This window comes from Athene noctua, chromosome 3 (assembly GCF_965140245.1).
Source record: "Athene noctua chromosome 3, bAthNoc1.hap1.1, whole genome shotgun sequence".
In the NCBI taxonomy this organism is placed as follows: domain Eukaryota; kingdom Metazoa; phylum Chordata; class Aves; order Strigiformes; family Strigidae; genus Athene; species Athene noctua.
In genome coordinates this window covers 51,098,279-51,386,636 of record NC_134039.1, presented here as the reverse complement: position 1 = coordinate 51,386,636, position 288,358 = coordinate 51,098,279, and the positions used below count along the sequence as shown (strand labels likewise).

Sequence of the window (288,358 nt, the reverse complement as noted above, 5' to 3'; positions counted from 1 at the left end):
AAAAGCTGTTGTGCTCCAAGGCTTTCATGCTTTCTTAATGGCCAGACAACTCATTGTCGCACTCGAAGAGCGGCATTCTCTCTGCTCCTCTAGCATGTGCCTGCCTTGTAAAGAGGCTCCTCTCACAGCCTAAAAGGAAATAACATTCATTTCTAGCCTTCTTTGTAAATATTTTTTTGTCCATCAGGTTGGTATTACAACACTTTGGTGGAATGGAAATCACCATTTAATTAAGCTTCTGGTGACTTGAAACATCTATATCTCCCTAAACATTTGTCTGGCAGCATGGAAAATGCTAGCATCCCAATAAATATTTAGCTTGTAACTCGAATTTCAAAATATGGTTATAAGAATGCTGTAAGAGAGCTATGCTGAATAATCAAGTTGTGCAGACCTGAAAATATGCTTAATGAAACTTGTTACTCCAAGCCTTATACATCTGCACTTTGATATTCAGGTACTTTATGTGCAAACTTCCTAAGGGACTTGCATTAGCAGCCTGGAAGAACTCAAGCAATGTTTTGTATGAAGCATAAATGAAACACCAGTAATTATGGCCACAGTGAAATAAATCATAATTATATTAGACACTACAACGGTAAACCCAAATCACAGATTAAATAAAATCTTAGCAGTTGAGTGTTAACATCCAGCCTGTCACACAGGTCAATTCCTGGCTCTCCTCATGGCAGTGAACCATAATTTCATCCACAGTCCTTAGATTTTTCTATTAATATTGACATTGATCTTATTTCTTTAGAACAACTCTCATGAAAGTAACCTATTTTGGGGTCTTCCAGTCACAAAAACTTTGTTGATTCATTTAAGTTTTCCTGATTTATGAAGCACCCCAGAGGCTTTGATCCCCTCAGAATCAATACCTCATTCACACCTCAGATAACAGAAGTCTATTGGTCTTCCAGGAAGATAGGAGGCCTGCAGTGAAAAGCCTTAAAACACCTCATCCTAACCCTGTGTGAGGCATTTACATGGACTGTAAATGGATGGACTACACATAACCACAGAGAAGCATCTAAGCCTATCATTAAAGTTTTATTCAAAATGAAAACAACTAGCTTTCTACACAAATTTTACACTGTGCTCTGCTACAGGATAAACATAAAGGTGAAGATAAACTACTTTGTATTAGAGTGTTTATTTTCTAATCAGTTAAGAGAAGTGGAAATATTTAAGGTCCCCATTAATATCTGACAGCTGAACCCACACTGCCTGTGCAAAACTAAAATGAGGACACATTGCTTAAGTTCTCTGCTTGCCTGAAAATGGATTTTCAAGCCATGAAGTATTTGCTGAGCCTTAGCAGAATCATTCCAGCATTGTTATTATTGACAGTGAAGTGGATTAAGTTTTCTTGGCAACTGACAGTCTCTGCACTCAAGGATATTTTGCTTTCCCCACTAATCAACTACTCCCCCTTTCACTGGGAAGCTGTCCCAAATCTGCAGGGTGATTTGGCACTCAGCTCCATTCTGCTAAGGAAGTTAAGAGCACAGGTCCAATCCCCCACTTAAAAGTCGCTCGAGGGCTTACATAGGCTCAGGAGTGATCCTAAGCCCAGGACTGAATTTCATTAGAGGTTGTTGACAACCAACAGGTTCCAACTGGTAGCAGATTGGGACTGCTCTCTGCAGAGTGCTCTCCATTCTGGTGAATATATGTACTAAACTTTCATACAAGTAAAATCAAGCACACACGTAATATAGTGTTCTCTTATTGGATTCTTTTTTTATTAGATATATCAATTTAAGATATTATGCTATGTTTATATATATTTGTATATCATAATATTGTGAAAAAATATACAAATTTTGGGGGCTATATAAAATTATTATTATAGTCTCTTCGGTTTCAGATCTGCAAAAAGTATTTAAGCTCTTAAATCCCGTGTGAAGATATTAAAGTAACTGAGTGACACTGAATATGGTTATTCTGCAAGAAAAAAAAAAATGCACAGAGTAGAATTTTTCATCATGGATTAATGTTATTCTTTTTGGACACCTTAGCTAAAGACTTATGTATTTGAACTGCTTAGATACATACTTTGAGAACAAGTCTCTACAGCTGAAGTTTGGGACATATTGTTAGGAGAATGCTGGGAAATTATGAGTGCTAAACATTCATCAACTGATAAATAGAGAATTTCAAAGATGCTAATCTGTCTGCTTCATCTTATAAATGGGATTTTCTTGTGCATACAAAGTAGAATGACAGAACCCAAACTCACAGGCTAACCAGTGTGTCAACAAAGCAACCTCTTGATTGCTTCCTATATACAAGATATAAGATATGCCATTACATCAATGAACATGACGTTAGGTGTAATAGAGCCACAGAGATACAGTTTAACAAACTCTTTACCAGCAAACCTATATGGATCAGAGGTCCCTTTCCAAAAAAATAACAAGGGTTTTCTAGATGGCTATTATTTGACTATATCACAGACAAATAGAAATTAAAATCCTCACAAAACTGAGTATCAGCATGTAATGTTTATCACGATGAACAAAATACAGAGCTAATGGAAAACAGTTTTTTCTTGAAATGCCTGATTTAAAAAACTATAACTATAATCGCTCTTTTTAGTATTCTGACCTGCATGTACACTCACATACACTGATGATGCAAAGCAACTAAAAACTTCGAGACTGGCTACCTGAGGACCTTTTTATTAGGGGAATCCTCCAAATATCAAAGATGTGGGACTATAGCCACTGCATTGCTACATAGTCTATGAGAGCCAGTGAAATTGAGCTGAAGTGAAACAGTTTGCTTTAAAAATACTTCCTTTCTCCTGGTGGAGGGTCACCCACCAGACCAAGGTCTTTAGCAGAGGTCTAGTGCTATTTTGAAATCATACTTCCAATTTTCATTCCCGCAACAGATGAAGATTGTGTCAGAGCAGCTGAGTATCTGGAATGGTGTGCTTGAATATCTCAAATATTCAGTCTGTTTTTGTTGGGTTCATTAGTTCTCTTTCTCCCCCCACCTTCTTTCTTCTTTCTTCCCTTCCACTTCTCTCTCAAATTACAGTTAAAAAGAGCAGGATAAAAATGTTCAATTGTCAGTTTGGCTTATTATATCCTTTTCAACCTTTAAGCCAGCTCATCGAAGATCATATCATCATGAACTCAATTTGTGCCATAGTGCTTAATACACACACCCACACTACCTCTCTTAACACCTTGTTTAAAATGGCATCCTGCTAAAGGTTGCCTTTTAGAACTGCAGATATTCTCCTCATCATGCCCTTTTCCATATTGCAGTGATACCTGTTCTCATAAGTGACTGTTTAAAGGGATTTTGATTAATAATACCTGATTCACCACTGCACACATCTAATCCACATTGGAGAATGTTATAATTTATGGGAAAACGAAGCATATAATAAAGATAAAATGTCAAAGATTACAATATACAACTTCTGTCTAGAGTTATTATTCCATAGCTAGACATGGGGCTCTAGGAGAAAGCAGTGTTTATTTCCATTCTAATAATTCTAATAGAGTGAGAATCCTTTTTTGAAACATGTCACTATTTCATTGTAAAGTAAGGCATGCCTGAAAAGACCCTTTTCAGCATTTCTCAGACATTTCAGTTTCCTGTTAAATTACCATATCCATTTAATTTTCTCAACGGAAACTCCAGTAGGATAGCAATGTATACCATGGGGTTCACACACTGGGTTGTTCAGCAAAGAAGATAATAGCCCTGTGGCAATACAGTTCCATTGCAACGTTCAGAGAGGTATTGGCAGGCAAGATAGACTCTTATTTTCCTAAATGGTCAAACCCCAGTGAGCTATGAACAGGCTGACTACAACACATTGTTCTTCTTTGGAAAGGGAGTGGAGAAAGAGGAGGACAGGGAATGTTGATTACATCTGCATCCTTCTGACTGGCATATCTGAACTAAAATGAATTGATTCTGTTAAATATTTTATTTTTCAAAAAGGCTGAGTAAAGAATATTCAAATGTAAAAGTCTGCAGACTGTGTAGGCAAGGTACTATCCATACAGCATTGGTATCAGAGAGTTTATAATGATATTCATTCCTGTGAGAAAGAAACCAGAATACTGAAATTTAGTATCAGTCCTGGAAGCATCAGATCATTAAGAGTCTAAGGATGCTCACTCCAGATGGTTTTTAATGCTATTTTCTTTTCCATCTAAAAAACCCTAATAGATAGATCTTTTATGGATTTTTTTTTTCCCCCCTCAGGAATCATGCTAATGATAACTGAATATGTTTCAGATATGTTTCAGAAAGAGAAACAGATTATGTTTCTTCATAAGACAAAAGGGAGGAATTCCATTCTATTCCTGTGATTCTTCAGGTGTAATTGCAGTGAATACATGTAGGGCAATAAGTTACTGATCTACTCCATGTCACATGTCAAATGCAGTTTTTCCTCATGCCAATAGGTAAGGCAATCTTACAATAAGAAGCTACATCTCAGTAAGATGGGTCCTAGGAATTATTTAACATCTAATATTTATTCCCAGTGCAAATCTTTCAGCCTAGCAGAGTGCAATTCCAAGAAAGATTCGGAGGACGATTCAGAGACAGGATTTGATGTCTGTCCCTTGCACATAGAGCAGCAGGCTGAATGCTCACCAGGTCTTCATCACAGGATGTTACTAACCTAAAGGGACAATGCAGTGATGTGTGCTGGAACAAAATATTCTGAGGATATTTCACAATTTAATGAGACACTGGAGTATAGCTATCTGAAGTCATTTGTGACCTCCAGCATGATGTTAGCAATACATAGTTAAGTTCAGGTGCAGGCTGAAACTAACACAATTTTCTCATTAAAGAAAAACACAAGAACAATGACTGGAATTTTAAAAAATCAAACCGAAAAAACTGTATGAATACACTTGGTCAGAAATCATAGGGAAAAAAAGATGGTGTTTTAAATTTAAACACCCTTTCAGTCCCAAAGGTTCCAAAATCCATTATAAATTATGTGACTACCTCAACACTGAAAAGTTATCCCTTAATTCTTAATAACTGTGATTTATTTTACTATAATTCAGGGTACTCATTCTTGAACCAAGATCATACTTTACTACACACTGTGAAAAAGAGACCAGCAAGACAGTCACTGTCCTTGCATCAATCTAAATATAAGAGAAAAAAATTAATGTAGACAGGCAGGGATATCGCAGGAAGCAGTGAAATTATATTGGTCAGGATGTTAGGAGGTGATCTCAGTATAACATCCAAAATTGCCATACTTTTGAAGGTCTTTAGGCATTTTTGGCAAGAGCATTTTTAGGGTTAGTGGCCAGTCTGAAAAAGGTCAAGAGTGGAAACTGAAGAGAGCAATAAATACACAGGCTTACAGAGCTTAAGAACTGATGACTGAGAATATTGCTTGGTGTTCAGTAGACCTCAGTACTGAAATTCAGTATTCAGCCTGTATGACCGGTCACCAAAATCTCATTATATTGTCTCCTTTTTAATTAGAACTTTCTAATACGAAACCATGATGAACTCACTAGGAGTTTTGATTTCTTTAATAAGTGTAAGTAGGTAGAATAGCAGATCTAGTGAATGTAATTAGACACTGTCAAACTTCCTTTTTTTTTTTTTTTTTTTTCCAAATCACAGAGATATTTTGGTGAGGTATAAGGACATCAAATCTAAATTCAACCTCTTCTATCATGAGCAAAATAAAGGAAGTATAAGCCCACTAGAAACTAGTTCTATTGACTTCATATAGCACACAGTATTCGACTTTCTCTTGCCACATTCATGGCAAGTAATTGCGTTTTCATATACAGGCGCAATGTTTTTCACCATGTTTGAGTTCCATTTATTCTGCCTACACACCATACCTTTCTGAAAAATAGGACACTCACAGAGCACTTTATCAAGTGAGGATATAGGCCCTTCTGTAGCTGAACAGACCTGTGTATACAGCATTATATGATTCAGCCAATGTTACCTCATCTCACTGCTTCAGCTCTTTCATCCACTTTATCCTCTACCTAAATTATCATCAGAGGGGAAAAACCAGGGTTTACTCATGGCAGTTTTTTAGAGAACAGAGTGCAGGTTTGGGGACTACTGTTCATCATGATCTTCTAGACACTTTAACAGATGTAAGCACTAATGGAATCAGGAGTCTAAATAACAGCTTTTGAATTGGCCTAGGAAGTCTTAATGGACAATCTCTCTCCTACAATAAATAACACAGAGGGAAAAAAGGTTCATAGATATCAGAGGAAGTACACATATGGCAAGGAGAGGAAACATTTACTGACATTGAGAAATAAAAAAATTTATTTTACATGTGGCTTTATATACCTAATATGTGCTCAGAAACATTAAAAAATAATTGATTCTAGGAGCACATTGTAAGTACATGAGGGTATACAAACACTTTCAGATCTGAAACCTTTTCTTAGCTGATTCAAAAAGTTGGCAAACATGCTCTTGATATAAGATAGGAACATGACTCATCACTAAACTCATCCAGCTACAGTCCGCCTTTTCCTCAACTTCCTTACATCTTTTCTCAATTTATAGAGACAACTTCCCCACACCAAGCCAGTACACACATGCAGGGTATGGTCAGAGTGAGATACATTATGACGAGAGTGCAATGGGCACCATGCAGAAGTAAATGTCATGAATAAATGGGGATAGAGACACCACTGTAATTCAATCCATGCTAATTAAGTCTGAAGGACTGTGCAGAGAACTAAACCAAGTCAGTTTATAAGAAGCTAGTTGATACTCATATTGATTTCTAAGGCTCTGACTCGGCACATAAACTGTTTCTGGAGTTTTAACTCAAACAATGTACTCAAGCTGCAGCATGGCCTTTTTCCTTAGGCTGTATTCCTGCACATCAGCATTACGCTGTTCTACATAGATCTGTGGTTTTTTGATGTGCATGAAAAAGCTGAGATCATGACTGAGTAATTTTGGTGAATGCAAATACTAGCCTAATGATAGTTCCCATCTACATTTTCACAATGTAGCAGGACTAAGTTTTTAAAGGGTATAGATTCCCATTGATTTCAGTGTAGAAACAGGTTTTAGTGCATCTGAGATACTACAAGCTTGGACAAAATTAATTACAATCTCCTTTTATATTCTCTCCTTTTAAGAGCAATTACAGGTAGAGCAAGCTATTGTCTGAATCTCCTTGTATCTGCAACATCAGATGTATTTCAAGGGTAGACCATTTACATTAATATTAGGTTTTGAGAAACCAAGTACATCTATATATTTTCATTGTGAATGTAATATAGTAAATATCAAGGAAGGATACACACAGGAAATGCACAGTGCTAAAATATTCATTCCTTTCATATGAATGCGCAATATCAGGGCTCAGGTCTTGTAGCTGCATACATTACCATCTATTACACTCCTAGTTTATGGCAAATACAGTGTAATTCAGCTCAGCCTTCTTTCATTGCAGACTCTTGTACTGGTTGTGTTTTAAGACATGCACTGAGTCCTACTAAGTTCAGTAGACTAGTTTGTTCCTTTGCCTCTAATGGCAAGTAAGAAACAGTGGCACAGGAAGTACTATCTTTGGAGTACCGAAGGAAGAATTCCTACCTATGAAAGATGCCTATTTTCTTCGACCACCTACTGTGACCACATTACTACAAATATCATCCTTAGAAGGCAGTATTTTTCTTTGGGGCCTCACTAATGCAGATTTTATAGAAGTGGGCTTAGAATTACAACATACTTGAAATTACCTACAGAATGCTATGCAAGACAATGAAAGGAGGAAACATGACTCATCCACAAGAGTATAAATCAGTCCTGATAGTCCTCTGCAATACTGGAGCTTAGAGATAAACTTCAAAAAAACCAGATCTTTAATAAAATCATTAAGTGGAATTCTTCAAGAAGGATTCATATCACTCTTGGTATTAACCATTTTTTTTAAAAAAATGATAACATGACTGGAGAAATAGAAAAGACAGAATGGGAAAGAAGATAAAAGGGAAAATGGAAGGGGATGGTGTGAATCACATCATATAGAGAATGAGAACCTCATCTGAAAAAGAAAGAAAAAAAAATGGAAATTGCCCGTGATTTTTATTTGGTACTAACATGAAAAACCCAAACCTTTTCAGATTCTATTGTCATGCAGCCTTTAAGAGGCTTAAGGCTCCTAAACAGCAGTTCTTCAGATGGAGTTCCAAAGGATTTTGAAATGTCAGTAGAAATTTTCTAGAACTGCAAAAACAAGACTCAAAAAATCCCAGATCAGCACTTGTAAATTCAAATCTTTATTTTTTAAAAAACCCACCAAAGTCACTAAGATAGATGCAGAATAACCTAACAGCATTTTTCATGTAGCTGCTTTATTTCTAAGCACCCTAGAGAGGGCTCAAGGGAAGAAAGCCTTAGCAGCACTTTAAGGATTAAGTATTGTGTCATTCACTAGGGGAACTGACTTGAATTTCCTCCTCCCCCTCCTTCTCCAATTCAAGATTTATTTAACGTGATCGGATTGAGTTTGATCAGGGCAGAAGACGAGAATTGTTTGCATGCACATCTGGTCCAAAGTTTGGTGAGTCACAAGAGAGTCTCACTCAGAGTAAAATGAAAATAATTAAATATATCCACATACACACTGCTTTTATGACCAGTCTTTATCCTACAGTAATGACACCTTTTAATACTAAGCAAAAATGATGCAAGCAAGATGCAAAACAATACATCTCTGCAGCTGTTCATCCACTTTCTACAGCCAGTCACTGAAGAGCTATCATGGAAACTAATTATGAACAGTAATTTATTATTTATTACTTATGAACACTACTTTATTTCCTATGAACACTCCACAAGAGTTCATACCTCTTGGTGGGAACGCATAGGGCATCTCATATCTGATGATCTCTGCCATCAAGATGCTCTTTGGGGTACAATCCACAGTGAGAGCAATTGCCTCATATAGTATCTTCCATCAAACCTGTTTTAGCATAAACTAAGATCTAGTTTGTGTTGTGTTCTTCTCTCAAGGCCTCTTCCAGAACCTCATTAAGCTTTTGATTATCAGTCTTTTCATTTTCAGCCCAAATGTTATACTTGTTTGAACCTGGGGCAAATCTTGTGCATTAGTTCAGTACTGGGAGGAGTAACTGTTAACTGCCTTGATGTTTTCATATGAATTATTGATATCCCTTTCAAATCTCTCTTGCTATGTTAAGAAATGGAAGCGGGAAAAATGTTCTCTCACTCTCTCATCACAAGATATCTGTTGTCTATTCTCTTGCCGTCCTAGCTGTTCTTCTTCCCTGTCCCAAATCCAGACAGAATTATTCTTTTGAGAGAAAAGATGATCAGAAGTATAGGCATGATGTTCCCAAATCCCAGCTGCTGTACAACAGATTTAATACTTCTGTACGTCTCAGGGTGAAATCCTTTGCAATACATAATCTAGGATAACATTTGAAGGAATACTTTTGCAGAAGACTTGAGAAATTAGTAAAGCAAAACGTAGGCCTTTGTCTCTGAAAGTTAATATAGAGATTCAGGATAGTTTCTGGTCTTCTCTCATGATTAAGAACAATATGCAGAATGTCTAGTTATATCCAGTTTTGATCACTGATATTTTAGGAAAGAACAACTACAAAAGTCACTGAGTCCAGTTACAGGGTTGAAGAACAAATACCTAGTGTCAGCATTCTTGATCTTTGTGGAATTAAGAACTAAAAGCTGATTTTTGAATTAATAAATAAAGTGCAGATGCTCAAATGGGTGAATATGTCGATGAAAAATTACATTACAGCTGAAGAGATCCTTTAGTACAGCATATTTATTATTCCAACAGTAAGTATGCATTGATGACTGCATTAACTTGATCGAAGTGTAATTTCACAAGCTACCAATCACCTAGTTATAGATTGAATTCAAAATCCTTTTCTAAATTAAGGTAAAAATTAAGCACTGTATTATCATAGTCTTGCCAAACGCAGGTAAAAACAATTTGTGACAGCTGAAACAGAAGCATCATAAATCCAAAACTATGGCAAAGTTAAAGAATGTGTAGTAATTAACTGAATTTCTACTTCATAAGCTAAGATTGCCATCTTCATTGTCTCATACCTGCATTCATATTGTATTCACAGCAGGCTCAGTCAGTCATCAATAGAAATGTAAGTGCCAATGTTAGTAGAAAGAATGTCCACACCTCAGTCACACTCCGTTGCCACCAAGGATGTACATTTGACATGCAAGAAAGTCCCCGGTAGCATCTATTTTTACCCTCTTTCCTAACTGCAGAAGTACCTTTTCCTTCTATTTTATTTTTTGATGCTTCTTATGCTATATTATGATGGAAAAGAACATACATAATAATCTTTCAGTGTTAATTCAAAGGAATACTCTATTTAAAATTCATTGGTAAGGAATTTTTACTGTGGTTACATTTTACAGTTTAGATTATGCAAACTGAAATTATGGGGGGAAAAAATTATTTCTACAGTTTAGTTACTTTAGGGAATAACTCATGGGCCACTTCCAGTTTGTAATCTATGTGCATTAGCATAGACCTGTCATTGGTTTTAAACTTTAATCCCTTGAAAGAGGAATCCTTTCATACAAAATAAAGCATTTCTGTAGAACTAAGGGAAACTGTGTTCTGTTCTTCAGTTGCTAGATAGCTTTCCTTTTGAGGTTTTTTTCCTAGATTATTAAAACATTACCAAACTAAACTTGAATTATTAGAGAGATTAATCAGAAGTTCAACTAGTTTTTAAGTTTGGGAAAATTACCTAAATTATAATAACAAATATTAATTTTAGATATTACTATTTTTTATACTAATAAGTGTCTAAAAAGACTAAAACTAAAATAAGATAGTAACATGCCTTTAAGATTTAAGATTATGTCAACAGACATACTGTTTAACGATGCACTTTTCTATAAGCATAATAAATTTTAAGTTAATTTTAATATAATTCCAGAGTCCCAAGCTTTTAGGCAAATATTAAGTTTGAGGTAATATTCTACATGCCTGCAACTGTAATTGTGTATAAACAGATGTTTAGCAGGGCTTTTTTGACAAAAGGAAATTAGTTACAGATGGTTGGAGAGTTAAAACTAGCTATATAATATTAAAATGCTAATTTGAAAAAAACATAACATCAAAAATAATGATCTTCAAAATCTGACTGAAGAGACTGAAGGCCATATTTTCTGACACTAATTTCTTTTTTACCTATTCCACAAGTGAAATTTGCATCACCAGCCTCTTCATGCCACCATCACGTAAACCTAGCTCAAAAATGAGGGAACATTTTTGTAAACTTTCTGTTGAAAAATACATATCTATAAAAATTTCCTGGAATTACTAAAATCCTCAAAAAAGAGATGAACACACCACTCATAAAACTCTGTACCAAGGAACTGATAAATATCACCTCTATTCAATGAAGTTATCTGCCCCATCAGAAATGAGTAGTATTGCTGATAGCTTAATACTATTGCTACTAACATTAAGAAACATTACTAACCTCTGACTGGTTTAACAATTTATTTTAGGTTTCTTTGTTGGAGAAACTTGCTCAAAGAAAAAAAGTTCAGTGTTGGTTAAAAAGAAAAAAAGAAACAAAAAAGTGAGTGAATACTCAATGCAATTTGGAAAGCACATCAAAAAAACACACTAAAAGAAGAATATGACATCTCCTAATCATGAAAGGCTACTCGAGGTCATTACTGACCTCCCTGTGAAGAAAGAAAAAGCCAACATTTTGGTTCATCATTCTTGTTCCTCGCAAAAAAGAGGAACAGGAGGATCGAGCACGGGAGAATAAATGACAGGAATAATTAATCTTTTACATACCCAAGTGATTAGCAAGAGGCAAAAGCCACTGTACATACATATAACACCTCCTTGCCAAGTCTTGTGTCTCTGTTGTTTCCTACTGGTGGCTTTAACTCCTTTGAGTCTAAGTACATCAATTTTATGGCTGGTTAAGCATTCGTACTTAAAAGGTACTTATCTTGCAAACAGCAAAAATCCTACATTATGCTTCTATTAGGCTTCTGCTACTCAAATATTATCTTTTCCTTTTTTTCCTCTTTTTTTCACACAGAAGAACGCATTAGCTCCCCAACACAAGTCTTCATCTTTCCCTAGAGAACCTCGTATGAATCACTGGTGTTACAAGCACTTTCTCATGTTACCACCATAATGTTTTTTGTGGCTGAGTTCCAGCTAGAGAAAGTTAAAGTTACAGCCCCAAGTAAATGATCAATAAGATAATACTGATTGTTAAAAATAAATTAAAATAAAGGTTGTGTTTCAAAAGACTTTGCTCCATCAAGCAAACTTACTTGTGTTTTGAAAGTCCTGATTACAGGCAGGGTACTGTGAGAAGAGTTTGAACCATGGCTGCACTGGCATAGGGTCCCCCATGGGCTGCAGGGTGGCTATCTGTGCTACCATGGTCTTCCCCATGGCCTGTGGGGGAATCTCTGCTCTGGTGTCTGGAGCATCTCCTCTCCCTCCTTTTTCTCCGACCCTGGTGTCTCCAGGATTGTTTCTTTCCCATTTTCTCACTTCTCTCTCACAGCTGCTGCTCAGTGTTTTTTACCTTTTACTTTCTTAAATATGTTATCAGAGAGATGCCACCAGCATCACTGATGAGCTCAGCCTTGGCCAGCAGCAAGTCTGGTTTGGAGTCAATTATAACTGGCTCTGTCTGACAGGGGTGCAGCTCCTGGTGTCTTCTCACAGAAGCCACCCTGCAGCCTCCCTGCTACCAAAACCTTGTCATGTAAACCCAATACACTCAGATAAATAGAGATGAAATTATAAACTTATTTAGATCAGATGATGATCTGTCCCCCTATAACTCCAAAGGAGAGAAATCGTACTTGGAATAAGGAGCATGTCATAGATGGCCTTCTGTATAACACTTAGAGTGAAAAATAAAAGTACTCATAGCGCACCCTACTAACAAACAGAGTTCTGTTAATTTCTCATCTCTGCAGAGTGAGACAGCCTTACTATCGTATTCTTTACAAAGTTACAGAAATTTATGTTTGTAGTACCTTTTCAGAATAATTTTGAAGTCTTGCTATAGTCTTGGTCATGCTCATCCTCCCAGAGGAACCTTCTAAAGCTGTGTTTCAAGTACTGCACATTTATGTGACTGAAAGTACCACTAGGTACTAACCAGTATTTGCTCAATACCAAGAAAGTCTCTATTGTCCTAACTACTGTTTTCTTGTGTATAAAGGGTAGCACATTTATCTCCTTATTGTGTATATAAATGTCATGGCTTGAGCTCAGAGGGCAACTGAGCACAATGCAGCTGCTCACTCCCCCTTCCTCCCCCAGTGCTGGAAAGGAGGAAAGCAAAAGACTCAGGAAACAGAGATAAGGACAAGGAGTAAAATTATCTTATCCTTTAAGGCACAGGCAAAAACCAGACTCATTAGGGGAAGAAAAAAAAAAGAACATAAATTTAATACAGACACCAAAACCAACAGACAAGAGTAGGACCATGAGAAGCATAATCACATCTTGAAAACACCTCCCCCCATCCCTCCCTTCTTCACAAGCTCCGCTTTACTCCTGATGTCTCTATCTCCACCCTGCCAGCAGCACAGGGGGCAGGGAATGGGGGTGCAGTCAGTCCAGCCGCTTCTTCCACCTCGGGGAGGGTGGGAACTTCTGACATTCCTCCCCTGTTCCAGCGAGGTCCCCCTCTCACCGGAGACAGCCCTCCACAAGCCAGCTCTGACATGAGTCCCTCCCACGGGTGTGTGGGTCATCTCCATATGTCGCAGTCCTCCCGGCACCGAACTACAACAGCGGGGCCTTCTGCCCACAGGGTCCCGGCCTCCTCCGGGTGCAGTCACCTGGGTCAGCGTGGGGCCCCCCACAGGCTGCAAATCGGTATCGGCTCCACCGGTGACCTCCACGGGTGGCAGCAGGGGGGGCGCTGCCGTCTCACCCCGGGTACAGGAGAGCCTCTGCTCTGGGGCACCTCTCCCCCTTCTCCTCCTTTCTTCCACTGGCCTCAGTGTTCACACAGATGTTCTTCTTGCAACTCCTCCTCACAACTCCAACTCCTACTCCCAGGTTACCAGTCCTAAATATGTTATTACAGATGTGCAGCTAATTGGCCAAGCCTTGGTGCAAAGGCAGGTCCAGCCTGGAGCCAGGGGTACTTTGAGAAGCTTCTCAGGGGCCACCGCTGTAGCCCCCTCCCCTGCTACCAAAAACACTCACCACTCACTCAGACCAGACATTAAATATATTTCATTCTTTCATTTATATTGCTTTGAATTAATTTAAAAATTCTGAAAGGCACATGATACATTTTTTCTGTGTTCTTCTTGAAATGATTCTTGCCAGATTTTAGTTTCTGAGAGAAGTAAAAATAAAAATAAAATCAGTTCATATGGTACTAGATTTTTTTGCATATCATTATTTTTATTACAATTGTCATTCACAGCTATATTTGTGAAAAACTTCTACATTTGGAAGTCCTTGCTGCCCTGAAAAGCAATCTTTTCAGCATTCTAGAAAAAAAAAAGCCAGAAACTACCTTCTCTGCCCCCAAACAATTTATAACCTAAGACACTGTCAGCATCAACACAAAAGATACAAGAGCACTGCAGAAGAAAAGAGTGGACAGTGAGCTATTAACAAAGGAAATAAATCATGTAGGGTAGGATTTTAACAAGGATGGGTTCTTAATTAGGAGGGATTTGGAGAGGGAGAGAAAAAAAAAAATTCTTGTAAATAAAATAATTACTGGCAGTGTTTACATCAGCACATAACTAGGACAGGCAGTTGTCAATTAAAAATACTGTTTCCTTGGTGGTATCAGTCAAATGGCACAGAGCAGCAAACATTTCTAAACACAATCAAGTGACATATCAGCTGGAACCACAGCCCTTTCCTCTTTTGTTGTCACTACAGTTTTGAAACCCTGTAGTACTTATTTTCTCTTTCTCCAAGTGCTTTGAAAGTGAAATGGATTATTCAGAAAACAGATACTCCCTAAGAAGGGGACAAAAGCATGAATAGGCAGGGGGAAGGGTAAAGAAAAGCTGTCAGATTTTCTATTTGGATGTGCATCATATGTGGTGCACAGGAGGCTCTTTCAGATAACAACTATAAGTATGATCAGGAACGGGTTAAGTCAGAAACTACAAAGTTGAAAACAGATTAGTTAGATTAAGCACCAAAGGCTTACTATCTTTCACCTTAGAAGAGTTTAGGCAGCTCCTGCTTGTCTGTCCTGTTGAGATTTACATGCCAACATATTTGCCAAGGAAATGAAAAGATAATTTATGACCAGCTAAGCATACCTTGTCTGTCCTCTGGCTCCCTTCTGAAATGGCTTTAGAGTCTCAGAACATACAGCAAACCATTCTCTTGTTTAACCTGTCAGCAGCAGCAGAGATATTCCCTATGGACTGGACTTTTTGTTCTCCATCTTAGGTACTTGGTAAATACTAGATATTTTTTTACAACTTGTGTCTGTGGTTCTCTACAATTTCTCTGACACATGGACTACCTTGGGTCATAGTGGGTCTATTTTGGATGAGAGTTCTGGGCACTCCAAGGTGCATGGTGACTGAAATACAACACTTTTTTCAGATCTTTTCAGAAGCCAGTGTCCCAGAGCATCTTGTGTTGCATCCTACACCAGCCCTACAAGATTTGTTACCAGCACTGTGCTTGGCTGATAAAAGACTTTGCAAAAGAAGCATCTAAAATTTCTTAGTCCTGAGGCAAACCATGCATTAGTTTTAAGCTGGTCTATGAAATCTTCAAACATTAAAACAACAGCTTGAATTGCTTTAGCCTTCTGTTACCTTATTACACTCTAATATGCCTCTTTCTCTTTCATACCCTTTTTCCTCGCTGTGCCAAGCTCTCCACACAGACACACTAAACTGGCCTTTCTCATTCCCCTCACCTGCAGCCACATACTTGCACATCCCATGGGTCTTATCTAAGCAGAAAGGCCTTGAGCAGAGGCCATGTACAACTATGTGGTTGAACCAAGTAAGAACCCTCATCTGGATGACACCAGTTACAGCTCTTGGGCCTAAAGAATAACTGAGTTAAATACTGACAATATTAATCTCATGCTTCTAGCCAGGCATCTGCACAGGCTACACATTAGAGCTTGGCACTACATATTTTGGGGGCTTTTCAAATGCTGGGACTTTTCAGCTGTTGGGGATGAATGAGGACAAAAGTGACATAGAAATCATGCCCACACGTACAGTAATTGGCTAGCATGGAAAAGAAACCATCGATGGTACAACTTGTGTTTGTAAATGGGGGAATAGGACTGTTCAAGGGGAAAGGAGGACCAAGGATTATAAGCATAAAGGGATTTCTTGAATGTCATGTTATTTCTGTCCACCAGAGATTTTGAGTGCTCAGTTATCTGGTGTTGTTGCATAGGGATCCTGAGATAGAAAATATACTGAAAAGGGGCATCTAAAACTCCTACTTCCAGAAGCTCGAAGCTTAAAAGGCATGACATGTTAGTGAAAGCCAGTGTCACACATTACAGGGAAGGCAGATAGTATTCCAGAAATTCAGCCTGGTTTGGGTAGCAGCTGTTGCCCCCCCAAAAGTAAATCACCAAGTTCCTAATCACTTCTGAAGTTTAGGCCACTGCCTTTAATTTACTCTTCTGGAAGCAATCAAAGATTATGGAAGCAGTGGAAAGGATAACAAAAATCATTTTAATCTGAAAATAGCATAAGGGGTTTATCTTAATACAATTTCCTTCTCCAGTTGCTATTCACAAAGGGATCTGCTGTAGTTTTAGTGTATTTGATACCAATGGCACTGATGATTCCAGGAGCTGAGTCAACTAATGTAGTGAAATGCCACTGCAGCACTTTGCTCGAATGAAGACAGCATCTGGGACTCAAATATCTGATGGGCTTTACTTATGGCAACAGTAAGACTTTGCATTAGTGTTTCAAATACTTAGTCTATTAAGTTTTTGAAAGATAACAGCACACATAAAAATGTTTATTCTGGTATGGCAAGACAATCTTTGAGACACATAAATTCTCACACACTCTCTTCCACCCTGTCTCCCACCTTTCTCTCAGACTATAGCAGGGTTATGCCAAAGGAAGAAAAGACTGAAATTTATTTAGGGTTATTATTTGTAGCAGGTAGGAAGCAGCAGTACTCACCTGAAAAGCCTGCCTAGGAACATGAAAATCATTTAAAACAAATGTGATGTTGTATTTCTGATAGAATTCACTTCCATAGTAATTACTGTTTTGCATTGTAATAAATAAGAGTCAGGTTCTTTCTTACAATTGCAGTCAATGAAGAATAGAATGGAGAAAACTTGTATTGCTGTGGAAATAAAGGTGCCTGGAAATTTTAAAAGAGAAAAACTTTTATAAAAATCTTGGGTTCACCAAGCCCAATATATTTTTTTTTTTTCTAAATATCTTCATGACAAGTAATTTTCATTGCACTGAAGACAAGGTTTCAAGGTAACATTGTCTGCATTTACCATATGCATACTACAAAGCTAAGTAATATGGAGGTGGTGGCTTCCTGACCCTGAGGTCTGCCATAGAGACTTCAATCTAGAAACAGCTTCAAAACTTTAGCTTTATGAACATAGAAGCATAGAATCATTTAGGTTGGAAAAGACCTTTAAGAGCAGAGTCCAGCTGTAAACATGGACATATATGTCCCAGGCGAGAAGGCTCTAACATCTCCCATCTGCTCTGGTTCTCCAAAAAAATCAAAAATTTTCAAAATGTGCAGAGTGCCTTGGAAGATTCTCAGACCACAGAGCCTCTGTGGGAAAATAGCAGGTTTTTACCCAGCAAAGTGTGTGCCCATTCAAGCCACGAGCAGCCAGCTTTGCAAGGAGATTGCCATGGGAAACGGTGTCAAAGGCCTTACTGAAGTCAAGGTAGACAACATCCACAGCCTTTCCCTCATCCAATGAGCAGGTCGCCCTGTTGTAGAAGGAGATCGGGTTTGTCAGGCAGGACCTGCCTTTCATAAACCCATGCTGACTGGGCCTGAGCATCTGGTTGTCCTGCATGTGTTGTGTGATGGTACTCAGGATGAGCTGCTCCATCAGCTTCTGGGCACTGAAGTCAAGCTGACAGGCCTGTAATTTCCCGGATGATCCTTTTGTCCCTTCTTATATATGGGCATCACGCTGGCCAATTTCCAATCTGTTGGGACCTCCCCGGTCATCCAGGACTGCTGGTAAATGATGGAAAGCGGCTTGGCGAGCACCCCAGCCAGCTCCTTCAGCACCCTCGGGTGTATCCCATCTGGTCCCAGGGACTTGTGTGTGTCTGTGTGATGCAGTAGGTCACTGACTGTGTCCTCCTGGAATGTGGGGGGGTCATTCTCCCAGTTTCTGTCTTCTGGCTGAGGAAGCTGGATTCCCTCAGTACAACTAGCCTTGTTATTAAAGACTGAGGCAAAGAAGGCGTTAAGGACCTCAGCCTTCTCCTCATCACTTGCTGCCATGTTTCCTCCTGCATCTAGCAGGGGATGGAGGCTCTCCCGGGTCTTTCTTTTGCTACTGACATACTTATAGAAACTTTTCTTGTTGTCCTTGATTGCTGAAGCCAGATTAATTTCCATCTGGGCTTTAGACCTCCTGATTTCCACCCTGCATAGCCTCACAACATCTTTGTAATCACGGTGAGTGGCTAGCCCCTTCTTCCAAAAGCAGTAAACTCTCCTGTGCTCCAACACTCACCATGAAGGCCTGTGCCTTGAGCAGGCCAACAAATATCATGTAGAGAACCAAGCACTGTTCAAGGTGAGTGAAAAATCAATCTGAGCCAAAGAGGGTGCAAGAGAGCAAAAAGAGACAGAAGGAAAGGCAGAAACAAAAATCATATATTTGAAAGCACTTTACCTGCTTCTGAAGCAGATTCTAATGCACCTGCACAGCTATTCTGAGTTCCAGAAATCACTGAAATAAATCCTCACACAAGAAGCACCTCAGAATGATAAATCCACATTTTAATGGGACATATAAGTGAATCTGCTAATGAAAACTTGTGCTAAATTTGAAAAAAAAATTGACTTTCTGGTATGCACCACTTGACATGAAAAATCCATCTTCAGAAGTCTGAATACAAATCCCCAGAAGAGTGAAAAATAAACAAGCAAAGCCCTCATGCAACATGTCTATAAATAACTCTTCAGACAGGGTAATACCATACCTGGGCCTGTGCTTTATGATTAGATTAAAAAAAAAAATTAAAAAAAAATGCCCAGAACAATAATCTACAGCTGGTTTATCTTTTCCTCTGCAGTCCCTTTAACATCAAGCGATAACACAAGCAATTGGTTAGGTAATACAGTATTTTTTTCTTGGATAGGAGATTGTGCCTTAGTGCAGAAAGAATTCCATGACTAGAATCCTCCTCTGGAAGAATGGTATTTTTTCCTTATCTTTGTCACTTTTAACAGACATCATTCTTACCACTCTGGAGAGATTATCTTCAATTTTGTCCATGATATGTAGAATGAATAGATAAAGAGTAGGAATATTACCACCTGCAATTTAAATTCTTGTATTGTGATGTTATTTCATTGCTGTATATGTCAACAAATGTACCTCAGTTTCTTCAAGTTAATAAGGATAAAATACGTGGTACCATTTGGGTGAGCTGGCTATGCATGGTTATGCCTACTGTGATGGCAAGTTGCTATCCAGTTTGTGCTCAGTTTTCATCATCGGCCCCATGTGGAACGCATTATAGTAATCTACCCCAGTCTGAACTTGCTGGCTTTATGATCTGCTGTTTATTTTTTGTCTCTTACAGCTGTTGGTCTGTTAAGTCTGCAAAGACATGACAGGGCTATCTAAGGTTAATCTACACTTATCAGAACTCTGCTGATATGACTATATTTTAAGTGCTGCTGCAGTTTATACAAGCATAGAATCAGTATTTCCCCATCGGGGGGAGGGGGGGGGGGGGGGGGGAGCATAGAAACTGCCCAGATACTAGTTTACAAACTATTTTAAATAGTGACATTGGAAAATACACCAGGTAAATATAAGTGTAGGACTGACAAGAGGAAATAGTAATGATTGATTTATCCACTGGCCAACAAAGAGTTTCTCACTAAATTCTGCTTCCAAAAAAGTAAATGATCCTGAAGGAAGTGTTTGCCCATGACACTGGATCTATGTGTGGGGCTTCCAGCATAGTCATACATCAAAGACTATGCCAGAAAAACTTACACAGAGAAGACTGCAAGGTGCCTACAACCATATTACTCATTAGCACTCAGTCTGTTCCTGAGATTGATTCAGTCCTAGGGCAAGCAGATTTCACTCAGGTTAGAACCTGCAGCCTGAACACCCCATTGCACCTTGTGGCAGATGCAGGCAGATGCACCAGCGTTGTCCTCCACAGCCTGCACTGCAGCTGCTAGGGCCCTCCCCACACCAGATGTGATTGCAGCACACTGGACACACCTAGAATTTCATTTCAGAAGACAAGCTGGAACAGCCCATCACAGATCTCAAGACTGATGCTGTCAGTTTATGATTTGCTGTTTTGCCTAGAGGCCAAATTGAGGATGCTCTAAACAGGACTGTAAATGCAGACAATCAATCCAAAGAGACCTGACCAAGTGTGAAAGTGATTTGCTGGTAATATAGACTGAATACAGTTTTACACTACACAGCTTCCCCACGGGTTACTGTAGCAGAGAAAAGTAGCATGGCTGGAATAAAAGGGGCTTTTTAAAGAAGCCACAGGAGACTCTTGGGGTTAGCTACTGCTGCTCTGGTAGAGATGAGATTACTTCTGAAACATAGAAGGTTCTATTGTAAAAGAAAGCTGCTTTTTTTTTTTTTTTTCCTCTCTCCTTTCTTACTTATTAGATCCTCCTATTTTGGTCATTGATGGCACACCAAAGGCAACTGGTGCCTTCTTTGGAGAACTAACTGAGTTAATAAAGATATTACCTGCATAGTCTAAGAAACAAACTGCTAAAATCTTTTAGTTCTTGCATGTCTTTGAATTTATAGCATCTGAAGCTAGAGAGTCCCATATAATTTATCCTATCTACCTTTATCAGCTCTTCTCAATTCTGTGTAACTGCCCTGAGTCCATATCTGTTCTTCCCCTAAAATTACACAATGCAGAGGCTCCAGCATATATATCGAGGTAACAGTTTCTTAGACCATGTAAAGCAACATGCTCTTCAGTCCTGCATCTGCCACCATGTTTGATATCTGGACTGAAAATGCAGACTAGTGACACCATGAGTGAAAGTCAAATTCTCCTGTGCTGAGCCCTGTAGTGACCATTCACCCTCCTGATTTTGTTTGCTCTCACCAAGGGCAAAGGAACTGCATGAAAATATCTGAACTCTAGACCAGTACTCTCACAAAGATGGATTTTAACCGAGCTCAGACAACTGAAATGAATTGAGTGCAGCTTTCAGAACCAGACCTGTGCTGTGCTGAAAAAGCAGTAGAGACAAAGAGCATGATGAGAAGGTGGAACAGTTTGAGACCTGCTGGTGAGGCAAGAAGGACCCTAGCAAATTTATTTAGAAATTTCCCATATTACTAGCAGCCTTACTTGGAACTGGGTCAAGGAGTGACATTTTCAATATTATTGCAGCTTGCTCTCTGTGGTGGGTTGACCCCAGCCAGCAGCTAAACACACAGACAGCTGCTCACTCAGTCCCTGCCCCCAGCAGGACAAGGAGAGAATGGGAAGAGCAAGATCAAGAAAACACATGAACTGAGATAAAGACAGTTTATAAATGAAGAGAGCAAAAAACAAGTAATGCAAAGGCCACATCCCTTCCACACCCCACAAGCCAACCAATGCCCAGCTAGTCTCCAAGCAACAGTTAGAAGACAAAACCCACATTTCTTCTTCTTTCCCATTTTGCTGGTGAGCATGACATCTTACAGTAGGGAATATCCATTTTACTAGTTTGGCTCAGCCTTCCCAGCTGTGTCCCCTCCCAATTTCTTGCCCTCATCAGGGCAGGAGGTGGCAGAGAAAAAACCAGAAAGCCTCAATGCTGTGCAAGTATTATTCAGCAATAGTAAAAAAACAGGTGGGTTTTAATTACAAATCCAAACAGCACCGTACAGGCTGCTATGAAGAAAATGGACTCCATCCCAGCCAAACCATTACACTATCTGTGGGGATTAGAGTCAAAGGAGAAAAATGACTACCATCTCCGCTACCTGGAGAGAGTATTCCCACACTGGAAGAGGAGTGATTTGCTCTTCACTATCATTTATTTCACAGTTCACCAGCTACACTGTATTTTTAGACTACCTTACACCGAGCCATTATTAGCAACTAAACTGGCACAACCTTTCCAAGGTTTCAGCCCAGCAGAGGACATCTAGTCTTTATTTACTTCACTATTTGATTATTAAAGTACACACAACTTCTGCTTCCATATTCAGTTGCCATTAGCCCAATTCACTTCATAGTATCTGTGATCTATTGCAGGGTTCTAGAAATATAAATTAATTTGCAGCTCTTAAGATCATCACCTCATTCACAAATAAACCTGAAGTGGCCAAAAGTCACTAAACCATCCTACTGGAGTTCAAGGAACAGTGGGAAAAATATTTTTCTCTCAATTTTTTTTATAAATACTTTTACTATACTTAGAGGATTTATATTCTTTCCTTGCAGTTTGAAATGACCAAACATAAGCTTTGACAAGAGAATTACATCCCATGTTTTCATTTGAACCTGTGCGCAGAGAGGAGTAAATTATAGTTTTCATTCGCAGATAATTCCAAAACTTTTCAAAAACTGAGGTATTACTCTAGTTCCCTATTGAAAGTAATAAATGTGAGGTTAGATATTATGGCAGACAATGCTACAGGGCAAACCCTACTAAAAAATACAGTTCCAAATACGTTTAACTGTCTGGACTCTCTTACTGTATCACACCTTTAGGATTCTTTGAACTACACTAGACATCAAATGAATTTGCAGTTACTGAATCTGCAAGTTTACAGCAGCCGAGGAGCTGGACCATTACTTCGAGGACACTTTCTGTTGCTGAATATCAGAGTAACTGTTTCTGTAGGAAGAAGTGTTCAACAGCATAAATAAATGTGAAATCACCTCAACTCGTACTATTTATTGTATTGCTTTATCACCAGAAATAGGAACTAAGCTACCACACTGTGATCCTATGTGGAAAAGCTTTGTGACAGATGTTCCCAAGCATGCCACTAAACCTTAGGAAAGCAATTTCAGTGCGTTGAATGGTGAATATTTTAAAACTGCTGACAAACACTTTTAAGCTGAAATGCTTATTAGCATATCTGAGTCTGTTCAAAAGGCACATCTTGTGAGCTGATTGAAGCTTTAACAGAACAGTCAGGCATGTAGTTTCAGTGGTACTTGATGGTTCCTCCGAATGACCTAATTCTTTTAATTGACTATCAGATTGTGTTTTCAGTCCCACTTCAGCATTTTCAAAAATCTGCTATTAATCCTTACTTACTATTCCAAACAGAAGTGTAATTGACATTTCTGTAATATACAAGTAATCCCTGCTTTTCATATTCTATTAAATGCTTCTAAACCTTGCAAAAGCTGCCGTTGTGGCTGCTTTTGGAAAAAAGACAATGCTTCTGTTAAGTCATCTAAATAGAAACATACATTTTGAAAATTAAAGCTGCCATAACATGACTCCCCAATCTCTGCAACACTGCAGGTGAATTAAAGGAGATGACTTGAAAACTGTACAGGATCCTCCTAGTATAGAATGATCATTTTCAATTTAGGTTCAGAAACACCTGCATGACTGTTACATTACATATGTCTTAGGTGCTAATGGACCTAGCTTCACTTCAAAAATCTAATGAGTCTCAGACAGTAGATAGTGATCTCTTTGAGTGGCACCACTTAGTTTCCCATAGTGCATATAAAACTGCTTACCAGAGGAAATATACTAATAATAGCGGAGATGCCCATGGACAGCCAGAAGTAGAGACAATGCTCTCTTAACATTTGATTTCATTGACCTTCTATAACTTTTTTCCTCATAGATGAAGCTCTGTAAGGCACTTAGACAGCAATCTTTATTGCCAGCATTAATGTGACATTTGATTAAACCAGTCTTTCTGGGCTTATCTTTACAGTTACTGAATTTTTCTGTGTTAAGAACTTAATCCCTTTGTTTCTGATGGGATTCCATTTGTAGGTGCAACTTACATTTTCTGTTCTCTGGATTATTTTTAACTCAAGGCCTTCCCACAGCGGGTGAACGCTTACCCTTCTTCATAAGCTGAAGTTACTTATGACACTAGATCTGATAGCCAGTCTTATATTGTGTTTTTAAATCACATTAATTCATTGTGAGTCTAGGAAAATTGTAAGATATAAGGTTTGCTAGAACCGTAGAGGGATATCCACATCATCTGCTGTAGCTGCTAGGCTCCATAGGCTCCATAGGCTCCATGTCCACTATAAAATAAAATGGGCTTTTTCAAAGAACATCTCAGAGTGGGTCCTGTTTTGAATAGCTCTTGTGAAAGAGCTGCCCTTTTTTCTCTCCAAAGATTACAAAAATGCCTAAAGTAGACAAGCCAGCCTAGGAGCATATGTAATGACCTGCATCCCTCTGCAACAACAACAAAAGGCATCCAGCTCAGGAACCTTGGCTGCTAAGTGTGTGCTGAAAATGGACATCATCACAAGTGTCAGAATGGGCTGGATGAACTGAGAAAATCATTGCTTCAAAGCATTTTATGGTAGCTTCTGTTATCTCTGATTCTCACAACAAGGACAGAAAACTACTTGCATATGTCCTTCCTCCTCTGGGTTCATTGTGTGCAGCAGACTGCTTAGGAACAGGGTCTTCTCATATCCTAGACCCAACAGAGAATTTAGGCTAGCTGTTTTTCAATTTACCTGGCACATATAATCAGTGTATTGTAATTTTCTTGAGAAAGAGCTCTGCAAGGGGAAAGCTTCACAACGGGGAGGATAAACCTCTGAAGGAAACATCCCAGAGCAGTGGTTTATTACTACAAGAGAAGTCACAGCGCCATGAACCGACATCACCAAAACTCTAGAGAGCACTGTCAGGGTGAGGGAACCAAAAACTACACTTAACAGTACAAAGGCTGAACTACCCTCTAAGTATCTTTCATGACTGACTTGGTAATAGAAAACTTGACAACTGCAAAATAAGCACATCTACAAATAAAGGGCAGGAATAGGAATACAAGAAAATGGGGAGGCAGTCAAATTAGCAAATCTGACACACAGTTAGTAAATGAGTTCCCTATCCTACCAGCAGGTGTTGGAGGACATGTGCAGAAATGTGCAGGTGCTGAGACACAACTAATACAGAACCAGCGCTCAGAAATGAATACATGAGCCTGACAGTTACTGCCTAGCAAACTTCACTTCAGGTCTAGAAAATTATGTAGGTAACCTAAAAAAATTACTTCAGGTCTAGAAAATTACCTAGGTAACCTAAAAAATGCTTGTATTCCAGACATTAACTGAACAATAAAGAAGAAATACACTGGTTTATTAAAAGCCGATTATGCTAGATGAAATTAATATGTTATGGGATGCAAGCCTGTAGAAGCAATTCTGAATTTTTTTAAAGTTTTGCTAGTTTTTCTGGGCTGTCTGTTGATGTTCAGTCAGTCTGGCCTGGAAAAAAACAGGTTATCATCAGAAAACCAAATGAAGAAAACACAAGAGTAATAATAATAAAGACCAACGAAATGAGCTTGAGGGTGTTTTGCAAGGTCTCTGTTGCATTTGTACTCGTTTAACATACAATTGACCATCAGCATTAAAGATGGAAAAAATGCAAGAAATTCATCTTCATTAACAATCGGAAAGAGGTGAAACAGCACAATAATTAAATTAGCAGATGATAATAAATTGGGAAGTATATTAAATGAGCTTTCTACAGCAAAGGCAAAGAAATACAGTATAGAATTTCCTTAGGTTCAGCTGAATAGGTAGTAAATGAGGAAACAAGATGAAGAAACTAAAGAAACTAAACCACCAATATTATTTCAGAATAGTAAACTGTGAATTACACAATAGCATGTTGCACAGAAAGGACAATATGACTTTGAGCAGCATGTACAGAAGTACAGCAAAGAAAAAAAAATTTTTTCTACAAAGATAGTGGAATTTAGACTAATGTATTCTGTTCTAAGCATAGCTCAATAAACACTGAAAAACTGAGGGGACCAAAAACATGAAAGAAATGTGAGGGTGTAGAGAGCATAATTCAACAAGAAAGACTTAGAGCATGAAATATCTGCAGACTGATTAAGAGAAATGCCTGAAGTAAGTTAAGTGGGTAGAGAAATGGTATTAAGGTCAAATTAGGCAGAACAGGAGGTTGGGTTGTAAATTTTTAAAAGAAATGAGATCTTTGAGGTTATGTTTTGTTGGAAACCCTTTTTGAAGTTTAGAAAACAAATTGTTGGAGACTGTCTTACCTTTGCCAAGAAAAAAATGTTGATTGCTTGTTACCTCATATCTAAATCCATCCACATTGAGCAATTTCCCCATATCATTCAATGACAAACCAAGGAAAGGCAGCCAGGCAGAAAACCCTCAGGGAAAGAAGAAACTGAATGTCTAGTGAAGGCCCTAGATTTGAAAATATGTAGTAACTCCTATTGAGGTCAGTGGACTTCAGTTTACATGCTCCGGGGAAAAAAAAAAAAAAAAAAAAAAAAAGTAGCCTATCTGCCTTCTCAGCCCCTTGTATGTATCTTGGAAATTATTACCCTAAAGCTGCATTGGTCTTCCCTAAACATGAAACCACCTCCTCTGTCACTTTTTCCCCATCACTACTTCACAGCTGAGTGCAGACACCCACACTACAGGCTGCCTCACCAAAAAAGTCACAAACTCATCATGGTCATTCAAGACCAGTCTGTCTGCAGAAAAGCAATATTCTTTTTCAAGTTATCAATAAGCAAGTCTATGGACACAATTCTAGAAAATTCCTTTTCTTTCCATTTTTCATAAAATCTTGCAAGTTTAAAAATTATGGAACATGGAGGTGTTTTACATTGTTCTCACTTTTCATGCTATCTCAGAAATGGTACATTGGATAATAAAACTATTGCATGTATATTTTAATAAGCAAAAATTTCTGATAAACAGATACTGAAGATACACTAAAACTATAAAATACATATTATGAGTTCCCAGAGAATTATTAGTATTGTGCAATCATTGTATAGATATTTCAAGGAAAATTAAAATTTTTCCTGTTTAGAAACTACCAACATCTCATTCTGCTTAAAACCTTCAAGATAAAGTTAAGACATTTATACTAAATACAGCATGGTTGAGTCCCTTAGGCTTTTTGCACTTTAAGGTGCAAAGTTAGAGGAAATTCATTATACTACTACAACAATTAAACATTCATACTCTAAGTGAAATAAGGAAATATTAAAAAAAAAATACATGCGTAGAAATGACAAAGTGAAAATACTTTTTGAGAAGTGAAACTTGTTTCAATCCTTCCTTTCTCCTCGGCTCTTAATTATGTCCACCAAAAAAGATAACTAAACTTAGCAGGTTTTATTTTACAGGCACAACAGGTGCCTGTAACCACAGGCTCACCATCAGCTGCCAAGGCTCAGCTGACTCATTAAGCCATGCTAATTCAATCACTTTGAATCATGATCGACTATGTTCAAATGTAGACAAGGGCTCTAAAGCAAGCACTGTGTTTTTCTTATCTGTACGAAGAGGCACAAGAGAGCACATTTTGAGAAGGTGTATATATATATACATATATAGTACTCTTAGGGTAATGTAAACTCTTCATAAGTTTGAAAAGTCTTTTAGTTCCCTGATTTAAACCAAAGTATGTGAGGGGGTTTTCCAATGGAGAATCAATTGAAGTTTGTGTTCCTTTTTTTTCGTTCTACACTTTCTCTGCATTTGTTTTCTTCCATCCTCCTATTTAGAGTAGTCTTTCTCATTCAGAATGAAAACATGAAAATGTTTGGGTCTAAGTTTAACACCCCATGACATTTATGGCATATATATCACAATCAAGTTTCATGGGTGAGTACAAGACTAAGCACCCCATGTAATTCAGTAAGCTAAAGAAATATACCTTATATGCAAAACCGAGATTTTAATGTTAAGCAGTCTAATTAAAGCACTAGCAATCTAATCAAAGATATGTCTACTTACAATAATGCTAACACAGCTCAAATTTTTACAGCTCATTCTAGTAATGAAAAAGTTGAAATGATGTAAGCAAACTTTCTGATATCTCCCTGTTCTTCTGGTGTTATGCTCAACCTTTCCCAAGTCCTTTATGATGTTAGGGTTGATAGTACTAGTCTGTCTTGAGAAGGTGAAAGGGTTTCCAGTGGGCTGTCAGCACCCCAGGTTCCTCACCAGGAGTCTGAAAGTGATGGGAGATTGGGAGGGGGTTGTTCTTTGTCACTCTTGGATTTGCTTGGGGTTATGTTTATGTATTCTAACACAGACCATTTGCTCTAATTCCATGTTATATCTGAGTTTCATTTTGTATGATCTGCAGAGCCTTCTTTGCTCTCCTTTTAACCCTTAGAACCAGGTTTACCCATCTCCCAAGGTTACATTCTTTTAGTAATTGACTGTGATTTGTGTTTATAGCCTGGGGATTTCTGTTCTCTGTTCATGCTTGTACTTCTAAAGCTCTTGCTATCATCCTGCTCTTGTACTTCTGTAGTCCTATGTTACAATCCCATTTCTCTTCCATGGACTTCAGGGTGTGGCTTCCTGATAACATACCTTAAAATTTTATTAGCATAATTTATTCACACTTACATCTATGTTCTAGGGGCATTGAACAGTTTACCTCTACAAAAACAATGATCCATTAGATGTATGCAGTGTAATACCAGACACAATGTTCTGGTATCCACCTGCCACCAATATCTATGAGGTATAGCAACATCATCAACTTGTTATCAAAATAGCTTTACAGCCGACTCAACTGTGCTGAAATTCAAGTAAAATAAGTATGTAGATTTCTGACACTAACTTTTGCACCATGGCATAAAGGATTAAATTACACTTGAGTTAATGTAATAATTTTTAATGTGATGAAGAAGCAGGGAGCACAGACTTTGTTTCTTATCAAAAAACAGATGTGTTTGGTGGATGAATACAGCATTCCTTTCATTCAAGACCAAATGAAGTTAGAGGACCCAGGAGAACTGCCCTGCTTCTCCTTTGCTGTGGGGAATAATGGTATGCCACACCATAGCTATGCCAAACAGCAGGGGATGCCTATACGGCTTTACATTGCTTAATTGACATATTTGAGAAGTACAGCCCTATACAGCCCACCCTGCTAGCCTAAGGCATAGTGGCTTCTATTGCCACAAATACACTACAGACTAATATGTTAGACAGACTACTCCTGTCTGCTTTTAACTACCAAACCCTTGTAACATACATTCACAACTAGATTGACTGGAATTATTTTATGTCCAGTTCATGTCTCCATATCCTTCCCATAATTCATCAAAGGTCAGAGAGTTACCACTACCCAGGCTCACATGCATTTTGGGTAGGAGCCTCACATCTACACAGTCCTTCTATGAATTCAGGACTATAGTCAACTGCGTATACCATTCCAAGATGGAGTTAGCTTGCTACAAAATCCTAATAGACCAGAAGTACAACAGGGTTTATCAACTTAATGCATAATGACTTCTGTACAGCTGACAAGACATGATACTCTGGTAAAAGTCTTCCCCTCAAAAAGTAGGATGGATTTTTACATGATATTGGACTTAACAATACCAGGGTAAGAATTCCTCCTCCTCTCTAAAAAAGGACCTCTTGCTATATAATCAAATATTTTATATTTGAGAAGAAAAGTTTCTGACCTTCATGCTTGCCAAGAAAACAGCAAACATATGGATGAACTGCCCCATTTTTTCCAACTCTGAAATCTGAAGATGACAATTTAAAATGTCAGCATTGTTAGCTACTCCACTGCACAAAGTTCTATAGATTCAAGGATATTAAAGTCAACAGGCATTAATGGGCTAATGTAATCTGACCTGCATAATATATGTCACTGAATTCCACCACCCTTTCCTGCATCACATTAATAAACCCAGGCAAGCTAGTGCCTGTTCCTTTAGAAAGATGTTGAATCTTGATCTGAAATTTTTGCATGATGAACAAGCCATCATATTACAGAATAAGATATTCTTGCCATTAATTAAAAATAAGCCCACTTGCATTCCATGAATTTGCCTGCCTTTATCTTCTAAGTAGTGCGCTTTTTTTCTGCGAGATTTAAATTGCTTCCTCTATAAAGACTTTTTCACTAGACAGAAAGCTATTGGATGTGTTTGTGCCATGCAGCAGAGCTTAGTGCAAATATCTCCAAGTTAGTGGACGTTCAGCAAACCCCCGTAGTTCAGCTTCTCATTGGAGCTTAGAAAATTCACATCTACAGCCATGTAAACACAGCATAAAGGCCAGAAGCATTCTCCTACCTTGCATGTGCTTCAAGAGCCTTTGGATCTCTCAAGTGACCCTGCAGCTACACACCTCCAGTGAAAAAAGCCATTGCTCTGTTATTGCATCTATTTCCTCTGTTCTTCACAAAGTTGCTGCAGTACTGGGAGATTAAAAAAAAAAAAAAAAAAAAAAAAAAAGAGAGGTCTTGTATCCCATAATCCTGGCCATATTACTGCAAAATCAGCATTCTTCTCTGTTCCATTCATGAAAAGCTGCAGTAAGAAAATCATCACAGTCTGTCCCTGCTCCATATCTAAGGTTTCTTTCAAAAGACCCCGAGGTCTCCACTTTTGGCTATATTGTCCTAATCCTTTCCTTGAGCAGTTCAAAAACCTTGCTATTTGGGATCAATTCCCCAGGTTTAGCTCTCATCCTCTAGTTTCTTGCATACCTTGGAATCAAGTTTCCACAATCAAGCCTATTTCTAATTAGGGAATTATGGAGTAGCACGTTTCAGAGCAGCACTTAGCTATGCCAGAATGCTTAGTTCTCCAACATACTCATTCATTATTCTACCTCCTGGTTTCAGATTAAAATAAATTAAAATCAAAGCAACCTCTCTTTTTACAGCCTCATTCTGATACACACATACTGTGACCAGCCTTTCCCACAGCAGCAGCATTATCCCTGGCAACAGTAACTTGCCTTTTTTTTTTTTTTATTTTATTTTTGGTCTTCTTTATTTTCAGTGGTCAGTTCTGCAAACCAATGCAGTTTTTGCTTCCATTGTTTTAAAATATTATGTAGGACTTTCTGTCTAAAAATCTGTCTTTTCCTAAGGATCATTCCTCCCATGCTTCTGGCTAGTTCTGTTTGTAGCTGCTGTTCTCTCATCTCTCTCTCCTCCCTGCTGTGAGTTTCATTTGACTGACTGTCCCTACATTTCATATACATGCAGACTAATCAAAGAAAAGGTCTCCTAAACTAAACTGACTCCCTTGTATGAGAATGATTTGTTGTAATTGCAGGCAGCATTCACCCATGCACAAACATATTCGCTTTCTCTTCCTTTTCCAAAATCAGTCTTCTAGAGATATTTGTCCTACTTTAAGTTGCTGCTAAGTACAAAAGAGATATATTTCTAGGCCTCCTTGCCATGAATTAAGACTACAAAGAGGAAAACAATTTGATTACAAACAGCCATATTATGTTGGAATTTACCTACAAAGCTGAACTAAATTATATTATGCCAGCACCAAAATACTGTCATTCATATTTTAACTGCAGTTTGAATGGTCAGTTACTAGAAAACAGTAGTGCTATGCATGAAGCTCAAACCAGTGAAAAGGAAAATTAGCTCAGACAACAGCAGATTTAATAAATGCCATATTTACTATGGCCTAGGCTCACTTCTTTCAGCAAATCTTTTCCTATTGTATACAAATTACACTGGACCATATGACAGGACTCCAGTGGCGCTAAAGCTTTGAGTTGATCTTCCTACGTGTTATTCCTAAAGTAAGCACACCTTGGTCCCCCACCAAATCTGTATCTCAAAAGGTTTGTTTTATTTGAACTAAAATTAGAAAAATGTAATCTTTTCAATAGAAAATCTCTGACTACTGAGAAAAAATAACTCAATCCCCCTAATCTTGTGTACTTCATAAATCAGCTTTGTTCTCAGCCCAGCTACTTGTAAAGACTTTCTACAATATATTCTCCAATTCTACAATACATTGCCCTATCCCTGGAAACATTCAAGGTCAGATTGGATGGGGCTCTGAGCAACCTGCTCTAGTTGAAGATGTCCCTGCTTATTGCAGGGGGGTTGGACTAGATGACCTTTAAAGATCCCTTCCAAACCAAACTATTATATGATTCTATGATTCTATTATTCTACTCTGGTCCATGGGGAAAAAAAACCTACTCTCCATCACATATTTGGCTGTGCTTTCGTCTATCTCACTTTTCAATAACCTCCCAGTCTGGCTCTTGTTGGAACATCCTGCAGAGTGTGCCTTTCTTTCTGCCAGCTCCCTCTGCTCGCCTTCATATCCAGCCACTCAGAAAAGGGCTCTTGTCTTCTGACCTAAGAGGACTTCACCTGACAAAGGAAAAAGGCAGCCTTCCTCTCTTCTCCTAAATCACAGCCTTTTAAAGGATTATATTCAACAATTAGATACAGCACATGGTGAATGAACAAGTTTAAACACAGGCTGTCACAAACCAGGTAAACATTATCCGCTGGCAAAAGACCTGGAGAACACATCTGTTCTCAGTACTGGAGGATTATATCTGAAGCTTTAATAGCAATACTCAGGGTGAGTCAAGATTAATTCAGAACTGCCAACTTGCTCCGGCCTCAGTAATGTAAGGGCATAAAAACTGCCAAACTAGGTCAGTCCTGCTTCTAATAGTAGTCTGCTAATAGATGTTTTGGGAAAGATTGTAATAGGAAGAGTAGGAATAGTGTGATCCAAGCATAGCCTCACAGCTTCCAGCAATGAGTGCTTAGGGATTTCACAAGCTGGACACTACGTCTGGCCATCACATTTAATATCTACCAAGGGAACTGCTTTCCACAAGCTTGTCTAATCTGTTTTTTAATCAATTTTTATTCCTGCCTCTATAACTTCGTGTGAGAACAAATGCAATAATTTTATTATGACTTATGTGAAAAAGAGTCTATCTTCACCAGGCTTAACTGTTTACTCCTTATCTCTTGTATGATGAAGTTTTCAGCCCCTATACCTTCTCCAAATCATTCACGGTGAATCCACCTTTTCCAAGATGGAGTTGACCTGTATTTTCTCCTTATATAGAAGATTTTTTGTGGTTCTTATTAGGGATGTTAGGAGGAGACTCTACCTCCAGCAGCTTCAGTCCAGGAGTCCTCCTGCCTGACCACTGGATCCCAGGCTGGTATGTGTGAGGACTCAGTGTCTCTTCCCAGGGTTCAACCAGTACTGAAGGTGAGCACATACCCAAGACACACACGCACACCCCACTGACACACTAGTGAAGGCACATACGTGGCACTCTCTGGAGTCACACACACACACAGAGATTTTCAGGTCCCCTGAATACCAGCACAGACCCCCTCACCTGCTTGATCCCCCTGCCTAGACCCAGACCCCCATGCTCGTTGGCTGCTCCAGTCTGAGGTGTGCTAGTGAATGACACACGCACTCCACACACACACACGTGGTTTAGGGAAGATGCAGGCACTGGTTCCCCCAGCAACCAGCACCAGGCACATGGGCTGTGGCCATGGGCCCACCCCAGCTGCCACCACTGAGACTCTCACTCACCTCACTCACAGTGGTCACCCCCAGTAGCTACTTTTTTTGAAAACATACCCTTCCCACCCCAGTGGCAAGAGGCAGAGACTCCCCACCCACTGCAACAGCTGGTGCTGAGACTCCACTTGCTCCACAAGCTGACACCACACACTGAAGGGCACCTGCACCCCCAGTCTGACTCCAGCTGCTGGCACTAAATCTGCTCACACTGATCACCCCAGTAACTGGCACCTAGTGCTTGTAGGACACATAGGATAGCAACCAAGATTACACAGAGAGATAGATAAAAAAGGTTTTAAAAGACAGGACAGACTGCAGTGATCTGCAGACTCAAACAAATATACTGACTAGGCCTGTTTTACAGGCAAGCAGCCCTTTTGCACCCCTTTCTTTCTATTCCCCCTTTGCTCTTCCCTGATCCCCTTCCCCTGCTCATTCCACCATCAGTCCATACAGTCCCACCAACACCTCTCCCCACCCAACACCCTGCATGCTCAGGCTTGCATCCTTATGGGATGCAAAGTGATGGTTTGCCTGCAGGTTCTGCACTGCCCATCAATTACTGTGTCTGAGGAGGTTTGTTCTTCTCTTTGACTCCCTTATTTTCATCTGTCATGTTTGTGTCACTGTACATTCTTTTCACAGCTTCCTCCTTTGCTTATTATCCTCTTTTGTATTGAAAAGGTCCTTGACAAAATACCCTCAAGAGAGTAGATACTCTCTCCTTCCACATACCCTTACATTTCTTAGCCTATTCTTCCCCAAATTTGTATTTCTTCCAGGGCTAGTATGCCAAGTTTAAGGTCCCCATAAACTGTTATAAAATACTGGAGTGAAAGTGTTTTCTACTTGATTCTTACTCTGTAATTCCTGAAACTCCATTTGATTTTTAATTGTCATGAAGCTTATCTCTTATGTCTTTGGAGAAGTTTATGTCTCAACTTTCAGATATTTACATTTATGACTATGACATTTTATATGGTTATGTATCATAATGTTGCACCATTATTGTATCAAACATTATTGTATGTATTATACAGGATTTTGTGCTTTTTGCAATTATAATTGAAAAATATAGAAATAATAACTATATTTTTATATAATACCTTAAACTTGGGTCCAAAGAGTAATTGCAAATTTTTGCTTTGCAGAAATAAAGATTTTCACAGAAATTATTTATTATGTGACCGAAGTCATTAAAAAGGAAAATAAAACCGTTTACGTATTATTTTTGCATTTAAAATGGCTGTCATGGTTTAACTGGAGCCAACAACTAAGCACCATACAGCCGCTCACTCACTGACCCCCAGTTGGATGGGGAAGAGAATCAGAACAGTAAAAGTGAGAAAACTCGAGATTGAGATGAAGACAGGTTAACAGGTAAAGAAAAACCATGCACACAAACAAAGCAAAACAAGGAATTCATTCACCACTTCCCATCAGCAGTCAAGTGTTCAGCCATCTCCAGGAAGGCAGGACTCCATCACTCCTAACGGTTACTTGGGAAGACAAACACTATGACTCTGAACGTCTCCCCTTCCTTTTTCTTCCCCCACATTTATACATTGAACATGACATCATACGGTCTGGGATATCCCTTTGGTCAGTTGGGGTCAGCTGTCCCGGCTGTGTCCTCTCCCAACTCCTTGTGCAACCCCAGCCTGCTCGCTGGTGGGGTGGGGTGAGAAGCGGAAAAGGCCTTGACACTGTAAACACTGCTCAGCAATACTGAAAACATCTCTGTATTATCCACACAGTTTTCAGCACAAACCCAAAACATCACTCCACACTAGCTACTATGAAGAAAAATAACTCCATTCCAGACAAAACCAGCACAATGGCATTCTTTTGGGGATCCATATCTGACTGAAAATTGGGCAACGGACATTTCTGATTACACTATTTCTACCAATCACTGTATGTTCTAATTTGTCTACTTGTGGGTAGCGGTCTTGGCTAACCTTTCTGTGACTTGAGAACAGCCATCTGTTACTGATGAATGAGATACTGAGGAATTTTCTTCACATGGGCTTTCAACATACCTAAAATTTTGGGAGACTGGCAGAGCAGAGAATGTGCTGGAGTACTAAGTTTTAGTTAATTTTCCACATTTTCCATCGCAGAATACCAAGATAACTAGTTAAACAGCATGATGTCAAACAACTAGACTTAAGAAAAAGATCAATAACTAATAGTGGTTTTGCTCACACATGAGAGACTAAGGAAACAAAGACATAATGAAATAAATTCAGGGAATTCGGAACCTTACATTAATGTGCTTATTTCTACATTATTATCAGTGCTATCAAGTACTATCACTGCTATTACCCTTCCTAAAGAAGGATATTAGGTCAAGGATTTTACAAACAAAGATCAAGAAATGTACTCCCTAAAAGATCTAGTTCATACAAAGTGGTTCAGAGTGTAAGGTGTTGGAAACAGTATAAGAAGGCAGGGGCAATATGCTGATTTGCAAGCATTACAGATGTTTTCTGCATTGGTTTCTTGAGTGTGTTAGGGATGTATCAAGTCTCACATTTACTGTGATGAATGCAGTTATTCCCACTTACATTCTCCTACCTCACACTAATATTCTATGTTTGGCAGCAAGGCATGATAATATTTTACTCAGCATCCATATGTTGTAGAGCAGTAGAGGAGCTGTGGTGCTGTGCTGCATTTAGGAAAACTTTTCTAGCAGGGCTACCAATCCAAGAAAAGCCCTGGTAAAATACACATTACCCATCAGCAGCTTTTTTTTCCTGAGAAATGACCAACACGGGCAGTCTGACAAGTAGGATTTCCCACAATGGAGTTCAGAGATCTAGATGACAAAAAAAATGGAGAAAGGTAGAGGAAAACATACCAGGGGGGTGGGAAGGGGTGGGGCGGATGGAGGAGTGAGAAGTGAGGGGAGAGGGAAACATCCCCTGCTCTTTCTATGCAGAAGCAGGAGAAAATGAAGACCAGAAGAGAAGGCTGTCCAAGGCAATTCTAGCTTACTGTAATCTAGAAAGCCAAGGATAGCACTTCACCAGCCTCATCTGTCATTGATATAAACATAGTGACATTTTTTTGGAAGGAGTATAAAATACAATCTATTTTTAAAAAGCAGATTTGCAAGTATAAATTATTTGGCCAGTGTGCACAGAATATTTTTTATAGTGCTGCTTTAGCATAAAAAGTATAGTGAAAAAGGTAAATTATTCTAAAGGCAAAATGACTAGAAGGCATAAGAAACACATGCATAATAACAATAACAAAAACTTTCTAAATAAATTTATCATATTTTCATTACATTTTATGAGAAGATTATAATTCATAGTATCATAGAATTACCAGGTTAGAAGGGACATCAAGAATCATCTCATCCAATCTTTCTTAGCAAAAGCACTGTCTAGACAGGATGGCCCAGCACCCTGTCCAGCTGAATCTTAAAAGCGTCTAATGTTGGTGAATCTATCACTTCCCTGGGGACAGTATTCCAAAGGCTGATTGTTCTCATTGTGAAAAATATTCCTTTTGTGTCCAATAAGAATATCCCCAGGAGTAACTTGTACCCATTACCCCTCACCTCTTCCATGTGACTCATTGTAAAATCGGAGTCTCCATTTTCTTTGTAGGCACCCTTGAAATACTGGAACATGGTGATAAGGTCTCCCCTAAGCCTTCTCAAGGCTGAACAAACCCAGTTCTCTCAGACTTTCCTTATGTGTCAAGCTTCCCAGTCCCTTGATCATCTTTGTGGTCGTTCTCTGGACCTTCTCCAACCTGTCCACATCTTTTTTCTTAGTGGGGACCAAAACCGAACACAACATTCCAGGTGTGGCCTGACAAGCACTGAGTAGAGCGGGATAATGACTTCTTTATTTCTGCCGGGGATGCCCTTGTTGATGCCACCCAGCATCCCGTTGGCTTTCTTTGCTGCTGCAGCACAGTCTTCACTCATGTTGAGCTTGTTCACCAGGACCCCCAGGTCCCTTTCCAGAGCTGCTCCCCAGCCAGGTAGATCCCAGCCTGTGCTGCACTCCTGGATTATGTTTTCTCAGTGCAAGGCCTTACACTTGTCCTTGTTGAACTTTATAAGGTTCTTGTTAGCCCACTCTTCCAGCTTATCCAGGCCTTCCTGCCTGGTGGCTCTTCCTTCCAAAGTGTCCACTTTCCCGCTCAGTTTGGTATCATCAGCAAACTTCACCAGGGTACCCCTGATTCCATCATGCAGATCACTTATGAACACACTAAACAGTGTTGGGCCCAGTATCGATCCCTGGTGGACAACACTTGTGACAGGTTGCCAGTATAAAAAAGAGCTATTTACCACCACCCTCTGAGTGTGGCCTGTCAGCCAGTTCCCCATCCATTGCACAGACCACTTGTCTATACATACCATAATGTATCAGCTTCTCTAGAAGGAGGCTGTGGGGAACTGTACTAAAAGCCTTGGAGAAATCCAGGGAGACAGCGTCCACCGTTCGCTCCACATCGAAGGAGCAGGTTATTTTGTTGTAGAAGGCGACCAGGTTTGTCAAGCACAATTTGCCCTTGGTGAATCCATGTTGGCTTTTCCCAGTCACATGCTTCTACTGACTGGTGATAGACTCCACGAGGATTCATTCCATAAGTTAACATAATTCAATGTTAGGTAACATATAATTACCAGACCATTATGAATGTAACTGAAAAATCAGCAATCTGGAAAAACTGGAATTAATATTGCTTTAAATATTGTTTTGTTTCCTTCTGGAAACAAAATTTGTAGTTCGCTTCCCTAATATCAATACTCACACAGGTGCACACCTATAAAGTTGTAATATTTGTTTTCTTTTTAGTAAACTCAAAGAGTAAGAGTGAAAAAAACTGTCCAGTAATGTACCCTAAGAGAAAATTGCTTGCCATTAATATTAGTGTTTTCCATTTCAAATAGAACTGTAGTTTATCTCTATTCTGTTAGCATTAATAGTTACACAATTTTATTCTTTCTTGCAATTTAGTCAAGTTATTCTATTTGTACTACTACAATGGTACAGGAGAGTGACAGCACAATAACTTTCCATTACATTTTTGAAGACAGCAATGTGTAATATGGACTGTTCACTTACATAGACTGACAAAGCTTAAGCTTCATTCAAACAAGAATGTTCTTTTGCATGTAAATGTAGCAAAAAGCATAAATGTGATGTAGATTGAAGTAGCAAAAACCTACTACTTGATCTTGTAATTAAGTGATAAAATAAAATGTTGACATGCACAGAGGGATATACTCAAACAAATGATAGGCATATACCAAACAATCATTCCATTACTGTCCTTTGGAGAACTGCTTTAATAGTTTATTAATATGTCAGTCACTGGAAACCAACAGACTGCTACAGACAGGCAGCAGAGGGAGTTCAGGTTTACTGCTAATTCTTGAAAGAGATGCAGTACCTGGAGTTTCACAAAGAAGGGAGATGATGAAAAGGCAGTTTCTAAACCAGCTCAATTTTTTAAAAGTGTTACAGCAAATAGACTTTAAGGATATACACGTACAATCTTGCAGAATCTTAGTCCCTGTGCAGAAAGATCTCCTACATGGCTGTAATGTTGAAGCTGTAGGGCTGCATATGCTACTCCTCCCAGGGAGCATGTGGTAGACATGTGGCTAAGATGTTGCTATAGTAGAAATCCTCCTGCCCTGGCCAACCCCACCTTCCCTGTGTGAGCCCCTTTCCCACAGTGGTGACTGTTCCACTGCCCCAGCTCAATGTCTTCCATGTGGGACCTCAACTCTTGAACAGTCACATCTTTCACAGCACCACTTTGGAAAAAGGGATTCCCAGTCTCTAATATGTTTCTGTCTTTGATCCTGGCTTACTACAAACATGCTTAGTAATTTTAAAAAACACAGTACAAATAGCAAGATCAGAGCAAATTAGCCTCTGATGTGTTAAACATGCCATTTTTCACCAAATGTGGATCTGTTGAACATAGAAGCTTTCCCCCATCCATTTTCAATTGATGACTTCTCTTGCAAGACTGTTGTGTGGCAACTTGGAAAGCCCTCTGCTGATTTAATAACATTTTAGTTCTTTGACTAGCTGTGTGGCTTTGTTTCCACCAGGGGATAGAAAAGTTCTTTTCAGTTCCACATCCCCCTGTTCATTATCTCCTTAGGTAAGCTTGCTTTCAGTTTTGACCAGCTCAGGGTAAGCACTCCAAGTCACACTTCAAATAAGCTATTTAAGTTTGTCTGAAGCTAAGTTGGTCCTTATCTCTGTATTATTGTGGTTATATCTTCAGTGAAAGAAACAGGGAAAGCAAGTTATAGGTATAATTCCTCCAGCATTTCCAAACAGTGCAAGGTTTCCTTTCTTAGTTCCCCATACCCACACTGAGTTGTTACACCATCCTGTTGTAGGAAGCAGCGGCATGTGACTTTTACCTGACACCCGCATAATCTAAATTTCCCTTCTCCATTTTTCTTCTTCAGTTTTACAAAATTGAGGGGAAAAGGGGACTGAAACAGAATTTCTTTCAAACTTAGAAGAGGGAATATGGGCCATCCAGGCTATTTGGGCAGTTTTATCTTCTTGTTCCTACAACCAAACCGACAAGCCACAAAGTAAAGCTCCTCCTAAACTACAGTCTTCTAAAAGCGGGAAAAAGAAAGAAAATTTTCTCCGGTGGAAAAAAAAAAAAAAAAAAAAAAAAAAAAGACTATTTCTGCAAAATAAATCCCAGAGAAGAAATGAGCAGAAATAACTTTATCTGAACTGTGGTGAAAAAGATTTACCCATCTGCGTAAAAAAGCTTATGACATTAATGAAACACGAAAGCAAGCAGTTAATACATGCACAGTTTATCAAGGAACATAACAAGGTGGTTTCTTTCCCCCAGCTGTTATCCAGCGTTTATCAGTTTTTAAAAACATGAGACTCAATTCTGCAAGGTTCTCAGAGCTCTGAGGTAGGAAGAAAGCTTCCTTCCTACTGTGTCACTGAAATCAGGCCTCTGCACTGGGAAGTGGAAGGACACAAGGCTGCTGAATGATGAAACACAAAGTACTCAGTCATTTAGCACAAGGAGGAAAACAACTGACTGGTTCACATTCCCTTCCAAAGGCATAGGCACTGACACTGCTGTGCCAAGGCCAGTGAAGGTGCATTTTTCAGAAAAGACACTGTCAGTGACTGACTCAGACTGACTTTGTCAATATCAACTCAAGTGCTGCATTTATCATCTTCCACCAGCTTTGACCACCATCAGGCGTTTACTAAGCACACAACTTAATTCAACACAGACCACAGACCGCAACAGGCAGATCTCAGTGGAAAACATCAAATGAATTTCACTTTTATGAATTAATAATATTCCAGCAAAACTTAACCTGAGCTCCAGGGGGAACATCATCAGCTCCCAGTCTGAAAATTCTGAGGGTATGAAAAAGAAGCAAAGGAAAAGAACTTTTTTTTTCCTTTTTCTTTTCCTTTTTTGTAAAATACACCTCCATAAGTGTGAAATAGGAGAGTTCAGTGAAATAACATGCCTTCCTCAACTCTGTGTAATCCAGTTAATCTGACTGAAACAATGAAGATTACTCTTCATTGTCTCACCCTTAATAACAAATTTTGCTAATCCCCTTTTAGTGGGGAACTTCTTGCTATTTCAAAACACATCTTACTGCTGTGTGTCATTCTTTCAATACCAATTCTGATGCCTTTGAAATCATGTGGCGAAGGTACTCCCTTTTTTTATTGATTTGTCATTTCTTCAAATATATGGTGCTTCTTCTACATCTGAGGAGGCAACTTTCAAGGAAAATTGTTTTTAAAAGGATAAATAAACTCAAAAAACTTTAAATCCAGCATTTTTACAGTTCACTACAAAGAAAAATATCTCCCGGAATGGTTTTCTTGCTTATGGAGATGGTATAATGGTCAGTATGTGTGCCAGTGTACAATATATCACTTCTTCCAAGAATTTGTCAATTGCTTTTTGCACCCACTTGTCAGAAGCACCTTCTCCAGAGATATTTAATTTGAAATAAGGGAGAACAGCAAGTGAGTTACATGGTTTGGATGAATCAGAGTGGTCATTACCATCGTAGCTGTAAATTCTGGGATTTCATCTGCTCAAAAGGGAGATAGTATTAGACTAATTCCATCCAAAGAAGAGGCAATATTTTTCTTCCCTATTTACCACCACCACCACCACCTCTCGATAAAGAAGTCTGAGTTTGCTTCTTATTCTGGGGGGTTTATTTCACTAAAAAGTGTGCATATAGATTTTGTCATAACTTTATCCCATGTACTCTGGATATGGATATTAAGAATCTCCTCTACTCTATCCTAGACACTAAGGTGGAATTCACAGAGAGCATGAGCAAACAGTATGAAGTGTAGGATGTAAGGATGAATTTTATGCTGTAATATGACGTGGTCTAGTAGCTGGGGGTACAATCCCACGAGAGGAAACACAGAAAACTGAATTATTAATAAAATTAAATTATAACATATTAACTGTTTGTTTTACCATACATTTTTACAAAGAAAGAGGTATCATAATTCGATCCTGTACTGATGAAACTGGGACAGCTCAGAACTACACCCATGTGAAGAAATTGGACAAAACCACACCCTGCCCCTGGGAAATGCCTCTTTCCTTAATTCAGAATTAAAAGTTCAAAGTCCTTGAACACACATAATTCTTGTGTCCCCTGTCCACTGTCCAGCACAACAAAAGCCTGCACCTTCTCTTGCCTTTGTCCATTGAGGAGCATGCCAAGCTGACTGTCCCAGTGCAAGCCCAGTCATTCTTTGTCTTACCCTTTAAGAACAGGATCCAAGCACCATCTGGGGGATGTGCAGACTAAGAAAAGAGGTATCACACCCAGATATGCAAAGAAACAGGACTAAATGAGCAGGAGTGGCACTCAGCAACATCTGCCACCACTGCTAAGTGCTTGCAAGTAATGGATCAACGGTCATAGAGCAAGGATCTTCCTGGGCCAAAACCCTGTCTTCTCTATAACACACTGGTCCAGCTACCTTTCTCCTCATTTTCACACACTCTTGGTCTATTCCAGCCAAGATTTTAAATATATCAATCTCCACAGAACAAGGGTTAAATCTTCATCTTAGCTCTCAGCTATCTCCCCACAGTGCAATAAAATTAAAGCCAAATTGAACAAACAGACCTGTTTCAGGTTAGAAAAAGTCAAATGCTTTTATTTCACAGTGTCAGTGTGCTAGAATACCCTGTTTTGATTTTAAGCCAGTAAATCAGCTAGATAAAACTATTCCAAAACCTGGGGTTTCTCTTTTTTTTTTTTATTTGCCATTTCCAAGATTCAAGATATATATATTATTAACAAACTAAGAATTCCATTATTTATCCAGAAGACAATGTTAAAAAATAAACACTTTATTAATGAGGTAGGCATGTATGAATTATATAAATATTTAAATAGATAAAGCAATTTAGAGTATCAGAAACTGAGGTCCACTGAGGACTCAAACTGACACCATTTAGAAAGATCAGAGAGCAAATTCCTGGAGCTTTCTGCAGATAAGATCTTTAAGACCTGTTGCTCAGGTTAGGTTATCTAAATTTTTGAGAATTCCAAATTATTACCCTGTACAAGATGAGATCTATTAAGCCAGTTAAATTTTAATTAAGGAAAGGAAATTAAAATGAGAAACCTGAATTCTCAGTGTAACTGCAATCAGCCATGCTTAAGAAAGATACATTCAAACTAGAACTGTTGCAGAGCATGGATGACGAGGGAAAAAGAGTTTTGTTTAGCCTAGCCTAACAGAGGCTATAATGGTATGCATTAGCAGAACAGAGGGATAACAAATGAGTATAAAGTGATCGTGACTAAATTTAGGGTGGAAAGAAAAAGAAAAGCCTATCAAAAATAGAGTGCTACAGCAGAAAACTGTAGCATTAATGAAATCTATCACATGGTAGACTGCAATTGCAGCAACTCTCGAATTAACTTTCCTGCATCCAGAGACAATTCCTCTTCTTATTTTTCTTAAAGGTAATATCCACCTGACACTCAAAAGAAACTCCTAAACCTGCAAATTTTCACCAACTGGATTATGTGGATGAAATGCTTTTAGGTCTTACATATTCATAATTTTTCTGTGTTCACAGGACTAGGAAATACATTCAACATAATTGTTTGTGAAGTGATATTGTACCATTCCCAAATGGTCTTTGGAAGGTTTTGTTTAGGTAGGTGAGTGCATACAATCATGAGACTGAGATAAATTCCTTGGAGAAAAGAAGCAGTCATGGGGAGTCATGTAAAAATCATAGGGGGAAATAATTTAGTTAAGCCTAATTTAGTTTCTGGTTCAAAACTCTTATGTCTGAGCATGCTTTATGACTCCTCCACTACTTAAATGTATGGCATGTTACTATAAATGTGACAGCATTTCAAATAACATTCATTTATGGCTGACTGCTTTAGAGGCTTAGTGAAAGTCAAGTGGATTATTTTTGCAATATGTTCCCCACTATTAAGCCTTCTGTCCCAGCCTGACAAGAACCAAGAGTGTCCCAGAAGAGTGCACTCTCAACTGTAATTTGGGGAAGCCACTAATTCTGCTGTGCTTGCTTTTATTAGCCATCTTCACTAGCTAGCAACATTGGCAAGGAACTTGGTTTTTGTTCTTGGCTGCAATTGTGTGACAAGTGTTTCCAATCTAGTGCATTAGTTTTTGACCTATTAAACTAGAAGGATTCCCCTGGTGGCAAAAGGGGAAATTCAGCCTGATATCTATGAAACTTCATTTAGTTCTGCTCTAAACATTGACCACATAGAAGTTAGGAAGGCCAACAGAAATCCAGAAAGCAGAAAAGTGTATTCTTTCCTCAGTTAAAATCTGCATGGTGAGTGCAACAGGCAGCTGTAAACCTTCCTCTGCACTCAGTTTTAATCAAGGTTTGTCAGGGATCCTCATTTCAGAGGTAGTCTGGGGATGTAACTGGTTGCTTTTGAGGCATGCATGTACCACCTGTGGCCCAGTCCTTTAGGCTTCAGAGCATTATGGATGAAGACGGTGGTAACACTGAGGTTTACTAGATGCTTTTTAATCATCCTTATGCATACAGATGCCACAGAGCTTGCTAAGATATCACAGCCCCATGTGCAGGTTGACCTACAAGATTTAAATCAGTTTAACTTCTCCTGTAACAACTTCTCTGCTTCTATCAACTTCCTTAGAAAGTTGGTAGCAGAAATTTTGAAATCATGCAATAAATTGTTAGAACTGAAAGCAAAATTAGCGCAGGCTCCAGGGCTAGTATCTCCAAAGAACTGATCCATCACCCAGACAGTGAAGAAACATCAGAAACCAGTCTCCAAGAGACACTTCTGTTAGCTAGATGCCCTTCCCAAGATGTAGGGACTGTTATCTAAGTCACCTTCCAGCTGTGTAATGTTTTTGTTGTTTAGAGTCTCCCTCTCAGTTTGATGCCACTCACTGTTACCGTTGAGTTAGTGCTTCTTATTAACTCTGCGTTGGTTGATTGATATGAGCTTTGTATTACCCATCACAGGATACAATTTATTCGTATAAGAATTATGGTAGAAATATATGAAACAGTAAACAGAAGAGTAGTCATCTTATTCTTGGATGATTTTCATGACCAAAGGCAAGATGAAAAGTGATAATAAACTCCTTAGTGAATAAGGATTCAGGGTTTCTCATCCCCTCTTTAGTGAATATTTTAGAAATGTATTTTGCTGCTGCCGAAAACTGCAGCATGTGCTAAAACTTCCAGCTCTATTGCTGCAGAAAGTAGAGAATAAAATAGAAAATATCCTTAAAAATTGCCCATGACATGACACGGTATTTCCATCTCACCCTGAGTCAGCGTGTATAAGTCTCTGCAAGCAGTCAGAGTTTTTGGGGGGTTCCATATCCACACATATGGCTGCTAATAGCATTCTAACCTCTGACTTCTTAATTATTACCTGCCACTTATTCATGAACTCAGTGTTAAGACCCTGTTAACATATTATAAGACATTAATAGGTCTTTTCTTACCGATTATATTTCAGGATTGCTTTTCATATAAATGCTCTATTACTAAGTGTATGCCATCTCATTGGTTCTACTCCAGTGTACCAAACGCAGTAGTTAAAAATAGCTAATAACTCACTCATGTAATGGTACAGGTACATTTGGTACCTTTCTCTCCTCTGATTATAGACATATCAGCTCATTAAACCCTAGTGTAAGAATACTAGCTGAGGCCTTCCTTTTAACAAACTACCAATGTGAAACTAGAGGCTAAGCCCTTCTCTTTTAATGATGCAGTAGTACTGCCTTCATAATTGGAGAAGGCTGTGAAGAGAGGTAAGGAGAGCACACAGCATTTCAACCAGCATTTATAGGTACAGAGTTTGTGGTATTTTCATGTCTGATTTCAACCATTTTTTTAAATGTCCTCATGTGCCTTTTTCTGGTTGATTCTTTTATTAAAAATGTTAATGTCCGTTATCAGAAGGGTTGCTGTACTTGAGTATGTGCCACATGAAACAGAATTACTCCATACAATCTGTATACTATCTGTGTAGCACTACAGATATAACAGCAAGCTAGTGTAACTAGTAAACATGCATATACTAAATAATACAACATATAAGTATGTAAAACGATATGTCTTGTAAGTCAGACTCTAATTTGGAACTAGTAGAAGTCAGAGAGATACTTGTTTGCTTCTACAGAGAATATGACAGAATTTCTTGTGGTTGCTTTAATGAATAAAATCAGTTATTTTTTACTCTCAGTCCAGTTGCATACTAACTGTAAATTGTTTCATGGCTCTAATGAGTTTCATCTCCTGAAGCTTTAAAGGGATACAAGGGTTCTATCATTGCACCACAACTGAGTCTGCAGCATCTGGAAGGTCCTCTACACTCACTGTAGGAAACAGCCCTCCAGCTATTGACACAAGTCTTTCCTTTCTGGGTTTATCAGTGATCAGAAAGAAAAGCAGATGTGGAACTAAACACAAAGTTAAACTCTTGTCCCTTAGATATTCCCTGATTAAACTCTCCACCTGAAACACAGATCCCCTCTTCTCTCTGCAAAAACACACAAGAAAAGAGTCACTGCAGAGACAATTGTTTTACACAGTCCTCCCTAGGCACAAAGGACTATCCATGAGCCTGTGCCCTCCTCTGTTCCACTTGCTCATGGTTTTTCTTTTCCTTTACCTTCCCTTAAATCTGATTTTCTTAGTGGTATGTTGGAGTAGGACTACCTGATCTCACCACAGCTCATTAACCCTGTGTTTACCAGTGGTGAGTCTGCATAACTGTTCAAATGGCACCACTGAAATGTATAAGAAACATATAAGAAACATTTCAGCAGAAATATATTGAGTAGCAATATAATAGTGCCTATCTGACTTTTGGCTGATTTTCATGGCCAAAGGCAAGATGAGAAGTAATAACTAATTCTGCAGTAGATGAGGATTTAAGGTTTCTCATCTTTTCTTTGCTGAATATTTGGATAAAATGCATTTTATAGCTGCCAAAAAAAATTATAGCACATACCAGAATTTGCAGTTCCATTAGCCAAGATAAATTAATACAGTATGACAAAGTGATTCAACAGACTTGCTCTGTTATTATTACCTGTTTCAGAACTCCCAAATAAAATCAGTCAGCTGCAATGTATGCTGTGTCTCTCAGAGCTCCATTAGTTCTCTTGGTACCTTAAACACGAATAACTGCTGGAAAGGGAAAGGTTATATTAATGCCTCTAAATAGCACACCAAATAATTAAGTTGTCTAAAACTGTGGTAACAAACTTATTTTAGGACCTTCCTTAAACTAGCAATTTGGTAACACTAGTAGTTAATAAGACAGACATGCATCCTCAAGGGCTATTAAATTACTTTACAAGTGACAGTCCAGGAAATAGCGTTATTTTCAGTTTAGACTAGATATTAGGAAGCATTTCTTTACAGAACGGGTTGCTAGGCGTTGGAATGGGCTGCCCAGGGAGGTGGTGGCGTCCCCACCCCTGGAGGTGTTTAAGAGTCAGGTCGACATAGCGCTGAGGGATATGGTGTAGTTGGGAACTGTCAATATTAGGTTAACGGTTGGACTAGATGATCTTCAAGGTCCTTTCCAACCTAGATGATTCTGTGATTATTCGCATTTTAAGCTGAGGAAATTGAGGAATAGAAACATTATTAGACAAAACATAAATGGTGAATCACATAGAAGACATAAAAGAACAGAAATGGTGACACAGATTCATTTAACTGCACTTAACTGAGTCAAGCTAGGACTATAGTCACACAACATTCTCTTTGCTGATATAGAGACTAGCCCAGTAAATAAAATTTTGCCATTATGACAAAAGGCCACAGGCTTTGCATGCCCTTACAGTGCTGGGACTGAGGACTTACCAGGATTTGTCTTGGCATGGCTTAGCTATAATATCAATTGTCTAGGAGTGAAGTAACTACTGTCAAAATTTGCTTTAGCTTAGTTTTAATTCATAATATCAAATAGTTATTCTATCTGGATTGAAAAATCTAGGACTCTAGAGCAAAACTTGGAAGGATGATCTGACGTCGCAGACTCTAAATATGACTGATAATGGTCAACAAGCAGTCACTCTGCAAGTGCAGCTTCATGAGTAATGTGACACCAGTTGTAGAGAAAACAGCAAACACAAAAACTGAATAATCTGGAAACAAAATAAGCAACATATAAGAAGTCTTCGTGAAGAAAATATGTAAAAATAAATCCAAGCAATTGCAAGACTGAGCAATAAACTCATATCATTAACATCACACTCCATTTGACAAAGACCTCAGGAGTCTGATGACATGTTATAGATCTCTCTTCTCCATTTTTCTTCAGAAGTACTGAAATGTCAACCTTGGACCCAGAGGAACACTGAAAGGGTGAGCACACCACCAATGAACAAGGGGGAGATACTAGGAAGGCTGAGTATAAAAATGCTAATACTATTGATGAAGATTCTCTGTGTTGGTTTGGACTGTTAGGCTGTTAAAACATTAACTTGGATAGCAATACATTCTTAGCTCCATATATATGATGTTAATGCCTTTTGCTCATAACTGAATTTTGAGCATAGTGAGACAGAGACTCTGGTCAGATCATAAGGCACGTGGACTGCCATAAGCTGCATGGTCCTCTCTTAACCCTTCAATTCCATTCCAAGTGAAGCACTGTAATTTCTCCAGGAGCTCACACATTCCCTGCCAGCCGTAATACCCTTATTTACAGACTTAGTTATGAATTCTTGCTCTACATTTAGAGGAAATTGCACTGCTTTCAACATATAATAATTATGGTACATTTGAATGCAAAACACATTTTCTAATACGAATTATCAATAAATAATATCCATTTTCAGAAGGAGGAGCTGAACTCCTAGTCAGTTTCAAAGATAATCTGTGAATTGCCAATAACACTTTTCAACAAAAGGGAATTCATCCTTCCTGATAATGGCTCTATTGCTTTCAGTCTTAAAGTATATGGTATTGTTGCATTCTGCCCACTCTGGAATGGTTACATTTCAATAAGAGGTGAAATAACATTCTTCCTAATATATATGCCAAAAACTACCATGTAAGTAGAATGTCATCTTTATTATTAGTCCCTTTCCGGACCATTCTTCACAATGCAGAATTAGCATTTTTCAGCTGACTATCACATCTTCTTTCTCCGTTACCTTTGGTATCACAAAATACCATGGCAGATTAATCCTGTTCAGAAGCATGATGCCCCAGCAGGAACACTGAAAAAAAAAACCCAAAACACCTCAGCTTTTTCAAAACCATAGTTCCTGCAACAGTAGCTTTCATTTCCTTGGAATTCATGATTTCTCAGTAAGCAAGAGTGAAAGTAGGGTATTATTGACAATGAGCCTAAACCAAAAGCAGATTAAATCAACTCAGTATTTGGTAAATAAAGTCCTGGACAAGGGAATAATGGGGAAAATTATTTTGGGAGTGGCAACCAAACAATATTGATGCTAAATGGTTCCAAGAAGGAAATGTGGCAAGAAGAATTTGGACTCACAGGGAGCTCTTGGAGTATTTTGGAATAAAAAAAGGATTGTCCAAAAGGTATAAACAGGGAAAAATTGCTTAGGGTGATTAAGAAAGCAGTACAGAAGCACAAACAGACAAATCCAGGAGTGGATAGGTGTACATGTGTAAAATCCAGCATTGGATAATAAGCTAGCAAAGGATAGTTTAAAAAAAAAAAAAAGACTATATATAAAAACATTAGAGGGCATGGCAAAGCAAAATAAAATGTCTTGAGCTTTATGGAGAAGGTGAACTATTAGCAGATGACATAGTAAAGGCAGAAATGTCCCAGGGTTTTTCACTTCCTTTTTCACAGAAAGGTTAATAGTGATCAGATGTTTCACAAGATTGCTGTTAACAACAAAGGGATGTGAACATAGGCCAGACTAGAATAAGAATATATCAGAGAATATTTAGGTATTCAGGAAAGTTATATATATTCAAGTCACAGAACCTGACAAAATTTATTGTAGAACAAAGCAATCTTTGAATTGTTAGTGATTATCTTCTAGACTTCATGGAGAATAGATGAAATCTGAAAGGGATGGAGAAGGATAAATATTGATCTTACCCTTAAGAAAAGGAAAAAGAAACATCTGAGGAATTACAGATCAGTAAGCATAACTTTGTTATGCAGAATGACACTAAAGCAAATGATTAAATAATCAAATTATAAGCTCCTAAAAACAATTAAGTAACATTAAGCATCCATTATCCATTTCTTGAGACAAAACCTTTTCAATGACTAACCTGTTTGCCTTTTCTGGCTGTCTCCCCCTCAGTAAACAGAGAAGGAGCACAAGCTGAGCTGTGTATGGAACTGGGAAATGGCTTTGGCACAGTCACTCTCTGAAGAAAAAGCAGGAAGAAATGGTCTGCCATGACAGTGAATGGTCTGCCCAGCCACTGAAAGAGTTAATGAGAATGATCAGTGTCTGGCATTTTGGTTCTGCCTGAACACAGATGCATAGCAGGTAAAAGAGCCATTTTTAAGGCAGTTATCACTAGGTTGCATCACACTGGAGGATTGTATTAGGTGGGGATGACATAAGGCTGTACAACATATAATTTTAGACAGTGTTTTTATGAACAATATAAATAGTGGAAAAGCTCCTTATAGCATTTGTGGATAATTGAGCTAAGAGGGGCTGCAAGCACTTTGGACAGTATGTTTAGAACTCAAAATAATCTTGATAAACTCATAAAATGGGCTGAGATCAATATGGCAAAATTAAATAACACCTATGAAGTACTGCAGGAAACTCAAGTGAACACATAACATGGGAAACAAGTGACTAGTTAGACAAACTGTGAAAAGGACCTGGGCTGTGTAGGGACTGAAAACAGGAGACAAGTCAACAGTGTGCTGCTGTTGCAAAGAAGGGATTATGAGTAAGGCATATAAGAGATAGAAGGCAACCATCCTGCTGTATAGGACACTAGAGTGGCGTCCACGGGAGTCCAGTTTTCAGCAGCACACTTTCAGAGAGATGCAAATAAGCCAAGGAAAATGCAGAAGATAGTGTCATGGTTTGAACTCAGCTGGCAGCAAAATACCACACATCTGGCCACTCAAATTTCCCCCTCCCCCAAGGAAATTGGTGAGAGAACCAGAGAGATGAAAGGATACTCATAGGTTGAGATAAAAATCAGTTTAGTGATTGTAATAAATAATAAAAAATTACAAATGGATAATGCACAATGCAATTGCTCACCCCCTGCTGACCAATACCCATCTCCCTCGCAGCTGCCAATCCTGAAAGAATAAAGATCTCGCCATCACAAACCCAGAAGCAAGAGAGAACCCACCTCCTTTATATACTGAGCATAATATCACATGATATGGAATACTCCATTAGCCAATCTAGGTCCAGCATTCTGGCTGTGCCCCCTCCCAGCTCAAGAAATGTTAACTATATCCTGGCTGAAATCAGAACAACAGCAATGACAATTAAATGGTTTAGAAAACAAACTGTAAATAGAGGTTAAAATAAAAGAGTATTTGTAGGATAGAAAAATGAAAAGGGAAGTCAAGATCCAATCTATCATTGCCACTCCATGGTCTATAACAATCTTCATGGCTCAGCTGACTCCTCCCAAGTATGTCTCTTTTCCTTGTCAGTTTAAAAATAAATAAATAAATATTTAAATAAATAATCTACATGAAATGTTTTCTAGAATCGTCTAGGTTGTTGGAAAAGACCTTGAAGATCATCCAGTCCAACCATTAACCTAACATTAACAGTTCCCAATTACACCATATCCCTAAGCACTATGTCGACTCTACTCTTAAACACCTCCAGGGATCAGGACTCCACCACCTCCCTGGGCAGCCCATTCCAATGACTAACAACCCCTTCTGGAAAGAAATGCTTCCTAATATCCAGTCTAAACCTTCCCTAGTGCAATTTGAGGCCATTCCCTCTTGTCCTATCACTTGTTACTTCATTAAAGAGGCCCATCCCCAGCTCTCTGCAACCTCCTTTCAGGTAGCTGTAGAGGGCGATGAGGTCTCCCTTCAGCCTCCTCTTCTCCAGACTAAACACCCCCAGTTCCCTCAGCCGCTCCCCGTACGACCTGTGCTCCAGACCCTGCACCAGCTCCGTTGCCCTTCTCTGGACACGCTCGAGTCATTCAATGTCCTTTTTGTAGTGAGGGGCCCAAAACTGAACACAGGAATCGAGGGGCGGCCTCCCCAGTGCCGAGGACAGGGGTAAGATCCCTTCCCTGTCCCTGCTGGCCACGCTATTGCTGACACAAGCCAGGATGCCATTGGCCTTCTTGGCCACCTGGGCACACTGCTGGCTCCTGTTCAGCCGGATGTCAATCAGCACCCCCAGGTCCCTCTGACTGGCAGCTCTCCAGCCACTCCTCCCCAAGCCTGTAGCGCTGCTGGGGGTTGTTGTGGCCCAAGGGCAGCCCCCGGCATTTGGCCTTATGGAAACTCACACATTTGGCCTCAGCCCATGGCTCCAGCCTGTCCAGGTCTCTCTGCAGAGCCTCCCTACCCTCGAGCAGATCCACACTCCCACTCAGCTTGGTGTCATCTGCAAACTGACTGAAGGTGCACTCGATCCCCTCGTCTAGATCATCAATAAAGATGTTAAACAGGAGTGGCCTGTGCAAGTTTAGCTCCTGCCGGAATCGGAGAGCAGGTTGCCGTTGCCCCTCCCCCACCCGCGGCCGGTCGGGCTGGAAGTTAGGCACAGACCCGGGCTAAAGTAACAAGGAATTTAATACAACAGAGTGATAGAACAATCTGAACAACAACAGTAGCAATGATAATAACAATGAACAGCAATAACAGTGAACAAGATAAAAGACACAGAGAGAAATACTGCTAGATGGTCAAGGAGCAAACCCGCCGCGTGTAAGCAATCCCAAAAACCAGAAGCAAAAGTAAAAAGGCTCCGCCCCTGGACCTGACGTCAGCATGGTATGAATAACCCGGCTGGAGATCCCTTCACCCTCTCTCTCTGCTGGAGGGAAAAAAAAAAAACAAAAACTTGACTCTATCTTGGCTAAACCAGGACAGGCCCCAAAACCGAGCCCTGGGGGACACCACTCGTGACCGGCCAACAACTGGATTTAACTCTGTTCACTACAACTCTTTGGGCTTGGCCATCCAGACAGTTTTTTACCCAGCAAAGTGTGTGCCCATCCAACCCGCAAGCAGCCAGTTTCTCCAGGAGAATGCTGTGGGAAACGGTGTCAAAGGCCTTACTAAAGTCAAGGTAAATAACATCCACAGCCTTTTCTTCATCCAATGAGCAGGTTGCCTTGTCATAGAAGGAGATCAGGTTTGTCAAGCAGGACCTGCCTTTCATACACCCATGCTGACTAGGCCTGATCCCCTGGTTGTCCATTATATGACTTCTAATGGCACCGGAGATGACCCATTCCATGACCTTCCTTGTCACTGAGGTCAGACTGACAGGTCTATAGTTTTCTGGATCCTCCCTTCTGCCTCTCTTGTAGATGGGTGTCACATTTGCCACCCTCCAGTACAATGGGACCTCCCCAGTTAGCCATGACTTCAGGTAAATCATGGACAGCAGCTTGGCGAGCACATCTGCCAAAACTTTCAGCACCCTTGGGTGTAACCCATCCGGTCCCACAGACTTGTGTGCATCCAAGTGGTGCAGCAGGTCTCTGACCACCTCCTCTTCCACTGTGCTGACCTCAGTCTGCTTCCCCTTCCCATCTCCCAGCTCATGAGGCTGGGTGTGCAGGGAACAGCCAGTTCCACTGCTAAAGACTGAGGCAAAGTAGGCATTGAGCACCTCAGCCTTTTCCTCATCCTTAGTTACCATGTTTCCCTCTGCATCCAGTAAAGTAGGGAGATTTTCCCTAATCCTTCTTTTGCTATTAACGAATTTATAGAAACATTTTCTGTTATCCTTAACAGCTGTAGCCAAGTTGAGCTCTAGCTGCGCTTTGTCTCTCCTAATGTTCTCCCTGCATAACTTCACTACATCTTTATAGTCTTCCTGAGAGACCCGGCCCCTCTTCCAAAGGCAATAGATTCTCCTTTTGTTCTTGAGATCCAGCCAAAGGTCCCTGTTTAGCCAGGCCGGGCTCCTTCCCCGCCTGTTTGTTTTCCAGCACACGGGAACAGCCTGCTCCTGTGCCTTTCAGACTTCTCTCCTGAAGTATGTCCAGCCTTCCTGGACTCCCATTTCCTCCAAGGCAGCCTCCCAAGGGATTTTGTTAATTCGTCTTTTGAACAGGTCAGAGTTAGCCCTGTGGAAGTCTAATGTGGCAGTTTTACTAACCCCTCTCTTTGTTTCTCGAAGGATCAAAAATTCAATCATCTCATGATCACTGCACCCTAGACAACCTCCAACCTTTACTTCCCCCCCAAGCTCTTCCCTGTTCACAAGAAGCAGGTCCAGGAGGGCACCTTCCCTGGTCGGCTCACTCACCAGCTGTGTGAGGAAGTTATCCTCCACACATTCCAGGAACCTCCTGGATTGTTCCCTCTCTGCTGTTTTGTGATCCCAGCAGATACCCGGGAGGTTAAATTCCCCCACATGAACAATGGCAAGTGACCACAAGATTTCTCCCAACTGTTTATAGAAAGCTTCATCCACCTCACTGCTTTGGTCGGGAGGTCTATAGGGTCTATAGCAGACTTCCACAGCAAGATCTGCTTTATTGGCCCTTAACCTAACCCAAACACTCTCACCCTTTTTTTCACTATTCTTGATTTCTGCGCTCTCATAGCATTCTCTAACATACAGGGCCACTCCATCACCTCTCCTTCCTTGTCTATCCCTCCTGAAGAGTTTGTAGCTATCTATTGCAGCACTCCAGTCATGTGAGGCATCCCACCACGTTTCTGTTATAGCTACTCTGTCATAGTTCTCGTGCTGCATCATGGCCTCAAGCTCCCTCTGTTTGTTGCTCATACTGTGTGCATTGGTATAGATGCACTTGAGATGAGCTAGTGAATCCAACACCTTTTTGTGAGTGTGGGCCCCATTCCCTACCAGATCCTTCTCAGGTGCTTCCGCAGTTCCTAAACATCTTTCCCTTCTCTCAAATCAAGTGGCAGAGGGAGAGCCCTTACCAGTTCACCATGCTTCAAGCTTTGGCACGCTTCCCTTGAGCTTGTTCCTAACATGCCCGGTTATCTCCCCGTCCCCCCTCATATCTAGTTTAAAGCCCTGTCAATAAGCCCTGCTAACTCCTGCTCCGGAATCCTATTCCCCCTCTGGGACAGCTGCATCCCACCTGTCTCATCTGGCAGACCAGGTGCTTTGTAAACCTCGCCATGGTCAAAGAACCCAAAATTCCAACAGTGGCACCAGTCTCTGAGCCACGTGTTAATCAGATATGTTTTCCACCCTCTATCAGTGGTTTTCCCTTCCACTTGAGCAATTGATGAAAACACGACATGAGCTCCTGAGCCTTCAGTTAGCCTCCCCAGTGCTTTGAAGTCCTTTCTGAGTGACTTAAGACTTCTCTCTACCACCTCATCGTTACCCGCCTGGATAACCAGTAAGGGGTAGTAATCATAGGCCTGCACCAGAGCAGTGATCTTTCTTTTAATATCTCTGACCTGAGAATTTCCTCTAAAATTCTTCCATATTACCAGCAAACCAATAGCTGGGTGAATTAAAACTGAAACAGCTTATTTACTTTGACAAGCCCATTGTCACATCTTTAGACTTCCCCATCTGAATCCTGATTTCTTTCAGCTTTTCTTAATAATACTGTGCCTGTAGTATGTAAATTAATCTGCTTTTGAAAAAGAGCAACTAGACATTACTGTCTAGATCTAGTTTGGTGCATGATTTATTAATTGAGACATGTAAGAGCACAAATTAATCTGTCATTTTAGGACCAGATACTTGATAATATGCATAATTCTTAAAATATGCAAGATAAAGATAAAAATACAGCCTGTTATCAGAAAGCCATTCTAAATCAGCTCCGAAATCTTATCAGTTGAAATGACAGTTCTCAGTTGATTTCTGTTTCCTTGATGCTACCTTGCTCCCATAGTACCATAAAATTTATGCATTTTCACAGAAGAAAATTAGCTCATTTGTGGCACCTGAGCACGGTGAAGTTCCTTACAAGACTTGAGGTACATGGTAATAACCCTTATGCCTTATCAACTGGCTCAGTAAGTAAAGAACTTCAGCTGGAAGATCATATTCCCTTGTTTACTTGGAAGATGAAGCTGGAGGAATAGTACCACATTACATCATCCTGTGTATGTGCCATGACTTAGATGTAGCATTGAACCTTTATTTGAGTAGAGAGAATGTCAAAAGGAACCTTTGCTTTCTTGTTCAGGTAAGAATCAAATAAATATTGGAAAATTTGCAGACCAAGGCCCACTAGATACAGACAACCTACAAAACTGACTATTCAGTCAGATAATAGTGTTTCATTTCAGAGACTTTAGGGTGAGCTTGTATTTCCTCTTCAGTTTTGGTTTTCCATTGCTGGAGAGAACGTCTTTAGATTTCACATCATATTTGCCTTGCAGACAAGTCTTCTTTCTACCTTCCTGACATCTGACTAGGAGAGAGTGATTACCCACTAAAACTCATAAATTAATAAGAACTGGAAAGTTACTTAGGCATTTTGGCAGTGAAATTTGTTTTTCTAGATTGTTTTTTTTTTCCTCTTTGGGCTGCAATCTGAGATGACAGCACAAGCTCTTCATTTTTGTTAAGGAATCACAGGTGGATAGATAAAGAAAGAGAAAAGTAGTAAGGTAATTGCTTCTAATAAGGAGGGGGTACGTGGTGTGGTGTGGTAAAGAAGGCAGAGATTATAAATGCTCCTAAATCAGACTGTTTCTTTTCCTATATCAGAGATTCTACTATTCATAGTTACCAATGCAGCAAGCTCCCCATTTTATGAAAATTTGAAACAACAGCACAAGGAAGGAGTGAGAAAGCTCTTGAAACAATGCAGTGTTATCAGCTACCAAGCTGAAAGACCAGAATAAAAGGTTGAAATCAGACCAGATCTGGCAGCCTGAGGAAGTGAGGCTGCTGCAGCTCCACAGCCTGAGTCCAGCCAGTATCAAAGCTGAGTGTGGACTCCCAGTAGGCACACACAGAGCATATGTATGCACCATATATATACAAATATATGTAGCTGGCCATGCGAATAACATGCTCATCACTCACACAAATGAAGGGCAGCACCAGCGGCCTCATCTTGCTCCCCTTCCTGGTTGAGCAGGATGGAAGACCACTAGTAGGAATGAGTATATATGTATGTGTGATAATGAGTATATGTGTCTCTATATATGTATATAGATATACATACAGAGAGAGAGGGGGGAATATATATGCACGCGCAAAGTGGACCCTGCCAACATGTATTCTCGGACGTGCATTCTGGCCAGTAGCTCACCCCTGGTTTCCCTGGTCTCCCCAGCTGCTGGCACCTGGGTACAGATGAGAGCCTGAGGCCACAGTCCCACTCCATCTGCTGGAACATACCCCCTCACAGACACACAGGCGCACACATATTGGCCAGGATTCCCATGGTCCCCAGCTGTGGTCTCACCCTCTGTGATCCTTTTTTGGGTGTGCAAAACAGCTTTTACCACATAAACTAACAAGGAGAAGGGGGTCAGTGACCAGGAATCACATTAGTCAGGAGGGAAGCCCATGCAGGATTATAAAAGAAGGAAGGGAAATCTACAGAAAATTGAGGCAAATTCTGAACTGCTGGGAGAGGGTTCTTTAATAAAAGCAGAAGCAAAGAGATGAGAAATTATGGACTTGGTTCAGTTTTGAAAAAAGAGAGAACATGTATCCCACTGAGAACAGCTACAGATTGAGTACATACTTGTTCACTACTGCTGTATCACAAAGTTGTCAAAACTGCAAATGCAACAATATGCAATACCATGGACACATTATTTTTTTAATAAAAGGTTGCCAAAACACACAGTGTGTAGAAGCTCAAACTAGTGTTTGAGAATGTTACTTACACATCCCAGTTACTTACCCAAATATTTGATTGGGATTGGCATAAGGAAAAATAAAATTCTCAACCATGACTTGAAAAGAAACTGTGAGACTGTGATATTTATACAACACGGGAGGTGCCCTACAGTTCACAACAAAGAAAGCCTGCCAGATGTTTGCCAATTTATGCATGTCTCATGCCATAGCCCTTCACAGCATTTTGTGAGCAATGGAAGAAAAATCTGCACAAGAGGAAGGCAAACAAAAAGAAAGAGTAATAGAAATGGACATTTTGAGCAATAGAATAGGGAAAAGATGTCAAGTCCATTTTGTCAGAAACTTTATACTAAACTTCCATGCATCAATATACAATAACAAGCTTTTTCTCTAATTAGATTTCTTATTAACATACCAGTGAAAGGTTCATTTAAAAAGTTGTGCAGTCTTCATCCTTGGAGATTTTTAAAACTTGTCTGGATGAAGCCCTGAGTAACCAACCTGGTATGACCCGAGACATGACCCTGCTTTGTGTTGGAGGTTATACTAGACACCTACTGATTTTCTTCCAGCCTGAACTGTCTCTTGTTATTCTGTGATCCTAAAAAACTTTGTACATCAGAAAGTTCATCTGCATATCTAAAAGCAGCCAAGGCAGCGAACAGGTTCTGAAAAGCTGGTAAACATGTCATTACTATGAATGTCTCTTTCTGCAGGCTATCAGTTACAACTGTTGATAGATGCATGGCATAGATGTTTTACCTCAAGAACTTTTGAGTTCAAACCAAAGAGTCCATTGAGCTTGAATACAAATTATCTTAGAATATAATTTTGTGACACCTGTCAGTATAAATGTCATCAAACTATGACTGAAGAAGAGGATGAGTTTGAGGGAGGAGCCATCCAATCAGAGGAGCTGTCAGTCTCTTTAGCCTGCAGGGATGAGGCAACAGATCTTGGACCCATACCAATAGGTCCTCTCTTGACAATTGTCGGTGAGCAGACTCTTGAAGTACTTGCTTCTTTAAGTTTCCATAACAGTGTTGCTTCAAAATTAATGTTTGCATTATTTTTGCAAATGTGACCTTGTGGGATGGACTTTTCTGTCAGTTAAACCCACTTTCCACCGTTCAAGCAGCCTGAAGTTTATCATTGATATATGGCAAAAATTCTGACTATGCCAAGGATCTTTCCATTGGCAGAAAAATGGTGAAGGCAGAATTCTCACCTCCCATGACACCCTATTTAGTGTAATGGATAGGAAGGAAAAGTTCACAGTAATGGTGCTGAAACAGTGCATAAAGTCAGCTAATAAATAGAGATGCTGCTTGGGAACTGTTTAACCAGCAATAGGAAGCAAAAATGAAAAGCTTTAATCATCTCACTGCACCTCAGTAAAGCTCAGATGTAGATAAAACTCTGCTCCTGCTATCCCTGTTTAATTTGGTTAGCTCATATCTCACTGCTTGTGAATGTTTCATATTTTCATTCCAAGTTCCTTTACCCCTACCTTAAAATTCTCTATAAATGTGGAAGAGAATGTAAAAGATACACAAAAATGCAAGAATTAGGAGCAATCAGAACAATTACTGACAAAACTATGTCCCTTCCATAAATATAACATTATGAGTATTGACAAGAACAACAAGAAAACTTACTGTGTATAAGACTCTGACTTCCATTCAAGCAAGAAATTGATACCCTTTAAAAGCAGTCTTTCATAACACAGGAAAATTATCACTATGCTGAACATGCAGCAGCTGGTGGGATGCTCAAACGTCATGCTTTCTCTATGAAGACACGAAACTACTGAAGAGTATATATGTTACAAGTAAAATAAGGAGGGATTTGTGGTGTAGGAGATTTACAATTCCACAGTCATCCTGAGAACAAGGTTGTTATTCCCATTTAAAATATGTACATGGAAATTAAGGGCTATGAAGTGGTTGACAAAGCATTTGGACATACATGAACTAAGAAAGGATAAATATACTTACTTACTTGGAAAGTCATATAAAAGTTGTGTATAGACTCTTTCTCATCTTAATAGTTGCCATCTCATTAAGATGGTTATAATGGTACAGAACGTTCTTACAACAGTATGGAATGTCTTTATGTTTGTCTGTCAATGAATGATTCTTATTTGCCTTCTTCCAAGAAAGTATATTATATACTACTACATATTATATATTACTACACTTTGTTTTACAAAGATAAATACAGAACAGGGAGTTAAAAATATTAGAAGATGCACATATGGAACACTAAATACAGCTAAATCTTGATCATGAGTCTATATTCTGCACTGGTTTCCAGACTTTGTATATTACCTTCCAATTAGAATCTGCTGCATGTGTTACAAATCCTGTCAAATTTCACATCTTTCTGAAAGCTAGTCTTTAGCTAATCTAAAATTTGTGTTTAATACAAATGGATCAAATAATGGCACATATTTTGTTTGTTGCTCAGATATGATAATTGTTAATACCTTTAGCTTCTATTTTCCATTAATATATACTAGATTACATGAGTTCACTCCAGTTAGTGGACTGAAGAGATTAAACATTCCAGGGGCAAATGAACCCTCTTAGAGACTCATTTGTAATGCTTTCATGAAGGACGAATTGTAGTGGTGATGTAACCATAAAAAAATCCCCATTTGTTTGCTGACCATTTTAAGTGAAATCTGGCTTTATGCTTTTGGTTATTATTAATGGTCCTGGAATCTAAAAATCTCTGCCAATCCATTAAAGAACTAAGTGATGATTAGTGCTATAAAATAGTGTCCACAGATCACACTGTGTGTTTCTGTCCTACAATAAAGGGTCATCTTGAAAGTGAAGATGAGGACTTCATGATCATTCTACTCTTACCCTTTCTGATAAAGCTTCTAGCAAAAGATGGTAATGAGGATGACACTGAAATACAAACATTCATCCAACAGAAATGAATGAAAGAGTGAACAGATTTGCAAGATCCACTGGGGGAAAAAAATCCCCATGAAATTAAAAACACCTTCTGATTCAGAGCCAGACTGCAGGAATTATTATAATTTGTAATGGTTACTAGCTCTATAGTAAGCTTTTCCCTGGCCCAGGAAAAGCTTACTAGAACTACATCCAGCACACAGACAGTGAGCAAAATACTTCTAGCCCATACTCATAGATTTGTCTAAAAAGCATGTAGCACTGAGTACATTCAGACATCCCTACTTCATCTCACCTCTCACACAATAATGCTTTGAGGGCCATCCTAGGTTCGTTAGTAATGTAACTAGTACAAAGAATATCTACATGATTGAAATGCTGGGGTTTCAACCCCAAGCCCCAAATTAAGGTTGACATATGGGTGATTCCCACAGCCCTTGCTAAAGGTGGGGTGAGTTTACCTTTAGGCTTCCCTCCAAGGTGGTGCCGGCCTTGCAGGGAGAGCCTTTGGGTAAATGAGCCCCGGGTGTCCCACATTAAGTAAACAAGGGTCAGGTGACCCACTTAGGGATAAAATCTGGGACCACTTGCAGGAAGGGGCAGTGTCTGTCTGTGGGGTGGATGCACTTTGCAGAGTTCCCTGTTGGGGAAGGACCTCCTGCCTCCCTGGGACTGGACTCCAGTCAGGTCTGGCTTTTGTAAATGTGGGCTGTGTAGAGATTCACTATGTGGCTTCCTTGGTCTTGTGTATTTGGCTTGTTGAATCAGTTGTCTCCCATCCCCTATATGGGAGACTGCATTTCACCGTTTATTCCAACCATTGTTGGTTGTGGGGTGTCATTGTTGGGGTCAGTGGGATTGATGTCGATTCTGTATAATCTTACTGACTTGCTTATACCCTCAGTGCTCACCCATGTACTGACCCTTTTGTATCAAATACAATTTGGTTATTGGTTCATCTGTATGCTGGCTGTGTCCTTTATGCTAGGCCTGGTAATTGGCAAAATGATGATACACAGTGGGGAAGGGTTTGTTTTTGCACGATAGGGATTTTTGTTGGCTAAGCACACTCTGTGTCTCTGCTGTGAAGTGAGAAGCAGGATCCATTAGAAGAGCTTTCTATAAGTACACTCCAATGTTAATCATATAGAACCACCTTGGAGAGGGGCTGTACCAGCTCTCAGACACTAAAGAAGCATCTGCATCACCAAGGACAGCAATTTTTCTTGTGGAGTGGGCTTCATGTACTACAGTGTACCCCATGATACTATCACAGCACCTAGAAAGCACTCTAGAAGCAGTACAGTCCCAGCACGAATGCAGGCAAGAAAATTCTGGCACCCCTGTGAATGCTTACATCTATGGTGTATGTGGTGATTTAGATCATTGATTGTAAAGGTATATATTTTAATAGAAATACCTTAAAATCTGCTGTATTGATACAAGGTTTTTAAAGGACTGTGTGCTTAATTTATTTTCATTTCTATGGTGAGGGGACTGCTAATCTGCAGTTAGTATACAGCATCTGATAAATCTTATGGGTTTCACCATATAAGGGTTGATTTCTTTGTCAAAGAAAGTATCAATTTAAGTGCAAGCCTCTGTTTTCTACTTCAGGGACACAGAGTGCAATTTAATTGGCTTGTATAGATTGCTTGCTGATTTTTGATACTTTAATAAAACCCTTTGGCATTGCTGTGGTTTCCCATTTCCCTACAATTAAGCAGAAAACAAATCCTTAATATAAATGCAGAACTTCATTAAACTTACAAATATATGCATTAAAAAAATTCCAGAGCAGTTTGGTCCAACTTGCTGATTGCTAACAAAGTATTTTAAATTATCAAACAATGCTTAATCTAAAAAGAAAAAAAAGGTAATTAAAACTGAAGCACAGCTTGTAAATAACAACTCGAAACTTCCTACAGGCAAACTGAACAGTAGTGATCTTTTTTTTTTTTTCTTCCCTGCACCTACCTCTTCTCTCATGCACTGTGTGGAGCTGTACCTGAGATGAACAAGTGGGGAGTATTTGCCCATTTGCCCTGTTCCTCCTACAGTTACTTGAGCTGTGCATGCCCTAAAATACGTGAATGTAGCTAGAAAATCAATCCTATGTTTGGGTACTTGCTTGTTCCGAACGGATGGTTATCATATGGCACCCTCCCTGACTGTCTCTGCTCATATTCTGAAGCTTTGTGAGGAACCCAGAGATGGGGAAAATCCAATCCATCTGCAATAGCTGACACTTCGTGATGTTGTACAGATAGAAAACACAGAGCAAAGTCTCAGCCTGAGGTGGAAGTTAACAGTGTTTTGTTGCACGTTTCAGCTGCAATAAGCTATATAGGTGCATTTGGGCTCTTTGGATTAGGCCCTTTTTTGAGGCCAGATGGATTAAGCCGAGAGGCCTGATTTTGCACTGTCATGGTGAAGGACTGCCTCTCCACCACAAAGTCAGATGGGACAGACACATGCCTGTTCAACAACTTGTGAAGACTCAATGAACCTGCAGATATGGAAACGCCTGGGAATGGGGAGAGTGGGGCTCTGCATAGGCCCCACTACCAAATTTAAACCCTGATCAGCCAGAGAGGAGGAAGGGGTTGGCCAGTTTGTGTTGCATGTGGCTATGTGCATGCTTTATGTGCATTTAAGTAGGTGCTGATAAAGGTACCAGTCTCTTGCCTGTGCTGATCTGTGTTGTGTGTGTAATTGTATCTTCACAGTAGATGCCCAGCCTTGCTACAGCCTGGGCCTGGAATCAGGACCAGCAACAGCAGCCATGTCTGGGAGACTGGGAGGAGAAACCCTCTGTGTCTTAAAGCCCTCAGGTTCTAGCTTCCCCCAATATTACTAAAAGCTCAGCTTCAAAATACAAGTTTGTCAGGATGTCACCGAAATCCGGGATAAAAGAACTTATTGACACCAATTTGATGCAGATAAGCAGACACTCCTTTATTGACGGCCGGACGTGTAGGGGAGTGCTCTCACCAACAACACGTGCCAGGCACCAGAATCATGCACCTTATATAGAACTCACTCATACATATTCATTAAGTCTTCATACATAAGCATACAGCTTCCAAGAAATCATTAACATATTCTCCTCCTACTTCTGATTCTGCGCAGTAGAGGTTAGAAATGTCTAGAAATGGGTCTGGGGTGTAATGTGAGTAGGTGGTCCATGAGTCGGTGGTCGCTATCTCCCCCTGCCAGAATTACCTTCTGCTTAAGGACACAGTTTTCTTGGCAGGTACCTGCAGGCTGTTACGGTTACTTCCCTCAGTTCCCATTAATCCTGGACCTTGACAACTACTTGCATTCTTCTAGTCCTATGTATGTATTATAAATCAGTTTACAAATCACCTCGTGTTTTGTTACCTAGGTTCTAACCGTTTCTACTAAACAATTATGACCAGTCCCTTCAGCCTTGGTACAGGGCTGTACAGGGAATTTTAGAGTAGCAGTCGGTTGCTAGATTCAAAATACAATAAAATAAATGATTTTTACTAAAATATCCCTTAATTCTATACTTATATTAAAATCAAACACAATTTAATTTCAGTTGATAATAAAATCAGTAACAAGGAGGCCATTTTTTCATGCATACACCAATGGGACATTGTGACAAGGAGAAACCTGGCACTGCTGGGAATACTTTAGCTTGAACATGAGTCACCATAAAAGGAGTTCTGAATCCACAGCTAGTCTGTGTGGCCAGAAGTGTTATTCACTGATGGTGAGGCTGATCATCTGTCCCTGTAGTGGTTGGCTCATAGTAAGAAACATGGATGTGACTAGAAGTCCTTCCAGTTCTGCTGGTAATATGAGGACTCCTTCCCTTCCTCACAGAAGAAAAAGCAGTACGGTCTGGTTTTGTTACAACTGCAAAGCATATGTAGCTAAGGAAAGGTTTACTGCAAAGAAAATATGATTCCTCTATTAAAAAATAAAACACAAAACCAAATAAAAACAGATGAGAGCACAGCAGAAACAGATCCCAGGGTAAAAAAAAAAAAAAAAAACAAAAAAAAAACAAACAACAGAGTTGCATATTACCGTATTATTGGTGGGAATACAGTATCACATAGCACTGCAACCCCCCATTATGTGGTTGGGACCACAGACCCCATTACACCTACTCCCACACAGATCTCTGAAAAGTAAATCAGCTCATGCTGCTGGGCAGATTACTGCTCCTGCTCACACTAGCTCATTGCAAGCTGGCTCAGGAATCTCTCGTCTACTGCCCCAAAATGCACACAGATCAGCACACTCTGCAATATTAAACTCCTCAGCTCACGCTCTTAGGCATTCACACAGCATTTTTTGTTGTAACTGTGAATGAAATGTTGAAATTCTAAGCCTACAAGCACCAATATTTCAACCAAACTCATTTGTGCACTTAGTGGTTGATCCACAGCCCACTAGAGACAATGGGAAGACTGCCATTAACTTCACATCAGGCTCATAAAAAATGAGGCAGATAACTCCCATTAATGTTAATGAGAGTCATGTATATAAATCACCTAACTGCTGATGGAAAAAGAAACCTTTTTTGTTCTGCTTTTTACACAGCTTCCAGAGTCTGTGATGTTCATCCTCCTCCAATAGCATTGTGAAGACAAAAGGTTTTTCAACAGTCACATCTTTCTAATGATCTTGCTTTCTGTCAACACGAGTCAAGCTTCATGTAGACAGAATACATTTAATCATACTGTCATGAAACAATTACGTTTTAACATGGTAATGAACAGACTTAGAATTACAGCAAAATTATTTCCTCGAAGGCAAATTATTATTATTTCTCAATTATTGTTCAGAAAGCACACTAACAATTCTTGGTTTTCTTTTCAATTCACTGAAAAAGAAAAATTATTTTCCTAAATTTGCATTTTAAATGACAAAGATGACCATTTTCCTCTTTTTACCCCTCTGCCCTCCAAAAGATAGGCTTTTCACTTCCTTCTATGATTGCTTCATGTTGCCTTTACATCATACAAAATCCCTCACCCTACAATGAAGACATAGACAGACATAGATATGCAGAATTTATGGAGTAGTATACAACAGGTCCGATTTGTGTTAGCTTACTTTTCCTCTCTACGCAGTGGGTATGTCCTGGGTAGGCAAGAATTAGTGTATCAGTAACTCTGGCCTAATATATTAGTTCCTAGTGGGCTTTTGTACAGCTTAAATCTTTTTTAATATTCATTATTTCTACACACAAAAAAATGAGAGCTTTCAGATGTTCATTATCTTCTAACTCTATCTGTATAAGTATATATGTAAAAAAAAAAAAAAAAAGAAATAGAAATTAATTTTCTCTTTTTTAAATAGAAGGTAAAAATATAATATGGCATTAACCTTACTAATATATAAATTTCAGAATAATTTTAATAGCATTCTATAGGTTGCATTTTCCTGTACATTTCAGTAATGATGGATGATCAAGACACAGTGCCGGAGAAATAAGCTACCGTTAATGACTTGACACCAGCAGGAGATATTGGGATTCCAGAAAGCATTGCAAATAGATTTTTAGTTTTCAAGACTAGACTGCAGCTGCTTTGCTCCACCAGGTTTAGTCTTTCTTTGGCTGCTTATCCTTAACTCCTTAATGTGGCACATTAATTATAGCCCCTCATATGTTCCATTCTTTCAGGTCCCTGTGTCTAGAAATGTTGCCACTCAAATAGCAAAGTGCAAGCTTTCCATCATTCTAATAGTTAAATAATGGCAAGGCTAGGCAATTGAAACAGCATGAAAGGTCACCTTGACAATACTCTGACTGGTAAAAAGTAGTTTAAGGAATCACAGTTCTTTATTGTGAATGAGTTGACTGAGTTTATGACTATTCAGAATATTTTAATAATTTCCACATTTGACACAAAGTAAGAAATGCCTTTTTGGAATTGTTGCAGATGATCAAATGCATCAAATTTAAATACAATCTTTGCAAAGCATGTTTTTTACTATATTGACCAACAACAAAGTGAGGACAGGCAGGAATCTGAACCAATGATAAAGATTTTGGAACAGCTGGCACAGGCTGTCAGTATGAAATTTAATCCTGAACGGAAGTCCATAAGAAGTTTCAGTCACCAGCAAAGTTCTCAGAAAGCTCTATTTTCAGGATTTAAGGAGCACAGATATGGAGTAAGAGACCTGGCACTGGGGCCTTGAGATTAAAAGTTTTATGCCAAATGACTTTCATAAATTGTCTTTGGTATGTGTTTTATGGCAGGACTAAGAGCAGGACTGAATTTCACATATTTCTCTGTTGAAGGTAGGACCAGGACCATTTAATTCCCACAATTATACACCAGTATGATATCTGGTGAAACTGTAAAGGAAATGCCAACTTTTTGTCATCTGTATTTTTTTCTTACCCAAGCCCTTGAAGTTTCATATGCCCTTTCATCTAGGTGTTCAAATTAACTGCAGCTTAATTTTGTAAATTATTTAGCTATAATGCATAAGACCAGATTTATCCGGAGAATAACTTCACTAAAGACAGTGGAGCTAACCCAGGCACAAACTGCCTTGTACTTCCTTTTGTGTTTCAGAACTGTTAATTCCAGAAATTTATCAGTTTAAGATCCTTATGTCCTTATAAGGCATATGTCCTAATAAGGAAAAAAGGTTTTTATAAGGCTTTAACAAAATGTGAGGTAAGATCCAAGCTATATGGACTTGGTCAATAAACGCATCAATAACTGAATTCCAGCCAGCACTTTATTTCCCAGTCTTCTGGTATATCTGTATTTCCTTCCAAAGATATGAAAATACTTGCTACTTTCCTTATCCATTAAGAACATTAAATAAAGCCCTGAATTTGAGATGTCCTGGATACTTCTTTGCATACATCAATACGTAAGGATCCATCTTTCATGTGACTGTTAATATTTTATATTAATATTACTACTGCACAAATTTCTGTATAATCAAATTTGAATCAAAGCAGAGGGCTGGATATTCTGAATGACAGAACACAATCTTATACATAGGAGCTGTAACTTCACTGAGCAAGGCCTAGCTGTTTGCCTGAGAGTAATTAAAATCAGTACATCTTCAAGGCTCTTTTACTACTTTGTCATCTAATTTCTAATGCTGGTACTGACAGAATGGAAAAAACCACAACATGCTAATGAAAGACTTACAACCCAAAGAGCATTTTCCTGCTGTGACTAAAAAGTCACTAACCAATGGCACTATTTTAAAAGATACCACCAGTAGCTGACAGAGAGGTTAATACATATATAGCTCAAATTAATAAAATGTAATTGGATGAACAAATAAGAAGCTGCAAAATACATCTTTTAACTTTACTTCATCGTTCAGACTGGTGCAAACTAATAGATCTTAAACTTTCACCTAAGAATAAACATTTTTCCTGTAGCTGTCAGAAAAAAAAAAAAATCGAACAATCAGGGTTGTCAGTATAAGAAAAAAGCATGTATGGTAATGCATGTTTTGCTTCCTGATGAGGCTTGTCAGAGCAGCTATTCTGCTCTGAAAGGTGCAGGGAAAGTGGTGCAGTTTGCCAACAGCGTACTGTGCAAATCTGACTTAGAAGAACAGTATAGTGTAACACAGTCCAATTTCAGTAGTAATGGAGGAAAGCTGGATGTGAATTTCTGGAGGCCCTCTCTCAAGACAGGACACCAAATCTTGGCTTTAGGCAGGGATTTTTGCCAGAAAATACACACACAGCTCTACTCCAAATGCTACCTAAACAGTCATTTTGTGTTTCCTTTCAGAAAAGCAATGACCTGGATGGAAATATCCTGTGGACATATCTGACATTTTTAAGGCCTGTAGAGCCACACTGTAAGAGATGCCCACACAGTTTCTTTGTGTTTCATTTAGGTATGACATCTGATTCAGCTCCATGCAATAAAAGATAACCTGTCAGAACTGTTTCTTTAGGAGCTGGGCAACAGTGATATCTGCAGAAGTTTCTCTAGGTGATAGGCCATATTTCACCAGCCACTGCAGTAAAGTCATGGTGTTCCCAGACATCAGTCTACTCACCTCCCACCTGGGTACGTTCTACTAGTGACCACCTCCACCACTGAGACTCTTTATAGTATCCCAAATGCTTCCTGTTGAAACCAGCTTCATTGTCATTATTGAGTAAACAATAAGAGAAAAAATTTATCATAAACCAGGAGTCATAAGTTTAATTTTAAAAGCATCAAAAATGTCAGTGTATAAGATTTTGAATTCATGTATTGAAAAGCTTATTTTTGCTTTATTTAACTACAAGAAAGATAGATAAATTAATAATCAATATTCAGTAGTCATTAAAACAGCTCTGCACTGGATATAATCCCCATCCATCAGTCAGCTGAGCTGGATGAAAGAAACTTTATCATTTTTCTTTGTGAAACATAAAGTCATTGTGTTGACACTGAAATCACAAACCCACAGTCAAAGGCCTGATCCTGCTGACAGATTTGGATGGGTGGAACTTTGACTTCTGGTCGTTCCTATTAGCAAAAAAGATCTTACACAGCTACAATTTAACTAAATATTTGTAAAAATAATGTAGGAAATACAGATTTGACTTCAAATTAGCAGCAAAATTGCCACTAGTATCCCTAAAGCCAGGCTTTAACCCATCATCTACAAGTGTCTTCAAATGCAGTAACAGCTCCATAAATGTTGATTTCCTTATAAAGTGGCAAGAAAGAGTTTGAACTTTCTCCACTAAGTTTGACTGTGCACAGAGGTCTTTTATAATATAAATTTAAATATACAATCTGTTTTACAATGTTTTCCATCATCTCTCTTCTCCATATGTTCTCCCACTAGGAATCTAATGAGTTCTACATATGAGGGATGACAAGGGAATATGCCCGAGAAATAATTCCAGCAATTATGGCATATGGAGGCATTGTTTTTGAGTCGCTTTTGCCATGAACATTAGGCAGAGCATCTGGGACCAAATTCTGTCTACCTGCCCATGGACATTAGCAAAATCATCATCTTCCATTTGTAAATTCTGCTGAGGTAATCTGCCATACAGAGAGGACCATTTCATCAGCTTTATGATCAGAGAGCATATTGAAACACAGACCATTTATAGTAGAGGAAAAAATGCTTCTATTCAGACAGAATAGTTTATACTGGAAGCCATTTTAAGAGAAAATGAAAGAGACACATCATCTCTCTCTTTCTCTTCTCTCCAAGAACTATGAAGAGCCTGTGCTCAGTTCCAGGCCACTATTTATTAAAAAAATTTTCTCATCACTACTGAAGTTTCTTAAGAACTAACTGGATCCCAGGAAAAGGGAAAATGACCAAAGAAAAGTAAAAAGAAAACCAACAAGACTCAAACTCTAAATCAGTAATAGGAAGGACTACATTATCTACACCCAAACATTGGCAAGGCATCCAGAATTAATCATAAAGAGAAACAGATTAAATAACCTCCTTGATATGGAGACATATCGACTAAACAATTGTAGTGCTAGGCCCTGAATAATAGGCCCTGAAACAAAGCTGACCTCTAGATGAACCTCACAACCAAACATTATCCATTATTAGTATCTGCTAATTAGTAAAATCTGTATTGCCATTACCATTTATTAATTAGTATCTGATCATTAATGAAATATGTAAGCTCACTAGTGAAAGATGTAGCTTAGACAAAATGTAAACGGTGGTGAGGATGAAATGTTGTGAGAATGTATCCAACTTCCCTGTTTAGCATTGTTCAAAGCTGAGAACCCAAGTGTTTGACCTTGTTAGAAACTCCCTTGGTTTCCCCCCCTGAGCCCTGGCCAGACTTTGGGTGGAATCCAACAGGAGGATGAAAGCAGATGTTTCCGCTCAAAGAGAACTGCAACTCATTCTGGCTTGTCAATCTCTGGTATATAAGGCTGGACCCGCTCACAGTGACTTTGTCAGCCTCACCTATGGGTGGACGCACCACGTAGGATTTCCCCCTTGCTGGGACAGGCTCCCCAAACCCTCGCTGTAACCGGGGCTCCCCAGCCACTGCGGGGCTGGATGTTGATCACGTATGCAAGTGGTGATGAATCTTTCTTAATCACTGTTCTCCTCATCATGTAGTAATGATTAGGTGTTATTACCGTGCTTGTTCTTATGTTCTATAATTAACTGTATGTAGTAATAATTAAGTGTACTATTCTGTATTTTCCTTACTGCTTGTTTTCTGTATTACTCATTTATATCCTTTAATTATTAACAGTAAATAAGCCTACTCTTTTCACTCTGGTGTCAGTTTAATTGGCATCCTCGATCAGCAGACTAGTGTACATTTTGTGAATTCTGGATATCAGATCTAAATAATAAGACATAAGGCTGGAAAATTCAAGTTCAGTTTTTGTCATGTTTGTTAAGACAGTAAGGAGAAAAGATTCACCAATATGCTGATATGGGGTAAACTTGCAACTTCACCTATTCATCATATTCAAGAATAAAGTCTCAGCAATGTGAGTAACATAAGTATTTTTACGTGCTACTTTCCCAGCTGTGCAGTTGAAGCAGTGAAAACAAAGCCATAAATCCCAAACTATAGAGTTTTAGGTTACCTCAGTGTTATAGGGAAAATAAAGAATGGCCCTGCTGTTATAGAGGACTGAAACAGAATTTTACAGTTATGAATATAAACATAATTTAAAGAGCTAATATAGAACTTTTACAGTTAGGGTTACATATGGGCAATAATATTTCTATTACACAAACTATTTTTTGAACTTAGTTGGGCAGTAAACTAGTTTTCAGAGCTGAAAACCAGATATATTTCAAGTCTTTCAGTCATGACTAATATTGATGTGATTAGTGATATTTAATCAGGAAAATCTATTATCAAGAAATAACTGGATTTCACTTCCCATTGCCACACAGCATTACTTGTGTAGTAGCAAGGAGGAAATGAAAGTAGAGGGAAGGTTCTTTAACTATAACCTGAATAGGGACAGGCACGTGAACTTTAATGAACTTGCTCATTCAGAATTTTCTGAGCAAAATGCCGAACACTCTCAACTGCAGCTGAAGGCCCTATCCAAACCCCACTGAAACCACCACTGCATTTCCGTGGTCTGGTTTTGGAGCAAATCCCAGAGACACACGAGACAGACCTTTCCACCGCTGTAGAGAACAGGTTTGAGGACCTGCTGTCACCACCACAGCCCCAGGTTTGGGATGCCGACTGTACCCCAGTGCTCCCATGCAGGATCCACAACCCCAGAACCTACATCGCTGGTGATGAAACCATACTACAATGGTTTTGCCTAGCTTGGATCCCACTAACAGCAGTCCGAGAAAGAAGACTCACTCCCTTATACGATAGTTTCCAGCTGTCACTGTCAGTGGTCCTCTGGCCAGATGGGCTTCAGGTAGTTTTGGATTAAGAGATGTTGGGAACATTTGTCATCACCTGTCAAACAATGTTATGGGAAATTCAGCCTTTTCATGTATGACCTCTTGTAATCACTGCACTAAAACATCACAGTGCAGATGAATACAGAACAGCCATGGAAGACAGTTTTTCTAAAGTATTTGCAATGACTGACTGTAAAGTGGTATCAGAAAGTTAAATAAGCTCTTACAGAAACAAGATCAATGATGTAACTTGGGAATATTTTCTCATTCTAGAAGAGAATAAACAGAAAAAATTTTCAGGGTACAAACTGCATTATAAAGACTTACAAAGTCATTAGGTGATCCTTATTATTCAATTTAATACCAGTGAAACTATGAGAAATCATTTAATACCATCAGATTTTTCAGGTGTGACATGTTCAATACACAGCTATCTAACTATTGGCAAAAAGAAACTAGAGATGAAGGCAACACTTCTCTTACAAACCAAAACTGTGTTCCTTTTCCTTGCCAGTATCTTGGCTAACAACAGATGTGTAAAATTTAAGACATGAAGGAGAAGGCAGTATATCAGCAGAAAAGGATGCCAATCACACCTTTCTGTTTTGTTGTAACAGACATCCAAGCATTACCTGGAAACTATAAAAGCCAGCTTTACAATTATAATGAGCAAAAACCCTGCATATATGTTTAGGAAACCTAACAAAATAACATGCTTTATAGTAGATTTTTAGATTAAAAACAAAACTATATCTGATGCATTCTGCCTCCAACTTTAAAGCATATAGATAATAAAAAAAAACAGAGCTGCATTGGCTTGATAAAGTACTGAAACACTGCTCCAGTAATGTTCCTGAGCAGAGCTGGAGGAGCCAAGATTTAAAAGATATGGGATAAATAGGAAAATTTAAAGGATACAGGATAATAGGTGGACTTAAGGGTAGTAATAGTGGTATCTGCAGAAGTGCTCTTTCAAAGGTTAGCACACACTTATGACCAGTAAACTAAATACAAACAAGAAATAGCCTTGTATGGGTTTTTTAAGCTCTATTTTAGTTTATTAGATCCAATTTGGAAATTTTTTTTCATTAAGACTCATATCAGGATTTCCTTTATATTTTGTTGAACTGATCCAATATTTCCTCTTGAAAGGTTTGAACAAAGCAGTGTTTTATTTCCCTGTCAATGCATTGCCACATGGAACTGCAGGTTAGGAACCCATATTCTGCTGTTCAGAGTTATTGATGATTACTGAATTCAGAGGGTAACATGGATTTCCCTCTGATCATAATGCCCGGCAGTCTTTGTAATCAGATTAAGATGGGTATATCAAATAATTTAGGAAGTAGTAGATAAGGAATAAAGGAGTAATTGAAGAATGATTGATCTTTACATGCCTACAACATGTATGCCCATAACTGATCTCGTCACCTGTACTCCATTTTCAAAGGGAGTGCTAAAGCAGGCACTATGGACAGCTGAACTGTGGTTCCCAGCTTGCTTTGAGATGCACAAGCGGAGTTCAATATTAAACTGCCTTTTTTTGCTTTTTTTTTCTTTTAAACAGTTCAACAAATTAACCTGAAATATTACCTTTTTTAGGAATGTCTACCATGTTCTGTTGCTACTGAAAAGGTCTAAATGAGAATTTTTCAGGATTCTCATTTTGTGAAGAAAAAACCATATTTTTATCCAGTCTGGCCTGAAAACAACAGTATGCCCACCAGAATTTCCCACGACGATGCTAGAACAGTTGTGCTAGATACGAGTTTCCTTTAGGAAAGGACCTTTCAAAGTTGTAGGAGATATTCCACGCTCTACTGAAGAAATGCAAAATTAATTCAACCCTTGAGATTCTTATTCACTAAAAAAAAAATTATTTTGCTCCATGAATAAACAGATTTTCAAAGCGCACATCCATACAGGGAACTCTATTTTATATTACAATTTTATTCACTTGCTATGAATATTCACAACATTAATCTACTGCAGATAATCTATTCAGTATATTTGAAAATCCATTTATTTTCACTTATTGATATGCATGTGCTACACTTGTATATAATACAGTATTTTCAGTGTTGGTTTAAGAACAAAGAAACAAAGAAAACAAATATTGAGAAGCATGTTGTAGGTTTTTGACTAAAGAGAGGCCATATCCAGATTTTACAAAACAGCACATTTACACTTTGCACTGTCCCAGACAATCTCTTTAAGATGCTACCTTCTGTCCTGCACCTGTTAGCATGAATCTATACAATATTAATCCATCCTAAAATACTGAGATACCTAGTTGCTGCTACAAACAGTTTATCCTAATTAAATTTTAATCAGAAAATAATATCTTTCCCTGCCAACATTTTTTATTATTTCTTAGCAGAATGACAGAATATACTTCTCAGTTTTATTCCCAACAGTCATTTATTTTATTTAAGCTCTCCTGTGCAATAATACAGCAGAGGTAATGAAATGGTTTTGGAACAGCAGGGGCTACTGTGACAGGCAGAGCACTCCAGGGTGTTCATTCATCATGGAGCTTAATATATAACCGTCTAGCCATGTCAATGGTTTGCAATGATAAAATTTCCTTCTTTTTCTGGGAGTATGGTAACCACACAGGACTTTTAAATAAGGTTGCCTCTATGTATTTTTGACTACCATAAAGAGTGTGTGGTTTTCAATTCAATGCACCAAAGCATACAGTCAGAACTCCCTCAGCCTCTCCAGTCAGCATGCTTATGCAGTGTCACTAAAAGGAATTGCCAAATTTCTGTTGTATCAATATTACAGATGGTACAATATACATTAAATGGAGTATAAAATTATACATTCTGTAATAACTTAGAAAAAATCTCATAGATGCTTAAGGCCTTTAAATATTGATGATTTTTTTATGTAACAGCACATCACAAAGTTCAAAAACTGCTACTGAAACAAAACCTAAAAAAGTAAGTGTGATTTTGGTAAGGATCAGATCTGAACTGGATGACTGTATGCAAGCAAAACACCCACAAACTGTAAATCTGGGCGGGCACTAGGACTTTTTTCCTTTATAGCAAACAGACTGAGCAGACATCTACATAAGCATCCAACAGTACTTAGGTTCAAGCAAGAGATTTTATTTTTAATAAAAAGACAAAAATTCTGAATGATTACCATCCATTTTCATAATTGCAAAACTCATTTACACCCCTGCCTACCTTTATAAAAAGGGATGAAATACTGTCATTGACGGCTTATCGTGAATTTCAATGTATTGAAGGTTGGGAAAGTAAAGTACATATCAGGAACACCCATCTCCTTCAAACTAAATGGAAATGTGTATCTTAAAGGTATAAAATGCCTTATAATGGAAGTGTTAATTGAGTTTTGACCACTGCCAGAGCTGCAGTAGTTGGTTAGCCTTAGCAAAACATGTCAACCTGACTGTACATTCTAATATGACTGATGCATTCAGATAACTATTACTTGTCAACAATAATTATTAACAATGGATATATATTTCCATTCCTATAACAAAAGCAACTTCAAGATGTTGAAATATGTACCTTTGAGAATTCCAAGATTAGAATACAAATAAAAATGTCTAAAACTGCGCCATGCCAGAGGACAATTTCTGCAACAGAAATTTAATTAAAGCAGTGTGCAGTTCCACCAGGAATCTGAATGGTGGACCAGGGATCATTTTAGAGACAAGGAACCATTACATTTTGGAGGTTGAGTTCATCAAGATGAAAAGCCACCGGTCTGCAACGGAGAATCCGAAAGATTGATGCTTTTCTGCACCCTTTGAATATCAACTCTTGTGATTACAACTGCAAATTCCTCAGCAAGTGCAATTTTACAAGTGTACACAGTTCAATCAGTTGAAATCTTTGTGACACAGAAGTTCAGAATAACTTTCCAGCAGTTTTGATCTCAAGGCTGTTGCTGATTACAAGCCAGGTTCTCAATGAAACAATTGATTTTGAAGGATACACCCCAGCAGTATAAAATTTTACTTCAAGGATTGCCTGGAGGAATGAAATTCCTATGTGTTGTATTTAATGTTATCAGCCTTGAAACTGACTTGATTTGTCTTTAGCTATCGGGTTACCTGTAAAGAAAAAGAAAATAAGAAAATCAAAACTGTACATAGAGAATCTACTTCCTAAGTACTGGAAACTGAGACTGAAATATAAACTCTCTGTCCAGCAAAGCTCTTTCCATTGGTTTTAAATAAGTGAACAATTCCCAGTGGTATTAGATGGGATTGCTCCCCAGGTCAAATTGTGTGTTTAAGTGCTTTGTTGGAATTGGACTTGACAAGGAGAAATTGAAATGTGACCATACTTAAAAATATAATAAAAAAATCCAAAGGTCACAAATTACCAACCCACAAATGTCAAAAGCATTGGTTTCAAGGAAAAATTCTGTATTCTGTTCATCCTTTTCAATGTTAAAGCTTCTGTATGGTACCAACTATGCTTTTAAAATGTTTGCCAGTGAGCATAACAGTGACTGATACTGGAGATGTATTCTTCCATTCTTTTTATGCTACTTTGAAACACAAATCATAGAATCATAGAATAATTTAGATTGGAAAAGGCAATGTCCTGTCAGGAGCTAAATGCATCTTAGCAGGCAATAATCACTTAGTGGAGAAACAGGACAAAAATCATGCATGCATAAACAAGAGAGAGATATATCCTGTTATTCACAAGGTTTAAAATAACTACCAAGGAGTTCACTTAGAGTGGTTTCACCCCACCTAACATGAAACAGAGTGGAACAGAAGGACCACAGAGAAAGAGTGGGAGACAAAGCATTTCATAGTAATTGGATTTTCCCTGTGTCTGATTTGGATTTTAAACATTAAAAGAAAAAAAAAAAATCTGTCATATCAAAGAAACAACTTTGAGGAATATTTCTGCTGTGTCAGTAGATACAATTAATGATCATGTAACATTCAATATCAAATTGTGTCAGAGGACAACATCCCAACTCTTGAGAAACAACCCATTGGAACGGTCACAATACCACATAATGACATCAAGGGGCATATGCTTTTCATTTTGATCACAGAGAGAAGGGTCATGCTCCTTCATGATGAAACATCCTTTTGCCCTCAGCAAAACTAGCATAGAGCTCTCATTGGCTCTGCAGAGCACGAACGTAGAGCAGAATATTAAAAGGACTCTTCAAGGAGTTCATTACTTCAGTTTGCCTTCTCCACCAAGATGTTTCTAGGAACTGCACTTAAGAAGGCCATAATAAAATTGTGCTTTGTGATTTTTATGATAAATGGGTTTATTACAGTGCTCTTATTCTGTTTCATTCTTGCTGTTGGAAACAGTCTCATGTGGCCCCTTCTATAGTAGAAGATTGCCTGAAAAAATAATGAAGGAAAAGTCAGGCAACATATTCTATGCCCTGCACCAAAGCTCAAAAGGCTGACACAGCATCTTTTTTTTGTTTTGTTTTGTTTTTGTTTTATTGTGACATGCTGGAATTCTATTCATGGACCTAGGTGCCACTGAGCTACATAATGTAAAATACACATCTTCTGATCCTATCCACAGGTAGATTTTTATTAGCTTCACTTGAGATATATATGTAGGTAGGTAGGTAGTCAGGGAGACAGAGAAAAACCTGTGGTAAATCAACTGATGCAAAGCACACTGAAGACAGATCAAAGAATTTGAGATTCCCAAAGAGGTCATGTAGATGTAGGGTCCAAGCTTCTTACTTTCCCAAACAGAGTAGACCAAAATAAAATCAGAATCAGAGAATGGTTTCCTCAGAGGCACAACCGGATAGGCACTGTCATTGGAACCCAGCTGAATTCTCTGTTCTGCCTACATTCCCACAGAGTAGGCCTTTGCTATTAAAAATAGAGGGTGCCAGCTGACTTTTGAGAGTCCAAGTTGACTGTGATGCTGCAATGTGCCCTTGCTGCAGAGAAGGCTAATGGTATCCTGGGCTGCATTAGACAAAGTATTGTCAACAGGTCGAGGGAGGTGATCCTTCACCTCTGCTCAGTGAGAGGCCACACCTGCAGCAGTGTGTCCAGTTTTTGACTCCCCAGTATAAGACAGACATAGCGCTACTGGATAGAGTCTAGGAAACGGCCACTAAGGCCAACAGGGACTGGAACACCTTCATATGAGAAAAGGCTGAGAGAGCTGGGACTGTTCAGACTGCAGAAGAGGGTCAGGGGGACACCTGTACAAATACCTGAAGGGACGATGCAAAGAACATGGAGCCAGGCTCTTTTGAAGTGGTGCCCAGTGACAGGACATGATGAAGTGAGCACAAACTGAAACACAGGAGGTTCCCTCTCAGGAAACACTTTTTTATTGTGAGCGTGACTGAGCACTGGCACAGGTTGCCAGGGGGGTTGTGGAGTCTCCATCCTTGAAGATATTCAAAAGCCATCTGGTCCTGGGCAACTGGCTCTGCTCAAGCAGGGTGTTGGACTTACAAAGGTCCCTTCCAACCTCAAACATTCTGTGATTTATTTCTATTACATCTACCTCTGTCAATGCATGGGCTAAGGTGATAAACTGCAGCTAGCAAAAAGAGTGTTTTCACAGATACATGACTGCTCAGTTACATGGCTGTTTGGAAGTGCAAGTGTGTTCTCTTCAGTCACACAGAAACTCAGTAAAATAAATCTGCAGGGCTATCTGCTCCCCCCATCTAGCTCTACAACTGTGTGTTGAAAATATCCCTATAAAAGCAACATACACTGTTACACAGAATAAAAAGGTGATATAAAGAAGTAAAAAATTAGACAGAGATCCAAAACTCTGCTCTGTAACAGGTGGCTAATCATATACAAAGGGCATTTTGTTTATCCAGACTGCACAGGAAGTCAAGCTGCATATTCTTATTTTTTTACGATTATATGATTGGAGTTTTTAACTGCTTTCCCTTGCCAGAATTTTTATTATTCTGCCTGCCGTCTTTTTTTTCTTTTCTTTTCTTTTTTTCTGTTAACTTCTGTTTCTGTTAACTGTAACAATGCTTCTCTGAGTAACACACATAGTGGTCCACATTTGCCTCTATGTAAGAAGGTAATACTTGTTATGTGCAAGCACAGACCAGACATTAACTTTAATGGACATTATATATCCATACACATTGGGGAGAGAATAGACCTCTCAGATGCTAAAGGCAGTTTCATAAAGAAGCAATGAAATTTTAGCTAATATCTAGTGATGGTATTCCCCAGAAATGTTTAATGTTGGATACAGTAAAAGCTATTTGGTTTGAGTGGCTGGGAAGCAAGGTTTTGTGCCAAAGGTCTTTATAGGAAAAGGGGGACTGACAGCAGCATGTGTCTTATCTTTAAAATCTTAAGAGAACTGTAACACATTGAATGGTTGCAAATCAAGTCTAATCAATTTTTCAGTTAATAATTAATAGGTATGGAAAATTAACTTTGCCGCTGTTTAACAACACAAAAGAAAAAAAAAGACATAAAACTTTTAGCATCCTCGGTGTTGATCTGATTTAATTTCTTCATTCTTGGAACATAATTACTCCCTTTATGCTAATACATTTTTTCTTATGTCTGTTATATCATAAATACAATGCATTAGACTCTCCTCACATTCTTGTACTAAATGTGCAATTTAAGTATAATTACTCTGCAGTTGCAGACTTTTTAATTTAAATTAGTGAGTGGCTGCTGTAAATTGGCTGTAATTGTACATGAACTCACTTGGTTTATTTTAGAACACAAAATATGATTAAATGCAACTAAAGTTTTCCACATTACTTTTGCTCACTAAATGTTCAAAAGAGATTCAGTCTTTGGGTAGAAAATATTTTCCAGGGTAAGACAGAACAGATCAGAGATGAAAAGACCTCAAAGGCAGTGCATTAGAATATCTACCATCTCAAGAGATTTTCTGGACAGCCTCCATTCCAGTGCTGCTCACAGTGGTTGAAAAACGTCCTCACTTGTGAAATCCCCACAGCTGATAGGTGTAGTACAAATCTTTTGTTTATTCAGAGAAACAAATGTCTCACTAATTATTTGCTCACTACAGAATAGTTTATGCATGCAAATGAGACTCATATTTGATTATTATTTAATAATGTTAGAAGAAAATAGATAACAATAATGGTTATTGAAATGTGTGTCCTGGAACATTTCATAACACAAGTTTGTACGCTACTATTTTTTTGACTGGAAGCTCTTTTAGTTTTTTTCAATGTTTATTGCAAAATCCGTATTAAAAACAGATTCTTGAGTTCGGAAAGTCAAGCAATTGAAAGTTAGCAACTGCCTTTCTACAGGTGCCCTTGCAATTCCAATTCTATCTCTTTTCCATCATGCACAGTAAACAACAGAATTTAGTGGAGGAGGAGTGTTGGGGGGAAGCCTATTATAATGTCATCACAACTATATATCAATGCAAATACAGAAGGGGGCAAATTTTTAAGCCAGTGTTTCTTTCCTCCACAGATCATTCAGCAGTTATGATGGACCCTCTGTTCCAGGTTTTCACCAAAGAATATAAATAAACACAAGAAACTGAAAGAACTTAATACTGGGGTTTCCTTTTTAATTAGAACTGTTTCATCAACTGTGTAGGTTCGTGTAAGTCATAGCTTGAGTGTCATCTGAACATACTCAAGAATCATCAAGCTTTCCTTCTCCTTTTTTTTATTCTCCTGAGATATATAAGACAGAGAAAGGAAAGCAATTAATAGCTCATCTTGAGCTAAGTGGAATTTTATGAGACAAAGACAAGACATCTCAGCACCCTTAGCATTCTTCTGTAAAATATTAAAGGTCTGTGGGAAACAGAAATGGTGTGGAGAATTTCTAGCAAAAAGGGTCTCACAAATATATTTAATGACCAAGATTAGAAAAACTAAATACTGGGAATGCAACAGGAATCCATTAAATAAATGCTTGGAGAACGAGGCCTAAGAAATGGCTTGAAGAAATGCTTAGCTATGGATTGTCCTCCAAGACAAGGAGATAAGACAGAGATGCCATACCAAGACAGCCCTTATTTGAATGCAGTACAGTTCAATCCATTTTGTGTCCTTATTTTTATATTCTTTCTTAAACTGTATATAAACAGACCACAACAAAAAATAACAAAATGTGATCAACAGTGATTCTTTAGCAAACCATTCCTAATAAGGAACGGACTTGAAGAGGGCTGTATCAGTCATATCGGTCATATTTTTTCATGACACAGATAACTTTGTTTTGGTTGTGAAAACCTAATATGAATATCACAATGCACGAACAGAAGGGCCCATACAACCAGAAATAAACATCTACCAATGCATTTTTTCCACATGTCCTTTGTGAATGAGGTCAAGGTCAGAAATGAATCTTTTGAACAGATGAAATTGCACTATTTCCTGTAACTTCAAAACTCATACAGTGTGTTCGCCATGCACTATCATTCATACATGGCTTATGAAAGCAAATGACAGTTTGCATTGACCTTTGTGCATGTTTAATCGCTGAAACAGTTAAACTTGCAAGCTTGGAAGGTGGTTCTGATCTAATACTACTACCTTGCACCAGTGATACTCAAAAGTACTTTGCAAATGTTAACAAAGGACAGGCTCACAATCTCCTCACAGCTTGAGAATCCTGTAATTTATTTTCTAAATAAGTGGGAAAAATGGACAAAAAGAGCTATAGAAGCAATAGGGCTCTTATACGTGTATGCACTTAACAGTAGATAGGTGTGGGTTTGGGTGTTTATGTAAGATAATTAAGTTTCTAGGGGCAGAAGGAACCATTTCAAAAGTCGGAGAAATGTTAAGGTGATTCAACTACATTTCAAGGGTATACCTGATAAATTAACTACAGCAGAGTAGCTAATATAATATATATTATATATATATATATTATAGGTAATATACCTGTGAGTTAGGACACAGGCCCTTGTTTCAGTATCACAGACCACTATTTGGCTTGGGCTAATGACTAAAAGGCAAAATTTGAGTGATTTATGAGCAACTTGGAAAACAGATATTTAATGATAATTATATGGATTCATTTACCTTCAGAGAAGGCTACATATTGATAGATATTTTTTCAAGTCTTCAGATATTTCATTCTTGCTCATAAGACTTTTGCCGTACCTAACTTTTTATATCAAGACTCAAGAGCTTTAAATTTTCCCCTTAACTTTATTATAGGCATTGCAGTATGAAAAGTGTTAGTCTAAACATGTTCCCAAGCCTGTAACTGAGCAATTTAGAATTCTAGATCCTTCAGGAAACATCTCTAGCTCATTTTATTAATTAAACAGAACGTTTCCCAGTACACTTAAATGGCTCAAAAGTTTCCCATGCGTTTTATAACTACCAGACTCTAAAACTTTTAATTCTTTCATACTTTTATTGCACTGTGACTAATCAGAATTGCATTTGTGATTATTCTTGTGCTTAGGACCTTCCATTAGAAAGAAATAAACATGTTGAAAATTCATTTCACACAATGCCATTTAAAGTATAATTCTGTATTTCTTGTTTTCCCACTGTTCTTAATGATTTCAGCAGGAGATTTTTGGTGTTAAAGTGAAGATCTAGACAACCAGTGTTAAAAATTGTAATTAAAACTAAAGAGCTTTGGAAACCTTTCACATGTAAATTGAGCTTTCCATTCACTCCAGATAATCTTAAAGTTAGGACTGGAAAAAACAAGTAAAGGAAAAATACTTTAGAGCATGGCATATGTTCCTGAAAAAGTCAGAGTTCTTAATCTTAAACATGGTTTTAAGATTAAAAAAACATCTAGTACATTTTAAGAATATAGTGGAAATACACCTTTCCCAACTTTTTCTCAATTTTAAGTATGGGATGCTGAGTTTTCAACTACAGAAAAACACCTAACTGAATGTACCAAGACGTACCTTCCTTCCTAATTGTTCTCTTCTCCAAAGCATCGGTTGCTTTCCCATGACAGTGAGTAACTTAAGTTCATCAACTGGGTCTACCTTTGAAAGGCGAGTGAGTGAAGAAAGATGTTTTAAGGCTCCCAGAAGCATCTGACTGACATGCTGAAAGCTTGTTAGGAGCGCAATGCAGAGTCTTTCCAACCACCCTCCTGAAGCCCTGCCCAAATAAGCCAGTATTCCAAGGCATCTGCAGCAAACTAAGCAACTACAATGAAGAGTAAGATACAAAAATTCCTGTTAATACTGTGTAAACCTGTATTTGTACACACCTGCTGCTCTGTGAGTAATAAACCAGGGCTGGAACACATTTTCTGGAGTTGTTTGACTCTTTATTCCTCAACGAACGTTCTGGCCCTTCCTTAGAATCCGACCAAGACTAGGATTCATCACAACTAGTGCTCCAACGTGGAGCCAGAATATTTTGTGTGTGTGGAAAAATCAAAAATTGTCATCAGGCACAGCAGAAACCTCCTTTCTCTACTTCTCCATTCGGACTTGAGGACTTTTACACGTTTGCCTAAGAAACAAACACATGTCAAGTACTACACTGTTACGGAATTAGTTACAGAAAACAATACTGGGATAGATGGAATTTTCTTTAACTTACAAGGAAAAGTACAAAATTAAAGGAAAAAAGCATATTTCAGAATCAGAGCAATTTCTCTTAGCGAAAGAGCATAGTCTCAAAAACACTCCCAGGCAGTAACAGTAATCCCAAAGGAAAAAGTTTAAACATACTCAAAGTCAAACTCACGGATTTTTCACCAAAATGCTACGGAAAGTGATAGGTAACACTAATTTTTGCAAGTATATCAGTAATCTTTAACTATGATAAAACAATAATTGAAAAGTTCTTTAAAAATAAGTCCATGGATAGACCTGTGGTACAGAAAAGAGTCACGAAGTCAGAATACAATTCCTTCTAGATTAAAGATTTGAGTGTGTTCTTCCCATATATTTTTAAAGTCGAAACAAAACAAAACCAACACCCCAAAATGTTTCAAGTTTGAAAAATGTGAGCATTCTGAGGAAAACTCTACTTACAGGCATATCTATGGTTAGTAGGTTACAGGAAACACCGTAAAATAACAGATGACACATTTCAACAGACAATATTCAGCTCAGACAGATAGCTCCTTATCTAGACATCTGAGGTAGTTTTTGGATCTGCTGGTAATGATTGCTTTCGGAAAGAGTTGCACAGCACCTCAAACGATCACCTAGATTTCTTTAAATAATGCTTACAAAAAGGTTATTATTTTCCTTTTTATTTTTTTCTTTAGGCTTTTTAACTTCGAAGTCATGCTGCAGGTCATTAGACATACATTACATGATTACACTTGTAACTTTGATAACTTGCTGCTTTAATAAAATCTCTACACATTTAAATACAATGAAACTAATTAATATGGCTCTGTATTCATATTTCCTTGAACTTGATAGTTTACAAAATAAACTTAATAGATACAACGCACTGGGACAATTATCACAGTGTGTATCTGATGAAGGCATATCAGTTATGTCAAGGCTAAATCTAATTCATCAGTCTTTCAAATGTGCTTCATTATTATTCTCTTCTAAAAGGTAATGCCACTATAACACACATACCTAAACTTTCTCAGTGTTTCTGTAACTCAGCAGAGAAACTAAGCTTATGGTAGAACTGTTTTAACTTCACAAAATTTTTCATTTACACACAACAATTTTATATTAAAAGAAGACTTAAACCTAAACCATATTTTACTTTCTGTAACAGATAATAACTGTAGCAGTTCAGACAAGGATATATCCTCTTGAGGTTTTTGTGATGATCACAACTCCATAGTGGGACTGCAGCATGGCGGCATAAAAGACTGCAAGACAATTAATTAAATAAATGTAATTTTCTTCTCTTTTACATCACTTTTTCCATTTAGTCATCTCAAGTGGGAGATAGAAACAACCTCCTTCTTTTATACAGATGAGGAAATTGATGAATAATAAAGTCATGCTACCCCTCCAACTGTGAGAAAGTAAATGGAGCGAGAGGGATGGGAGCAAGTCCCTCTATCTTTGGCTTTATCTGACCTCATTTACTTAAAGAAAAGCCTACTGTTGTTCTTGACTGGAAAGGAAAACCTGTAGCAAGCAGTTTCCTAAAAATGAGAAAAACAACCAAACAAAAACCCCCAAAATCTCCCAGCCTTGTTTTACAATTAGGATGAGGTTTTAAATTGCCTAACAGGTATAACAGATTTCATCTTTTAATATATTTTTTCCAGAAACTGGGTAAGATTGAACTTCAAATTATCCCCAATAAAAAATCAAGCAGTCTAAATTCATCACATCTTTTTCTTCTTCAGATGTTTATGCTGTTATGTTTTCTGGGATTTTGAATGGAGAGTAACAAGCATTTGGACAAGATCAAAACAGAAACATAAATTATTTCCTTACCTGTAATTTTATCTTCTCTATGAGGGTACCTGCTGCTCTGTTAGTGGAGTACTGATGTGTTTTCTGCCTTTGTCCCAAGCTTCAGAGATTCCTCTGGTGATTTTTCCCCACTTGCTTACCAGCTTCCACTGCTGGCATTTTGAGTGCAATCACATTTGGCTCCAGGAATACTGCCACAGCTGAGGGAATATAAGAGAACTGAAAAACAAGTTAGAAAACAGCAGAGCAATATCCAGGAAGGAAAAAAAAGAAAGTTTAAAAACATGAATCAGTCATCAACTTGAAACCCTTCGATCATTTTCCTCTCTCTTTCCATCCATTTAGAATCTCCACATGAAGAAAAGATTTTCCCACGCTTGGAGAAATTTTAGCCAAAGTAGTGGGTGTTGACAGAGTAGTGGGTACCCATTCAGAGAATATAAAATTATTTTAAGGCAATCTAATTTTAACTTTCTCCGGTATAAGTACCCATCACGCCATCACTCTAATACAGATAAGAAACAGAATAAAGATGGCATATTTGGAGGATTTCGGAAAAGTCCCTGTCACCCTGTCTGAAGTCATAATAGAACCAGGGAAAAGGAAGACTCAAGGCCTTTTGACCTAAAAGCTGCCATAGATGAACAATTAGAAAACTCTCTCATTGCCCAGGAAAAAAAAAATACAAAAAGTCTGGTTCATTTAAGAAGTAGTCAAGATTATTGTTGCTGATTCCCAACTAATCGTTGTAGTCATCTTGGTAATCACAGAAGAAGAAGAAGGGAAAAGAGCAACTAGTACTGTGAATTTAAAAAGTAAATAAATTAAACACAAAACAGAGAGCATATCCACCATCCATGCTTGAAGTTGTGTATAGATGACAACATTTCATTGTCACTCTTGCAGTTTTTACATGTAATGGTCACAAGTTTCTGTGGCATTCTTGAAAGAAGATATCACACTGGTATTAATTCCAGAAAATTATGTCTTTGATGCTTTTCCCTGGGGTTTGCCCTGAATTCATGATAAACTGATGCATGTTACTAGCATCATTCCTGAACTGCTTAGAAATGTCTTCTTGCTTGAGCATTATGAAGATTTCCAGGTAAAAGTTACAACTTCCTATAACTATACTGGTGATCATCTTGATACTGGTTTTGAACTTCATGGTACATGGAAAAGATGTATCCTGTCAAAGGAAAAAATGAACTTTAGTACTTTAACTAAGAACCTTTTTTTGGCATTCAGTTTAATTTGTCCTTTTTAAAGAACCCGGCCAGTTGTCTTCATACCTGCATCTTCTCATTATCTCCTGACTAGTATGTGACCCAAGACAAGGTAATTATGAAGGAATCGAAGTAGGTAATCACAATTAGACACTGGTATTCTAAAATCTCAAGTAATGAAGGAAAGACCAAAAGGCTCTGAAGAGGTTGTTGCCTTCAAATTTCAGGAATGTAAGTACCAGTGATGTGCTTTCAGGCCAAGAGAGAGAAAAAGAATTCTGGTAATTTCTTGAATGACCCTCCAAAAAGAAAATGGCTTTGCAAGTAATCAGCTTCAAATCTGCCAAGTTGCATTCTAAGAGAAAGTATCCTGTTTCTTTTTTGTACTTTGAAGTTATGAACAATAATTATTAACAATTGGAATTAGAACGATGCTTTGAAGATGATAAATTTGCTATGCTCTTGTTTTCCAGGGTCACTCTGAAAAGATGACAAGGAGGACAGAGGAATCTCAGAATTCTAGAAGAACAAGTGCATTTGCCTGAATTGGTAATAGCACAAGAAGAGGTAAAATCATTTGGTCTTCTTTTGGCAGGGACATGTTACTGAGCCACAAAGTTTGAATTCAATATGAAGAAACAAGCTGTTGTTCTCCTGGCTGGCATCACTAAAATATTTTCTGGCATTCTTGAACCTGAAGAGGCAAAGCTGGTTTGGACCTCTTAAAATATGCAGCCCCATTAAAATTCTCAAATCTTTCATTACTACTGAGTTTGTAGATATGTGCTGGTTAGACACAATCCATTGTTTCCTTGAGATCATTATCTATCTTCATAAACTGGAGACACACTTGTGTTCACTTCTGGTTTTAGAGGTCTCACCAATATAATTCTAAAGGTCACATCATACAAAGAAGTCACAGTGATACGGATATCTTGTGGCTTCACCCAGAATCTCCAGTTCAGAGCTCTATGACATTTCTCACTGCAGATATGGAAAGGGATAAATGATAATCAGGACTGTAAAATCTGAGAAGGAATCATCTGTGTATGCTAATAATGCAGTAGAAGAAAGCTCAAAGTCCATTTTATATAACATATTAAGTCCTTTGGAGTCTTTTCTCAATACACAGGAGTAGTGTCTTTCCTAAGACAAACCTAGTGTTCATCAAGGTGGAAGACAAGCTATGAAAAACTAAACAATTTTGAAATTCTTATGGAAATTAATTTTATGTTGGTCCTATTAATTTTACTTCAGTCCTAGACATCAATCTTCCATTTATTCTTGTCCAAAAAACGTTTTTTTCTTCATTTTGAATGGTTCTCAGATAGGGCACGACTATTTTCATTATTCTTGTGGAGAAATAAGATTTACAAACATGCTTTGCTCTTCAAGGGAATAACACCTGAGTAATCCAATTTCAAATGGTTTGAGAGTTGTTCATTCCTCCAATAGTGACTGCATAATGCTCTGTATGACTGACTTTCTTCGCTTGATATTGATTAGTATCCATTTCCTTCCTTCCTTATTCGGAGGTAGAAAAGCAGAGACGTGACAGGGCAGTACTTCTGAGGTTTTCTATAAACAGCCCTAATGAGTAAGGAAATACCTCAAGAAAACTATGGGATTTTGACGAATTGAAAGTAATACCTTTTAGACAGTTGGGGGCCACTTTTCCACTTCTTTGTATCAGTTCTGCAACTAAGCAGTGACGCACAGTTTGTGAAGCCTGTGCCAAATACCCATGGAAAGAGAAAAGAGTTCTGCCTGCAGCTATTTAGGTAGTAGCTAATGTGAGGTTTCAGAACACTCCAGTCCCTCTGAGCTGAAATGTATCATTTCTGACTTGCAGAAATGATCCAAAGAAGCCTTTACAGACTGCAAAGAAGGGTGAGATGAGGAAGAAGCACTAGTTTTAGAGCATGCCAGCGTGACTCACAGGATACTGGCATTTGAATATCATCTTCCCACATGGTAACTTGTGAGGTGGTAGAAGCTGACAAAGATTTTCTAGGAAAATGTAAAAGGACTGCTAGATATTCAAAGAGCGTCCTTGCACGGGTAAGTGCAAGGTAAAAAAGGTAAAAAAGACTGCCAGAATGGAGGTGCAAATGAGAGTTTAAACATCTTTGATTTTGGTGTCAGGACTTTTCTACTTTGTGAAGTGGAGAAAAACAGTAATTTACATACAGTCTTCAGAACTCATTCTTATTTTCCATCACAGAGGCAGAAAATTATTCTTCAGACATGAGGTCAATATCTCAAACATGCCAGCAAAGGAAGTGTTGGGGGAAAAAAGAAAATAAAGGAAAATAAAGCACCAGTTGAATCTTTTGGGACAAAGGCAGAAAACCTCTTGGCTGGACCGATGGAGTAGAGGATTCCCATGAGGAAGAAAATAATTCTTGCAAAAATCACTGATTAGTTAATTAACGACATGCAACTGAAATCCATTTGCATTTTTCTTTAAATATTCCAGAAATATTTTCCCTTGATTTCAGAGTAATTCTGTCAGTTTCCAGGTTCTGTAGAAGCTAAAACAATGCTTTACAATGGATGCTCGCTGCAGTCTTACCTTAGGAAAAACTCCTCATAAAAAGGTATAAACCACAACACATATTATTAACACTCTGCAAGTGATGAAGAGATTGCAAAAGATGTCATTTCTCATTATTTGTACAGTTTACTGTACATTATTTGTACATTTTACTCACAAAAAAATTAGAGTAACCCTTCTGAATAGCTAGAGACAAGACCAGTGTATTGACAAGGAGATGCAGCAAGGGATTGAAAAAAAGTAAGGAAAAATAGCAAACCTTCAGGCACAAGCTACTAAGAAAAAAAAATAAAAATACTATTCTGGTTTTAGAAATTTTCTTTCAAGTAATCCTTTAACAGGCTCGCTCTTTCCAAAAGAGCTGTACCTATGTATATTGCCTTTGACCCATTCTCTCTTTTGATCTTCCTCACTTTCAGTTCTTAATATCAATATTCATAGGACTCAAAGTCAGAGCAGAACTAAACGACACTTGAGACTGAAAAAGTCTTGGGAGCTGAATGTTTGGATTAACTTCACCTGCCCAACAAGTTTTACTGATCTTTCAGTCTATCACTTCGCTTATAACATTTCATACCACAACACTTCTTCCTTTAATTCTTTTCACGACAACTTGTTTTGTGGGTATTTTTAATAAGTAGATTTGCCTTTGGGGAAAGGACTGTGACTTGTCTAGATTCCTGTGACCTTGAACAACATCAAGCTGCAGGCCTTAAACTTATGTCAAATGTAGACTTGCAACAGGAGCCTTTTCATAGGGTAGAACTAGGCATGCCAACTTCACATTAAAGAAGTAAATATGGTATATAGCAGTTATTTTTAAGAAAATCAGTGAATTGCATATCCCTGAATACTGACGATTCCTTGTAATATATTGGCTGGAATGCTAACTATTTTCATCAAAATGTCCAAGTGTCCCAAAAGATTAGTGTTTAGGTGCCCTACAAAAAATACAGAGCTTCAATATGAAAGAATTGTGATGCTAGATAAAAACAATAATTACTAATACAAAAAGCTAGTTTGACCCCATAAAATGTCCTCCTATTTCCATTACCAACTCATTTCCCCCTGAAACTTCTATGTACTTATAGGAAAATGTGTACCACTTACTGCTAAGATACAGCAGATCTCTGAGTTAGCAATGAGAAACATGCTGAGACAGCTGCAAATTTCTCCTGGTGACAGATTAGCCAAAGGCATGGAACGAGATGCCATAGCAACAAAGAGGCTGTCAGGAGTGCAATCACTCTTTTCCATGGGTAATATTTTCTTACAGTCTGTGCACTTACTTATATTGTAATCACATCCTTTTTATGAAACACAAGGTATTACTAGTCACTGTATATATGTGTATTATTCCTATAAATCTTCATCTGAAATTAAGGTAGAAGGCAAGGAGTCAATAGACAGTTGAAGTGAGGCAGGTGAATAGAGCAGTTTTACAGGGAGGGTGTTTCTTAATTTATTCATACAGCCCCTTAAATAATATTAGAAAAAGCACTTCCTGTCATTATTTACTACTGACACATGGCAGATCATTGATCTATCCTGTATTTCATGTTTCACAGCGGTCAAAGCAAAAGACAAATAGTTTCATGCAATGGAAGTCAGTAGCGGTTTTACACTGAAAAAATGTCCTGTGAAAAAAACACGTTGCCTTATTAGCACTGACTGACCACAACTACCATACATCTGGCCTACTGGAAACATCCTAGAATAACCCATACACAATATTTATATAATGAATTTCTGCTTTTTCTAATTACATGTCATTACTACTGCTGTTTTTGAAAAGACTGGAGGAGGAAGAGGAATAAAGACCTGAGGGAAAAGGTTACCACAATGGTAATATTTCTTTTCAACTTCAACAAAAAAAACAGTAACACTTGTTCCATTTTTTTTCCCCTGGGCTGCTGCTTTTAAAGAGCCTATGCATCGTGCAGAGAAGCACAGACCAACTGACACAGCTGCATTGCTAACACTGACATCAGGCTCAGTTACAAGAAAAATGCCATTTTCTTCTCATATCCAGGGTCATATTTTAGCTCTCTTGTATTATGTTGTCTTACCCAAGCAGTGGTTATGACAGCACTGGTAGTAGTAGAGTCACCACTAATGCTGCCTCCTGATATGGGGAATCTCAATAACCCACTGCAAAGCATGACTTTGTAAAGGTACCTAACAGAGGTCCTTTTATTCCTTGCGCTGAAAGGGTTATGAACAGCATATTTTATAAATTCAAACATAAATAAAATTACTGCCTCTCCTTTCAGCAGCTGTAATTAATTTAGATACAATCCAGTATCTGCAAGTGAGAAAGAGAAGACAGGGTAAAAATGTAAGCAGTATTTATAGATAGCAACAGGACTGCATTGATTCAGAGTAGTGGAATGCACATACTGAACACCATTTGGCTTCATGCGCAGCCAGTAGGTGTGTTTGGATGGTACACATTTGCCTCTTCCAAGAATGTTATTCAATTTTTAGTTTCTTTTAAACTCTGGATGCCATAATGTAAAATCAGATTAAATGGAATATTACAAATATCTGACTTCAGGCTCTCTCCAATATTGTTTTGGAATGTAGATAAACACTCTCAGTATAGATTTCTCTCCATCCTGGCAATATTTTTCTTCTTTTCACACTAGTCGTCTATCTCTGGTATTGATTTGTAAAGCAGATTTGGATTTGGAATGTAGATAAATATACTCAATATGGATTTCTTTTTGGCCCTGTAACATTTCTTTTTTATTTCTTTCTGTCCTTGTAATATTTATTTTATTTTTTGTGGTACTTTATTTCTAATATTGGTTTGGCATATAGTTACATAGTAATATATTAGATATTGATTTCTTTCTCTTCTGCAGTGTGCTTTTCCCCGCATATTAAAAATAATAGCCAGTTTTCAGAGTGACAATTGCAATTCCTTCAGCTCCTCATAAAAGTGTGGATGCTCAACTATTCCATAAGTTGGATACTCATTTCCAAAAGATGGCCCCTTATGACCTGTCTGAAAATAACTACTTTCACTTGTTTATAGGAAAACATTGTTCACTTTCACCTTCTAGAGATTTTCAGAGGCTAATAATCAATACCTGCTATGTATTACATTTGATCTATTTGATTAATTTATAGTATTAGTATTATTAGTAGTATTATACCAAGTCAGTTCTAAAAGGACATGTACTGGTTGCCAGTTTTTGCTGAATAATAGATAACGGACATGTTGTTCATCATTGTATGATTCACCATTTTAGCTCGACAGCTGTGTATTTTCAGAACATGAACACTTTTGAAACTTGCATTATATTGCATTTGACATGCTTAAAGTCCAAGGCTTCCCAAACTGACTAAGAATGAAGGGGCTTTTATGATCATCTTCCTGAAGATCACATCAAAGAGAATAAAATCTCCAAGCCAGCATCTTCTTATTCAACATTAAGTATCTAAATGGTAGGTGCTAACCTAGTCATCACAGCTTTCCTTTAGAGTTATTAGGGAGACATAAGCACCTCCAGAAGAGAAATCATCTGACTTATTTTAGGACAAAATGAGTTGTCCTCTGGAATGGAACAATTCTCTCCAATACTAAAAAGACAGCCTAGAACTTAGGCTAGTCATCTCACTCTGGAGAGTCCTAACACAAGCAAAGCCCAGTAAATTCCATTCCACATATTTTAAACAGAACTTAGTGTTAAACTATGCCTTGTTCCACAAGCAGTTGTACCAAATCAAACTAAAAGCTGAAGGACAAAGTACTATTTCATTACTGCGCAATGGTTCAAAGATGCACCAGGGGAGGTTTAGACTGAAGTATTTCTTTACCAAGACATTCTTTTACTGGAACAGACTTCCGAGGGAGATGATCGATGCCCCAAGCCTGTCAGTGTTTAAGAGCCATTTGTACAATGCCCTTATCAACATGCTTTAACTTGGTCAGCCCTGAACTGGTCAGGCAGTTGGACTTAGATGACCACTGTAGGTCCCTTCCAACTGAAATAGTCTATTCTATTCTGTTTCACATGAAAAAATCAACACACATTTCTCTATTTCTTCATAAAATATCAGCCCAGGGACACTTCCCCACTCCCAGACACAAGTGCACACTTCTACAGTCATGTCGCAGCTCCAGGATCTCAAGATGAGATCCTGGATGCACTACTTTACCTGTGTTTCTGCATAAAAGAAAACAGCCAGGAGCCAAAGCTGGTCCCAGAGCAGATGTGTGGATTATCTGGGGAACAGGGACCCCAGGAGACATTGCGGCATGCACTTTCATACAGGTTACATGCAGCTTCTGGTGCTCTTATTTAAATTCAGTCTCTATTATAAAGATAATGCAATGTCCTGTTCTTAAAAATATAAGCAGAACTTGGCATCTGGATCTGCCCTTGAAAAACCCCTATCCAGAGACTTCTGGTGTGGAATACACCCCATAACTGAGAGAAATATGAAACTCTTTCTCCTCAGCTCTTATCTGACTTCAAAATGTTTTCTAGTCTTTGTAAAAGGCTCTTTTAATACAAACTCATAGCATCTTTTTAATGTCATTGTCAATTTTATACATAATACTGCTATATTTTGTAGTTTTCAACTGATAGGAGAATTCCTCTGTTTTAAACAGACATTATCTTGCAAAAAGGAAAGGAAACACAACCAAGAGAGCTTTTTGAATGAAAATAATTAGAATAGAAAAAAGGTGGTAAGAACAAAAAATATTTCCAAGGTTAAAAAAATTCTTTGGATTTTTCCCTTTTTTAAACATTAACGGGGCAATGTGACAACATTTTTGTTTTTATTTATCCAAACATTAAGGCTAGATGTATAGAAAAAAATTCAATTGCTTCCTCTCACAACAGTTTCTCAGTCTAGAGAATGACACAATGTGCCTGGTAAATCTCAGCTATGCACATAATCCCTTCATAATTCTCCTACTGTGTTCCTAAACATCCTCTTTTGTTGTGGTATAATGCTCAGGAATGCTTTCTTTATATGAAGAAAAAAAAAAAACACAAACTGTTTTAGCTAAATCGTCATTACCTTTTCTCCCCTTCCTCTCCTGCAGGCTACACAGACCCAAAATAGACAACTCTAAGCCAGCACAAGTTAACGCAGTACTCATTGATACACACTTTCTCCCCCGTATTCATTCCTTTTCCACAGTTAACTCCTAATGTCAGTCCTCTCCCACTAATATGCACACAAATTAGGAAAAAGTTTAATCTTTCCGTAACACCTGCTTTTGCATTCTGAAGGTAAATAACTTCTACCTGACTTTTCTTAAAATTTAAATTCGAGTACCATAACATTCATGCTATTTCTTATCCATTATTCATTCATTACCCTATTAGATACCCATACCTGAACAAAATGCAAAAACCTCAAGTAGACCACATTTTTAAACACCAATTCATTTTCTCCCATTATTCACTTGGCTTTTTCGCTTAGTGGCTGATACCATAAGCATTAGGAAGTTGGTATCATTATTTTTTACAATAGTGAGACTAAATATGCTAACAGAGGTAGACAAGCAAAATACCTCCTTCCTCCACTGGTTTTATCTCTAACATAATGCTTAACTATTAACAGCTCAAGATGTGGCATCATGGGTGCTGCTTTTGAACGTGGTATTCTGTAGAAGAGAAGATAGTACTTCAGCGGTTAATTAGGTTACTTGTTCTACACATGAAGAAGGCAAACACAGAAAAAGTTTGGAGGTGAATATAGACTTTCTGAGGCCTTTCAGGAAAGCCTTCATAAGGCTTTTCTGCAATACACTTAAATCACCCAAGCTATTCAGTTCCCTTTGTTTCTTTATGCTTTTACATTATACATGATAATAGCATATGGGTTATTTCATTTTACAATCAGAAACTTATTATCCATGACTTCTTAATACTGACTCTCTGTACAGCTCTTTTTGTTCTACTCAAAAAAGGGGTTTTGAAATCACAGAGCACTTTAAAATTTTTCCTTTTGTTTATAGACACTTTGGGAAGCAGAAAGAAGAGCTACAAAAATATTGTATTCATTACATATTAGGGAAAAGTACTTGCTTTTTGATAATAAGCTACGCTCTTAACACAAAGAATCACTCACATTTCCAATAGCAATGTATATTTTTCCAGGCATCAGAATGACATCTGTTAAAATTTCAGCCTTCTGCATCTGGAAAGACACAGACCTTCATTCACCTGCCACCTGGTTTTAATGACTTAGACCAACTTTCAGTCAGAAATTTGAATTCAATTTTGCTATTGTCTCAAAACAGCTTTGCAGCTGCATGGGAAATGAAGGAAGAAGAGAGCCACATACAGTATCTGGACAAACTAGAAGGCAGAAAAAATTGGGAGATTTAAGGGGATTATATTTTCTTTTTAGTGGTGGCAGGTCTGCAACCAAGTTGTGGTAGCCATTGTACTGAATCCATGCATATGATGGCAGATAGAGAAAAGGACTGGCTTTTTCATAGCATCACTTCTGAAGAGGTATGAAATGAGTCCTAAGGATTGCCATCATCCATGGAGGACAAGCTCATCTCCTGCAAAGAGCCAGACCTATGAGTCTGCAACAGAGGCACAAGCTCTTGAGGACAAGAGCCTTGGGCTTCTGTATATTCCTAACAGTGGACAGAACATCATAACCTTGACCAATGGAGAAAAACCTATCTTCTGACAACATGTTAGAAAGAAATCTCCTCAAGGTGATTCTAATTCCTATCTCTCCCTTTTGTGACTTCTTTTTTCCTACAGAAATATAATCCAGACTCAGATTTTTACTTAGTGTTTGTTAAGCACAAGAAATATAAAATGGCATGCATTCTTTAACACTAATGGTACCATGTAGTAGCAGCCAGGACAAATTTCAAAACACACACATGTAACTCTTTTTGTATTACTATTATTAATTCTATTCAGTTCCTTTTGGTTATATTATACATGCACACACATTTTACAAGCGTATAATCAGATTTGCACTGGCATGTACAAAGTTAAGCATGGGCAGCATTCAAGCAAGGTTAGCTTCAGAAGAAACACATTTGAAAGAGGATTCAGGAGTGGAATTGTGTTTCAAACATTTAGGAAGTAGCCTTCCTTCAAAGAATGTCAAAAATTTTTAAAGACTTATACATACAGAAACTGAGACATATAGAGCTCTCTGTGGAACAGAAGGAATGTAATTCAGTCAGTGCACACTACATTTCACTACAACCAAGGTGTACCAGAAATTTAGTGCCCATGCAAGGAAGTTTTCAATCAAATGACATGGACACTAAAACACCTGCATAGAGTAAACACCACACTAGCAAATTACGGCCTGACACTGAAAACAATTACTAAATACTTACAAGCAAAACCATTCATCAGTATGTGTGATGGGGTGTAGGGATGAAGGTGTTTATGCATACACACACACACGTGTGTGTCTTCAGGGTGCATTTTAGTCTATTTTATGTTGATGAAGAACTGTGTTGAACCTATAGAGATATAACACTGTCGTTTTAGGGAGTTTGAGTGCTTAATGATTATCTAAAGAATTTTTTATTCTTCTGTTTCTCCTAACCACTAAAATGCAGAGATGACATCATGTTTAATTCATTTTCAGGCATTGTACATGACGAATGTTAGATGTATTTCTGTTGATGTAATTTTGCACCAATATAAGAAGTGTCAAATGGAGAAACGGAACTCCCTGAAACTGTCAACATTTTTTTAGTAAATCCCCATCATACAATACAGAAAGATCACACTGTAATGACACATCAAATGCTTACCATATTCAGCATTTTCTGTGTAAAAACATGGTAATTCCATGCTATTGGTAAAAATGCACTTGTTTGCTATCCTGTAAATAAAAAGCTTAGCAAGGTGTATAGACTTTGTGCAACAGGTTTCAAAGAAAAATATATATTAGATTATGTTTGTTCATTACCAGTAGTCGAAGAAGGGGTTAACTCTTTTTCACTGCTTACCTGAGGAGGTCTGGCATACTGCTTACCATGTTCAAGCAATTGCAAAGTATGCTGAGAAATGTGTGCAGGACCAGGAAGTCCAACCCCGGAATGACTCTTCCCCCACTTCTTTAGTCTTCTCAACTCATGTCTTCTATGTGCACTCAATTTCCTGTGCACTTTGGGATTTTTACTTGTCGGTAACATGTCAGGTTGGTATCATACCTACCCTAGTTGTTTTCACTTTATTCCCAGAGGAACAGCTCCATCCCTTACGATCTGGAAGAACTTTACATTCCTCCCCTTCAAGACATGGTTGCATGTGGCACCACCATTTCTGCTCCACTATTGAAGCTACAAGACAGAAAAAAAACCATTTGCGCGTTGTTGAAATGGACACTTTATTATGTCATTAAGTTGCAGCATTTCTTTACTTTTCCAGAATACTGACTGAGAGCTAGTCAGTGATTTTCAGCCAGCTCAGAACCTTCATAAGAAATTAGGTCTCAGTTTGCACAAGGTGCTATGTGCCTCAAAGTCAATCTCTACTGTGGGGGTGGGTTTTTCTAATTTACTGCAGTTCAGGAACTAATTTCACAGCATTTCTTTCCAACTCTCATTTTTTCTTGCTCAGCCAGATTTCAAAGTTTTAAGTCGAATCTCTTCTTTTGAGTTAGTATGATTTTGCCTGATCTACTATATAGTCTAGCATAGGCTGATTAAATTCATTCCCCAATGATGACATATTTACAGCTTCTCTGACAGCCAGCATGTCATCAGTAAAGAGATCATGTAAAGGGTGAATCCATCCTGCTCCCCTTTTAGAGAAAGAGATGGGAAAAATCAGCTAGCATTTTCCCAAATAAAACCATATGAGCCTATGCCAGATTTGTTAAGTAAAACATTAATATTGGACTGTGAATAAGAAAAATAGTGTTGGTATAAAAAGAATAAAAACCAGCCAGAACTGTATTTTGTTTATTTGCTTGTTTGTTCCTGTATGACAAAAATAAAAATATAAATAAAATGTAAGACTGAGGCACATGAAAATTATATGGTCATGTAGATTTTGCATAAACACTTTTAATTAAGCAAATTTCATACAACTCTGAGGGCACAGTGTTAGTTAGATCAAATTTAGCTTCTCAAGATGTCTCTTTCACTGGCATATAGTAATTTTGCTTAGCATTTCCGCAGACTAATAGCAAATAATTAATTTTTCCCATCTTCCTCCTATTCACCTTGGGCATGCACTTCAAAATGCAGGTTTCCTGCTTTTATTTTAAATAGGCAGCTGCAAAGGAGTGGTTCACATTGATGACATTAAGCCAGCAAAAACCCCTAGGAACACTGAATGAAAGAAAGCAATGGAAGTAGTCGCACCATCGACACAAGAAGGAGCTGCCCGGGTGGTACCTGCTACCTGCCCAGGGAAGCAGGAGCACTTCACCGTCTGTGATCTTTCTTCTATCTTGTTCTTATTGCAACATCTGTGGAGTGCCACCACTTCACAGGTCCCAGTTTTAACATGGTGAGCTGTGAAAATAAGATGAGCAATTTGATAACATTGAGAGGTAGCATCATACTCTTTGGAGTTTTTTTTTAATTAGAAATGCATTAAACTTGGCTCTGTAAGTCAATCTGTCATGCATGAAACTAGAATTACAATGGTACTACCATGAGAATGTAAAGTTCATTTCCAAATGTAGCATAACTATCTCAGGCAGAAAACACTGCCTGAAGATGAACAATTGGAGAAGGTTGCATATGGGACTGTTCCAGTGAAGCGCAAAACAGAAACATTATAAAACTATCCTAGAAATTATATTAATTTCTGGACTCACATAAACAGCTGTGTATCTCTCCCACGATTTTTTTTTCTTTTCCCTAAGGGAGAAACTTTGAATTGGAAGTGTATCGATGTTAAAATACCCATACATGCGTATGTTTTCAGAATCCATGTCTCCAGACTTTATGTCCAAGGCAGATGCAGTGTTTGATATGATATTCCAAAACCTTCCTACAGATGAACAGAGAAGAACTGACAGGCTACAGGGACAGTCCTCAAACAACACATGAAATAAAATCTGCTAGGGAATCACATTTTAAATCTTTCTGCCTGGCACTGCAAAGTAAGTCTGGGAGCATGGGGAACCAAATTTTTCAAACATGGAAGGCAACAGGACAGGCTTCCTCATCCCATATCCAGTACCCATCACCCCCAACCAAGGTGCTTTAACTGATCATCAGAATCATGCTATTGGGATCCTATGAGAGGACTAATTTGGTAAGACGGGAGCTAACAAACTACTGTTTCTGGTTCAGCAGCCAGTTACCAAAGGATCTGGAGTCCAGAAATAGTAATTTTAACTGCACTTTCAGCAGTTACTGATACAAAAGCAGATATTTCTGGGGATAGTTCATTTCCATCAGAAGACAAGAGAAAAAAATCTGAACTTTTAGCTGGTATTGATCTACAACCTTGTATAGGGAGAAATATTAATTATGCAAAGCAATATGTGTTTTAACAGCATCCCTAAGTCCTCTATTTCTGCTGCTGTTTAACTTTTTGTATGCTTTATGCAAAGCCTGTGTACTGACAGCTTCAGCTACCTTTTATATTCCTAATGGCAAACAATAAACAAAAGCTTCCAGGAGGAGTCCCTACTAACAGCCTTTCATAAGCCCAGCATTGATCTCCCAATCCACTCAGTTGTTATTGCACAGTATCAGCTCCCAAAAGGTCTGAAGAAGGAGAAAAATCTTGATGTAGTCTATGGACCTCAAGAATGTGGCAAAAGCCACAGGCAGCAATTAGACTTCAGGTCTTCACCAACAAAACTTAAACTACTAAAACTTTTCATTCAGGCAATTATGCATTTTTCAGTAGAACAATGTCCACTGAACAGTCTGAGATCTTTGTTGTCTCTCACTGCCTCGTACTATGTCAGGTGAGATCATACTCCACCACATCATGCTGTACTACAGCTGAAATGATATAACACAATGCCAACAATTAACACATGATCCATCATATTGTGATATGCTGAAATGTTACATATAAGTCAGAAATGTAGGAGAAAAAAATCTTGTTTTGCATAAAAATGGTTTGGTTTTTAACTATTTATCATTTTTAATTCAATAGGGAATGGGAAAAGCAATTCATACTGTCTGCCAGAACTGTGCAATCTCTGATATTTTCATACCTTTGATGATAAGCAAATATTTTTACAGCTACTAGCACAGTCTGCTATAAAAATGACTTTCAATTATTTTCTAAACAATTTCATTGGTATATGTGCCAATAAACCAACTTAAATAAATACATTAATTTTTCTCAATAAAATGGTTATAGGGTTTTTTATTTGTAAATATGATAAAGAATTATTCTAGGATATATTTTGAATGTGTAATATATAGTAGAACAAACACTGTGGCTTTTGTGAGTTCACATTAATTTTTACTTTGATAGGCAATTACACATCTTATATCCACACATGCTAACACAAATTCACTAATTTGTATTTTATGAATGGTACATAAAAACCCCAGACACTGAATCTACAAAAGAAAGTAAATTTAGTGGTAGGATGTGAACTTCATCCCACTTCATTTTTCACTATATTAGTTTTCAGTTCTTATTTGTATTCTGATGTTTATCGCTGAAATTTTGTCTCCTCTCACTCTTATTAAATAGCTTTACACTGCTCTACCATGTCTACAGAAATGCCATAATATGCCAGATAAAGTACTGTGTGCACCAGTAGCCATTTGGAATGGAAGCCAGTTAAAAGAACAGTTGTAAAATTCTATGAGCAAAATGTTCCTACCGAAACAAAACTTCTGAAAGACTTGTTCTGTAGTAATTAAGGAGTGAAAATCAGGCATTTTAAGGCTTTTATGGAAAAAGAGTGTAATTAAATGAAACGGTACAGTTCAGAAAAGCATTTCAAAGGGTGAAAAGATATGTGAAAAATGGGAGAGAACAAAAAATAATCACATGCTATTGAAAGTATTTGGGGAATCTTTAATAAAGCTGCTTTGAAATTTTCTAGGTATAAAACCAAAACAACCTAGAAAAGCATACAAAGATATTTCAAACATTGAAAATCTAGGCCAATCATCCTCTAGTTTCTATTTACCATCTACAATATGCAATGAATATTGCTTAAGAGGAAATGTAGGGATTTCAGCTCCTTATGCTATCAAATAATTAAGTTCCAGTGCAGTAAGTACAGTATCTGTCACATTCATGTGAAATGAAAGCGTCTGTACAGTAGATAAAGAATTTCCCACAACCTAATACAAATTAACCTCATTAAGCCACTGAACCATTCCACAAAAGGAAAACAGTACTTTAGGAGATTCACATTTTGGTTTTGTTTCTTTTTCACCTAGCACAGACCACAAAGTATGCTGCTTGCTTTGCAGAAAATGTTTGAGGAACTGAATGTCATTTCTGCAATCCTACAGAAATCCATTATTCAAAACCACTGCAAACACTCAGTCCTGAATTCTCTGTTAATGCAAGTAATCCTTCCTGAAATCAATGTGAAGAGGGACTGAAGAAAGAGACTGTTATCTATGTGTACAGACTGTGAAGTTTTCCTGATGATTATGCATACCAATATTTTCATCAGGAAAAATATATGTATATATTATGTTCCAGAAGATGTAACACCGTATGATGAGAGCGTAACTTGGAGAACAGACATAACCATATCTCACCCATTAATGGTATATCCTGTAATTAACCTGCCACTTCTATAGCATTTTTCATGTAGTGAAAACATCAATATCTATCATCTCATAAATCAGTATGATATTGGTACATCAGAAACTTAAGAGCTCGTAATCATGCTCCTGGAAAAACTAAAGATAGGTAATTATTATTCCTCATTTTACATAAAATTGAATGTACTTAAAGAGTATGTTTAAACATACTCAGCAAAAACCTTTAAATATACATAAATTCTACCTGTTCTTGTTTCTTCATGTCAACTTTAAATTTATTTCCTTCAGATGAATGACATTTCAGTCATATTTGCACCACGCATCTGGCACTAAGGTATGGCCCTTACTCCTCTACTTCTGTGGGGAGTTTGTGCCAGGCGAGAAGTCAAGTTACTGTTCAAGATTATTATTTTGCAGCTCACAAATATGAATGTAAGATATTTAGCATCTATGCAGTGTTATACACAAAACATAGCATTAAATCAAGGAAATTCTTCTGAATTCTATTGTTCATTATGATCACCATTTCCTAGCCTCACCACTTAAATATTCATGTTCAGTTCTGAAACCCATCTGCTCAGCCATTTGAATCTTTTCTTTTCTGAAAGTTGCACAGGTCATACACTAATACACACACTGACCATTAACAAAAAGGAAGAAATCATGTTGCTATGGACTAGATGAAATAAAAGTCATAGGCTGTTTCTGTCCTCAGCTTCCTTCTCATTGCAGTAGCCATGTAGAAATGGTTAAAAAAAAACCCCCACCACATTAAAAACACTCTATTGTATGTTCTCTGCAAAGGCACTGGCACAACTTGGTGATACAGCTACACCCATTGAATGCCTGACAGCTACTGGAAGAAAAAGAAGATCCCTTGTCTCCTTTCCCACTCTCTTTCATCCCTTACTTGCATGAACACTGTCATTTGATGGTGATGACAGTAAGCCAGGGATTTAGACTGACAGAAAAATATCCCAATTTTTTTAGGGTTAGTTCTCTACCAGTTTAGCTCATACAACTGGGCGCAGAGACTAGTGAGAAGCAGTTTCAGCCACAGGGAAGCAGCAGGAGCAGGCAGTCCCAGACACATGATTACCTCCTTCTGCAGAAACCAGCTCCTATATCAGTTTACAAGCACTGCAGCTCTGCACTCTTACATGAAATAAATGTATCTTATTTTATACCATTTCAGGTAATTCCTCTGAGGTCTGAGAGACTATGTAAAAGTGTGCAAAGCTTTGTTTGCTTGTGTCTGTGTGATTTTTAAAGCTTTTCACAAAACCAAATTTTTAGTTGAAACAAGAAGCAACAGACCGGCAATAAGGAGGAGAATGGAAATTACTCTTAGCCATAAGTTGCAAGCCATATTATATCTAATATTATACAAACTCTGTCCTTTTTGTCCTCTTGGGTATAATCAGAAAGCTGTCCCATACAAAATACCATAGTGACCGAGTCTTTCAAAGTAGGCACATAAGTAGTCTTTATTCATGTAAACCATATCCACATGTGTAATTGCATTAAGGACTATAATGGAACTACTTTTTTAAATAACCATCTGCAAGGAAAAACAAACAATATTTCAACAAATGATCAACCTGTTTCATCTATTTCCCTGAGTGATTAGTCACTATTCTATAGTACAATATTTGAATAAGTGTGTGAGAAGTGGTTATTGATGTCAGAAAAATAAATAAAATTAGTGGTTATAATGTATAATTTTCCAGATTAAGGTCTAAATCACTGTCCAGTGACCAGAAAAAAAGTGGCTTTTCTTGTTCACATAGTCTATTTGTGATATTCACACTGATTGACATGGAAAACAAATGTAGGTTATCTTTCTGCTACACTTCAGCAATTTCAGTATGTCGTATCAGTTTCAGTGTGTTGGTGTAGATAGGAAAGATACAAATAAACTTTCACACAAAACACACACAAAACACACAAAACACACACAGTATTGTTGCATTTTTCAATAGTTTAATAAGTATTAGTAGCTGCCACATCTAAGCAATCAGAATTTTATGCAAACACTGCTAAGTCAGGATTTCCATCTAAGCTTTCTCTGTTTAAACGTCAAAGAAACACATTTTCCAGTTTCTTCATTCAATTTAGTTCAATATTTTTCAATATTTTCTGTTATATCTACCTAACAGCTGGTAGGGAAAAAACTGAATTTATTTTATTTATATTCTGTCAGCAATGGTGGTGATATTGCTGAAGTTGTGTGATCTGAGAACGTAAGCAATGTGAAGTTTTCTGTTAAAGAAAAATCTTTAATTTGACCAATCATTAGTATAATTAGGAAAAAAGCAGACAAGATTTTGGGAACACAACCTTCAGTTTGCTTCTGTGAACACAAAACAAAGTACACCTTCATTTCAGCTCCATGGTCCAGAGGGAAAATTGGCAGCACAGACATCAGGAAAAACAGAGGCACCTCCCATACTAATCATCATCTCGTTACCTCTGGCACACAGCAAGCCACTGACTCCAAAGAAGCACTGGCAGATACACATTGACAAGTACTTTACTGAACATGACCTTTAAGATCGGATTCAAAACCCTTTTAAATCAATGGTTTTGGTCTGATCGGTGGTTTTGGATCAGAATTTCAATGATAATTGTTTTTATTTTCAAAAAATATAACATCTGCATTTGCAACTGAGATATTTATTCTGATGATTGAATACATAGCACCTATTACGGGGATTGAGCAAATTATGACATATAGTCTAGATACGTGACTGAAAGGTATGATGAATTAAGATTATTAAATCATGTTTTAAACCACCATTAGAGTTGCCATGTGTTTTTCATTGAACAGTTCATTTACTAAAAGTACAGCATCCAAGCAGTATAGATACTTTTGAAATCTAGTCAAATTTGGTTACACATTGAACCTAAAAGTAGGCATGCTCAGAGGGGAGCAAGAAAAGTTGTTCCCACAAGGTTTTTTTTATTATTTTAAAAATTGTAACATTCTCTAAACAAAGCAAAATCTTTTACTTGGAAAAAAACCTACTTAGTATTTTTCTTTTTTTTTTTTTTTTTACTGTTTGGCCAGTGAACTGAAAAATCAATTACAGACACAGCAGTAATTCCTGTGTCCTCAGTGGTGACGAGGCATGCCATAGTTGTGGTGCATCTCACTAAAAGCACTCATGGTGCTTTATTTTCCAGATGACACATGGGGTTGTGCTATAGAATCAGCAGGAAAAAGATGATAATTTTGTGCTGTCTTATTCTATGCTACCATTACATTTCACAAAACTTAAAAACTTATTTAGCTATCTACTCCATTGACACCACACACACTTAAAACATCTACATAGTTCAAAAGCAGTGTACAACTGAAAAAAAAAAATACATTTTAAGAGCAAGAAGATTCTCTCTTAGTCTCCTGATGATCCCCTTTCCAAATACCTAGACCTGAAGATGTGCCAAATAACTCTCACCCTAGCACAGCTCTTGGCTATACATGAAGACCCTGGGGGTCCAGAGGACCACCAGGATGTTAATGAGCACCAACAGAGCACTCTGACTTGGTGCTCCCATTGCCATCCATGGGGCATGATCAGCCCTGGGCCTTGTAGAAAACCCACCAAGGTGAGTCAACACAAGAAACTGCTTCCCAGAAAGCCTTGCAGACTAAAGGAAGTTACTGCATATACAGGGGTCTAGGACCTGCTACTGGATGAAGAGGGAACAGATTTTTGAGATTGTGTAAAATTTGCCATCAGTCATTTTATGGAAACATGATACTCATCATGGAATGCTTAGTGGAAGGAGCAGGGGCAGGGACTGGGAGGAGATCAGGGTAGACTGGGGAGGAACAAGCATGAGTGAACAAAGAGGACAGGAGAAGAGGAGCCAGAGAAGTATAAGCAGCAACTGATCAGTACATGTGCCTGGCTGAGCCTTGCGCTCAAACACTGCAAGCTATCCTACATTCTCATGAAATCCCATTTCTATCTTTTTTGCGGGTTAACTCTCTTCTGTGAGTATATGTGAATGCTAGGGAAATTTAATCCAGACTATCTGATGACAGATTAAGAGATTTGATTACCAGAAACTGGCATGGGGTCACAAAACCTCATGGGCTTGTGAATCCAAGTGAAAGCAACTGGCAATATGTGGGTGCCTCAGACCAGCTACCAGTCAGGCTGAGTGTCTAAGACCAGCTACTGGAGTGATTAATTTTGTGTGTTTGTGTGTGTGTATATATATATATATCACTCCACTAGTAGACCTCAATCTTGATCAGCCAGAAAAGAGGAAGAGGATTAGGCCATTCATTGTGTAATTGTTGTGTGCATTAACATGGGTGTCAGGAAAAGCGTTTTGTTTGTCTGCATTGATCTGTGTGGCTGGCTGTGTGTCTACTGTGTGTGTGAGTCTGCATGTCGATGTGTTTGTCTGTATGTGTCTAAGGAGCACACATGCCCATCCTAGCCATTGGCAGAACCTGGGTATAAGGTGCTGCAGCTTCATATCTACTCCACTACTGTGTTCAGCAATCTCTAACAGATGCAAGCATTAGAAACCTTTTGGAAAGAAAAAATAAGCAAGGAAGTCAGAGGCAGTATTTGGCAAAATCACATTTAACCCTCAACATTTGCTTCTAAGTAATGTACACAAACAGTCAAGATAATTCTCTCATATTAGGCAGGTTACCTGATAGATCAACAAACCAATAGCTGTCAAGAGGCACATACCAAACACTGCAGTGAGTCGTCATATTCAATCAAAACAGCCTATGCCATGCCAGAGGCCATGTAGACCTCTTTTTTGCTTGATTTGGGTAATTCTGTGATGTGGACAAATCCTTCCCATCAAGTATCTCCTAAAGACACCTTACTGACATGGCTTTGGTCTTATTTACTGCATTCACATTTCCATGCCTGGTATCTCAGCTATAGCTATTAAAACAGTCCAGGTAGACAGATAACCCACTACACTCTGCTTACACCAGTGGAGAATCAGTTTATCTTATACTGCATTGCTTTTCACTTCTCTTTTACTCTGAAGTCTATTCCTTCCTGGACAGGTTCTCAGGTGAATTGTTCAAAAATTGAGCTGATTGCTTGGACTGATTATTTGCAGTGCCACCTGTAGGCAACTCATACACAAAAAAATCTTGGTAACTGCAGCGCCTCACAGGCTTCTTGGATTCAATGTCATGTTTTCTCTCCTGAGAGAACCATTTTAAAATAACAAGATGAATTCTTGATGTTTATTCTGCAGATGTTAGCCCAGCACCTCTCACTGGGCTGCCTCTACCATGCAATTAACCTGGTTAGTCCCCGTGGGTGAAGGATGGTAAGGAGAGTTCATAGGACAACACTATGCAGACAGCATCTCTGGTAGCCTTTAAAAACTGAGCTAATGAATGGTTTGCCACAGTCAAATTGCCAAGCATACTTTTCTGTACAGTGCCAAAGAAAAATCTCATCCATCAGCTTGTCTGCCAGCCACCAGTTACAGCCATCTGTGTGGGAAGACTTTTTCCCTTTTGGAAAAAAATCAAGGAAAACTACAAGGTAAGCATTCCCCAGAGACGAGCATACTAATGACCCTGTGAGATCATGCCTCAGATATTCCCATAGCAAAACCTGTGCACTGAAATGGATTGAGGGTCTGAGTTATCTCTACTGAGAGAGAAAAACACTTACTGGAATAGCACAGCAAGCTGGCATGATCCCAGCTGGTCACACAATCTTTACAAACATAAAACCACAGATGGAGCACTTCATGTAGGATCTCTTGGACCTGGAGAGCTTGCGGCCATCTGACTTTATCCTCCTGGCCTTACTGAGGCTAATTTTATTCAATCAGTCCTTTGGCATGAGTGAGCCAGTCTTATTCAAATAAGTTTATCTACTCTCTCACAAAATTCAGAGCCTTTTTATGGCAATGGCTACAAATGATACCTTCATGCCAAACCTTTAGTCAGAGACACAGAAACTCAAAACACAACTAATTTTCAGGTAGCCTGAAGGATATTTTCCCTTCTTCATAAGACCCCCTCTCAGCCTAGAGTGTTGCTCTCCCTAGGTCCCGCTTTCAATTTTGAAATCAGATGATCACTAGGTCCATGAAACCACAGAGGGTTCAAGAGGCAAGATCACAAGCAGTGATCATTAGGGATCTTGCAGCTCTTTATATGTTCCCCTGCCAGAAGAAGAGAAGAGGCCTCTTCATGCTCCCCCAGTCCTCACAAGCTCAGCTCCCTGGCTGCAGCCAGCCCGCCAGACCTCTCACTGCCTACCACCGCAGGTGCCACGGTGCAACTGCTGCACTGTAGTCACCCCGTTTGCCAAGCAGAGCCACAGACAAGAGGACACTGACAGCAGCAAAGGCTGCATGTTTCCCTGTGGGCCAGAAATGGAGCCACTTTTCTTTTTGCAGGCAACACACTTCCCGCATTTCCTCACTAGCGGCTGCTAGAGCTGACACCATCCACGAGACAAGCTTGTGTGGAGTTGGCAAAGAAACACCCAGGGCAAGGCACAGTTTATAAATACTACAAGAAGTTAAAAGCCCCAGTATCTCTGAGGTTGTTATCAAACATGTTAAGCAAACGATATATTAAAGTGTGCAGACATTTTGTAAATTAACAGGCTGAGGTTTGAGATTACTAATTATATGATTTCACAGAGAAAAAAGACCAATCCAGCTCTCAGGCACTCAAAAGAACATTTGGCACAAAGACTTTTTATTCTCTCCTACTCTCTCTGTGGGCCTTCTGCCAAATATCTCAACTCAGCAAGAAGCAGTAGCACATGTCTCAGAGCAGCCTTCAGCATCTGACAGAATACTAAAAACCCCACAATTTTTCTTCAGTCTCAAAGCTTCAGAAGCCTGTAGTTTGCACGGTTTATGGGGAATATGTTTCCCCCGTTTCCTTAGATGACTCTCATTATTAATTTTCTTTTCTTACCAGCTGACCCAAATGGTCTCAGGGCACATTGTACTAGATGACAAATTAACATGTTCTCAGGAACACATCAGAAAAAAAAGAAAGGTTTTTTTCTACCCCCACATATTTGAATTACCCTCTGGCACACAACCCTCACCTGAAGCAACATCTTAAGAAAAGTGCTGTGTATGGGAGTCTCTATGAAATAGGATTAGTGTAAAAAGGTGAAGTGGAAAATTCAATAGTCCTTTTGATCAGACTATTTTCAGGCTTCTCACTGTTACTAGAAAATAGCTCAAGCACCTCAGTGGAATTTAGGTGCCTCTGTGGAGACAGGTGCTGAAGCCGAGGGAAAGACAACCGTGGTTTCCCCAAAGAAGGATGCTGCTGGGTCCCTATGCTCTTTTTCTATCTCAACGCACATTTGCCTCATGTGATTTTGCATCAACAGTTAAGGTATTTATTTATTTATCAAGGTGCAGAAACTTAATTAGGTAATAGATCTCAGTAATAAGAAGGCCGATACATATTTAAGCACCTGAATATCAAAGTCTTTATGTTTTATTCTGCTTTTCTTTTTAAAAAATTATGTTTAGTGCCCTTTATTTACCCCATGCTAAGATTCTTCAAGATTAGAAAAGCAACAGCCCCCCAAATATATTCAGAAAATTTTTAATAAATTCCACCAAAAAGAGTAAAGAGAAAGTAATGCCTTTCAAAGTAAGAAGCACAAAGACTTTTTTCTAAGGATGAATATGAGCATTGCTCATTTAATATCTGTATTGAAGAACTATTAAGCTGATCAAACCTAGAATACACACTACAACAGAAGCACTCTGTGACTTTGGTGATGACCTGATAGAAACCACTCAGTGAGGTCAAGGTGGACTTCTGAAAATTCTGCCAACTTCAAAATTCCCATTGCACAGAAATTTTCCAAATATAATACTCATAATACTGAATCACTTTATATCCATCTTCTGTACAGAAAGGCAGTTATGTACACCTGTGCACACATTCATCTTGAAAGGATATTTAAATAAAAATATACCATAAGATTCTGAAAATACTTTTTTACAGTCATATGTGTGTGTACATTCATCACATAAATGTGATGAAATTTAACATAACTTATTTATGAAAAGCATTTAATTTTTGAAATTTGACATTTTAAAAACTCTCCAAGATTTTTGCTTGTTTGCTTGGCTGGTTGGCTAGTTGCTTTTTATGGATAGAATTTTAGTTGGTGTGTGTCAGTTTTGGCTTTGTTTTGTTTTGCTATCTATTCTCACAACTGGACAGAATGTTATTTCTGTACTTATTTAAAGCTTCTTTAATTCTGTAAATTTTTATAATACATGACATTCCATTTTGCAGCTCTGTAATGCATTTTTACTTAATATGCCAATTATACCAAATTATCAAATATACCTTGAAATATTCCTCCCTCAAACTGCAGGCTTCGCATACTCGCCCTTCTGAAAACTGCATTAACTGGTTCTTTTTATTTTTCCTTTTCCACCCCTGCCTTCTAGGACTTCCTCACAGTGCTTCAGACTCCCCTACATGTGTATAGGATGTCCCAGCACACAGTTCACAATCTTAAAGAACAATCTTATTTTTAAGTTTCAGCTTGCCCCAGGCAAGCTCTCTGAAGTGCAGAGTCAGGGGAGGAACTTAACTCAGGCCCTTAGAAAAAAACTGCTAACAAGGCACATGTCTAGCCCTGTGAAATCCCCTCTTTTAGAGTTATCTCCCCTGCTACAACCTTCCCACTATATTATTGATTCCATATAAATAGCAGGTCTCTAAGCCATGGGCATGATGCATCAATAAGTATCTAGACAGAATCTATGAACTGAAACTGGATGGCCTGTGAAGGGCCTGGCGATTCTTCAAGACAGGGGAACAGGAAGCACATTTCAACAAGCAAAATAAAAGAGGAGAAACTGCCAGGAGAACCATGCAGAGCTGTGCAATCAAGAGTATTTTTGCTCAAGGATTCCCAGAAGATAATATTTTCAGAGATCTCTTCTTGCTGAAAAGGTATCTTTTAAGATGCTTCTAGCAGACTCCCTGGCACTTGTTTCTGAAGGAACTCTGGTTAATAGAAGATGTTGATTGGAAACATATACACCACTCTTATTGCTATCCAAAGTCAGAAGCTGCAAATATATCACAGTTCCCAGAACTCCAGAAGCCTGCTTTGTAAAAACTGTCAGGTAATGAAAGCATCTGAACTAATTCACACCTTCAAGAGAAACCTATTAAAAACCAAGACATAGGGGAAAAAAATCATAATTATTCAGGGACTTCTTCAGAGAATGAGGACATGGCTTTATGCTTGGCATTTTACCCTGTATGTCTATGGAAGCTCACACAGCACATCCAGGGATGCAAGAAGCCATGCCAGGACAGCTCATGATCCCTTTTCATTACTGTCCATCCATAAAATAAGCCAGGCACCTTGTGTTTCTAGACCACTGCTGAGATGGAAGTGCAGAGCACACAGCTCTCGAGCATGAGCTTTCCAGGACCATAAAATGCACACCTGGAGCAGGATATAAGTAAATGATTGGTAAACTAATTTTACATTATCTCAGGCTGGTGAAGCCTCCTGCACTGAACATGAGACTCACAGACCGGCCAAGCAACCATGCCTCCTACCGTGAAGCAGAAGAGAGGCTATAGTGCTGTGCTGCTGCTGCTGAAGGGGTGGTGAAGGGGCCACTGTTCAAGGCAAGCTTCCCACACCCCACCAGGTCCAGCTCCCACAGCTCCTCCTCTGTAGCATTACCCAACACCCAGATCCATCCTTTCCCCTTGAGAGCCAGAGCAATGCTCTCTCAGCCACTGGGAATGAGGTACCCCCCCAAGGTGTTATAGTCAGTGCCAGAGACTAATCATGACAAAGGCAGAGTGTCCACAGCGCTCACATCTTCTTCACCACTGTGAAAAGGGTGGGCCTTCAAAGAACAATGAAAATAAAATAAAAAAAAAAAAGAAGGAACGGTCAAATTTTAATTCAAAAATTCAAATGCTGCTAATAGGAACTTGCAAGGAGGTGCTTAATATATACATAAATTACCGTCTGCACATAAAATGATAGCATCCATATACTATCTACAGTATACATATATATAGTATATATATATATACACACTATACTACAAGCCATTTTAATGGCTGCATAGTCTTTGATCTTTTTGCTATTTTAATGTAGGATTTGCCTCATAGAGGTCAACATTAGAACCTCAAAACTTCAACCCTCAGATCACACTGAAGAGTGAATTTTAGTTAAATAAAGGAAAGATCAGTAGATTGAGAAGTTATCTGTGAGCTAGTTTGCTTATACTCTTTTTCAAATGTCCCAAGTGCAGAGCTGAATGCCATGTACAATACAGAGTAGTGTGATGTATTTGTCTTTCAGTGTTTAACATGGGACAAACTTTCAGTGCCTAACAATGACAACAGACAAGTGGCCATATACAAATATCCAGAGGGCTGTGCCTCTTTTCAAGGTTAGATTTAATTGTTACAGGGAAATAACCAACTACCCCCAGTTCCTTAGGAGTATCTACACTGACACACACCAAATATTTTTTACTGCTTTAGTTCTAAAATGCACAGTAGAAAAAATAGATGAGCGTTAAAAAATTGTCCATGTCCGTGGGACTAACGCATTGTGAAGGGAGCCAAGCGTAATCTTCTCTAGCATATGGAATACTGCCACAAAACAAGAATCACCTTCCCCTTCGATTCACCACCTTAAAAGCTGAACAGCAAGGGGATACACTGTAGGATTTGACAAAACACCACTCATGAGATACCTTGTCTGATTGCACACACAAATGTAGTGGAAGTTTTATCTTCACGGGACTCACAAGTCAAGGAAATCTTGAGAATAATCCTAGTGCATTTCCTCCAGGTGCAGCTGTAGTTAGCAGAGCATTGTAAAACAAAATAAAAGGATGGGGAAATCAGAAACTGAAGATGCAGCGGAGCAAGCCAGCCTTTCCTGACTTCAGTGGTACAGCCTTGCTTTAACACTTAATTCTTTACATGGAAGTACTGCATTGCCTAAGAGTTATATTGTGACTGGGTGCCTACAATTGCTAAGGAATAAGACCCACAATAAAAAAGTAGACACAGACACTGTGAATTTCCTTTTATTTCACTCACACACAAATACTCTGATATTTGTGATTTGTGACTGCTCTTCACCTGAATTTTCACTTTAGCAAATATGCTGCATAATACAGATGCTATCTGATTATTTCTGATGCTGTCTCACCTCTGCAAGGGAGTGGCATGTTTATCCACATTTCCTCTCCCATACAGTCATTTCCAGAGTCTAGCAACACACATATTACATGAATATTTTGTAAGCTGAATGAACAGAAGCCAAATTTCACCAGTGCATACATTTTTCAGAGCCCCAAAACCAATGTGCAGCAGTGTCTGAACGTGCAAACTGGAGAGACTTGCTGGAGTTTTGTCCCTGCTTATTTTTTTCATGTATTATACATATACATGCATGTATACAAACATATACAGTCAAGGACATATAACAAAATGTCTCTAAGTAGAAAGATCCAAAACTTTAACACAGCAATGCATCTTGACATTTTTATTCACTTTCGGAATCTTTATATCATTATTTATTATTGTAACAATAAAGGAAGTGGGGTTTTCACTGTTCTCTACAAAAGCAAATACACTTGCCACAATACACTGGATGTGTACAGTTTTAGCAGTTAATCTAAGCTGGACATCAATGCAGACCTAGAGAAAGAAGCACCCCTAGGTGGTAATACCTCAGTTTTAAGTGTGCCAGATTAGATCCCTCCCTAAGGGAAAAAGCTACATCAGCAGATAAATGACTTGGTCCCTGGTTAGTCATTCATTTTGGGAGATTGCCCTCATGAGAATCTGACATTACCACACTACTGAAACAGCCCTCGCAGAAGGTCAGTGTTCTACAACTATGTCTGCTCTAGGTCTGATAATATATGTGTGTAACTAAAACAAGCTAAAAAACATCCACTGATTTATCCTTCACTGTAAAGCTGACCTCTAAGATCTCAGACATTTGGCAGGATTCAGCAGCTGGAGCGTGTCCAAAGAAGGGCAATGAAGCTGGTGAAGGGACTAGAGAACAACTCTTAGGAGGAACAGCTAAGGGAACTCAGGTTGTTTAGCCTGGAGAAAAGGAAGCTCAGGGGAGACCTTACTGCTCTCTACAACTACCTGAAAGTGGGTTGTAGTGAGGTGGGTGTCAGTCTCTTCTCCCAAGTAACAACTGATAGGACAACAGGAAATGGCCTCAAGTTGCTCCAGGGGAGGATTAGATTGGATATTAGAAAAAAATTCTCCACCAAAAGGGTTGTCAAACATTGGAACAGGCTTCCCAGGGAAGTGGTTGAGTCACCATCCCTGGAGGTATTTAGAAGATGTGTAGATTTAGAGACATGGTCTAGTGGTGGATTTGGCAGTGCTAGCTTAACAGTTGGACTTCATCTTAAATGTCTTTTCCAACCTAAACAATTCTAAGATTCAGGTCCAAAAATAACACTGAAGTCAGAGGAAGAAGCAAAAGGACATTTGAGGAACATACTCCCCTAGGTATTATTTCAGGAGCTTTTAAGATGTACTAGTTTTGGTAGCAGCATATCTAGGTTGATTTTCAAACCTCTCTAAACAGTGAACTTTCTCCTTCAAAGAAAAAAAAAAAATTGAAACTTAGAGGACTCAGACAAACTTCCTGCATTTAAAATACATCCCTGATTTATTTCCTCATTGTAGACAATTCACTTTAATAAAGGGACACAGAAATAGTCTGAAGCTTATAAATCCTACTCTGTAGTTGAATTTCCACATTTTTCTGCAGGTTGTCTGTAAGAAAGAAATCTCATGCGTCCCATCTATCTCCTCCTTAATCATTCATTTTTGTTATGCATGAACCTAGGACATTTTTCCATAAAATAAATAAAGTATAAAACAAATGCCAGACATAAAAACTTCATTAAAACTATCAAAATTTTTATCCCCCAGTGATAATCGCTATGAAAAATGGAGTGATATTTTATAGTTTAACACTCCCCTCCTACAATCACTCTATTAGGATAAGCCATAATTTGGCATTTTCTCATCTTTTTAGTGTCAGTCATAATGCTGCTTAAGTGCAGACTGTTGTATTCCTAGCACCCAACAGAAAAGCAAATTAAGTTATAATCACGGGACAATAGAACAGATTTTTAGGGGAGCTTTCCTGGCAGCCAAGATCAGTCTGATAAGTGGGACTTTTTATGTTTTTATTTCTTTACTTACACCACTGTTCAGTGTGATAGTTTTAAATGTGAGTTTTTCACAGGATTTATTGTATATCCAGGTTGAAAAATGCTTATTAGTCTAAATTATATTTGAAAATAGAATGAAGAACTAGGCTTGAGAAAGGTATTTGCTTCCACAAATTAATTATTTTTAAAAGTACTTTCGGTACGTACTGTCAATAGTACCCAACAGACTAGCACTGTTCATTTCAGAAAGATAAAAAAATAATGAGGGTAAGATGTCATCTGTGATAACAACCACATGAACTGCAAAAAATGAGTACGATTTCCATATGCCATTCAGACTACTCTAAATTAGTTTTGCTCTTACTTTCAGCAAAAACCTCAAGTTCTAAATGTCTATAACACAAACATATAATGTTGATAATCTACTAATGGGGTCTTAATCCAAAATAATTAAAAGATTTTTGTGCTTTTCTATTTCCAAAAATAGCTGATTGATTCTGAATATTTTTTGGGTGCTTCTATAACTGAAGAACAGCTGTTCTAGAATATGACATTTTTACAGGCTATAATATGCAGTGATCCTTCTGGTAGTTATTTTTTAAAATAAAATTAAAAATTGCACCCATTCAAAAATTCTTTCTTTTTCTCTAACATGTAGGTTTTACTTTAGATTTGTTAAGTACAATATACCTAAACCTCCTCTGGTAGCTAATCTCTCTTCTTCAGTCATTTTCCTCTACACTAGCTGTTTTTCAGAGTAAACCCAGGAAAATGTAATTAAAATAATGTGACAGAGGGAGGGTGGGAAATATGTGCTGTCTTTAAATCACTCAGCAGGAAGCACATCCAATGATACAGGGCAAAATCTGAAAAGCCAAGAAAGGCATGAGATAAAGACTGGTGAGTGCTGTCCTTGCACTGGTGTAACTGGGATCCTCCTACTTCCCCACTTTTTAGCGGTCTACATCCCATCCGATCTTCTTCCCTAACATTAGGCAGAGGGCCTGACTGCGCTTCATTCTTGCAATCCCAAAGAGCAGTCTCCAAGAACTGGTGTGACAGCAAAGAGGAAAGAAGCCTTCTTTGTGCTCATCTAAACTATACTGAACAGGAAGGGCATAAGTAGGATGAAAAGGTAATTCTTTTTTCAGATGTTTCCAGGGCATAACCTCTGGAGGATGACCTTTGTCTTCTGCAACCCAGATTTCTAGTATACTATGTATCATTATGATGAGGGACAAAATATGCAAAAACATGGATTATTTACTTACTGTAAATTAGATTTTCTGAATTTTCCCATTTTCTGGAAAGGTAAACTTATGCATGGAAACAGTATTTTTATTCTCCTGGTTTTGAACTAAAACTAGAAGGAGAAGAGAGATTTACACAGCCTTCACATGCACAGCGTGCAGCAGTGTAACAAGATGGCACAATATTACTCATCTTCCTTCCTTATTTAAACTTATATTTTCTCTCAGATACAGTTATGTTTGCTCTTAATAACTCTGGCAGATGTTCTGGGGTGAATAATGCAATTAAGAAGCCAAAATTCCCATTTCTTCCAGATGCTTATTTTCTCAATATTCATTCACTGGAAATATATTTACTTTCCACTCTGCGGTGTCTAGCAGTTAGCACACCTTCTGGGTTCCGTTTCACAAAATTTCCACAGTTAATCTGACACATGCCAATGCATTGTAAATGAAAGTTTAGCACCAGTAATCGGTTTAATAGTAATTTTACATAACATAACAAAACTGAACAAAGTTTTAAATATGTATTTTACTTTTAAAATCTTTTCATTTTGTTGTTCATAGATACAATACTTTCTGCCACCTGTAATTTTTTTAAAACTTATCTTTAGTTTTACCTAGTCTTCCAGCTCACTGAAGGAATCTAATAATGATTTCAGTCTTTTCTATGATTCATTCTTTTTACTGAGATTGAATTACAGGTTTAACTGCTTCATCTTTGCTCCCCTCCCATCAGACACATAAATATTGGGTTCAAATTCTGGATCCAGAACATTTCTGACCTTCCCAGCAACTCAGCCAATCTCATATGAGCCCTAGCTCTCCTACACATGGTCTTGGAAGACAGACTCAGATGATGTAATTCTAATAACTTGCACCTAAAAATACAATGGCACAATGCACCCAAGATTTGTGTTGGTCTTAACAGAACACTCTTCTTGGGCATATCCTTTCCACAGCTAAGCATTCACCCAGAATAACCCATGCATTCAGCTTTATACTTCAGTCATTCAAGGACACTTGATATTGAAGCCAGAAATACTTTGCAAAAATAATTCTAAGTCTACTGCATTTACTTGAGAACAATTTGAGTACAAAGTTATACAAATCTATGGGGAAAAAAAGAACAAGACAGACTTGGCAGCTCCTGCCTCAGCCTCCTCATCACTACAGACAGAATTCTTGCTCAGCCTGGTAAAATAGAGCTGCACAAAGCAGACTGTTCTTTTATGATGTTCCTGCTTTCTGTCATCTAAATCCCCAAACCAGCCTCCATCTTCCAATAAGTATGCCATGGCTTTGCTCCCATCTATGCAGAGAAGTGGGGTTTTTTTGGTCACAGTTAAATGGCACTTTGACACTTTAATGAGAAGATTAAAATTTCTGTATTACCCCTCTGCAAATTTCAAGAATTCTTTCTGACTTTCTATGTATTTTAGCTCAACAAGGAGAAATGGAGCAAATGCCAAATCCAGGTTTTGCAACCAAACCTTTTCTAGCACAACAGAATTATATTTGCAAAATGATATGCAGATATAAATGGAGCTGTCACAGACCAAATTTCACTGGCTTCTGAATTGCAATATGAGACTCCATTTGAACAGTAGAAATAAAGTAAGACCTTTACAGTTTTACTCAGACATTATGACCCTGATACAGGAGAAGAATTATTAGGCAGATAAAAGAGCAATATCCAAACTGAGTCCTCCTGCTAAGAGACTTTCCAAAAGTTCCGGAAGGTTTCCAGTAGGTTGCAAACTCTTTGGTATATGAATTCAGGGAATTATTCACAACTGCTCTGAAAGCTTGAGTTCCCACTTTGTGAAAGGAATGAGATCTGAAGGGTGTTTCAGAGCACCTAGGAGAGACACCTAAAACTGGATGTTTTGGAAAATTCCCTGAGTTTTCAGTTAGGTTTGAAAAGCACCTAGTATTTTGTGAAGATCCCACAAATAAATGATAAGCATTTTAAAAACACTACATGGTCTACATACGCTATTTAATCTGTGATGACCTTGCAATATTCTCTTTCATCCAAATCTCTCAGATCTCTGCATGCACATGCATGCACATTGCATGTATACAGACACAGGCTTTGCTGCTTTGGAGCTGTTGCTTTCTTCAGTTTAGGCTCAGATTATGTCCCTTATTTTCTGAATATATGAGACTCTTTTATAAATATACATCAACTCCTTTATGATTGAACTCAATGATCTTAAAGGTCTTTTCCAAGCTACATGATTCTAAACCTCTACTCCAGTAGAGGAAGACTGCCCAGGTGAGCCTTAAAACGGAATCCCCCTCAGCCCTCCAAAGAACAGAACTAAAAATTTTTGTTCAGAAAGAAACTTTATAAATTGCAACCCAAAACACACAAAGGATTTTTCTTCTGCTATTCCCCAGAATAGCTGTTTCTGAACATTTCTTTGGCACTTGTATGACTGAAGAACAGCTGTTCTAAAGTATGACATTGTACAAGCAATCATTTAGCAGTGCAATAGAGAAAATTCAGTAAAGACTGTTAAGAGAGAAGGGTATAGTCTTTAGACAGCAGCAGCAGGAAATTAATGCAGATGAAAGTTTGATTAATATATCCCCTGAATGCTATAGAAATAATCTCCACATGGGATGCAATTTTCCGGGCACAAACTTCCCAAACTGAACATGTGAAGTCCCCTGAGTTGGATAACGGGGTGTGCAGTAGATACCAGCACACATATGGGTCAGTCATCACTGTATGTATGTATGTGGGATGTATGGAATGTATATTGGAAAGCCTGAGGAGCAGTGCAGAAAACCCTAAGACCAGCACTGGGATATATGGCCTCCATACCTGAAATCAGATCCAGACTTTGAAGACAGAATAGGCTCTAATCCTGCCATTACAGTAATTTTACATATTGGGATACTGTTAAGGATCAGACTCACTATAATGTGATAATGACCCATTATATCTGACCTATAAAAATGACATGATGTTAATACACTGAATATGGAGAAAGCATGATGTAAGGGAAACTGTAAACTATCCAGATTTTCGTTTCAATTTTATTCTTGTTTGATAGTCCCAGGCATTAATAAAATTTTATGAGCATTTTTCTAAGGAAAAACACAGGAAAAAAGCAAGTTGACAGAAAAATATGCTTGGTTTCTCCACCAAAGAAAGCTGGTTTCAGGGTCTTGGACATAAATTTTGTACTAGTCTTGACTTTCCAATATACCTCAAGAGAATCCTACCATCCAAACTTCAAAGCTGTCAGAAGGCCAGGACACAGCTCCTCTACAATGCATGCCAAATTCCAAGACTGAAAACTTCAACCAGAAGGCACATTCAGAGCTTTCCTGAATGTAAGGATTCACATTTTCGGAGTAGCTCTCTGTAGACTCTTGTTATCAGAATTAAGTATTTACATAAATAGACAGAGGATGGTATTTCCTCAAAAAATTTTATTTGTGTAAACTCACTCTGATATTTACAATTAAAATTTTGCCATTACTTTTCCCATTTACAAATCCTATGCTATCTGCCTGTACTAGAAGGATCCTCTTTAAAGACAGTGTAGCCAATACAGTCAATGAGTAAAAATGTTCACAGAAAGGGAGATGGGTCTGGGGAGTAGGCACAGGCAGCTTGCAGCAACCCCACTGGCTCACTGTTGGATAGCATCCTGCTTTACGGTGTATGATAGGATTCTCCAGGTCGCTAAACAGTCCTCTTCCTTCCTGATCACAGCTGCATCTAACATCCATTGCTTCCCTTTTCTACTCTAAGGAAAAGTCAGGAAGGAAGAGGGAGCATGTAGCTATAGACAGTATCTATGACATGATGTACATTTAGGCAAATGAAACAATCAGAATATAACTGTAAGCCCAGAAAATAGTATTTTAAATCTGGAAATGCTAACAAAAATACTACTATATGCTACATTGATTGAGCACTTAACAAGCTAATGAAACAACAAGGAAAATCCTGATCAACAGATCCAAGAGAGTGGTATTATTAAACCAAGGCTAATTGAATAAAGACAACTATCTAGGGGGGCTAACAATTTCTTTCATACTATTTTTATGGGTTTAGTCAAAAATGTGGCATGCAGGTGTAAGCACTCTGTTTTCCTAGGTATAAGGATTAAGGAATCTCATAGAATGCATTACTTAGTATACATAAAAAATTAACAGGACTAATTTGTAAACAAGAATACAAAACTGGAAAAGTAGATCTTATTTCAGTATTAGGAAAATGTCAACATTTACTCATGATAGGAAAAAGCAACAGCAGGGTAAGCATACTATCAATGTTTTTTTCAGCCCTAACATCTTACAATATTTTCCTAACAAAAAAAAGCAGAGAACTTAATCTTCCAAAACAGAAATTAGCTAAAAAACCAGCTGATCAGTGGGCCAGCTACCCAAGGGATGATAACATTTTATTAATAAATGAAAGGGCTGAAAATGTTTAAAAGTGCGGCATTTCTAACCATAAAATCAACTATGTAACTTTTACAAGAATATAATCTTTTGTGCAATCATCTTTCCACCACAACACAAAATGGAATGTATTTAAAGATGACAGGTACTCACTCATGGGAAGTTAGTAAAAATTTGATATTGGGATTACAAGATCAGGCCCAAAATAAAGAACTGCTAAGCACTTCCCTTTTATTTGTCTTAGAAAAAAACATCAAGAAACCATAATACTTGCCAAATATAAACAGAAATATTTTTAAGTGATCAGTATAAAGAAAAGTGCATGATATCTCATTGTGACTCTCTACCTTCTCTCTCCATGGTTGCCTCAAGGACAGGCAAGTTTCAGCAACAAGTTGGGGGTGGGATCGGAGGCAAAAATGCAGGCAGCCATTTGCTGTTATGGAGCTAGCAGCAGAGAGAAGAAGCAGGCATAACTCTGCTATTGCCATGATTTCTGCACCCATGTCCCAGTGAACCATCAGAACTACTGGCATCCTGGCAAAATGACTTTGTTTTATACCCTGGCAGAAGGCTAAGGAATGTTATCTACTGCATTCTAACAGATACTATATTAACATTTTAGATTGCAATGACAGATAGAAATATGAGTTTAACTGACTGTTGTATTTTATCTTCAAGCAAATGGCAATTTGGGGATCGGGTTCTGATCCTGATATAACTGAAACTTTCAATTAAGGCCCAAGCTAGATAAGAGCATCTAATATCTTTCTTCCCCATGTCTGCTAAAATAACTATCATCTTTCTTTGTTTCTATATTTAAACATTAATTACACTCAGAATTAAATTAGTGAAAGCTGCAAACAAAGCATTTTCATTTAAGAGAATCTGTCTTTGGGACAAACTTCCACAATGGATAAGATTATCCATGTTTGAGACATTTAGCAAGTATGACAAAAGAGTTTGATGAAGCAGGATTGATAGATCAACGATAGACAAGTGGATAACCTCCATCTAATATTTTCACAGATTACACCGATATCTTCCAGCCTCACCTGGTATCTCCTAAGGCATCCACACACATCTCTCTTGCAACCCCCCTCATGTAAGTATCAGGCAGTTTTTTTCCACCTAATTGCAGTAAAGAACCTTAGAATATGCAGAACAATTCTGGCACCCTTTGACAGTCCCACACATCCAGAAGGTGAATGCTGAACACAAACAATTTACCCACAGGGTCAGATCCCTCACCCAATGTTATGGTACAGGCACTTCAAAAAAACTGCAAACTGTGGAAAAAACGGTACTGCTGCTACTTACCCTTTACATCAGAGCCTGTATCATGGAACTGGGAGATCTGTGTTTGTTGCCCCCTTCAGTTTAGAGAAGTTCAGACCACATCTTATATCCCCAGACAATGCCATTACCTCCAACAGGACTCCTTCAGGAAGGAAGAGGGAGCATGTAGCTATCTAGTGGCTACTTAGCAGGGAGAAGGGATGTCTTTTATCTGGTTTCTGTCCTCTACACTAAGGGTACTTCCTGCTTTTAAAATTGAATGCAAACTTCTCTTTCTGCATTATGAATGCTGTCTTCTACACAGTGTAAAATCCTCAACAGAAAGGGCAAAGGTACATTCATACTAAACACGGTTAACTTCATGATGACGGCACTTCTACAAAAAGACAAAGGTTTGAATACTTCAGAGGTCTCCCACATAGCAGTTATCTATTATCTAACATTCTTATCTAGAGACTGAAACTCTGAATGCCAGGAATGTAGATCTCAAACAACAAAACGATAGGCAACACCCTAATTTTTCTGAATAAAGCAAACTAGACAGCATTATTTAGCTGTAATGTGTTGTAGGTATTTCCCCAAGCTTCTGAACACTTGTCAGTAACCTGCACAGTCTTAATGCAATAACAAGACACCAGAGTAAGGGGCTAATTCAGCGCTTCTGAATGGCTGTAACCACCAGTTTCATTCCCAGTAGTAGAACCGGTTACATATATTCTGTAATGTTCCAGTTGATATAACATTCAAGAACTTTTGGTATGATTTTTCATACATAATGCAGTGAGACCAAAGTCAGTCACAGGTGGAACTTCAAACTTCAGTAGGACTAATACTTCAAAGTCATTATTATAAACTAAACATAAACATTATAAAACAGAGAAAACTCAGTGGTGCTGAGTAAAGCTGAACAGAAATAAAAGAGCTTGTGAAGAAATCTGCCCTTGGAGAGATGGATTCCTCTTTCCAAGTCTGCCCTCAGACGAGAATCCCTCAACACAGTCACATCTGGCTCCTTAAGTGTTTTTCTTTCCATCTCCTCAAAAGGCTAGCTGTTTGTCTCTTCCACAGTCTTCTCAACTGTCCCTCAGTCTTTGCTCCAGCTGTAGGCTTCCTGCAAGCCAGACTCTTTCCTTTTCTACTTGACCACCTATGTGCTCTGGAGGCTTTCTCCCAGCCCACTCAAAAGAGTTTCATTTGGTCTATAGATAGCAATCAGTCAGCACAAGAAAAACAATGTCTTATGCTCGGCTGCTTCAGATTTAAACATACAACAAGCAGCAAATCAGGAAGACAAATAAGCAGAACTAATCATCAGTGCTCAGAAGCATCTCCGCTTAGGCATTGCCTTTAGTGAACTTAAAGGTGCATTTACCCATGTTCATAATACACGCTACTTCTGATAATAAAAGTTTTGTCCTGGCAGTTTTGTCCAGGGAGTGCAAGCCAGTAGTGGACTTTATATACTGACATCCGAATATGGAGTCACATGTATAACAACAGAGTTACACATAGGCCTCTAGATGAGTATCACTCACTGGATAACTGTGAGTGATATTCAGGAGGAGAAACTTGTTTAGGAGAAAATCTGTTGCAAGGATCAGAGGTTCAAAGGTATCTTTAAGGCACAATTCACAACACTAAGAGTTTGGAAACCATTGCACAAGATTCACCAGCATGCTCAAGTCCCTCACACTGCCCTACTGATACAAAAGAACAACAAATATGACATAAATCACCTATTAAGCCATCTAAACAGCCATCTAAGCAGCTGTTCTAACTCACCAGTGACTTTCACTCCTTGTGCATGAAACAGGCATGAGAGCATTGAGGCAATGCACAGAGGCCATTACCCTAGCTTTTAACAAAGTGCTGTATTATCTCTCCTCAGAACAAATCAATACCACAGCCCAGGGGGTCAGGCAGAGCCAGTAGCCTGTCATATGCTGATTACGTGCAGTGTTAGCATCACTGCACTTGCTAAGAGAGCCCTCTTGATTGATAGAAGCCAAAAGAACAAACATGCACCTCCCCATCTGTCTGCAAGGGCTACCAGACTTTCCACTCACTCTCCGGAACCAGGCATACTACTGCCCATACTGGACCACACTATCACTTTTGATTGAATTTGTTCATTAATATGAGATTTCTTCCCCTAAAAGAAGGTTATATTCTCAAAGTTGCACACATATGTGACATGTTAGACTACACTGGAGCCCTGTTCAGGGCTTGCCACCTTTTGGTTCATTTTCTCGATAGAAAACTTGACAAATCTAGACATAAGACTTAAAAGATCTTTCAGAGCAAACAGAAATGATGCATTATCCAAAGAAAATAAGATATCCAGATACAGTGATTACAATTAAGCTGCATTTCTAACTCAGTTTCACAAAGATTTAAAATCTGCACAGTTCCTTAGGTTTTCCATGACTGTCCTGCACTTTTTATTTGTACTCTTTTCACACAGCAAAAGCAACCTGGCGAACAGGGAAGAGGATGGCTGCTAATAAAAGTCCAGCAATGGACATAAACACATCAGTACCACCTGAAAGAATGCCACTGCTAACACTGGATTTCTTGCTTCTCATAGTCATACCCATTCCCAAACTCCAGCACATGTGTGACACGGGCTACATCCTGTATCACAACACAGGTACCAGCAGTGTTTCTGCCCCATCAAGGCAGCTGAGAAAGGCAGACTCATCCAGGAATGGTAATCTAACTAACAGCTTTAGTGGCTCAATGACTGTTTCATTCAGCTGGACTTCAGAATAGCTACTCCTCTGGAAGGAGAAACCAAGATTCATTTTCTCCTTGTGAATAGTGAGACATTCCTTCAGACTTCTAATTTAGTCCAAATTCACAGACAAGTAGGAGAAGCAATTCTACCATCACAAATTATAAAGTTCAGTTTGTTTTAACTATATGATAGGCATCAGGTAAATTCAGCTTCTGAGTGGCATTTTTTAAATGAAAATAAATTATCAAGCCTTTTCATCTAGCAAGTCTAAAGATACTCAATTACTTCATTTATTTATTTAATTAATCTACCTGGACTATTTTCTGGTTCCATAAAAAATTCCTTCTGGCAAGCAAGCATTCATCATTAGCCATATTTTTAAGTAGCAGTCTATTCTGTCCAGAGATTTAAAATTTAATATAAGGTTTATTGCTTTGTATTTTGAGGAATATTAAACTATGCTCAGATTCCAAAGCACCCTTAATTTATTTAATTACCTTATTGTGTTATCAAAGTAAAAAAAATTAGTAATCACAAAAAGCTCAAAGAAATTCAAATTTTGAAAGTTTTTAGTTTTAGGATAGAAACTGTGTCTCATGGTAGCCTCTTGTCTACAAAGGAGCACTTGTAAGGTACTACCAGTATATTTCTTTCCCAGAAGAACTAGTCCAACACTTGAAATCTTAAACACGGGCTGTGGTACAATGGTCACCAAACCAATTCATGTTCCCTGTGACAGAAACAGCAAACAGGCAGTGATGTGGAACTGATGCCTGCCTGCCATATCTGCCAATGAACATTGTATGTTTGTGCAGGCTTATTTGTTTTCCAAGGGCTAGCAATGAGTAAGAGGATCAGGATCAATTTTATAATAAAATACCCTTATGGATTTCTTTCAGCCACCCTCAAGGTAGATCAGTTTTTAGATTCATAACCTTGACAATGTCCTTTTGGAGACTGATATGCCACTCTTTACTTGTCTTCTCATACGTGGTACTGTAGGGTCATTCACAGGTGCATGTGCTCGGGTAAGGCACAGATCACCAGATTATCATGGTCCACAGCAAAATGAAAAAGAAAAAGCAGAGTTCCTGTTTCTTTCCAGAAGACAGAATAATGGGATATAAGTATGTGCACACCCAGGAACTAGACAGGAGAACTTATAATTCTGTGTGCAACAAAAAAGTGGGCTTTAGGTTTTGTTTTAAACGCTGTGAGTGCTCATCTCTTTTAGCGCTTGGACTTTCTATTCAGACTGATGGAACTTTAACAATCAGACAAGATGAAAGGTGCAGAACTGTCTTCAAACTAGTCTTCTCACAAGATAGAAAGGGTGGACTTGGCACCCACACACCTGACACTGAAAAGCTGTAATCTGAAATCGCAGTTGGTAACCCTGTTGGTTGCTCACTGGACCTCAGAGCCTGGTTCCCCATGCCCTGCCTCAGCCTCTTTTTCTTGCTGCTGATTTGGGATTTCTCATTTGTGCCATATCCCTGGAATAAGTGCAACAAGCCTTGAGACAGCCTGTCAGAATCAGCTGTTTATATCCCTGCTGAAGTCTGTCTGGAGAGCAACATGCTCATTAAACAATTTTTCACAGATTGATGAACTTTCCTGTCTTTTCTTTTCTTTTCTTTTCTTTTCTTTTCTTTTCTTTTCTTTTCTTTTCTTTTCTTTTCTTTTCTTTTCCTTTTCTTTTCTTTTCTTTTCCAATAGCCTTCAGAAAAAGAGATGGCTTTAAAAGTTGATGCAACTGATGCATAATATGCTTAAATCAATAGGAAAGTAAAGATTTTTAAAAATTTGTTTTATTGATCTTTGAAATTGTAAGGGCTCCTTCAAAGTCATTAGGGTTTGTCATGCCAATATGTTAGTAAGGACTTCAATAAATGAAGATTAATGATGCTAGGGATAATTAAAGCTGAAGTAACTCACATATTCCTCAATATCTGAAAATTCTATGCAAAGGTGAACTGTGTCAGGTTTTCCTTGGCTGCACCTTAGCTCCATTTCTGCTATTAAGAGTAGGGGGAAAATTTTCTTTGATAAAATGTGAAGTTAAAGTCCCAGTTTCTTTGGGAATCAGTGGTAGCTGAGCTGCATAGCTGTAATTTGTGCTTTTTAAAATAATCCCCCATATACATGAGTGTACCTGATTTGCAGATCTAGTAAATCCACAAGCCAAAATCTGGACATGGACAATAGTTGTTTTTCTAAATTAAACACTCAAGTCATGCTTCTTATTATTGTTCCCTGCAAAACTTCATATATTTTGCTAAAGGGGTGAAAAGTTACAACTTAAAGAAAAAGAACCAAAGCTTTTTTTTAACTTGCAGGAATGTAAAGAAGTCCCTACAGCTAATAACCTTATTTTGCAGGGGGCTCGTGTGAATATTCTTTTTATCTAAAAACATCAAATTCAATACTTCTCAAGTTATTTCTGCTCTAAGGCTGGGCCTCAAATGCCAGACCTCAAATGCCAAGTACTCTCCAGATAATTAATAGTATAGCTCTGCTGGGGTTTTACTTGCATGAATATATCTGGAGAGCTAAAACTGGTGGGGAATCATTTGATTCTCAGTTGTGAAGCCCTATTTCCCAAATAATCCTTAGGATTATAATTTGTTTCCATGAAATATTTGGTGACAGATTTTACTCATGATTTTTTCAAAAACAGTAGCAAGCATACTTTGGCAACATTTGAATTGGACTGAAGCAAATACAGCTTGTCGAGCTTTTGTTGATGGAATCAAAATGATCTGGAGATGGGCTTTTTGATTTTTAAAGAAAGATAATCAAAGACAAAAGTATTTTGAATCCAGGCTAGGATATCTTGGCTCTTTTCCAATAAACTGGCAAGCCATGGCGCAATCCATATTCTGGTTCCAAGAGGGAACAAAGGCTGAGCTAAGAGTCAGCATGGTTCCTGTCTTTGGTGGTCTGCAGGACCACATCAGAATCTATTTTGTCTGCAGCCAAATTGCAGCTCACAAAAGACTTTGAAGAAAGTGCCTCTGCATCCTGAAGTCCTTAATCAGTGAGGTATTTTGAAGAAAGATATCTTCACACAGCAGAAAAATATCTAGCAGCTAGATATATAAAATACCTGCTCATTAAACCCTATCATCAGAGGATACATAATAAAATGTATACGACCACAGAGAGATGAACTGACTGGTGTTATTGGAATCATTCCCCAGTATTTAACTCCTTTGCTCTCAGTAATGTTCATGTCCCACCCTTATCTTAGCCAAGTTGTTAGAGTTTATTCTGAACTTGAATAAGCAGATAACCAGCCAACAGTCACTGCATGAAGATGAGAAGTGGACTTCAAAATTGTGTTATACCGCAGATCACATTTCAAGTTATATTAGCCTATAAGAAGGTATTAGTACATGAATTTGGAGAGCTTGTTCCTTGCATTAGGGGTTTACAGAAACACATACTAAAGTTCTTGGTCTGGTGTTAGGAATGAAGCATGCACTACAAAGCCAATGGTCTTTTTTTTGGATGAAACAATCATATTCAGCACACATTATCTATTAAGTAAGCCTTGACGGATAATTGTACACAGAAGCAACATACATGTTACTAAAAATCTTTTCTTTCTAAGGTTCATTCCACTAATTCATTTGTAGCACACATATGTGCTATCTGATATATCTATTATTAGGAGACAAGCAGTGTTCATTATTTGATGTTTCTACATGACCATCTTTTTTTACCGTCTTTTCAACTGTACCATCATTACAAAATGACCTAAAATCAGAGAATGCTGAAAATGGGACTAAAATACTTAAATTCTTAATAAATTAATAAAAGCCTATCCATTGAAAACTCTCCTTTGGTACTGATTAGTGGACCAATATCAGAAGACACAAATATGCATAAGGAAAAAAGGTCACAAACACTGGACACTTCTGAATTTGTTGACAGAGGCCACAGATACAACAGTATAACAGAACAGAACAGAAATTCTTACCTTTATGATGATTTGCCCCAGATGCTAATTTTCCCCACAGCGTTACAACAAATATTATTATTAGCAGTTTTCCTTTTGTTGCTTTCTGTAAGTATCTCTTATTCATCCTGAAAACAAAAATACACAAGAATAAGTATTTATCTTAAGGCTTCTTTCAAAAACTTTTAATTTTTTTTTAATTTAAGAGGTTTTATAAGTGTCTGGCTGACAACCCTTAAATCTTAAATTCTGTCTGGCTCTAAGTGAGGTACATCACATAGAGCATCAGTATCAGATCCCTCCCTGGTCCACCAGCATTCCTCCACCCTGGTCAGTACCAGGAGAATTCAGCACCTCCAGTCATCATGTTTCTCTCAAGGCACAAACAGTGTTCATAACCACAGTAGACTCCAGTGCTAGCAAGAAGGATGAATCCATGCAGCTGTGCAGCAGGTTTTGATGAACAGAGAAGTGCCACTAGTGTGTTTGGGGCCAGTTATGGTCAATGTTGTTCTTTCTGATGGCGCAGTGTTTTTAGCTTTTGGGATTGCAACTCTTTCTGGGTTGTGCCTACAAGCCATAAGGCAATAACAGATTTGAACAGACCTCCAGCACATGTACCTACCCTTCCATACAGAAATCCTGTTAGGAAGACAGGAGTGATTTGGGACATGGACTCAAGCAGGGCAGATTCACTAGTCTCTTGTCTACCTTAGGGTAATGAAAACATTTGATTTACTGCACCAAGGGAAATTGCACACAGTTGCCCTCATCTTGCTCAGTAATGTTTTCACTGTGACAGCAAGCCACCATGGTGGCTCAAGCACAAAGTAACACATGAGTTATTTCTCAGCAACTTCCTCCAAAGACAAAATACCCCTCCATCTGCCAAAAATACAAGTTCAGGAACATAGGCTCCCGTGCTTAAGGATTACAATTGTGCAGACAGTGGCAAGAGGTATAAAAATGAAGCCTCTCACCTTTCATTCTCTACAGAAGAACCCTATGGAGCTGGCTAAGAAACAACTCTGCATGATGATCATGCTTCTGCACTGTCAATAGGATGGTGATGTCTATTTCAAACCACTTATACTAGAAAAGCTTCAAATTTGATCACTTGAACAAAATTATTGCTGTTTCATAATGTGGAGAACTAGGGTGCCTTTCTGAGCAGAAAAAAACGCATTGCTTCAGTATAGTTGCATATTTATCTCCTATTACGTTCATAAGAAGCCCAAAGGAATTTAAAAGCCACTTTCTTGCTTTGTTCGTGTACAACACAATTGTGGGCAACCAAAACTACAGAGTTGTGAAAGGCATACTACTCTAATACAGAATTAACCACTAGCCTGTTCAAAGTCCCAAATCTCTTTCCATTGCTTCAAAGCAATTCCTTTCCTCTGAGCAAATTGCTTTTGAACAGAACACCACACGCTGATAAGGCAACCCCCCACCCCACAACTCCACTCATGATTTCCAGAGTTGTAACCAGACCACTTCATCCAAAAGTGCCAGTCTTGCCTTCTAGGAGATTGATGAGATCTTGTTAAGCACCAGTGAGTTTCCACACCAGGCTGTGTGTAACAAAACACTACAACTCAAATTAAGAACCCACTGAGGAATGCTCCAAGACCCAAGCCCTTCTAAACCTGAATTCAAAGCAAACAGAAGTCAGCATTCCTTGACAGAAGTCACATATCTACAGTGTGTTTCCCAGAGTTCAGATACCACATTTATCAGGGATAAAGAGAGAGGAGTAAGAAAATGCTATATCAAGGATGGTGGTTGTACCCCTTAAAGCCTGACTGATTAATAATCACAGCAGAGGTCACAGTGTGCTGTGAAGCACACCAAGCTCTGCCTTCTTGCACTAATTCCAGTGCCTTTGGAGTGTAAACTGCATGTTCATCAGCAGATCCAGGTTTATGAAGCACTCAGAGCTAAAGGAAAATATATTATTTGTCACTATAAATAAGAACAAAAAAATTAAACTGGAATGCACATTCAGCATATGCTCTTTCACAGCCATCTCTGTGAACAGAATATGAATTAACTCTTTCACTCCTGGATTCTCATACTGCACCTGTTACGATGCTGGTGCGAAGTCATCTCTCATTAAAATCAAATCTTTCTTCCTCACTTACCCAACAGTGCTCAAAACACAGTGGGACTTGCACCATTAAGCAATGTTGAATCTAATACAGTTCCTTCCTGTACTCTGCTGATGCCAGGTTCACTCACTGTGCTGCAAGGCTGGCAGCAAACGCACAGCAGAAAATGCAAATACATATGGAAAAACAGTAGGAACCGAGGAAAGAGAGTAAATCAACATATCTGCCTGTGAACAGCAGCCCCTCAGGGTAGGTGGCAGAGTGAAGATCCAAACCTCTGCCCACAGTCCAGCACACCAAAGCCAATAATGAATATAGGAGAGACTGTTCTGCAAAGTAAAGGAAGGGTTTGAGCTTTGATGTAGAAAATCTGGGCTCAATGCCATTGCCAGGTTTTCCAACCATGAGAAAAACAATACACCATTTCTGTACCACAAGTCTATTACACTATTCTGCATTATTTATTTGTGGTATTCACCTTTAGAAGGACAAAAATCAGAACTTTGTCTTACAGCACTCCCATAATAGGCACAATTGACAGAAAAGTCAGTGCAAGTAGCAGTTCTAGTGTGGGACTAATAGTTCAGAGGCCATAAGCAGAAGTACAAAAAATAATGTCTCAGCAGTTAAAGCATTCATAACATACAGCAGCTCAAATAAGAAAAAGTTGGAAGATGATGTTAAGTTTCAAGCTGATTATGCAGTATAACACTAGACCTTGCATCATGTGTGTTGGCCACTTACAACGGTCAGTCCAAGGACAGACAAGTGGCTGCATAAGCACAAACAAGGTATGAAGCACTCTGCTCCCTGCTACATACACAGAAGTCACACTGTAGCAATACAGCCCTAGAAATAAAAAATGTAGGGTTTGTAGTCCAAGAAACTCAGTGAGCTGAGATAGATACATCTCATCAGCAAAGTGGGAAAACAGCTAGATAACAAGAGGCCATGACATATACTGAGTATCTGACTGCTTGCATTATCACCTGGGCTCAAAAAATTGTGATGCTGGTTATTTTTTGTGGATTTCCAAAATAACCCATGATACAGCACTGAGAAGACACTGGAACTAGATAGCATTTGACCTCAGCTCTGAAACATAACTATTAGCCTCTTGCAACCCTGATCCATGTCAAGTAAGTGCACCCAGGAAATAAAATTCAGTCCATTATCATACTGTTATTATACTAACATAACAGGCTGTGTTAAATAGAACAAATGAGCTCTGAAATGAGGTCTACTCTTACTAGAGGTGATGCAGAGCTCCACAGACAAACTATAGCTATTAACGTGAATGGTTTTCCCTGTGAGATATTTTCCTCTTCTGTTTACCTTCCTGCCTGCAGAACTCTCCCTCGCTGTGATCCTTACAGCCTTATGCCACATAAGCCAAAGGTGATCAAAACTGAGAATAGCCATGCTGTAGGACATGCCTACTTTTGAAAATCAATTTTACACAAAAATACAAACTTTCTAGCCCAACATATTGAAAATAAACCCAAGGAATTCTCAGCACTTTCATGCAAAAGAGGACATGAAAAGCCATGTTTGAGTTCATTTTTCAATGTGCTTAGAGGCAAGGAAAAAGAAAGATAGCTCCTTTTGTGGTTCCAAGGACACCACAAAAATAAAACAAAAATAAGTCACCCACATAATTCTAACAGGCAGTGACTGAGTATGAGATGACTCTGCCATGACCAGCTCTTCACTAACACTGTAACACAATGAATAAATTCATGGGATTTGTTACATTTGCTCATCCTTTTCCCTGAAGCACACGTCTTGAGACCATCACCAGTCTGGTATCATGGACTCAAGACTAGACTGTTTTGGTGATTAGTGACAAAAATTGGTTAATAATTGCAGGATTTTTTTCTCAGGGTGAAGCCACATCTGATGCTGCAGAGAAGCTTCACAAAGTGCTGTGTCAGCAGAAATCCTTCTCCCTGGCCTCTGTGGCTCATCAGAAGCAAACTGCAAATACACTAATAGGTTGCACAGTCTCTCCTCATAGCTGCTTCACCTCAGTGTGAGCCCCCTCCCAGCAGCAGATGTGGCCCAACTATTTGACTGTACTGAAACTGCCAGGCGGAGACGTGTATCTTCAATTTCACATCAGCAATGCAGCATTCATAACCTTTTGAGTTTCTACTTTCTTCCATCTTAGCTTCTGGCCTTGAGATCATCCACCTTTCCAACAGTTCAGAAATAGAGGAGAATCACATGAGAATTACCCTACACTGTATGGCCAGTGATAAATTGCCTTCCCTTCCTATTTTAAGTGGAGTGCAACCTCATGTAATCTTTATTGTTGAGGAGAAAAAAAAACATAAGGAAATAATAGCTTACATTCTTCCCTTAAGAGCTCTTACACAAATAAATTCTCATCTGTTTCCTAGGAGTAACAGCATTTTTCTCAGTTGCTCCTTTTCCTTCTTTTCTTTACAAACATCAGCTTCTGTGAAGCTGTTGAAAATTCATTTGTTCCTGCTTTACATATGTAGAAACTTTCAGTGTCAGTAAGATTTGTCTTCTGCAAACACATACACCTTGTGAATGCAAGTGTTCATAAAGTGTAAGCCAATTTCTCTACTGAATTCTGATGAAATGTTTAAGGTACAAAGACCTGATAGAAAATTAGTCCCATATTCTCTTTTCTTTTTATGACAAATATTTCATTTGCTACTTCAGAGAAACCCTAAATGAGTAGTAGAAATCACTTCTGGCCCCAGGTCTCTTGTACAGAAATAATGCAGCCATTTACATTATGTTCTGTACTGTGTGCATCTTACATTATTTATTAGTTGTGTTAGTTACTACAATCCACACAAAGCAGGTATTTGCCATTTTATTTAGCCTTTCCTCTGTAAACTAATGCAGATTTTTAAATGACCCTTTAGTGGATAAGGTCACTTTGTAAAAGTAACACCGATGTGACCTCCTTGTGTTTGCATATATATAAATTCCCTCTATGACATTCCTGTCATGTTTGCCCAGTGAACAAGTAATTCGCCACTCTCATTACTTCAGGTACAAGGTAGCTTGTGAAAATCAATCCTCTTTCTGCTTCATACATCACAGCCTGTAACAGACACAAAGTGCATTCTGATTCTGAAATGAAGCTGGGGGAAAAACACAGACCTGGTCTCATAAGCTACTTTCTTTAATCTGGGTGGGCAAGGAAAAAAAAGAGAATAGGCATTTAGCCTAGCAGAGAACGCAAGTCTTGCATAGGAGTCACAAGGGAAATCTCTGTATGCAAAGCAAAAGGGGTGGGTTTTGTTGGCTTTTTTCCCAAACACTTGTCATTTACCAGTGTGTATCTTTCAATAGCAGAATAAGTAGCCCTGGAGAGCTTAGCCCCACTGTTGAAAAATATTCACAGAACCACAAAGTCGTCTGGCTTAGAAAAGACCTTGAAGATCATCCAGTCCAAACATTAACCTAACACTGACAGTTCCCAACTACACCATATCCCTAAGCACTATGTTGACCCGACTCTTAAACACCTCCAGGGATGGGGACTCCACCACTGCCCTGGGCAGCCCATTCCAACGCCTAGCAACCCATTCTGTAAAGAAATGCTTCCTAATATCTAGTTTAAACCTTCCCTGGTTCAACTTGAGGACATTACCTCTCATCCTGTCCCTTATTACTTGGTTAAAGAGACTCATCCCCAGCTCTCTGCAAATCTCCTTTCAGGTAGCTGTAGAGGGCGATGAGGTCTCCCCTCAGCCTCCTCTTCTCCAGACTCAACACCCCCAGTTCCCTCAGCCGCTCCTCTTCTGACATGACATTAACTATTCAGAAATAAAGAATTGTTAACAGATCAGTACAGTAAGGTTGTCACTGTTACTTTGAGATGAAGTGCACCAGTGGAAGCAGACTGAAGAATTCTAGGCTTAATGCCATAAGGAGGTCTTTTAAAAGGATATTGTGCTAAGACTTAAGACACTGAGGCAGATGAATTATTCTTCCCAGAAGTACTTAAGCCTGTGATTGACATGCATGCCCATACTTGTCTTTTATTTAAATCAGTGTGACTTAAGCACATACTTAAACTCATACTTTCCCAAACAGAGGTGTATGAACACAACACGAGTTCTTGAAAAATTATTAACGGGCAAGCTTCTACAAGAAGAGACAGTTTCAAGAAAAGAAAGTATCTCAAATATCGGAAAAGTAAAAACTTATGGAATATTTGAAAATACATGGTAAACTAAAAGACATTTTTCTTTACACACTGCAATTAGTTTCCCAGTAGCGGGAAACTGGAGACAGATGCACATACAGGTAATTACATTTGCTGACAGTATCTCATAGCACTTGGATGTGAAATTTACATATATATATTATTGTTTTCAAAATCTGATAAGCATGGATGCTTAAGTTGCCAGAGGTAAAAAATGCTTTAGCCACCTAGCTGCATGCCATCTCACAGCTAGAAACCCTGAGATATTATGGGGAAAACCTTTTTCTTACAAAAGGGTATGTATGATTGTGATGATATCACCTTGAAAACTCAGATGATACTGATGAATGGCCTTCCCTCTAAACTGCTATCAATGTTAATCTCCCCTACTTCCAGATTAACACCAGTTCTTTGTAGACACAATTGATTATAATTTTCACCTTCATTAATTTTCTGATGCAACACCTAACTGAAAGCAATAAAGCAAGCAAAGAAAGAGTAAACAAGAAAGGCATTGTCCTCCTAGCCAGCTTCAACTCAAACAATACAGATGTATTTAACTGTGTATATATTCAACCCCTTTCTTGGTCATTTCATCAGAACCAGAAAAAGAGTGTTCACCTGATAAACATTGATGCTGACACATTACTAAGTACACAGAGAGAAAATGTCATGAATTTTTGTGGGGCTAGATTCTGCACTTCTATCTATTTATGAAAATATAAAACTAATAGAAATAATCTAGCATTAGACCTGTACATGCCATTCACTGTTTTCAAATGCTAACATAAAACATTACAGAATATTTAAATATCCAAGATATTCTAGTATCTTTAATCTGCCCAGTGATGTCCTACGCTCTTGTGAAATAAGCTCTCACAGTTAGGTGTTCAGTATTAGAAGGTATTTAGGCTCCAATTAAAATAATTTTATCTGATATTATTATGCCACTTTAAACTCTTTCTCTCCCAGTTTCTGTGCTTAACGGAGCTTTAAGTTTTAGGGGGTACTATCTATTCACTTAATCATCACGGCAGTAGTATTTGCTTATATCTTACATTTGATCCTCTTGCAGATGGTTGTTTCAATTTTCTTTATTCATATCTCACTAACCAATCAAAAGTTTAACTGGAAAAAAAAAATTGTAACAGTTCAATGGGCTTTGAACAAAATGTCTCACTGAGACCTGAATCACTAGGTATACTGTGATTTCACAAAGCCATTGCAGTGGCAGAGATAAGCCTCCAAATCTATCAAGGCAGAGAAAGCATCAAATATTAGTGGAGAACGGCAACTGAAGTGCCCATATTTAAAAGCAAGGACGAAAATTATCTGGGCAAGCATAAGCCTGTTTGTCTGACCTCTTCAGTTTGCAAGAGCTTAGAACAGGCTTTGAAGGAAAAGATAAAGACAGAGAAGTAAATAGAACATAGGATAAAGTGTAGCTGTGTTACTAAGGGTAGCTTGTGCCAGACTAACTTGACAGATTTTTTGATAAGATAACTGATTTTCCAGACAAAGAAATGAAGTAGATATAATTTGTCTGGATTTAGATAAAGCACTTCCTACAGTGTCACTCTAGAATTTACACATTAAGCCGAAGACTGTGTGGATTACTACAAGAATTGAAAGGTGGATCCAGGTGTGATAACAGCAAGTCGTACTGAAAGGGAGTCTCAGGTATTAATAGCATTTCCCCTACAAGATGGGAATTCATCATTTGAAACGTGTAAAAAACTAGTCTATTTTAGTTGGTCACCAAGAGCACATCAGTATCTATATGACATGAGATGCCTGTGAAAAGGGCAAATCCTATAAATTATATACTTCTAATCAAGACACACAAGGACAAGTATGAATTTTCTTAAACTATCATTCAGATTAATCTATAAAATACTGGCCATCCATCTTCACAAAAGAAAAACTGAACCTACAAAACATATGGGAACAGTCTTCTATGATGGTCACAGGAACAAAGACTCTACCATTGGAGGAGTTTGAAAGAGCTTCACTTGTGGAGCAAAGCAAAGGCTGAAAGGAAAGAGAGAAATCAAGGAAAGGAAATAAACACAGTGAGAGCAAGGAGCACATCCGTAAGAAATGGACTAGATGATACCTTGCCAGAAGGCAGAATCACGGCACTCAACTCAGTGATTCAGAAAGTCTCTTCCAGTCTTTGTCTCTACCATCAAAATTATGATTCCTTTTTTGTACATTAGTACAGGAAGTCAAGTCCTAGTTTTTTCATGATGAAAACTATAAGCAAGTTCTTTCTAAGTGCATTAGTGTTTTTTCCCAAGTCATTTCACATCCCTCAAAAAAACCCAAATCATAGCATTTCTCTATGTGACATCCTATGTGAAAAAAACTGTGAAGCTCCTCACTAACGTCCTGAACCACACTGGGCTCCATTCAAAAATCGGGCATGCTGATGAACATATGATTAAGATTAATATTTCTCCTTATTTTTCAGCATCTTCATGGCATAATTGCTATCTCTGTGTCATAAAATTTAAGATGACCTGAACAGTCACAGTACTGTATTATTGGTGGAGCATTCAGTACTAAAATTGCTTTTTGACTAACTTCTATGAATTCAAACTGTTGAGCATGGGTGACTATTCCACGATTAAGACTCCCTCCCTTTTTTAGAACTTGCTCTCTTTTCTATCACTCTTGCTTTAAATTGAAAATCTTCCTATTGTCATCCTGGTTTTAAGATTGACATAATGGAAACATAAAACTGGAAAGCATCACAGTTGTCAAGATATGAAGGAGTCTTGTTTTTTGCAAGAGCCTAAATGTGTAATACAAAAACTATGTACTTTCAAAAATTAATTAAGCATTTTAAGATAAAAACAGAAGACACAATACCATTAGAAGTGTTTTAGGAGTGTGAATACATGCATTAAAAATGTCTGTTATCATTAAATCCATTTATAGTGATTATCATCTTAAACTTAATGTCTTTCAAGCAATACTGGAGGACTAATTCTGGGTTTCTTACATTAATATGGATTCATGAATATGAATGAAGTGCTATGGTGATATCACATGATCTTGCCAGACATGAAATTTAGTATGTTCACAGGAACCATTCAGATTCTACCACATAACTTCCCTACTGAAAGTTAAATTTTGTTTTTTTCAAAGAATTCTTCCAGCAAGTAACACCGTGACAGACCTCTGCAGATGAACAGAGAAAGAAGACTCAGACTAAGTCCCCCCCTACTATTTTCATTACAATTATATCTGTCAATAGTAGCACTTCTGACAAATACTAAGTAGGTCTGAGCCCAATCTACGTTTTATACCTGACTCCTACACATTTTGGGCCACACTTGAAGGCAAGGATTCAAGTGTAAATAAAAAATGACAGGTTGCTCAAATCACAGAAAAATATGAAGCTTGCCTGCAAAATGACCAAAATAGCTCTAAGAGCTGACATAACAAACTAGGAAGACAGGGGAGTTGTCTACTGGGAGTAAACCTAGTTGAAACACAGTTGGAACAGTCAAGTCCTAACACATGATCATCCATCACAGCCACCACAGGCACCACTTCCAGGGAAAAAAGAGTGAGACCAAAGTTAGACCAGACTCTTCCAAAATATGGATCTGGTACATAATGTAAATCTCTATTCCTGAGCTAGTACATAGGAAAATACTTTTTTCACTCTGAGATATGCTAAAGAATGGAAGCTAGGCTGCACAAACAACGTTCAGCTACCAGCTGGGAAGCAGAACACAAAATCCAGCACCTAATCCAGATGTACTCAGCAGAGGTATGCCCACATAGGCACACAAGGAAAATAGGAATTTTTAATTTACTTGTAGAAGAGTACAGCAGCTTTTCTGTCTATGCACAGGGTTTTATCAAATACTGGTGGGGTTTTTGGCATTGGCATGCTATCTGATCTGTCACATAGTCTATAATAACTAATGCTGTCTTGAGAATCATGCTATATGCCACACAATTTCAAAGTCTCCTCTCAGTTTCTATTCCCTCATCAGTGTTCTGAAACAGTAAGAAATTATTAATAACTTTAAAAATTCAGAATATTCCTGTGGTGGCTTGCTAGGAATGAATTCAAGTCAGGTCAGGATTTGCTTAATGACAGCTCAAGTATCTAAATGGCACCCAGTCCTCCATGAAAAATCAAATCAATTTCCCAGCCCCTTTTCAAACACTCTCTTTTGAAAGGTACCAGCAGCTATATAAGAGTCATATTGAGCATACAATCCCGAGTTTCATTCAAGTGAGTGTACCTCCAGAAACAATGCACTCACTTTGAAATGTACTATGACGGCCTTGCAGTGGCATTTTAATACAGCCGGGAGCTCATTAAACAGCTAGTCATAACTTGCACTTCCTAAAAGTCTATGCCCAGCTTCCTGCTGCATGATACGTAGCTTGGGATTTGCAGGTAGAAAACAACAGACGGGTGAATGACAAAACAAATCAATAGTGTTCTGTCCCTCTAGAGCCCTGATAAGAGACTCTTACAAGGTGAGTTTCAGTTTGGAGCTGGACTTCACTTTTCAGGCAAATTTTTGAGTTGTCTCCATTTACTATGATCTAGATCACATTATGGAATGGTTCTGGAGGACACAAAATTAATCCCTTTTAGATGAAAATAAAGCAGAAGATGAGCCTGAGAGTGTACCTAATGCACTCCAACAGTTTAGGCATGTTCATTCAGTTCAGGGGACAAGAGCTAGTCAAAAACAATCTCCTTCTCCACTAAATGAATATAATGTGGACATTATGCCCTCAGCAGCAACAGTTTGGATCTACAAAATCCTTTTGGTGGGGATAAACTATTTGCTAATGTAGAAGCAGCCCTATAATCTCATGAGAAAGGAGATAATTAACGTCATTATTTTATACTTTGATAAAATGCCCTTTTGGTTGTGATTAATCTGAAAAGCATTTTCAGATCCTCAGCAAACCTCAATGGCCTGTTGAAAGGGACCTGTCACTCAGGAGGCCCTCAAGTTCGGATCTGCATTTCAGGGCCATTATTCCTACTGTGACACAACAGCAAAGGGAAAGACAGCTTATGTGCCAAAATCAGGGAACAGCTACCTGCAGTACATCCCCCTAATTTAGAGCACAGAGTACATAATACATTATCTCAAATTAGTCAGTGAATTGTTCCTTTTTGTGAAACAGCAAAACCCTTGTCTTTCAATGCAGAAAATTAAAGACAAGAGTTTCGCTGTCTTTTTTCACACGGAGTACTACCTAATCTACAAACAACTCTACTGCTGATGGAAAGTACAACTCATTGTAAAACTGTCAAACTGGATACTTTAATGGTTCCATACCTACCAATCTCAGCTATTATATTATTGACAGTTTTTCCCAGAGTCTTGTAGCCAAGCTACCAGTAACCACACTTTTAATACGCATAGGTCGACCCTTTTAGGTGAACAACAGAAAATGATGGACCAGAAGAAAGGCCTAAGAAATTACTGACTGGAGGCGGCCTGGCCAGCAACAACTTGCCCTGTCCACCTCCCTACATCCTCTAGCTCATGGAGAAGGCACTGGCTTCATCTTGCTCTGCCAGACAAGACTTGAGTTAAGGACCAAGCCCAAGTACATTTCAGTTGACTTCATCCAAAACCATCAAAGTCATATTCATAATTAGATTAATTTTTTTTTATTCCAGCCTAGAAATGTAAAGTGTCCTTAAACTAGAAGTTCATTAGAGTAAATTAAATCTGACTCAAGAGGTTTTTTGTTCCCTAATACAGATTTGGCCGAGAAAATCCTCAGTTCTTACCATATTTACAACAGGATTAACTGTTTCTAACAAACTCTGTATTTGCATTCTTATGCAAGCTCAATGGAACAAAAAAAAAAAAATTACTTTCATTTGTAATTAATTATTAAAGAGCATTATGTCATTATACTTTCATAACAATTGCATTAACAGCACCAATATTAGACACAAGGATGTTCAGGATTCCATGCATCTTGTTTCAAAAGAATGGGTTACAGTCCGTGTTTGTAGTATTTATGATTAAAGAGAGCGCTTTTTTTCTTTTCATTCTTCATTTTATAATAATTAATTGGAACTGGCTAGGAACTAAGCCAAGTAATGCCTATTCTGCTGTCAGTAACAATCTAAATTTGGGAACATACAACTGCAGCACAGTCCACTATGATTCTTTTAGTGCTCTCTTAGAAAGGTTCTTCACATGTCTCCTATATTAAGAGAGCATTGTTCTCTAAATGTGCAAGACTTGAAAAGGTTCCTTAGATAAAAATGAGAATTAACTAGTATAACATAAGAAAAACCATAAATGAAAGACAGCAGAAACTTACCCAAATTTCTGAAGATAAATTGTGAGATAGAAAGGTTTAGAACATTGTTTCTGTGAAATCACAATTTAATTCTAACAAGAGAGCATTATAATTTACTAGAGCAGGGGTATAATACTGTACATACATTACTTACTAAGAAAAAACTGATATATTTCCATACTATTTCAGTCACAGTTATAGATATTGCTCTGCCATCACCATCAAAGGAAATTATTATGTGCTTGCTAGACTTGCAGGAAACTATATGTATGATATTGAGATCAGGAGTTCATTATGTTGCTTTAATTTTGGAAAATCACGGCAGCTTTCATAACTTGAAGAAACAAAGTGTAGTCTAAGTCAATGTGTATTTCCTTCTGCATCAGTTAAGTCTATTTCCTTTTAACAGCTATCTGCCTTGCATTTTCCATAATCTTTGCCAGTAAAAGGTGAAAATTCTTCTTACAACACTTAGGCAAGAAAGCATGTTTGCTGTTTTTATATTCCTCCTTCCATAATTTGCAGTTGTGATTGCTAACAATGGGCCTCCATTTCAGTACCCTGTTGCACAGTGAAGAAAGCACAGATCCCCCAGTGTTCTCTTGAGTCCTTTGATATTTGGCATTTCTCTAAAATCTCCCAGAGTCCAACAATTGGATAAGAACTGCAATTTTAATTATCCTTTGTAGCTGCAGACAAAAAGTGATTTCTAAAGGCAACAGAACAAAAGGATCCATTTTCATGTATTAAAGCCTTGAGAACTTGAGAAAGATGAACTTAAATTTCTGGACAATCAGGTTTGACAATATTACCAAATTTTTGGTTTGGAAATAATCAGCGGAGGTTATGTCTTTATTTTATGCTTCTTTTTTCACATTATCTACAGATGGTGTATGGAAATTTATTCTGAATAGCTATATTAACTATGATAATTTCACTTCCATCATTGTCATTCATGTCTAATTAATATATATGCCCAACTGGAAATATAAAGAATTTGTATAAAACGAGTCACAAATTTGTGACCAAATTCACAACCCCATATGTAATTTTTGAAATTTCATGGAGAAACATGAAATTGAAATTTCAATATCAATATGGGTTGGCCCAGAACTGAATTAAAAAATGCTGGCTAAATGATGCAAATTACCACAGAAATATATATCTTTTACAAAACACCATTAAGATAAATGGAAATAAAAGTGTATTAAATAAGACTGCTTCTTCTGTTTTCTTCTGGTTTTTAACAGGTAATAGTATGTACCCCTTCCTGGTTTGCTGGTATCACAGTTTTCACAGTCAAACCCAAATGCTGCTAAAATTTGGTCTCCTGTCAATGACAGGAATGAGGACATCATTTTTCTAATCCTATGTTTTCATTGTACTTCACCTACGATAAAATAGAACTGATCAACCTAAATTGTATGTCATGACCTGAAAGTTTAGCAGTCATCTCAAACTATTCATCATCTCATTAACTACAAAATGTGTATAGCATTTATACGAACAAACAATGGAATGTCGTGGGAAAGCAGCTCACCCAAAATGTATTGCTTCCATAAATATAAACCATATATTTCCAGTGTACTGTAAGCCGGATTAACCTCATCAAATATCAATTCTTTGTTCAGCTATAATGAAAGTCTTTTACATGAAGCAAAAAAATAAACGGGACATTTCTCATGATTGCTGTTATTCAGAAATACACATCTACAAACAGTATGAGAAGGAGCTTCTACACCAAAAAAAGTTCTTCTCTGAGTCTCAGTATAATTTTTTCTTTTTTTGGCCTGTTCCTCTGAATATGAGCATTGCCAAATAATAAATGCTAAAAATGAAAATGCTATGTTTTATTATTGTTGTCTTCTAGCTTGAGTGATGCATTAATGATCTGTGCATTAATGCACATATGCATTAATGATCTGAAAAGCAGGAAGTAAAAATAAAGATGAGCTCATATTAAAACTTGAGATCAGAGAACCACAGTGCTTTAGCAAAGTTCAGATTCAGAAAAGAATTTTAATTCAAACTAACTTAAAAACTACTCTAATTCTTCTTTTCAGCTTGTGAAATGCATTACAAAAAGGGATGGAATTTATTTCACTATAGCATGAGGAGAGTTCTATAGCTTGCTTGCTAAGAAAACAGTTTCATTGATTAAAAATTATGCATAAATTTGCATTGAGGTCACATAGCTGTAAGAAGGAAAAAAATAAATCAAACTAAATACACAAAATGAAGGACAGGGCAACATAACTTTCAATTTAATAGTACTGCATAACTCATTTCATCCAGAATATGGAAAATGCACATTCAGGCCCTTGAAGGTAGCTGAAGGAATATGAACCTTCCTCTTCCAGAATATCCCGATGAGCATGCAGTGTATGGCACACTCAGATTCTTTAACTAATACTGCTCCTAGAAATCTTTATTATTCATTGCAACATCAGAAATATATATTTCACCTCCTAGGTGAATGTCCCACCCACCAGACTGCAGTCACTCTTTCTCTGAATAACGTTTGACACAAAACAGGAAAAGCATCAAGGGATAATCTTTTAAGCAAGCCATTCACAGCTTCACTGGATGATCAAATTTCTCAAGGTAAAAAGAGAGGTCTAAACACAGGTGACCTGTGTCTTAAAGCAATTTCATACAGAAACAGCTTCTTTCTTCTCATTTTTGAGGACTAACACTAGCCTTTGTTTTGCTATTTTATACTGCCTGTAAAAGAAGTGTTTTCTTTTGGTCAAATATTTTGTTCAATGCAAACACAAAATGCATCAACCCCCCCCCCAAAAAAAAAGTATTTCAGCAGCAGAAAACCAGAAAAACAATTTCATTTAGTTTTTATCAAATGAAAATCTGATAAAAATCAAATTATATCTTGAGATCTTGAGCTTCCATAGAACCTCACCTTTTCTGCTCTTTCCCCTGTATATATCTACATTTGCATCACCCTGGGTGTGTAGTGGTCACTGTCTCCACCAGCACATTATCATTTGCACTCTGGCAATTTGAGATAGAATATTCCCACAAAGCAAAATGACTGTTCAATCCCACAGAAACAGTGTAATGCAGATAGGGAGAAAACATGCAAATCAGAGGGTAGAATGGAAGCACAGGGAACAGTCTCAATGAGGAAATATAACTGGTGAGGCAAGTAGATTGACTGCCAACAACCTGAAACTGTTTCAGTATTTCCACATTTTATTTTAATCCTATTGCATCTAAAGTCTTGATTCTGAAAATTATCTAAATACAAAACATTAAGCTCTTATAACCCTAAAAGTAGTATTTTTCAATGCAGGTGAAATGAATCTTTAAGGTCATTTATGACCACGTTATTCATAATCTACACAGGCAAAGTGATAAAAAAATACTGTCACAGAAGCTGTGCCTTAGCTTGGAGTCATATGTGAATGTCCTGACACACTATTGGAAGAGGCGAGTTTAGAAATAAAACACAGTTTTGCTTCATGTTCAGCTTTTGGTCACAATCTGTTCTTAAATTATAGTGGTTTTGTAAAAGTTCTCTGGTTGAAGGTGGTCCAATTTGAGGAGATGATTAAATAACCATCAGAACAGACAGAAAAGACCTCTATTCCACGGAAAGCTGAATGATCTGAGTGAGGCACCCATTACACTAAACAATCATTCCTTGATTCAAAGACTAATATGTATGAAGTGTACTATTGCCATGAGGACATACCGTGGGAGACTTATCTCAGAAGACCCTCTGCTCTGGTGGTTATGCCACTGACTTGTAAAAGACTTGGTTCAACAATGCCTTATGCAAGTCAGAAGTTAAAACTATAGGCTGCAGTCATTAAGATGATGACATAATCATGCAAAAGTGAACTCAGATCCCTTCAAGTGAACATGAAAGTGGTCCTGCATAACTGGAGAAAAATCTTAAAGACTGTATGTAGCCTTATGATATATCTGTCTTGCAGAATTCTATACCTACTATTCTATCCTACTTTCATCCATCCTACTTTCTTTTCTCAGTACTTCTGGGGATGAATCTACTGTCTACAGATGACCACAGCTATGGCCATTGTATCTGAGCATGTGTGAAGGAAGAAGGTGGGACATACCCATGCCATGAAAGCACTCGGTAGTGCTGAAAGAAGCCACTGAAATCTCAGAGTGAGACTCAAAGACTAAGTTCTAGCTGCTAATTTTTGATCCATCTACCCAAAACAGTGGACAATACTATATACATATTAATCTAGTGCCTATAAAGTCCCATATTCAGTTTCCCTTATTTTTGCAGAATTTTAGAGTACCTCTAGAATTATGAATTAGTTAGCTAAAACTAAAGAAAATTTTGGAGATGCAATTTAAAAGTCAGTGCAAAGAATATTTCAAGTACTAGGAAAAGGTGTTACAGCTATACAGTAAAAAAAATAAAGTGTGAAAAATATCCCATAACTACATGTTCAATAATGGATGCCAAGCAATCAAAGTATCAGAATGATTAGAAATTATTCTCAATTATTCCTGAAGAACTATTTTTCTATCAATAGAAGACTCAGTAGAAAGCAACTGCTTACCTCACAGTTCATCAGAAAAAGAATTACCTTGCTACATTTCATCAAAAAAAGACACCACACCAAAATGCCATGATAATCCAAGAATCAAGGAAATAATTCATCTCTCTATTAATGAGCCTATGATGTAGCTGGTGTGCTGTGTAATGCTGTCTCTTCAAACTCCGATTCTTAAAAAATATTCAGTGTGATTGCAAAAAGTGTTTAAGTTTACAATTGCCATTATATTAAAAAAATGAGAGAAACCATATTTCTCAACCTTCCAGATACCTGCTGGGAACACAGCACAGCAGAGAGGGAACAATCCAGGAGGTTCCTGCAATGTGTGGAGGATAACTTCCTCACACAGCTGGTGAGTGAGCCGACCAGGGAAGGTGCCCTCCTGGACCTGCTTCTTGTGAACAGGGAAGAGCTTGTGGGGGAGGTGAAGGTTGGAGGTTGTCTAGGGTGCAGTGATCATGAGATGATTGAATTTTTGATCCTTCGAGAAACAAAGAGAGGGGTTAGTAAAACTGCCACCTTAGACTTCTGCAGGGCTAACTCTGACCTGTTCAAAAGACTGATTAACAAAATCCCTTGGGAGGCTGCCTTGGAGGAAATGGGAGTCCAGGAAGGCTGGACATACTTCAGGAGAGAAGTCTGAAAGGCACAGGAGCAGGCTGTTCCCGTGTGCTGGAAAACAAACAGGCGGGGAAGGAGCCCGGCCTGGCTAAACAGGGACCTTTGGCTGGATCTCAAGAACAAAAGGAGAATCTATTGCCTTTGGAAGAGGGGCCGGGTCTCTCAGGAACACTATAAAGATGTAGTGAAGCTATGCAGGGAGAACATTAGGAGAGCCAAAGCACAGCTAGCGCTCAACTTGGCTACAGCTGTTAAGGATAACAAAAAAAGTTTCTATAAATTTGTTAATAGAAAAAGGACTATTAGGGAAAATCTCCCTCCTTTACTGCATGCAGAGGGAAACATGGTAACTAAGGATGAGGAAAAGGCTGAGGTGCTCAATGCCTACTTTGCCTCAGCCTTTAGCAGTGGAACTGGCTGTTCCCTGCACACCCAGCCTCATGAGCTGGGAGATGGGGAGGGGAGCAGACTGAGGTCAGCACAGTGGAAGAGGAGGTGGTCAGAGACCTGCTGCACCACTTGGATGCACACAAGTCTGTGGGAACGGATGGGTTACACCCAAGGGTGCTGAAAGAGTTGGCAGATGTGCTCGCCAAGCCGCTGTCCATGATTTACCTGAAGTCATGGCTAACTGGGGAGGTCCCATTGGACTGGAAGGTGGCAAATGTGACACCCATCTACAAGAGAGGCAGAAAGGAGGATCCAGGAAACTACAGACCTGTCAGTCTGACCTCAGCGCCAGGGAAGGATATGGGGCAGGTCATCTCAAGTGCCATTAGAAGTCATATAATGGACAACAAGAGGATCAGGCCCAGTCAGCATGGGTTTATGAAAGGCAGGTCCTGCCTGACAAACCTGATCTCCTTCTATGACAGGGTGACCTGCTCATTGGATGAGGGAAAGGCTGTGGATGTTGTCTACCTTGACTTCAGTAAGGCCTTTGACACCGTTTCCCACAGCATTCTCCTGGAGAAACTGGCTGCTTGTGGCTTGGATGGGCACACGCTTTTCTGGGTAAAAAACTGTCTGGATGGCCGGGCCCAAAGAGTTGTAGTGAACGAAGTTAAATCCAGTTGGTGGCCGGTCACGAGTGGTGTCCCCCAGGGCTCGGTTTTGGGGCCACTCCTGTTTAACATCTTCATTGATGATCTAGACGAGGGGATCGAGTGCACCCTCAGTCAGTTTGCAGATGACACCCAGCTGGGTGGGAGTGTTGATCTGCTCGAGGGTAGGGAGGCTCTGCAGAGAGACCTGGACAGGCTGGAGCCATGGGCTGAGGCCAGCTGGAGGAGTTTCCATAAGGCCAAATGCTGGGGGCTGCCCTTGGGCCACAACAACCCCCAGCAGCGCTACAGGCTTGGGGAGGAGTGGCTGGAGAGCTGCCAGTCAGAGAGGGACCTGGGGGGGTTGATTGACAGCCGGCTGAACAGGAGCCAGCAGTGTGCCCAGGGGGCCAAGAAGGCCAATGGCATCCTGGCTTGTGTCAGCAATAGCGTGGCCAGCAGGGACAGGGAAGGGATCTGACCCCTGTACTCGGCACTGGTGAGGCCGCACCTCGATTCCTGTGTTCAGTTTTGGGCCCCTCACTACAAAAAGGACATTGAATGACTCAAGCGTGTCCAGAGAAGGGCAACGGAGCTGGTGCAGGGTCTGGAGCACAGGTCATAGGGGGAGCAGCTGAGGGAACTGGGGGTGTTTAGTCTGGAGAAGAGGAGGCTGAGGGGAGACCTCATCGCCCTCTACAGCTACCGGAAAGGAGGTTGCAGAGAGCTGGGGATGAGTCTCTTTAATCAAGTAACAAGCGACAGGACAAGAGAGAATGGCCTCAAATTGTGGCAGGGAAGGTTTAGACTAGATATCAGGAAACATTTCTGTACAGAACGGGTTGTGGGCTTTGGAATGGGCTGCCCAGGGCAGTGGTGGAGTCCCCATCCCTGGAGGTGTTTAAGAGTCGGGTTGACATAGCGCTGAGGGATATGGTGTAGTTGGGAACTGTCAGTGTTAGGTTAATGTTTGGACTGGATGATCTTCAAAGTCTTTTCCAACCTAGCTAATTCTGTGATTCTTATCCCTCTAGCATGAAAGATCTATACTTTTATTGGGTTTTTTTCCTAGAAGCATTCAAAGGTGAGACTTACTTAAAAGAAATCTGAGCCATACATACCTACCTACCCTCTTAAATATACCAACTACTTCAGTACAATGTGGAATGGCTGAGAATTTATGAACATCATAACCAGAAAAGAGTAGAATATTGATCCTTCTTCCACCATAATAACTACCAGGGTGTACTGGGCATGGAGCAATGAGACTTTTCTTCATGGACATAAGAATCCTCATTAAACAGATATTCTGTTTATTCAGTTGACATCTTGTAATCTAAACCTCTGATGACCATGCCATGCAGAATTCTGGTATCTCTCATGTTAATATTTTAACTACATACATAGCCTTTGTCTGGTAAGCAAAATTTAATTTTGAGAAAATATACTGGGTTTTCACAAATTGAATAAGAGAACATTCAGTTCTATGATCCTTTAATTCTCCAGGATAATGCATAAGCACTGTCAATATGTTGTAAATAAATCTGAACTTTCCAACTTTTCTACAAACACCTTGACTTGATTTTACTCTTAAATTTTGTTCTGTGCATCCATTGAGCAAATCTTTGAATGTCCCATAATGGTTGTTTATCATATATTCATAATTTCTCTGAAAGTCCATCTAGATATTTTGTAGATAGTAGTTGAAGGAAAGTAGTTTGGGTTTGGGAAGCAGAATCACTGCTTTTAATTGTGCCATTGACTGTCACAGTAGTATTAACATAAATTCAAAACATATCCAGTGACTACATGCCTGTCATTTTTTTATAAAAATTGCAGAAATTGTCAACACTTCATGAGATGAGAGAAAAAATTACTGTCCAGAAGGCTACCTACATGGCAGACACACATTTAAGGTTCAAAATAAGCACCCAGGAATTACTTGCAAGTTTATCCTCCTGAAAGCAGCTCTTTTATTAAAGATTATTAAAGATCTAGTTGAGCTTCATGTCTGTGACCTCATATGCACAGTATATCAAACAACATGGAGGCAGTCACTTTTAAAATACATACATTTTCAGTGTTTCTTCACTGAAGTGGGCTGATGCCATGTTTGTAAATATGCAATTACATGTATTTATAATACATTAAGCTCAGCTAAACTGAAGAGCTAGCCGCAGAGAAATCCCCAAAACACTGAAGAAATCACTTCTAATTAAACAAATTAAATCTGTTGTTGATTGTGGGCAACAAAATTATTTCTGAATCCAAACAGAAAATGCAGATAATCTCTAAAACACAAGAGAGATTATCAGGACCCTTTTTCAGTTCAGTAGCTGACACAACTTGTCTATGATGTGCAACATTTTGACTGCAAAGATTGCCACTCTCTCCTAGCCAAGTCAAGTTCAGGGATTTGCTCTGGGTCATATCAGAATTTGTTATGTCAGAGGGAAGGCAGGCCTATAACTGAGGACACATCTGGCACTCCAGTCTATAGAAGCATATTTCAAGGGCTGAACATCCAGAAGAAACGCTGAGTTTAACACGTTCCTCCACCTCCTTCCTCAAGGGACATAAGACTGAATGTCACACGACCAAAAAGTATCAGTAGCTTAGAACTGTCAAGACCGCCTTCAGACAAAGTGGTTTAGAACACTTTAGTACATGTCACCTAGATGACCTATTTTTGCCCTATTAATCATAGCAATTAAACATTATCCAGGAAAGAAAAGTTTGGAAAGGGCATTTGGAAACAGTCTGCAAATACAGTGATGGTAGCAGCAGCCTCAACCACCCCCTATTCTGCTCTTAGTACAGAGCCAACATAGTTTCAGCCACATAAACTGGGACTCACCTGTTCTAGCTAAAACATTTTAAAGATTAAGTATCTAAATGTCTACCTTTCTCTTATAGCTGATGGAGGGGAAAGACAGATTCAGGAGCTAGTTCATAGCAGCTTAACACAGATATGTAAGAGCTGCTGAATCATCCCTGCAATTGCAAGTTTCCCTCCATTCATTATAAAATGAGTTATAGAAACTAGTCTAGACAGACAGATCTGCATCTGCCTTTTAGAGGTCTAAGGCTAGATGAGATGAAGCCCACTCATGGAGTCCTTTATTTACCCAGCCAGAATATATTAAACAAATTGCAATCTCCTCCTTTCACAGAGTTATGACAACTACCTCCTCCTGGTAGGAGCAGCAGCAATGAACTGCACACCTAGGACCGCTACTGAGATGTATTTGTGGGAGAGCATTATGTTCACTGTATTCTTCTTCTGCCATACACATAATTCTCCACTGAAATTATTCTTGATGGAATACCCCAAGGCACTGACTCTGAGAAGTGAACACCCCACTGAGATTCAGAGGTCAGTCTATTCCTCAGTACCCTTTTCCAGAACATCTGAAGTCTTGACATATCCCTAAAAGGTATTCTATGTTTGCTAGCTTTCCTTTATTACTGTAAGGAGTAGAAATGACATTTCACTCAATGAAAGCTTTGATTTCATTATTCCAAGAGCTGGAGCACTGTCTACTGTGTCTCTGTGCAGATCTCGATCTGTGTAAGATCAGAGAACTGCTGCAATTTCTGCAGTTTTTGCTGTCCTCTTTAGATCCAGAAAAACACAGTCTGAATAAAAGAGCACATAATATATAGACTTACATATTTTACAGTTTTTTAAAGACTTGAAATAAGAAATTTGCTCTTCTAATAAGAATTTAACTCCTGTGGCTTCAAAATTCCTCACTAAAAATCTCTTCCAGTGAGGGTGTTTTACAAGTATTGGGAGTTTTGCTTTTACCTGGTAATCAGATGGCAGGTCTTTGTCTGAGACTTTGGTGTTATGTAGCTGGATTTTAGGTTTTGTTTGTAATAGGTATGGCAAATGTTTTATCCTGCTACTACTATATTTTAGCATATTTAATTGCCAAACTCACAAGAAGCCAACCCACTAGTTTTTCCCAAGCAGATGGTGGAAGTTGTTTTTAAAACCGTAGTGAGACTTCTTTTCCAAATTGCTTGCATAGCTTTATGAAGTCTAATCACTGTTTAGTATACACATAGAAGATCAGCTCATGAGCATATATGCAGTTAGGGACCAAATATGCAGACTGTTGAGCACTCTAGCCTGGAACTCTGCACTTGGCCAACTACTTCTCAGCACATGTTCCAGTATCTGTGGAACTGGGACTACACCTTCAGTTCCTGGGAGACACAAGCTCTTAATAAACATCAGCATCCATTTTGGACTTTATTATTTACCCTTTCATTATACCTATCTTCTCTTATTAGTTTTAAATATGAGTAATTTACAGCAATACAAGTCAGAAAGGTATACAATAAAAACTCTTTTATAAATTAATTCTACTTAAACTGCCAAACTAAATCTGTGGAAAATGAAGAGTAACCTAAAACAACGGTGTAAAAACCAACAAATTCACATAAACTCTTTTTTTTGTAGCTTGGCAAATAAGAAATATGAAAAGGAATATAAGTGACGTAAGTCAGAAAGGTAGGTCCAAATAACTCCCATCACTCTCTGAAGTTCAAATCTGTATCTGAACTCAAATATTGTGCCTTCCCAATCTATAATAACTGTAAAGTAATATTTTAGAATAACTTGTGTGCAAATGAAAAAAAAAATATATAAAAGCAGTAGAACCATCTCTTGCCAACCTATATACAGCACAGGAATACAGCTAGGGACGTGAGTTGGAGCAGCCTGTCTGCCCTGACCTGATCTCAGAGCTCTGTGCCTCCTCAAAGCCACCTCCTGCCACCCCATGGAGGCATGGACAGCCCTCAGCTAAGGCTACAACAGCAACTACAGCCCACGAGGTGCACTCTGCTGGAAAAGAACTGCTGGAAGCAAAGTGTCCTGGCAACAGCCTCCTAAACCTCCCCTTACCTCGAAGGACCTGGCCCATATATTTTTTAAGAGGAAGTATTAAATACAATTGTTTCACATAAATATAACCCGTATAACCATTTTCACACAGAAGCCTTATATAAATGTCCATTGGTTTCTAACAAATCACTTTTGTAATATTTTTGAGACTGTCAATCCACAGCTTTTGCACCATGCTTACCACAGTACTGACAGCTCATGCCCAGCAAAATAAACAAGAGCTATAACAAATAGTGTCCAAGTAACACAAAATCCTACAAACAAGTGAATGGTCGAATCAACAGGTCACTGATATTAACTGGTATCTTTAAATATTGCAAAATGTTATTCATTTGTACAGTGGAAGTCTGATTCCTTACGTAGTTACACAAAGACTAGGAGATAATAAATATAATGGATTAATGAATAATATGAGAGAATGAATAGTATGTATTATGCTATGGAAAGATAATGATGTGCCATTAAACAGATCAGCTATTATGTTTCATAAATTTCAATAATGTAGTTAAAAAAGAGCAAATAGGAAAAAAAAGGAGTGAAATAAATGTAATATTGTTATTTAAAATGTGTGCCTAAGGACTCTGGGTGTATACTTCTTCACAATTTAATCTGATTAACAAAAAGCAGTAATTTTCTGTTCAGTGCTACTTGTGAAAAAAACAAATTTTCATCTTATATAAGATTTTTTTATAAAATGCTTTTCAGCCTCAAGATAGCTAACAAGTTAGTTATTAGAGAGCCTGCATAATTTTATGACACAAAGTAGGGCTTATCACACATTTCATATCTAGACTGTATTGTAAAAAAATTGTATTCTGTCATTTCTAGTTCTGACTGACTGGAACTAACCATGGCAGGAATAAAATGCACACTCTTTTCTAAATGCAAGAAGAAAGGACATTTTCATTAAAATGATTTGCTGATATGACTTAAAACAATTTATTTAATCTTCACCTTTTTAATGTAAATATCCTTCAACTTAGAATTTTAAAAGTATAATGTAAAATAGATTTTGTAAAGTATAATGAGATACCCTGTCAGATGGGAAGACAAATTAAAAGTGCAATTCACACTGTTATAGCAGCATTGCCACCACAGAGCTACTAATCTTTTGCACAATGCTCGCAGTAGAATGTACTCCAGTCTCTGTAGGGCACGTGATTATGGACTTGCAGGGAGGCTGGGATTTAAATTATTCATCAGTGTGGATTTCCTTTTGCAGAAAAATTAGTGTGCCACATAAATAGCAAAACTGTTAATTCTTGGCCTTTTGCAAATTAACTGCCTGGTAATAGCATCAGTTATTACTGGTTAGTTTTCCTAGCAGCTACAATAGTAATATTACATCAAAGAGAAAGCTGTATACAAAAAAATGCTAAGAGAGAACCTTGACATAGCCAATTAAATGTTCAGAATGCATTAAATCCTGTAAATGTAAACAGCTATGCATAAACCTGCCAGGAGATCTGACAAATGACAGATTTTAGCCACGACCTATATGTCCAGAGAAGAATGCCATTTTAGCTACAGCACATCTTTACATACAAACATCCAGAGGGAATATGATATCAAAATAATTTGCCTGAAAAAGACTTGCAGTCTTCAAAACTGTCAGGTGCAGATTTCAAGTGAAGTGATAACATGCTTTCATCTGCCTGTTAACCACTGAACACTACAAGGCCATTATTCACAAACTCCATTGTCACCTAAATGGTATTAAACTTTTGCACAAGTGGTACCTGCACCAGTTGGGCAGTAGAGGATGGCAGTGTTTGTAACATGCCAGCTCTGTCAGCCTTTCAGTGCAGCAATGCCAGAGGTTGGTTTATTCTACATTTGGGGGAACTGCCACAGAATTTGCTACCTATGGGCTGGATTTTTAATAACCAGTTCCTAGCAGCTTCACTGAAGGTATTCATTGCACAAAAAATTAAGCAGATGCCTAAAATTTGGCCATTACTACAAAACAGGCAGAGCAAATCAGTGAAAGGACTGTACTGGTTCCTTCCTAAGTGCCTAGAATGGTTCTTTAGACCTGTGGCTGGCTCAAAAAATTGTAACCTACAAAAAAATATAAAAAATGAAAGGCTTCATAGAAAAACAATTGTGACAGTTAAATCAAAAATGAAAATGTCCTTGATTTTAATACATAATTGAATTCACTGCTTCTGCTTTAGGAATGAAACATTCAAAAGTAAGAAGTAGTATCAAAGAGGAAAATATCAACCTCAGCAAAATATAGGTGAAATGCCAACATTAAAATTAGAGAGAAAAAGAATCAGAGACACTACCTAAATAATCAAGTGCAAAGAAATGCATGCAGATTGTTACTGGGCCAAAATACACCATCCCCAGTCCAAAATGTGAAAACTTTACCTCTGTAGCCTGAACGGGAAACAAAAACATATCTTCTGACTAGACTCAGGTCTCCTCTAGTTATATGGAACTCAAAGCTGTCCATGGTGTGCCACAACATGGAAATTAGTCCATTACGTCAAATTTCAGTTCAAACCTCAGTTCACAGTCTTAAGAATTCATATGACAATACTTTGGTCTCACAGGGCAAATTGCATTCTCATTTTCTGTATTTTCTTTTGGTACCACTCTGATAGAGCTATAATGCATGCAGACCAGTCCTACGTCTGACCAATAAATCTGAACATTTCAGTTAATCTTGATCATTCTCTTCTGGAAGGCCAAAACCACTACATCCAAAAAGCTTAGGGAACATAATCCATTCTCTCCATAAACACAGTTTGACCTAGTCAGCCTCCTCTCCTGCCCTCTGAAGGACAGAGAACAGTTAGACTAGCCAGGACTCCACTGCTCATGGCTATCAGTGAAGGCAGTCTGGCAAATCATGTTTTTTTTTTATTTCCCACAATAATGATCACAATACAAATGCTTACATCTGTCTACAGAAGCTGAAGATATCATTTGGGACACAAACCAGACACTTCTAGAAAGAGGACTCAGGTCACATATATTGTTTTCTTAAATGTTGACTTTTTCTTTTTTTTTTTTTTGCAAATATATTCAGCATACTAAAGAAAGATGTATTTTACTCCATAGTAATAAGGTTGATCTCATTCACTAATCTGGTAAACATCACTGATTCTGCCTTGACAAAATCCATCAGCAGTGAGTTGACACTGCCAGCAAATTCTACAGGCTGAGATACTCCTTTCAGGAATACAGACCTGAACCTAATCCAAGAAGAAAAATGCACTGCAGTGTTCTTCCCAGGTTTTAGGCTAGATAACATTATGATTTGAAAATACAGCAAGTTTCATTATCTAGAAGAGGCTCATTTGCTACTATAAACAATTCTGTTTTTTTCAAGAACAGCATTCAATTTATTCACCTTCCCTCTCACTCAGGGACAGAAGCAATGCAAAATAGCAGCAATGCAAAAAATCAGTCCCGCTTCCTAGATATTTTATGAAAATTTATAACATTGACAGATGCAGATGCAGTTTTATTTCACTTAGGTTTCAGCTGTGAAGTTAAGCATCTTCTTTCACCAGTGTATATGAATTGGAAATTTTGATCCTGAAACCATTATTATGAAAAACAAATTGCAAATATGATTAATGGAAATTTCATTCACTTAATCTGTCTTTCAGAACTCCTATTCAAATTAATCTAACTACCTGCACATGGATACAGCAGGCATATTTGACTTCAATGGACAAAGCCCCACATAGTGGTGGTGAGCTGAAGCATTCCTCCTGCATGTTCCCCTCCTTTCAGCCCCTTATCCTTTCTTTCATTGGAATGTGTAATTTATTTATCCTTCCAGAAGAGCTCCAGAATGCCAAAGCTTTTAACACATGTAAGTGTAAAAGAATGACATACTTTTATTTAAATACAATTGGTTCTTAACATAATCTTTCCCTTTTAAATGTCATGTATTTCCAAATATATATCTCGGTGATGTATCCGATAATTTAAAAGCCACATAGTGCAAACCTTGCTCTGTTGAAGCAGCAACTCAAAAAAAAAAAAAAAAAAAAGTAATTACCTTGCCTGTAGTCTCTCTGGAACTAGCAATCCCAGTGTTTGGGATAGACCTGTACTTTGTATGTAATGGAGCAGCCAGCCTAAATACAGCCACTGCAGCTGGACTGCTTCTGTTACTCCAGTTAGTTCATTTAGCAGGAGATTAAGTATCTCTACATTGCACAAAGGAGACTGAAGGCCAAGTCCCTTGATAACTTCAAAAAAGAGTCCAAGCACAGAGGAAACTCCTTGCAGATAAAATACAGCTGTCAAATTATAAACTTTCCAGTTTTTCTATTCCCTTCTTTTCCTCAAAGGGAGGAGACGCCTGAGCCTGGATAATTACACTGTCCTTTCAGCATAATTACCCAGCTTTGTCACTGCTTCACACATAATTAAGTATTAATATTACCCTATAAGTAAACAATACGTACATGATACCTCTGCAAAAGCATTGCCTTATATACACTCTGTTAGCTGGAGTAAAGTTGTAAAACACATGCTGAATCTGAATCTATACTATGCTGTCAGATATTTTCACTTAAAATGAATTTGTTTGCTCTCCAGTACAATGAGCCATTAAAAAATAATTTGCACAATGCTAAAAGGAATCATTATTGAAGGGATTCCTATGCAATGAACAATGTTTCTAAATACCTGAATCATCACAGAAAACAAGATACTGGACTCAAGACTGCTGTTTGGAAACATCATTACATGTGTGTCAGTACTGTAAAACTGCCTGTGGTGGCTGAACCCCAGCCAGCAGCTCAGCCCCACCCAGCTGCTCTCTCATATGCCCCCAGCAGGATGGGAAAGATAATCAGAAGGATAAAAGGGAGAAAACTCACAGGTTGAGGAAAAAGACAGTTTAATAGATAGAGCAGAAGTTGCATGCACAAGCAAAGCAAAACAAAGAATTCATTCACTACTTCTATCTGCTGGCAGGTGTTCAGCCATCTCCAGGAAAGCAGGGCTCCATCATGTGTAACAGTTGTTTGGGAAGACAAATGCCGTAACTCCAAATGTCCCCCCCTTCTTCCTTCTTTCCCCCACCTTTTACTGCTGAGCACATCATATGGTAGTGGATATCCCTTGGGTCAGGTGGGGTCAGCTGTCCCAGCTGTGTCCCCTCCCAGCTTCTTGCGCATCCCCAGCCTACTCACTGGCAGGGCAGCATGAGAAACCCAAAAGCTTTGACTCCGTGCAAACACTGTTCCACAATAACTAAAACATCCCTGTATTATCAACACTGTTTTCATCACAAATCCAAAACATAGCAACTTACAAGCTACTATGAAGAAATTTAACACTATTTTCATCACTTTCAGAAACTATCTGTGTTCGCCTTTCAAAATATCCTATAGTGGTGAGTTTTAGAATTTACTTAATTATATGAAAAAGCACTTCCATTTCTTTGTTTTAAGCTGCTAAATTAAGCTGGTGGTCCTTAGTTGTAGTGTAAGAAGAAAGAGTGATTATTTATGATTCTGTACGTATTTTCACATTTCTTCACAGCTGTTTTCCAAAGAAAAGAGTCCTAATTTACATTATCTTTTCTAATAGCACAGCTGCTCCATGCCTCTGGTTCCTATTTGGTTAAATTCCTTGTACCCTTTCTAGTTCTGCTACACCTTTCTGTGTTACAATGAATGAATCTTGCGTCTAGTATTCAAAGAAGCTTGTGCAACATGTAATTGTAATAGTTTAATGAAGTTCCGGTGTTTGTTCTCAAAACCTTACCTCTGAATTTTCTACATCTACTTCTCTTTTTCAGTGTTCAGCATTGAGGTGACTTTCTGTATGAAATATTTGCTGTGATTCTAATATTGCTAAATGATAATAGTGATGGTAATTTTGAGGTCATTATTTTATATGTGTAGTTAAGACCATTTCCCCTGCATGCATCACTTGGTATTTATTGACATTGAATTTCATTTGCCGTTTTATTAGCCAGTAACTCAGTATTGTAGCATCAGAATCTCATCACAGACTGTTTTAAACACTGGGCATTACTTTGTTTTGTCTGCAAATCTTGTCGCTACAATACTTATCTCATTTTCTGAATAATTTATGAGTTTGTGAAATTCAGATTTATGAATATGCTAAACAGCACAGGCTCAGCACAGACTTCTGCAGAACTTTGTAACTACACTCCATTTTAAGAACAAACCACTGATTTCTAACCAGCAATCCTTTAGTAAGGTGGCAATATGGGTCTTTGTTGAAGGAGTTTGACATAATCATTTTCACAGTTCTAAATATGTTGCATCATCTGGATCATCTTTATCCCATGTTTACTGACACATTCAAAGAACTCCAGATTTTTGAATCCTGACATCCCTCTAGTTTCCAAGCCATTTTGGTGCTTATTGCGTATACTTATCTGTGTGTCCACTAATTCTACTCCTTATAATAACATCTATCAAATTGCGAAATGCAAATGTCAGATTTATTGGTATGTAATTCACTGGATCATCCTGGGACCCCATTTTAAACACTGGCATTACATTTTCCACCTTCTACTCAATCAAAATTGTAGGTTACATATTACTATTAGTAGCTCAGCAACTTTAAGTTCCTTAGAATATTTGAATGAAAGCCAAGATCATGGTGTTTTGTTACTATTCATTTTAATGACTTGCTCCAAAATGTTTTTTATTGACGCTTTAATTTGAGCCAGTTCCTCAAATTTATCATCCATAAACGATGACTCTGGAGTAGGTATTTTCCTGACCTTCTCTGCAGTGAACATAAATGCATACAATTAATTCAGATTTTCTGAACAATGGCCTTATTACACTCAATGACTTTGATTATTTACATACCTAGCTATCACCAACATTCTCTGGTAGACTTCCCAAATCCAGTGGGGGGTGGGCAGGGGTGATTTGCCGGTTTCTGTTAGCAAGTTGTCCCTCAAAATGTTTCTAGCCTGTTCCATTTTGCATTTAAACCACCAAGTTACATTTATTTCCACTTTCCTCATTTGGACATGACATGCCTGTCTGTGAATTCTAACAGTTTCTCTCTGACTGCTGTTTAACATGTTTTCAGTATTTTGAAAGTATTCTCCAATTAGTACTTAAGTTTATAGTTTATTTAAATGCATCAAGGTTATTTGCAATCATTTTTGCCCTTGCTGCTGCTCCCTTCAATTAGCTTCTTTACATTTTATCTTTCTCAAAATTCATCTTTTTAATGTTAAAAGGTACAGTGGAGCACTGCAAACAACCTTCCAGAAACACCCCTCATCAGCCAAATTCTTAATTTGCTTGGATCATAAATATTCAATGTTTTTACTTTTCTCTGTTTTTACTTTTTTACTTTCACTGTTTTTACTTTTCTCTAAGAATTTATACTAATTAAACAGTGTTACAAATGTCATGTAACTAAACACTTCACTGACACTAAAATAGGCTTTGTATAGACTGCTGTGTACTTACAAAAAATTAAGGCTGTGTATCTCCTTTGTCCTTTTCCTAATTCAAGCTGCGCAATATTAATTTACGTTGAATCTTCTAAGTGAATACAAATCTCAAATGCAAATCTCAATTACAACAGTGAGTTGGTCAAACTGCAACTAATCATATACAATCATGAAGTGGTAGGCAAATAAAATGGAAGCATTGGTTCATACTATGAACACCACGTTTCAAACTTTCAGAGGTTGAGTAAAATATAAAATGGTAAGTGGCTTTCAGTCCCTAGTATGTACTGTTACCATGTCATACTTGGAGGAGAAAAGTCTCCCTTTCAAGAATACAACAGATGATATCGACTATACAGATTATACTGCAAAGTATATAGTGCAAGCATAAAGACAGATACACAGACAGAAAGACATGTAACTTTTTTTCACTTCTGAAATTCTGGTCCACTCTTAGTTGACAAGCGAATGTGGAATCACAAGAAAATGTTTCATCTTGTTTCTCTTCATCAGAACAAGACATAACAAAAGGAAAAGAAGCATATATGTCAGATCAAATGTTCATAAAACTCAATATCCTGTCTCCGTAGTGATACCTAAGGAACAGTATGAAATAAAGCATGTAATGGTAATTCCGTGACAAAATCTCCCTACCTATAGAAAACTTCAGCACAGGACTGGTCAAATGTCTCTTTTTCAGGTCAAAGTACACTGGCATAGAACGTCACTCTTCATGTATTTAAAGAAGTCATTACACACCTTTTATAAGTCGTATCTTCTTTATCTTTTTAATTCTTCTGTATGGTTTACAGGACTAGAACCCTAGAAGTTTACAAACTATTAAAGATGAAGATAGACCAGAGATTGGTACAATGCCATAATGATGTTGCCTGCTTTGTTCTCTATTCCTTTCCTAGCAGTTCTTTTCATTTTATGTGCTGCCTTTGTGCACGTTGAATCACTGGCTATTTCTAAGCATTGAACGGACTTTTTCATAGAACAATCCATTATAATTCCAAGATTTCTTCCTTGAGTGGAAACAACTCATTCAGAGCCTGTCATTATGTATGTAAAGTTAGCTTTTTCTCCCAATGTGCATCACTATCAATGCTGAATTTCATCTGGCACTTTATCACACAGTCCCTCTGTATTGTGAAATCTTTTGCAACTCTCCTCAGTTAATTTCCATTTTCACTTCACTGAATAGATTAGTATCAGCATACTTTGTCACCTCGCTATGCACCTCTTTTTCCAAATCATTTATGAACATCTTGAACAGACAGGCTTAGCACAGATTCTTCTGGACTCCACCAATGATTTTTCCCTATTGAAAAAGATATTTTTTTTCCTCCCTACCATTTAACCATTTATTAGTTTAAGAGAAGACTTTCCCTTTTATCTCATTGCATTTAATTTTTCACTAGCTTTGATGAACAAACTTCCTAAAAACCTCTCTTTAGGAGGCAACCGAGAAACAATTTGCAAATATTTTCTGTGATTTTGGTGAAAGTAAATTTATTGGTGAATTTGAATTTAATTTTCTGATTTTTTTGATCAAATGAATTTTCCATAAAGTTACATAAGATAATTATCTAGTTTTTAATTATTGTTTTCATTTATGTTTTCTTCTTGCTTATTTTGCTGCCTCAGAATGATCTTCTGTTATAGTTTTGTGTATTATGGCATTAGGACATTTAAACAATTCAAAATACAGGATCAGATAATCCTGTCTGATTTCATTACGTGCTAATAAGAATAATAATTTTCATCTAATCTTTTCTGATTCATAGACAGAAATCTTATGTCAGTTATACATTTTCTGTTTCTTTCTTATGATGGCCAAGTAACAGAACTACTTGGAAGTAAATGGCTAAATCACACTGGCCAATAGCTGAGCTGGCCGAATGCAACAAAAATTAATTATAGGTCTCTTTGTACCCTAGCAATTAATTTCAATAGTATTACACCACCTTTTTTTTTTGTTGTTTTTAATTTGGTAAGTAAAGCTTTCTCATAATACTCAAGGAAAGTAGAAGCTACACTATGAATCCAAGGATTAAGTGATATTCCTAACAGTATTTGCTCTGGAAGTGCTCCAGGGGCCTCTTTGAAAGCTCTCTGGTCTTCATTTGACAAGGAGCTTAACTTTAAGTATATAAGTAGTTCTATTCAATTAAGAACTTCAAAAAAGCATTTCACAAGAATGAACTTTCTACAAATTGGGCCAAGCAGTGATGCAATAAAAATGAAAAAACGAAAGCATGAGGTTTGCTTACATGGCAGTGGATGCAAGTTCTCGGTGCTTTCAGTTTCTACATAATGAAATGACTGCAGTCCATACAATATCATTTTTTATTATCTACTAGTGAGACGATAGATCATAGTTGAGAAGACTTAAACATTACCAAAGACAAAGGCATGGAATGGTCAAATTCCAGGACATCCAGAAGTACCAGATCAAGACCAAAGAATGCGGAACAGCTTACAAACTCTAGCTTTAGCTAGGTTCTAATAACAGCAATGCTCATGGCACTGGCCTCTGTGTAACAGAAAGCATATCGGTATTTTTTTCCCAGTATATCGCTGTGAACTAGAGTTCACTGGAGAGAATGCAAAGCCAGCAGAGGATGGCAAGGATTCCAGTAACAACAGGAATCCAAATAGTCAAAAGTTAACACTAAGAAAGCAAGGCACCTTCATTACATGAGAATCCAAGAGGATGCTGGAATTATAAAAGGATGCCATACACATACAGCGCAGCAGCTCAAGGAAAGACTCACAGCCAGAAATTATTCCCCTCTGCACTCATACTATTATAACCCTGGCTTTTCATGCACAGTGGATGCTGATACATTAGGAGTTAGTAGTCTGTCCAAGTTCTAACATTCTTATTATCTGCAAAAATGGCAATCACGCTACAGAGGAAATCTGTCATGAACTATTGCCTCAGTGGTTGCTTAGCTATTTGCTAATCTTAGAAAACGTATCCTTGATAGGTCTGTCTCTTTCCTGCCCCACAATGTCTCACTGCTTTTTGTGCTACTCATAATGCTGCTTTATCAAGGTACTATCAGTCAGTTTCAAAACTCTCCATAATGAGAATATCACTTCTTCAACACCCACCCAAAAGACCATTTACTATCTATCCTAACATTTCAGTTCCTCAAAGCAATGACGCACTCTTTCTTTCTTCTTGTTTGAAATGAGGTGGAGTAAACCTTAGCAACAAATAAATTGTTTCTGAAATGCAAGAAAATGTACCATTAGTAATCGTCTAAAAAAATCAGAAGCACAGCTCAGTGTTACTTCCTATGACTTAAATTTTCATTAGTCCTATAACTTCAGGCTGTTTTATGCTAAATTTATTTTAAATCAGTACAATGCAAATATTTATAAGACTATGCTGGCACATCATGAACATGAACCCCACAACACTAAAGGATTTATATCAAGAGATTATGACCATTATTCTTCTGAGTTTTAAAAACCTGTTTAGTTTTCCATTTTGTACTAGCCAGATGATTTGTACATCTTGTGCTTTCATGTTTATCCTTTCAAGATTGCCAAACAGATACCAAACATGGATGATCCGTGAATGTAATACTTCTTTGTGCTTTTGCTTTTCAGATAAGCAGCTGAAGAAGGATGGAAACTGTAGTGCTACATTTTATAAACAAGATATAATATGATTTGTAAAACTGGATGCAGAGATTTATCTGTTTCAGTGACTGAAGCATCACAAAGGAAAGATGAATTGGTAAATGATGAACTTCAGATGGTAGATGAACTTTATGTCTCTGCTTGGTAACAGCCTTTACAAGTCCTAATCAGTAAACAAATTGAGCTTAGTCAGCTTGCTCTCTCTAGCATTCTTTGTAACAAGGCAAGTCTCTAACTTCAGCAGTTGCTGCAAGACAGTTCCTTCACAGTAAATTCAGGACTTTTAGCAATAGAAAGTATTCTATAGTGGTTCAATCACTACAGGGCAAACTAAGCTTGTCACTCAGGCCAGAACACATAGGCTGTCCAACTACAAAGGGAAGCTGGAAGAACTGTTCTGGTTAATATCATCAGTGTCTGTGCTGTCCTTTGTTTTCCTAGAGAGGTGCCTTCTTTGCTTACTTCGCTTTACTTCTTCGCATAATTTAGTTCAGGAAAAAAAAAAAAAAAGGCAGTAACTCACATGAATGAGGTTCAGAAGGGCATGGTCAATGGAAACTTAGGGTGTACTCAAAAAAAAATGGTGGGAGAAATATTTTTAGTGACGTGGAAGAGAACAGAGAGCAGACTTGCTTCCTTTCTGTTTCTCTTGCTTTCCACTGAAACTGCAGCAAAGTAAACCAGAACTCCAGAGACATGGCACCTAAACTTGCAGTATCTGGCCAGTTTTAGGAGAAGAAAAGGAATGAAAAGAGGTGGATTCCTCAAATTCCCAAAGAAAGAAGCCTAGACTACACTGAAGCACAGAGAGGTGAGGATGAGGGGGACAGGGTCTCAGGAATAAGGGAGTAAAGGGAAGTAATGTAACAATGAAAATTCAACAAGTGTAGTCATGAACCAAAGGAGACTGTATGACTACATTTCAATGTTCTGCTTTGGGCCAGCACTGCTTTCAGATCCTGCACTGATGAATGCAGGGAACTTTCCAAAATCTGATCAATAACCCGTGCAGACCCCTCCAAGCAACACTCCTCAGCATCAGCAGCCATCCAACCTGAATGCATTTTGGACCTTCAGTTTCTCCAGGGGCAGTCAAGCATAAAGCATATGGCAACTCCTTCCTGTGAGCTGAAAGTCTTCAGCCCTGCAATTACTATTGTGTCCCTGAGCACCCAACTGCTAGTTTCAAACTTTTTAGTACACATTTGTTGTTTAAATTGTAGCTCTGTTGTCACATTTTTTCTTCCTATTCTAGTTCAGCAGATTTGCATAGGTTCCTAAGGCAATAAAACCATTTTCATTTTTACTTTTAATTTAAATTTGATTTTAAAGAACAATAATCTAATAAGATTTCCGTAAAAAGTGACACCAAAAAATCCCCAAGAAGGAAAATACAATCCCACATTAAAAAATTTTCATTTTAATATCATATAAAAATAAATGAAATGTCCCTTGATTTTTTTCATGAGATATTAATGAGTAAAGTAAGAGAAATTACACAAAAATTCTAAAAATAAACAAAGTTTTAGGTGAGAAGATGAGTTCCTATCCCAGATGCTGCTACATGTCATCTTTGATTCTATTTCAAGTTCTGTAAAGGGTAAGGACAAAAGTGTATACAGCCATTAAGTGTCAGCTATGCTACTTCCCATTCTATCATTGTGCTCTTGCTTAAATATTTCAGTGACAACTGAACAATTTCATAGAATCACTTAGGTTGGAAAAGTCCTTTAAGATCATCAAGTCCAACAAAAGAATGGACATTGACGAATCCTGATGCACTTGATAAGGCTTGTATATTGTATTGTATAACATTTAAAAAGTGGTAAGACTGAAGTGCTAATTCTTGGACAATAGGCCCAAGCCAGAGTTGACCTGTAGATGAATCCTGTATATTTTATAACTGATAACCATTGTGCTAACGGGTATTATACTAAGTTATAAAAACCCACCTATTCTGATGTAAAAGGTGGAAGTATTGAAGCCTGAGCAACAGGCCCCAAGCTGAAGTTGCTAACTTAGTATGTAGTCACTAACAAAATATGTATGCTTATTAATGAAAGATGTGGCTTAGATATCATATACTCATTACTGGTGATGGATGTAATGAAAACATGTCTATCCTGAATGTATCTCTCTTCTTCTCTGTGTAGGGGTAAGTTAAAAAAGTCATGAAGCTGGCTGTCTGGCCTTGGGACAGACGTATGGCCTTCTTTTAAAAAAGAACATAAATAAATTCGATAAGCAGGGAAGCTCACTTAGCCCTGGCCAGACTCTAGGGGAATCTAATAAGAGAGTGAAACCAGATGTTCCACTCAAAACAAAGGTGCCAGCTATTCTGGCTGGCTGATCTCTGGTATATAAGGCTGAACCCGCTCACAGTGACTTTGTCAGCCTCACCTATGTGTGGACGCACCGCGTAGGATTTCCCCCTTGCCGGGACAGGCTCCCCAAACCCTCGCTGTAACCGGGGCTGCCCAGCCACTGCAGGGCTGGATGATGGTAACACATGCAAGTGGTGATGGATCTTAATCACTATTCTCTCTCTCTCAGGTAGTAATGATATGATGCATTACCCTGTATTTTCCTATTTAAGAGCACTATTCTGTCTTTTCTCACTGTATGTTTTCTGTATTATTTTGTTATATTATTTAGTTATTTTGGGTAAAATACACCTACTCTTTTCATTCTGGTGTCTGAGTTTAATTGGTATCCCTAATCAGCAAAACAAAGACTCAATCAGACTAGACGTATATTAGGTTAAGAAACTATGTAGATATAATTAATCTTTTTTAAAAAGAAAGATAATGTGAAGATTCCCGTTTATTTGCAGATCAGTATAGTCAAATGGCTAGAAGGACTAATGAGATACTTGCTTTCCTGGAAAACATTTTAAAATTTCAAATGCAAAGCAAAGATTAACATTTTATATTTAAACGTAATTCCATTATACAGATTTGAATAGGTGATTTAGGGAGAAAATCCTTTGGGCTTTAAATCATCACATTGTGTATAACAATAGGGGAAGAAACACTTTAAATTTCCCTTTATGAAAAAAAAAATTACTTAAAGGGTTCCTTAAGAATTTAGCAGGTTAATTCTGCCCCAAAGCACACACACAAATACTTGACACAGGTTTGTATCTGTCAAATCATCAAATATTTTCTTGAGTTGATTTCAAGATGTAATTTTAAAAGTAATAACAATTTTCACTGTTAATTTTGTTGTAAGCATGCAGTTTCCATTTTATTTATGATCTAGTCTTGACTGTATTAATATTGGGAATAAGAGCAATAGTCAGTAAGGAAAGAAAACCAAGATTCAGCTTTGTAGCACATTGCAAATATGTTTGGGTGAATCAAGGAATAGCATCTAGGGATTATGTAAAACAGCCGCATCTATGTGTTACAATTTTATGATAGAGTCCATGAGCACTCATGAACTAATCCCTGAAATTTTCAGTAATCTGAACTATAAACGTAAGAAATTTTACTTAACTATTTTTAAATCATTTTATTTGCTCAGAATCAGAATACAAAATATCTCTGATGAGATATCCCTAGAGATTGCATCAATATCTCACTGGCCACTTGTAAATCTTGGAAAGTCTCCAAAAATTATTTCTCAATTTGCAGTAATACTTTCTCTGCACTGCCAGATATTTTGCAGCACACATCAGACAGCCATAATTCCAGGAACTATTGTTCAGCTAACCTATCTTTGTTGAGAGACAGCACCATTTCCCTTACAGCCTCCCAAATGCACAGTTGCTCAGGATGCAGGTAACAGTCAAACAACTCAATCCAATTGTGTAACAAAAGAGCCTCTCAGTTAGGATAGTGAAAGGTCATCTGAGTCTTCCAGAACAGCAGTGATAATCACACCACTTTAATGTTCACCAAGAAAAGAACTGAATTCCTTAAAAAAAAAAAAAAAAAAATCATACTTCAGCTGGACCTGGTAGCGCTCAATGAAAAATTACTTCTTTCTGTTAACAAACTCAGATGTCTGGGGCAGAGCAAAGAGAAATATGGATTTGGATTTTATCAGCAGCTACTGTAATTCTGCAGTCCCACATTCTCAAATCTTCAAATGCCTGAGCCAGTGTGAGTACTAGGTTCTCTATCAGTATATATATATATATATACACACACACACCCCAGGAGCTTAACCAGCCTATTTACCTATACTTTAACTGCTACCTACAGAGTAATACAAATGGTAGCAATTCTGGACAGTGTTACTACATGCTATACTAAATAGTTTAAGAGCTCCGATAGTGGTATATGGCTTCATGCTGAGCTCCCTAAATCTCAAAATAATCTTTGTTACTCTCAAATTTCGAAGCCACTGATAACCATTCCAGTTCTACACTATTATTGTCATCCACCAGTCCATGCTTGCCTCCAGCCATGTATTTCATCTTGAATAAAACTGATCTAAAACATGGTCTTTCGAATACAGTTGTTTTGCGTGCTCTTATTCTACATGCTGTCCTTGCTCTCCATCACTCTATTGCTGCTTCAGCCACTACAAGCAGCTGCCAAAACTACTGGAAACGCTGTTCAGTACTGGTAATAAACACTGTACTTAAGCCATCTGCGGATAAACTGCAAATTTCTCACACAGATAGACCCACAGTTGCAATAAGCATTTGTCCATGCTGACCAGACACAAGTTGAAAGTAATGTTTGTGAGCAAAAATACATACTTGGAATAGCAAGAAGTCAATGAAAATTCTGTCATTTGGCTCCAGATCGAAGAATTCCCATTGATTCTTGCAGATTTCCAGTTTTGCTAAACCTCTACCATAGCAGGGTGAAGAGGCTGATCTAACATGATTTTTTATCTTGCTTTCAGTATATAAATGTATGTAATTATAGAGATCATATAACCAATTATGAATAATCTATAGAATGAAAATTGTTCACCTATGTTGCCCTGTACAACATACAATTAATTCATTTAGGGAAATAAATTATTCTGTCATAAATTATTTGCCAAATACATTATTCACTGTGAATTGTTCACCCCCTAGTAATCAAGGGCTAATCTGCTGTTCCTCCAAAGACCAAGTCAGTGGAAGAATGCAAATTAATCTGGAAATTGAATAACCATTGATTCATCTCTCTGGCATATATAACAATGCAACTTGATCCTGTTTCCTGTTTTTTTATAAAGGCTATATTAATTCATTGGATGAGGATCAAATCTAAAACGCAAAAATGCTTAAAATAAAATAAAAAGCAGAAAGAAGAAAAAGTTATTCTCTTGCAACAAACAGTAATATTCTGCCTAAGCAGAATTCATTCTAAACAGTTTATGCGCTTACACTTCTGTTGTGGTGTAATAATCCTCTATGCTCTCAGTTACTCACTCAGATCACTTACATAGCTTAAATTCTCTACGTATTATATTGAACAAGTGTTCTTTCTCAAGGTTTTTATTAAAGGAATTTGGTATCTGTTTTGTTTTCACTTTCACTTGGAGAGATAATTTTGGAGCCTGATGCAATAAAAGCAAAACCAATGTCTGAAGGTAGTTATACTGTGCCTCTCCAAAGAGGAAAAACCCCTGCGGCAATACAGTATTTGTTAAAATGATGCTGAATGCTTCTCATGAAATCATATCAGAAATACAGCAGCGTAAATTATATAAGTATGCATGGTTTGGTAGTTACCTAACCTTCCCTCTGCTCAGACCTCTTCCCATGGCACACCAGGACATCATCTGGCAAATCCTCCGATGTCAGTGGGCAGAGACATGCTGTCTGTGGAGCGGTTCATAGATTCCTGATCCATGGGCCTTCACTGGAGAAAGGAAGACCCTGGCACACATGTACCACAAGAGCTCCACATCACTGCTCCCCTTCCAGCTCCTCCAGATCCTCTTGCTGACACTCTGGATGCATAGGACTTCTCACCTCTTCTACTTCTGTTCTCCTGGGGCCCCACACACTCACTGCACTGCCTCACCCTCTTCCTGGCTCTGGCATGCTGGCCATCAACACCACCAGGAGGATGCTTCATCGGCTCACCTCTCTGAGAAAATCACCCAGCTGTCTTCTGAAAGCAACAGTCTCTCAGACATGCTCTGCTCCATGCCTTTTTCCTGAGCCCACTTAATCCATTTTGCAACCCTTGACCCTCAAAACCGCTTCTTTTTTCCTTCGTTGTTTCCCATCATCAGTTGCCTAGTCTCCATACGTTTGCTCAAGAGATATTTAGGCACATTAAAAATGGAAGGGTCAAGAAATTGGGGAAAATCATCTCTCTTGACCACATATGCCTCATGCTTCTCTTGTGTTCAGTGGATTCCCTGGGATAGCTGTATGCTATCTCTTTTCATGTAGTGTAACAGACCTCAGTGGGAAACTAACTTCCTACTGCACAAAAATATTCATGATTTCAACAGCTTTCCTTTCCCATAGACAGGAAAATAAAGGCCAATATCTCAAATATTTTGCAACTGGAAAGTGTCAACAGAAGACATACTTTGACAAGTCAAAAATATTTCATTTTTTAAATTCTCATTCCATTGCTGATATTACTATAAAAAAAATACATGTTTCAAAACAATTGTTTCAATTAAGAAACACTAAAATCTTCATTACAAAAATGGCAAAGTGGGTAGTTTCCACAATTTTTAAAGTTTTTCAAAACAATTCAGGAAACTAATCAAAACGCTATTTCCCACAAGCAGGTTAAGTACAGTTCCACCAATATTTTCCAACTAAAAATGGTTTAATCAAAAATTACTCTGATCTGCTCTATCATCTTGTACATGATTGATAATGTTTTGATATTTAAGTCTTCTTATGTGATTTTTATCAGTTTGCTTGTTCTAAAAACTTGATATTAATTCAAGCAAAGTATCTATTTTTCTGATTAAAATGCAAACACATTTTTCATCACATGTACAACCCATAGGCCAGAGTACACTCATAACTGAGTTTCATATACAATATAATTGTCTTTCAGATAAATCTTGTTTTGTTGTGTATAGCACTTAACCAACTCTTGGTATTTCTTGCTATGTATTAGAACACAATGTGAATCTTACCTTAGACCTCTAATTGCATAACTTCTCCAAGGTAAGGTGGTGTTCAAAGACTTCAGCATTTTCAAACCTTACCTCTAACACTAAAGGCAGTGAGCACTACACTTAACAAAATACTGAGAAATAGTAAAAGATTCATTCTTCATTACACTTCACATCCCATGTTTGGTGAAAGCTTAACAGGCATCACTAGTGCTTTCAAGTATTGAGCCATAAATTAAAGCTTAGAACTATAACATATCTTCTCCTGAAAATCACATTCTACAAAGGGATCAAGTCGAAACACAGACCATTCAGGAAGTTAGCACCATCCAATATTAGCTCTTCCGCTTGTAAAATCTTGCTAAGAGTCTGGACAGAATATATGAAGTGCGTGTGTGTGAACACGTGTCTATGGAAGCATAATAAATAACAGCAGAAAATCTTTCTATCTAAGCAAGTGGCAATTCCAACAAACCCTTTCATTTCAGACATTTAATTTTGATAAAAATATAATTTTTGCTGAAATAAGGATATCTCATTGCTGGTTTATATAATCATAGATTTTCTCAGAACAAAGGAACTGACTAGTTTGCCTTTAATTGAGGGGAGAGATTAAAAATTCACCTACATAGATATCGACAAAAATATGCAACCATAATCATATACATAAAATTAATTTAAAGAAAAAATGTGCAGCACCACTTGCATTTAACAAGATATGTACTGAAAAAAGCTTTTTCAAATGAAGTTGATTTCAAAAACAGTATGAAAGTGATCTGAAAGAAACACTACTACAATTCATAGCTAGGTATTTCTGGTTGTTTATCAGTTAATCTTGCCAGCTGATCACTGAAAAACATCAGTATCTGAGCTAGGCTCAATGAACACCGAGATGCAAGCTTACAATTATAACTGTTTTTTTCCTCTGCTCTGTATGTAGATTGTTAAAATTAGGGAAAGTTATCTACAGGCTAGATATTTTGAACATGAGCAAATAAGCCCTGTACCCTCTAGTGCAAATCCATGTAATAGCATAACCTGTTTCCCAGGAAATTCCTGAAAAACATTACCAAATTAAAAGCCCCTGAAATAAATCTAACCTATTACTTTGTTTTCTGAATTTCAGGACAGCAGTCCACAGATGATGAGCTCTTCATTTATCAAAGCCAAAAGGCTTCTGAGAAAATAAATTTTATTTAATTAGAAATAAAGCCACCTCTTTTTCTAACCTCTTGTTTTTTCATCCTGGCCTTTAGCAATAGCAGCTGAGGTTTAGCAATAACAGCTAAGGATACAGGTGACAGAGCTTTGTACTCACATTTCCCTGCAAAAAGAGCTGCAGCTCTTCTCACAGTCCGTAACGCCTGTGATACTGCTGCAAATATCTCTCCAAGCGCCTTGCTTATTTCTTTGAGCAGCAAAAACTAGTGCCCACCATGTGATATTGTTTTGCTTCTTTTATGACAGTGATAAGTGAGGCCTTGCAGCAGGGGGACCATTCATTCTGCACTATTATAGGCAGCCTTTATTTGGTGCCTAATGTTCCATGACCCATAAGCATTAAAAGAACTGCTAAGAGGTATTTGATCAGGTAAAAGGTGTATTTTTGAGCTACAGGCATGCAAAAGAACATATTGGAGAACAAAAATGTTTCATATAATGAATAGAATACAGCATAGTCAGGTAATAAAATAATAGAATAAAAGCATAGCCTGACAGAGGCAAATTCTTGCACAGAAAAACCACCACCCTCTTTGTGCAAAAGCCACAGAGACAGTCAGTCCCAGGCATGACAACAGCCGGCCTCTCCTGGAAACACTCACTGATTGACCTGAGGGTTGCAACACTGATGCAGGATACAAGTAAAAATATCATGTCATGTTTTATATTAGTCCATTAGCGCCTGGTTTCCTCTGGATTGTCAATAATCCTCTAAGAAATAGACTTTCACAAAACCAGCCACAAAGTTAATCCCTCAGGAATGCATCGGTCTGGCAGACTAGCAGAACAGTACAAGCCACCAGCAGTGTCAATACTGTGGCAAAGCCATATATCATGGCATAGGCAAAAAACTGGGATATACAAGCACAGTTTCTCTCTTCATCCTCTGTCCACTTCCTTTCCCACCAGCAAAGGAGAGTGATTTTAGTCCAGCAAGGCTGGAAGGGACATCAGGAGGCAGGAAGTCTCTAGTCCAGTCACCCCTGAGCTCAGACCAGGGTTGCTCAGGGATTTACACAGTTGAAAAACCCCAAGGACAGAGAGCACAACTGCCCTGGGCAGCCTCATGGTAAAAAAAAAAGGTTTTCCTTATGTTGAGTCTGTACCTCCCCTCTTTCAGTTTATGTCCGGTATCTCTACCTCAGAGTCTGGCTCCATCTTCTCATTAACCTCCATGTAGGTACTGGTAAAACTTTGCTAGGTCCCTCCAAAGATACCATTTCACTAAGCGGTGAAAAGCCCTGGTCCCTCAGGCTCTCCTTGCAGGGCAAATGCTCAAGCCTTGACTGTCATGGGGGCCCTCTGCTGAACATGCTCCAGTTTGTGTCTTTCTTTGGGGGGCCCAAAACTGGACACAATGAGACAAGGTCTAATGAGTGCTGAATAAGGGAGGATGATCCCTTTCCTCGATCTACTGGCTGTGCCCCTGTTTGTGCAGCCCAGGAGGCTGCTGGCCATCCCTGCTGCCAGGGCACACGGCTGCCCCACACTCAGCTGCCCACCAGGGCCCCAGGAGAGCTGCTCCCCAGCAGTCCCCCCCAGACGGGACTGCTGCAGGGGTGCTTCCTTCCTGGGGTCAGTGCTGGGTGTTTCTTCTCATTGAATTAATACGGATCTAAACACCTTGCTAAAGTGGGTAACTGAGACCACCACCATGAGGAGGAACTGAACCTCTTGCAATAGCTGTCTACTCAACAAAATAATTCATTCAGCAGGGCCAGAGCAGCAGGAGCAGCCACTGTACCTGTCAGACACCACAGCACCCACACAATCCAGTCACCATCCCTGCACCTGCTGGTCCAGGCAAACCAAAGGTAAGTACAGACAGCAACTCAAAGGCTTGCTTAAGGTTATCAAATAAAGTGGCAATGGCAGTCCCAATAAACAGAGTCCAATGAGTAGCTCAGGGAGAAAGCAATCATCTTGTTAGCCCTTAATCTGACAATCCCATTCTGAGAGCTGAACGTGATTAACAGTTATTCTAAGGTACCTCTGTGTAATCAGGAAATGTTCTGACAACAATTTCAGGAGGAGATTAAGGTCTTTGCCTGCAAAACAGGTAAAGCCTCCTTCAGTAAACTCAGTAAGGAAAAGACCTGTTTTGCAAGCAGGCAAGGGCTGGCGCTGTTCATGCTCTATGCAGGCTCTCCAGTCAGAAGCTGTGGACTGAGTTTTCTTCCTGACAAATCTTAACCAGCCCTGTGGAGAAACTGGACATGTTGGTTCAGACCTAGTGTTATACCCTTCACACGCAACAGAGTATTTATGTCTGCTCAGCAAGCAGCAGGTGGGTAATGGACCCCTCCTGTTTCAGTCAATCCACAGGACTACAGCCCTGCCTCTTCCCTTACTCCACTGCTCCTCCCACCACGTCCCAGCAGCAGCCCAGACTACGGGCGGCAGTGCAGACACAACCCCATAAGGAGGCAACTGCATGTAGGACGGGGCAACAGGCCTGAGCCCAAGGATCTGCCCCTCACCTGTGCAAACCAGTGCTCTGGGAAACTCACCCAACCCAGGTGCCTCAGAAATACAATTTACAGGAGCCCCAGCTGCCTGGCCACGTTTATTTTGTTGCTGCAGCAACCATTTTCTCTAGCCTCACTTGGTCCTGCCACCTCCTACATTGCCTCTAAAAAGAGGTTTCTCAGTGGGGAAAGTGGGAGGGGGAAAGCTCCAATGGAAGAGGAAATCTGCAGGGGAAAATCCATTTAGATCTATACAAACTGTACAGCTAAAAAGATCCTTAAGGCTTTTTAAAATAAACAACCACTTGAGCATTCAACACTGAACCTGAAAGAAACCAGAAAAGAAAAGAGAACCAAGGGCAACACCAGCTGCCACATATTTCCCTTTGAGCTTTGTTTTCTCCAAAGGAAATGCCATGTACTTTATCACTGCACTACTCCAAGAGAATTAGTTTCTTTTTTTTTCTAGTATATTGCTGTGCCAGCTGATGAAGCTAGTAACAAAATTCGTCGCAAAATTTTGCAAATGTAGTAAGTTTTACTCACTAAAGGTTGAAACTACACTGTATAACTCCCTACAACTGCAGTAATCATTTAATGTCTTTTATTTAATGATCCCAACAAACCAGCCTACGTTAAAAGCTGGCTTTCATAAAAATGAGACAATTTGTTGACTTGGCAAATAAGAATGAAGAAAAATACCCAAATGAGGTAATAAACAATTAATTTCAAAGAACCAATCATCAATTTAGTAGCCTACACAATAAAAAGATATGGTGATGTAAATATAGAGTAGCTGCATCTACAAGATGAGATTTAATTAGTGAAATGAATCAACTAGAGAAACAACTGTAAAAAATCCAGCATTTTCCAAGTTTAGGGAGAAGGTCTCCTTTCAGGTTTGTAATGTGAAACGTTATTGCTATTCTGCTCCCATTCTACTTACAAAATGTTACTCGTCCACTGAAAGTCTGTCAAGCCCCAAATATATAATCAATTCAACTTGCAGAGCACTAATGAGTTCTTTGCCCCAGACCTGTACTCAGAAAATGTTCACTATTCTTGTTCATAGGATAAGAATCCCTTTCTTTGTATCACAGGCACATATAAAATTTGAAGTTAGACCTCTTAAAACTCTTCATTTTCCTTTCCTTTCTTTTGCCTCCTTGACTAACAAAATTGATGTGCCCTGAACTGAAATATTATATTGAATGCAAATGGTAAATGGAATGCAAGTATACATGAAAAAGCACAAGAAACAGCAGAATAGGGCTAAAAGAAGAATGGCCTGTACTGACAACCTGTCCTGGTTCAACTGGGATAGGGTTAAGTTTCCCCAGCAGTGGGGAGGGGGCTCTAGCTGGGTTATTCCATACCATGCTGACGTCAGGTCCAGGCGCCAAGCGTGGGAACAGTTTCCTGTGGGCTTTTGTCCGAGGAAGCACGCGCAGCGAGCTGGCTGTGTCCATTGCAATATTTCTCTGTATATCTTTTGTCTTGGTTACTCTTATTACTGTTTATTGTTGTTATTATAGCTATTGTTGTTGTTTGGTTTATTATTTGTTACACTGTTGTATTAAATTTTTCTTTATTTCAGCCCCGGGGTTTGTGCCTCACTCCCAGCCCTGCCCGGTCCTAGGGTGGGGGAGGGACAATGGCAATGTGGTCTCTGGTCCCAGCAGGGTCTAAACCACCACAACCTTTTTGGCACCCAATGTGAGGCACAGACCCTGAGCAGAGTGTGTTAGAGCAATCTGTTAGGTGCAATCTTTCTGGTTTTAGTTGTACTGTTTGATAAGAAAATGTTTGCAATGCTGTCCCACTTGCTTGCGTGGTGGGGCTGGATTAATCATTATATCCACTGTGTGTTCCCAGTGATGGTGTTTGTTCGTGGTGGAAAATGTATAAAGGGTCTTATGTTGTTATACGGGCTACTGACTGCTTATAATGCCTTTGTATCGCTGGGGGGGGGGGGGCAGGCCAGTACCTGTTTGCTGCCTGGGCTTTTGTTAGGGGTCTCACCCCCTCTATGGGTGAGCCAGGGGAAGAGATCCTCTCGGGTTTTGAGAGTTTCAACTATTTCGGAGCACCCAGGCCAGTGTATTTGAGGCACAGTGCTTTCTGAATGCCTGCTAGATCTTGTTTTGGGCCATGCGGCACTTCTCTAACAATAGCAGTACCCAGAAAACCTGCCCTGAGGTCAGATAATAGTGAGTGGCAAGGTATGTTGGGAGGGTTTGGAGGATGCATGCCCAAATGGCCACGGTTCCTGAGCCACTCACATCAGGCCAGTTCAATACTGGAAGCTGTGGGTAAGTGGCTGTGGCTGGTAGCCACCATCTACCACATCCCCTACCACGCACCAGCCTCTGGGAAGATTGAGCGCTACAATGGACTGTTAAAAACTACACTGAAAGCAATGGGACATGGAATCTCCAAAACCTGTGACATGCATTTGGCAAAGGCCACCTAGTTAGTCAACACAACAGGATCTGCCAGTCGAGCTGGCCTGGCTCAGTCAAAACCTCCACGTGCTGTAGATGGGGATAAAGTCCCTGTGGTGCGCATGAGGAATATGTTGGGAAAAATGGTCTGGTTTAGTCCTGCGCCAGGCAAAGGTAAAGGCAAACCCATCCATGGGATTGCTTTTGCCCAAGGACCTGCGTGTACCTGGTGGGTGATGCAGGACAATGGAGAGGTCCGATGTGTACCACAGGAGGACTTGATTCTGGGTGAGAACATGCCGTGAATTATGCTGTGCCTTTGTTTTCTGTTATTGTTAACTGCTAAATGGCAGCTGGACATGACGCAGATGGTATAGAATAAAGGGGTGGATTATGTTCTGGTTCAACTGGGATAGGGTTAAGTTTCCCCAGCAGTGGGGAGGGGGCTCTAGCTGGGTTATTCCATACCATGCTGACCTCAGGTCCAGGCGCCCAAGCGCGGGAACAGTTTCCTGTGGGCTTTTGTCCGGGGAAGCACACGCGGCGGGCTGGCTGTGTCCACTGAGGTATTTCTCTGTATATATTTTGTCTTGTTTACTGTTATTACTGTTTATTGTTGTTGTTATTGCTATTGTTGTTGTTTGGTTTTTGTTACACTGTTGTATTAAATTTTTCTTTATTTCAACCCCGGGGTTTGTGCCTCACTCCCAGCCCTGCATGGCCCGAGGGTGGGGAGGGACAACAGCAATGTGGTCTCTGGTTCCTGCAGGGCCTAAACCACCACACAACCAAAACCACAGATAACAGCAATGAAACACTCAGGGCCGTGATGTTTCTATTGAGACTGGGGCCTGTGCTCTGTTAAGGCCATAGCACAGATGACTCAACATTCAAGACCCTACACTTTGAGAAAAGGAGGAGGACAGCAAGGTTACAGCACATCAGATAAGCTGTTCCTCTTCTTGCAAGCCCAACAGGAAGATAGGTTGCAACTCTGAGATACCTAAAATCAGGAAACATAAACAGCATCCAGCAAATTTGCCTAAAATTTATGATGGCTGAAGTAAGCAAAATTCTGAAGATCATGCAATAGTAACTGCTGAATCCTGAAGGACATAAAAGGCCTGGTTAAAACCCAGTTTGTCATAACCAATCAAGAAAACCCAGATGCTGTGATGAGAATTCATCAGCCAGCATCATATGTCCTTTGTGTCACACCAAGTCACCTTGGCCAAACCACTTCAGCAGACTTATCTCAGTGCTGTTGAGATGTGGGAATGACAGTAGGAATGAGTGAAATCTATGACAGAACGAATGTGAATTAAAGAAGTGTTGTTTAAAATAAACCCACCTTCCTCTTCCACAAGATCTCACGGTAAGTCTTACTAATTTCCTACAAACAGTGAAAAGGACTGTGAAGCTACATGGCCACAAGTACATAGGTTGGCATGTTCTTTACCAGCAAGGATTAAGGAAGACCTAGAGCTGCCATGACCTTAAAAACAAAACAAAACAAAACAAAACAAAACAAAACAAAAAACCAGATTTGCCTTTAATTATCTAGAGTCTTCTGATTTTGTTAGATGATGCTTTAGGAACCCAAAGTCAAGGAGTCTCCTCCCTTACTCAATGTATTTCAGAGAATCTTCCTGATTAATGTTTGTCCCTGGAAGACACTTTTGCCATTCCTGACCCCTCAGATACAAGATTTGACCCGTTTCCTTTCCATGGAAACACAGCTCATTTCCTTTTGGATTTCTTCAAGCTGCACATCCTGGGAATCTGGGTTCTTCCTAGTTGTGCAGCAGCTGGGCTTTAGGGATTGCTGTCCTTTGGTTTGGGAACATCCTGACATTTGAAGCCACCCATTGCTCAGGTACCTCTTGCACTCTTTGACCATCTGAAGTGCTAATTCTTGGACAATAGGCCCAAGCCAGAGTTGACCTATAGATGAATCCTGTATATTTTATAACTGATAACCATTGTGCTAACAGGTATTATACTAAGTTATAACAAACCTCCTGTTCTGATATAAAGAGTGGAAGTGTTGAAGCCTGAACAACAGGCCCTGAGCTGAAGCTGCTAACTCAGTATGTAATCATTAGTGAAATATGTATAGAAGCTGTAGCTATCTGGAATGTGTATTTATCTTTATATGTGGATAAAATAAAAGGGTCATGGAGAGAGTTTGGCACTGTGGCCTGATGTGAGACCTTGCTCATAATCCAATTTGATAAGCAGGGAAACCCCCTTAGATTCTCCCTTGAGCCCTGGCCAGGCCCTGGGGGAATCTAATGTGAGATTGAAACCAGATAATTCAGCTTAAAACAAAGGTGCCAGCTATTCTGGCTTGCTGATTTGGGGGTATATAAGGCTGGACCCGCTCACAGTGACTTTGTCAGCCTCACCTATGGGTGGACGCACCGCGTAGGATTTCCCCCTTGCCGGGACAGGCTCTCCAAACCCTCGCTGTAACCGGGGCTGCCCAGCCACTGCGGGGCTGGATGATGGCAACATATGCAAGTGGTGATGTATCTTAATCACTATTCTCTCTCTCAGGTAGTAATAATTTGATGCATTATCCTGTATTTTCCTGTTTGTTTGCTTTAAGTGCACTATTCTGCATTTTCTTACTGTACATCATCTGTATTACTCAGTTACATTATTTCGTTATGCCCAGTAAAATACGGCTGCTCTTTTCACTTTGGTTCTGAGTTTAATTGGTATCCTTAATCAGCAAAACACCATCATTCTGGGGAAAAAAAAAAAAAAAAAATTCCTCATATCTAAGCTTAATTTCCCATGTCCTAAGTTGCATCCATTGCCTCTCAATCTACTACTGTACATCTCCAGGAAGAGTGTGGCTCTGTCTTTTCTATAGCTATGCAATAATTACCCTTTCTCACAGAGTGCTCCAGTCAGATTCAATTTCTCGCTCCCCAAGATGATTCATCTTTAGCAAATCCAGAACAGAGTTTTAACAGTCCTCCCTCTAACTGGCTGGTATTGGATTCAAACTCTTCTTTAGTGGGCCAGGTACTATTCTTGTATTTAGTATCCTGCCTGGCCAATTTGAAGTCGCACTTTCCCCATATTTCAGCATGAACTGCTTCCATCTAGTGAACCTTCTATTTTGCATCATTCTGTAGTGCAGCAGATACAAAAATATAAATGTGATTCATGCATGCAACTGTTTACTGTTTCTTCACTGAAATCAGACACATGATAATCAACCATTTGAGGTGACAGTGAGTTTGATATTGCTGGCTGCCCAAATCTCTGAGGAATAACTGTTTTCTATACAGTAGAAATTCTCATCTTGAACCTTTTCTATGGCTTTTTTAAGTTAGTGTTGTGGTTGTTCAAGTCTTGAAGGTTTTTTCATTATTGATTAAACAGGTATTTGGCATGGTGACAGCAGGATCTGACTGTCAAGGATATCCTGACAAAGTGCCTTAACAAAGAAGATTGCTCACCAGGGATACGAGGGAAGTTTTAATGTCTACTTAATCCTTGTCTATTTATTGAAACTTGAAAGACAATAATTAGTGCAAAACAAGATGGTATTTTTGCAATTTGGACAACTGTCCACTACAAATTTAAGACTTTCATTTCACATAAGCCAAACAAAAGCTCACAGGTGATAACTCCATTCAGACAGTGCTAGCCTAGCCCGGGACATAAATCAATGCCCTAGAGGTGAAACTTTTCCAATCCTGTAACTACTTCACTAAAGAATTCATTCTCCCATCCTAAGGATCCTTGGGAGTTGTAAATATCAAGGAGATAACACAACCTAGATTGAAGAACAAATTTTCACACATCCTTTAGTATCCTGTACTGGTCAGCTTATTACGATTGTCTGCACGTATCAATACAGAAAGAAATATTTGGCCATCCAACTTCAAAAAGAGTTCACAAAAATTAATGGCAGCTATAAAAATCTCATCACTTTATTTGGACTGAGTCTATTCTTACCGTGAGCTTTGGAAAGTGACAGCTATATGTGCTGTACACAGGATGAAAAATGCACTGTAGCATAACTACAGATCCATGAAACTTCCCGGGAAAACTTTTCTTTTGCAGATCATTCCCTAAGCAGAAAACCAACCAATTTATGAATTCATGCTGAATAAATCAAAATGTTTTAAACAAATGTCTGCTTCAATTTCTAACTTTTTAAAAGACTACTTAACTTCAAAATGCATCTATAAAAATATCTTTTTTAAAATTTAAAACATTCAAAAATCAAAGTATTTCCTTTTGATTCAAAACACAATAGTTTTAAATTTTCTTTCAAAACCACAATATTTTGGATTGTGATTCTTCCAACACATTCTATATTTTCAGTAGCCCTGGTCAACCAAGAACACACCTCTTGCTAAGCATTGCCCATTCCTCTGGTTAATCCAAATTATCCATCACCTCATTATTTCTTTGCTAAAGACCTTCTGCTTTGATAAGCTCAAAGAACCACAGTCATCCAGTCAAATAAAATAAAGGTAAGGAACAACCACTAATTTGTATGCATTGTAATTAAAAAAAAAAAAAAAAAAGGTTACCGTCTATATTCTGTGTATACCTTAAAATATTATTACTAGTTAATGAAAAAAAAAAAAAAAAAGAGAAAACTAAAAGAAAAATGGAAATATTGCAAAATAATTCCAGAACTTGAATGTCAAATTGACTGTATGACAGAAATTTGCCTTATTCTAGTATACAGTAAGGCATTTTTATTTATTGGTATAATTAATAATTACAGTTTACATTTTAAAAAATTTATATTTTCAGACCTCAGCTGTAGCAACAGTCACTTGAGTGCTGCTAGCAGAGGTGGTCATGTAAGAGTTCATAATTAGCTAACAGCCTTTCCAGCTTCCAGGTTGTTCCTCTATGGTTTTTTAGGTCATGTCAAAAGCAAAATGCTCTGCAGGATCATGGAAACAGCAGTCAGGGAACCTCATGCACTGCCCTGCAGCAGGGGAGCTTTCCTGCCTTTCATACAGAGGTGCCCTAGCAAGCACAGCTGTTTTGCACATAAAATGGTGCAACTGTGTTCACAGAACTTGCACTTTTCAATTTTGTTCTATAACTTGTAATACTGCTTGAAAACTTATCAGCATTCCCAAACTACTTAATCAAAATTTATATATAAATGCCTTTTATATATAAATAACTGCCTTGAATAATTTAGGAGATATTTATTCGGATAACGTTCTAGAAGATACTAAGATGGATAGGATAGGATAGGATAGGATAGGATAGGATAGGATAGGTGTTAGAAAAAATTACTAAAAGGAAAATACTTTTTGAAAGGAAAGGAGAATGAAGAAGCCTTAGAGTAAACAAATGGATTTCACTGAATGTGAGACTACTGTTACCGCATTACCTATAAACTATGAATACAGAAATACATTTTTAACAAGCACTGGCATTTCCTTGATCAAGTTCAAGTGTGATGTAAACATTCTTAAAGACAGAATGTAGGCACAACAAAAGTATATAAGAAAACTGTCCAAGTTTTCAGATATGAAACTCAGATCTCTGATTTTCAAGTGTTCTTCTGAAAATCTCTTAGTTCACTTAAAATTTTATCACAAACCATGCCATTTTCACACTTTTTTTTTTCACTTTAATACCACGCAAATGTTTTCAAACTGCAAAAGTTGGAGCATCTTGAATTTTTTTTCAAAATACTTCATTTTGACAGCCATGCATTTAAGCCCTATATTAAGCAGCACAGAAGACATGGATTTGGGAAAATCTACAGGAAAGTAATATGATTAGGTAACTATGCTTCTGAAATAATCCCATCACTGATGTTATCTTTTCTACCTCATCCCTACTCATTTTATTAACTGCTTCCATCATAACGCTATGTCAAATAATTTATCTAAGTCTATTAGGCAAATTCTAATAATGAAGTTTGTCAGAGTCCTGATCGTTTGTTACTATGGCTTGGTATATTGCTGTCAGTTGACTTGTCTCAGCTGGAGAGCTGACTTTACATTGTCACTGTTTGAGACAAACAAAAGTATTCAAGGACTGGAAGAAGAGGAGACTTTTGGAGGATATCTTTTAAATTAATTCACTGCACTAAATTCCTCTTCATCAGAGCATTTGCATGTTCCATTCATGTGAATCATAACACATGCAGATGGATCAAGCAGCAATCACCACTCTGTCACATTCTTATGCACAGCATGATAAAGCTGACTAATAGAAGTTCCCTTTTATTTTCTAAATATGGAAATGCTCAGTCAGCATTAACATTTCTTCTTTTGCATGGAGGCAAAGAGAGAAAGCAGCAAAAGGGCAACTAAACTGAGCTCTCGTTACTTCAGGATCACATTTTGGGGCCAATATCCTCTGGTAGCTGAACTCTGTTGAATGAATTAATTTTAAAGTACTTTTTGTTAGATATATAAAAAAAACTTTTAGGCCACAGCAGAATATCTTCATAGAAAAAAAAGTTATGTTTAAATATTAGGAACTGAGAAGGTAAAATATTCACAAATTCTCAAACTTCTTCAAAAATAAGCCTTTTATCTGAAGTACAGATTTTATATACATATGTATATATGCCTTTATATGTGTATATGTATATATTATCTCTATTCCGTGCATACAGGCACTTAAAAATCCGTTAAAATTAGGTCAGTTCACATGTTGTTTCCAGCTTACAGATATGGGAAAAAAAAAAAAATGTAAAGGAATTTCCTTCAGTTTATGCTTTACCCTTTAAAGTGCTTTCCTGGATGCCTCTCAAATCAATGACTACAGCTTTCACTATACCAAAACTGCCTGTATTTTTCCTTTCCAAAACACTACTGAAATAATCTTGTCTAAATACTGAAGTAGCCAAAACCTCAAATCCCTACAAACACAAATCCATGACCCAGATCCCACTAGGAAATGTCCCATTTTGCACAGGAAAGACTAAACTAGAAAGTCACTAGATGTTCTCCCTGCCCAAAGAGGGAACTAGCTGTATTTATGTCATTCCTCAGTGGCTCTACATCAGTCCTATCTTCTTCAGCATCCCTTAGATAAAATGCTTTACTGAAGACTATGAGAGGTTCCCCAACTAGTGAAAAATAAAGACCCTGAGTTCTGTTTTAGAAAGATATTTTAAAAATTCCTCTTCATCACATCCTTGAGAATCTAAAAAAAATCCTTCAAATCTGTACTGTGAAGAGAGGATTGCACCTTCACTGCAGAACAGATTTGCAAGTGTACTGCTGCAGACAGACACTGCAGTAAAATTTTCTCAGTTAACAAAAGAGCTGCATACCCTTGACCCACACACTCCTTTTTTATTACAATGTTGCAAATTAATTCTTTCCCCAGGAGACTTTCATGGCTCTGCTGTTAAAGTTATCCACGTTCTGAAAGGAAATGTTTAGATTATCTAAAGATGATGTCAAGCAAATTAAGCCTGTTGTTGAATGTTTGCATTTCAATGTCAGACACCTACTAGCTTCACTGGGACCATCTGCTACAAACAGCAATGAAAATACAGGGTGGTAATGCAATTTGTAAGAAAATACTGAACTAATTCAAACTTTGAAATCTTGAGGAAGATAAACATTGATTTCTGAAGGCACTAAGGTAATCAAGATTCATACTCCTACGTATCTTTTATTATATCCTTAGAGTTCAACTTAATAGTGGAACAAGAATTTTTCATGGTAAAACACTTCCTAAGATATAAAAATACACCACTCCACTCTAATGTACATGAACAGTAAAGTTAATGGAGAAAAAATCAGGTCTCTTAATTTCCCGGGCAAGGAACTACAGTTTGACATTTGTGTGACAGAAGTCTCATCCCAGGAAGATCACAAGGTCTGTTACACCTTGGAGTTTTAAACAAAGTTATAAGCTCCGTTTTTATCTCAGCCCTGATAAGACTACCTCCTTTCACACCATCAATTTTTAAATACAACAGTGCAAAGAAATCAATGGGGAACTCTACTTAATAATTAATATGGCAAACCAAAATTCAAGCACTACACATTATACAGCTGCCTTAAGACATGCAATAAATGTCTGCTATTATCAATCACAGTAATGAGACTTCCACAGTATAGTCATACATTGAGTTGTATAAAAGAACCCATTTGGTGTATTTATTGTTATTTAGTTTAGATAACTTCCATGACATATCCATTCCAAGCACAACAGGAGACATAGCTTCTGCTATTTGTTTTCATCAGTACTACAACATAACATGATTTATTTCATTCCTTAGTGCAAAGTAACTACACGCGTTACCAAAAGTATGAAGATGATAGATAAGTGATATTTCTTTAGTAGCTAAAAGTTGAGAGCTCTGCTAGTTCAACATGGAATTGAATTTGAAGAATGCAATTGAGAGTTTTATTCATATGTTCATTACAGAAAAGTTTTTCATGAGAAGATAGGTGGCACAGAGGGTTAAGTGCAAAAGCTCTTCAGTACTGAGTTTAAGTAAGGGCTGAAAATGAGCTTTACTGTTCTCACGCAGCTAATCCAAAGGAGGTCTGTGAGCTTCAGAAGAAAACATCAGTTTGTCACAACTGCTAGCCTATTCTATAGATATATCTTACTGAAATAAAATTCTATAGATATATCTTACTGAAATAAAAGAAGGTTATTCCAGGGAAAAACTGTCAGTTACGTGGGAAGCTCCTACACAAGAGAAACACCTCTGTCTAATGAGTTACTAAAGGAAGTAAAAAATGTAAAGCATCTAAGATCAAGTAAATAGGTCTAGCACTTTTTACAAAATTTGTTTAAATTTAACAAATACTGAAATGTTTCCACCCCTTTTATATTTAGATTCTGTCATTTTAAAAAAAGTAAAGTTTATTAACATGGATATTGAAAATTTTGAATTCAAAGCGTAAGTCTTGATTTTTCTAAAAAAGCAAATTTTTTGATAAGTAATAACAAAAATTTCAAAAACCATTTTTTTGCATTTGACTACATTCTGAAACTAGCACAACTGATTCCTAATCAAATTAAAAGAATAATTTGATCAAGCAATAGAAAAAAATGTAGTTTAACAGTGACAATGTATACTGTAGGGAGAGAGGGAGTAACACATATACTTTTCTGCAATTTATCATACCATAGAACTGTGATATTAAACAGAAAACTATTAAAATTTGTTATAATTTTGAACCTTTATTGAAGCTAGTTTAACTTCAGGTACATATCTGGGCCTTTTGAAATCTGCCATCAGCTTCACCAACTAGAACGCAATGCTTGTTCTCTGTCAGTGCCAACACAGGACATTACTCACAAACCTATGGATTGCTATATGTTTCTTCTTCTTCTAAACAGTTCTTGAGATCTCATTTTTCAATTTTTTTGGCTCATTTACATTTCACTTCATAAGCTAAAACATGGAGTTCAATATTTTACAGAAACTAAGGACTGATTGGCTGTGCAAGTGTCTTAATAACTGCATTGAGCTGGCTGACACTTTACATGTACCTCCATGCATAAACACAAATATCAGGCTTAAACAAAATCCCAAGACAGAAAACATTTGTCAGAGCTATAAGATACTGAAAATGGGGTCCTATGACAGGACTTATTAGGGAATCTGACAATAGGTAGGGTTAGCAATCCCATTAATAATATATACACATACACAGCGTATGACACATTCATTGTTTATGATGACTAAAACTAGTTCATGGCAGCAGAGAATCAAGCTTTCTAACCTTAAAAGTAATTTTCTGTATTCTTTCCTTCGCCTTTATAGATACATTTAACTCTGCATGAGATGTGACATGAAATTTCACAGGGAATGGCTTGTTTTGGGGACAAGTGGTTGATGGGAGTTGTAGATCAGACTTGTAATGGAACCTAGCTTCAACCTTAACTGTGCAATAGCTATAACTGTTTCATAATAAGAAAAAAAGATTAAGTCATGGTATATTGTTTTCTCACTCTGGCACCCTGTAGTCGGCAAGAACCATTTGCACAATGCAGCCAGAATAAGGCATACTAAGAAAATTGAATGAATATAGGTTTCTAACCTTTCTAGGGCAAGGATTTGTCAGATGTTTCTTCTAGTTTTATTCTGGGAAAGGTATTTTAAACAATTGGGGTACCAAAGCAATATACAGTGCTGCAAAGGTGACTAGTACAAAGCAATCTCCATAGACACAGGAGAGCCATTTACAGGTTTACATAGAAGTCACAGTGCAAAGTTAAATAGAGGAAATATTGAAGATTGAATTACACTGCATTTCAGCAAATGTATTATGACATATTTGTCTCTTAATTATACTTCAGCAATAATTTGTTAGATATTTGACGTTTTGGAAGAATTCTAACGAGTTTGCTTCTGTGTAAATGAAAATAAAAAGTCAACAGAAATAAACCCAGGAAAGACCAGAGACATGCACTATATATTCCTCTGCATGATCATAGCTTCTGAGCAATTATTTTTCAGCACACCAAAGCATTAATTCTACTCTGCTACCAAGCACATTTTTTAAGTTTGCTTTAGTGGGATGACAAGATACCAAGCTGCCAGCTATCGCTACTACACCTCTAAGAGAATGAGAGAAACAGAGGCTCTGAGAACTGCTCTCAAATGTGCAGGAAGGCATTATTAACATGCAAGAATTACCACTTCACTGATAAAAAACTATTATTACTAACAGTCTCTTAAGTATTTTGGTCATAGAATTTTTACATTTGCACAGCATAAGGTACCATGCTTAGATCTCCTCCTATTAAGTCACACCTGATGTCCTGTCCAAAGCAACTTCAAGATGGTCAAACAAGTGACGTATAGTCTTACAACAACAGTAAAAATATTTTTAGGAACAGTTTCTTCCATTGTTATTTTTAGGTTGCATGGAATCAAGAAATAGAAATGTGAGAGACTATTTATATTTATTAGTAAAAACTATGCTGCTATCAGTTCAAGCAGTTTATTAAACATTTGGGGTTTGTACCATTTTAAACAAAGTTTGAGAAATGTGGCCATTTTCTTTTGGTTGCAGAGAGAAACGTGAATACAAATGATTGTGTTTCTCATGTCTCCAACTAGTAAATTACAGTCTTTTTTTTCCAAATAGTTTTCTTGTGCTGTAAGATTAAAAGACAAGATAGTTTATTATCTCCTTTAACATAGTTTGTCAAAAACACACTTAAAAACTGCAGTAAGTATTAAAGCTGCTCTTTGATTAAGGAAAATTGCTTCTGACTCTAAATAAATCAGTCTACATAAAAGCTACAATCTTATCCATTCTTATGAAATAATAACGTTCACAGAAATTGTTTCAAAACATTTTTCCCAGGGGTTGTAATTAAAAAAATTAATCTTATTTACAGTACTTTATAAAGAATCACCCCAGAAAAGTTCATTAAGATCTCATTTGTGTAATTAAAATGGGGTCAATAAAAATGAACAATTTTAAAATGTAGTAGCACAATTAGATTGCCCATGAAGATAAATACATTTTGCTTTGCTGTCAGGAGTTACTATACTGACCTCAACATGTATATAGGTGCCCTGGGTGCCTGGAAGGATAACTGGATCCCTTCTTTAAGCACCATATACTTTATTTTCAGAAATGCAGACTGGCTGACTTGAGATGTCCTGCCTGGATGTACAATCCTGTTGTTGTAACAGCAAGTCAATGATTAGACAGTAGAGTTATAACTGTTATTGCATCAGTCAGAAGGTATTCACAGGAAAATAGGTATTTGTAGCAAAGAATTTTTCTAAAAAATGTCTTTTGAATATATATCCACAACTGGATCAGAAAAAGCTGTATCATGTACTAATTTCCTTATGAGTTGTACTGTAGGCACGTAAGATTTTAAGAAGATTAATTACCTAAAAATGCAGACAGCCTGCAGAGAAATGCCTGCTTGAATCTCCCTAAAAGCTGGTGGCCATGTAAACAGGGCTTAGGTGCAATTTGATCAACTTAGGCAAAATGGGCCATCTACAAACCCCCTGCATCAAAATTCCTGCCATCCCCTAATGAGCAAATAATCAGCAAGTACAAATTCTGGATTCCAGTCTCAGCTTCCAGTGCATATTATTCAGCAATAGTTTTATGCATAAATTTTACAAGAGGAAGGAACTGGATCCTGCAGTACCTCCCCTCTACTCAAGTGGGCTTCATTGCTGGGCTGCTGACTTGGTCCTGCTCCTGTGATACATCCCTTTCCACAAAGCAGCACAGATTCATGGGAGAAGTTGATTTAGATCATGTAAAATACCCAAAAGACTGGAGAGAGAAAAAGGTCAGTACTGGACAGTAGATGTAATCACAGTATAACCAATGAATCCAGTCAGTGGAGAAAAATAGCCAGATCAGGAGGAAATACACTTTCAGAATGGGCCAGATGATGAATCATTCTCTCGAGTTGCCTGTTTTTCACCACTGCCTAAAGGTAGGCTGGGATTACTGGCTTAGACTAGTTCAAAACCACGAGCTGGACTCTCCCAAGCGCAGGTCTGCAGAGCAGTGAGATGCTTGCTCAGTAAGGCAGCAGCCACCCCCACTACAGAGGAGGATGGGGCAGAATTACTGCATATTCCTTGGTAGAAGATTCACTTTATCTTTTGGAGGTTTATAAAAGAGTATGATTTTATGTTTCCTTTTTCTCTCTAGCCAATAAAATAGTGGTTGTACAGCCTGTTTAATGTGGTAATTGGGGAAGTATGTCTCACCAAACACTTGTGTAGTGTTTCCCAGGTCTCAGTTTTCCAGGTCTCAGTTTCCCAGGTCTCAGTATTGCATGGCTTTGTAGAACACAAGGCAGTGTTTTAACAGCTCTTTGAATCTGGTCTTTGCTATTGCAAATCAGTACCCAGCAGAAGAGTCATATAAATAGTTGTAATAATGGTGTCAAGTTCATTAATTATGTTGTAAATTTCACTTTATAAACTTTCTTGTAACTTCTGGGATTATTGAAGAACAGCAAACCATACCAGAATGGTGGCATAAATTGATCAAACACTACTTAATCCATATTTTTTTTCAGTAAGGCTGGACAGTGCAGTACTTCCAGCTATGATACGCCTACCATATCAGAGTGAGATTTGTTTGAAAGGGACCAGAGTTTTCTGCCATAAACAGTGAAAAGCTGAGCTCTCTCACACTAATCTTCCAGTCATCTCTAATATTATAGAAAGCTGGAATTTATGAGGGATTTGCCATTAATGAAAACTACACTGTTTAATCAAAGTCCCCATAGGTAAGAGAACTTAACTGAGATTATACCAGTAAGCACTGTAATGATTTGAAGTTTCAGAAACATCTTAAAGATCAACAAAATATCAAAGAATATTGTAAAACTTTTGCAGCTTTGGTGGCAAATTTAAAAAGCAGGAAAGCAGAATTCACTAGAGCCATCTATCTATTGCTCCTTTCCAAAATCAGGCAGAAATAAAATTATTTCCCAAAGTTCTTTATCTAATCTGTTGAACAGAATATGATACTCCAAATATTTCAGTGACAAAACAGCAGAACCATAAGAACACTGTAAACAAAGAAAGAAAAATTAATTTCCATTGCTAAAAACAAGTGTTGATTTGAGTTTTGTCTTAAAAGATGAGTTACCTGATTTTTAACACAGTTTATTTTACCTATAATTACCTATGCATTGTTGATCTTCATTCTTTGCAATGATTTTCACACTTCATCATTTTATTTCTGATATATTTTAAAAATTTTACTTTCAGGGATATCCAGCATATAAAGCTATCCTTGTATAACCCTTTTCAATTGCGTCATATGCTGTTTGCACTTCACTAAAACTACCCTCAGTAAAATCCCTAATAACCTCCTTAAAGCCTATACTTAAAACCAATTGAATCCCCATCCTCCTTGATCTATCAGATTACTTCAAAGCATATATAACCTATATCAGGGATGAAGACCAAAAGTTATCCCTTTTGTTTTTAATCTTTTTCTCTATGCCTTGACAGAAGCTTGACACCATATAGCTCAAGTAGGATGCACTTATTTCTTCTGCAGAAAGGGAAACCAAAGAATGATTTAAAAAGTGTATATTCTGAGCTTCTCAGACTAAATAATAAAAAAAGATTTGACCAAAGAAGATACACAGAATTTCCCTGACACCCCTTTGAAAAACACGGAGGAAAGGGCTTACAAAGTCCTCTCCCAAAGGACTCAGTGCTCAAGGCAGACATTAGCAAAGCAAGACCATTGAAGTGACAGCATTTCGACACTGCTTGCAAAGGTCCTCAAAAATGGGAGCCCTGCTGTGCCCTCTGTTGGAGACCTCTCCTCTCCACAGCCCTTGAGTCTGAAACAAATGTGACAGAAGATGCTCATTAGGTCGAAATGACAAGGACAAGCCAAGACCTAGACTTCTCACACACCCTTTTAACTGTTAGTTCACTCAAGCTGAAGAGTCAGGGCCTTTTCTTTGCATGCTTAAAGAAATTAATAAGAATTATGACTTTTAAATTGAGTTCTTCTGCACTAGTAGGCCTTAAGGGCACATCAAACCTGTGCTGACTTTTATTTTTTGTTTGTGGATTGAACAAGTAAGGAGAAAACAGGACTTCAGAAATTAAACTGGGAGATACTGTAATACTAAAGGGAAAAGGTCAAAGAATGTACCTCTGTATTTCATGCATATCCATTTTTATTTTGTCAGTCTTCCACCATTACTAAAGACTGTGAAAAAAATAAGGGGATATTTAAAAAGTGAAAGGTCAGAAATAGGAAAGTGCTCGTGTTTTTCTCTTCTTCATAAAAGAGACACAAAATTCATAAATAATCACAGAAGTCAGCAAGGCTGTGTGGTTTACAGAAGGGACCACTGATCATCACTGGTGAACAATATTCCTAGAACACAAGGGAACTGCAGTCACAAGTGCTGTGTTCATAGCAGGCAAGACAGGAACAACTCTGTCCATCCATGCCATCTAATATTGGTCTCCTGTGCTCCTTAACAGAGCTGCATGACAAAAAGCAAAGGTTTGCTCTTTGCAGTCCCTGGCACCAAGGGTGGAAGCCTGATGGCTAACCTGTATCACTGCTTTCTACTCTCCTTATAAGCTATCATCGTGATTTAAACCTGGCTGGCAACAAAACACCAAATAGCCTCTCTCTCACACTCTCCCACCCCAGGGAATGGGGCAGTTGATTGGATGAGTAAAGGTGAGGAGACTCATAGGTCAAGATTTTTAAAAAATATAATTGAAATTAAATAAAAATCTAAATAATAATAATGATAGTAATAATAGAAAATATAAATAATCAATGCACGGTGCAATTGCTCACCACCCACCAACTGATGCCCCACCTATTCCCAGCTAATAATCCCAGAGGAGGGAAAATCCCAAAACCACAATCCTGGAAGAGAGAGCCCCACCTTCCTGGCCAACCTTCATCTATGTACTGAGCATGACATATGATATGGAATATTCCATTGGCCAATTTGGGTCTGTTGCTCTGGCTATGTTCCCTCCCAGCTTCTTGTGCACCTGCACACTAGCAGGACATAGGAAGTAGAAAAGTCATTGACTTCTTAGCAACAACTAAAAACATCAGCATATTAGCAGCATTCTTCTGATACCAAATCCCATAGTGAATCCAAAACACAGCACTATTCTAGCTGCTAAGAAGGGAAATTAGCTCTACCCAGCCAAAACCAGGACAGCTGCTTAACTCTGCCTGCCAGCTATACTGACAGGCCAAAAGCCCAACAATAAATGCACTGCTAAAGTTTTTAACCTCATTCAACCTGATCCACTTCTTACAGTCAGATACATATAGCAGAGGTCTGCGGAGACCGGTTTCTCTATTTATAAAACTGCTGTTTCATTACCGAAGTATGAACAGTTAGTTTCAGTCACCTTCTCACAGGTAGAAATTCCTTGGTATTTCCTTGTGAGATGATGACTGGAATTGATAAATGATGGTGCTATCTAATAATACTTCTACTAAAGAATGTTATTTGCAAGTGTCTGTTCTCTAAACGTCAGGCTGATGTAGATTCACACTGTGAGACCTCTGCAAGGCACAATAATCTTCAACGTAAAATCACTTCTGCTTTGAGTCATCAGGCCCACCGTCCTACAACCCAGAGTCAGATCTTCTTTCAAAGTGCAACCACTGACAGATCACTGAGTCCAGCTTGGACCAGTACAGGAAGGAAATTTTCCATAGCAACACTTAGAGGGAGAAGGAGGCAGTGGGGACTAATGCTGTCCATGTTTAGCTCCAGAGAGTTCTAGTGTCTAGAAGTATTCAAGGAAGCTGTCTTTACTAACCAAAGATATGTCGGCACACCTCTGAGCAGTCACACACAGAGGTGCTCAGGTTAGCATGGACAAAACTAGCCTAGGTACTAGAAGGCACATAATTCCCTTAGCATGGCACTTCACAAGTTATTATACCCAATTTCTCAGTAAAGCTGACTAGCTGGGTAGTGAAATATGCTTACTGTACAGCCTCTTGGGCAAATCTGTATGGCAATACACTGCCTTATAGATATGTCTTTATAAAACTTGACTTACTAAACTTGAAGAATTAGTATTCTTTCTGATTGGCACTAGTCCTTCTTTTTCATTTTCAGACTCCTGCTAGACTCAGAGGACTCTGTGTATGTGAGGGTTGAAAACACCACTATTATCTTATGTCCAGAAAATGAATCAACAGATCCTTTATATAAATACTTGGATCTTTCCCTATTAAATGCTTTAAGATGACCTTGCAAGGTCCTCTCCAGTTGCTTTCAATCACAAACTCTTATCTGGAAGGTACAATCACATGCTGCGATCCCTTCAAAAAGAAGCTCTTCTCTGATCCTATCAGCAACAAGATTTCCTTCAAAAAGAAGACAAACCTTCACTTTCTTTAGTCTGATAGGAATTATGAACTCCATAAAAAAAACCTCAACAGACTGGAAAAAGAAAGAAAGGGTCCTTTTAAAAAGTGTTAAGAATTCATATTTTAATTTTTTTTTCCATCAAAGATCAATTATGGCACTGATGCTACAAGTAGACAAAACCCACAAAAATAGTATTACTTCAAAATGGGAAAAAAAAAACAAAAACAAACAAAAAAAACCAACCACCCAGTGTTTATAAAATTAAAGAAATAACAGAATTATAAGCTAGCACAGCAAATCTCAGTGTGCTTCTAGAAGAAATAGCCCAGCTCAATGGAAGAGGGACACCAGAAATGTTTTTGCTTCCTGAGCACTGGATCAAATAAACACACACAAAAATCATTAACCACTTAGAACTTATTTTCTTATTTCCCTCCTACAGCAGGACTCCACAGAAACATTGTCACCCAGAAGGTTTATTTTAAATAGAGCATTACCGTACTATGATGCAGAATTATTTGTTTGGGTCTTTTACGATTAATGTATATCTTTTTTTATGAGAATTGCATACAAAATTAGTTAGGAAATAACCTTGACAGCTCTGTGTTAATTTGGGGTTTTTAATAAACTAGAACTTAAATGTACAGAAACATACAACTTTGAGGAAAAAAGCATTCAGACCTAAAAAAATTTGAATAAATGCTCATAGTGGCTTCACTTATGAAATAATCTTTAGCAACAGGAGATAAATCAGAGCACAGCAATAAATTATAGACTTAATTCACTTGATTATATAATTTTAGTCTTCACTTTCTTTTTAAATCAGTGCTTGAAGGAATGAATTTATTACTGAGGCTTCTCTTCTTGTTCTGAATGGTTGATCTCACATTATTCTTATATTCATATATATATATTCATATATATGGAATTTAGCACTTCAGAAATAACTTTCTTTGGTTTATAACTTAACTAAAAACATCTGCCACACTTATTACTGAAATATTAGAAAATCAGTGAGCTAAAAGAATATAAAATATGCAAATGTTCTACAAAAATGTGTTTTAATCAAATTTTACATTTTCTTGCTTATCAGATCTTATTTACTGAATGAAACTTTTCTAAAAACTGTGATCAGAAAATCAGAAAGTAAGGAGTAATTCAGTTACTTGATTATGATAAGAGATTGTACTGGTCAACTAACACTGGAAGGTTTAGAGGAAACAGATCCCCAGGTAACAAAATGAGTCAAGACCTGAAGTCTGCAGTCCACTGGCATGAAATTACATTGCTGCAGACACAACTTGATTTTGGCATTAGTGAGAAGCAAGTAAATGCAGGGAGTATTCTTTCTTTTACTCTTTTTGGGAAAGAACAGCAAGACTTTTTTCTGTGTCCTGCCTTTCCCAGTAGGATGCACAAGGAAAATGCTGTCAGACAGAAACAAGTCCTGACAAAAGGCAGGCACTCAATTCAGGCAGGACCTGAAGACTGGTGAGGTTGGCAGGTTGCCTTTCCCACTGTCCCTTCTCTGCTCACCAGGCTGGCTTTTTAATCCCTCTCCTGGGATTTACAAACCCTGGGGTTAAAATCTCAAACCACTTGATTTTGCTCTTCGCATGTCCTTTAGTTTTGCCTTGCCTTTTGATCCTTGTCTCTCTCTTCCAGTAACTCCCAATAAATAATTCAATCAAAAAAAATTGTATTTTAATTAGGTTTGACAACCACTTCTTATATAAGAGAATAGTGAGGAAGCAGCCAATTCCTGCAAAACATTTGCCGTTTGTCCTCACAGTTTATATGCTAAGAGAGGTTGAAATAATTTGCGTAATAACCAGCTGGATCTCAATATTTGCCTCTCAAGCTGTTGGTTCATGCAGTTTTCTCCCTCTCTTCAATACAGTAGTTTTCCCACTGAACTTGATGTTCCTTAAATTCCATCTGCGTTTTCAAACTATTACCCATCTGTGCAGCATGCACTGCAAATAAACCTTCAACCAAGTGCTGAGCGAGTGTACTATGGTTTTGTTATACTCCATAGCCTCTTTCATGAGCTGGTGAATAATCATTAAACAAGACCAACATTAGTTCAAATCACAGAACATAACTATTTATTCCTCTGTCACAAGAAAAGACGAAATTAAATCTTTTTCTTCTAGTTAATAAATACTGGTAATCTTTAATGTTAAAAGAAGATTTTTTTCCTAACTACACTAAAGCATCTAAACTGGTAACTGTGTCCCCTATGTAGCTAGGCTGTCATCTTCACAAGTAGATAGCTATGGCCTTTCACTGTACTGTATCAGTGACCAGGAGTACCAGCCAAAGGGGCTTTCAGAGCCCACTTTGCTTTGCACCGAGTCCAGGGGCCAGCTCTGCCTGCCTGCTGCAGAGCTCTGCAGTACCACCGATCCCACCAACCCAGCACCATTGTGCATCATGAAGCCATGGTGAACATTTGCCCACAAAATGTATGACTTGGTGTGTCACAACCTCTAGCTTCCCATTACTGTGCATCTGCATTTCTTAGCAATGCAATGAAAGGTGTTTTAAGAAAACTTTTAAACAGTAAGGAATGCAGCAATCTCTCCACTCTACACGTGTTTTCTTTCTGATTACACAGTTTTTCATTTTTAGTAGAAATGAAAAACAGCAGAGATATTATATATTTGGCCTATATGTATCAGGATCTTTTACATTTAATATATTCTAGCTAGTCACAAATGAATGATAGCATCACCTTTAAAGATACAGTCTAGTAGTCAGGTCATATGTCAGCCCAGGTTTCATAGAAGGATAGACAAGAAAACTACAACAAAAAACATTCACTTGGATCACAGAACACGACAAACATGCTTTGTAAGATTATGCAGGATTTCATTTCTATTGGTTCCTTAACAGACCTATTCCTGAATAGCTGTAGTGATGATTCCTCAGCAAAATGGCATACAGTATTTGCAAATGCATAGTGATTAGCAAAGCAAATGGGTTATAATACTAATTAAGAAACCACTAAGCAACCATGCGTGACCTATTACTGATTTGTGCCATGAGACTCTGCAAACTGAAAGCAAATGAGAAAATTCAGCAAAGAAGATGACCATGCTGAGTTAAATGAATCCATCATTCTTTATTAAATTAGCATTTATATTCTAAAGTGTTGTTAATAATGTTTGGTTCAGTTAATACTGGATCTGAAATCATGTTAATTATGTCAGCAAACTAGAGCTCTGCAAATACATAGTATGAATTTGTGAAATTCTATATTAAAAAATATATAATTTTATATTACTTTAATCTCTACTATTACAGTATTCAGAATTGTATTAAAAAACTATTTTTAGTGTTTGAATGTAAAATCCATCTTGATACAAATACAGCCCCATTCCTTTTCAATTTTTTATGATTAAAAAGAAGGTATGTTTATGTTCTAAAATCACATACACTGTAATAAATTTTTTCTTATATTTATCCCTTTTTTGGATTTGTAAAGCAAAGAAGATCTTGTAGTGTCTATAATATTTCAAAATAAGACAAAAAATTGCTAAGGCTAAGAGTGAATCTTATGGGAGCAGAGTGAAGGCTTTTGCTCAGTTATGTTTTAATACTAAGAAAAACTATTTTACTATACTCTGAATGCACAAGTTTCACATTCACTGTGTACATGAGATTTTGAAATAACAGTTTGGGTTCTAAACTTAAACTGACTGTTGTCACACCTATTTTCTTCATTGCTCCTCTTGTCTCTAGATGCGTCACAAAAAACAGGTTTAATCTAACTTTCCCTGGTAGAACTGTAGTCATATAAAGAAAACACTGCCCAATTTGTTGGTATATGGCTTTTTCCTTCTTTTTCCTTTTTAGTATGATCGCTGGAAGTCCAATTGAAAATGCAAATCCAACATAGTTACCATCAATATAGCATGATAGTCTAGCCCTGTGCAGCAGGAGAGCCCACCTGTGAAACGTAACATATCCTCCCTTCACTACCATTATATTACAAGCCTCCTTGACTTAAGGCAAAACACGATGTATATACAGTTTGTTTTGCACTGTATTTGTGTGCCAGGGTTTTGGTAGTAGGGAAGGGGGTTACAGGGGTGGCTCTTGTGAGAAGGTGCTAGAAGATTTCCCAGCTCCAAGTCTGACCCACCTCAGGCCAAGACCGAGCCAATTAGTGATGGTGGTAGTGCCTCTGTGATAACATATTTAAGGGGGAAAAAAACAAAAAACAAACAAATAATGGGGAACCTGCAGTGGAGAGAGGAGTAGGAGTGAGGAAAACATCTATGCAGACACCAAGGTCAGTGAAGGAGGAAGGAGAGGTACACCAGAGCTGAGAATCTCCTGCAGCTCATGGTGAAGACCATGGTGAGACAGGCTGTACCCCTGGAGCCTGTGGAACTTAATGGTGGAGCAGAGATTCACCTGCAGCCCATGGAGGACCCTGTGATGGTCCACTGAAACCATAGTTAATGTCTCAACCATCCAATAAAGAACTTTGATAAAGTAAACTGTTTCTATGGAAATACTGGGGCTGTGAAGGTAACGTCAGGAAGCCGTGGCAAGAGGAGGGATCCTGTAGAGGTGGGACCACATTTTTCTGGGGCTGAGCTTCCCTATCTTAAGAGACTCTGTGAAGAGTCAATAAAGAAGCTGCTTTCAATATGCACGTGCCAAAAGGAAAGGTCAAACAATGGTCACACCTGCAGAGAGTAACTCCCCACTGTCCCCCAAGCCCACTGACGCATTTCCAGAAGAATCTGAGAGCACAAACCACACATGTACCAAAGCAAGAAGAATTCTAGAAGCATAAGCTGCACATAACGTCTAATTAGCCTCATGAGTCTAAGAGCTGACCCAGAGGAGGGGCAAGGAATTATAAAAGGACACGAGTCTAAGCCCCAGGTGGCTGTGCCCCTCAGGAACTGGACTTCTAAGTTGGCTGGAACAACACTGGAACCAGGACTGGTGAAATCTTGTCTTTCTTCCTCTCTTTTTCTCTCTCTCCTTTTCTTTCCCATTCTTATTCTATATCCCCACATATAAGACAAAGCTTGTCAGGGCATGCTCAATGCTTGGTGGGGCATGTTATACAATCTGCCACTCGTCGGTGTATATTGTAAGGTTTGTCAGTGTATGTTATGAGGTTTACCTCTTGTGGCAGAGGCTGCAGAGCTTACTGACAGTTGCATGCCAGTATCTGTTGTGAGCGAATAAAAACTGAGTTTTGTGAATTGAAGAATCCATGTCAGATCACCTTAACCCTGACCTGGGAATCGGCAAATCTGAATCGTTGTCCCAAGAAACTGGGATATGACAGACCCCACACTGGAGTAAGTGGCTGCACCAGAAGGAGGCTGTGAGCCCATGGGAAGCCCGCATTGGAGCAATCTGTTGCTGGGAGGACTGCAGCCCTGTGGGAATGACTCACACGGGAGAAGTTCAGGAAGGACTGTCTCCAGTGGGAAGGACTCCACGCTGGAGCAGGGGAAGAGTGTGAGGAGTCCTCCCCCTGAGGAGGAAGGAGCAGCATACACAATGTGTGATGAACTAACCACAACCCCCAGGCCCCATCCTCCTGAGCCACTCAGGGGGAGAGGAGGTAGAGACATAGGAAGCAAAGCTGAGCCCAGGAAGAAGAAAGGGGTGGGGGGAAGGTGTTTTTAAGATGTAGCTGTGTTTCTCACTTTCTTACTCTGATTTGACTGAGAAATGAATAGTGATGGTGGTATTCAAATTAAATTGACGGGTGGGTTTCTTTTTTTTCCCAAGCCGAGTCTGTCTTTTGCCCGTGACCATAGTTGGTGAGTGAGCCCTCCCTGTCCTCGTCTCAGCCCATGAGCCTTTTGTTATATTGTCTTCTCCCCATCCCACCACAAGGGGAGGAGTGAGCGAGCAGCCACATGGTGGTCAGTTGCTCTCTGGGCTTAAACCACGACATGCACCCAGGCATCTTGCAAAACTACCTGATTTAGGTTAGAAGGTGAAATATTTTTTAACATCTGCCTGCTTAGCATAGTTGTATAAAAATAGTAAAACTAGGGTAACAACACCTGATCTACAACTACTTGAAGGTATCAGATAACCTGCATGTGTCTGCTAACATGCACACACATCTGAAAACACCAGGATGGACAAGTGTTGGGGGATAACACCTGCCTAGATAAGTTGGAACAGATTCATTCCCACCTGCAGAAAGATGAGGTAATCCTTTGGACCAGACTTGTCCTGATCCATGGAAAATGTTTATCCAGATGCCAGTGATGCAAGTGGAGTTTGGGGGAAAAAAAAAAAAGACAACACTCATTTATTTCAACTCCAGTTTCTCTCATTGAAGATCTTGAGTCAGGACATCTTTATCTTGGACAACTGAGAACCACCCAACACTTTGGCCATCAAGGCCAAACACATAAGGCTTGCCATACTGTGTACCCAAGGCTTGGCTAATTTGTTTGACTAACGCTTGATTTCCAGTTGTTGAGCATAAGTAACGGGTTGCTTGAAGTTTTCAGGTTTGCCCTGTGCCTCTCAGGGCAGTCCCATCAGAGCAGCCCCCAGTTCCCTAACAGTAACAGTAACCTGGAAATAGAAGTTGGTATCTGGAAGGAACATACATTGTATTTGGTGAGGAATATTTTTCATTCATTCATCCCTTATGTAATATGAGACATCCAGAGTATAGCATCCAGAGTACTTGCTTCACAGACTTTTAAAGAGATGAACTATACTGTAAACTAATTTTCATACATGTGGTATATGTATACAGGTGTGCTGGCTTTGTGTGTGTGGCTTTTGTTAGCAGGGGAGGGGGCTACAGCAGTGACCCCTGTGAGAAGCTTCTCAAAGCTCCTATGACTCCAAGTCAGACCTATCTCTGGCCAAGGCCAAGCCGATCAGCAATGGTGGCTGCACCTCTGTGATAATGTATTTAAGAAGGGGAATCTGACAGTAGGAGTTGAAGTTGTGAGAAGTTATGAGGAGGACATTTATGCGAACACCAAGGTCAGTGGAAGAAAGAAGCAGGAATGGGGGGAGGTGTTCCAGTGCACATCCCCCTGCAGCCCATGGTGAGATGTCAGGGCCACGCCCCACCACCTCCCACGGAGGACCACAGTGGAGCAGATGCCAACCTGCAGCCTGTGGAGGACCCCACACCAGAGCAGGTTACTGTGCCCAAAGAAGAATGGGACTCTGTGGGAAGAAGGCGGCCCCGTTGTTGTAGTTCAGCACTGAGAGGATTTCAACACGTGGGAGCAACCTACGCCAGAGCAGCTCAGGAAGAGCTGCAGCCTATGGGAAGGACTCATGTTGGAGAAAGTTCATGGAGGACTGTCTCCCATAAGAGGGGAACAACGCTGGAGCAGGAAAAGAATACGAGGAGTCCCCACCAACCCAAGGAGAAAGAAGTGGCAGGACTGACTGCAGCCCCCGTTCCCTGCCCCCTGTGCCACTGGCAGGGAGGAGGCAGAGAGATCGTGAGCAGAGTTGAGCCCTGGAAGAAGGGAGAGGTGAGGGGAAGGTGTTTTTAAGATGTGAAAAAGCTTCTCACTGTCCTCTTTCTGTTAAGTGGTGGTGGTGCTGGTGTCTGAATTAAATTCATGTTCTTTTTTCTTCCCCCTAATGAGTCTGTCTTTTGTCCAGGACATTGAGTCATCTCTCCCTGTCCTTATCCTGAATCCCAAGCCTTTTTCTTTATTTTCTGCTTTCTAGTCCTGAGGGGGAAGAGGGAAGTGAGCAGCTAGCTGTGTGGTGCTCAGTTGCCCTTTGAGCTCAAACCATCACAACAGGAAGTATATTAAAAAGTTTTCAAGATAGGTTTTCCATTAAAAATCCCAGAATTTTAGAATTAAGACTGAAATTCAATTTTTAATTTCAATGATTTACATATATTAGTCCCTAATTATACTAAACCTTCTGAGATGAACCTTCATTCAAAGAACAGGCAGTTTTATACAGATATGTAATATAACTTCATTGGGGAATTACAATCTAGATTAAACCCATCTAGGGAACTTTTTACCATCCAATATTCTTGCAAATTATGTTTAGCCAATGGCTATTTGAATTCATGTAATTCATGTATAGTTCATATATTTCAGTTCATACATATACATTAGGATTCGATCTGCTTGGTTTTCCCCCAGAATTTTTCTTATGTCAATAATAGTTATGGAAAGTGTGAAGCTGACAGGTTGGCAAACTCCCTATTAACTGGGAGCAGTTAAGAATAAGGGCAGCAGAAGTATACATATGGCTTACTAAAAGGGCCTTCATTACTGGGCACCAAAAATAGCTGGCTACACTCTAAAATGGCTATTATCAACTAGTGCAAACCAAGTTCTACATAACAAATCTCTTTCAAGAACTCAAAGAAGCATGCAGAGACATAGCTTGAGGAGAGGTCTTTCAGGATATGTGAAAATTATTTCTTTAAACAAAGACTAAAAATTTGGTTAAAAAAAGTAAATGTTTGGAAAATAATTGTACATCTTCCATTGAAAGCAAAAAGGTTCATTGGGAACTCTCATGATGTCAAAGCCTGGCTGTGAGGAAGGTTTATTAACAACCAAACAGCTCCGGTGTCACTGGAACTCTAGGAGACAGCTCTACTGAGAATTGTAATAGCTGTTTTGGAATCTATAAACAAATAGAGAAAAAAAGTGTACTGACAGTATAACAGCACTTACATTAACTTAAACCCTGCCATGTCAATGCAAATGTATGTAACCTTTCAACTAAACAGAAACAAATACTTCACAGGTGATACCTTCAGCATATATGCTCTTTGAACTCGATGCAGTGACCTGGCAGAACAAGGAATTTTACTATGAGCCAACAGAATTCCAATTTGCTGTACATTATACTCTCTTGAAATTAGGAAGAAAGACTCCCTGAAAGTGGTAATTTTCCCTCATACAGAAGTTGACAGAAATTTGTGGCCATTTTGAATTTCTATGCAGTACTTACACACAATGCATCTCTAAAAACCTAGATGCACAGGGTCAAAGCAAAGTACTACACAATGAGTTTTCACGCTATCCCTTCTTAGCTCAGTGTAAAGGCTCTTCCTGAATTTGATGTTTGTCCTGGGTTTGAGTGACTGACGGGGTTTTTTGGTAGCAGGGGAGGGGGCTACAGCAGTGGCCCCTGTGAGAAGCTTCTCAAAGGTCCCCTGGCTCCAAGTTAGACCTACTGCTGGCCAAGGCTTGGCCAATTAGCTGCACCTCCGCAATAATGTATTTAAGAAGGGAAACCTGGGAGTAGGAGTTGGAGTTGTGAGGAGGAGTCGCAAGAAGAACATCTGTGCAAACACTGAGGTCAGTGGAAGAAAGGAGGAGAAGGGGGAGAGGTGCCCCAGAGCAGAGGCTCCCCTGTACCTGGGGTGAGACGGCAGGGCCACCCCCGCTGCCACCCGTGGAGGTCACCGGTGGAGCCGATACCGATTTGCAGCCTGTGGGGGGCCCCACGCTGACCCAGGTGACTGCACCCGGAGGAGGCCGGGACCCTGTGGGCAGAAGGCCCCGCTGTTGTAGTTCGGTGCCGGGAGGACTGCGACATGCGGAGATGACCCACACACCCGTGGGAGGGACTCATGTCAGAGCTGGCTTGTGGAGGGCTGTCTCCGGTGAGAGGGGGACCTCGCTGGAACAGGGGAGGAATGTCAGAAGTTCCCAGCCTCCCTGGGGAGAAAGAAGTGGCAGGACTGGCTGCACTCCCCATACCCTGCCCACTGCGATGCTAGGGGACAGGAGTTAGAGACACCGGGAGCAAAGCTGAGTCAGAAAGAAGAGAGGGATGGGGGAAGGTGTTTTCAAGATGTGGTAATGATTCTCATGGTCCTACTCTTGTCTGTTAAGTAGTGGTGTTGTTAATGTGTGTATTAAATTTATGTTCTTTTTCTTTCTTTCCCTAACAAGTCTGTGTTTTGTCTGTGCCTTAAAGGATGAGATCATCCCTCCTTGTCCTTATCTCAAATTGTTGGGCCTTTTGCTTCCCTCATTCCCAGCACTGGGGAATTCCCAGCTCAATTGCACTCTGAGTTCAAACCACTGAGCTTTTTGCTTTATTTTCTCCTTCTTGGCGCTGGGGGGGGAAAGAAGGGAGTGAGTAGCTGCATAGTGCTCAGTTGCCCTCTGAGGTTAAACCACGATAATGTTTCAAGATCAATCTTCTAGGTAACATTTTCCATTATATTTAGGCTTGAACCCATTCTCAACAACAGTTACTCCTACTGTCACGCAAAAAAAAGAAACCCAACCAAACAGAAAAAGCCCCAAAACTGCTCAGACCAATAGAGAGAGAGAAGGAACTTAAATACAACTAGAACAGGTCCAGATTCTAATTTATAACTTCTGGGTGGATGAGGCAGGGTCATAACCAAGTGTACCAAGGGTCAGCCCATAAGCAGCAAGAACAGGGTCAGCATCCAGAATCTGCAGTGTGCCCACAACTTGAGAGGCCAGACAAGGTTAAAAACTCTCAAGTTCAGTCTTTGTTTACGAGCATAGATCTATCCCAAAAGGTTACTACAGTGAAAGCCAAAGCTAAATTAACAAAAATGAACTTCATGAATCGTCAGCTTGTGGTTGAATAGTGCCCTGGAACTACAACAGAGTTGCAGGGAAATGCATATAACCAGCAACTTTTCCTCCTTGCCAGAAATAACCTGCCTTATTTAACAACTTCTGTGGCTATCTTTTGCTCATGATCTGAGTCCTACACACTTTGAATCACTGTAGATGCACACTGGACACATTTTTTATCTTGTAAACCTTCCCTGCTAGCTGTGCCAGCTACCGAGCAAGTCAGAAGCTTTCATAACATTTTTTAAAACATCTGTACTGCAATATTTTTCAAATACTTTTAACTATTGATATGAAATCAATAGCTTTTATGTCTAGTTTTGGGTTTTCAACTATTGCATTTAAGTTCTCTGTTGTCAAAGCTAAATATGCTAAACATTTCAATAGACATAGTCAAAGAACACAGCTTTGACCACAAAGTAAACCTGTCATTTTAAGTTTTAATAAAGTGGAATAAATACAAATGAGAGAGACTAACAGGGAACTGTTAGCTAGTATTGACATGGGCCATCTGGGTTTTGCTACTAGTCGTGATAGAAATAATATTAATATTCTAAAAAACATAATGATAGATTACTTCTTTGGAAAACAGTAGAAAAAAGAGAGACTTGGAAGGCAATTCCTTTTCTGGAGTAATGCTACTGCAAGAATTTTGTAAATCTGGCATTCCAGCGGTATAAAAGCTAGTGAATAATATGAGAGTGATATGCAAAGTGTTATGCAAATGATATGCAAATCACAAGGCTTGATAGCAGGTCAAAGCAGCATATTAATATTCTACTAGTGGTATGAGAATTACTGTAAAGTAGTATCTGTACACCACCAAGACAATTAATGACATTCTCCACACATACACTAACGCACATCACATTTTTTCTTAATCTATTTCACACACAGTAAAAGAAACCTCGTTACTACTTCAGCACTTTAGCTTTCATCAGGACATACAGAACATTTCCAGCTGATAAGCACTAACCCTTCTAGCATACAAGAGTTTCTAAATGCCACCCTCACACGTTACCTAGGGAATGTACATTTTAATCTCATTCTTAATATGCCTGTGTCCCAGTGAGCCAGAATCTTACAGCAGGCTGATTAAGCAGAAGTATAACTTTTTGTTTCCTTTTCCTTTTCAAAATGCATTATCTGTACTAAAATTAAGATATTGTTACACATACTAATGCACAGTCAGCTGTGATGAGTAATACAAGAGCCAGGTATTTAGCAAGGGAGTGTCACAAAGTCCACGTTCTCCAAGCAGAGCCACCACACTGTTCTTTGATAACCACCTCACATCACCTTGGAAGTATATTTATACAGAACTGACATTTTGAATGGAAAACTCACCTTAAGTCAGTAAATCAGCATCACATGACAAGAACAGCACAGAGAACAATAAAAATTATGGGTAATAATAGAATGCCACACACAAGTTTGGGGGAATCTCAAATATTTTCCCTAGACTATACAAAGTGACTGTGGACTGACACTGAGGTAGCAGTGCTGTTCACTGAGTTGAGATCTCCAGGTCCAATGATATAAGCCAGACCCCTTTCAACAAGCCACTTTTCCCTTCTTATCCCATTCCAGTTCTTGTAAGGATCATCCATTTTTGCCCCTCAGATAGCAGGATAAAAAGAGAAATCATCCCTTGCTTCTTTCTGTCACAACCTAGGTCATCATATGAATCAGCAGGCACAATCCTTCCCTTCAGATGATCCCTTTTCATGTTATTTTTAAGAGTCTGAGTAGGTTAAATATCATGGCATTTGGTGTCAGATTCATGTATTTTGAATGGATCCTATTTTGGGAGGATTTAACATTTAACATTGGGAGGTATTGCAAGGGTTCACCTTTTCTGAGAAGAAAATTTCTGGTACAGAACAAAAGCCATCTTTGAAAACTCAATATATTGTGGCACAGACAACTCTTTACACAGCGACTACTTTTGTTTAAGAGAAATCCATGTTTTATTTAAAAGTTCTGTATGTTGTTTCCTGGTAATGCAATGAACCATGAAAACTATTATTTTTCCTTGGGTTTAATTTATTTAGGGTTTTTTTTAATCTCTGACTTACTATTGCAAATTACCTCCTGAAGCATATGCCAAGAGAACTGATAGGATATCAGTTGCTACTCAAAGATCACACCAGCTATAAATAAGCTAATTAATTCCCCAAGTGCAGGTTATCTGTATTTTATGACAATTCCTTTAGTGTTATAGATAATCAGTTCTCTGAGTGTGTGTTATCTCTACCACAACTCCAATAATGTTATAACCCGATTCACAACTTAACACCCAGCTACTACTGGCTCTTCTGCACATAAACACACTAAACATTCTGTGGCCTTTGTATAACATCAATATTGCCTTCAGAAAGCCAACAAGATTGAGTAGAAGGATGAGTTAATATTTGCACAACCCTTGAACTTATATATTTAACATCTGCACAACAGTTAAGCATATATGTAGGTGCTAAGTGTTGTTACCCACATGTGGTTTCTCCATCTGAATTGAAGCAGCCAGGCAACAGAACTTGCTGGTGTATTGGCAAAAGGAGCGACCCATCTCTATGTCCTCACTGCTTCATGTTCTCTCTGTCCATCTGTGCATAACAACTCCATCATAGTTTTGTTTTCTGATTAAAGTTTCATAAAGAATGAAGATTTAAATGATTGCATGTGTACACCAGGAGAGCAGTGGATGTCATTTAATACCTTAACTTTAGGAAGGTTTCAACACTGTCTCCCACAGTACGCCTTTATAAATGTCAGGACATTACACTCTGGAGGAGTGGACAACCAGGTGCGTAAAAAATTGCTGAGATGGTAGGGCTCTGAGAGTACTGGTTAATGGGTCATACCCTGCCTGGAAGCCAGCAAGAAGTGGAATTACAGGGATCTATCCTTGGACCTGTCCTGCTTAACAGCTTTATTAGTGACTTGGAGGAGGTAATGGAGTACACCTCTTCAAGTCTGCAGATGACACCAAGCTGCAGGGGCCAGTTGATATGCTGGAGGGTAGGCCTGCCATTCAGAGAGACCCAGGTGGGCTGGAGAAATAGGCTGACAGGAGTTTCAAGGACCTTCATGAAATTCAATTAGCAGAAATGCAAAGCACTGCCCCTGAGAAGGAAAAACCCTTGCAGCAGCCCAGGCTGGGGAAGGGCCTGGCTGACCTCCTAAGGTCCCTTCCAACCTGAATTATCTGTGACCCTATGACCCTAAAAGCCACAAGCTTCTTTTAAATAGGTATTATATAACACAGTCATATCTGAAGGTGAAATAATAATGGAACAGCTGCAATGTTTTAATTAAGTGTACTGCTGCACCTAACAATCTGTCTCTCTCTATGTCACACATACTTGCACACACACTTTTTCCAGTCTCTCCATCTTTGCTGTGAAAGTAATATATCAAGGACATCACTCCCTTATAATCACTAATTTTCACAGAAATCCAGATCTTTCAAGAATTCCCATTTTCTCTATCTGAAGATTGCTCAGTACCTCTTCAGCAAGAGATTTTGCCAGTTCCAGCCACTTGGATTCTCAGTTTGTGTAATGTCCTTTTCCTCCAGATAATTAAGTGTTCGCTATTCAAGTATTTTCAGAGGTACTGGATGACTGACGGTGGTTTGCATGCTTGAAAGGAAACAGTTCTGTATTTCTATCTCAGCAGTCTTTTATCAAAAGTAAGAATATTTGCATCCTTGCGAACAAGAGATACAGATACAGAAATAATCTGAGTCACGTTATGAATCCTTCCCTGTAAATTAATTTCAGTACAGCTGTAACAGCTATGTCATTTCAGTTTCCTTTGTCTTGAGCAACAAACATTTTAGACAGAAGGAAAAGATAGTCCAGGGGTTGGACCAACAGCTGCAAATCTAGAAGAATTTGCATCTGTTCTCTAAAGTACTACAAGTTTCCTACAGGACCTTAGGGAACCCAGTCAGTCCTCTGTGGTAGTTTAGGCCCTGCCAGGACCAGAGACCATGTTGCCATTGTCCTTCCCCCACCGTCGGACTGAGTAGGACACAAACCCCAGGGTTGAAATAAGGAGAAATTTAATACAAGAGTGTAATAAAACAATCTGAACAACAACAATAGCAATAATAACAACAATAAACAGCAATAACAGTAAACAAGACAAAAGATATACAGAGAAATACCGCAGTGAACACATCCAGCCCACCGCGCATGCTTCCCGCGACAAAAGCCACACAGGAAAGCTTCCCGCGCTGCCCCGCCGGACCTGATGTCAGTATGGTATGAATAACCCGGCTGGAGATCCCTTCTCCCTGCTGGGGAAACTTAACGCTATCCTAGCTGAACCAGGACATCGTTCTACATGGAAACCGCATCCATAAAACTGGAAGGCACAGTAAGATAAATATTGTTTTACAGTATAAAGTAAAATTTTGAAACACTCAGATACCATGTTAACAAAGGTGGATCATGTAAGTACCATTAATGTATAATCTTCCAATTAAGATATGAATTTGATGCATTGTGAAGTAGACATGTAAATATTGAGAAATCAGGAATAGAAAATAAAATTCAGTTATAGTGACAAACTGAGTCTGCTGCAAAGCAAATCTCCAAGAGGTAAAAATGTTTGATGTGCTCATTTTTAACATTAGAAATATCGGGATCTGAGATCCCTGTAGTATATGTGTTTGTTCTGAGATGTTTGCTGAAGGGCTAGCATTGTTTAAAGAACTGACGTGAACAAGGACATCATATTGAGCAAGATACCTGGTTTAGAGCTTGTCTATGCATGACATCAAAATTTCTCACCATTTTCATCAGCCATATCCTAGTAATGTTGAGCAACATTTAGAGGCAGGTGCTAACAAAATAACGAATATGTAACAGAAATGGCATCTTCATGCATTAAGTTCTGGAGATTTACAGTGAATTTAGCAGGACTGAGTACTGCTACTGCTTCAAAGAGACTGTCATTCAAATATCACACACTTGCAGTACCATTCCTACAACTCCTGATGAGTGTCTACTTGTAAACAGAACAAAACCAGTGCTATTCCTCCGAGAGCACTTTCTTAACACTCATGATTATTTCCAAGGCATTTATCTCCTGTTTGGAGTTGGAGGTGCTGGGGGATGGTTGTGTTGGCTGCTACACTGTGATGTCTTGTGTGTGACCGTATTTCAGATAGGCTTCTCACAAGTTCCATACAGAATATCAGATTCTCTAAGGAGATCTGTCCATCCCCACATCTTACCTTCATTTTTCCAGAGCTGTTCCCATAAGATTAGAAAGTCATTCAGCTTAGTTCTCCATCTAGGGAACTCAGTCATAAATACAAACTCAAGTCAGAGACTGCAACCGTCTCCCAGATATTTTAATAGTAAGTATTTGTTTGTCATAAAAGCACTTTCAATTATCTGGCCTATTTATTCTAGTAAAGAAGAGCTCATTATTTGAGCACTTCACCCTGTCTATGAAAGGAAGCACAAACATCCATCAACCATTAAATGCCAGAAGCAATTTGATTGGGATGGGGGTTTACTTAAGCCCCTCTTTACCATGATTTCCAGCCAAGTGATGGGAGGACTTTTGAGGAGATTATTTCCAGAAAACAATTGCTCATTATGATAAGACACACTGTTGCTGGCTTTCTGAGTAGCTGAGAAGGCAGGAAGCAACATAACTGTCCCTCCAAAACCGACTATGGAGGTTTCTCACAGGCCATGGTCTCTGCAGTGCTAGAAGACTCATCCAGGGCCTCAGCAAGCAGCAGAGAGATTTCAGTACCTCCATTTCTCTCTCATGAATTGCAGAAGACTTAACTTCAACTTTTCCAAGGCAGAGTGCTTTCTTGTGTTCCTAAAGCACACAGTACAACACAACCTTTACTTCAGGGGCTCTCACTCTACAGATAACAATTCATTCTTTAGTGGGGCATAGAAAAAGTTTGTAATACTCTAGTCTTCTTTGACAAATATCACATCACTGTGTGAATATTAATTTTGTCCGTCCTGTTTCCTGAATCCTACTCCTTTCTTCTAAAAATCTCCCCTTCTATTAATCCATTTTAATTTCTTACAAAGAGTGAATAAGAATCAGAAAAAAACAGTACAGATTACCATCAAGACAGCCTCTGTTATGGTCCTTTGCACTACAAGATGTTTATCAAAAATCATCCACCACTCTTTCACCTGGGGAGCAATGCTAAAACCAAACGGATTATTTTTTTTTCCGCTGAGGACTTATAACTGGAGGATTTAACAACCACCTTTGCACCCCTGAAAGTTCATTTTATTTTATAAAGCCATCCACATGAGAGATTTCATGCACTGTCAACACATTCTCATCATTGTTTGCCTGCAGTCTTTGAACCATCTCCTTTCAGCTACTGAAATATTAAAACTGCATTTTCCTCTGTTATGTCAAAAAGCTGTGGAGCTTAACAGGACAGTAGTTCCTTCTGTAGTTCCTGAATGCTCCATTCTCTTCAGTGAAACTGAAAGTGGGAACTAAATACATGATTTTGTGAAAAACAGCAGTCAAAATATAAGAACGATGGTCTTGCAGTGGCATGGAAAAGTGATAGGGAATTATCATCCTTTTTTTTTTTTGTAATAAATAATAAATACAAAATGCTAATTAAGAAGTATCAGATGAAATAAGACGAAGTTAAAAGCAAACATGAGTAGCAATGTTTGGACACAGCATACAGTTATAGAAATCAGTGTCACAGGATATGTTGATATCTGAAGTTTATATGGATTCAGTTCGATTAACTCATGCAAGAAAACTATCACAGTCTATTAAACACAAAGATGCAACCTCTGATTCAAAAAAGTCCCTAAATGCAGAGTGCTGCAAGGGTATAACCAGCAAGCAGGACCTCGGAAAGCCTCTTGTGTTCCCTCTGTTCCACAGGTCTCCATCCACCAAGGAAGCCTAGGCTAGATTGAGCCAGTACAGCTCACATTCTCAATACACAGCAAGACTTGTGGATTAATTTAAAAATTACAACCCAAATCCAGTAGTTCAGTAAAAGGTAGAAAGTAGAACTGTGACAGTCAAGACTTATATGAGTTTGAGTTGTTTGAACTTAGCTTTTATTAACAGGTCTTATAACTTGTTTATTGGTCTGACTTTCATCATTCTTCCATAGAGCATAATGCTGTAATTAATAATGATGTCCGCCCACATCCCATCCTGTTCTAGGGAAGAAAAATGTTTTTCAGCTTTTGCTTTACAAATGTTTTACAGCTGAGGAGTCAAAGACAGAGAAACTAGACATCCCCCTTGAGATGAATCAATTTATGTCAAGGATGTTGTAGTATAGAGCCTGCCTGATGATCCGTTGTCCCTCTCACGTCCTGTTTTCCTACATTAAAGGCTGTACAATAAATTTATTGATTTGGGGGATATGAGCTTGATTCCTGAGTCCCATTCAAGTGCTTTAGCCAAAGAATATCTTACGCTCTCAACTCCAGAAGAGACTACTTCATCACAAAAATCAACTTACTGTGTTTTCATTTATCGTATCTTCCCCTCTTCCTTATGATAATCTGCAGCTACCTCATGGTATAATTTCAGTTTATTTTGCCAAAGCAAGTGTCTTATTGTGTAAAGTATCTACCATCACACTTTCAACTGCTGTGAAATAAATAACAACAAATTAAAAATCGTAACAAGAACTTATTTCAATCTCCTGAACATTCACTGAGATGTGCTGTGGCAGATGATTACCTGGGCTACAGAAATGGGTTATTTCTCTTTCTGTCTCTCACATAGACTCAGACACATTGTCTTAATATAAGATATATCTGGTCAAAGGTTTGAGTGTGCAGAAAGAAGTGTTAAGGAACTGTAAATTACTAACGATCAGTCAGAACTGTATTTGGAACATGATTATTATTCCAGACAGGAAAGCTAAATATAAACTAACCACTGGGCATGAGAAATTGCACCTTTAAAAAATTTAACTGTTCTTATATCACCTGCTCAGATGTCAACTCTACTAACAAGTCAGAAGCTCCATACGAGCCTCATACTCACACAGAGAAATGAAGAATTTCATGGGATACAAGCAAACTTAGACTCTAGTCATAAGGATGGAATAAATGAGTGGTACATGAGTTCCTTAGGAAATATAGTCACAAATAAAGCAATCCTGAAAGTTTCTCTTACTATGTTTCTTATTTTTTTGTACTTTCAGCATATGCTTTGAAATAATATTTTATCCACTGGATTATAGTTATTTGCTTCACAGTCAAACTATAGTAAGTATTCAGAAGATAATAATTTTAATGGAATCCTCCCACCAAATATTTTGAATAGCTTTTATTTTTGATAGCAGAGCTTTTCTAAGCATTAGATCTACAGACTTTTATGAGGCAGCAGATATTTAATGACAGAAGATTTAAGAATTACACATCAGTTGTATTTGAGATCCCCAAAATATTTCAAAGCAAAACTAAAGGCTATGAATGCTGTTGATCCCAGGAAAGTCAATTAAAAGCTTCAGAGGGATTCTACAGGAACAATCTAAGATCCTCCAATGGCTCTGATCTGAAGTCATATTATGTTAGTGCTAAGACTTATCTGTCTTCATTGTCTCAGATTTGTCCTCTATTCAGAGAGCTGTACGTTATATGGATCTGTTTAAAACCTGTTTCTCTGGGTTGTCTTCATTCATTTTTAAGGTATTTACAGAAACATCATCATGAATTGCTGTACACTTGCTATTACGGTGCCAACTAACTCAAAAGCTTGACATCTCTTTGACCTCCAAATGTTTCCCATGTCACAGGTTTGATAGCTGTCATATGACTAATCAATACATTACTGAACAGTCAGAACTCTTGATACACAAGTCACTTTTTATTAATATTTATTTTACAAAACAGAGTGCTAGTGAATCCAAGATAACTGATAAAAGAATTAACCCCCATGTTTTCCAGAACTGCTTTATTCAAGAGAAACAAACCAAGGCACAAACATTCAAGAATGTCTGTTCAAGAAAGAAAACTGAACAGGATGTTCAGATGTTACATCTGAAGAACAACCTCTTGGTGAGACAGAGAAGTGTGGAAAAGTAAAATTCAGGCCAAATTTGCTCAATCAGCTTAGGGAGCCAGCCGTCCCAAACTGGGATCTCTATAAAAAGGGACAGCTGCACATTACCTACTACAATACTCTCTTCCCAGTTGAGAAATATCACCTTTATCAGTACAAAACTGATTCTTCAGCACCACTGATGCTGTTTAAGCTGAAGAGGAATTTTACTTCAGTTATGCAGCTGCAATCATTCCTCTTCTGTCATAATTCCCTGTGTATTTTTTCCTAACATTCAGAGAGGTGAGATTCAGCATACCAGAGCAAAGTCCTGTCTCCTCAATTCAATGCTATAAACCACAATATTGAAGAAGTTCTACCAAGACTAAACAGTAGAAGTTGGACAAGAAAAGCTAATGGCCACAGTCCTCTGCTCTTGCTTCAGCTGCCTCATTCACTTACTTAAGGAGCGACAATGGCATGTACTGAGACACCGCTACTGTCAGCAGTCCAGCCTACAGCTTTTGTCACTGGGAACACACATTGCTGTCTAATGAACTGAAGCAGAGATTAAGAAGCTTAACAAGTCAGCCAGTAGTGAGAAATATGACCTCAAAGAGTTTATTTGAACAGACTTTCAAACTGTCTGTTTAAGAAGACAAGTTTCAACTAGTTCTACAATGATTATCCTGTATATATCTATACAGTAATTTATTATAACTTTGAATGGATCATATTTTTAGTATTTAACTTTGCATGTGGGAAAAAACCCCCAAACTTTCTCACATAACATTACCACAATACTTGAGCTAAAAATTTACCTTTTCTTAGATCACATTTATAGAATAAAGGAAGAACATTAAGAAATATTTTGTAATAAATATATCAATGTCAGACATTAGGTATAAGACAAAGTTTTTACAGAATTTTAATAGAACATTTAACATATTTCAGCAAATGTTTTGAAATATGATAGGTTTACTGAGGACTTGAGGACATTGCTTTCCAACTTTATAATGTAAAGCAAAATAACTTTATAATGCAGAAACTCTTTGCATCTTTAATCCTGCCCTTCTAAACAGTTGTTAAAATGAAAAGGGACAGTTTTTCAAGATGTTGGGACATGGAAACTTGTTTATTTCAAGTCTGATGTTTCAGGAATGCTGTTAAATTAGAAACCAGTCAAACAAAAAACACTGAAAGGCACTAATTTCCCAAAATAGGTAATGACCAAGGTGTATCTGAGATCAGTAATTCATATTATAAAACTATGATAATAAATCTTCACATCCACCAAAACATGATGTCCTCAGCTCAAATCCCACAGATTAGTCTTACATAGGCTATCTTCCCCATTAACTTGGCTAAAAAATAGGAGTTTTCACTAATGAAGAGATGACTTCTTGCAAATATCATAATTAAATTCCAGGAAAAGCACACAGCACTCAATTAAATGTAAATTAATATGATCACCACCCTAAAGAACTCACAGCCCCAAAACATAAACGCAGGCAAATATCGAAGCACCAACCACCCAATAAAAGGACCCCCCCCAAGGAACCTTTTTACCTTCTGGAGTAAGTTTTAAAGAAGTTTGATAAAAGTGAAGAAAATCCTTCTACTGTGTTTGGAGGATTATCTTGTCTGAAGTTAGTTATTTTGTCTTCCTCACTGCGGTTCAGGGTTTGCCTCTCTGTTGCCAGCTTCCTGCAGGACAAGCAGCAGCAGGGGCTGGCTCTGCCCCACAGCCAGGCTCAGCTAAACCCATCCTCACACCCTCATGATGTCTGGCAAGGGGACACATCCAAGCTCCAAGCTCCCTGCAGCTCAGAAATATATACAACTATGGAGATGAAAATGCCTATATATTCTGCTTTACTTACATTAATTACCTCTGGAGAGAGAATAGATCCCATCTATCAGCCTGAGACTCTTACAGTGCTTTACAATACATAACGTGCTTCTTTTAAGACAATTCAACCTCTTAATTTACAAGGCTAGAAACGTGGTTACACAAAGGAAATATTCTAGAGCCCTTCTTAGATACTTTAGTATCTCATGTAGGAAATCCTTTAACTTGCCTCAGAGCTTTAAACTGGATGCAAAATCACCTAATTTTCTGAGTGTGGCTCTGAGCCTGTGCCTTTTCTCTGAGTCTCATTCTGAAACACAAACCCAGCTCCTACACTTCTCTTCCTTCTCCATTTCAGTACAAATACTGTATTTCTCTTCAACAAGCAACAGACTTGATAAACAGCCACCATTTTCTGTTGGTTCCTCACCTCACGTGATCTGGGGCAAGTGGAAAAAAGGCTAGGTAATAATTATTCAGCACAAACAAGGTTTCAGCTCCCAAGTTCTGAAGACCATCTGCCTGTATATTCTTTTTGTTCAAGAATATGATATATGTTCCAAATAAGAAGAGAATGCATTGGAAGATGCTTTCCTTAGGCACAGTAGACTGAATTAAAATGCTATACAGCCCAGGCTAAATTCTAAATTGTTAGAAATCTGTTTGATCATGTGGATCCACTGAGTGGATTTTTTGAACTTATCCACAGTTTTGATGTTGCTGTAGACCTTTAGTTTTTTAAGTGACCAAAAACCAGGTATGAAGAATCTCTCAGAATGGAAAGATTTCATTAATTCATTGCAATATAAAGCATAAGCTGCTTTTCCTTTGAAAATGACCTTTTAAAATGACTTTTTAGAGGTTCAGGCCTCCTCTTAGAGGGAAAAAGACTTCAGTAACATAAGGTTGCTAATTAGGCAGTGCTGACTGGCATACACAAACAGGTCAGCATTATTACCCATGTTGCTAAAACCACTCTGATTGTTCTGCTTAGAATAGCTAAAACCCAGGATTTTCTCACCTATGTAACACTGAAAGAGAAATTTGCTCAGAAGGAGAGTTATTTCTCCTTTTTCTGTCAAAATCTAAAATAGCTGGAGAAAGATTGTAAAAACTCTTTTATGTCTTCTATGAAATTTTAATATTCAAAACTATTATCAAATCTGAATTGTTATTTGGTGAATTTCAATATATGTGATTAATTAGCTTTCAGGAAGACTCATCCAAGCCACACTTGCAAATTGAAAACAGAAATAGAAAAACCTGCAATTCAGATGTTCAAGTAAATACAGAGCACTTCCATGTTGACTGAAAAACAGCACAAATTCATCTTAGAGAATAGAAATTGATAATTTATTCTCTTAATGATGTACAATCTTAACAGACTTCATCAGGACAGCTCAGTAAACTGGATGATCTATAAGAAAGATCAGAACAGCAAAATGATTACTCACATGATAGGCACATACTAGTAATGCTCTAAGATCCTCCAAATACATGTAATAATTAATATGAATTTTTTCAACTAACAAATTCTGTTGTTTTTTTTTTAATAATCGGTGTAATATATTCAAATAATCTCATTTTGAAGAGAATTCTCATGGCAGTGTAATGTGTCAGTTGCAATTTCCAAACAGCATAGGCTGAAAGTCTCTAAAAGAGGGAATTACAGTAATCATCCCTTGAGATGATAAAAGCATTAATCAGCATCTATCTTTACTACTGATCAAGGTCACAGCTTGGCAATAATACAGAGACTATAAAAAGGAGCCTTTGAAACAGATGCAAATACTTACCAAATGGTATGGCACTTTGTGACCAGATGCTAAAAGCAGTACAGAATGTAATAGCAAAAGGGAGACACTAAAATTAAAGATATAAATATTCTGCAACATAATTCATGCCCTGTGAAGCGTACCATTAGGACTGGTATTTTTACAAATAGATTAAACTTCAATACATGAAAACATAATTAAGAATAAATGGAATAACTTCTAAATGACTTAAACACTTGGTCACCAAAAATGGATTATTGTTGTTGGCAGACTTCTCCGTTCTTCTAATTAAAGTCAACCATTTAAAACAGTTCCTTCCTATTAATCTGACAGATTTGATGAAGGAACTATAAAATTTAACACTCTCTAATGAAACTATTTCCACCTTGTACTTCTTTTCAGTAAATGGTGACATTCTATTCTCCAAGCAAAACAAACAGCCCCATGGATTTCCCAGAGGCTGAAGCCACGACCACTGTTAGACAACAGGAAACACAGCTGTCTTTCAGTGACTTCACTGCAAGTGGAGATTACCTTCTCTGAAGACATTGCATATCTTCTAGGAGAGGGTCCTTCCTGATCAAAACCAGCAATACTTATAAAAATGTAGCCTGACCATTAGTCACAGTTCATCACCATAAATAATTCAGGATATACATTTCATAATCGAAATGAAAGTTGCAAGACAGGAGCAGAGCTTTCATAAAGACATCATTCATGGTCCTATCAAAGGTGTGGTGTGGAAAAGGTCTGTAGCAAGTCTAATATACCATAATGGAAGAAAACTAGCCCAAGCAAAAGAGCCATAGCCATTTTTATCAAAAATCTTCATTTTCACAGAATCACAGAATCATCCAGGTGGGAAAAGACGTTGAAGATCATGCAGTCCAACCATTAACCTCACATTAACAGTTCTCAACTACAACGTATCACTAAGGTGTACGTCAACCAGACTCTAAAACACCTCCAGGGATGGGGACTCCACCACTGCCCTGGGCAGCCCATTCCAACACCTAACAACCCCTTCTGGAAAGAAATACTTCCTAATATGGAAGTCTAAACCTTCCCTGGCACAACTTGAGGCCATTCCCTCTTGTCCTATTGCTTATTACTTGGTTAAAGAGACTCATCCCCAGCTCTCTGCAACCTCCTTTCAGGGAGCTGTAGAGGGCGATGAGGTCTCCCCTCAGCCTCCTCTCTTCTCCAGACTAAACACCCCCAGTTCCCTCAGCCGCTCCCTGTACGACCTGTGCTCCAGACCCTGCACCAGCTTCGTTGCCCTTCTCTGGACACGCTCGAGTCATTCAATGTCCTTTTTGTAGTGAGGGGCCCAAAACTGAACACAGGAATCGAGGGGCGGCCTCCCCAGTGCCGAGGACAGGGGTAAGATCCCTTCCCTGTCCCTGCTGGCCACGCTATTGCTGACACAAGCCAGGATGCCATTGGCCTTCTTGGCCACCTGGGCACACTGCTGGCTCCTGTTCAGCCGGCTGTCAATCAACACCCCCAGGTCCCTGTCTGACTGGCAGCTCTCCAGCTACTCCTCCCCAAGCCTGTAGCGCTGCTGGGGGTTGTTGTGGCCCAAGGGCAGCCCCCGGCATTTGGCCTTAGTGAAACTCCTACAGTTGGCCTCAGCCCATGGCTCCAGCCTGTCCAGGTCTCTCTGCAGAGCCTCCCTACCCTCGAGCAGATCAACACTCCCACCCAGCTGGGTGTCCTCTGCAAACTGACTGAGGGTGCACTCGATCCCCTCGTCTAGATCATCAATGAAGATGTTAAACAGGAGTGACCCCAAAACCGAGCCCTGGGGGACACCACTCGTGACTGGCTGCCAACTGAATTTAACTCCGTTCACCACAACTCTTAGGGCCCAGCCATCCAGACAGTTTTTTAACCAGTGAAACATGGTGCCCATCCAAGCCACAAGCAGCCAGTTTCACCAGGAGAATGCTGTGGGAAACGGTGTCAAAGGCCTTACTAAAGTCAAGGTAGACAACATCCACAGCCTTTCCCTCATCCAATGAGCAGGTCGCCCTGTTGTAGAAGGAGATCAGGTTTGTCAGGCAGGACCTGCCTTTCATAAACCCATGCTGACTGGGCCTGAGCATCTGGTTGTCCCACATGTGTTGTGTGATGTTACTCAGGATGAGCCGCTACATCAGCTTCCTGGGCACTGAAGTCAAGTTGACAGGCCTGTAATTTCCTGGATCATCCTTCCGATCCTTCTTATATATGGGTGTCACATTGGCCAATTTCCAATCTGTCAGGACCTCCCCAGTCAGCCAGGACTGCTGGTAAATGATGGAAAGTGTCTTGGCGAGCATGCCAGCCGGCTCCTTCAGCACCCTCGGGTGTATCCCATCTGGTCCCATAGACTTGTGTATGTCTATGTGATGCAGTAGGTCACTGACTGTCTCCTGGATCCTGGGTGTTGTTCTCCCAGTCTCTGTCCTCTGGCTGAGGAGATTGGATTCCCTCAGTACAACTAGCCTTGTTATTAAAGACTAAGGCAAAGAAATATTTAAGGACCTCAGCCTTCTCCTCATCACTTGTTACCATGTTTCCTCCTGCGTCTAGCAGGGGATGGAGAATCTCCCTGCTCTTTCTTTTGCTGCTCACATACTTATACAAACACTTCTTACTGTCCTTGATTGATGAAGCCAGATTAATTTCTAGCTGGGCTTTAGATCTTCTGATTTCCACCCTGCATAGCCTCACAGCATCTTTGTAATCACTGTGAGTTGCTAGCCCCTTCTTCCAAAGGCCGTAAACTCTCCTTTTCTTCCTGAGTTCCAGCCAAAGCTCCCTGTTCAGACGGGTTGGTCTTCTCTGCCACCGGCTTCTCTTACAGCACCTGGGGACAGCCTGCTCCTGTGCCATTAAGATTTTCTTCTCAAAGAGTGCCCAGACTTCCTGGACCCCTATACCCTTCAGGACCGTCTCCCAAGGGAGAGACACGACGGGCCAGTCACACTGGGGTGTTTTTCCCACTCTTTTCCACTTAGGCTCACCTCAGCCTCCAATACAGTCAACTCTTGAGACACCTCTGTCACTCCTGAAATACAAATGGGTTCTGCTCCTTTAAAATCTGATGGCATTAGTGTGCATTGAGCACCAGTGTTCACTAGAGCCTTATACTGCTGGGGGTCAGATGTGCCAGGCCATCCAATCCACACAGGCCGGTAAACCCGGTTGGCCCTGTCCTCTACCTGGCTGGAGGCAGGGCCCCTCTAATGTTGGTCGTAACACCTGCTAACGACAAATGGGTTAGTGTGGTGTGAGCAGGTTTCAGCCTCATCTTGATCACTCACTTCTTGTGAATACAATTCAGAATCTGTCATAGGATCATGAGCAAAGTCGACCTTTCTGCTCTGTTTGGGCACTTGATTACCAGAGCAGTGCTTCTCCTAAAAGAATCCCGTTTTGTACTTGTACTTTCATCCAACTGACATACCTGCTCTTCTAGAAGGTAGGTAGGTTTTCCATCCCATTTCTTCATGTCTTCTCCATAGTTACATAGGCAATGGATGCCACAGCTTCTCCCCGGTGTATACCGATTCTGTTGAGTATGAAAACGACTGCTCCTAATAGCCAAGATCCTAGTCCATGCAGGTGGGGAGTAGGAGATGTCCTCTTTAAATTACTGGAATACTTGAGATAAATTATCTGCAGCCGCAACCAGGAAGGAAGAGAGACTTTCTTCATATTGTCGTAGTCAGTGAGCCAGTTCATCTACGGTTGGTCCCTGTTTGTCTCTCCAGTCCATTACTGCTAATGCATTGGCGTATGATGATGGTGTGCTCTGTACAAACTTCCGCCACATGGGCCGGGTGCACTGGACTTCATCTGGATCTGTGGGTAGCCATGCATTATCTGGGTCATAGTAAACCATCTCTCACACAGCTAGCTCCCTCAAGTATTGAATACCTCTCTCCATAGTGGTCTGCTTACTTGGATGACATACAAAATCTTCCTTGAAGGGATACCTCTCCCTCACACTTGACAGAAGTTGCCTCCAGAGACTGAGATTTTGTGTCTTCTTTCCAATGGCTTTGTCAATGCCCCCTTCCTAGGCTAGACAGGGATCCCAGCTGCCTCACCTCCCTGCCCTCTAGTTCCATGCTACTGGCCCCGCTATCCCAGGATTGGAGCAGCCAGGTAACGAGTTGCTCACCTGGATGGCAGCTGAAATCTTTTCACATGTCTCTCAACTCGCTCAGGGATAAGGACTGGGTGACTATGACTGGCTCTGCCTCCTCCTCCTCCTGTTCTTGTGATGGGCCTGGTTCAGCACCACCCTGTACGCTGTGAGGGGATTTTCTTGTGTATTTCTGCTTATGTATGGGAGCAAATGACACCATCGTGGGTTGGTTCTCTGGTTCAGCTGCAGTGCCTGTCCTTGGGATTGTAGTGCCTGCAGTTTCTGTTACTTGGTTACCAGATCCAGAGCCCTTCTCTTCCTCTTGATGGTGCTGAACAGTGTTTTAATGGCTCATGGTAAGCGTGGGCTAGGCCCCAGCATGTTGCAGTGAGCTGTGCCTCTCTGGAATTACTTGGGTGAATATTCCACTAGTTCTTCAGGACTCTGCACCTGTTCGGGAGTGAAGTTCCAATACACCAGAGGTGCCCACTGATCTAGGTACTTGCCTATGCTACTCCACACCCCCAGCCACTCATAATTCTCCAACCTTAGGATAGATCTCCAGGTGATACTCTTAAATAGTTGCTTAACCCTGAAGAAAACCTGAACCACACTGGCTTCTAGCAGTAAGACAACCATGTTAATGTCAACATTCCAAGGATATTTGCAATTTCTGAAATTCTGAAACACAATTGTAAATGGTCCCAGGATCGACTTCTGCATTGTGTCATAGATGAGCATCATATAGTACAGCAAGTACAAAAACAAAGTCTTAACCCACCTCTCAGGGACTGTGAGCAACAGCATGGGAAATACATATTGAAAATGAGGTGATAAAATCTTAAGAAGACACGCAATCAACATTATTACCCGTTCTGTCATTATGTCGAACCTGAGGCCCCACACTGGGTGCCAAAAATTGTTGTGGTTTGAACTCAGCCAGTAGCCAATCGCCACATGGCCAGTTGTTTACTCCCGCCCCCCCCCCCCCCCCGGTGAAATAGGGGAGGGACAAAAGAAGAAATAAAAAAAAAATAGCAATATTAACAAAAACAACAGTAACAATAGTAGGTCCGAAACAGGTAAAATGCAGCAGTGGCTTACCAAGAACAGCAACAGCCCACCCCGCCACAGCAGTGATCCAACTGCACCAGAAAATCCCACCACGCTGACCCAGAAATGGGGCGCGAGAGAGCACATGCTAATCTATATACTGAGCATGACGTCACATGGTATGGAATACTCCGATGTTTGATCTAGACCCAGTCCTCTAGCTGTGCTCCCTCTCAGCCCAAGGAAAGGTAACTCTATCCTGGACAAAACCAGGATAACAAGTAAGCCCAATTCCTTGCCCAAGCAATTAAGACATTTACTTGTATTAGAAGATGTGGATTTCTCTTCCATGAAGGCTCATGTATGTGGAAATAAATGGCTGCCAGCTAAAAGACAGATGCAGCATTAGAGAAAGAGCCTGGAACCCAGGACCAAACCCAAACAGACAGTTCCTGCAGTGTTAACTCACCTGCAAATCTCACCCACTCTTGCCGCTTCTCTCTCCAACCCCTGGATTTTGCATTCTCAGTTATGCAGGTACACTACTTCAGGAAGCGAAAAGGTGCATGGTATATGCGGATTGCAACCTGACAGATATGAGTAGTCTATTTGGAAGATGGAGATGTGACTTTGAACCTCCTCAGCCTGTCAGAGGAGACCACTGACATAAAATAAGGTCTTGCACTCTTAGGCATGTCTTAACAACACAAGAGGGCATCAAGTAGCACCAACAACATGTCTGTTTCTTAAAATAAGCAACTGATACAATGTTTAGTCCTGGAAAGGATGAAAGAGGTGCCTAGGTGCAGGTAAGGATTGTGTGTCTCTACTTTCATCTCAGAGGACACAGGCTGGAAGGTGGCTCAGGAAATCTCTAGTTCAGCCTCTTGCACAAAGCAGGCCCAAAGTCACACCACACTGGACAAGGCTTTATTCAGTCAGGTCTTGAAGATCTCCAAGGACAGAGACTGCCTGGAGAGTTCCAGGCAACCAACTCCACTGTCTGACTGTTCTCACAGGAACAGTATTTTCTTATATCCAGACTGAACACCTTGCATTGCATCTTATGTCAATTATTTCCTGTCCTCCCACCATGCACCACTGTGAAGCACCTAAGTCTGTCTTCTGATTAACATCCTCCTTGGTATGGGGAGGACTGCTGTGAGGTCCCCTTGAAGCCATCTCTCCTCCAGGCTGAACATACTCAGCTTCCCCATCTTCTCACAGGACAAATGCTCCAGTGCCCGACCAGCTTCATGGGCCTCCACTGAACTCACTCCAGTTTATCCAAGTCTTCTTGCACTGGGTGACCCAAAACTGGGTGCAGTATCTAGATGCAGTCTAAGAAGTGCTGAATAGAGGCAGATAATCCCTTCCCTCAATCTGCTGGCTGTGCCCCTACTCAGACAGCCCAGGAGAGGAGACTCCTGGCTGTCCCTGCTGCCAGGGTATGTGGCTGGTCCATGCTCAGTTGCCTGCCAGGGCTCAGGTTATATTGGGCTGTGTGACCTGTCATGAACACAGGAAACCAGAAGCATTTCTCTCTCATGTCAATATATACAACAGTGGCACCTGGGGCCCTCTTTCCTGAAAAAGTATTGACAACGTGACTAATGGGTTAGTTGAAGAATCATGCTTTAAGAGGGAAAGACATGGAAAATCCCAGGTCTTTCTTAAAAATCTGCAACAAAATATTATTCTAAAGAATGTTTTTAATATACTGGGCAACACATTATCTTTGGGGACCATAAAATCACTGAGGTGTGTGAATTATCCACCTGGAACTGGACAATAGTAAGGCCCTTCTGAATTTGGTACTGTCTTTTTGTTTAAAGCTTCTGTGCACTGCCTCATACACCTTAGGTCAGACTTTTAAAGACAAAATAATTCTTTGTGGATAACTTTATATAGCATCAGCTGAGATGAGAGTAAAAATATACCACATAAAGATGCACTACTTGGGATTCCCACAAACAGCTTTAGATAAAATCCTCTGTTAAAACTGATTAACTAACCAAGCCTCTGCTTTTCCTACTGCAAATTATGCACTAATTAATGTTTGCTTTCTACTATGGAGTGGCATTAATATGACAAGAAACAAGATCACAAACACTATGCAAAACACACACAAAACACCTGATTAGCCCCCATTACTGGAAAAGGAACCCAACATATAATTAATTAGTTTTACTAATTTTAGCTGTTCCTAGATCTTATAAGAGGCCTTACATCAGTGTAACTTCTATTCCTATACTAAAATATCATCTGAGGACCTAAACAAACCCTGACATATTTTTAATCATCACAGTTGTCATATCTAAATCCAGTACAGGAAGAAGTTGCCACTTCACTACATGATCTCATTTGCTGTGCGATCAACATGGGAACATTCTTTTGCTGACTTGACAAACAGAAATAAATCCTAGATTCTGGAAACATGTTTAGGATTTATTAATTTTACTGAGAACAGAATTTAACAGAGACCTGAATCTGACCACAGAACTGGCTATTTTAAGTATCTTCCCCAGTGTACACCATACTAGAAATCTTCCTCAATGTATTTAAACTTTCAGAACCTTAATGAACAAAATAGGACAGACTTCTTTTAATATTCCATTTTGTTTCCATGCAAAAGAAAAACTGGATACTGAACAAAGTATTATGTTAAGTGACATGCAGTATATGGAATTATATGTATGCAGTAGTGCCCCAGATCTCTAGGCAAAGAAATGGCATTAAATGGGACTCTTTCCTTCAAAATATTCTTCTAGATCTTCTTCTGAAAATACATTTCTATGAGCAGAATTTAGTGCATATAGCTTCACAAATTTCAGGAAAAAATGCAAACAAATAATAAACAAACTGAAGTGATGACATTAATGAGTTTTTCTCATTTCATTAACAAGGATCTAGACATGGAACAGCAGTATAAAAGAGCTGATACTGGTAATTTCTCAAATTAAATGGTACGGCTAGGTAATTCTGACAGCTTTCAACCACAGATAACGCACACTAATGAAGATGGATGCTATATTAGCAGAGACATGGTGGGAAGTTAAAACACTGCACATCAAGGGAGCTGGGTCCTACTCTTGTATGACTTTGGACTCATTTTGAGGGACGGCTTAATTTTGTTTTTCTCCTGAAGCACTGGAGTTTACCTCCAGTTAAAAGCAAGACAGAGTGGATCCAGGAGCATGGATAATACTGCCTCACTGCAAGTTCAAACGACTCTCAGATTTCACATCAGAAAGGATTTGAACTTTTCCTCCAGAAGAATTAGCTGGGGTCACTGGACTTCTGACAGTGTAATTGCCCCTTGGGATCACTGAGGAGTTGTAACTGGCTAAATCATTGTCATCTCAGAGACACAGGACATGGGCACATCCCTCAATCTCTCATTTTCTTTACTGTGATGTAGTTATCTCTTTTTGGCCTTTCACTACTTTGGTGTTGATTTAGAATTTGTCATAGAGCAGTAGGAATCACTTGTGGTCGATGGTATGTGATTATTTGTGCGGCAGATGTTCTGCAAGCATCAAATCCTATGAGGCAGCTGTTCTGTGAACCTCGGAACAAGACATCTGTTGTAATGATGGTCATAATCCTCAGTAATTTTAGAGGATTAGACTCAATGACAGAGTTGGTCTATACCCTATCTACTGCACCTCTGTGTAACAAATTCCTTCTTTGTAAAAGCTAAATATTCCCCTAAATCTTAAGAATGACTTCTAGCCAATCCTTTAGTTGAAAAGTATTCTGAAATCCCCAGGTCCCAGAAGGCAACGCTCAGAGCACTGAGTTAGTCTAAACTCTAGAAAGGGCATATGAAGCTTCTGAAAATTAAGTCATTACACTACAAGCTCTACCTTGCTTCCCCATATGCAGAACACAGCCCCTACCAGCGGGAGGACCATAGACTTCTTCAAAGAAAGAGCAACAATCCCACTGTAGTGGGTGACTCTGTTCTGAGGGGTATGGAGGGGCCCATATGTCAACCAGACCCATACCATACAGAAGTCTACTGCCTCCCTGGGGCTCGGGTCAGAGATATTAAAACAAAGGTCACTGCTCTGGTGCAGGCCTCTGATTACTACCCCTTATTGGTTATCCAGGCAGGTAACGATGAGGTGGTAGAGAGAAGTCTTAAGTCACTCAGAAAGGACTTCAGGGCACTGGGGTGGCTAATTGAAGGCTCAGGAGCTCATGTCGTGTTTTCATCAATCCCTCAAGTGGAAGGGAAAACCACTGATAGGGGGTGGAAAACATATCTGATTAACACGTGTCTCAGAGACTGGTGCCACCGTCGGAATTTTGGGTGCTTTGACCATGGCGAGGTTTACAAAGCACCTGGTCTGCCAGATGAGACAGGTGGGATGCAGCTGTCCCAGAAGGGGAAAAGGATTCTGGAGCAGGAGTTAGCAGGGCTTTAAACTAGATATGAGGGGGGACGAGGAAATAACTGGGCATGTTAGGAACAAGCTCAAGGGAAGCGTGCCAAAGCTTGAAGCATGGTGAACTGGTAAGGGCTCTCCCTCTGCCACTTCATTTGAGAGAAGGGAAAGATGTTTAGGAACCGCGGAAGCACCTGAGAAGGATCTGGTAGGGAACGGGGCCCACACTCACAAAAAGGTGTTGGATTCACTAGCTCATCTCAAGTGCATCTATACCAATGCACACAGTATGAGCAACAAACAGGGGGAGCTTGAGGCCATGATGCAGCACGAGAACTATGACAGAGTAGCTATAACAGAAACGTGGTGGGATGCCTCACATGACTGGAGTGCTGCAATAGATAGCTACAAACTCTTCAGGAGGGATAGACAAGGAAGGAGAGGTGATGGAGTGGCCCTGTATGTTAGAGAATGCTATGAGAGCGCAGAAATCAAGAAAAGTGAAAATGGGGTTGAGACAGTTTGGGTTAGGTTAAGGGCCAATAAAGCAGATCTTGCTGTGGGAGTCTGCTATAGACCCCCCAACCAAAGTGGTGAGCTGGATGAAGTTTCCTATAAATAGTTGGGAGAAATCTTGTGGTCACTTGCCGTTGTTCTTGTGGGGGACTTTAACCTCCCAGATACCTGCTGGGAACACAGCACAGCAGAGAGGGAACAATCCAGGAGATTCCTGGAATGTGTGGAGGATAACTTCCTCACACAGCTGGTGAGTGAGCCGACCAGGGAAGGTGCCCTCCTGGACCTGCTTCTTGTGAACAGGGAAGAGCTTGGGGGGGAAGTAAAGGTTGGAGGCTGTCTAGGGTGCAGTGATCATGAGATGATTGAATTTTTGATCCTTCGAGAAACAAAGAGAGGGGTTAGTAAAACTGCCACATTAGACTTCCGCAGGGCTAACTCTGACCTGTTCAAAAGACTGATTAACAAAATCCCTTGGGAGGCTGCCTTGGAGGAAATGGGAGTCCAGGAAGGCTGGACATACTTCAGGAGAGCAGTCTGAAAGGCACAGGAGCAGGCTGTTCCCGTGTGCCAGAAAACAAACAGGCGGGGAAGGAGCCCGGCCTGGCTAAACAGGGACCTTTGGCTGGATCTCAAGAACAAAAGGAGAATCTATTGCCTTTGGAAGAGGGGCCGGGTCTCTCATGAAGACCATAAAGATGTAGTGAAGCTATGCAGGGAGAACATTAGGAGAGCCAAAGCACAGCTAGAGCTCAACTTGGCTACAGCTGTTAAGGATAACAAAAAATGTTTCTATAAATTTTTTTAAGAGCAAAAGGAGGATTAGGGAAAATCTCCCTCCTTTACTGGATGCAGAGGGAAACATGGTAACTAAGGATGAGGAAAAGGCTGAGGTGCTCAATGCCTACTTTGCCTCAGCCTTTAGCAGTGGAACTGGCTGTTCCCTGGACACCCAGCCTCATGAGCTGGGAGATGGGGAGGGGAGCAGATTGAGGTCAGCACAGTGGAAGAGGAGGTGGTCAGAGACCTGCTGCACCACTTGGATGCACACAAGTCTGTGGGAACGGATGGGATACACCCAAGGGTTCTGAAAGTGTTGGCAGATGTGCTCGCCAAGCTGCTGTCCATGATTTACCTGAAGTCATGGCTAACTGGGGAGGTCCCATTGGACTGGAGGGTGGCAAATGTGACACCCATCTACAAGAGAGGCAGAAAGGAGGATCCAGGAAACTATAGACCTCGGTGCCAGGGAAGGTCATGGAGCAGATCATCTTGGGTACCATTAAAAGTCAATAATGGACAACCAGGGGATCAGGCCCAGTCAGCATGGGTTTATGAAAGGCAGGTCCCGCCTGACAAACCTGATCTCCTTCTACAACAGGGCGACCTGCTCATTGGATGAGGGAAAGGCTGTGGATGTTGTTTAACTCGACTTTAGTAAGGCCTTTGACACTGTTTCCCACAGCATTCTCCTGGTGAAATTGACTGCTTGTGGCTTGGATGGGCACAAGTTTTGCTGGGTAAAATACTGTCTGGATGGCCGGGCCCAAAGAGTTGTGGTGAACGGAGTTAAATCCAGTTGGCGGCTGGTCACGAGTGGTGTCCCCCAGAGCTCGGTTTTGGGCCACTCCTGTTTAACATCTTCATTGATGATCTAGACGAGGGGATCGAGTGCACCCTCAGTCAGTTTGCAGATGACACCAAGTTGGGTGGGAGTGTTGATCTGCTCGAGGGTAGGGAGGCTCTGCAGAGAGACCTGGACAGGCTGGAGCCATGGGCTGAGGCCAACTGGAGGAGTTTCCATAAGGCCAAATGCCGGGGGCTGCCCTTGGGCCACAACAACCCCCAGCAGCACTACAGGCTTGCGGAGGAGTGGCTGGAGAGCTGCCAGTCAGACAGGGACCCGGGGGTGCTGATTGACAGCCGGCTGAACAGGAGTCAGCAGTGTGCCCAGTTGGCCAAGAAGGCCAATGGCATCCTGGCTTGTGTCAGCAATAGCATGGCCAGCAGGGACAGGGAAGGGATCTGACCCCTGTACTAGGCACTGGGGAGGCTGCACCTCGATTCCTGTGTTCAGTTTTGGGCCCCTCACTACAAAAAGGACATTGAATGACTCGAGTGTGTCCAGAGAAGGGCAACGAAGCTGGTGCAGGGTCTGGAGCACAGGTCGTACGGGGAGCGGCTGAGGGAACTGGGGGTGTTTAGTCTGGAGAAGAGGAGGCTGAGGGGAGACCTCATCGCCCTCTACAGCTCCCTGAAAGGAGGTTGCAGAGAGCTGGGGATGAGTCTCTTTAACCACGTAGGAAGTGATAGGACAAGAAGGAATGGCCTCAAGTTGCACCAGGGAAGGTTTAGACTGGATATTAGGAAGCATTTCTTTCCAGAATGGGTTGTTAGGCGTTGGAATGGGCTGCCCAGGGAGGTGGTGGAGTCCCCATCCCTGGAGGTGTTTAAGAGTCGGATCAACATAGCACTGAGGAATATGGTGTAGTTGGGAATTGTCAGTGTTAGGTTAGTGGTTGGACTGGATGATATTCAAGGTCCTTTCCAACCTGGACAATTCTGTTTTTCAGAGGCTTTAAATCTCTTCTGATTTCAAGTCCCAGCACATCTGTTCAGGACAGCAGATCTGTAGCTTGCCTTACCACACACAGCAACAGCAGATACCAGATAGACCTTAGAAGTGTCAAACATAGGAATCTGAAAGCCTCATAATTGCTTTCCCAAACCAGCCAGCACTAGCTACAGCTAAGTACATAGGAAGTACATCAGTGTTTTCTGTCAGGAGGCATTTTTATTGAGTTGGTGATTTGAGATTCTTTTTTCTTTTCCTTTATAAGGTGTTCTTGCCTTTTGAAGAGAAGCTGGATGAGCAACACTTAGGAAACAACCATCACATTCAAAGCAAGCAAGATTTGGGGGGGTTTGCTCCATTCTGCATGCTGGCACCAAAATGGAAAAGAGCCTGCTTTCCACAAAAGAAAATGGAGCAGCAGTATGTTCCTGTCGCAGTCCAAGCTTCTCTTCACTCCTTTTCTTGTGTTTATGACCAAAAATCCAGACAGAATGAAAGAGGGAGGAATAAGACAGCTGCTCAATATAAGCTGTTGATGGAGAAAAATGTTCTTACCATGACCAAAATATCTTCTCTAAGAATGTCTGCCTACCCCAGTGTCCCTTATTACATCTACTATGAAAGAGCTGCTGTTGGTAGTAGCGTGTTCTGTCAGCTGAAAAGGTTTGGACCTATTTCAAAGAGCAGTATCAATTCCCACAATGCTAACCCTAATCTCTTTGTCATGGTATTTTGTTCAAACTTCTTTGCCAAGGTCTCAGTACCAGGAAACAGGCCTCAAGCAAACTAGGATTGTCATTGCTAGGTTTTGAAGGGAAAGATGAAAGAGGTTAAGTCACCTTTACCAATACTTGGGGAAAAAAGAAACAGTGTTACTTAATTGTCAGAAAAATAACAGTTTCTGCAATTTCTGCACTGATCTAATTCTAGCTGTTACCACAGAATGACTTCAACTCAGAGGACTCAGATAGTGTTACCAATCAGAAAAGACATCAAAGAGAAAGCTGAAATCTCAGAATATTGATGTTGACGTTTTAGTACTTAAGAGGCAAAGTGATTGATGTATGGCTCAAGACTGTCAAAATCTAAATTCTGCAAAGACAAGAAGGCCAAAGGGGGATTAGTTTTCTTTAAAAATGAGTTAGTTTGGGAGCACCAGCCACAGTAAGAAACAAATGAGAATGCACTCTCGCCCTGCCCACTACTAACCAAGCTATCATTACCTGTTTGTTGTCAAAACTATTTTTAGACTGAATCATCAGAATAGTTTCTTCTCTACTTCCATTGTGTGGCCAGGACAGGGAGAGGACGCCCCATGATAATGGAATTACGTGTGCACTGGGACTCTAGTCGCCAGCAACACTTCAGAGAGAAAAAATAATTCTGCAAAGGGATAGTTGCTCTCTTCACTGCACAAGAAACTTTTCTTCAAGAATTAATTCGCTATATTCTGAAGTCTGAAAAATATATGCAGATTTCAGATAGTCCTTCAATTTTCTGGGACTGATCCTAACAAAACTTTTTGAAACTTATCAGTTCTCTAAAAAGGCAGCTCACACACTTCTATAGTACATTATGATGATCTCCCCTTCAGCAGCCTGCAGATGCACATACAGCTTCTTCATGGATACTACTGAGCAGTTATATTTTGCAAGTCATATCAAAAAGCCAGAGGTCATGATACAGAGCTGCTATTCCCTGTAGTTCTGTTTCTTAGTAAAACATCTTGCTTAAAGAAATTCAGCACCATTACTGCTGTCCTTTTCGTGATCCAACAGAGCATTGCCTCATACAGCAAAGAAGCAGCTTTGTAGGTCAGAGCATGCAGAAACCAATCAGACCAGGTATTATTCTTCAAGGTGTGGCACAAACCTGCAGTAAATAACAGATACTATCCTGTGTAAGAAATAAGCCATACAATCATGAGACGCACAGATGAACATAGAAAACCATCTTCTTTCCCTTACTAGTTCAATTTTCAACTTAAAACTGTAGACCAGCCATGACACAATTAAAAAACAAGAGTGATTCAAGTTTATTTTATTTATAGAGGTTATGGGGCCACAAATTCCTTGGAGATGGAACACTTTTATATGAATGTAGTTAGTGAAATTGTCTGACCAGTATTCAAAAGGTTAAAAGAAGCAAGCCAATAAATACTAGAAATCCACAGTACTTTGGTAAACATCATATTGTCATCAACACATTGATAAACAGCAGCTGACCACAAATTCAGTATGGCTTACTTTGATATGCCATTGCTATTAAGCATTTTTGTTGCTGTGTGTGTTGCCTAAAGCAAAAAAGCTTAGATGTTCCTTATCTTAGGACCACAAGGTGTGTCACAGACAATATTTTTTTTCCTTTTATTTTATTCTTAAACAGGTTACCATTTTGAGCTTGAGATGTGATAATTGTGTTCTGTAAGGCTCCATTCCCTCACTGGGTGGCATGCAGAAGTCCACATTTCCCATGAAGCCCATCAAAATTAATAGGCACATTGCCTTCACAGAATGATTTTCAAAAGGAAGGCTTAACATTTACCATAATTCCCTTTTGGCTATCTTTATATTTTCCTAAGGTATCATCCTTCTCCTGTGTACTGAAAAGCAATGAGGAAAAGTACGCTTTGAAAAAACAGGCTGAGTGGAATTAGGAGGAGTAAATAGTGTGCTCACTGGGAAGTAATTAAAAGCCATGAAGCAGGAAGAAGGCTGGAGGTGCCTAAAAGGCATTATAATTAAAACCTAATGCATGTTAACTGTGAGTAAAACATTGAAATCATTGACATGAATGACAAAACTCCCACTGAATTCAATAGGGACAGGATTTTACTCTGTAAGTGCTCAACAAGAAGGTCAGTTCAGCTTCAGAGAGATTGATTGGAGGTTTGAGGATAAAAAGAAACCTTGTTGAAAACGGGAACTGGTGATTTATATAGACAATGATATGCACAGTTGTGAAATAGCCACAAGAGAAATGAAAAGAGCTAATGAAAACCAAGTAAATTAATCCCTGTGAAAGGGGAAGAAGAAATTATTTTTAAAATATGACCAGGGAAAAAAACAAAGACCATTACAAAGCAGACAGAATCAAGAAAAATCCTGAACATGGAACAATTTTATCCCAACTAATAACTAGAAAGAAAGTGACTAAGCAGTTAAAAAGCAGCTATAACTTTGTAGAGCATAGCTATTGATAAAAAGCATATTGGGAATACTTGGAAAATCTGAATTGATTCTGATAGCACACAGTCTATTTAACTACAAAACAGAAATGAATTAAGAAAGAAAAAGAAATAGAATTTGCCATTCAGTATATCTAATCTCCAGAGCCCAGTTAAGTAATGGAACCATTCTTCAGAAACAGTCAACCCAATTCCAGTGGTTTTAATACCATGTTGTCAAAAATTGACAACATAATTTAAATTTGCCTAGATATACTTAATGGATTTAGACAAAACCCCAGAAATTTAAAACCATACTGGATATCACCACTGTCCTATAACAAACATACCACCAAAAGTCCTACTTGTACAAGGAGTCTAGCAGGCTAAAAAATTTTGAATGGAAAACCTGGTGTTTAATTTGACAAAATGAATGAAATTTCATACTAGATACACTGCATGTGAATAGCAAAGAAAAAAAAAAATGCAGAAGAGTAGGTACAGAAGATTACGTAAGCACTTGGAGTTCAACTGCTGCAAGAAGGGAATTCTGTTTAATTTGGATGGTATATCCAAAAATCTGACATCAACAGTCAGCAAGTAGTGGATGGAAAGGAAATATTAGCAGCGTATCAGCCTATTAAGTAATGATACTCTCCATGTCTGGAGAATACTTGCAAAAGCTCTCCTTACCAGACCAACAGATCTTCCCAGTAGAATACTCTTAACATGAAAAATTCTGAGGTAGAATTGTGAGCACGTAACTTGTAGAAAGGATACGAGAAATCCAGAAAAAAAATATGGAAATCAAGTACATTTAACAATAGCAGCAAGCAGACAATCTCCTAAAACACCACACAGCCTTTCATTATCTGATCCTGCAAGTCGGCAACTAAAAATATGCACTTAATTACTTATTTAAGTAACCTGTGTGAGATAAAAAAGGATACAGAGCCAACTGAGAGAGCTTGAGAGCCCTGGGACTCCAGAGAGTCCTAGTCAGAGCTTTCAACTCTGATGAGACTTTAACTTAACCAGAGAAAGGGCAGAGGATGGAGCTTCTGAAGCACAGTGAGTGCCATCTCCTTCATCCTTTTACTCAGTCAGGCTGCCCAAGAGGTAGTGGGTCTTATGCAGACTATCCCAGACACTGTTATATTTCAGATACAACTATACATTCCCTTAAAGGGCTCATTACCTCTAGTGCTGTGAGCAAAGACACTTCCAACTGCTCTCATTTGTTGAGTGTCCTCATGAGACATTCTTGGTATTTCTGCACTGCAATGCAAAGGCTTAGTAAGAAAACATTCTCCTGAGACATTAGTCCTAGTCCCTCCCTGGACTACACAGTTTGTTCCTACAGCCACACAAACACTCCCTGGAGACCTCACACACATTCTGCAGGGAGCTCTATTTTTCTCTCTTCTTCACATCCATGCACAGTACACAAAATGCAAATAGGGCAGTCTTAAACCTCAAAAAAACACATATTACTTATTTATTCTTGACTGAAGTTCCACAAAGATGTAAGAAAAACACAACCCAACCAGCAATTGTCCTATTTACTTTGTCCTACATCTCATATGCACCGATTCATATTTAAATTTTCAGTCATTTTAAGCAAGTACGGTTATTTTTATGTACCAGGTCAGGTCATTCCAGACATGCAATTGACACTCTTATCTGCAAATTTTGGAGGGGAAAGGTCTCTTCAATCACTATGAAGAGATGAGACAATATTGACAAGACTTAAATTATTAACAAGAAAAACGCCGTAAGAATTTTGCACTTCCACTCCTAGTGGAGAAATAATGAGTTTCTTTTAAGCAAGAAGCCTCTTGTTCTTCTACAGAAGTTATATACAACACTAGAATCCCACTTATTTCTCTGCCTGCTTGTGAGTTGAATCACATACAATGTAACATTGCACTATTTTTAGAGCTGTGAAAATGAGATATAAATCATTCCAGTTTCACAAGTCACCTTTAAGGAAGTATTTAAGGGTTTTTTACTCTACTGTGACTTCATAATTGAAAAGTACTAAAAATGTTTAAACATGAGATTCTGTGGCTTAAAATGAATACTGTCACTGTAAAAATAGATTCCTTGAGAGAATTAACTAATCATTAATAACTTGAATTGACAAAGGCAGCACTAATCAAGTTCTGGTTTCATAATAATTATAAAAATGGGTGGAAGGGAAGAGCAAGCTAATGAAGTGAGAATAATTTCTGCAAAAATAGTAATGAATCTACAGCACATTAACTCATTACAGAATTATACTTTTATTTCAGTATTTCCTTTCCAGGTCAAGAAAAACACAGGACACTTAGGACAAGCTGAGCAGGGAAAAAATAATGCATTTTACTACTGGCAGCACCTACATCATGTGAGAAAATATCAGAAAAAACAGATTAATTTTCTGTTACAAAAGGGGAGAAAGCATCTGAAAGGTGCTGACCAGAAAGAATGATCCAGTTACAGAAATAAATGTACAAGCTATGTTGAATACAATTTTTTTGAAAAGCTATATTGTTAACTTGAGTGCTCAGCTAGCAGGACTGTCACGCCACACTAAATTAAAGACTAACCTAGAAAAACATGTTTCTATCCAGGAAAATTATGGTACTTGTATCTGACCCTCAAAGTTGACAACAATGTCGGAAGACTCCAGTGGGGACAGAATCAACCTCCATATACAGAATATCCCATGCTGAAACATGTGTGCACTGTAATGCACATGCACATTAAGCCTTTGGCTTCAGAGAGGGATCAGAACCATTGCGCATGAATAAACCAACTGGATGGTACTGTCCAAAAGACCTTCCAGAAGTGTCAAACTTATAATGAATGGCTCTACAACACAACACACATGTTCAGAGGCTTCAGATAAGACCATTTCGATGTCCACAGTCCCAGATGAGACCACTATGAAATGCTGATGTGCAGCAGCTGGATCAGAGGCATCTGTGCTAGGGTTATCAGGTGTCCCTAAATCCCAGACACATTTGTAAAGTATTCAAAATGTGCCAAGAATTCTAGAGAATACAGCCGAGAAAATCCAAACATATGTATGCCTTAACCCTCCATGAGAATGTGTCTGAACAAACTTCCCAAACATCCACAACTCCCAGTGTTTTTTTCTGAGGTGATAATGGGTAAAATACTGTTACCTATGTACTACACATGCACACACTGAGAGTTCAAATTATTTCATGAACCTCCTAACCAGGTTCAATTTATAGTGTTCACATAAAAACTTCATTTCGCCTCTGCAGCTGCTTTAATCAGTGGGAGTCTTTGGCTAGCTCTGAGCTCTGGTCAGGTGAGAAAAAAAAGCAAAAGGAGTTTATGAAAGCTTATTTTCTTTTTTTTCTTTTTTTTCCAGTCTTTACTTCTGTGTGAGTAAAGGCAGCTGCATTTATATTCCTTGAAATAAATCTTATCTGACACAGTTATTCTGTCTGACTTCCTGCAAGGCAGACTTTTTTTTTTTTTTGCCAGGAATAAAAGCTGTGATCAGTATAAAACAGAAAAATCAATGTCATATAAAAGGAATGGTTATTTTATATATGCACCCAAACACTGCACACACAAGTAGTGTGAGACCTGATCCTCTGATCATGCAAATAAGTAAACAAATTAGTTGCACTTGCTGAGAATGGCTTCTAACACTACTGCTAGATATTTTCTGGAGGTGGGGCTGAGAGAAAGCACAAGTTAATCAGAACCTGCTATTTTTTCTTCTCAACATCATGTCTGTTAATTCAGTTTATGTGAGCCTACAGCTAATTTAAAAGAACACAGTAATGCCAGTTTTGATAATGGTTTTCCGTTTAGATTTCAACACATCAGGATGTTTCATCTCAGTTTTCTATTTGTAACTCTGCCTTGCACAATGCTGATTTTAATTTGAAGCTTTTTCTCTTCTGTATTTTTTTATAAAAGATATATTTTCCTCTTCCTGTGATGGCATCACGTTTAGATTTTCTCACTAAAATACCAAGCCCTTCTACTTTAAATGTTTTTTATTTTTCTCACTAAATTCCTCTTTAACGTATTATCTTCTGTTACAGCACTTCTCTTCAGAGAATCTGAAATAAACTTCAAAAAAATGCCATGATTTCCAAGTGTCCTGAGAAACAAAGTACGTCTACACTATGCAGTCCTACTTTAGACCAAAAATACTTAAAAATCTCAGATTTCTACTTAGCATGTTACAACACGTATCAAAATCTCTGGTTGCATTTGACACTGCAGATTTGATTTAATTATGTACAAACATCACTCCTTATTTGAAGATTCTCCAGTCAGACAGTTCTGGCTGCTTTATGCATTTCCTCTGTATTATTTCAAGTACTATGTAAGCTTTCACAAGGAAGCTCTGTTACAGTACGGCTTGCCATAATTATAAGCATCTTCTTTTTACTTAGCCTGTGTTTGTACACCAGCAGAAGGACTGCGCTCCACAAGAAATCATTTCTGCAACTGACAGCTTGCAGAAATTCCCTGCACGGCCTCGTGATCAGTGAGAAGGAACCGCACACCGCTGTTCAATGGCCACGGGATGCCACGTTAGACATTTTGCTCTGCCTCCCTCCCCAGCGGTCCTGATGCTGCTTTCCTGGCCAGGCTGGCGGGGGGGCACATGCTGCAGTGCGCACCTGAGCAACGTGCCACGCACCCTGATACCTGAGTGGGATTTTCTCTAGCTGCCTTCAGGAGCAGACATCAATCAGCTACCAAAGACGATACTTTAAAAAAAAAAAAAGAGCAAGGCACCAGCAGTAGTTGTTATGTTCTTCTCTCCTAACTGACACATCGGCTCTGTACATTGCCAAACAAAGGGAGTTTTGACTAAATATTTGTCTTCCACTCTATTCCTCTGTGAAAAATTAACATGCACAGGATCATTCACATGAACAGCATAAAAGGGGCTAACAATGAAAGAGTAGTATGAAGAGACAAAACATTAATTAAGGATTAAAAAAAGAAGGGTGGCTTCACCCACTGCCAAACAGCTTTTATTTAAACAGGCTATTGCATCCTGCCCCCACTATATACAGACACACAGACTGCAAGAGAAAAGCTTGTTTACCCTCATCCTCCAGCTTTTCCATTCCTGCAAAATTTGGCAGCATAAATTTGTTTAACATTTCCTGGGACTTCTCCATCCTGCTAACTTCTTTGAAGACCCAGAGACCAATGCCACTTCAAGGAAAGCTGGGCAATCCCTTCCTTGCTGGGGTAGATGGCCACCCCCAAGACACCTAGAAAAGCAGAGGAGATAGAGGGGCAGGAGGAAAAGGATATGATGCAGCTATACCATTTTGATTTTCCAAAATGGCAGCTGGTTGGAAGGGGGGGCAGGTCCACACTGTCACCTGAAGGGGTTGGAGTGGCAGCGGTGCTGTGCTGCATGGCAGGGACTGCAATGGGGAAACAGCATCTCCCCCCCTACTCGACCCCCAGTGCACCTTGCAGGGCCAGGGCATCCATGCACCAGGGGAATCCCACCATTTTTCCAACTCCCAGAAGCTCTCATGATGATTCAACTACCACCACAACCAGTGTGTCTCTGGACTTCTCTTCACAGTAAGGGGATAATTTTAAAGTCAAACAAGTAACTTGGTACTCATCTCATGTCTGAAAGTTTCAGATTCCAGTCTGAACTACCCAAAGCCACCCTGCTTTTTGCCTTCCTCTTTTAGTTAGCATGAGGAACATTTTCTATGATAAAGGCTAGAGAAGCCCTAGGAGGGATGGCCAACCCAAATACTGCAAGTTTTTATGAATGAACAGGCTGAACAAACGTGGCACAGGATGATTTAGTTCAATTAATCCTGTCTTGGGCGGATGGATTACGTGACTCTTAGAGTCCTTGAGAAAAACTTCCTCTCTGGTTCTGTTGTTTCTTTAAAAACTATCAACCACCTTGTCCCCTTTGCTTTCCACCATGTAATAAAATATCTTTAAATCTTGTTTAAAAATAAATGTCAAGCCCTGCAAGTGCAAGAAATAGTTGGAGCAGGTGTCTTTTCATGACAAAGGAAAGTCACAAATGAGACATTTTGGATTAAACAAGCTGAACAGAGACAGTGGAAAACACCACATGCTGAATTAATGTTGACACAAGCCAAAACAATAAATTCATCACAGACTCGGTGGCATGTCCAACTCCACAGTCTCTGGAGTCCTGTCCATGTGGTCTTGTGATACCAGTGACAGACAGGAGATTAAACTGGGGAGCAGAGCAATATGCAGGATGGACATTCTCTTATCAGACGGCCAGTACAAGCTGCCAACATTGAAAAAAACTAATGTCGCCTTGGGCACTGTCCACACTCTGCTCAACCTTCCCACTGAGGACTGATGAAAACAGGTGTCTCCAAGAGGTGATTGGCAGATGATCTAAAGTGAACAATGAGGTGCAGAGTGGAGGAAGATAAACATGGGGAAGGGGCCCAAACTGTGACAGGATTTCCATGTGATGGTCGTACTGGATGCATGAGACCCCACTTGCAGGCAGCCCCCCTCAGTGCCCTTGCTGTCTCCCCAGGAAGAGATGAGAAGAAATCTCTAGCCCTAGATGTCACTTCCACGTGTCTCCCTAGAAAAGGAGGTTCTAGGCCATGCCAAAAATACCAGCATGGTGTGTTTCCATGCCACTGGCTTGATGGTTTGATCGCTGCTCTGACTGCTCTGACAGGGTGAAAAAGAGGCCGTGAAAAAATGTCAGTTACATTTTATCTGGAGAATCATTTGAAAAAAGTTTGATGGAACAGTGTGAAGCTTTCTCTGGTGCAGGACTAGGACATCCACTGAACTGGAAGGAGGCCAAAGGGCAGAAATCACAAGGGCTGTAAAAGATTCAAGTGGAAATATCTTTCAGCAAGAGACCTTTCACAGTTTATACCCATTCTTGTTCTCAGGTGTTTAAAACACTCCCAGAAACTAAGGATAATTATTGTCTCACCCTAGCTGTTGGACATGTCATTAGCAAACTTTTTTAACACCTTGTGTTAAGAAAGAAAATATTTCCAAACAGTAAGAAATACTGGCATTAGCATGGCTCTGGCAGTGAAAGCTGCATCCACAAAACAAGCGTTAGAGAACCCAAGCAAGCACTGGTATCCCCTCAGAAAATCAGAGGTGTTTAGCTCCTTACCCTATTAGCTTCTGCCTCGTACCCTGCTATACTACCCCAAAATCCCACTGTTTGGCAGAAGAGAATTTGCCTGATGAGAGACAGTGCCAAGGCTGATGGAGCCGAAGACCTTTTCTCCGGCATGGGCCAGGTGTCCCCACAAGCGGGAGGGCTGCAGGGCACCATGCTGGGACACCATCACTGTTCCTGCGAGGATTTTGCAAGGACCAGAGAGTCCAATGACCCAACACCTGGAGCAGCCACAGCATGTCTCTGCTGAGAAACTAAACAGGCTTCAAATGAGGCACCCAGCAGGACCTCCAGGCAAATGTTCAGCTTTTAAACCAGGTCCATTCACTCCACAGAATCCAAGAAATGTTAATCACTTTTCAGCATTTTAGTCAGTTAGGGACTTATGTGTTATGTTGAATTAGGACCAAAAAGTTACACCTGACTGAGATGTGCTTTTTACAGCAAAGGACATGGATATCTAGTGGACAAAGTGCATGTTTTTGTCCTGACGGTTATGTCAATTTTAAGATTTTGATCAAATTTTGGACATAAAGAGGTTAAGGATATAGCAAAAAGATGCTACAGAAGCCAGAGATGTGTTCTTGAATCCTTATTTTCTTCTCTCTTTTACTGTTTTGTCTTTTTCTCCTGTTAAAAGACCCAAACAGTATTAAAGGGAAAGATTTCAAAGTCCGTAAGTGTAGCTAGATGAGGAGGCACAACATATCATATGGAAACTGGAATTGAAGACGAAAAGATTTCTATCATTTAAGACCCTGGTCTTGCCAAAAGCAAATGTAGATGAATGCAGACTGACAAGCCCTGGAACAAAGAACCAAACTGACAGACTATCACCTAAAAGAAAGATTCTGCAGCATAAAAAGAGATTGGAAGTTATTACAGAAAAATCCTTTAAAGCCTTTAGCCAAGTATCCAGTTGTAGTAAAGAAAGCAAACAAAAGTTAGGTAGTATTGCTAAAGGAATATAAATCAAAGCTGTTGGTATTATCGCTATAATAACACAGTAGCTAAACTTGCAGAGGGAATATATGGTACACTTTAAGTGTACATGCACTAAAGGAAAATACAACTTCCTTTTTGGCAGGTTAGCAAAAGAGCTATGAAATACTAACAGCAAATGTAAGATTTTAATCAAATTAGAAGTCAGAGGCAATATCTGAGGTCCTTCTGCCAGTCAAATTGATTATTTAGCTGAAGGATTCTTTGAGTCATTACTAATAGTTTTAATTTACATTTTGGACATGCACAGCTTAGTACCATCATCAGAGAGTGGTAAAACAGAAATCCGCTATTGAGCATCCCCAAGAAATCTGTGTGAGAGGGTCGCAACTGCTTCTGTAGGACAGACTGGCTACAAGTGAGTTTTTCCTTCCACAGAATAGTATCTTTTGTAACAATTGCTGTCCTTCCTGATCATTTTCTCCAGCTTTTGCCAGCAAATCTTGGAAAATAAGTAAAATATGCTTTCCTTTTCTTCAGTTACAACATGCTGTCCAGCCTTACTTAATAAGGGTAGCCAGCAAGTCACTGAAATTGCTGGATTGTCTCCTAATGTCTTTGTTAAACTCTCTACAGGTCACTGAAGATCTCATTCATAATTACCAAGACTGTATGTGCCTGGGATATATCTCTTAAAAATAATATTGATGACATACAAGTTACACTATTGTCTAGTTCAGCACTGTTTAACATAAAAGCACCGCACTTGCCTGCAGATTAAGAAATCCTGTGTTGAATATTCTTAGATCATGTTTTTATAGGTTTCATGCTTACAACTATGTTTGTCTAACTGAGTTTAGAAGGGGAAAAATGAAAAAAAATCTTTCCAGGTGGATTTTGTTTTGTTTGGGGTTTTTTGCAGTACACTTAAAATAACTGTATTCCTGAAAGTCTTTGATAGCACTGAACTGTACCATTATATTAATCACAAGTGTAATCACTCACTATCTTAGTCATTTTGGTTAAAAATTACCTATTACTATTTCTTGTCAGAGACACAAAGTTAAAAACAATGTAAATCCAAAAATCACTCATTTAAAGAACAAATACATATTCATAAATAGCTATAGATTTTGATCAGGCATTCCTTCCCAATTACAATCTACCTCTGATATCAACAGCAGAAGAAAATCTCAAATAGTGGATTCCCTCACTGAAAACGTAACTGCTTCACCAGTTTTCAAGGATTCATGCTAGGAGACTGTTAAAAACACACCAACTATCTCAGAAGTTGGTAAAACACAGAAAAAAAGGTGATTTCATTTTTGCTCTCAAATGTTTATAAACAGCGTTATGAAGTTAACTGAAACAAAAAGCAAAATGAAATCCAGAGAAAAAGCAGCACTATCCAATCAATGGTAAACTATACAAGGAAGAAAATGCAAGAAGAAACTGATATAGGAAATGAGTATGATGACATTTTACAATCCCCATAGCCTTCATACGGTTTTAAAATATTCTTGATGACTTTTTATATGAAATGTATTTCTCTGTTGCAGACTGGTTGGCAACATTGCATGATGCAGCATTTGTGTTTCAGACTTTGCTACCTGAAGGTCATCTTAGCCTAGTATTTATTCTGAGCTTAATACCAAATTTTCTCTGCCAGGTCTTCCATTGGGATAAGAACTAGAGTGGTTTATATCTACTGGGAACCCAGTTCTCTAAATCATGTTTTACATCGCTTGTGAGGCGATTATGTCTCTCGGAGCATCCTGGAGGCCCTTCTCCAGACCCAGACCTGGCTGCTGCGCAGAGAGGAAGCCTGCAGTGTCCCATCACCACAGCTGGCACAGCATGGACAAGCGCCAGGGGCTCACCCACCTGACCCACTGGTAGATGCTCACTGCAGACAGGAGGGAACCTTCAAGGCAGCACCACATGCCAGAAGGAGAAGCCCAACCATATCCTCTTAACGGATGTTCCCAAGCCCGCTGCCATCCACACAGGGAGACATTCTGAATCCAGGCTTTTGTTTTGCACAGATTGTAAACAAGCTACATCTTCAAGTCTAATAAAAACAAAGAGCATCACTTAGAAACAAGCATCAAGAGCTCCACCTTTTCCTTACAACACATGCGAGTTCCATACATGTGTCTCCCCTAAGATTAGTGTGAACTATTGCTGGCTGGGGAGGACTATGGGAGGGCTCAGCATGACTGAAAAATATTCAGTTGACTACCACTTTTCTGTACTGAAAGCTGTTTCTAAATACGTGAACTAATATGAACTCTGGGGCAGGTACTCTATTTTGCTGTTAATTCATACAGTTCCCAGGAAAATAGGAGTTGGTCTACAACTGCAGCAGCATAGCACTGCCACAGCAACAACATGGGAACAACACAAACGTCAGTCACAGCACTGAGATCCCACAGTACATCTGCCTGTGACTCAGACAGGAAATCAGCAGATTTTCAAACAAAGCCTGGCATGAAAAAGCAATTTAAACTCCAAATCAGATGAAATATAAAATGCTTTCTCTCAATATTTTTAAGAAAACAAAGCTGTAAGGCAGTGTCAAAGTCCTTATAAAAAAATACAAAATCTTTCTCCATTTTTTATGTAGAGTTTTTCAAATGAAGGCAGCAGTCTGTTTTGCTGTGCAAAGGAGAACTGCTTCCCTGTCTCAAGGTACGTGAAATAACGCCTTGCACACAACAGCCAGAAAAAACAGTTCATGCAGACTTTTTAGGTACTTCTCAGAACAAAGCATCCTAAGAACACAAACGATTAACAGCTGGTAGTTCTTGTTACTTTTTTTCTTTAGGAAATGGGATGCCTGATGTCTTGGCAAAATGGTGGAATATGTTGTACATTCCTCCCCCTGGACATTTAAGAAATTATAATGCACTGGCAGATGAGGAGCACACGGGTATCACTGCCTTGCACAGGTTAACAATTATATCTTCTCCTGTTCCTGCTCATACAGGTATCTTCTCATACCTTTCCTGAAAAAATATTCTTTGTCAAGCAGACGTGTGTTTAATGAAATCAAACCCTTAGTGGACAACCATGCATAAAATATTGTGTAAAACCATGATAGCAATTGAATCTGTTCCCCACTTTCCAGTGTTCTGTCAGCTACGCACTGAGGTTACTCACTTGCAAAGACCTGCCTTATTTAAACAAGCTTACAAGTTACAGAAAAAAAATCGTAAGTTATGGTTTAATTAATTGCTAAGCTTTATTCCTGGAGCCATCTACACTTCACTCAGAAGCCGCCATTGGCACCTTCCCACATAACTAACAGCCATTAAAGGTCCTCTTCCCTTCAGCATCGCCTGGAACAAAGCAAATACTTAATCGCATATAACAATACCATCTAGCGGTAAAATATATTCATTACACTTAGAATCTCCCTTATGATATTTTCCTCCAGGACCATCAGACACACACAGCGAGAGCTGGGATGGCAGAAAACATATCCTCAAGCTGTCTGTCAATCTCACCCCAGCACCTGAACAAATTCATAATTCTTCATTTCATCTAAACACATTCTTAGCTTTAAGCATATGAAATGCTCCATATAGATCCAATGAGACTGTAACCCCTTCAAGGGATATTAACATATTAACATATTAACATATTGATGCCATAAACCATCACCTAAGAAGCAAAGACACAGAACTACCTGCTACAAGTGTGCCGGCCACATATCTGGAACAGTGTGTCCACATGTAATAATATAAGGAACACCATTTTCTCCTGTCCCGAACAGAGTAAACACGAAAAAAGTGCTTACTCCTGTCTACATAAAGACAGAAGTTGTATTCAGGTGGTATCCTGAACCAACCTCCTTTGCATAACTCCACTTACCCATGATATCTAAAAAGAGTGAAAATTGAACATAAAGGTAGATTGTTACATTTAGCTGCAATCCCTTTAGGAGAGCGTGAATGGTTTGAGACCACAGAGTAAAGGCTAGAGTGAGTCAGGAAGGCAGAAAGATGACAAATGGGAAACAGCAACAACTTGTTCGACAAAAAAAATAAATACTGGTTGATGCATAGCTAAAAAACTATTCAATGTGAAATAAAATTATTCAAAGTTAGAATCCTGTACTAATGAAATGGGACAATTTGCTCTACTTCAGCAGGCTTTGTGGGAACATTAGTACATAGTAAACAACATATTAACAGACAGTGCATATTTGTGAAGGGTAAATTAAGTCAATACTCAAGCTGGTAGGAACAATTTAGCACATAAAACAGTGCCATGTACAAGTCTGGCTTGTCATCAGCTTGGCCTCTTGATTTTTTTCTCTCTCAAAAAGAACCAGCTTTGCCCAAAAGCTGAAACAGCTTTATACTCAAGAAAAAGAAAACATTAAACATGCACCATACCAACCTACATAGAGATCCATTCGTGGCAAGCTACAAAATTCTGCTTATAATAAAACGGGAGATTCTAAAAAACTCTATTGTTTGAAATAACGTTCTTATAAAATCAAGTCAGTTGCTTTCACAGAACATGATGGTCTAGAATCTGCCTTCAAACTCTGAAGCTGTGGCTTTTTCTGCAATATACATTCATCCAAGAATCCTGAAAACTGTTTAAATGCTTGCCTTTCTCACACTCAAAACCCCTTAATTATCTAACTCAAGACTAATAATGTAACTATTACCCTGTGAAGAACTGATGTTCTTCAGAACCTCCTTTAAGCAGCCACTTCACTTAATGAAAAGATCAGCAAAAGAAGCAAATTTCCAAACATGAAACATTTATTAGCCAGCAATAACAACTTCCTATTAAAAAATGGCAAATTAGCAACAGCAATGAATCCAACAATTGTTTAGAATGCTATTAAGAGTTAAGATGTTAACAAGGGAATATGGTGACAACCTCTTATGAATAAAAAATGATGTATGATGTGATATGTTTTAAGAGATTCTAAACAGAAATGCCATTGGCATCATGCAGTTTGTCTCCAATGATATTTCTTCCACCCTCAAATATACAATTATATTATCATGAGCTTCAATTCATTAATTTATATGTTAGTTATCAGGTCTAACACATTTTGGTTTTTAAATCTATTCATAAAGGTCTTTACATGGACAACTAAAATTAATTTGAAACTTGGCCTTAACAGAACCAATATTTGGTTGGTATCTGTAATTCATTCAAGTCTGTTTACATAGGGAAAACATTAGTTTTACTGTGAATTTAAGGCAGGAATTGACATATTCTATTCCCCAAGAATCTGAAAACTGAGAGAATTAGGATCTGAAGACAGAATACTTGCTGGCACAAGATTCCTGAAGCAGCATTCCTGCTCTGCTCAGCCCACCTGCACTCTGGTCTTCATACCACAATCCATAGCCAGGTCTCTACAAAGTTTCAACCTGTCAGTAATGATTATTGGCTAACATAATTTAATTCAATTAAATCAAAATCTAAGGCCAGGCCTTAGAGCTAATCTATACCACTGAATGAAATTCCTTTTCATTTTTCATTTTCAGAGAAAAGTTACATTTATGGACAAATGATTTGTCATTGATTCTTTGCTGTTACTTGTACTTAAATGAATATCTTATGGCATAAACTCCAGTGCACAAAGCATCAGACTGTCACAACTGTTATATCATTAAAATCTTCTTGCATATTGTAGAAGCACTAGAAGTAGCATTCAGTCATGGAAAGTAGCTTTCCATCATTCCCACCTTCATAATTCTTAAAACAAAAATTGCAAGGAGCCAATCACTGCCTAGCACTCAAAAGCAAATATTGAACAGGAAAACATTCATATCTCCGTATCTGCAGAAATTTATTACAGAATTATAGAGAAAATTTCCTTGAAGGGGCATGCCTCAATATTTTCCTGTCTTAAAAACTGACAAATGAAATCCTGAAACTGTTTTAGTAGATTAAGAGAAGTGGTTGAATATTTTCATTATTCAGCTTTCAAGATTCTCTGACATTTGCTGAAAGGGCATTGTGACAGGACACAAGTGGTCAAGATTTTGGAAGGTGTCAGGGAGAACTTCTTGATACAGGTACTGGGTGGGCCAAGCAGGGCGATGCTCTCCAGCATCTGCTATTCATGACAAGAGATTGCTGGCTGGGGATGTGATAGTGGGTGGCAGCTGTGGCTGTAGTGACCATGCAATAATGGGGTTCAAGATCCTGGCCAGTAAAAAATGGAGTACTGTAGGGGTCTAGCCTGGGACCTATCCTGTTTAATATTTTTATCAGGGCTCTGGAGGAGGCAGGGGCTTGTACACTCATCTAGTCTGTAGATGACACCTAATGGTGAGGCACCAGCTGATATGGTGGAGGGCAGAGATGCCTTTCAGAGAGACCCAAGCAGGCTGAAGAAATGGGCTGAAAAGTACTTTGAGAAATTCAGCAGGGAGAAAATCCAAGTGCTGTCCCAGGGAAGGAAGCACTCCTGCTGCAGCCCAGGATGGGGACGGACAGGCTGGGGAGCAGCTCTGCAGGAAGGGCCCTGGTGGGCAGCTGAGCATGGGGCAGCCATGTGCTCTGGCAGGAGGGACAGCCAGCAGCCTCCTGGGCTGTGCTAGTAGGGGCACAGCCAGCAGGCCAAGGGAGGGGATCACCCTCCTTTAATCCTCCACTCAGCACTCACTAGACCTCATCTAACTATGTCTGATATAAGAAAGACATGGACAAACTGGAGGGAGCTCAGCAGAGGGCCCCCATGAGGGTCAGGGCTGGAGCACTTGCCCTATGTCCTGGTTCAGCTAGGAAAGGGTTAAGTTTCCCCAGCAGAGAGAGAGGGTGAAGGGATCTCCAGCCGGGTTATTCATACCATGCTGACATCAGGTCCAGGTGGAAGCTTTTTTTTACTTTCTCTTTGGTGGGCTTGGTGGCGGGAAGCTGTTCCGTGACCATTTGCGGTATTTCTCTGTATATCTTTTGTCTTGTTCACTGCTATTGCTGTTTATTGTTGTTATCATTGCTACTGTTGTTGTTCAGATTGTTTATCACACTGTTGTATGAAATTTCTTCTTATTTTAACCCGGGGTTTGTGCCTCACTGCCAGCCCGACCGGCTGAGGGTGGGGGAGGGGCAACAGCAACGTGCTCTCCGGTCCCGGCAGGGCTTAAACCAACACACCCTACAAGGACAGGCTGAGGGACCAGGGCTTGCTTAGCCTAAAAAAGTTTTGGGGGTACCTAACAGCAGCCCGCCAGTGCCTACATTGTGGTTAACAAGAAGACGTAACCAAGCTCTTCATGGCATGAGGACAAGAGACAATGGGCATAACCTGAAATGAAAGGTTCAGAATGTATTTAAGGAAAAAAATTTCACCCTGAGGGCAGTCAGGCAATGAAGCAGGTTGCCCAGAGAGGTTGTGCTGTCTCTCCTCTTGAATGTTTTCAAGACAAGTCTGGATAAATCTCTGCACAACTCAGTCTGACTTCAGACCTGACCCTGCTTTGAGCAGGAGTGGACTCCTGAGGCCACTTCCCCTGAATTACCCTGTGATCCAGTGGTCCTAAGACTAAGTGATAACCTATCTCCCTCATATCTTCCTATAGGATACAAAATATAAGCTGGTTAAATAACTAGAAGCAAATAACCTCCATTAGTCTGAAAGCAGTGATAACTATCCATGTTAAAATTAGCATTAATAAATACAAATAGGATACACTGTCAGTGTTCAAATACTCTCATTGTGGCATTTTGTCCATTGCCAAATATTCCTAATGAAGTTTTATTGCTATTTTGAAAACAGTCATGCAGATAATGGATTACTCCCCTTTCAGCTGTGCAGTAATGATAACCCTCAAAAACATCTGGACATTTCACAGTTTGAGGATTCACTGACCACAAAGAAACTGATGCCTTTTTCAACCAACTCTTATTTACTCAAATAAAAAAAGAGGAAGAACGCACATGAACATTTGCATTACCAAGGTGCACGTTTGTTCTGTTCCATGACATTTACTAGCAACGAAAAAATTCCAAGAATTCTTGGAACGCATGTTAGAATTATATGCCTCACTGCACATTTTATATATGTGCAAATAAGAAACTACTTCTACATAAACTACAGTAAGCTTTATGGCAATCTTCACTAATTCCTGAAAAACAATTTTTCACTCATTCTGGAAATTACAAATCTTCTTCCCACTATCTGGAGCATTCTGACTTTTTAATAGATATTAGGCCACAATCACCATCATGCTCACAACCTAGAAATAAATTCAGCCAGGTAAAAATTATAATGTTCAACTCAATATTACAGCATATGTGCTCTGTTACTTTTGCATCCTCCTGTCTAAGCCAATAAACCTCAGACATTTCTCTCTGTGTAATACTTATCCCCATGACAAATACATGGAATAAAATGATATTCGGACACAAAATATTTAAGTACATACATAATCCAATTTGCAGTATTTTTATGTGGACCATATGTATTCTGGAAATACAGTTCAAAACTCATCTTGCATTTCCCTCGTAGCTGTACACTCTTTAAATGTGAAATCCCCTCATGTTCCTGGATGGGTGATACATAGATGTAAGCTGTTGATACTTCAGATCAAGTACACAGGACTGCTCTGATGCTCCCATTGAGAGCTCCCCTATGATAGAGTGATTATTCACAATATTGTTCTAAATCCTTCTTAATTTGTTGCTGAGGTCCATTAATCTCATCATAGGATCTGAGGGATCTTCTACCTTGGTTCTTTCTTCTCCGAAACTCTCACCTAATCCTTGACCTTAGTGAAAAAGGATCTGATTTCTCTCCCCAGTTCTACCACGTGCCCTTGAAGCATCCCTGTAACAGTCATTTCAGCAATTCAGAGTGCAAGAAACACACTGCCATGAAGATGAACAGGGGAAGAGGTCAGCTTCTGTTTATAGGCTACAGAAATCAAATGGAAATACCAGTGGGTCTGTTAAGGCCACTAAATATGAATTTCCATGTCCCATCAGAAGAGGATGGCCTGCTACTCTATTCTGTCCTGCACAAAAAATTCACTGAATACTTGAAATAAAACTTACAGATGCCTATATGTGGCAAAATTCTGCTTTTTACATAATTACAAAAAAAAAAAAAATCCAAAATTTTTATCCTTGTGTTTCCATATCTAGGTAGCAAGTGCAAAAAAATCAGAGGCCTGGAGTAGTAACAAGCTCTAACAAGAAAGATCTATAATATGAAGCTGTCACCATAACTTCTATTTTCTGTGTGCAACTTGGTACAATACAAAGGGAGAAATTTCAATTTGATGCATTTTTAAAAACCTTAACCACAAAGCTCAAGCAAAGACAAGGTTTTTTTAGGTTGATTCTCAAGTAGAATTACAGAAAAAGACTCAATCCACAGTTACACTGTTTAGTGTTGCTCTGCAGAAGTTTGACTGGTTCAGGTTTCCTCTTACATGCCCAAAAAGACAAATGAAATGTGGAGCATTCCCTTACAGAAAGAGATGTGATCACTATTTTAGAGTGGCACGAAACTGACACAGAAAATCCTCTTCAAAACTTAAGCCATCCTCAGCAGCCCCCTTTAATGAAAAAATTTATTTCTGAAGACTGATGAGGATAAAATACAAATGATCTGCAGGATGGCTCAAAGTGCCTAATGTGGATGCTCTGAACTGCCCTCTGGATGTGCCCTATGGTCCTTATTGACTGTGGGAAAAGCTGTGGGAGGACGAAGATAGCTTTCTGGAGTCAAGGAAAAATAGTAAATTTTTAAATTTAGTCATGAGGTTTGGATTTCTGAAGTAGTCAAGTGACAATTTGTTCTCTGCTGCACTGACATGTTGTCTCATAGTGGTTCTGTGTAACTTTTATAGAGGTATACTCCACTGAATTTTTCTTCTTCTCAAATACTGTTTTAGGAACAGGGCACGTATAAATGTGTCCCAGTATGCAGGAGCTTAGATCTGCCACACCCTCCTCTGTGGAAAGCTTTGTTGTACAGTTCACTCAGACCTAGCTTTACTATTACATAGCACCTACAAAAAATGAGCATGTTTACTGGAAAACAGGCATGGACAAAATCGCAAAATAACAAAAATAACTAAATGTTATTAAGATTATATTTTAAAATAAAAATTTGGTTTCTTCATGTTCTTAGCTAGTTTCTATCTCTCCTTCTCCTAGTTTAGCTGAAAATTCTCTAATTTAAAATATAGTTTCTTTGTCCATGATGAGTGCTGCTCACTGAGGAGGAAAGGAACCAAGGAAGAACCAAGACTCTCTCCTACACCTTCGCAACCTTGCAGTCCTCAGCATTCCTTAATTCTTTTTCGTATCTGGCTATATAATACTATGTGTGAGGATTTAACATTGTTAAATAGTGAGAATTATTTAGTGAGAATTCAGCATTAGGAGAAATACTAAGTGCACAAACTGCTTGTTCATAGCTATTCTTTTTCTACTAATATCTTAAAGATTGATATATCAGATGATCACAGTATTATTAGAGGCTGTAAAATTCAGAACAGGATAGTTCAACGCAGCAGTGCATCCTCCTCTGCCTGTTTTTGGTGCTGCAGGGTACATTGAGGGACATCATCACTCACGTTCCTGTCCCTCTGACCATATAATAAAGAGCCAAACGCAAGCAGAACCACGTACACGATGTCAGCTTGGCCTTCCTGAGTCTGTGAACAGCCTGACACCATGACTCAGTGACAGGGACCATCCCAGTGCTTACTGCTCCCTCATGTGCAATACTTTCACATGAGCTAATCTGGCAAAAGGATGCAGAAACACCACCAGAGGTGTGTAAAGTGGGAATCTCAGCACAGAATAAAGGAGAGAAAGATGGAGAAAAGAAAGCAAAAGGCAGGAAGAGGACTGGCCTGGTAAGAAGCAGAGAGTCCAAGTTGTCACTTACAAATAAACTTAGGGACAAATGCTTTATTCTCCCTGTGATCTCCGTACGAGTTCCCCTGACGTTACAGGGAACTGAGGAGTTTGGCCTCAGTCTATACTCCATCTGACAGACTATAAAATAAACGCAGAATCTCGCCTTTTCCTCTTCATGAATTTGCCATGCCAGATCAAAGAAGTGGGAATTTGGGACCAGCACAGTACTGATGCAGCTGGCAGAGCTGTTTATTTGAGAGGCTAAATTCAACCTTCGCTTGGTCGAATAACTTAATTGTGCTTACTGGGAGCCTGCTTTTTAAAAGGTTCAATTCTTTCTGCTGCCAAGAATCAGAGTTTGCTTTCAGCATGTTGAAATTATCTCAGGGGAAGGCTTTTGTGAGCCAAACCATTCCAAAAGTATTCTTAATTGCTTTCCACACTCTTGTGAAACAGAAGATTATGCAGCAAATCCACATTTTAAACCAGCAAAACTAAGGAGAGAGAAAAGCAAAAAAACAACCTGACAGATAAAAATAATAATCTTAAGCACGTATCTTAAGTAACAAAATGCAACTTCACATGTTAAGAGTTTTTAACAATAATTGTGCCCCCCATGGAAAACTATAATCAGGTTACATTAGTGACAGAACATACACTATGAAGATCTATTTAAACAAATTGTACAGGCTACTATTTGAAAACTATTTGACTGGTGTATATAGGTGCATATTATATTTGTAAATTGTCCCATAAATTAAACAGAACTTATAAGATATAGAGAGCCTTCTGAAGAGTAAATAATTTTTTTCCTTTCTCTTGGTTTGCTTTTATTAATATGTCAGAAGCTTCAGGAAGGATGAGATTATCTTTCATGCTAGAATAGCAATGCTGACACAACAATATCGAAGCTATCATTGAAAAACATTAGTCTGCAGATAGTTTTCATCTATTGTACTGAACTACAAACATATTTCTTCAGGTTTTGGCGGCAATGCCTCAGTATGAAGGTAGACAAAAGGAGCAGTTGAATACATCTTCTGTAATCAACAGTTTTATACTCTTCAAAATGTCTAGGATTATGTCAGGAAAATTCAGAGAAATTCTAAAGTTTAGAGAACAAGGAACCAGAAAGCTTTGAAGACAGATTAGTTAAAAACAGAATGTCTATAAGTATTATGAATCATTTAATACAGATATGGGTGCAGATGGGTCAGACAGATATCAGTTTAAATTCATATAAGATGTGACAGGTTTTGTCTCTTCAGTGATTCTTCTGTCAGCTCGAATAATTTGCAGAGGAATATATCTGCTTTTCCCCCCCTCTACAGAGGCATCTCAGTCTGTCATTCAGTAAATACAAGTATCCAGGTGGAAGCCTTTTCTAAATCTGTTCACAAACACACTCGTGCGCATGTTTGAAAATAATTGCACGTGAAGCTCTAAGCATTTATGTGACTTGTACGCTTATAAAATAGGCATAATTTGTAAGCGTTCCCCGATCATTTTCTCTGTAAACAGAATACAAGAAGAGCAATCCATAATTAGCAGTAGCTCAGTCTAAAGCCAGGGAATGTCAACATCCTATTTTATTTAGGAGTCTGTCATAAAATCTTCCAGGCTTGAAGCAATCTTAGGTGAGACACTTGCTAAAACAGGCAGATGACAGGAACAGGCAATACAGGTTAGCCAATGCACACCATATGAAATACTCCCGCCTACAAACATGTTTAAAATTAGCGTGCCATTCACCAAAAATAATAACAGTTTTTCAGTACATGATGCTATTTCATACTAAGGTGGAGTGAGTTAGGCTGAAGCAATGAACAAATAAAAGTAAAAGGTCCGTAGTCTTTCTACTACTTTGGTATACAGGACCCATAAGCTGCCATGGTAAGGTATGTCTGCTCAGAAGTGATTTTGAGATATTTGATCAAGTCCTCAGTCAGAAAGTAGATTTTATTAGATTCAATCTCATTAAATAACTCTGAATTAAATTTCTTATAGATTAGAAATATATCCTCAGAAGCTAGATATTTTAAAATTCAGTTGATAAAGCATAGTTAGACATCTACGAGGCCTTCAACACAGCACTGCCTGACATACTAATGAAAATGCATTACGCAAAATCAATTTATCACATCTTAAATGGATTAAAAACTGATTAAATGAGAGATCTCAGAAAGCAATTCTTCTACAGTGGTGCTGTTTCTTGTGAAATCCCATAGCATCTATTCTTGATCACAGATAAAAATTCCAGTATGTAAAATTATTGTTCGTAAGATTTGCGGAACTCGTCTTAATCTGAAATAATGTTTAAAAAAATCCAGATTCTACAAAGTAACTTGATGGTTTGGTAACGCGCTTCTTTGAATTACCAGTACTTTTAATAGAAAACTGTATAGTAGGGTTGAAATTATTCATATCATACTTATTGTATGAGAAACTTTACTTTGAAGAATTTAGGAGGTAAGACGATTAACTAACTAATCATAGGTGTGCAACGTGGTACAGTGCCATGACTTACATATTTATTTTTAATAACTGTTGAATGGGACATTGATGGAAACACTGTACCGTGCACTGCAAGGTATTACATATTACAAGTCCATCTACAGAGTGAATGACAAGGAAGAGCGAGAGAAGTTCCCCCAAATCTCTCCTTTTCACCGTGCAGCACAGTTCTTGGGGAAGGAAGAGATGCTTCTGACCTCTCCTCCTCCAAAAATAAAGTAGCAGATGTCAGAAAAGATTGCTAGTAATCAGAACCAGAGAACTCGTTTAGAAAGTAACACCAGGGTATATAAGCTAGTTCCCAAGCAACTGCATCACTACCTACAAGTACAAAAAAAGAATGGCATGTGATTTTCACATATATGGAACAAGAATCCCATTGTATTTGCATAAAATAAGATATAATGGCCATGCCCCACATAATGGATCAGATAGCATCCTTCAGTAGTTCTGTATAAACACTGGAGTTTGCAGCTGTATAATAAAATAAAGAGGAAAAAAAAAATAAAATAAAACAAAAAAGTTTTCTGTTCAGCAAACAAAAAAGAACTACAAAAATTCTATTTAAACTCATAAGTTTCACCTGACTCAAAAGGGGATTTTTTATAGTTTTTGTGTCATGTTATTCAATCATTTCATAATTCAGGTCACTTCAAAAGAAAAATGTCATTTCAAAATCAAAAATCAAGTAATTTCATTTGATAACATTAGAACAGTATGTGCATTACTGAAAATAAATACGTGGATATTTGCCTTAAAAACTAAGAACATTTTTATGTTTTCAAAAATCTCTTTTTATCCCAAATCAAATCTGTTTCTCAGATTGCATCCCATTTCACATTTCAGCCTCTCCTTACAACATCAACGAACCTGTAAATCAGGTGAAAATGTATTTCAGGATATGAAAAAGGTTACACTGTGTAAATTACACTCTCCAAATGTCGATGCTACATTATTTCATACTGTTGTTCACTGATCCTTTCTATCATTCCCTTTTTGAAGGAATGCTTGTAAAGGCTGTAGAAGAGGTGAGGCAAACATTATACTCAACAGTATTTATCTCTTCTGCAATGATTATACAGAAAGTCAAAACAAGTGTAATGACTCATAAAAGATTAGCAAAATGCCCCATGTAAGTAGCACTCTTGTGATGACATCTATAGAGGAACCTCACTGGTAATCTTATGTTTGACAAACCAGACCATGACAGAAAACAATAAAAGACTGGAGAAAAATCTCAGCCTAATGTAGCTCTGAAAGCAACTCACAATCAGCAGGTTGAGGTGAGAAAAAGCCATTCCACTCCAGTAATATTGTCATGGTATGCATAAATAAGAAAGGCATATACGTACATCTGCATGCTCTGGTCACTCTTGTGGTATTAATTTCCAAAGTCCATTGGGAGACTTCTGTAAGAGTTGCATGGCTAAATCTGAGACAGAGAAATAAAAATCTCAAGCATACATTTCAAGTATTTCAAGACTGCTTACTTTTCAGTCTCATTAGATATAATGCAATCTCAGCTCTGTATTTAGACAAACTATATGCAACACATAAAAAGAGCTTCTTAAAAAAAAAAAAAAAAGTAGAACTTAAACCAAAATTTAAAAGTCCACTCACCTAGAGCAAACATTTTGAAAAGTTTATGCCATCTACTTTTGATTGAGCACAACAGAAACTTAAATGTAAGCTTGTGAGACCTTTTTTGAGACCGATAACCTTTTATTAACCTAAACATTCTGTTAAAAAATCAGTTTCTGCCTTGTATTTCTCAGGTGAGACCTCTGTCTAGAGTGGGAGGTTTTTCCAGCATTGTCACTGATACTTTCTGACTTGAGTTTTGTTTTGACCTCAGTTAAGGAACCTTGAAAAAGAGATCAATATGAAGTCTTGAAGAAATTGTAAATAATGTAAATCACATTTACAGTGAAGAAACAGGAAGGGTTTGTCAGTTTAAATGGGCATCTTAAATTGTGTTTAAAATCCTTCATTAAAAGAAATACCTGGCATGGTTCTTTTAAAATAATTGAAAATTAGCTTCTATTACTAGAGAAAATCAACAAGTGAAACATCAATGAGGGGGTATAACTATCCTAGTTGGTGGCAAATTCATGTGTGGCCACCATATCATTCCTCACATTCACACTTAATCAGAGAAACAAAAGAATTATTTTTTTTTAATTCTCTCAAATAGCAAGTTCATAGGTCCTCCAACCAGACAGTTCCTACAGAGTCAAGTCTTGGACTGAGATGTTATGGGAAGTGAATTTGATTCAAGCGACCTGTAACTATACCAGGAGTCATCCTCACCAGGTAAAAAGCTAAAGGTGTTTTGCCACTGTCTCGTCAAGAAAATGCATCATTCACAATTGTACTGGGTCTGGCTGAGCTGGAATTGGTTTTCCCCTATAGCAGCCCTCACGGTGCTGTGTTTCATGTTGGGAGCTGGCACGGTGTTGATAGCGCCCTGGTGTTGTGGCTACTGCTGAGCAGCGCTTACACAGCACCAAGGCTCTTTCCAACATTTCCCCCGCAGTGGGATGGGGTGGGCAAGATCTTGGGAGGGGACACAGCCAGGACAGCTGACCCGAACTGACCAAAGGGATATTCCAGACCATGTGACGTCTGCTCAGTATAAAGCCGGGAGAAAGGAGGAAGGGGTGGGGTCACCCTTGGTCCTCCGAGGCAACCACTACGCGTATGGGAGCCCTGATCCTAAGAAGGCCCGACATCGCCTGTCCACGGGAAGGGGAGAATAAATCTGTTTGCTTTTGCTTCCACGCGCGGACCTTTGCTTCACTTTGCTTATATTAAAACTGCTTTTGTTTCACCCACAAGAGTTAGTTTATCTTCTTTGCCCTGTTGAGAAAACAAGGGGAAAAAGGGGGGGGGGGGGGGGGGGAAAGTGATAGAGTGACTTGGTGGATACCTGGCATTTAGCCAAAGTCAAACCATCACAACAATTCATATCTTTTTCTGAGGACTTCTACTTTACTTCGTAATCCACAGAAAGATGGCATGAGACAGTCCTTCCCCTTACTAGAGGGCAATCTACTCTTCACAGATTTCTCCCTCTTAAAACCCAGTCTGGCTGCTCATGAGAGCAACTGTACATGGTCAGACTGAAAGCAGATCTCTGCCAGTGAAATGTTTCTAACAGTTGTCAACAGCAGAAGCCTTGTAAGAAGTTTATATAGAGCTTTTAACAGGGTAAACATGCAGCAATAATTTCCCCAGAACATGTTCCCAACCTCTAGCAATTTGCATCGCAATTAACTAATTCCTCAGGCAGAGAGGGAATTACTGGTTTTAACAAGAATTTCGTGATGTTTTCTCCATGGAAGTGACTATTTCTGAAGCCATGTAAACTTTTAGAGTCCACAACATCCTGCAGCAAGCAGTTCTGCACCTCAGCCACAAACTATCCAAAGAACACCCTCCACCTCTCTGCAAGGCCTAGCCTGACTCTCCTCTCCTTTCTCCTCCTTCCTGCACTGACTGGGATTTCTTTCATTATCTTTCAGCACTCTGTCCAACCTGGGGCACTTCAAGATTTCCTCATCTCTGTTTGATAAGTCCTGCATGGAAGGCAGCTGATCTACTACAAAGCTTGATCCCTCCAAACACTATGAATTATATGTGCCACTTGCCTGTCATATTCATCTTGAGATCAAGAACATTTCAGGGTTCTTCCCAAAAGACCCTAAGGTTCCATCTTTGTAATTAATATTCTTGTTTTCTGTTTTGTTATGTGAAGAACCGGTAGGTTACAGCATCACCTTATTTGCACTGAATGATTGCAATCTGTTGCACTTGTTGTCTTACTGGTTTCTCAGGTAGTTAAGATGAAAACTCAAGTAAACAAAGATAAATAGCACCACTATGATTCATAACACAAAACCTGTTATGATAAACACAAAAAAAAAAGCCTAATCCATCTTGGAAGCATGCTGTAATATATTCCCTACAATCCACATTGCTAAGCATATGAGACTAATACCTAGGAGTTGTGACATAATTTCCAATTACTGAAGTTTGAATGAGATCTCCAGCTAAGAGAACATGCCCTGCTAAGTGCCTGAAGAAAACCATAACCTCCACAGGGTATCATCTTGGAAGGTACAGGATCTGTTGTGACCCTGAAGGAATAATTAACTAGAAATGGTCACAACATTGCAGACAGATGGCAAGGAACTAACCAGGGAATGAAGAAGTCCTTCCACAATGCTTTTTTGACAATTTAATGCAAGCAGTCTCCCATTCCAGAATGCTCACGTAAAGTGAACCTGAACCTAAGTACCTTCCGCAACCAAAAGGCCACCTTAGTCACCACACCTGTTCTCTCAAAAAGCTCATGCTGAAGTCCAAAACAGATTTCTGACTTTGGAGGAACACTTAAAGGAAAAGTTCCCTACCAGAATAATGACAAATTCCAAAAGCATGAAAATGAAGTAGAGTTAATACTCTCTGCTGGTAGTTAAATTTTTTTCAGTTTTAACTTTCACTGGGAATCTCAGTCAATTTACACCACAAGAAGAATCTGGCTCCTACCTAGCATGGGCAATTTTCACTCATTGTCTTTTTTCTATTTGAAAAATACTCTCAAGAATTTCTCTATTTGAAAAATACTCTTTACACAGGGGAAACAAGATCTTATAAGAAGCCCTGAATATAGATCATTCCTCCACCCAGATGCTTTCTATGAATGCTGGGTAAGATACTCAAAGTGCCCATCAAAACTATGTGCTCATCAAAAAAATCATAGCCACTACTATACCATGCTGTTGGGTCTATCGTCCATTTACAAAGATACTTTTTTCTCAGAAGAGTGCAAGTACTCAGAGAAAGACTGTCATATGAAACTTTGTCAAGATTCTTGCTAACTTTACAAAATCTTAAACAAAATTTTGATTTTAAATGAAATACAGGTCTAAACAAAATTTGTCCCAGCTTTGTACTTGTACAAAGATCTCAAAGTCTTGTCACTTCTGCAAGAATATTTAGAAAGCTCTGGATGGAGGTTTTCAACCCTGGGGACTCAAACATAGGTCTGAGGTCTTTTAGAACGGCACAAGTTACCAGAAAGCATAGTTTTGAAGTCTGAGCTGTAAAAGGTAGAAGGTTCTGCTGACATCACTGTTTCCCCATGACATTACAGCGTAAGTTTCCCAGCCTTTCTCAGAGGCTGAACTGCCATGTGAAATTCTGCTCACTCACTGGCACAGGCAAGGTGTTCTAAAAGAGGTCTCAGCACCTGGTTTGGTACAAATTGAGCCTGCTTTTTGCTGAAGCAGCAAGAATTCTCTCGCAATAAGGAAGTGTAGCAAGTACATACTGTCAAATATTTTTATCAGAGCTGGCAGAGACAGAGACATAATTTGCTGCATCCCCTTGACAATGTTATTATTTGACTTCTCAGCATGTCTTGCAGGTGATACCATCTCCCAAGCCCAACTTCAGTCTCCCTTACACATTGAACAAACAGTGCCCTTCTCACAGTTACAATCTTGTTATAATCTGTGTGAAAACTTCTGTGAAGTTATGCTGCTGGAAAGCAGCCTAACTTACCTCCAGAGTTTCCAGAAGAAAACCTTCTTGTGTAATTGCAGTATGCACCAGGACAGATCCTGGTTCAAAAATAAAAGGCTACAATGTCTTACGTAAATCTGGGGGTTGAGTGAAGAAAGGGCAGTGATCTGGAGGTCATAAATATTCTGGCTATGCTTACTCCATATGCTCTGAAGTCCAACTATAAATAGTCTTCAAATTGCTGCACATTTCAAGAAAGTTGAGTAACCCAGCTTTCACTTTGCAACATGAGGGTAAAAGTCTAATGATGTCACAGAAGGGCAGAGGAAAAGAGCTGCTGAAGCCATGTAGATATCTGCTGAAAGGGTCCTAGCTGTGAATTTCCAAAGAGAGAACCATCTGGCTTTAACACAGACAAAGAAATGAGAAAGTACAAGGCCAGCCAGAACAAGGTCAGCTCTGTGCAGGGAGCGAGCAAAGCAGCTAAACGCTGACGTGAGTGGTTTATGGGAGGGAGAAAGGAACAGCCACACAGATCTCTGCCTCTGCACGTCTAATTCCCAGCAAATTCTACAGCCAGCTATGACTTTAGACTAATTTTCTTTTACATGTCCATACAAGTCTTACATATGTATATGCTTGGGAGCAAAAGCACAGCAAACAGAAGTTGGGTCATCTGCCACCATCTTTCCAGCCTATTTACTAATAAATTTCATTGACTTTGAAACACACCTCCAAGAAAAAATTACTGATGTGCTGGACCTTGTAGCCTTCTTGCTCCCTCCATTACCCCATGACTGTTTTTATCCTTCTTGTGTTTCTTCCAGCTTCTGGCACTGCCTAGTCAAACCATTACGCTAGTCCTGGGCATCCTACATCCCAGCATGCACTTACAGTACCAGACCTGCTTCTCTCGTACTGCCCTTGCAACAGCTCTCAGTGAGTTCTCAATGTGACAATGAAAAGGACTCTGTCATCTCTTTGGCTTCACACAAAATGTCATCCATCACTTTGGAAATCACTTCTCCCACACCCCAAACTACAATTTTGGATAGATGCTGAATTGTAAATAAATATCCCAAGAGCACTCAAAAGAGAAGCTGATTCTTTTCCTCTTCTGTAATAATCAAAGCAGGCGAGCCCCGGCATTTCAATAGGCAAGAAAAAAATGTAATCAACATCAGCTTATTATTGGTCATTCATATTAGCATGTTACTTTCCTTTTGAGAGTTACATCTAAAAGTCCTCAAAATAACCAAACAAAAGAAAAAAACTATAGAACGTTCCTCTTCAAGGACATTACCAAAAAATATCAATTTAAATAATCTCCCTAGAATCACAGCCAATTTATTTTGAAAACAGAAATGAAACAGGGTTTTTTTATGAACAGTATTCTATTCCAGGCAATCAAAGAAAGCAGATTATAAAAACTAGTATTTGATCCATTTTTCACAGGCACAGTTCAGAAAACATCTATGCTTAGGCCACAGATCTGTGCCTACAAGACTTTCTTTGAGACGTCTCTAGATGAGCTAAGCTCATTGATCTAAGGTTTTGTGGATTTGAAGTTTTTGAAGGGCAGCCAAAAGTTTCACTTCATTTTTCAACTTCTTCCGGAACTTGAGATCTTGCTTCTGTTTCCTAAAACACTTAAACATATTTACATTGTAAACAACATAACGCTGAGATGTATGAAGTTGGAAAGGTCAAAAAAAGAGAGGCATCCTTAATGTTTTGTTTTCTATTTCAAGTTAACCATTGAGGACAGGTCTTGTTCTAAAAATCCATCTTGAGATCTGGACTGAAAAATGATGTGTTATTTGTTTATTTTCCTAAATGTTGTCACACTCCTCTCTCTCTAGCACTCCTTTCAAATGCACAGGTTCAATTGCTTGGCCCCTGTGTTTACTTTAAAACACTTTCGGATAATATGAGGATGACCTTTCTCCACAGAACTCCCATCTCATGAACACTGCCTCTCCATAAGCCCTTTAAAGGACACATCATAACTAAAGTGGATAATTTTAATTGGCTATATAAAGATTCTGAAAGTACTTAGCTTCAGACAGAGCGCAAGAGTTGCATACTGCACTGGAGTACTCATCAGTATTACGTATTTATTCAGAGTGCCAAATCCTTTTCCCAAGAGTCTGCTACCCCCAAGCAGCTCCCAAATGGAGAATGCTGTCTCCCATGGAATATGTTTTCCTTCAATCTTAACTGATCCATGTCAAAAAAGAAGTTTCATACCCAACTCCTCTGTACAGTTTCTCAAGAAATTTCAGTCCTTCAAATTGAAAGGCTAAAAATCAGTACCTTCAGCCCAGACCTAAAAAAAAAGGAAGCCTGATTTACCAGTCTTCCTACAAGAAGAGATGCTCCAATTAGAGTAAGTGATCACTAGGGCTCAATAATCTTCTACTGCACCTGGTATGAGACACACAGTATATATCTCCAGCAGAGGATGGTAAATTTCCTATATACAGAAGCATCAACAATACAGCAATATCATGAAATCAAACAGAATGTATGTGAGGTAAGATTTGTTAAAGGAGATACTTTTTCCTTTAAAATTAAAACAGGTCAATACAAATTGTCCAAGTCATCATAAATAACTGTACAGCCATTCAAGCTCTCATTTTCCACAAATTTGAAAACTGCTCTCCAAACCATGATGTGGAAATACAGCATTTTCAATAATTACAGGGAAGGTCATAAAAGCATTCCTCTGCAGAATTTAAAAAAATTCAATACATATCAAGGGTCAAAATCTGTTAGCCCTGAACTACAGGAAAATATGCAAATTTCATCAGCTGAAATTCTTCTGCCTGGAGCCCAAGCTTAGGCATATTTATGGACCAATCAAAAGCACCTGCAGAAAACTCAGATTTGGTCATCAGAATAAAATGCAGCTGTCCTGATAGCTTTGTCTACATCAGAAAAGGTGATTCAAATTCTGTTTTCATTAGCTAATGTGATTATTTCCTCAAGGTTGTTTCACTAGGGATTGGAACAGTAAATATCACAAATAAAAATGCATTGAATATCAATTCCTGCACTAAAGAGCCACATCTTTTTATTTTAAGGCCGTAAGAGTTCTCCAAAGATCCAAAGTCCACAGTGATTCTAACCTTGTAGCTGACACAATAGCATCTCCTGGCTAACTAAGCTTTCTGACTAAAGAAAAAAAGCAAAGGTCCTTCTTGTCACCTGTACTGTATAACAGCTACAATCACTGAACCAAATAATCTGAACTAGAAATGCCAACTCATCCTCTGTGCAATGAGGATGCTGTTCTTACAACAGCTTATTCAGTGACTGAGACCTAAAAATGTTCTAAATCACATTTGGCTTGAAGCCAAAAATTTCAATTAAATGTTAGAGAAAGAAAGGGGAAAAAGAAATTCGACATGCTACTTGCAATCAGCAACTTGGGAATGTTTTGCAGAAGTCCTTGGAAATAAAACCCACTGCAGACATCATTACAGTAAAGGTGTGCAAAAACATTATTTAGGTGAAGAATGTTTGGAGACAGGCTTCAGTTTCTTCGAGTAGACAACTTGTATACAAACCTTACTAAGGTTCATCTTCTTTCTCCAGGACTTCCTGAAGATTTGCCTTTGAAGCAAGCTCTATCTTCAGAAATTTTTCAAAATTTTGACCTGGCAATGCCTGCTTCTTCAGTATAGAGAAGGGTCTCATACAGATCTGAGTCAGGACTCCTCAGGGCAGACAGATTAACAAGTAGTTTAAATCTGATTTAATTAGGGAACTCGAGTAAAATACAGTGTTTTTCATCATGTGCTGAATTGCATGCACATAATCTTTTTACGTGCACAAATGACAGTAAATTATGCAGGCTGTCTCACAGTTTACACATGCAATCTTAATTTGTGCTTGTAGGAAGTTTACACTTGGACTTGTGGAACTGCAAATTACAACCGAGGTCAATGGAAACTGTAAAGACTTCATATCCCTAACATAAAGTACCACAGGGCTGCACCAGCTTAAAATGCAGACCTCCTCTCCAAAAAATGCTTTGACTGGAGGGAGTGGGAAGATTGGGTTTATTTGCTCTGAGAAAGACATCTGCGTCACCCAAGGTAAAATCTGCTGTTTTCTCATGTTGAAGTTTCATTCCCCTTAGCACTGGCAGCACTGCTGATGTAGCCCAGCAGGTCAGCTGGACACTGAAAAAAATCAAGTGAGCTCTCCAGAAAGCAGACTTCCTGGTCTACATTTACAGTGGAAGTAGGATGAAAGTCAAAATTCTAGTGAGAGCTTTTCTGATTCTTCTATGCTGCTATGGAAAAGACATTAAACTGTATAAAGAACTAAGAGTAGCATAATTTCTTCTAACAAATGATGCTAACATGCTCATTTAGGAAGGCTTGTGAGGAAAAGAAAGGTGAAACAGTTTAGAAGGGCTTCCAAAGTTCTGTTATCTCTCTCCTTTCTTGTCAAAAAAATGGCGACTGATTATACATACATCTGTACAGCAATAGAAATAAAACCTGCCAAAAGCTATAAAGGTAATGCTTCAAATTTAATGTAACTAGTGAACCAAAGTTAATAATGCTTAATATGGAGAAAGAATTTAATGACTCTTGACATATATTCACTACAAACACAATAGATATGTATCCTGATTAATATGGGTCCTACAAAAGCCACCATGTAAATAATCAAAAAGTAGATAAATCAGTTTTAATTTTTGTTCTTTTTCAAAGTCTGTGTTTGTTTACAGCAGGTACATATGCATATATACAACACATGAGCTGCTGTGTTACATCCTTCAAGAACTTCAGTCCTCTCTAAGGGATACAGACAGTGGAATGAAATAGGTTCAGCAGAATGTTCTACCTTGCACAAGTACTGCTGGACAGCTGTTTGTACGTGGTTTTTGCAAAATGCACTTGTATGAACTCAGAAAAAAGGCTCAAAGCAGATGTAGTATTGCCTTCTTGCTAACCATTAGATGTCTCGCTTTAAAGATGTTATCACACAGCTCATGGGCATTCTAGCCATATGCAAGCTCATGGCTTGGTCAAAACTAGGTCCAATATGCAATCATCACTTTGAACCAGGGATGAACAAAGTTCATCCTTCAACTGTTTTCACTTAAACAGCGTTCACCATCAGTCTAAGCTGTACAAATTGCTGATGCTAATCTTTCTATTATAGGCAGGCCCTAGGGTTTTAAACTGTATCCATCAATCTGTCTATCCACTCTAACATTTAAAGACAGATTAGGTCATTAGTTTTGAAACGTGCAATAGCAGTTAACGCAACTTATCACAAATAGCATACTAAGAATTTTTAAATTTTTTTTCATTGTATAAGCATTTTAAAAGCAAATTTTAAAACTTTTTTTTTTTTTTTTTTGTTATAAAGTAAGACAGCTAAGTACATAAGAAGGCTAATGTTTATTCACTGAGAAGTATAATCCTCAAATTCCTGCAGGAGCTTACAATTTTACCTGCCATAAAATATTTTATGTCTGCATTATAAGTAGCATGAGAAACCTTTTTTTCAAATATTTTATCATTGGTTATTTGTATCATTTCTTGCAATTAAAATTAAAAGAACTCTTCACAAAAGGGTACTTATGATCCTTCCAACCATAATTAACATTTTCATGTGTTTTGCAATTAATTAGAAAGTTAGAAAACTGCATTACTCAATACTCTTTGGACGTTTCACCTCTAATTACTTAAAGACATTGACGTTCTGCTGATAGAAATGTCCTGCAACAAGAGCTTCTCTAATACAGGTTACTGGAGGAATTAAGGCAGGTTCTTCAGAGTCCAGAAATAGTAAAGAGCCTTGAAGACCCTCAACAAATTAAAATACAGTAAAAAATTATTTTTCTGATAGTATTCAAGCATGTGTTCAGGGCCAGGTCGGACGGGGCTTTGAGCAACCTGGTCTAGTGGAAGGTGTCCCTGCCCATGGCATGGGGGTTGGAACTAGATAATCTCCAAGGTCCCTTCCAACCCAAACCATTCTATGATTCTGTGAGGTAGATTTCTACATGCATTCAGTATATGTTTATTCACTGATAGGGAAATTCTTCCTCTTATTTCCCCCTATTACACCATAGTCCAATAAATGCTTCTTCTGAAGTTAACTATCCTTCTAGATGATGCTCTCAGAAACAAAAGTTGACCTGAGAAATAAAATGTAATGTCATGCCCTTTATGATTTAGAAAGAAAGCTGAAATCACCCTTTTCAGATCTACTTTTGAAAAGCTATTCTCTAATTATTTATTTCTCTTAGAATTAGCAGAAACACTAAATCTAGTTTACCCAGTTTGACTAACAGGCTGATAACTTGTGGGATTTTTTAGTCTTCAACTGAAGATCCAGCCTCTGAATTGTGAGCAGAGGTATTTTTTTCATACATTAGGATTTTGCATTAGACTACATCACTAAATGACAGATGAAAATAAAAGTCTTAGCAGAAATTGCCTCCAAGACTTATCCATTTCATAATTGTTGTGTATGATGCTATTATTCTTCCTGTTATCTATCAGTTCAAGATTAAGACACCTAAATTTAGGCATTGACATATAAATGCTCAATTCAGTTGACTGAACATGATGTCTGACATGTCATAGATCTGATACAGTGCTGTAAACCCCATCCAAGTACCTTACATGCTTTGGCACATTTAAAATACTCACTACAAATAGTTAAAATACACCTTTAAGGCAAATTATTCATCTCAACCAACTTGCTGTGACTTGAAGTACAATTCAGGTGATCCAAAGTAGGTATCTGTTTTAGAGCAAGCAGAATCACTCTACAGGTCTATTAATAAGGAACAGGATTCAGGTGCCCAAACACAGCCATCTAGAACCATAATGCAAAGGCATCTTGCATCTGATTCAGATCGGATTCTGCACTCATCTGAAGTAGCACTTAGAGGCCAGACAAGATACTCTAAAGTGTTTTAAATTATGTTATGCACCGGAACCCTGCCCTGGATCTCCCTTGACTATGAAGCTAAAGCCTCACATGTAGATAGTTACAATAGGACACCTATTTTAGGTGTCAGGCTCAAGCTGAATCCTGCCTCTACCGTCCTTTTTGGTAAGCTGTGACTGAATTTCCAACACCAAAAACCAAGCGGCACTGGACTCTTCTTTAAACTTCACAAAGCAGCAACAAGGTGACACACACTTAAGTCTCTGAAGAAGGAGTTTCTATTAACATTAAAACAGGACATTGTAACTTTGAATGTAGCTTTGCAAAGGTTTGCTATCTAACAACAAAACAAAACACAACTAAAGGTGTATTTACTTTTAATCTTGTGTAGTTTGTGTTTGGGAGGGAAGTTGGGGGGTTTTTTTGAGAGACAGAGACATGTCTAAAAAGGTGTTTCTTTCAGATTCTGTATGCTGGCTCAGGAATCTTATTTGATGATGCACCATTATTACTCTTCTCCAAATACGTGGGGATTTAATACATTTTTGAGCAGAGGCTTCAAGATTAGAAAGAATAACCTCAAAAAATAAAATTACTACCACACTTTTGAACAGGTAAAGAAACATAACACTGTGAGACCTATGAGATTACTGCTACACCAAGCTGTATCATTCACAAATCATAAAATTTAATTGCTGGGAAAAAGATATTGCCAATTGAATAACACAAGATGGTGATAGAAAACAACTGTAGCTGTTCTTCAGCTTCTGGACTTGCCAGTATCAGTCAAAAGGCAAATTCCAACTAGTTCTATTTATTTATTTATTTAGTATTAGTTTTATTACTGTTGAAAATGCTCAAAGGTGGCTCCACCTTCACCTTTTCAATCAAAAACAGCCACCCAAAGAGCTTTTATTGTATGAGATACATAGAGTGAATTTCAGAGTATCTGCAATGGTTATGTGAAGGGCTCTGACAGATCTAGGCCATCTGAGAAGGTTTAAAAGTGCCTTCATCAACTCCGAGACTGAAATTTAAAAGGAAGTATGCGGTACTCAGTCCAAAAACTTTATAGTATTGAAGGCTAGCAGACAAACTGAACACATGGAATTAGCTGTGAAGTGATATGGTGCTATTTTAATAACCAACATTAATGACAGGACTGCTAGCAGCTGCAAAACTAGCTGCATCTCTGTCTTGTTTGTGGCATCTGTTGCTCAAGTCCTTTAACTTTTTCTCAAAAAGCTACTGTTACACAGATCTTTGAGCAACTGCAGAAGCTGAACCAACCTGAGCTACCAAATAGAAAAGAGAAACTGAAGAGTAAGATAGAAACAACAGCCCTTGTTTTAAAATCCATTTTATATTTTGCTATATTTGATTCTTAGAACTAAAAATAACTTTGGATTTTAAATTTTTTCTGGCAGTTTTATTCAACCCTGGTCACAAATCAGTTAGATCTGCCAAGGAAGTCTGGTGTTGAAGGTCAGTCTGTACTACAGAATGGCAAAATTATGGATATGCTCAAAGAGAGATAAAGGGATATGGGCTTGAAAGCATTCAGAAGCAGGAGGAAGTGCCCTAAAAAGGCAAAGAAAGAAAAAAAAAGTAGACCTAGTTCAGGAATTATGACAAGTTAATTGGAAATCTAACTGGTAAATTAAAACTCTCGTAGAAAATTACTACTATAAATTATTATGCTGATAAAAAGAAAAGCCATGGGTTATGCTCTCTTATTACACCAGTACTTAAATAATTGGCACTACTATTCACTGGGGTGAATGACCTTTAAGTTAGAAATCTAATTTTTGTAGAAGAATGTATTTATAAGTATACAGAAGTTCTTCATTGTTAGTATGTAGTTACTAATCAAAGACATTATTTCATTCAATCACAATTTTAAAAAAAAAAAAACCTGCGAAAAATCTAATGGAACAATAGATTTGGTTTTCTTTTTCAAATAAAGTGTTTATTGAACAGAAGCCTAAGTTAAATTTAAAAAGGAAGGACATGCACAGTCTCTTTACCATTCTCCTCTTCCCCAATTATGTCTGCTTCAATGCTAGAAAGTATTTACAACAGTTAAGAATGAAAAGGCCTTACAAACCAGGGTTCCACAGAAAGTCACTGGCAGACATCCCTTTCTCCAGTGTATGGTTAGACATTTCTGGAAACACTAATGAAATGTCTTCCTCAAATGTGAAAAGAGCACAAAATAAAAATAGAACAGAAGGCAGAGGCCAGGTACAGTTTCCTTCCTCCAAAACACGAATGACTGTTCAGTGCCTGCACGAATTAGTGTTATCTAAGTCCTCTTGCAACAGTGTTATGTGAAATTCTGGCTACCACTAACCAACAGAAAGAATATGACAAAGCAGTTGTCAAAGTACAAAGCAGTATTTTTCTCACATTCTTATTTCCTTCTTTCATTAAAGTCTAGTCCCACCTGTTCTCTGGCTTCAGCCATTACTGAAGTTCCTTAGGAGACTTAGGAACTTCTGTTCTCCTTCACAAAAGAGAACTACTGGGTAAAAACTAAATGTCTTTATCAGGACCATAGTCACTGGAGAACCTCAGCAACAGCTGATAAAAACAAACCAGGGAAAGCATTTTTCTATCATGCGATTTCCTTTTCCCGTGGGCTCCAGTCACAGACTTCTTATTTCATGGGCAATGAATTAAGTTCAAGAATTCTCCTGACAAGAGGGGAAAGGAGAGACTAAAGAGAACAAGGATTTTCAAATAATAATTTCTACTAGAAACAATGACATTGTGGGAGCCAACCTATCATTATGTACAGAGCTCCAACATCCCCTCTACCTCCCAAACTACCCGTAACTTTACTTCCCAAACTACCCGTAACTTAATACCTGAAACCATTATGGTAGGCCTGACTAATCCTTTGGCAAAGACCAACTGAGAAAATGTTAATTAGACAACAAACAACAATACCAAAAGTGGTAAAGGAGAGAAAGATGCTCAAATACTTACAAACTGTTATTACTACGATCTGAACTTCACAGCCCACTGTTGAACCAGGAATGTGTTGTATATACAGCAAAATTATGCACGTTTATCTCATGGTTTCTGCTGATAATGTAGACTGATATACACTAATTTTCTGACTGTCACATAACTATTCACATGCAATCAGTTCATAACTTTTTTAGGATTGTTATACTTATTGGGATGTAAATGTGTTTTATACGCAAGTAGAAGCACTAGCTGTAAATAAAAAGAAGAAAAAATATATCCATGGAGTAACAATAGCTTAAAGTCACAATAGCTTGGCCAGTAATTAGAAAGATGTTCTTTCCAGGTGCTAGATAAAAGTTACACAGATCTTCTGGTCAAGACCAGCATACATAAAGAAATGAAAAGAACCAGACAGCTACAAATCATCTCTCCTGGAAGAAAGCCTTGAATTATCAACAGTTTCTTGAGTTAAGACACTAAGAGAAAGACACGGAGAGACTGAAATATACTACTCAGAATAGCTGTGGACATAGCATTAAATCATAGCTTCTTACTTTTTCCAATAAAATAGTAAAGTTTAGGTAAGATTTGGTATATAGACTTGTATTTTATCTCTTCATTTAATGGGTCAGAAGTTTGGGGGAATAAAAAATATTTTGCTTTAAAAATCTGGCTTTGAATCATCTTAATCATTCACTAGCAAGAAATATTTTATTTCAGCTGACAGAATTAGGCCTGTCATGTTACTATACCAAGAAACCAGAAAAGACTGCAACTGAACTGAAGCAGTGCTGAACCATGGAGTTCCAGCTTCAGGAGAAATGAGGGGAGAAGTGAAGCTATCTGCCTAACTACTTACTTGTCTTTATACTTAGCTATTTACTCAAAAGGGGGTGCAAAGGCATGTAAGGCACAGGTAAGGATACACATCACACCCCTGGCAGCTATGAAGGTGATGAGGATTCTATGTAGATCCAAAACTCCTCAGCACATTTTTCTATCATATGTATATTGTACTCATTTTAAATCAGCATTTAACATCTACTGATTCAGAGAAAGGGCATTTTCCCCCAGGAACATTTTCAATATTGTTATCACAAAGTAACTGTGAGAACTAGCCACAAGCTCTGATAGGCAACAAATGAAGCAAGTTTTACAGCTCGAACATAAGGTTCAAACCTGAACGATGGAGACTTTTTAAAATGTACATTTCTACCTACTGCCACAGCAGGATCATGGACAAAGTTTCCTTCTGTCAATCATTTCCATATTTTGCTAAAGTGGAATACTAAATAGCAAAGGAAAAATAAAAATATCAGAACTCATGGAAAGATTATTGGGAGTTGTTACCACAAGCTAAGCTATTGAGAGAATACATATACATTTAGGTTTTATCTATTAACTAGATATAATTAACCACAATGACAAAAACAGGATTATATAACCTGAACTAGTAGATATTATTTGATTTAATAAATACACAGATGTAATGGAATCCTTGAGCAACAAAGGTTGAACTCACTCATTGTTACCGATTCATCTGTTTTGCAAACTTTTTATTAGACAATCACTTAATTTGAAGAATTATTCTAATGAATTGAATATTACCATTACCAAAAGAATACATGAGAAAAACATAACAGTTCCAAAATGTCCTCATCTATGCAATACATATGGAATATTATTTGTGCTTGTGCTTAAGTTTATTCAAAACATACTCCTGGGGTGGAGAAAGAGCACAAACTGATTTTTCTTACTTAGTCAAAGCAAAAATTAACTATTCATCCATCCATGTATCTGTACTCATTTTGTGTTTTATTAAAATAGCACATGCAGTAGTCTTGTCTATATTACTGATGACAATGTGGTGGCTATTGGACTGACATAATGGTCTCAAGGAGTTTTCAAATATAAATATATTCTAATGAGATAATCCCTAGAGCATGGACATGGAGGAATGATATCTAAATAATATCAATTCTGTTGCAGAATTGGTTTCAAATTAATTGTTTCTTTCTAAAGCTATAATTATCAGGAGGAATGCAGTTAGTCGGAAAAGATGAAGTTAAAAGTGCATAATGTTTAATAGCTCATTAAATAGAAAATATATTGTAAATTTGGGAATCAGAATGACTTGCAGCTAACTGGGAGATGATGGGTCATAGCACATGAAAAGAGACTTTTTTGGCAGGAAAGCAATGTGGTAATGCTGACTGCAGTCTGCATTTACTTGACATTCGGAAAGATCATATGACACCAATGCAGATGAGGTGAACTCTGAAGAGAAGAGGAAGGGCAAGGAGAGCTAGAGGAGAAAAAGTTAGGTTATGAGCGGCTGGAAGGATGATGAGGAAGAGGAGGATATGAGTGTCATTATTGGGAGCTCAATTTTTAAAGTGGGAATGGAAATAAAGTGTTATATTAAAGACACTCAGTGTATTCATGCAGCTATAGTGATAGATGTGTCAGCACTTTTCTCACAGAGGGGGTTATGTCGAATTCATACAGGTGAATAATTAGCAATTTTTTAATTTCTCTTCCGATAGGAAAATATAGTAACTGTTATGTACCCATTGCTCTGAGTATGATTTTAAAAGCATATTTCATTTTGTAAAAGCATGAAGTGTGTATTTACCAGATGTCAAATATGTATTTATAATAATGCAACAAATCAAAGCAACTCCAAAGAAATTCTGAAACACTTAAGAATAATTATACTGTTAAAAAAAAAAAAAAAACCCAAAACTAAAATGTTACACCAGAGCTTCAAAGCGAGCAAAGCTCAAAACAGCTGAGCTAAGCTTGAACTTTCTCCTAGTACATTTCCACATAAGCAGTGACCCCAACAATTACATGAGAGGATGCAAACATGATCAGAATGGGAGAAGACATCTGTGCATTTGCATGGTCACAACTAGATGCATGACACACCAGCCTGCACAAATGCGAGGGCTAAAGTCCCTCAAAACCTTGTACAGTCACCTAAAAGCATAAAGGGATGTATGCAGTACTGCAGCCATGTGGGCTCACATTCCCAAATGAAGCACAAGCAGTTTAAAAGGGGAAGTTACCCAGAGTTACATCCTTTTGTTTTGTTAGGTTTTGACCACAAGTCGATCAATGTGGCAAAACAAAATCTGGGATACAATCACCAAAAATACTTTTATCAATGTACTGGTTTTGGCTAGGATAGAGTTAATTTACTTAACAGTAGTTCATAAGGTGCTGTGTTTTGGATCTGTGACCTTCAATTGTCAGTGGCTGTGGATAAAGCCACAGCACAGCAGGTACACCCCTGAAGGGACTGTGGCCCATGGATAAGGCCATGCTGGAGCAGGTACACCCCTAAGAGATTGTGGCCTATGGATAAGGTCACACCAGAGCAGGTACATCCCTAAAGAGACTATGGCCCACGGATAAGGCCAGACCCGCAGAGATACACCTCAAAGTGACCATAGCTGTGAATAAGTCCATGCCATAGCAGGTATACCCCTGAAAAGACTGGTCTGTGGATAAGTCCATGCTGGAGCAGGGGCGAGAGGAGAAGTTCATTACAATGTTGAACCCTATGGCCTGGTCCAAAGGGTGACAGAGATTGCAATGGATACACCTTTAAATTGTTGTAACCCCTGATTTGAGTTGCATGTTACAGGAAGCACTATAGTAGAAACCACCAGAGCCAATAGAGGATGAGCCTCCCAAGAAGCAGTTCAATTGCAGCAGTGACCCCAACTGAACTGGCTTTGGTGCCCAATAACTTCACGCAACACACCACCTCTCCTGTCCTGAGTGATCACCACAACAAACAGAACCCACGTCATGAACTAAATGAACTCAATGGCCATTCTGCAGACATTATATAGGGGTGGTCCATAGACTAAGGGAATGACACGTGTATATAGCAAAGGGCAGGAAGGAGAAGGGGATAGTTAATGAGGATGGACTGGATAGTGTGGGACCTGAGCATGACACAAATGGTGAAGAATAAGGGGTGGAAATTATACTGGTTTTGTATGGGATAGAGTTAATTTTCTTCACAGTAGCTTCTAAGTTACTGTGTTTTCAATTTGTGACCAAAATAGTGTTGATAACAGAGGGATGTTTTAGTTATTGCTGAGCAGTGCTTACACAGCGTCAAGGCCTTTTTTCTGATTCTCACATTGCCCCACCAGTGAGAAGACTGGAGGTGCAGGACAGCTGACCCCAACTGACCAAAGGGATATTCCATACCATATGATGTCATGCTCAGCAGTTAAAGCAGCAGGGAAGGAGGAAGGGGGACATTTGGAGTTAGGGCATTGTTCTTCCCAAGTAACTGTTACACATGATGGAGTTCTGCTTTTCTGGAGATGGCTAAACATCTGCCTGCCAATGGGAAACAGTGAATGAATTCCTTGTTTTTCTTTGCTTGCGCATGCAGCTTTTGATGTACTATTAAACTGTTGTGGAGGTCCCCCCACAGCAATGACACGGATTGATGAGCAGACAGCGTGCATGCAAGAGATGCAGCGGAGAGCAAGCCCGCCCACCTGGGCATGACATCACGTGGTATGAAATACTCCAATGAAAATTAACTCCATCCTGGTCGAAACCAGGACAACTGTCTTTATCTCAACCCACAAGTTTTCTCATTTTTGTCCGACTCTCAACCATCCCACTGAGTGAGAGTAAGCAAGCAGCTGGGTGGGGCTGAGCTGCCTACCAGGGTTAAACCAGATCAAATGATGATAATGTTTATAAACAGCTTGTTGCCATAAAAAAAAAATGAATATACACGGGGGGAAAAAACCATTTCCTAAATCAGAAGCTCAACCCGCACCTGGATTCACAGCCACTACTCTGAATATCAATTGCACAAATACCAGTGTAATACCTTGATTATGAAGGTTTGGACACTTTGGCGATAATGTGGTTTAAGTATTACCTTAGTTCCAATGCAAGCAATATCCCTCGTTATTCTAGACTGAACAGAAAAAAGCAGGATCATATAATGAGAAGTACCAGGCAACATTAAGCATATTGGCTGATAATATCATATCTGAATTTATAGCATGTTTTGCTAGCAAACAAATACAATATTTCTTCTGTCTTGATTCCAGTAAGCTTATAAACCAGAACTTATCTCCCTTTATTTGCTGCTGTTACCAGACCTCAAGATAAACCTTCCCCTCTTATTTAAGTACAGCTTATTTGTTACAATAAATAGCTAAAAAAATTTTGAAGCTAAATAAACACAGGTAACACAGTCCAGAAGGGGTATTCTTCTCTTGTGATGATGCTGAAACAGATTTTTTTCTGCAATTAAGCTTTAAACATTGTGGTATTTTACTTTAGTGCCACACCAGTAACATCACATTTGAAAATGTATGTGATTGTCATTGTAGTTTCTAATACTGTAATACAGGGTAGCTGCTTGTAGCCTCTTTCTGAAAATTATCTGCTGTTACATAGTATCTGTTCTGAATTTAGGGGGATTGAATGTTTATAAAAGCTGTAGGACTGACAAGCTATCGAAACAGTCTGAAGTCTCAAATCTTAAATTTATACCCAGAATACAAACACAAATATGTCTCAACAGCACCCCACCTACATAACTTCAACATGGATCACTCTAAGCAGTTAGCAATGTTTATATTCCTGCTCACTTCAGAAAAGTCTGTAAGCACATAATCGATTTGACTAGTCCCATTGAAGCCACATGCGTACAGCTGAAATGCCTTGTGCGATCAGACCTCAGCTTTTGCCTCTCTGTGCACACAGCAAGCATGCATCCTAATTTTTGCTAGGACTTGTGCAACTTGGACACTTCTACAGTAAGAACTGAACTAAAACAAACTCATTTCAGATAAACCATGAGACAAGCTTTAGATGGTACTGACTCTTACCGCTTACAGGAAAAGATCCAAATTTCAAACAGTTTCATACATACAAATGGCACAGAAAGCCATTACCTTTCCTCAGAGTCAAGCCATTCTGCATTACTTTGCAGGGCCATTAAGTGCAAAGACACAACAGACAACAACGAATTATGGTTGAGCCTAGAACTCGAAAGGCCAAACAGGTATCTTAAAAGGGAACAAACACTGGAGAAGTCTCAACCGAAAGGAGATCTAGAGCACATAGTTTTTAATGCAGTGCTCAAAGACCTCCCACTTCCACAGTCATGAGGCAGAAGGAAGCACCTAGCCTGAGACTGCACATCAGAGGCTTTGGGACAGGTTCTATCATATGTGTAGATTCACATGGTGAGGGAGAAGCCACAGCAAGAGCTTGTAACCAGAAGAGTGTCATGGATAAAGATGCTTGGATGAGCATGAAAAACCACTTGGTGACCCAAGGGCTGCACCATACCCTCTCCCCCATTCCATGATATGACATGTCAGACGGAGATGAGCGGAGGGCTACATACCGCATAGCTAACTGTTCTGTGGCAAGATAGACCGGAGGCCACAGCTCTGCCTTATCAATATGTGATGCAGAAACTGCAGTGGGGGAGTGGAAGAAATCCAATACGAGAGTATCACTGTGAATGTGAGAGACTTGTCAGGTCTGTGCTCCTGTCTCTAAAAGAGCTGGTGTGAGACTGCATGTTACTGAGAGATTTATTTTAGAAATTTATTATATCCTGCTTTTAAAAGGGAAAAATAAACCAAAACCAGTACACTAAGCAATTGCAGTTTGGTTGTATTAAGTCAGTTAAAGTATACAGTACTGCAATACTGCCTCCTTGCATTTCAAGAAGGAAATTGCTTTCTTGGATCAAGCCAGTGGTCCATCTAGTCCAGTACCTCATCTTCAAGTACTGAATCTTAACATTACAACAGAGGCAAGAAACAATGCATACAGAGAGAGGCTGGCATACAACCACGCCCAAAAACTTGGTTATCTATTTTTAAAATGTCTCATACTTACCAACCCATTTTTTAATATTTCACTATTTATACAACCTAATAGGTGCATTTATTTATCTGTGAAATTTTGCAGTCTAAGGCACTTTAAACAGCCTTAGTTCCAATTCTTGATTTAAGCATAGAAGATTACCAAGCACCCATGAGTCCAAAAAAACCTCTGTGTGCTTTCACCTGTGTGCTACCCTGTACTATGGCTTCCCCCTTGGCGTTGTTAAAACGGATGTTCAGAGTAGAGGCAGCTGTGTACAATGGTGTACAATGGTGCCGAGAGACCTGTGTTCAAGTTTCATATTACAAGATCAGCAAGATGTGAAGTGAGGCTTCTGGAAAATGTAAGCTATTAACACAGTATGGATTATGAGGTTTGATAAGCTTTAAACAAGGGAAAAAAATCATGATTTCCCACTTTTTACACATGCAATTATATAAGCGATTCTTCCATACGGCAAAAGATATGGGAGCTACTCCTATAAGTGCTTACTCATGCAAGGACTAAGGATCAAATCAATACAAAGCATTTTCTAGTGCTACTTCAAGCAATAGCTACAGCTGCAATGCATTCTACAAATCAGTGCCCTGATGTATCGCAACAGAAAAAAAAAGCTAAGAAACCTTTTTTTAGTGACTTCTTCCCATTTTATGTAAGTATGTAGTGTCCTGTCATAACTGGTACAGTAAAGCACGATATCTTTATTATTTTCTCTCTTCTATGTCCAAAGCATTTTTCAAAACACAATGCGTGAAAGAAGCTCTATAAAAATGCCTTGAATTGTTTATCTTTAAAATGTGACTGTTTTGCACTAGCAGTATGAAAAAGTACATTAGGTGACCATTATTATTTTTCTTCCCTTTTGATAAATAACTGACAATATATGCTAAGCAAGAGTGGCTGGCAAGGATCTATAAAGAATCAAAGCACAAAAATCACTATCTTTCCATGTTCTACCAAGAGCAAAAGGAGATAGCTTTGTAGCTGTCAACAGGAAAAATGAACGACATTGCTGTTGATGTTTCCACATTTATTCCTGTGTCTGATGAGTTTCATAAATCTGAACTGAGTTATGAGAGTGTTTTGAAATATATATATTAACAGTTTACAAAACCAAATTACTGTGCCAAATTTCCTGCTGAAAGAGCTCCAAGAGTTGGCCTCTGTTTTTAAAAAGTATTTCAAGTGTTGAGGTGTACAATGGATTCTGTGAAGTTCAGTATACTATGTACATGTCTTATCATCCTAAAAAAAAAAAGGCAAGCAAAATCCTTTTAAAGTGCACACTTAAATTCAGTGATCTAAAGATAATGGAGAAAATTTCCAGCTGGTTTAAAATGTCAGAGCTTCAACTACTTCAACGGAGCAATGAAAGTCTACATCAGTTGGGGATGCCCCTCTTAACATATAAAAATAGTTATGAATGGGGACAGGTCAGTATTCAGCTCTGCTCGCATAGGACCCTTCTGTTATATTCATCCAAACACTACTTTTACCTCAATGCCTTTAAAATTCAATGTTTCAAACGGTAAAAGGAAAATGCGTTTTCAAATGAAAAGGTATTGCTACATGAATTATCTGGACCTGTAGTAGAAAATCAATGAAATACATTTAAATGAGATGTTTAAATATAGACTGTAAATATGAGACAACATTAATTAATTAGACTTGTAGGGTCTTTCCTTGCTTTAGCCTCTGTATCATCATGCAGTCTTTGTTTACTTTCATTTATTCTCTTTGTTTGATGACGTTTGACTAATAAGTACATTGATGAATTGCATCAGTAAATGCCATCCATATATCACAAAAATAGGATGTACTTAGTGTTTCTGGCACACAGATGCTAAAGGATTTTTTTTTTGTTTGAACTTTCAGTACTTAACAAAGGAAATAATACTGCTTTGATGGATAAACTTCCTGATTTTTATTTTAATTTTCACTGAACAAACAGCTGCAGAGTAATGTGACTTAATGAAGCATTTCTAATAAAATCCTGCAGAAGTTATAACAGGGGCATAGAACTGCTTGCTCACTGACAGTTGTATCATTCAGAATATTTTTTCAAGATGGTGATCACGTTTTTGTGTAGATAAGTATTAGGTAATGTGATTTTCTGTCTTCTGAAGTCAGTGATTTCCTTTAGTGTGATAACTAGTTAGCATTCTTCTATTACTTATTTATAGTAAGTAACATATACAACATACAACATAATTAGCGCACCATATTTCTAATAAACTATTTAGGTTTTATACACTTTGGTAAATATCAATACAGCCAGCAATAAATTTAAGTGTGGAGATGCTCAGATCTGAAAAATTCCATGGTATGTTTTGCTCACTGAAAACATATAGCCTGCATTTGTAAAGATGTCCTTTTTCAAGTCTGTCATCATCTGTGATGAAATTATGAAACTTCTTGGCTACTACATGTTTCTCTGCCACCAGAATTCAGTGTAAAGTATTATTTGCTTTATGTAAATCTAGATGGGGTTCAATGAATCATCAGTTTGCAACCTGCCAGTAAAGCAATCTCCAATATCCGTCTGTACACACACCTATTTACTTCCATTCAGAACAAATTTTTCATGTATTCCCCACCAGAATGACCAAGTGCATTACAAGCATCTATATGTAAAGCTGAGATCCCTCAGATCATAAGAAGAGACAGGTAAAAAGGTTACCCCGTATGTCCAGTATGGCAGAAGATACTGCCAGATTAGTCATCATTCTCTGATTGAAATAACATGACAGGAATCAAGATTTCATCTCAAAGTCACCCACTACCAGCAGCATATCTAAAATTAATGACATTTTTGAAAGCCCCCTTATGTTCAGACAACATGTGGAATCAGTGAATAGTAATCCTAATTTTCTATCAACTAACTGAGCAAAGCTTTCCACTGAAATTGTGGCACTTAGGTAGTTTACATTTATAAGAATAACTGTATTGTAGTTTTAGAAATTGGGACTTTATGAAACAAAAAACCACATGGCTTTCATTATTGCCTCAGCAGGATCAAGTCTCTGAAATATTAATATGAAATTTATATAAATTACTTTATTACTGTTAATTATACACTCACAAAACAATTTAAGCATCAGTATGAAATGACTGCACAATTAATGTGAAAAAGTATAAAGATGTAACCTTTGCCACCTCCGATAAAAACGCCTTAGTATGCTCTTTCCCAACTTCAGCTAAGGTATATTCCTAGTACCATTGAACTACTATTTTTCTAGTGTTCACCCTGCGCTACAGAAGAGAATCTTAATTTATCAGTTCGACTTTACTTAAGATCAGCCCATAAAGTAGCTTTAAAGTGTTAAACATTACAAGCTGAATGCTAATGTCTGAAACTAGTTGGTAAGACAGAGAAACCAGATAACAATTATCATTTAGTCGATAGTAATTTAAATGTATCCACTGCTGTGCGAAGACCCTAAGACCCTGAATGCTTTACGGGGCTTTCAGGGATAGGGGTTGAGTATGTTTATTATTTAAATTGACAGTTCTACAGGAATCAAAGCGTGGGTCTTTAAATACTGAGCTGGTGTCCACTGGGGGGTGGGGGTGGTAGAAGTGAGGTACTTAACACTCTAAAAAAATTACTGATAATCTCCAAGCAAAAGATGGAAAGAGACAACTGTAACTACCCATATAATTTAAAATGCTATAAGCAGTGATTTTAACTCCCGGTAAAAATGAAACATGCAGAAGAGCCATGCATGGCAACTCCTAACAGAGCAGTGCAAGCTATTGCTCTTTCTCCTTTGCATAGATAACCTGGTGTCCGATCCTACAGCTCCACAGGAACAAAGCAGGTTATTTTAAAACTTTCTCTTGCAAAGCTATAGACGGGGTGGAATAAGGAGAAAGCCCTCTCGCTGTGGCAACATATTTAGTAGGTAAACAAACGAGTTCACTGAAATGCAAAGGAAGCAACGTGGATGGACAAGATACGCACAAGTGGGGGAACGTTACACAGAGGAGGAAATGAAGCCATGAGGCATCTCTGTAAAGCTCTTTTTTTAAAGGATTCAGAAAGGGACTCCTCGCTCCTGCAGCCGCTCTCTGAAGGCGGCCGATACAGCGTCCGGGCTCCAAAGCCGAGTAAACCCCCAAGTGCCGGGGGGTGCTGCGAGTTAGAGGCCACCCTTCCTATACCAGTAGTTGGGCTGAATAACGAGTGGGTTCACCAGCTCCCCCCCCCCCCCTCCCCCCGGGGCTCCGCTGAAACGCTGAAGTGTGCCTTTGAATAAAATCAAATAAAAGGGAAAAAATTGCGGATGGCCCGCCGCAGGGCGGGAGCAGGCTTCCCCAGGCGCCGGGCAGGAGCCGCGGAAGGGCGGCGAAGGCAGCTGCCCTCCACGCCGGCTTTCTGCAACTTTTGGGCAGCGGGAGAGCGGCAGCCGCGGCAGCAGCCCCGCACACCCCGCGCCCGGCCCCGCCGCGGCCGCTTCCCGCCCGCCGCCCCGCCGGGTCTCCGCCAGCCGCGGAGGGCAGCTAGCGGCCCCCCCCAGCGCCTCAGACCGCCACACAGCCACACGCCCCTGGAGCTCTCCGCTCACCTACCTGCAGCCGCGCTTCCTGCTGGAAACACCTAGCGATCGGCCGCCTCCCGTCGGGGGGGAGCTCCAGCCTTACCGCCCGGGCATCGCCGGCACTCGCCCCGCGCCCCGTCAGCGCCCGGGGGCATGGAGCGGCGCCGCGCTCGGCTCCCCGCGGCTCGGCTCGGCTCGGCGCGGCCGGGCTGGGGCAGGCGGCCGTCCGCCGGGGCCCGGGTCTCCCCCCGCCTCTCTGGGAATACACCAGGAATCCGGCTAAGAGATGCTAGAGGAAAGGTGAAGTAAGTGGGAAGAGAGGGAAGACTTGAAGTGTTTCTCGTGCACGATTTCAGAGTATTAAATAAAATAAAAAAAAAATCAAAAGAGGACTAAGTATGCATTAGCTATCGGAAAAGAGGAGGGTGAGGAAGTCCTGCAGCCCGGTGCGGCTCCGGCCCCTCCGCCAGCTACGTGCGGTCCCGATTCAGCCCCGCCGGCAGAGGAAGGGAGGAAAAACCGGCGCGTCCTGCAGCAATCCGTCTGTTAGAGCATCTCTGATTGGTTTGCCTTTCACACACAGCACGACTTCCCCCTCCTGCTGCCTCCTTCTCCCTCTTGGGAAAAGTAATTGGAGAGCGAGAGCTTCACCTTCAGCAGCAGCAGCCGCTCCGCACCCAGCCTGCCCGTACGCACCGCGGAGAGGCGCGGAGCCACCGCGGGCGGCTGGACAAGCAGAGGCACCTCCAAGCTGCGCGGGGGGGCGGGAGGGGCGCCGACGGCCTCGCCTTCCTCCTCCTCCTCGCCTTCCTCCTCCTCCTCCTCCTCCCCGGTGTTTATCCGGCTCCTCGCTGCTCCCTCCCCAGCCCCTCTGCGAGGCAGCAGGTCCCCGCGGCCGCCGCTCTGTCTGACCGAGTTGCCGAGGGGCTCCGCCAACAGCGCCCGCCGCCGCCCCGCGCTCCCGGGGCTGGGCCAGCTCCCGCCTCCCCGCCCGCCCCCGCGGCGCGGCGCGGCTCGGCTCGGCTCTCCCTCCCTCCCCTCCGCTCCCTCTCCCCTCCCGAGCGGCGGCTGCGAAGTTTCCGCACGTGGCCGCGGAGCGGAGGAGATCCCCGCGGATCCCCGGCGGCCCCGCCGCGGGGGGCGGGGGAGGCCCCCGCCGCCGCTCCCCCGGGACCCCCGTTCCCCCGCGGCGGGAGGCTGTGGGCGCCGGGCGGGGACGGAGCCCCTCGGCCGGGCCGGGCCGGGCCGGGCGGGGCAGCTCGCCCCGGGGGAGCGGGACGGGGGCCGCGGCGGCTGGAGCGGGGGCAGGGGCAGGAGGGACGCGGCGGCGCCGGCAGCCAAAAGCTGGACTGTGTCTCCCTCCAGAGGGAGAAGGGAGTCACGCACGGCAGCCCCGGCGGCGGGAGAGCCGCGGCCGAGCCCCTCTTCCCCGGGTCGGGGGGCGACGGGCTCGCTCCCTGCGCTTGGGAGGTGGCAGAGAGGAACGTCGTACGGGTCCGGTCCCGAAGGGCTCTTCTTCCTCGGCTGAAAGGCGGGTGGTGGGTCACCGTCGTCTGCCACGACTGTTGATCAATAGAGGGAAGCGGTGGGTGGGGATAAGTAAAAGCATAGCTTGCTCATTTATTTCTGTGTGGTTTGTGCTGTTCGAAAGGGCATGCAGAGGAGTGGACGGGAGGTCTCACCTCCACCAAGGAAGGTGAGAAAGGGCCCTCATTCGTTACAGTAATATCAGAGCCAAATTCTCAGTTTTCTCCTAGAGTTCTTGTCCGTTCCTAGGTTAAACAGGGATGAATGCACATAGCATTAAGAAGTACTGATATACTTAATTATCTGTTGTCTTTTTAAAATTTGTAGCAGCTACTATAATAGCACGTTTTCTGAAAAGAAGCTTTTGTTGACTCATTAACTGTCATCACGTCTTATGCGATGCTGATAGTCAACTCTGTGAGAAACAGAAGAGGGAAGTGAAACATTTCCCCAGTTGTTACTGCTCGTGTAAGCAAGGATCTGTAGACTGTTTGAATTATTTTTTCAAAGCAAATACAGACCTAAAGTCAAAAAAAGAAAAGGCAAAATGAAAAAGAAAATGCCTAAAGTTGACTACCCCGCACACAGCGATGCAGCTGTAGAATGAAATACAAAGAGGAAGAGGCAAGTTAAAAGTAGCCTGGTATGTGGTTGTCACAATTGCTGTTGCAGCAAGTGCTGCAGTTCGCATACATGCCTGGATGTGGACTGAAGCCAAATTAAAAGGCTCCTGGTTGTAAAGACAAATGTGGTCTTATTCATTGGAAGCTGATACAATAACATCACAATTTCCCTAGTCAATAACTGTGTTTCTGTGTTTGCTGACAGCTAAAAATAATGCAGAGGGAACTGAAATAACCAAGATCATGCTGTTATCACCAGCATAATTTCAGTATATTGAGGTAGACCCAAACTCATGTGGATCCACTGGGGTCGAATGCTTCTGCCCCACCAAGGCAAAATGACCAGGGATCCTGGATACATACTGGAACTGGTAACCTTTCCTGTTGTGTGGGTCACTGTAGCATCATAAGTATTGTTACTGGATTAAGAGCAGTCAAAGCGCACTGAAAATGCAACTACAGCACCTAAAATGCGACTACAGCAGCTGCTGCACTTTAGACGTAGCAAATACATTGCAATTATAGGAGCACATACACCTATATTAGCTGCATGTATCATTACGCTCAAGTTGACTGGGTATTGTGAGACCAGAGGGTGCTTGGTAATTTCATATTGGTGTCGTGCTGCTAACAGAAATCAGGCAAATACATCTGAAGACACAGAACTATTCTCACCCAGTTAAAACAATACAAACAAGTCACATGCAAACAACAGAAGAAAAAGCAGTAGTCAAAGCAATAGATATGCTGTCCTGTTTTGAAACCCAGGAATTTTGTCTGTGCAAATCTTGGAAAATGTGATCATTTCCGACATGATGTAGCTGCACAAGAGCAGTTGCTCCAGATCACTTTGCACAATACCTGAAAACCTGAACAAATCTGCAGTATTCACACACCAGTTGTGTGACACCATGCAGGAAGACATCCTTTCAGAAAGATTCTCTACACGCTTTCACAGTATGGCCAACACTCCCAGGAAGAATGGAAATGATCCATTGCACCTATACAGTGCAGCTGGTTTTACAGATTCTTACTTAGTAAGCCTGATTCGTCACCAAAGGTGCATTTGTACATGCTGCACATGCACGATATGATAAATTTACCATTTTCTGGAAATACTACATTGGCAGTCTTTGTCCTACACAGCCTGTATTTATATCTTTCTGACTGGAAAATCCCCAGCTGAATACTGTGGCCTTAGAACACGATGCAGTTACAAAACACAATCATTATATGAATGTTCTCTCTTTCTTCCTTCAGCTTATTTAATTTTTGAGTTAGTGTCACTATTTCTTACTTTTCATCAATTTGTACAGCTCTTCCACATGTTAAAAGAAAAGCATAAAACATGAAAATGGACATTGGCACTTGCAACAGGTATAGTGTTTGGAACAACTTCAGCATTTCCATTCCAAGGTGAACAGCATAGCATAAAAATCAGGAAAATAAAAACTTGTTTCTGAATAGTTGCATATATGTGGATCTGGTATGTATCTTTTTTAAACACTGATTTTACTCAGAGGCATGCATGTTCTGAGGTGCTAAATTGAGAAAAAGAAAATTTATGTTTTGGTAGCCACATGTAGATTTTGTCTCTAAGAACTGATGAGTTCACTAATGTCTACCAACAATTTTGTTCCTTTATCCTTCCCAAGAGACCCCTCCCATCACCCACCATGCTACTAACCTAAACTAAATAAAAGTGCCAGTTGTGGCACTGTTCATCGGTTTAGCAGTTAGGTTTTTATGTGGGTCTTCCATCTCTCTTAATATATTGAACTTCAGGTACTAAAATGAGCAGGGACAGAGACCACAGATCTCATCAGGAATACCTCGATGTAAGGAGACCTATAGTGACTTAGAGCTTGATGTGCAGCAGCATCCTACAACATTCCACTATTGCCACCCCCTAAAGCTGGGAAAGAGGAAGCAAGGATTCCAATAATAATTTGTGGTTATCATCTTGATGCTCTGTGAGCTGGGACAGTCCAACAGTGACTAAAAGTCCCTTTTGCAATATGTATACAGATACACAGTAACACACTCATGTTTTTATCACAGGTGAGAAACAGGTCCACAAAATCTAAAGTTCTTTAAAAGCTCTGGTACATTCCAAATATTCACATACAAAAATAAAGGTAATTGACTCCTAAAAAGATGATGGAAAACAAAAAGGCAATGAAGTAAAGTTATTCTGGGGTTCTTTAATAAGTCTCCCACAGGCATTTATTAAAATCATGCTGATTATTGGATTTTGAAGGAAACAGGTTTTTTTAACTAGCATACTGGAATCATCACTGATCTTTCCAAGCTTCCACATAAAATGGAAAAGCTGACTGCAAAAACCAACAGGAGTAACCATTATTTCTTTTCTACAACACATAAGTGATACAGATAAACACTACGATGATTTTTTTTACCATTTAAAACCATTCTCCCAAGATATGAAATTACATGGGTTGCTTATGCATGCTAACATAAATGCTGCTCATAGAGTAAGGACATCTTCCAGGATGAAAAAAAACCCAGATACAATATCATTTTGGGAGCAAGACTGTCACTTTCATTTAAGAGGAGAGAAAGCTGGGAATCAGAGAAAAAAATGGGTTGAAAGGGATCTCTGGTTGGGCTAAGGATCCAAACCCCAGTCACGAGTGGGATGACTTCAAAGATAGATCAGGTTGCTCAGGGCTGTGTTCTGTGGTTTCAGATATCTCCAAGGTCAAAGATTCTACCTACCATCCTCTCTGGCCCTTTTCCAGCATTTGACCACCCACATTGTGGAGGATTTTCTTCCTTTCTTACAAACAAATTTCTCAGAATTTCTTTCTGTCTCTTGTGCCCATTGCCTCTCATCCCTTTGCCATTCTAATAAGCCTCTGGCTTCATATTCCCTCTAACCATCCATAAGTAGCTGAATACAGCAGTTAGATCTCACTTTTCCCTTCCTTAAAGGGGCTGAACAAACAGAGCTTTCAGTTTTCTTTTATGTCATGCCTTCACCACTGCTAGGACACACTGCTGACTGTTCAACTTGTCCACCGGCATTTACAGGCATTTTTCTGCAAAGTCGTTTTCTAGCTAGTCAGTGCCAAGCTTGTACTGTTGCATGGGGTTATTCTGTCCCACGTGCTGGACATGTCTTTGCTGAACTTCATGAATTTTCTGTGAGCTCATTTCCCCACCTATTTTGATTCTTCTCAGCAGCAGTCTTGCCCTCCAGTGTATTGAGTGCTCTCTGTATTTTGGTGTCACCTGCTGGGAGTGTTTGCCACTGTCATCCAGACTGTCGGTGAAGACTGTAGGCAGAATGGGCTCCAGTACTGAACAATGAGGAATGTCACTAGTGATCCGCCACCACTCTTTAAGCCTCACAGTTCAACTCATTTTATAAACTACCCATCCAGCCCATATCTGCCCAGTTTGGCTACGGGAATGTTATGGTAGACCATGTCATAAGAAAAACAATACCCACTGCTCTCTTTCCCCACACAGCCAGTCATTTCATTGTAGAAGTCAATCAGGTTGATTAGGCAGAATTTGCCTTTAGTAAATCCATACTGACTATTTTATATCACCTTCTTATCCTTCATGTGTGTGGAAAATACTTCCAGGAGAATTTTCTCCATAATCTTTCTGCAGACTGGCCTGTAGTTCCCCACATCCTCCTTCTTGCCTTCTTGAAAATAGGCATATTTACCTTTTTCCAACTTTCAGGACCTTCTTCTGCCACCATGAACATCTGCAGGTGATAGAGAGCTGTCTCACAGTGACATCATCCCACTTCCTCAGGGCATTTAGATGCACCTGGTCCCACAAACTGCTGTATGTCCACTTCACTTAAGTGGTGCCTATTGATCTTCCCCTATCAGGGGTGGTACTTTACTCCCCCAAAATTCACCAGCAAGGTAAAGTTAAACAGTGATGAAGAAATCCTGGAATGAATGCTGTTTGTCTGACTTACCCCACAGAATATCATATGAACAGATCTTATGCTATTTCATCAAAAAAAAGAAAAATCCCTCAGGTTGTGAGAACTGTAGCTATTTTGAAATATAAAGATGCTTCTTTCTAATATTTCGTAAAGCACCTAAGCTCCCTAAAGGGGAAAGATTTAAAAACCTGCATTCCTCGTTTCTCATTTGCTACCTCCTGACAAGTCACTACTGAGCTGTTTAGATCTTTTATATATCATCATAAGGTACCTTACTTTCTCTATGCATTAGAGACCCTATGCTGTCAGGCATAGCTTCTGAGTCTGCTCCAGGTGAAACACGTACCAAAAAGATAGGTGTTGCAATATTTTGTGCTATGGATCCTAAATTTCTTTTTGAATCTAGGCTGTAATCCATGTGAGAAGCAGGAAAAAAACACCAGAAGAATTCAGATCAAAAGTAGAACAATACTTGGCCTCCCCACATTTTTGAAATAGTCTTAAATTTTTCTTTTTAACAAGTAATTTTCTTGATTATATAATATATTTAATAAACAAGGTTTGTTTATTAAAAAAGGTCTGGGCTTTATTTAATATATTAAATAAATTATATATTAAATAT

The 288,358-nt window shown here is 39.0% G+C and overlaps 1 protein-coding gene across 2 annotated transcripts; it reads right to left on the bottom strand.

Annotated features, from left to right (window-relative positions):
• Positions 1-74,568: 74,568 nt before the first annotated feature.
• Positions 74,569-282,471, bottom strand: TAFA2 (TAFA chemokine like family member 2). Of its 2 annotated transcripts, XR_012633418.1 has the most exons (7): positions 281,684-282,471; positions 256,129-256,208; positions 129,350-129,456; positions 99,073-99,225; positions 97,919-98,043; positions 83,813-84,060; positions 74,572-76,711 (listed from the first exon to the last, which is right to left on the bottom strand). XR_012633418.1 is itself a non-coding variant. In XM_074902979.1 (6 exons), exons 2-6 carry the CDS (start codon positions 256,134-256,136, stop codon positions 76,700-76,702), a joined length of 405 nt encoding a protein of 134 aa, XP_074759080.1. In that variant the 5' UTR covers positions 256,137-256,208; positions 281,684-282,471; the 3' UTR covers positions 74,569-76,699. The 2 variants fall into 2 exon arrangements, 1 of the variants encoding a protein (XP_074759080.1); XM_074902979.1 differs by lacking the exon at positions 83,813-84,060 and having other exon boundaries at positions 74,569-76,711.
• Between the last annotated feature and the right edge of the window lie 5,887 nt (positions 282,472-288,358).

Coding starts and splice junctions, on each gene's coding strand:
- TAFA2 (XM_074902979.1), bottom strand. Junction 99,226..129,349: donor TGGGGCAAATCATCATAAAG/GTAAGAATTTCT, acceptor TTATTTTCACAG/CTCACCATGTTAAAACTGGG. Junction 98,044..99,072: donor AGCTCCTTCTTGTGTCGATG/GTGCGACTACTT, acceptor TCTGTCTTGTAG/CTTCAATAGTGGAGCAGAAA.